Genomic DNA, 244,252 nt, shown 5'->3' on the forward strand with positions numbered 1-244,252 from the left:
GAATATAATTGCCCGAAGTAAGTGGATTTCTTAGGCCTCTGTAATTTTTTTTTTTTTTTTTTTTAGACCACTGTTCTTGATGGGCAAGGTTTCTAGACCTGAAAATCAGAACATTTATTAAAGAACGAATATACAGTATTTGAAAAGTAAAATTAAGGTCTTCATTTCATTTTTATGTTCTGCATGAAATTCAGAATGAATGACAAAAATAGTTACCTTCCAATAAATGTTTTTCAATATGTCAGACAATGTTGACATCTAGCTCTATGTAAGCAAGTCACTTTGCTTTTCTTTTGGATGATATAACCAGTTTGATGCCCAAAAATGGTGAGTGGTATTATCATTTTAAATTTCTTAGCTGCATTATATTATTGGTGATAGGCAAGAAGTGATGAAAGCTGGTAAAGATAATAAAGATTATTAGATAAATAATTTTCTGTTTTGATTGTCCAGTGGAGAGAGAGATTCAGATTGCATTTGTATTTTTTTCCTCCATTTATCAGCACATGATAGGCTACATGTGGTGGCCAGTATATTTTAAGAACCTGGAAACACCCTGCAAGGAACCACTCATCCACAGGATTTTTTTTTAGCAAGCTTTCTCACACAACCTTGCTAGCAGAGCCAAGACTCAAACCCATGGACAAAGTGACATGCGAGTGATCTGTAAAGGTGAACACTTAGGCAACTCAGCCACTATGAGAGTTGTATCAGACCTAGGCAACTCAGCCACCTACGAGAATTGTATCAGACCTAGGCAACTCAGCCACCTATGCCCCTTGTCAGTTTTATCAGACCAAGGCAACCCAGCCACCTATGAGAGTTGTATCAGACCAAGGCAACCCAGCCACCTATGAGAGTTGTATCAGACCAAGGCAACTCAGCCACCTATGAGTTGTATCAAACCTAGGCAATTCAGCCACCTACAAGAGTTGTATCAGACCTAGGCAACTCAGCCACCTATGGCCCTTGTCAGTTTTATCAGACCAAGGCAACTCAGCCACCTATGGCCCTTGTTAGTTTTATCAGACCAAGGCAACTCAGCCACCTATGGCCTTTGTCAGGTTTATCAGACCAAGGCAACTCAGCTACCTATGGCCCTTGTCAGGTTTATCAGACCAAGGCAACTCAGCTACCTATGGCCCTTGAGAGTTGTATTCGACCTAGTTAATGAACAGTATGATGTAAAGTACATTATTTATCCTTCATTCAGATTTCACAAGCATCTAATCTTTCATAGCAAGTTTACTTGACAGATACACGATTACACTTATATTTCTGAAGATTCTTTAGTTTGCATTCATACACACAAATCAGTGTATATAGTCCCCATAGACATGAAGAATAAAAGAACACTAGATTCTGACAGATAAAAACATCTAATAACTATAATGTAGTTGTGCATCTTTCAGTATCAAAGTATTTACTAGCATGGCTGGTACAGTGTAATGTTCTCATTTCATATTAATCACTTAACTCTTAAGTGTGTTGTATCTTGCAGTCACTAATATTAGAAAAACACTTGTACAACTTATCTCAAAACTGCTTAACAGAATTTATTAGAATTGAGAGACAGGATGCTGGCTTTTCTTTAAATGGTTGAGCTTTAGTTTCTTTTTATGAATTTGGAGGACTCATTGTACAGTTGAAATCTGTCACTCTTATTATTATTATTGCAGCTTCTGGAAAAGACGGTAACACATGGATATCTAGAGCAAAGAAACTGCCCCCAGCCAAGTACAATCGATGCAAAGACACTACAGATCCCAGCAAACCATGTGCATGTCCATATCAAATCTGTGTAGGGTGGTACCCCTGTGGACTCAAGTACTGCCATGGACGTGATTCGACAGGGAAAATTGTCAATTATAGATGTGGCATTAAGACTTGTAAACGCTGCATTAATTTTGAGCATGTAGCACTACAGAAAATATATTGCTTATGGGATGATGTATAGATACCAGTAAGCCTGTGGCAGAAAATCTACTTAATGTAATGGTCACCTAAAGATGAGCTGATGATAAAAGTTTACACAGCCAGCTTTTTCAGGGAAGGTGTGACCCAAGGGCAAAAAGATCTGTGGTTGTAAAATGTGTCTGCACCCACTGCAGACTTGATGACTGAACATCCAAAACACTGCAATAATTAAAAACATTTCTAATTGCATTACAAATACATGGAAATCAGATCAGTACATCTATTTTTGTATACAGAAGTGCATACCAGGTTTCATTTGTCTGTGTTAAGTGGACTTCTTTAATCATGCTAAAAAAAATTGTTTTAAACAAAAGCTGTAAAATGTTTTAAAAAATTCAATAACCTGCTGAAGTGGCCTGGAATAAGGTCATCTGCATCTGCATGTAAATATATGTGAAATTTCATTGGTCACTTAAAGTGTTTTTAATTATGCTAGCAAGATTTATTACAGCAAAAAAAGCTTCGCATTGAAAAAGTTATAAAATGTGTAAACTTTGAAAAATTTCTTATATGGCCTGAAAGCCTGATCAGGGCACTTACATATAAAAACAGAATATGCCTATTAAATCTCGGGTGTCTGTCTCAAATTTTTTTTTGCATTAGTCATGCTAACAAGGTTTTAAAAACAGTCTCAGCATTGTAAAATGTCTTAGAAAATATTTATACTTATTTGCAATGAGCTGAAAATTTAATTAGGTCATCTGCATTGTACATATGCCAGCCAGATTTCCGTGCCAACGGGTTTTGTATAATCATGCTAATCAGCTTCTCAGAATGCAATGGTCAGGATCCACTACAGGCAGTGGGATGATAAAGATGGCAGTTGGAGAGTTAGCTGTGTCTCAAATTAATTATTGGCTGTAGTACAGAGAATTTTTGTGAGAAAGCTTGCCAGTAGTTCGTGGGTCGGTGGTTCTTCCTCCACCATTAAAACTGACCGCCATGTATAGCCTATCGTGTGCTGAAAAATGGCATTAAACCCCACAATAACCAACAAAGAATTTCCACCATTATTACTGGCCGCCATGTATAGCCTATCATGTGCTGAAAAATGACATTAAACCCTACAACAGCAACAAAGATTTTAATTAAACAAGTGTCTGATACTTACTGTTAATCAGATGTATAGTAAAGCTTTGTCTTTTCCAACAAATATTGAATTCATTTCTTTTGGTTGTAGTCGAGCAATAAGGAAAGTTGTTATGAACCAATTGTTTCATGTCATTAGTGAAAAAGATGATTATTACATCCACGAGGAATGCCCAAAGAACACGATGTTAAAAAATAATCATTAGCTAATCCCAATAAGTAACTGAATATTCCTTAAGCCAACCAACTTGTTTTTGGGCCAGTCCACGAGTTGTTAACACCAATCTTGACATTTGTGCAGATATGGAAATGACTGGAAGGACATCTCATTTCAAGTATATAGCTTGGTATCGGTCACATTAATGTTCATTACAAGTTTTGTTTCAAACTCTTTAACTTGACAAGAGAAGGACAAAGAAATTTAGATTATACTTACTGAAAGCAATGCCAAAAGCAGAGGCCAAGTGAACTGTTACTGTAGTTAGCTGGCTTCATTTACAGTTTCATTTATTTCATAAAGTAATGGTTGTAGTTCAGTGTTTTAACCAATATAGTGGGACATATTTGTGAATAACTTGAGGAAAAACCAACATCTAGCAGTTTATTTATTAGTTACTTCCATTTGGTCAAAGATGAAGTGTATTCATTATGCTTTTCACAAAATGAATCAAAATATCATTTTCTTTATCTTTACGACTGAATCATGTGTAAATACACAAGACACGATGACAGACCTGCTGTGACATCAGGTTATGTAGAAACGAACTTTTACTGGATCACATAGGTACTTTACAGCACCCAATAAGCACCTGACAATGTCCAGTAATTGTGGGCCTGACCCAATGGCAGGATCGCTAGAGAACCAGAATGAACAAAGAACTTACTCTTTAAAAGGACTAGAAGAATGCAACTGTACTTACAGTGGGAAGGCTTGGGTTGAAGCCTTTCATACTTCAATAATGACAGTAGATTCTTGACTTTACATTGCCTCCTAACTGATTGATGCAGTTGGCAACCAAGCTCAAAAACAAGTCATGGTGGATTTCTCACTCAAGATGAGCCAAGCATGATGATGGAGAATCTACGGGCTATTGGGGGTTAACACCTCTTGTGCTGTAACAGCAAGTCATTCCTTTATAGTTGTCTTGGTTTGTGGCCATATTGGCTAACTGGATGAATTGAGTGGAGATCCTGACCTGGTGGAGCACCTTTGGAATTATTTTGAATGGGTGAAAGGCATACATGTACAGACATTTCCACTTTACCCTGTGTGTCTGATTTGGTAATGGAGAGAGGAAGGAACATTATGTGTAGCGAACAAGTTCACTAAGGGTCTACATGGAAAAGGGACTCTGATGACACCAGTCATAAAGACTATTCCATCTACAGACTACCCTGATATCCCTCCTATCTGGAATATGGTGGAGTCGGAGAAAATCTACTGAAAGTTTACCCAACAGAGAAAGTTCCAGGCTTACACAGTGAAAATGAGCATATGAACTGTTCTAATGCTAGTAATATGTTACAACTGTGGTAACTAAAACACGACAAAACAAACACTGCCTGCATTTCCAACTTGTTTATATGAAAGAATGTCAACCACTGGGTCCAGATGAACACCACCACATCCTGAATCCAATTGTCAGTGTCAGAAGGGAGTGGTGTTGTGAATTGGGGTTTGGATCGGTAACCAATCCCAATTCATTCACCAATTCTAGCGGATGCCATTTTTAAATATTCTATAAACATTTTTATCATGCAGATGTTTTGCATGAAAAAAGGTGTGCAGTTTGAAGTGTCTGAGGTACTGCTGTAATTCTAATATGAGACCCAGATGGAAATCAAACAAGGATGAACCAATTATCCGGATTTTTCAGCAACAATAATTTTTCTGTAGTTTTTCTCTTTTATTCTGCAAGTTCGTATTTCAAAGGCAATTCAAAAATCGCATGATGGAAGGTCTGCAATTAGGGATTAGGTGCCTGAACTATGCCAATTATTGTGCGCCTCTTTTGCTCAAAACAATCCTGCCACATCCCTGTGGGAACCCTTTGTAGTCAAATGACCATGAGGTCCAAAGTTGGATCTGTAAAGTTCCAACAAATGCCAGTGTTATTAATGTAGATATTGAGATAGCTGGTGCTGAAGGAGTTGTTACAAAATGTGCAAAACAAAAACTGCAAAAATATGGACAGTCAAGATGTACAAAATGAGATTAGGTCTTCGTCGACCTGAAAACATCTACCTCATGCTAAGTAGCACTTTGGAAAGACGTGGCTGAAATGGATTCAGAAAAAACTGGACTAATCTGCCACTTGTTTATCTAACAGTTTCTATGTGCAAAAACATATACAATTGGAACACATGCTTTGGAAAATAAAAGACAATGGCCAGTGAGTAAATCAGCATTTATTACTATACATCAGGTAGAGTAATTACAACATTACTGTTATGTTTCCTTCAATCAAATGTAACTTTAACCATTTAGTTCCAGGGTTCCACATCATTAATGTACTTGCCTTTTAACCATTTTGTTCCAGGGTTCCTCATCATTAATGTACTTGCCCTAAAGTATATTTCACATCCTCAGTACCATACATAGCCCATGGATTAAAGCAACAACAACAAAAAAAAAAAAAGCAGGTGACAGCTTTCCATTGCAAATGAAGGGTATTGGTGGGCAGACATTTTGTGACTCACAGTAATTCATTCTGAACTCTTCTGTTTAGTCATGACTATGCCCCCCCCCCATTACCAGAGTGATGGGTATAGCTGCAGCCCATTTGAGATCTCAGGGGATCCCCACCCACCAGTCTTATGACTGGTTAATGTACATGATCATCTCTTCTCTTCTGATATGGTTGATATGGACTTGGCCGTCTTATCCCAAACCTAGAGATGTCAGATCTCATCACATGGTATATATTGGGATCGGGATGAATTTGCTCTCCAGGCTAGGGAGGATTCATGTTTGTCCAGACAGGATTAACCAAATTCTGTCTCCCCCAAGGACACTTCTGGCCAAGACCTTGCTGTTGGCTGCCCTTACCTCTTTTTTATATATAACTCTGAACTTAGTCTCCATTGGTAGATTTTACTTGCACTCACTCCATTTCATGCTTTTAGTGAAATAGAGGCAATAAATGCACCTTCCATAAGACACTCAAGACAATACTTCCTTCTTTACAAGACTGAGGGTCGTCACAAAAATGAGACAGACATGCAAAGCGATTGCCATTAGACTGTGTCCAAAGTTTTAACCAGGAATTGTGTCAAGTCCCCAGCCACGGGGGGTGTGTGCATGTGTTTATCAAACTGATTCCTGTCCCCAGCGTGATAATCAACATCTGGTGAGTGATAGCTATTGTTTGAATTATGTGCTCAATCGAATCAAATCCTGCAATGAAGATTGATGAACAAGTCTACATCAGATTTATCCTATTGAGATTGACACTTTTTCATCTCAGGGAGCTGCAGTTTACTTATCTTGGTAACCAGGACATCAACCTTGGGAGGGCACTGCTAGTGGGAGGTACAACTTGTGGTTTTTTTCCCTCTCCAAGCACGAGTCCTCGCGTGCAATGAAATGATCAGCAATTCCTTGGCTGTTAGGTGGTCTTTGAAACACTGGCCAGGGTAAATTATTACCCAACAGGGTTGTCGTCTTTCCCCTAATAAGAGATTAAGGTCCCTTTGGGAATTGTCCAGTGATGACACTGAGGAAGAGGGGCCCTTTTACCTCCTGTGTATTCAGCAACATTCCACAAAGTCTTACACTTGGTCAGGTCAGAGACAACAAATCAGACATCCATCTGTGTGGGTACACCAACTGCACAATAAGCAGGTGGTGGGTGTGTTCCATGGTGTTTTCCTGTGCCTGCACTTGTTCACTGTCACATTAAATGCACTGAGAAAAAAAAGTCCATACAAAACAAAATCTCTAAAACACAAAAAGGGGGGACTATACATACTCTAGCACTGAAACTTTAAAAAGGTATACAATTTACTGCTTGGTAAACAAGGTGCTAAAATCTTAAAAATTTAACCAAAAAACAAAAACACCCCACAGGAAATGCTTGAATGTAAGGAGGCAAGAACAAGTAAACACTCAATTGATCCTGCCATTTTTGTTCTGAAGCATGTTATAATGCTTTAAAAAAACATTTTTCTTTTATTCAAATTTCAATTTCCAAAAGCCAATAACACTTTTGAAAAAGTTGGCAGGAATAAAAATGATTAATGTTTTCATTCAGTGATGAAGACCTCATAGAAGGATAAAGAAATATTTTTAAAAAAAATTCTAATGAAATCATAGATAATCTCTAATTGGATCACTGTGACTTTGATCTTTACAATTTTGATCCCAGCAACTATTTGATTGAAACAACCCATCTCAAATTTAATTAGGTGATTCCATGAATCTTATTTACTTGAACTATTTCTGTTGTTTTGTGGCAAACAAGACAACTGACCTTTTGATCCCAAAATTGTATTGGTTTATGTCTGAGAAAAGTGAAAGCTACAAAGTTGGTGAGCATCTAATAAATAAAACCATCAAGCAAAAATGGATTCTTCTTGGTGATCACTTTTACCCTAAATAATAGGTGTCCCCTCCCACCCACAGCGCATCAGCTATTCACACAAGTATAGTAACCCATACATTAAAAAAAAAAAGATTGATACTTAAATGCGAAATTAAACAGGGCTGATAGTGGAAAGAGATCCTCATTTGTCAATCTGAAATATACCCATCATAACTATGTTAATTAGCTACCGAGATTATTCTATACAATTGTAATATCTCCTGTCTGGCATGTGCCACTTGCAAAATTTGCTCTATCTTCAAGCAAGACACAAAATGAGACAAAACTTTTATCTTCACTTTATTAGTTTTTTTCTTCAAATTGGGAAATACAAAATTTGAAGTATATCACAGTTCTTCAGACAATATATGTACAATTAAATAGTATTTGTATCTTGGTGGAGGAGTCAATAATTTATTCACACTGACCTCAATAAAAATTAACACTGAATACCAGGAGCAATTCATTTACTTGCAAGATAATCAATTCTTAAGTAACCTACACACAATATTCTTGTGCAGTATGAGGATGACTTAATAGAAAATTAGCATCACAGAATCTTGAGATTGTACAACCTAAAGGTACCATTTTAAAAGAAACTAATCTCTGTTATGTCCATTATACTTTGATGGCTAATCTGATGTGGAGAAAAAAAATCTGTTTGAAACACTGACCAACACCTACCAACAAAGCCTTGTAAAATGGCAATGACTGACATCTGTATAAAAACTTTCAGTGGCACTCCTCTGTAATGAACTGAGTGGTTGCATGTGAAAGATTACTGACCAAGAGCTGAATAGGCAGACATGCCTAAATGTTATGCAACCCTGCAATAAAAAAGATTTTAGAAGAGTTAGCAGCATCCTGTAGAAATTCCTTTTTAAATCGTGAATCTGCAAGGTTAATGTTTCCTACACACATTTTCTAGTGCGACCACAAAAATGTTCACATGAAATCCGGAAAATAAAATGATGCAACAATTCTGGAACTTCTTCATGAGCAAAATCAATTTTTTAAACAAGGTATGCAAGGCAGGGAAGGTTTCTCCTGGATTTAGCATAAGTTTGTGTACTGTAATAGCACAATCTTCTCGCACCTTATAGCCAACCATGAAGGTCTAAATTTTGATGCTGGTTGGAGCACTACGAAAATAAAATCCACAAATTTCAAAAATGACTGGAAAAATCTCCCGGATGGATGGTAAAAACCATTTTGCACCAGTGGTCACCCTGTTTTTCCATTTGCGCTGTTACATGTTTAACATCTGTGGGTTTAACTTTAGAATCCATTCTACAGTCTCTAGAAGAAGCGTCATGTTGTAGTGACTGAAACAGAAAACAAAAGTAATGACAGGATTCTCCAAGATCAACATTTCCACACTCAAAACACAAAAAAGCCAGGGCCTGCATCTTCAGCTCACAATCCAAGCATTACAGTAAAATGTGACCTAATGCAAAATCCATCTTGGCATATAGGAAATATAAACAAATGAAAAAATCTTCTACCAAAAATTTCAAGTTTTCTATAATTGTGACCCTGACCTAGTTAAGGAGCAAGCAAGTGTGCATACAATGAATCTTAGCTTCATAATGATCTGTCCCAAGTATGAACAAAATCTATCAAGGGGTCTAGAAAATTTAATGAAAAGACTTAAACCTAATGCACATTTTGTACAACTGTGGCCTTGACGCAACAATCCAAAGTGCACACAAGAAAATGTCATCTTTGCCTAATAAATACCAAGTATGAACAAAATCTATAAAGATTAGACCAAGGGTGGGCAAAATATGACTGACAGGCCGGAAATGGAACATGACCTAGTTTTAACCATTAATTTACATCACTTATCTGGCTCATGTTGCAGAGGCACATGCCTGGTTTAGGTCCAAATATTTCTTACAGGATATTCAGTGGTCTATAATGCATGCATATTGCAAGGAAAGATGCTCATGTCATGGAGAATTTCCAGATATTTGGTAGTGTTTGGCGTTATCTGACATGATTGTTTCTACTTTAGAGTTCCATCAGCTGGTCTAGATCATGCATTGTGAACGATTTTCATATGATAACACTACCAGTTACAATTTGTTTGATTCATTAAGGCAGTTCGAGTGAAATTTGTTCTCCGATTTCCGATTGTTGTTAAAGTGGCATGTTGGATAGGCTATATCGGTACAAATGTGCACGACTTTTGTGTCAGGACTGTATGCCAGGACTTTTGTGTCCAGTTTGGCTTTAAACTGTCAGATAGATGAAGATAACTATTAGTTGTAGTCACTGGACAACACACGATGGACAGCAAGACGTGCCCAATGTTCAATTGGCCTTAAATATGTATAAAAAATTTGGGGGCAAACTTGCTGTAATGACCTGAAAATCTAAGCAGGTATTAAAAGTCATGAATCAAACTCAACAAATTTTTGTTTCATCTTGCCTAAATGGATTCTGATGGACAAATGGACCTGCAGATGGATGACAGCAGCAAAGCGACATACCAACTTTTGCAATTACAGTGGGGGCATACAAAAGGATGTTACAGGCAAATGCATAAAAATTTCCTACTGATACTGTCAATTCTCTTGTTTTCATGGCGAACAAATATTCACTGACTTCATTACTAGAAAACCCACCACATTTTTGACTATACAAAAGGAACATTTGAGACCAAGACACTCTTCAAGCACCCAAAGAAATTAATTCGTAGAACTTGAAATCCATGTTGCCTGAAATTCATTCATGCCAGTCGAATACAAAAAAAGGAAAGAAATCTAGGCTCAACATGCATGGGCAAGGTTTGTCAACTTTTAGAAAAATCTAATTAGACAGGTCTTCTTGACATCAAGCCACTAAATTTGTTTCACATCATCTTCAAATGTAATTGAATGAAAATAAGATTGATAATGCATGGACAAACTTTGATATTAAAGAGGGCAAAAACAATGTAAAATCTTTGACAAAATAACCTCATTTAGGTAATTTTTAAATCAGCAAGCATTTTGGTAAGAATCCAATATTTTTTTTTAATAAGTTATTCGACAGAACCAAAATTCATGACATTCAGGTAGACTTGAGGGACAAAATGCCATTTCAGTTGTAAAGTGCAGGTCTTGTACCATGGGTGCACTAAAATGAATCATCTTCCAAATGTGAGGTAAGGTGGATAGTGGAAAAATTCCTGCAAGTTGTGTAGAGATCTCAGAATAATTGACCAGAAATACTTCTGATATATACTTTAACAGTGCTCAGAAAAATAAAGCCAAGCTTGGATCACTCCATAAGGCAAGAATAAGTGTAATTTGCTGGAGCTTCAGCAACCACTAGAGATCGAGGGATGTGAACAGTGAACGAGTTGACTAAGATGTGTTTATATTGTGACGTGGAGTTACTTTTGTAACAGCCGAGCTAGGTCCTGATAATACTATCTTGGAGTATCGCACCAGGGATGAGTATGCTTCTTATCAGCTGACTAAGGAGGGGGAGAATGGGGTAAACTCGAACCCTTGATTTCTTTTCAACCATAACACAAGATGATTCATTTATTAAGAAACAGCAGATAAAGTCAGTTCATAACCATGACAGTCTTGTTTTTGTACTAAGCCAAAATACTATCATTGTTTGGAGGTACAGTACAGTATGGTATATAATAATTTCATGCAAGGTCAGGGTACGGTGTACCGGTACACATTAGCTCTATACTATTAGTTCATTATATTATTTCTTCTGATGAAAATTATATTAGAGTTACCATATGTGGATTTAGTTGCAATAAAGTTTACTACAGAAGAGAAACTATGACTCGATTGTAATTGTGAAATGTAAAAATCTGCAAGGAAAACACTTGCTTGACTTTACACTTCAACTATAGCATAATACTTATTTGAAGTGAATTGGTATAGATGGAAGTAAATTGGCTGTCAAGTCGGTGAGGAAAACACTCACAATGACTTAAACAACTAATACATTATAAAATAGACACATAACTTACATTATTTAGATTGCTAGAATAATCAAGTATTGTTGAATTGAATTTAGAATGTCAAGTCAGTGAGGAAAGTACAAACAATGACTTAGACAATTAGTAAATTATAAAATAGACACACAACTTATGTTTTATAGATTGCTGGAATAATCAAGTATTGTTGAATTGAATTTAAAATGTTAAGTCGGTGAGGAAAACACTCACAATGACTTAAGACATTTTATTTCCTAAGAACTTTGTTGGACTTATAATTTAAGAAAAGGAACTATATATTTGTAATGTAGAGAAACTTCTCTGTATGTCTTTAGCTTCATAAAACTAATATAAAAAAAATAAATAAATAAAGAAATGAATAAAAGTATTGGTCTGTGAGGACAACACTCACTTGACCATATAACTGAATTTCAAATAACAAATGATAAAACAATATCTAGTTTGCTTATAAAAATAAATTAGAAATGTCTAGAATGCATATAATTTATAAGAGAGAAAGGAATTAAAAATAAAAATATAAAAATAACTTAAATAAAAATTGATTTGCACTTAAATAAACTTAAATACAAATATACTGTCCAAAATATTGCCTAAAATTACATATAATAAACTAAACAAAACAAAATAAAAATAAAACTCACAATAACTGATGTACCTAGTTTCATTGCTGCTAGCTGACTGAACTCCCTCAAACAGCCCACAAAGCCTTATATACTCCTGACAAAACCCACAACCAACAACCAACAGCCCACAATTTTTGTTGGAATATTCAAACAAGCATGACCTAGTATTGCATGCATATATTTTCACAATGATTATTTATAGAAATTACCAGCTGGATATTTTACACTTTGCAATTGAACTGCCCTAAATAAATAAAAAGAAGAAAAAAAATCCAGTTTTGTATTAAGCGGCACATACCATGTTAGTCTGTCACTAATAGCAAAGGTTTGGAAACCCTGTTATGCACTCTTACAATATTACCGAGGTAGACCGCATGACAGGGTAGTCAACATGTATATGTACCAACGAAATAAAGAAGAGGAAAACCAAACTTAAATGTGACGAGGTATACAAATGAAACATCAGGGGCTATAAATACATTGAGTATGTACGTACAGTCTTAAACGGTTAACTAGAAATAGTCATTAATCGAATTATCAAGGATGCCAGCCGCTGGCATGATACTCCCTATTTTCGCTATCACAAAAACATGTAGACTATACCAACTAACTATTAATCGACAAGTAAACAAAACAAAGGTTCCTAGAAAATAGTAATGTCAACTCATTTTGGGCAATTCACTGCTAATGCACCGATTTATAATTTTTTAAAATCTAGACCGAATTGGAAGGTTTGTATGAATAGTGTTTACTGTATACACGCATGCATACCTCACTCCCTACATGCTTTGTTGTTGTTGTTCTAGGGTTTAATGCCATTTTTCAGCACAAGATAGGCTATACATGGCGGCCAGTATAACTGGTGGAGGAAGAACCCTGGAAAAGCCAGGGAAGAACCACCGACCCACAAGAAGCTACTGGCAGGCTTCCCACATACCCACGCTAGCCGAGCCTTGGACTCGAACCCACGCAGACAGAGGTGAGATGGCGGTGATCCGTAACGGTGAGAGCTTTAGACCACTCGGGGCCCCCTCCCTACATGCAGGTTATTACACTTTGATGCAAGTGAACAAATGCTTGGCAATGTTTTCAATAAACTGACAAGTAAATGCCTGGCAATGCTTTGAATAGGGTCAACCATCAACTGGTAATGCTTTGAAGAGGATTTTAAAAAAATGTAAATACCTGGCAATGCTTTGGAATGTATGCAGCTTCTTCCCAAACTCACCATTGGTGACAGTGTTGACATATTCACCAGCACATGTGCAGTAAGTCCTCATGTTGGTATCCTTCACCTGAAAACAGATTTTGCATTACCCATAAATGTGGTTCACTTTACCATAGAATGGTTTTATAATAATGATAATAACAACAATAATAATAATAATGAACAACATTTACAGTGACTTTTCAATGTACAAGTAGCAATGCCTGTTAACCGTTTTTCTTCATCATGAACAACACAGAAAACTGGTACATGGCAAGTTATTAGCCTCAGACTGAGCTATACTAATCCTCTAACACAGCAATCTTACTCTGAGACCAAGCTCCTCACATCTTACCAATCTGTCACCAAAACACGGTAAAGTAAATACAAATTCTCTACTTATGTATCACAGGCCAAGCCAATCTGCCACCAAATGTTGGTAAACTCATTAATGACATTATCACAGATTTTACTAATATGCCACCAAATGATGACAAGGCCAGTGGTCATTTACACATTTCAAGTTTTTAGATTTTATAAGCCACGTATTTTGACACATTTTCAGACTTGCCAACCATAACGAGTCCATCTCAGTAAGACAGCTGATTTTGTCCCATAAGACTGACCAGTTTTTAGTAAGGTGCAACAAAAAACCAATAATTGCTACTGTAAAGCTGGAAAACGTAATTAAAAGTTTGACGCATCGACGATAAACACTATTTTCAACTGAAAAGTTTGTAAAGTACGCGTAGACTTATTTACCACCAGTACAGATGAACAAACTCGAATCCAAACCCATGCAGCTCAATGGCTTGCTGCTATCTTTCAACTTGACATAATTCCTGGAAATTCTTTTCCATTTCACATGACGAAGGTAATCATCTCTCCCACCACGAGACATACTCAAATTGGCACGTGATGCAGACCTGCCAACCCTGACAATCATTTTCCCATAGTTTTAGCTAGTATGCTGTAAGTCTGTATTTTTAAGGTTATTTTCATATGACAGCAAAATCTCAAGAGCTGGCTGGCCTGCGTGATGTCCAATAAACATAATTGTGTCCTTTCCAGTTTTTATTCACATGCATGTGAATACTCCTTTTTATTCTTCTGTGTTGATTATTAACACTTTTCTAGAAGCTTATTTTCCCTTTTGTATTAAACATGCAGTGCTTTCTGGATGCCATTTAAAAAAATGATATAATCAACAGTTTGAGCATGCAGACGCTTATCATGACCATATATGTGCAGTTTTAAGCATCTGAGGTGCTGCTGTAAAGTTATTCTGGTTCCCTGACTAATTTTACTAATTCTAAGATGAAACCCCGATCCAAACAAAACATAGGTGAACCAATTATCTGGATTTTTCGGCAACCATAATTTTTCCATAGTTTTGTTAGTATGCTGTAAGTCTATATTTTAAGAGTAATTTCGGTAAAACTTGGGGCAAAATGGTAAGAGCTGGCAGGTCTGCATTATCCTGAAGGAGTTATATATATTATTAACTTGACCTCTAACCGCATCCGTTCTCAGAGGAATAAGTTTTAATGAATAAAACTTGATATTGTTTATTGTTTTTATCAGCAGTCATAAAATTGAGTTGACAGTGGCACGACCTTGGATGCAATAGAATTTAACTAACAGCAGGCAAAATGCTTTTAATTACCAGGTAATCACTGAAAATGTCCCAGTGATCAACTGCTAGAGTACCCTGGTACATTATAAATCTGCTTGTTTGATATCCTTTGTGCAGACAACTGAAATTTGTGTACATAAATCAATGTTTCTTCCCTGCCATAGTGCAAGCCATCCACAAAGTTTTGTTCACGTCTGTGATGAAGAAATAATGTCATTTTTCTGAAACTATTTTTCTTTGTTCAGTCAGTGACCTTGACCTTTGACCCCCTCAACAATAAACTTCTTTAACCAAAGTCTGGTTCATATATATGATATAGAACTATGCTGTTGTGCAGAAACCATCTTTACTCTACAAGTTAGTGATTTTAACCGACTCCAAAATGGGTTAGCTTCTTCCTTTACCCAAAGGAAAAGCCATCCACAAAGTTTGTGCTGAAACCATTTTTCTCCTTTTAGTTAGTGTCCTTGACCTTGGAACTTTTGACCCCAATACTGACATGATTCTTCCTTACCCTCAAGAGCAGCCATCCATAAAATCTGGAAACTGCAGATGGTGGATGACTGAAGTTATTGCATAAAAGATGAAAATGGTGAAAAACAAAAGAACAGAAAATTTCACAACAGAAAATGCTCCACCTCATGACAACATATTAAAAGTAACCTACAATTCACTTGATTATGATGGTTGATGTTAATGTCATACATTTACTTGATCAGACTGAACTCTTAACAGTAAATGAATACAACAGGTTCTGTTACCTTCAGAGTCAATCAACTATTTGTTCAGAATTTTTATGGGATTGGTTCATTCAGTTTTGGGGTGAGATTATCACACTTAAAGCATCTTGGAGAAAAACTTTGGTATGATTCTGTATAAAGTGACAATGCCTCCATTTGGCACTTAATTTAACAATTGCTTGAAAGATTGTAAAAGTTCTGAATAATAATAATGGACAACCTAGATTTTCGAAGAATATGCTAGCACAAAGAATGAACTATGCCTGTGTACAACTGTCATGTGCTATGTTATTCTGATGGGATTTATTTTGGGGGGAACGCATGCAGTCACATGTCTCAGAGAAAACAATAAACATAAGCAGTAAACGGAGAGAGCATTACCCCATGACATTTGGTACACCGGAGGTCCTGAAGTACATGGGCCATGGACTTTCTGTGAATAGCTTCTATTAAACTCTGCTCTATTTCCACAATGTCGTACTCTGCCTTGCACTGGACACATGACCAAACTGCAGGCCTGTAAAACAAATTGATACTCCTGGCATTTTTGTGGCAGGGAATCTCAACTTTAAACTCCTTTCTTTAAACTATTTGCAAAGCAATTTCATGTGGTTCCGAAAGTACTTCAGTTGAATTGGTCTGTCCTAGTTTTACCTTTTACTGCCCATAAAATCTTTTCTTCTCGAGTGGCAATATAGTTTAAGTAGAAAGGATACTTTGTTCAGTGGCATAATTAATAGGGTTTATGTATATTTTCATCACAGATTTGCATGCAACCTATTTAAGACAACAAGTGCAATATGTCAACCTCTAATAGACAGTGAATGTAGATGAAAATTTGGTGGCTCTTGTCTAATCAAGTTCATTAACAGCAATGTAGCATTGTACCTCCGATGTGGGATTGTGTGTACCTCCGATGTGGGATTGTGTGTACCTCCGATGTGGGATTGTGTGTACCTCTGATGTGGGATTGTGCGTTTCCCACAATTACTGGTCATGTGCATAGCTGCCAATCCCAGAGTACAAAAATACTGACTGACAGTGACATAATTACTAATTTTCAGAAACATTTTAAAAACTTAATACATATGTAACTATTTACAACATCTACAACCATCAGTAAATGTAAAAGATGCATGTGTTGCACTCTGAAGGTGAAAGAATGCAACACACACTTAGACACTGTTCATGGAAGCCTTTTCCATACCTTGTTGTTTTTTCTTTCTTCAATCAGTATAGATTCCAATTAAAATCTTTCACTGATGTGAATTCGGTGCGATTTTTAAAAAACTTAAACTGTCTTCTTTCTACCCCACAAGTAATTTGCGATTATAATGTTTGAAAAAAGTGTGTGAAACAAATTGCCAGCATCATTAATAACTGAGGAAGGTTCAATTTTAAAAGAAATTTGGTTGCAGGGTTTAACGCCATTTTTCTGCACACAATAGGCTATACATGGCGGCCAGTATAAATGGTGGAGGAAGAACCTGGGAAAACCCCGGAAAGAACCACTAAACCACGAGAAGCTACTGGCAAGCTTTCTCACATACCCACATTGGCTGAATCCGAGACTCGATCCCACGCATACAGAGGTGAGATGACAGTGATCCGTAACGGACAGCGCTTTAGACCACTCTAGCAAACCCAACTTTGATCGAATTACATCATGGTTCTCTCTGGCATTTATAAACGTCACAAGTTCAGGCTGGGTTGATGATGATGATGATGATGATGCTGAAGCAGCAAGCTGATGTTTAATTAGCTTTTTCATGTTCTTTCATTTTATGTCATTGGCACCTCCATGCATAATAACAAAAGCTCAATTATACAATTTGCAATACACAAGGTTTACTCCTTTACTAGATGGTTTTAAAACTCTAAACAACACAGCACAATTGTACTTCCATTTCCGTTTTCTTTTCTCTGCTGGAGTAAACTCTGAATCTTTCCTTTTCAATGTGACTAGAAGTTGGTTACAAAATGAGATAGCAGCAACCGCATTGTGCAATAAAAAATAATGTGGTTAAAGACTAGCACGGTATCCCTGATTGTGTGTGTGTGATTTGGATTTTTAATGTAACATTAACAATTTTTCAGTCATATCACTACGATGTCTGCAGTGTGGCAGTTTATAGTGATGCCTAGTACTGGGGCACCATGGTGCAGACATGTAGTATCATGTCCCACCCAGTCACATTATCCTAACACCAGGCTGACCAGTCCTAACACTAACCTCTTAATGCTGAGCGCCAAGCAAGGCAGCTTTGAGTACCATTTTTGTAGTCTTTGGTATGAGTTGGCCAGGGATTGAACCTACGAGATCTCGCATCTGAGATGGATGCTCTAACCACTAGGCCACCAGAGTGGTTGTAGCCTTGATTCTGAATAAACCAATCATGTATTAGAACCCTATTTACATGTGACACATTTACTCTCGGAATGTAACCGGGTGCCTGTTCTAAACAGAAATATTTTAAATTATTTTTATTTTAAATTTTAAAAAAATGGATTTTTAACAAGAAAAACGTATAACCTGTATTCAGGTCCAAAATACGGGACAAATACAGAAAAAAAACATGACACTTGGCAGCTATATCTATGTTCATCAAGTCTGGACTACTATGCATCCCACTTGGTATGCTAGCATAACACAGTTTCAAGGTTGAATTTATGAAAAAAAGGACCAGATTTCTGATACAAACACTTGCAGAAATACAGTTTGGTATTCAATCAGTAATACAGTTGTTTGAAAATAAAATAAATTAGACAATGGGAATTATTTTAATAAAAGCTGGTTGATAATGAGTGAAAACTAAAGTTCAATGATAAACAAGATACTAAATTAGCATGGTGCAGATCTTTTTCAGTGAACCAGGCATTTAAACATGATTCATGGGCAATCTGAAGCAGATGATAAAACATTTAAAATACTTCAATCATTTCTTTTAAACAATACCAGTGTATTATATAGTATCAGTATTACTTGTCCGTTTGATGTGATGTGATGTGATTTGGATTTTTAACGTAGCTTTAACAATTTTTCAGTCATATCACTACGATGTCTGCAATGTGGCCGTTTATAGTGATGTCTAGCATGCCACATACATGTAGCATGATGTCCCACCCAGTCAAGCGAGGCAACTGTTGTTGTAGGGTTTAACACCACTTTTCAACACAAGATAGGCTATATATGGCGGCCAGTATTAATGGTGGAGGAAGAACCCGGGAAAACTCCGGAAAGAACCACCAACCCACGAGAAGCTACTGGCAAGCTTTCTCACGTACCCACATTAGCCGAATCCGAGACTTGAACCTACACAGAGGTGAGATGGCAGTGATCCGTAAAGGAGAGTGCTTTAGACCACTTGGGGCATCATGCTGCAGACACAAGGCATCAAGTCCATAGCTGCCAACCTTCCAGGCTCAAAATTAGTGAAAATAGGGAAAAAAAAGTCGTGAATTTGGACACGAATTCGTGAAAAATACCATGACAATAACTCCATCCACTCTGACTACTCCGACCGTCAATACTACACTATATCAAGTTTGCAAAATAAAAACAAAACACTACATATATGCAGAAATATTTATTTATCAAGACATGATACTGTGGCAGACTTGAACTTCCTCAACTGCCTGATCGTAAATTTGTTTTCTAAACAGTTCCGACTTCTTGCCTGCTGGTTGATCTTGTGGACTAAACTTGCTGACAAATTTTCTGCAGCTAAGGAGGCCCTAAAGTCTGTCTTATTTTTCCTCACTAAAGAAAATACTCTTTCGCTGTCACTGTTGCTGTGAGAAATGCACAGGAGCTGCAACATTTTTGGTTCTTCCAAAGGAAAATTTGGAAGCGGTTTTCGAGTCCAGGAACATATGTCGTCAGAACAAATGTTTAGCACGGCATGGTCTACAGCTGATAAAAGTCGATTGTGTTTGACACAAGAAAACTCACAAATAATGCTTAAGCGTTGGAAGCCTGCAGGTCTTCCGCCAATGGTTTAAAATATTCCAGAGCTGAAATCTGCGAATTCTTAATTTTCCCAACTTCTACGTGTTTTTTGCAACCGACATTCTTCCTCACATCGTCTCTGTGATGGCACACTTGAGTGCAAAAAGCATGAATGAATATCAATGTTTAATGGCAGAATGCACGGTCAATTTTTGATATATTCCAAATTAAACTTCACTTTTTGAATAATACATTTCTTTTTCCTTGGTGGTGAAAACATTTTCAAAATCTTACATGCGATGCTGAACGGTAAAGCAAATCAGTGTTTTGATGCATGCGCGGAGCAAATTTCCAGTTAGGCCCCAGTTTCTCTCAAAAGCGTTTGTAAAACTACTCTTATACATATAGATTAAAATAGGCTAAAATGCCTGTGACCGGGCCAACTGTACTAATCGGCTGTAGATCTACTAATATCGTGACCAGCGGTACCGGACCGTTTCGGCAACTGCGAATATCACGACTAGTGCTTAACAGGAAATCGGTTATTTTATTAAAGATTTAAAATAATTGAGGATCGGAAAATTCGTGAATTTTTGTCTTACGGTGTGAATCCGTGAATCGCTGAAAAAGTCATGAAATTCACACCAAATTCGTGAGGGTTGGCAACTATGCAAGTCCCACCCAGTCACATTATCCTTACACCTGGCCGACCAGTCCTAACACTAACCTCTTAATGCTGAGCGCCAAGTGAGGTAGCTGTTAGTACCATTTTTATAAGTCTTTTGTATGACTCGGCCAGGGATTGAACCCACGACCTCCCGCATCAAAGGCAGATGCTCTAACCACTAGGCCACTGGAGCGGTACTTGTCCGTTTGAAATATGTGCATATCATGTAGGTCATGCTGACATGTCCCCTGCCCTTAGGATTCTAGATTCAAAACTTTTGGTACATTGTTTCTCCAATTTTAGTGGTCTAGTTATCCATACCATTATACTAGTTATTGAAAATCCTAAAAGTGATATTCTTCTTCGTCTGATATTAATAAAAATATATACCCTGAGAAATGTCAATCATTCAAATGAACAGATGAGATGTATTTGCTCACCCTGCTCCGCTGTGATCCAGATAAGGGTCTCTACACAGATCCAGGTCTCGGATGTGGTTACAAGACTTGCAGATCACCTGAAAAAAATGGAATGCTGTTAGAAGAAACAGTACATGACGACCTAATTAAAAAATATATTACACCTTTCAAATAACTAAAAGAGATCACATGCCAAAAATGTCAACCTATCAAGTTCTGACCCCAGAAAACAAAACCTCTGAAGTACGGCATTCTTTCTGTGCAGACATGTTTAGAAACAACAATTCAGTTGTACTGTTTTCAAAAGACATGCATAAGCAACATCTTGCACCTTTCCTGGTAATAGAACCAAAACGGGAGAGAGAGAGAGAGAGAGAGAGAAAGAGAGATAGAGATATGGAAATAGGATAATAGGAACTGGTTTAACTGGTTGGTTTCTAGATTTCTGATGGAACTTTCGCTTATTATTGGCTAGATTATGCTAAGCAAATGGAAGCAGTCTTTCTCCAGAGGACACAGACAGGCAGCAAATCAGTGCTGGCCTGAGCAGGCACTGAACCCGCAACCCTTCAATTTAGTGTCCAATGCTTTACCAACTGTGCTATTTCAGCTGAGAACTGGTTCCTGCAGTAAAAAGACAACAATTCTCCACTGTAAGATCGAGTCTTATCACCCATATACAGTAAAATGACAATAATCCACCACTGCAAGGTCAAGTCTGTATCACCCATATGCAGTACAACTTACCCAACTAAACTCTTCCCTAACCCATCCTCCTCTGGTCCAAAATTGCCATTCTAACATTAATGAAACCTGAATATACTGACCACCTATCCCAATAGGGCCCAGCTTACACTTACCAACTTTTTTATATTAACCGATTCAGCCCCGATCCCATCTGTAGGCATGATGAGGCTGTACCCTAAATCCAAGCTTTGCAGCACCAAGGTCATTTAAGATACACCACCGTGGGTGGTATTAAAAAAAAGCAGACAGATGTAACTCTAAAATGATATCAAATAATCTGGAAGTTCTAGTTGTACTACAAAATACAGAGAGAAAAACCTCATTCTTCGGATCTGTTTTTTTTTTTTTCACCCTAAATTCGCTCGAGATCGGAATGTGATTTTGTGTCCGGATTTTAGACCTTTTGTCCTCAGATCAAAGGCATACCAGTCTTAACTGCACAGACAGGTGAACCTTTGCAAAAACTAGGATAAGGTGGGCATTTGGAATAAATTGTGGTCTCCATACAAAAATGATGGGTCCATTAAGCCAAACAAAAAACAAAAAAAAACTTTTACCCTTCTGCTCATGCGCAAGCAAAATAACCAATGGAAAATGATGTTTCTAATACAACTAGGCATTAGTCTAATGGAAAATCTGTTGAAAGCCGATGTATTATGATGTATTCAGAAATAGCCCCCCAAATGTCTTTCCTACGCACATTTCAGGCAAAAACCTCTGGGGCTGAATGAGTTAATGAACACTTAAAACTACCCTCTTGGTATAGCAAGACATTCCCAGTCACATCTTAGTATATTTGTTTAATAAATAAATAAATAAATAAATAAAGTGAAGTGTATTTCTACTTCCAACACACAATGAGTATTTATTAAATAAAATATACCACTTACCTCTGGCAAGACATAGGAAAGACACGGATCCTTAAACTGTGCTTCGGGGGCAAATTCGCCAACTCCTATCAGTTTCAGCAGGTCTCTGTTCAGCTTGTTGACTTGTATAGTTACATTTGGATCCAGAGACAGGACCTGATATGCAACAAAGTGTAAGCAGTTGCAAACAAATCCTTGTGTATTTTTATGGACATTTATAAATGGCTGGCATTTTTGACATTATCTGATATACAAGTAGAAAGATGGATTGTCAATCCTTATGTTGCTTAATAACACTACATCCTGAAACTGGTCAAAGGTTCAGTGATGTTTAATCAGCCTGGGATCAAGGTTAAACTGACTAATGAATACAGATATGCTGCTTGCACTGAAATTATTTTAACAAATTTTGAGGAAATGAAGCCTTCAAGATCTGAATGACCTTGGAATTGCACAAAAGCTGCCTACATGACAGACTATAGGAGTGATGCTGAGTACCAATTGGCACGAGAAGGGGCAAACAGCTTAAGTATATTGGTGTTGAGTTACTTTTCTTCTTACCCGTGTCCACACAGAAAATTCCTATTTAAATTATATCCAATTATATTTTTATTTTCTGCAATGCTGTCTATATAATTCAGAATAATTAAATTCTCTATAAAAGATCAGAAAACTCACCTTGCAGACAGCTTTAACAAACTCCAAAGATGGGTTATTCAGAGGTAGATGGGAACCTGGAGGTTGAGGGAACTCTGCACTAGTACTGTTGCTCCTGTTACCACTCAATTTCTTGTTAATCTTTTGAGTGATCCTTGACAAACAAACAAAAAGCATCAGGTACATGTGACTTAACATGAATATATTCTAAACCTTAAATAAGTTGAAAGACCTTACATAATTTTATCTTGCTATAAAAATGATTAGAAATTATCTGCAGCTTTATCCATTGAAAATTATTCAGATCCCTTGACCAAACACAAGATCACAATTTTACAAATAAAGATTTAAAGATGTGAAATATCAAATATGACAAATGTTTACGAGCAAAGAAAACAATCATCTGTGGGTTATATTTTGTTATAAAAAATGATAACCGAAAATCATTGTATCTGAACACCATGCTATTTTCTTGTCACTGACATTTAAGTAACAATTCATCACAGTGCTTGCTGATGACACCAGTGTCAACATAAATAATTGGGTATAAATTTCTCAGTGAATAAGCATTTGGTAATGTTAAAGTAATATAAAAAAATGCCATCCCTGTAGTCTCCTTTAGAAAAAGAACTGTTTGACGAGTCTCTCACTGTGTGTTAGCGAACAGATATGTTATGCCTTGTGTTGTTTCTGCGTCAAGTGCAGACATGCAGACTAACTAAACATTATGTCACTTTCTGCTATCACATCGTGGGCTTAACAAATATCACAGCTTCTTATCAGTCAAATGTAAAACATACAAGGATTTATAAAGCACACTAGGTCTTGCCTTCAACACTGGAACCTGAACACTCAAACTGACTGTGTTGAGAAGGACACTGTCAAACTGACTTTGTTGAGAAGGATACTGTCAAACTGACTTTGTTGAGAAGGATACTGTCAAACTGAAGGAGTAACTAAGCCTATCCATCTGCTTATCCTGGTGAGATAACTTTACAAGAACATTTGCTGATGAGATAACTTACATGAATATCTGCTGATAACTTACAAGAACATCTGCTGATGAGATAACTTACTAGAACATCTGCTGGTGAGATTGAAACTTACAAGAACACCTGCTGGTGAGATAACTTACAAGAACATCTGCTAATGAGATAACTTATAAGAACATGTGCTGGAGAGATAACAACTTACAAGAACATCTGCTGAGCTAGATCTTGTGAGATCAGATTCTGTGCAAAACTGACACTGCCTGGTGTGGTGGTGTTGTCCATTATAGCCTGGAAATAGACATAATGACAACTGTTAGAACATATGTCCCACCACTCTCATGAAATTTCTTCAGTCAGGCACTCATGGAGAAAGTTCAATCAGTGAGAAAAGAAAACCCTGTTGAATTTTCTTGCATATATCTTAATCATACATAACTGATCATTACTTGCAATTCAGACTCTGCATCACAAATGTAACAACATCCAAAAGGAATCACACTTGGACAAATCCTAGTCTGTGTTATTCGACTTTTTTGAGCACAAGGCTTGTACTTCAAGTTAAATGACCTCAACACTGTTCTGAGTATATTTATATCAATGAAATCTGGCAATTAAGTGGAACCCAAGATAACCAAGTCTTATGATTTTAACTTCATTCTAAGTGATAGAATGTTAAACATTTCAAATTCAGCTAGAATACATAATTTTGTAATTCATTACTTTTAAGAATACATGGCATGATTTATGTCCCATTTTTATGTCTCAGAAGACTTCAGTGCAAAGTATGAATGATAGTTAAGTAGCAAAAGCATATACATTCATGCTTATCGTAATCGTCTTCAAAACTTTGAAAAAATAAATTTGTGAAAATAATAAATGTACCAAGGCTATGTCGCTTCAGGGTCTTCAAAAGAATTTATTATTAGAGATTATGCACTGAACTGAGCCAATTGCAGCAACAACACCTTTTTTTTATTATCTTTACTGAGAGAGAGAGAGAGAGAGAGAGATGATAGTTTATTCAACGTTACCTGTGTCTGACTTTGCTTGTGTCGCCTTACTGGGGTGTTCCCAGGTGTCAGTCTGCGCTGTTCTTCTTGCAGATTGTTGTAAATTGACAAAATGTATCCAGCGATTATCATCTGTATCAAATATTCAGTAATTGCTTAGTTTAGCGGACATATTTAGTCTATTAAAAATACAAGAGTACAAAGAAGAACACATTATATATCTACCCTACGTTTAATAACCCTGTAAACACTATTATGGCTTGGTTGATGACCTGGACATTTGGTCAAGGTATGCAGTCTTAAGTAAACATACTGTGCAAATATCAATATTTTCATTATTACATCTACCATGACTGACCTTTGACCATTTGACTCCTAAACTGAAAGATTTCTTCATTACCTAAAGTGCAAGCAATCAAAAACTTGAATGAGGGAACTTGTTCAAAAACAGAAATTATTTGGTAAAATCTATTTTCTTTGAGCCACAATGACCGTAACCTACTGGAAACCAAAACCAGTTGGATTTTTCCATACTTCAAATGCTAGAACTTCAAAAACTTTCATAATACTGGAATTCTGCACGAAAAACATGGGAGGATTAGAGCATCTGATATACTCATAAAGGTACTGACAAAAATATGGACAGATGTGTATGGGCACTCACATGAATGCCATTCTGTTTTATTGAAGCAATCCAAGCAGTTTCATTCCTAATTTCTGAGCAATCCAGTGAAAGAACCACTCTTCTAAAGATAGCGTTTCCTTGAATTTAATATGGAGACCCAATTCCAAACTAAACCAACAGAAGCCAATATTCGGATTTAACCACAACCAATAATGCAAGGTTAATTGTTTTTGAGAGAAAGAGATGAATGTAAAATTAAATGAATCAATGATTAACTAATTAAATACTCAAGATATAAAAGTGCTTTAATTTTTCTGTTGCAAGAGATAAAGCTACATGTTCACTAGCCAAGGGTCTGATATGTTAACAATATCTACACCATGGCGGATCAAAAGATATTTCTGTGCTTCAAGTCTGTAAATTTTATTGGATGCAGCAGCAAGCCACCACATCCAATTGAACTTAAGTTGTTCAAATCTGAACACTGTTCCTACATGAGTGAGACAAGGGGAGCACACAAATTTTCTATTGCCAGTCCATGTTTGTACACTTGAACAAACACAAAATGGCTTATCTCTGAAAAGTAGTCATACGTTTCATACGTTTGATGATAAACTTACAAAGTATACTTTTGAAGTCAACTGCCTCCATCATTTTTGGCTGATGTACAATGCACCACTGTTAAGCATGACTGGTTATTTACATGCTAAGGGAGGCAACTCATGAAATCAATAGCTTTTACATGGACAAAGCACTAAAATATGTTTGATCCACCAAGGTGTAGATAGGGTTGACCTATCAGCTAGCGATGAAGACAAATCTGTAAAAAAAAAACATCTTGTTAATAGTCTCATCATTTTCATGATAGTAGCTACCAAAACATAAAGGGTACAGAATAGTTTTGGCAGGCAAGCTACTGTTAAGATTTGTAACTCTCGGACCCTGTATCAGTGTTTAGGTCTGGTATAGATACCGAGCTGAGGAAACTTGGACTAACCAAATGCCTGAAAAACGTAATGTTTGCTTCTAATTCTTCCCCAAATAATGTGTAAAAAGGAGTTGAGGACATAATACTTTGAGAATCAAAGCTCTTTATTTTGGCTTGACTGGATGATCCATTATTTGACACATCCAAGTAGTTCTAGACACCAGGTATGAGCATATTTACCACTTTCTATAATCAAAAAGGGGCCAAATTCAAATGCCTAATACAACATGATGCTGAAATTATTAGGAAAATTGCCAATTTTTATAAATCAATTTCTACATAACAAATTTTGATAAAGAAATGATACTATTCAAAACAATGATAAACTGAATAATTAAAACCATGCCGTAACAAACAAGTGTTCGCAGGTCTTTAATACCCATATGTGTCGTAGCAAGTACATAGCCATCTTTTTGTTATCACCTTCATGAAAAAAGTCACTTGTAAGCTCATGCATCTCTATCCTTGCAGGAGTGAGAAGACGGCAATCTGTTTAAAAAAACAAGTAACCATGTTTTTACGGGCATGATTATATAGGAGAGAAAATAAAGTTCATTCCCAACAAAGTCAGCTGACTCCTATAGTATACCGTCTAATAAGACAATTACAAAGTCCCAGATCTGGCATTGCAAAATGCATCTGAGAATTTTGGTCTATGCCATTTCTTAGGAGTAATCAGGAGAACAAAGACACAAATTTGATGGTGGGTCAACAGCATGTTTCTTTCAAAAAATTTAAGGTTTTTAGAGGTTCAGAATCATGTTTTTCAAGATGAATGACATTTTTTTGTGCATGTAAATCAATATCCTTCTGACATAATTTGCATTTTGCACAGCTGTCTGAGGAAGATCTCAATCCAAATCTGATACTCTTTGGAGTCTAGCCACCCAAGTAAGTTGGAATAGGTAGGCAGGAAATTTTGAAGAGTGATAATGATTCAAATTTAAATGATGGCTATAAACCAGGCTTCGTACAATCAGATGTTGAAAATATACAACTATGCAGTGACCAACAGTTGTAGGCAATTTCATCAGGCAAACAATTATTATTCCCCCACTTTTCTTTTTCATTTAAAGCTGTAGAACTTAAAACTATTAATTCCTTCAGTTTGGAAGAAAATTGAGGCTCATCAAGATAATCAATTCTGTACATTTCAAATTGTTTCAAGGCCTCGAAGGGCAAGTTTTTTTTCAAGCCCTTTTTTAAGGTTGCCTATGTAATTCAAGGTTTATGAGGATCGCAATGTACCCCAAGTATAAGATGGCAGATCAGGATCTATGTTGTTTGCAGCTGGACTGTTACACATGTGATATGGAGTGTTTGTTGCATCATTAGTGTATTATGGCAACCTTTTAACTCATGAAATTTAAAGATGACAAATATTATGCATGTATTACATCAAATACAGTATGTCCTCTAATTAGCACAGCAAATTAAAATCTGCCTTGATATAATTTCAATAAACTACTCACATTAAAGTTTGTCTGACAAGCTGCTGCCTCTGGCAGAAACTGCATTATGTTCCAGTTCATCTCTATCTCTGGCTGAAATAATACAGTATGATCACATTTACAACATTCCATTTGTCCAGATAAATTCATCACTGCCTGTACATGGGGTGAATTATACAATATGGAAATGATAAAATGAATTAAATTTGCATGATTTTTAATCCCAACTTCCAAAACAAGGCAACTGTAACTTAGTTTTGACAAGAGTACACTTCTCGATGACTATATTACAAAGTCTATTGAAAATACATGAAAAAGGTCAAGATTTCCTGCTAAATACAATAATTTCATGTCGATTCACAAGCCCACAATGATGGCACCTATTTCCTTACAGGTTGTGTCATGTATATGTAATTTGGGTTGTGTTTGTAAGGTAATTTAATTTCATTATATGCTATTGTAATGTAACAATGCATGTTAAATTTAACCTTGTCCAAAATAAAGTTTGTTTTTTAATTGACTTGAATTATTGATTTTTTTAATATTATTCTGTAAATAACTAATACAAAGCTAAATTATTCTCTGTGTGTATGGGTTTAATATCAGGATCATTATTAACAGAAGTAAACATCTTTATTTGGGTCTGGGTCTAGATTATTGAAATTCCCCTACATTTTACCTGGCATGCCTGACATAGTCTAAGTTATATAATTAAGTAAGACTTTCTAACTGTAACATTTTATTTTGTAAACATTAGGAAGTTTCTAGAAGGTTTCCATTAGATAAGGATTTTTTTTAGAAAATGCTAATTATGCCTGAGGTCAAGTAGAGGATTATATAACCTTGTGACTGGAAAGATTATTCATTCATGCTTAAGATCTAGCAGAATCAATTTTGTATTACTGGTGTGTCCAGTAGATCATCTGAGCAGGAATTTATTTTTTCAAATTATTCAAGTGATTTTTTTCAATAGAAATACAGAATGCTCATTTTTTAAAAAATAGACATTCACTGGGATTTATAGTGAATTCAAACTTGTAATTATATTAGTGTATTTCAACAAAGGACCTGGTACAACAACACAGGTTGCCATAGGCATATTAGCACATTATGCATTGGACTTGATTTTGGATTTCCACTAAAGTTTATTCAGAACTTTTATTATTAAGACTTGTGTCTGTAATTCTAGGATCTTTTGGGATTTAATTTGCAATATGCACGATCTTTTTTTAAAAATTTTCACTCTGAATTCCAAGGAAACAATTTATTTATTGAATTTTACAAAGCTTGCTGCTTTTCAGTCTTTTCTGTTACTTATTTTAAGAGCATAGGCTCATAACAGTTGAAACAAAAACCTAATTCTATAAAAATCATGTATGGTGAATTGGAACATCAATGCCAAGTCAGAAGTAACCAAAATGTGGACAAGCATAATTTTTCATTATCTTTAATGCCACCTAATGACAGACTAATGTAAGAGCTCCTAAATACAGCAACAACAGTGCTTAATTTGATGTGGCAAAGCTCCTTGTCCGACATTCATTTTATCACAGACTGTAAGCATTTAAAATTATATTACTGCACGTAATTTTGCTCAGAAAGAGTGCTGATGTAGCAGTGTTACCGACAAAAGATGCAGATGTCTCTACAATAAGCAGCAGTATTTTTAACAAAAGATGTAAATGTCTCTACATTTACCAAAAATTAGATTACCTCATCTTCATCATCAGACTTGTTTAGCACTTCCTCCTCTCCTTGTTGTCCCTCTTCCTCTGGGTCTTCCTCCCCATCACTTCCTTTTTGTCGCTCCGTTTCAGGTGGGGCTTGTTCCACACCTGCTTCAGAGGGTAGCTTGCCCTTCACACCGCCATGGTTTGCCTATAAAGAGAGCAGAACAGATGACACAATGCAACATATGGTATAATAACAAGTTATAACCATCTGTTTAATTTAACTGTCACAAATTTTCCAAGGTTATACACACATTAAAAACTACCAATTGTTAAAACTCTAGTCTCATCACCTTGAAAATTAGACAACCATCAATGTCATCAGGAACAAACTAGGTAAAAAAAGAACCAGAAGATAAATGAGGATTATTCCAGGTAAAAAGCACAAACAATGCCATGGGTCATACCACATTGGCAAAGTGGGTGACTAAGTCAACAAAGTAGGGAAACATCACCTTTTCCTAAAAGGAAAGCTAAAATGATTTCACCCTGTGATTTTTTTAGATGTTCACTGAGTGACATCAGTTTATGGCTTCGAGATGCTCCCTCAATACATCAGAGTTGTGAAGGTTGTATCCCGGAGGCAAAATATGTTGAAAACTGCGGTGTTGATATCATGCCCATAAAACAACTTGACCTGTATAACTTACGAAAGAAGGCTCATTAACGGAATGTACATGAATAATTATAAGGAAATACATGGACACACATCCAAATGTAACCAAATTAAGTAGGTTAAAGTGTCCTCCTTGGTCCTTACACCATATATTTATTTATAACCCAAAGCGAGACAGCAAGACTTGTTCACAGCAGTGTAATAAATTCCCTCTAAAAGAATGCCTAAATTACATCTAGTCAAATATTTTTACCTATTCGTAATTACAAAATGGAATCTAGGTACTCATATTAGTTAAGACTGCTTACAATGCATTGTGACTGCTGTACTCATTTCAAGTCTATCATTTCCATGGCATTGGCTGGATGATGTAAAGGTATACTTTCTGGCCTATAGATTGACATGAAGAATAAATTTAATTTTGCTAATTCTGTTGTTGTTGTTGTTGGGTTTAATGCCACTTTTCAGCACAAGAGAGGCAATACAAAGTGGCCAGTATAAATGGTGGAGGAAGAACCTGGGAAAACCCTGCAAAGAACCACTGACCCATGAGCTACTGGCATGCTTTTTCACATATCCACATTGGCCAAATCCAATCCTCGAACCCATGCAGAGACAGAGGTGAGATGATAATGATCCGTAACGGTAAGCGCTTTAGACCACTCGGGGGTCCCTGCTAATTATGTACAAAAAGTTATCCTTCATCCATGGAGTACATGATGCCCTATCCTTCACCTATGGAGTACATGATGCCCTATCAAAATCTTGGCTGTCTTATTCATTAGTAGCTTCCAGTGTCATGAATATTAATGGTATCACTACTATTCCTGATTAATTGGAAAACGCTAACAGCCTCCTCCTCTTTCCCCTCCCCCAATTTTGATGGGGGTGGTGGGAGCAGGGCAATTGTTATCTGTATTGTTTGGCTACCCAATGATTTTGATCTTTCTCATGTACTATATTCCAAATATCAACTGACACCTCTGTATAAAGTTCATGCTGGAAAAATGATCCCATGGCCTTGTAGCATTGCTGGGAAAGTGAAAGAAAATTAGTGAGAAAGAGATAAAATGTAAAGTTACGGAGTGATAGCATGCACATTTGAGCATATTTAGGATCTGCAAGTTATAAACCATTCATCAGCATGTTATCAAACTGAAGTATAATCATATTACAATTAATTCTGCTGGAAGTTTAAATAAAATATAACAAGTAGTTTTATAAGAAATCAAAAGGAGTGGCCTTTACCTGATCAAGCCACATCAAGTATTCCCAGCACTGTTCATACGTCATCTCTATTAGATGGAACAATTCCTTTGACTTGATGCTGTTTGTGATGTACTCCACGTAAGCCAAAGCATCCATTAGACGACGTTTCTTGGTGCAGAGAACAATCCGATTGAAGTTGGCGTAAACAATCTGGGAACCCAGCCGTTTGAATTCAGCAATTAACTGAAAGAGTGTATAAAGATTGGATATTCTGTGACTATAAAGATTGACATTGGAAATATCCTCCTATTTTTAGTGCTCATAATTACTGATATTCAAATTTAAACAGCATCAACCATTTCAAGATCTACAACATATACATATAAATAATTAAAAGTAAACCAATCTCTCACACAATGACAAATCACAAAACGACAAGATGTGGAATTACTATAAGACTATCACAATGCAATTCCTAAAAACTTACCAGCACTTAATAGCATTCTGATGTAAAGCAGTATTTTCTTTTGATACCATTTACAAAGTACTGAGTAACTTACTGTACCCAGAAATGCTATAGTTGACTCCTGGAGAGTCGTTGGAGGAGTGAACAATGGAACAGGGAACTTAATAGAATTGTGGGTGCATCAAACATCTTCTACATTAGTGTTTGAGCTACAAACTTTTCTTCATGAAAAAAGGCTATTTTATACTGGAGCATTTTTCATATTCTTAAAACCGTATGGCATGCATTATTCTTCTCCCATTTACAATTAATAAAGTAAATTCGAGATTGAAATATAAAAAATAAAGTGGAAAAATAAACGATTTATCTTTGTTGTATAACTCCAGTGTCTTATGCTTGACCATTGCCTTTAACCAACAGTAGGACCTACACAGTTATTGTCAAAGAGGGTAAGCATGTTTACTTGGTTTGGAGTTTTAGATACAGCCTTGATTGTGACCATAGGAAAGTGCAGAAACGAATGATGTTTAGTTTGACATAAATTTCCATTAAGATAATCCTGATCTTGGTCCTCTTATTGTGACTTATGTTTTTTTTAAATATATATATTAGGTTGTTTATATTGGAATTAAACATTCATACTTTTTTTTAATATTTTGTTTTTACTTTCAATTTGAGATTTATTTATTTAAATTATTCATTGGGATTACAAAGTGCTCTTTGACTTTAGGACTACATTGGAATTATTGTGAATTCATTTACGGACATGTTGGATTATATTTTGATACATCAAGACCGAGCACATCAACACTATTCCATTCTACTGGCACATAAGCACACTCAAGACTAGAATTCATTCAAACTCCATACTTTTGCACTTGTGACAGAACATTTAAGATTATTTGGGATTTAATTCACAATACTACAAGTTTTTAAAATTTTCACTTTGGATTCATGGGATATAAATTATTTGTTGAATTTTACAAAACTTGTTGGTTTTTGCTCTTTTCTGTTACTTAGTTCAAGACCAGAGTCATAACAACTGCAAACCAGATTTTCACAAATGTAAAAAACACGGTAACAAAATTTTTTAAAAGCATAAAAATCTGATAAGGTCATCTACACATGCATGTATATATGCCCAACAAATCTGCTGACCTGTGGTTGTCGATTACATCCTAAAATTAAAATACGCATACAAAAGGTTCAAAATTGTAAAAATAAAATCTTCATAAATTCCTAAAATGGCCTAAACGTCTAGTCATCTATATACGCATACAAATAAATTTAATTTGTTTACATCAAAATTTATGTAAGTGTGTGTGCACTAACATGCTAAATGAGTATAGGGATAGAAGGCAGGACTAAATCAACAATACCCCTGCTGCCTATAGTGGGGTGTAACAATGCCAAGACGAAATCAACTATATCCCTGCTACTTGCAGTGGGGCATAAAAAAGACATCAAATAAACTCCCTCTGCTGCTTGCAGTGGACTATTAAAAAGAGATTTGGACAAGTTTCTTTAGCAGAATGCCACTGTGAAGAGAAACAAGGATCTGAGAGGATGATGGGGAAGACAATGTAGAATCAAGTTTAAGTATTGATGCAAATTAAGTTCAGATGAATTTTAATAAAAATACTCATCAATGCTGCAGAAATAAATCATAATTTACTGTGTTTGGCCAAATTGGACCAAGTAAAACGTATAGTCTTCCAGATATTGTAAAAGTCAAATTACTTCAGGAGAAAGATCCAAGATGTATTGTTCATTTTACCTGCAGGAAAACCTTTTTCATTAGGTTATGAAGTGTCCTCCTCAGAGCTGGATCATACAGCAATGCAGAGGGAGAGCGTAGCCACCTGACAAAGGAGATAAAGCAAATTTTCACAAATTGTATGAGAAAGATGAATTTGCTATAATATATTTTCACAATTTAAGTTATGTCAGATGGAGCACATTTTATTAAAGGCCCAATGCTGACATCTTGTGCAAAAGGCGGTATATGCCAGACCATCTGAATTATACTGAATCTTAAATGATACTGGTCCCAAACATCGTTGCGTTCAATTAACTCGACATAATATCAATGTTCTATCACATCATGAGCCACGTAATTTCTTCCTCAAGCTGAGAAAACCTGTAATTTTTTTTTACATGTGTATGAATTATTACATGTTTTTTGGCAACATCTGTGGGTAAACTGATTTCAGTCGAAAGCTGAAGGAAAATTTGTTGATGTCTCCACTGCAAATATAAGCCAATACCACACTATATTCGACTGTCTTCAGCCCAAGTTTACCCTTCAAAGCATTTCATAGCCTCCGCTAATCATCAATATTCACCAGTCCTATTTTTATCTAGTGCATACTTTTTCTTCTCAGATCTGCTTAAAAAAATTGGGCCAGACTCTTCATTCCCTCTTGCAGTGTCCCGAGCTTTAGGTCTGCACAAGGTCAGCTTTTACTAGATGTCAACTTGGGATTTTAATCACAAGATAGGAAAGCTATTTAAGTTTCAACAATTTAATAAACGCTAATAATGGTAAATGTTAACGGTACCATATGCATGAACGGATCAAAAATGAAGTCAGAACTCTGAAATAGGTCCAAGCGAGCAGATAATACCTAAAATTCTTTAATTACATAAATGTGTGGCTCAAAGCAAAGTTAAGAAAGTACATAATAAAACAATCACTGCAAACAAATAAAGTATTTCTCGGGAAAGAGTACAACCCAAAACGAATTGAATCGCAGAACACAAAAAACGATACCACTCGAATGTGTTTCCCAGTGAGTTTAGTATTATTATGGTCCAGAATGCACTACTACTTCGAAATATAAATTTTAAATTGTTTCTCTTCTTTATAGCCAGCTAAATGTCACTTTAATGTAATATGGAAATAATGAATACTCCCTGTAGGGATAGTACAATGAATGCTCCCTTCTATATATGTTTAGTCATTTACCGTGGCAGCAGTACTGAGGTTTTAATATATGTATCTAGCTGAATTTCCATATGCAACAATTATACAGCAGTAGAATAGATTATTGTTTTATCACTCAAGTCAATATAGATGTAGGCCATCGGTTAAACCAACGCTATTGTAGTATAGCACTGTTAAGTCTATGGGGGGGGGGGGATCAATCTTCAACATTGCAGAATATATTGTAGGTTTATTACATATCATTTGGAATATTATATCGTCTGTAATGGTTTATATTGGTATAATGTGATCTCTATAGTAAGCATATTAGCTCTATTTCACTGTCCTCTTATTTCATATAGATAGTCTCTCTGCCGGTCGGAATGCGTCTGCTAGAATACGGCACACAACTGGTATTTATACCTTTGAGACCCACTGGTCTTACGCAGAGATTGATGGGAAAAACCTTGGTCGTAAGTGCAGGAGGGAAACACACGAGTATATCGATTGACACTTAACAACACCTTAGAAACGCTCAAAAGTATTATGGCGGGTGAATAGTGATTCGCACTTACACAAATACTTTGGCAGTGTAGTTACTCTATATTTGGGCACTTGATATGAAGATATTCACATCAGAACTTAACTCTTTATCCCAGAAAACGAATATATTAAGCTAAATAGTGTTAGAGGATATAAAAGAGACCAAAACACAACAACCAGAAAGACCGATTTCGACCAACATTGACAACGGGATACAACCCCGTACGAACTAAGTGCCAACTACAATCACCCAAATTAACAATATATTAATAAGACAAAAATCACTAAATGTGATATCAAAACATTTTTACAGTTATTTATTGTGCCTAGCAACCCTACAAGTCCTTTATGTCTTCATGTACGTATTAAAATCTATCCCATTTTGTTGACCACTGATATATATATGAATTACTGAAATTGAATATTTTATTGTTGAGAAGTGTGAACATTATGTTTAAATGAGCCACACACTATATATATTTTATAACATCAGAGTTTATCACACCTCTCAAACCAGTTTCTGCGCAATCTGCAAAGGTTACTAGATTAGTCATTAACAGAATTTGTTGAATTTATCACATCACTACTTTTCGAGCACTCAAAACAGAGAATGGAATTATGATCAATTTTTCGTTGACAAGTTTGCAGATTCAAATCCTTTCATAATTTAATATATATAATTTAACTGGCTTGTATTTGAAGAGTAACTGAAATTAGTTGTGGGTTTAACAACATTTTTCAGTACATTATAGGCTATACATGGCAGCCTGTATAAATGGTGGAGGACGATTCCAGGAAAACCTTGCCAAGAACCACTAACCCATGGGAAGCTACTGGCAATGTTAAGTCCAGTCTACATAAATAGTTTATAACATTCTTATGTAGCACATTTCAGTTGCAATACCTCAACGCAAAATGATTTGTATAGAAAATGATTTATCAAATTAATATTAACAAAACTGTCCAGAGCTCCTCTTTTGTACTACCAAAATCATAGGATATGAGGTGCACCCCCTCTTAATGTGGGCTTCTAATTGCAAGGGTTTTAAAATGTTGGTAGGTAGGCAAAGTTTAATTTTCTTTTATAAAAAAACATTTATAATATATAATTAAAAAGATTAGTTTATATAATGTACAAAGCACATCAAATACTGGGCAAAACCAGTTCAATTAGACTTACAATTTAATTTCGGACACACCCACACCCCCTGGGGGGTGGGGAGAGTGCTAGGCCAAGCAACCCAAAAACAGGAATGGTCAGCTGACGAAAAACAGACATTTTTTGGCCTGATTGGACAACAATCTTAACACTGTCAACTTATTTTATTTACAACATGTAACAACATATTACACGAATTTCAACAGTTATCATGTTCCTTTAATATTATGAAATACAAAGCAATAAATATTCATGCTGAGGATTTCTGTTATTTTTAGGATCATTAAAAATTTGTTCAAGTTCAGAACCACTTTTGCACTAAACTAATAAAACTGGGTATTCTATCAAGTGTTCTGTGTGATTTTTCAAATATTTCATACTGGGATAGTAGGCTAATTGTGTACCACCCATGACCCCTATAAATATTCTCAATAGGCTGACATGAGCCGAACATTTTTACCTGTAGAAATGAATAATCTGATTATCTGCAAAGACATTTCCATACGTTGCCACATCCCTCACCCAACCATGGACCATGCTCTTCAGTATTCTGTAATGCATGAAAAATAACTAGTCATTTAGCCAGGATTGCACATTGGATGTAAAAGTGTAATGATTATGCCAAAAGTGTAATGGTTGGCACGTGTGCACTGGGGGAAAACTGGCTGTATTTTAAGAGGACTTTCAAGAGTAAAATGCCCAATTTTGTATGAAAGGAGTAAGAATAGACAGCTAATGTTTCAAAAAAGTGTGATAATTTTCATCAATAGAGATTAAACTTCAAACTATTTTATCCTCTTTATCAGCTTGGTGGTAACAAGTGTCCGTTTTATAAGAATCAGAATTACTTCGGATAATCTTTCCAAAATGGAATAAGGTATTGTCAATTTTGGTTTGGTTTTAGATTGTTTTCTTCCCCGCCAAACATGCAGCCCAAGCAGGCCTGTGATCACTCATTTTGCTGACATCTCCCTAATATCTAAAATCAAAAGCAGTTGGCCATGAAATATGGATATGTAGAATCCTTGCAAAGTCATTTTTTTTCCAGTGCTGCTCAATACTCATGTTGTGAAAGCAATGTTCAAAGATATCTCCAGACCTTATACCTTCATCTATGTTTGAGGGCAAATCATTTGACAAATACGGCAAGGCCTCCATGCCTCATGCTTTCAGTTAGAGTTCACTGAGTATCTCAAGCAGGATGTGTAAATACGTTATTAGTAACGGCCATAATGTTTGACTGGCCTCATTTCCAAGATTATGAAAGGCCTTAGAGATAGGAAACTTTCTGTCAAATTTCGTCAAAGGTTTTAAGTAGCAGCAGTTATATTTGATAACAGATTGTACGAACTTGAAAGCCCTTTATGCCAAAATGCAAATCTGGTCAAATTCTGCTGAATGGTTTTGAGAAGTCATTTCAAGCTTCTTTTTTTGTGCAACCTTCATTAAATTTCATCAAACCCTGTCAATTGGTACCTAGAAGCAGGCATTCCAAGGTTTGTCTATACTTAGTAATGGTGGACTGACACGACTTGAACCAATCTGAAAGTGCTACTGTCACATCTGTTTATGAGAAGTTGTAAACAATTGTGAATGGACAATGCACAACTGATAAGGGACCATACCGTCGGCCAACTTAGAAATAACTGAGCTAAAATGTATACCAGAATGAAATCAAGTAAAATCACAAGCAAATAAATTTGAAATCTTTGGCCAAGTTTGGTTGAACTTGGTCCAGTGGTTTTTGAGAGCAAACTGAAAACAGCAATCATTTATGGATGACAGGCTCAGATCTATACCATATGCTCACATGGATGGCCAGGGAAGTAACAAATGATATAGCAGACATTTTTTTCTTTATTAAAAGTATAGCAAGGTAATCAGCACTGTGAATGGCTCTGTGTTTAATTATCCTCTAAGTTCAAGTGAAATTTGTGTACATCAACAATTTTTCTCTTTTAGTCACAATGAGTATGGTTTTTGCCTTTTTGATTTGAAAATGGTTAGCTTTCTTTAATACTCAAAGTGCAAGCCTGTCACAAAGTTTGGTCCAGGTCTGTGATATAAAACTAATGTATTTGTGCAGAAACTCTGATATGCATACCCTATATGGGCCTTCTCAGTAACACAGTTAATGTTTTATGTGAGTTTTTCTATTTTAATACTGTGTAATAATATATGTTGCTACTTTATCAGAAGATAATAATTTAAGTATTGTTTAAGTTAGTCTGAAGTTAAAATCACAAAGGTCGACACTTTCAGAAATCATTTTGCCTCCTTTAGTCACAAGGATATGGATATTTGACCTGACATCAATAGGTTTCTTCACAACCACAAGTACAAGACATCTACAAAGTTTGGTTGAGGTAGAAACAAAGTTGTGCAAAACCATTTTTCTTCTTTCTGTTGTAGTGATCTTGACTTTTGACTCCAATATGAATTATGATCTTTCTTAATCCATATTCAATATATCCAAAAAATTTCAACTACAGATGGTGGTTTAAGTTGTAGTGCACAAAAGATTTTTCCTTTTAGTCAGTGACTTTGACCATTTCAGCCTGAAATTAACAAGTTTCTTCCTTTCTCCATAAGCAAGTCATCCACTAATTTAGATACTGTAGTGGTGGACAACTTGAGTTGATTTCAGATAGCAATCATACTATAAAATGCTATAACTCCTGATAATATAAAAATCAGGGGAGAAAAAAAAAAGGGGGTGGGGGGAGTGGGGGGCGGGAAATAGAGCTACTTGAAAGAATGCACTGAAAACCAGAGCTAAATTTTTCTTGCATATAATTTTGACTGCAATGAGTTTACAAGCATATTTTTTTTTATAAAATCAAAATTTCTGCTCTACCACAAACTTAAATTGTTCTTTTCCAACAAAACACTGATCAAAAACAAACTTGTACATATTTTTAGAGTGAAAAACAATATCTTGGTGTCAAAAGCATGATAAGCTAAGCTCTAACAACTTTAGTGAATATTTTCTCTCTAGTCATCCACAAACTACTTGGTTTAGCACTAATCACTGATCCAAATTTTCTCTTTCAATCCGGACTCCCTAGACGCTATACCTGAAAGTGACGGAGCAGAGAGCCGTTTCATCGTAACTGGTCATGGTTGTAGCTGCTCCCTGGCCTTGTACCATCTCCTCTAAAGATGTCTGGGGTAACGTGTCAAAACTGACAGCACTGGCCCCCTCCTGATCATTGACATGAGAGGACTGCAAGTACATGCAGAAATCATTAGTGCCAAGTACTATTACATTAGAAGGAATGTTATACCTGGTTTAACATCTGGTATAATTATTTTAATACAAACTGTAGCAAAATTGACCCTGCCCCCCACCTTCCAAAAAAACTGCATGTGATTTTTCAGCAGTTCTTGTTCTTAACAAACATCCTTTTCTACTTGGTATAAAATTTATGTAACTATCCCTAGTTACAACAATCTAGTTGGGGTACATAACTAACCATCACATCATGTCCTGCTTTTGTAACATAAAAGTTCATGTGTTGTACATCATATGTGGGTGGGGTGATGTTTCAAGCTTATCAAATAATTATATGTATAGCAGTAATGAACTTTATCAGAAATTAGCACTTGGGTATGTGGGGGTGGAGATCCATATCTGCAATTAATGGGTCCATACTTTATTATCGATCACTGAAAAGTAACTGACATCCGGTTTTCATAAAAACCTCAATCTGTGTTGACTTCAAATCTAGTTCTGACTTGGATCAACAAAGTTCAACATGGTCGGATTAACTATAAAAATACTCACCTTTTCCATCACCTTCCTTCAATCATAAGAGAGAGAGAACTGCATGTATTCCCTCATTGTACAAATTTGGCTCATGATTTCACTAATACAAAATGTCATTTGTATATGGGTACCTGTGCACTACAGATGCTGACCCAAGTTGAACTTATAAATTGTCTTTAGTTTGCATTCAGTGATCCAGTCCGTTAATATTAAAAGCAGTGTGTGTATATCCATCTTTAAAAGCTCACATGTGGACTTCACATGTACTGACAGTCTGTATTTGAGGATTATAGCCAAATTGTCTGGACAAATCAAATTTTCAGCGGTTTATTTACAGAAACACTAGCATATCTAAGAGATAATAATCTATTACATTCATTTTGTGTTATTTAATGCCAAGACTACTGATATAAACAGACACCTTGTTTGGTCTTCCATAAGAAAAGCTGAAAAAATTATAAGGGGGTTTTTGGGGTCCCCTATAGGGTCTTGAGGGGCAGTGCCCCTGATCTGGCCAAAAACGCATTTTACACTCATAAAAAAATTCTCCTGGTACAACTTATAATCATAAATTAAGCCAAAATAATCATTTGAAAAACTAATAAACTTACCAAAAACGTTAAACTTTACTTCAATAATTTCACAATATTTATTGTCACATGAATTTCTTCTCCAATACTATTGATGCTGAAGTTATTTCATGTGCATGCCAGTGTTCACATCGTAATTAAGTCACAATAATTTCTCAATTTTTGCAGCAAATATATTATACTTCTCTCTTTTCATAAAAAATCTGTAAAATAAGCACCCAAGTTCATCAACTATATACAAATAATCCCATACATTCACTTGTCTTTATCCACAATGGACATCCAATGATATGCCAGTCAAGCTCATTTTGTGGCTTTGGCAAAGATTTCTTTAGCCTCTTTGTCACTACTGACTTTTTTGCTTAATGTGCAATCGTTTCTTTTCCTTCTCAATGAGAGCCTTTTTCCTTTCAAGCTGGTGCTTGATTTGGCGACATGCATTGCGCATATTCTGACAGAGGGCTACATCTGTTCTCTCATGAAAGAAATCTTTTTCTTATAGAAGTTAACTGCAATTTTTCCAGATGACTTCTGAGCTTAAATTTTACCGTAATTCAGATCTGTATTGCAAAGGTCACAAAATGCCAGTCCTCTGGCATTCAGTTTTCTTATAACTGACCAACTAAATTTCCATCAACTTTTCGTTCCAACCATTCCAATGTTTTTTTTTAATAACCTTTATCTAAACACATAGGATCTCTTGGGGAAACTTGAAATTTAATGAAGAAAAGGTCCATCATAATCAATCAACCTCTGATTTTAATCCAATGAATTTTTTCTACATCGTTTTAATAGACAATGTCACTTTCACATACATGGCAATGGTCAAGTTATTTCTATACTGTAAAGATTAACTGTTTACTGCACATCATTATCTGCCTGTTATTGGTACTTCGGTTGTGCCAGATGAATATTTACATAACTATTGTCATCTGCCGTGTTGTTGGTACTTGGGTTGGACACAAAAGATGTCTACATAACTGGAAGCTGTATTTCATTTATTTTGCTTTTTCTGGAAGATTTTGTCCACAAAAGTAAAGTTAAGGATAAAACTACACCCATTTCATTTCATTATGGAAAATCATACCCTAATGCTTGCTTGAGAAACTTTTCTTTGCTACTGAATCTTTGATTTTATTTTACCACTAGCTCTTACCTCAATAATGGTGTTAACAGCTAAACTGGCCACATCTAATTCTACACAGACTGTGGAATATGCAGCAGGGTTGTTAACCTCGACACTAGAACTCTCTTCAAGTTCCATGCATAATCTGGAATTGTGTGGGATAATTAGCAAATAAAAGTGACATGTGTGACGTAAGTAGCAAGAACAGAAGCATGTGTGAATACCAGAAAACATTTAGATCATACCAGTGAAAATAACGAAAACAGAACCATTAAAAAAAAAAAAAAATAAATACCCAAAAGATAAGCAAACTCTGACAAGCAAAACCACAAGTTTAAATATTCACACAAATTTCCTTTCTCTTTTATCATTATTTACAAAAACCATGAAAATTGAGACACAAAAATAAATAATTCAGTTTTTGAAGTAATTATAAAAATATTTTAAAAAATTTGGAAGCATGACCTTTCGAGTTGTAGCAAGTTCAGCCAATGAGATAAAAGATCGGGTCATTAATGATCATCATACCTGAAGGGGTTGGGGTAGTGAGGAGAGACAGACATGAATGACCTTTAACTGCCTGTCCCATACCTCTGTACTGCATGCTTTGCCCGGGCAATTGAAGGGCATTTTTAAAGAACATCTCTCATTATCGGAAGCTCATATCGACTCTTTTATATAGCTTAGAGTCTTGGGGAGGAGGTCCTCCTATCTGAGATTTTCATGTTGAAGCAAAGTTGTTCTAAAGTTATTTTTACTATCAATTCATTTTATGTTTTTCACTCTTTTCACTTTCACCCATTTGGTTAATCATTTGGCCTCCCTCCTCTCTCTCTATATATGTTGCTTACTGAAATTACATTTCATAAAAAGTATTTGACAAACTTTCTTAACATGCCCTTAGATCAGTCAAAACATCATTCATTTAAAGATCATGATGTGGTTACAGTTTCAAATATGGCTGTGTAATAACAAGCACATAAACAACTCTAACTGAGTTCTTAGATGATCAAGTCCCTAACCTGTAAATGGATCTTTGGTTTCTCCATTTAAACCTTGATATTTAGCTCAGTTAATTATTTCTAATGAAATGCATTCATCTCGGAATTCAAATGTCTTTCTAACATGTTCATACACTTTACATTATATTTTGGAGTAGACCTCAACTCTTTAAGATAACCACCAATAATCAAGCCATTTCAAAATTATGATATTATTGGGCCTGGATAGAATTTCATTTGCAACAATAAACCACCATAAGCATACTTAAACTCTCAAAAACAACAAATAAAATGATGAAGAGAACTCTTAATATAAAACAGAATTTTCAGAGGGATAGGACATTTAATATTTCTAAATAATTGCCACAAGTAAAGAAAAACATCAAATATAAACCCCACTGTGGCAAAGATTTAAACAATAAGCTGCAACATGTGCGATTTTCAATTCATATATACAATATAGTTCAAGTCAAACCTGTTGTCATCAGCCTCTTTGCCTCCCAAGTCTGGCCGCTCTGTTGGGGAACACCACATAATATGGTTGTGCTTGTGAAGATGTCGAGCCAGGAAAAGATCACAGCCAAATAAAGTTATGTCTCGAGGCAAATTACCAACAGGAATATGCAGGTATCTAGACTGTTCTATCATTGCCTGTGTGGAAATTAGACATATATGCCATGTCATTTATATCAAAATTAAGCAATACTGCATTCTTTAAATAATTTTTTTTATTCCAGTCTTATTTCAAATTATATATTTCTCTCTCTCACCCTCTCAAACATTACATGCCAAATAAACGTATTTGTGCATGTACAGTTTAACAGTATGTCAGTGTGATGCTGGGTATATGGTACCAGCTAAAAGGTCAATTCTAAATATATTACGAGACAGACATCTAAATAAATACTTCAAGTACATTTAGTCCAAATGTAGATATGAGAATGACTAGTCAAATATTTACCCATTTAGCATATGTATATACGTAATACCTATACTGAACTGGGTCAAAAACATTTATAGTAGTTCCTTTTCATTAATTTGTTCTACCATCACCTGCTAATAAACGTGCCCCTGTAAGCTAATAGTCACCAATTCAAAGACTTTCCTAAATATATCAATAAACTAGAAATTGTATTGGTTAATCCACATGCCCCGACTACTTTGAAATTGTTAGTATACAGCCGCAGACTAAAAATAAAGCAAAAGAAACAAAAACTCATTATAATGGCCTAAAAATTTAATTTGGCATTTGTATTTTATTACAAAAACGTTTCATTTTGTCAAGTAGCTATATTAATGACTGTGCTAATAAGATATTCATCAAAGGTCCCAACATAAAATATGCCTTAAAAAAATGCTAACTTCACTTGATTACAATAAAATTTAATTAGGTCATTGATATACAAATATAAGATATGCCTACATTTCACTTGTTTACCTAAAAAGGTATGTGCTTAACATGGTGTCATAAAACGGTCAAATTCCAAGTTTAAAAACCGATGAACATATTTTTTTTAACCTACCATGAAGGCCCACAACTCTTATCAGGTCACACACACACACACACACACACACATATCAAACATGTCAATATCAATGCCTAGTCTACACAGCCATTTTCACCAAGAAAGCTTTTGTCAATTTAAAAAAAAAAAAAAAACCAACATATAATTCAGTGTTTGTAACATGCATGTCTCCACTGAGCACCGAAAACAGTAAAAGTACAAAAAATTCAAAACTGGAAAAATATGACAAATTGTTCCGATTAAAATCAAGAGCTTTGACATAAAAAAAGGTTTGATGGACACCAATATGAGATTATGTTCTAGTGTCTTTTCAATTCAACAATCAGATTACAACTTTCACTTTTATGACAGTGAAAAAATGTCATTCAGAACATGTCTAACCCTACATTAACACATTTCTAAAAAAAACATACCTTACCAAAACATGAAATCCATCAGTTTAACAAGTTATTAAAAACAAGTGGACCCAGAATTCCGATCTCTAAAACAAGCACCTTCATTGGTGCCTGTCGGACCTACTTGTTACAAGCAGAATCTCAGATTGAAAACCTGCCATAAAATTGAATCACCTCTTCAATTTATTCAACAAACATGCATACCAAATATTCAATTGTCTATCGCTCACAAGTTTTCCTGAATTTTTTGCTCTCTAAGGTTTGTTACAATTTGAAATAGTTTTAAAATGTGACCCAAAAAATAGTTGTAAAAATTTCCACAAAAAAAATTCTCAAATAGCCTGTTAATCCAATCAGGTCATCTACAGACAACAAAAGCTTGCCATCAAATGCAATTTATGGATCTCAAGTGGTCTTGCTGGTGTTGACAAGACTTTGTCCAAGCAGTCCAAAGAATTTAATATTCTGGGAAATGGTCCAAAAATCTACATGTGAACATAAATCTATCAACCAAATTCCTCAAGTGGACTTTGCTTAATTGTGCTAGCAAGGTTTTGAGAAAAGATTTTTTAAATGTGCAAATAATTGAAACGTTCCTGCAAGGATCTTGAAATCTTAATTGGTTATCTTCTTGAGACTCGAAATATAGGGTGTAAAATTTCATGGCTCAAGTTAAAACATTTCTTTGACAAATTGCTTTAACAGTTTCTGGCCAGATGTAGAGATTTACAGCCATTTGCTGAACAATATGACACCTTCTGCTATCATAATGGGGAAATGGCCTGGGTATAAATACTGACCTGCAAAATGATGTCCACATTCATGTAATGCTGTATCATTCTCCTGCAGCCAACTCGTTGCCAATCTAATACATTGTACAACACATCACTGCAAAAAAGAAAAAACCCACAACCATTAACCCAATTCAAATGTTACAAATGGGAATATATTTTGTTTTAAACCCCTTTATCTCACATTTACATTTTTTTGTTTTAAACTCCAGTGTCACATTGATCCTTCTGTGAAAACAAAAGAACATTTCAGCATCCACATAATTAAAGTACCCATAAGAGTGCATTAAAATTTTTTTAAAAAAGGGGGGAGGACAACAAAACGTGCATAAAACAGACATAAATTCAGATTTGAAATGTTTAAAAAATTTTTTGTTGCTTCAGTATCTCTAAATTAGACTGCTTACCTCACAAAAGAAGGGACAGAATCTTCACCACTTCCTGTCATTATTTTGTATTCATTAATACAATACCCATTATGAAGCAAGCAGTTCCAGATATTCAAATACAAAATTATTTCTAAATTATTTTATGTCAGTATGTTCGTCACGTGTACAACCTAAGGATGTTTAAAAAAAATCTATATCGGTGTATAGAACTGTTTCTCCATGAGCACTTGGAATTTTTTGGCATCTGTATGATTGCCCAAGTATATGTGCATGTGAACATATAGATGCTTTTAAGCACATCACTAGAAAGTCATCCAAAATTTTCTGGCAACAACTTCTTCAATTCAAGTACAACATTTAATCTGGATCTGTTAGTAATAGTAATCAATCTTTTACATCCAGTAAATAGGGATATTTGATTACTTCTTTTCACATTCTGTACATTTATTTACCTGTCAGTTATGTGTATTGGCACCAGAGGGAAGTCCATTAGCCCAGGCATCATAGATGTTAGGTGAGAGAAATCTAATAAGAAAAGAAAAGGAGATATCATTTAGAATAACAAGAGCATTGACAATAGTACTATTTAAAACTGGTAAGCACTATTATTACACATCTTTTATGTAAAACTCATTCCATTGGTTGGATACTTAATAGGGTTAATCCTGGTTTTAATTGAAAGCCAACCACTAAGTTTTGTTCAAGACAGAACAAGTCCTGTCACAGCCCTTTTTCTGCCTACCATTATTGTGGCCTTGACCTTTGACCCCCAAAACCAATACATGCCTTTCTCATGTCAAATGCATAGTTTTGTCATGGGACTTATCAAGTTTTCCTTCTTGATTTCCTCGCCAAGACCATTTACCTCTTAACACCAAATTAAAAAAATCTTTCCTGTACCAAAAGCCATCTACATTGTTATGGGAGATTTATTTTCCCTGTGTGTGATATTTACCATCGACTCTAAATGAATTTCTAAAATCCAAGCCATCCACAAAATTTGCTGCTCAAAGTAGTTATGATCAGGTATAAAGGTATTGATATTCAACAGACGTTTCACTTCATAACTTTCTAAAAGAAAAGATGACAATTTCCAAATTGCATGGATTCATACCATATGGAGATTGTACAGTGATATAGGTAGGACCTCTCTTCTCATCCTTATATGCTGACAAAAGTCGCTGAATTGCACGATGAACTTGTTTCACATCTTTCTCTAACTTGTAGTCCAGATTGTGACCACTAGGAGGCAGCATGTCTTCATCTACACCCTTCGAGATCCTAAATAATGAAAAGCTCCAATTTGAATAATAATCACAGAATTGCTAATATGAAGGTTTTTATGTGCATTAAATGGAATGTATGAAGAAAGGTTATAGAGTCTGGTCCTTTGGATCATTTACTAAGTGTTTATACTTTTATGTCTATTGATGAAGAGTCTGGTCCTTTGGATCATTTACTAAGTGTTTATACTTTTATGTCCATCGATGAAGAGTCTCGTCCTTTGGATCATTTACTAAGTGTTTATACTTTTATGTCCATTGATGAAGAGTCTGGTCCTTTGGATCATTTACTAAGTGTTTACACTTTTATGTCCATTGATGAAGAGTCTGGTCCTTTGGATCATTTACTAAGTGTTTATACTTTTATGTCCATTGATGAAGAATCTGGTCCTTTGGATCATTTACTAAGTGTTTATACTTTTATGTCTATTGATGCAGAGTCTGGTCCTTTGGATCATTTACTAAGTGTTTACACTTTTATATCCATTGATGAAGAGTCTGGTCCTTTGGATCATTTACTAAGTGTTTACACTTTTATATCCATTGACGAAGAGTCTCACCCATTAAATGTGTAATCTGCATTAGAACAACAAAAAACACAAGTACAATCTTGTTTACTGTGTCAACATTTTACATTTTTCATTTTCTAAGCTCAACTATGAATTCATGTAGGGTTTCTTTAAAAAAAAATTGTACAATATTTACATTATAAAGCAAAGGTTTTAACTGAGCATAAAGTCTGGCAGATAAACAAGCAACAAGTCCTTTGTTAACTTTGAAAACTACCAGCATGATTTAAATAAAGGAATAATCCCCATCCGCCTTATCCTGAAAACTGCCGAGTTCAGCCCAGTCTATAGTCTTGTTGACACGGATATTAAAAAGTCACACTATCAACTTATTTTCATATTCAGATTAGTCAGAGTCTGGATACATGTAATTGGAAATCAGAATACTTCCTTCGTGCTGGGATAAAATCTTGTTGACACGGATATTACTAAGTCACACTATGGACCTTTCTCATATTCAAATTATTTTGAGTCTGGATACATGTAATTGGAAATCAGAATACTTCCTTCATCCTGGGATCTGCCATAAAACTGAGCATAACATAGCCTGGCAGATAAATAAGCCCTTTGTTGACTTTGAAAACTACCCGCATGATTTAAACATAAAACCTGATCTAAACATTGTAAATAAAGATCTCATTACGTTTATAAACTTTATTATCATGTTTATCCCCCAAATGGATACTCATTCTCTACCAATAAAAATGTCAAAGTCTATTTAATAAAATTGTCAGCAGTGAAAACTGCAATTTCAGCCCAGTCTATAAAGTCTTGTTGACACATTACAAAGTCACACTATGAACTTATTTTCATATTCAGATTAGTCAGTCTGGATACATGTAACTGAATACTTCCTTCATGCTGGGATCTGCCTAGCACAATTATGTTTAATATATGATTAACCTAAAGTACAATTCGTACTCAGTCCAAAATAAAAAATAGATGTGATGTAATCTAGGATCAGCCCAAAATACACAAAGATGTAGAGATCAGCCTTGCATGAATTTTCTTTAATCTCTAATCAGTCCAAAATTATGTGGAGATCATCCTTATCAGATTCTACTTATCTAGGAAAGAAAAAAAAATACATTCCAATGAAGAGATCAGCCTTGCATGGATTCTACTTAATCTAGGATCAGATCAAAAGTACGTTCTGACGTATAGATCAGCCTTGCATGGGTTCTACTTAACCTGGGATCAGTCCAAAATAGATTGATGTTGAGATCAGTCTCACTAGATTCCATTTAATCAGATCAAAAGTACATTCCAATGAAGGGATCAGCCTTGAACAGATTCTACTTAATCTGGGATCAGTCGAAAATACACTGATCGATCTCATCAGATTCTACATAATCCTGGATTGAATCTAAAGTACATTCTGATGTGGTGATTAACCTAGCAGATTCTACTTAATCTTTGATCAGCCCATAATACACTAATGCTGGGACATGGTTCATACAGACTTTGGGCACATAAATTCAAGGATCTTTTCCAAAATTCAGTTTATTCGGCTGCCTTTGTAATACTAATTTACCTTCGCCAGTAGTTTATTTAAATGAATGCAGAAAGATGCATCAGGATAAGCAAAGGGACAAAAGTAATGAAAATGCATTGCATGGAAAGTTGCTTGAAAGCATTATCAGCATTTAAGTCATAAAATACTTGCTTGGCATTTCTCTCAGCATTGAAGATCGAGTTTAGGTTGGGCATCTGGTCACTTCGGACAGTATCCACTACAAACACAGTGCCTTTCTTGGACATGGGGAAAAAAAGCCCAAATATCATCTTGTTTCCACTGAAACAAAACAGAAAAGTATATCTAAAATATAAGTATAGAATGAACAGATAGAATGATAAAATTGCATACAAAATAGTGATGACCACTGTAGTCATCCTATAAGTATGACAGCAGTCATCACCTACACATCTGGAGTACACTGAAGAAATGCAAGCATTTTGTGGAACACAGTAACCTGTAAATGGCACTAGGAAGATCATATCTACTAAATACACTGGGTGGGGGGCGGGAGAGGGGGGTAAGTGTACAAGCTTCACTTCTATCAAGCTAATGTAATAGTTTCAGTAGAATGCAGTTTATAAGCTTCACGCATATAGTATTATTGTAATAGAGTTTCAGTAAAATGCAGTCTATAAGCTTCACATATAAAGTACTAATGTAATAGCTTTAGAAAGATGCAGTCTGTAAGCTTGACACATTTAGTGTGCATATGATTTGGAATTTTCACATAGCTTTTAACAATTTTCCAGTCATATCGCTACAATGTTCTGCAGTTTGGCAGTTTATAGTGATGTCTAGCACTGAGGCATCATGCTGCAGACTTGCAGCATAATGTCCCACCCAGACACCAGGCCGACCAGTCCTAACACTAACCTCTTAATAATGAGTGCCTAGTGAGACAGTTATTAGTATCATTTTTAGAAGTCTTTGGTACAACTCGGCCAGGGTTCAAACCAGTGACATCCCACATACAAGGTGGATGCTCTAACCATTAGGCCACCAGAGCAGTCCACACATTTAGTACTAATGTATCAATTTCAGTAGAATGTAGACTATAATACTTACTAACGTAACATAGTCTCAGTTGAACTATTTTATAAGTATCCCATCAGTGCTAAAAAAAAGTCAGATAGCTCGACGCCCGGGGCCCCTATTTTAATTCTGTATTTTAGGTGAGGTGCCTGTCAGGCTTGTTGAAAAAAATATTAGTTTGCCTGAGGAAACCTTATCACGCTGATGAAATGAGTGGATGTACTTTCAGGATGTTGACATCGATGCCATAATCTAAATCAGATTACCACTGTCCTATGTGAAACTGAGATCTGATTTTAATCAATGGAAGCTATATTCCTTTGGGCAGTTTAAACAGCAGCAATAAAAGGAAAACGAGGTCAGGTATAAAATCAAAGTTTAACATTAACTGGCTCACAATAGCTTGAGAGATGTGTTGAAGGTTGCTGTGGCCGAAGACCCCCGGCCAAAAATTCATTTTACAATCATAAAAAAGGGCTGCTGGTGCAACTTATGATCATAATATATAACAAAATAATCATCTGAAAAAGTAACTTATTAAACATTTCAACTTGACTTGAATATTTTCACAGTATTTATTGTCACATGAATTTCTTCTCCAATACTATAGATGCTGAGATATTTCATGTGCATGTCAGTGTTCACATCGTAATTAAGTCATAATAATTTCTCAATTTTTGCAGCAAATACATTATACTTCTCTCTTTTCATAACGAATCTGTAAAATAAACACCCAAGTACATCAACTATATACAAATAATCCCATACATTCACTTGTCTTTTTCTCCAGTGGACACAACCTGCTGATATTCCAGGCGAGCTCTTTTTGCGGCTTTGGCAAAGATTTCTTTAGCTTTCCTTTTTTGGCTCAATGTGCAACGTTTCTTTTCCTTCACAATGGGCCTTTTCTCCTTTCAGGCTAGCGCTTGTATTGGCGACATACAGTGTGCATATTCTGACAGTGAGCTACATCTGTTCTCTCATGCAAGAAATCTTTCTTCTTATAGTAGTTAATTGCACTTTTTCCAGATGCCTTCTGAGCTTTAATTTTTCCGTATGCAACGTTTTTGGAAGGTATCATTCCAAAATCTTCCAACCACGATTGACGTAGAGCAGAGGTCACAAAATGCCAGTCCTATAGCGTTCGGTTTTCTTAAAAACTGACCATCTAAATTTCCACCAACTTTTCACTCCAGCCATTTCCGTACGTTTTTTAAAAACCTTTATCTAAACCTCTTGTGTCATCGTCTCTCTCAACAACTCGGGACACCATTTTCTGTTGTTGCTGCATGCACACTTCTTTTCAGTTTTCATTAAACAAAGATTCATTTGATAAATTTAAACTTTCTGTCACAGAATTAGGCAAAGAAATAACTTGGTTTTGCCTTAGAACTATTTGACTGTTTCTCGTACGCATAACGTTATCTAGGGTGAATAAGTGTTTTTCCAGGTAAGCGACTGTATTAACATGTACCTCGCCAGAAATTACTTGTGACGAAGGAACATTAATAACATGATGTGCATGGGTATTTTACCCTGACTTTGGCTCACTCTCCTATGGATTTAAGATCAATTTCTAAAACTGACACTGGTCATTTTGGATCACGTCAAGGAGTGTACGCTCTCCATTGTTCTCCAGCCATAGGGGTAAGTGTTAAATTTACATTTCATTTGATATGTGAAGCTTATTCAGTTTGTAATGTCTTATCGTGTAATAATGCATTTATTACAACGCAGATCTGAACATTGAATTACAAGTCACTATTAGAGGTTAAAGTATTATCATATATCTAGAGATTATACAGAAACTATTATTATGACCAATTTGGTTTTATTGTAGCTGATTGTGACTGTCACTGTGATTGTGACTGTGAATGACTAGAGCTGTCTGAAGCGGTCTAAAGTTGTTTAGAGCTGTCTGGAGTTTCCAGAGTATTTAAGGCTGCATGCTGTTGATATGCATGTCTGTGCCACGGACATAGACATAGCAAATTAAAAAGGGTGCTGTATGCTGTCTGTACGTGTGTATATGTATGACTGTACATGTGGTGGATCCATAAAGGGTGCGAGCGGCCAATAAGAGTGTGGGCCAACCCAAGGAATTGTGCGACTGTACAAGGGGTCTAGAAGCATGTTTGGTTCAATTGTTGTTCCAAATGCATTTTTATGTTCATAAGATTATTTTGAATCTTCGTTGTGTTCATAAGATTATTTTGAATCTTAGTTGTGTTCGTAAGATTATTTTGAATCTTAATAGGAGCTCATATTCGAGATTATGTGAATCTCTCTTGTAGTGTAAAATACTGTTTTAAGCGTATCTGCAGTCCATGAGGTTTCTTGGATCTGAACTTCATATTGATTTAATATTTATGGTTTATTTTCATGTGTGAATGTTGTGTAAAGTGATTTGAGTCAACTGTTGAGAGCGTGAGAGAATCATTGTATTTTTACATCATATATTTTTTTCTTTATTAATTAATTTAATAAATTTCCATCTTTCTCACATTGTGTTTGTCTTATTCATTTAGTCCAAAAACCCACTTGGTTTCTATTCTGCGACAATTTCGACCAATCAGAATACTCTTTACAAGATTCGTGGGCTAACTAATATATGGAATGAATATGTTCCAAGGGTCGTTGCATATGGGACTGAACTGACCGTTTTTTAAAAAACCAGATTGGAGATGATAAAAAAAAGGACTATATCAAGACAAATCAGATTCAAGTTCAGAGAAAAGCAGAATTCCGCTTTAAACTGAGAACAATCACATCTGCAATTAGAACTTATAAGCATTTATTACCTACATAATCCCAGACCTGCCAACCCTGATGAGTTGTCTCTGTAAGGCAGTTTATTTTTTTCCATTAAGATTTACCAGTTTTCAGTAAAGTGTAACAAAATATCAATAACTGCTATTGTAAAGCTAGAAAACATAACTAAAAGTTTGACAAAGTGACGATAAACTTCATGTTCAAGTGAAAAGTTTTTAAAGTACAAGAAGACTTTATCTACCACTAGTACAGTTGCAAACTTTAGTTCCAAACCCCATGCAACTCAATGGCTTGTTGCTTTCTATCAACTTCATGTAATTCTTGGAAATTCTTTTTCCATTTCACAATCATATCTCCTGCCATGGGACTTGGCATGTGATGTCCAATAAAAGTAATTGTGTCCTTTCCAGCTTTTATTCACAAGAATGTGAATACTCCTTTTTATTCTTCTGTGTTGATTATTAACACTTTTTTGAAGCTTATTTTCTCTTTTGTATTGAACATGCAGCACTTTCTGGATGACATTTATTTTAAAAAATTCTGTAATCAACAGTTTGATCAAGCAGATGCTTTACATTGCATGAACAAATAGGTGCAGCTTAAAGCATCTTGGGTGCTGCTGTAAAGTTAATCTGGTTCCCTGACTAATTTCACTAATTCTAATAAGAATCCTGGATTGAAAATCAAACAAGGGTGAACCAATTATCTGGATTTTTTGGCAAACATCATTTTTCTGTAGTTTTTGCTTGTATGCTAATAGTCTGTACTTTTAGGGTAATTTTCGTAAGACTTACGGCAAAATTGTAAGGGGTTGGCAGGTCTGTATGCCAGTGATCAAGTTGTATTGTAAGGGGTTGGCAGGTATGTATGCCATTGATCAAGTTGTATTGTAAGGGGTTGGCAGGTCTGTATGCCAGTAATCAAGTTGTATTGTAAGGGGTTGGCAGGTCTGTATGCCTTTGATCAAGTTGTATTGTAAGGGGTTGGCAGGTCTGTATGCCAGTGATCAAGTTGTATTGTAAGGGGTTGGCAGGTCTGTATGCCTTTGATCAAGTTGTATTGTAAGGGGTTGGCAGGTCTGTATGCCAGTGATCAAGTTGTATTGTAAGGGGTTGGCAGGTCTGTATGCCTTTGATCAAGTTGTATTGTAAGGGGTTGGCAGGTCTGTATGCCAGTGATCAAGTTGTATTGTAAGGGGTTGGCAGGAATGTATGCCAGTGATCAAGTTGTATTGTAAGGGGTTGGCAGGTCTGTATGCCAGTGATCAAGTTGTATTGTAAGGGGTTGGCAGGTCTGTATGCCAGTGATCAAGTTGTAGACAACCTAAATAAAAAAGCATATCTAACTGAAAAAATTGGAATATGATCATAAAAGCGTAATCTGACCATAAAAACATGCATGATTAAATCAGAATCAGTGTTAGCATCTTTAAAAAGCTTCAAAAATCTCACCAGGCATGATGATACAGGTAGATATGTTTGATAGTCCCAGGCTCCAGGTAAGAAAACTGTGCCAGAGTTCGGAACTGTAGGTGGTCCAGCTCAAACGTATCTGTCTCCTGCAAAATTCATCATCATGCAGGATCATTGCAATTTAAATTTGTTGCATCTATATGTCAATTTCATTTTTAAGTTCACTAGGAGATTTATTACATTTATTCAAACTTGTTTGGTTGGTGTGGCAATTGTGTTCAATTTGTTTTCACATCCAATCAAACTTTGTATAATCCAAACAGAAAGCAGAGAAGAAAGGACATGTAATAAATACAAAACTGCATCAGTGTGTGTGCACTTTGTTAACAGAAAAGAAATTAATACACCTGTCTCATTTTTGTTATTGTTGTGGATTTAATGCCATTTTTCCATCTCATGACAGATTATACATTAAATAAGCATGCAATCAAAGCCACAATGACAAAGGTGAGATGGCAGTGATTGGTAAAGTTGAGTGCTACAGACCACTGTTCCCCTGGCCCACATCTTGGCCAGATGTTTCCAAGATATCCCTACACCAAATCAAGGTCATTCTTTCTGCAAACTTGACAAAAAATACATGTATTTTACAACAAAGGAATCATCTGATTTTACGTCAGTAAGTGCATTTTATAACATAAAATAATTTTATAAAATACGAAAAGACACCCAACAATCTTGTACAGTCACCTAGGAACAATTGGATAAATTAAGTAACCAAATTCACTTTTTTTAAATGCAAGACGGATACAGATTTTATCCTACATGACAAAGACACGACCCCAATTAGACTTATTTTACCAAACATCAAAGGCATATAAAAGATTGTTCTAGAAGCAGAAACATGCTCATGAAACAAAGATGCCCCACCACAGTATCCAAAATGGCCCGAACAGAAAAGTTAACAAAAGTGTGACATTTGTAAAGTGTACATTTGGGCCAAGGTAACACTATATGCCAACACTGTCATGGCTCGACATAAAAACTATATCTGATCACACTACATGCCAAAGTTGTCATGGCAAGACAAAAACTATATCTGATAACACTACATGTCAACATTGTCATGGCTCAACATAAAAATTATACCTGAACGCAATATGTCAGCACTGTCATGGCAAGACATAAAAACTATATCTGATAACACTACATGTCAACATTGTCATGGCTCGACATAAAAATTATACCTGAACGCAATATGTCAGCACTGTCATGGCAAGACATAAAAACTACATCTGATAACACTACAAGCCAACACCGTCATGGCAAGACATAAAAACTATATCTGATAACACTACGTGCCAACACCATCATGGCAAGACATAAAAACTATCTGATCTCCACATAACTTGTCTTCATGTCATTTCTTCTACACTTGTCACCTAAAATGCATATTATCATTACCTCTCATTCTTCCTCTCTTACTTACCCTCCCTGCCATGAACTTGGCAAAGTCCCTGTTGACCACTGTCACACATCCCAGTTTAACGAGTGCTCGAAACAACAGTGGTACCTGGGTCTCGTACACCCCCTCGATGTCAGGGGAGGACAGATCTGCACTTATTTCACTGTGGATAATGTTGAAAGAAATGGTTTCCATGTATAAAAATACATTTTATGTTTCATAGGTTATAATAACAAATAAAGAAGTTTTAAAAATTTGCAGGATAAGGAGCAGGGGGAACCTCCATCTAAGACTTCAGGGGGGAAATGGCCATCTCTCACGGACGGAAAAATGTTACATTTGTTGAAAATATTGCATTACAGAATCTTGAACAAAAAATTTATATTAAATCATTAATATCTTGGGATCTCCTTCCATGATGATATTGTGATTGTCATCCTGTTTTTTAATATTTGTCATGTAGAACTGTCAGGTTCATTGATACTGATCTTCATTAGAACCACTAATATTTTCTTAGTTCTTTAGAACCACTGTAACATGGTCCTAGTTCTTTAGAACCACTGCAAAATGGTCCTAGTTCTTTAGAACCACTGTAATATGTTCCAAGTTCTTTAGAACCATTGTAGTATGTTCCTAGTTTTTAATAACCACTGTAATATGTTCCTAGATTTTTAGAACTACGTTAATATGTTCCTAGTTCTTTAGAACCACTGTAATATGGTCCTAGTTCTTCAGAACGACTGTAGTATGGTCTAGTTCAGGGGCTGCAAACACGTGGCCCGTAGGCCGCATGCAGCCCGCGACGCATTTTGGGATTGTCAAAAAATTGACTATTCATTTATTTCTTTTTCTCTCGCCGCCTTTTGAACTTTAACGTTAGTGCCATTTTAACCATAGGAAACTGACTAATTTATTCGTAGTCTTTCTATTAATTGTCGCTCTTAATGCGGACTTCCAGTTCCGGTTTTTTAGTAAAGTGATCGAGTTGGTGTTGAATTATAAAGTTGATTTTGCTGCATTTTTATAAACATAAAAGCCTGTATAAATGTCTTCTGTTTCGAAAAAAAGAAAACTCGTGGACGAAAAGAGTTTTTCAAGTCAAATGGAAGGATTTATATTTTGTCACCGAGGTCAGCGATAAAATTCAATGTCTCGTTTGTCAACAAATGATAGATGTTCCGAAGGAGTACAACGTGCATTGGCACTACGAAACAATGCACCGTGAGAAATATGACGCTTACGCGGGCAAAATTAGAGAGGATAAAGTTATGCAACTTAAATCAGCATTATGCAAACAAAGAAGTTTCTTTACCAATGTTAGTCAGTGCAACAAAGATTCAGTAAGAGCAAGTTTCGCTATAAGTCTGTAGAGTAGGGATCTCAAACACATGGACCGCCAAGCCGCATCCTGTGGCCTGCAAAACGATTGACGTCACAAGGTGTCATGAGAGATAACAAAGGTGGTGCGGCCCTTGGGCCATTGAAAATCCCCTCATGCGGCCCTCAAGGTGGTTTGAGTTTGAGACCCCTGGTCTAGTTCTTTAGAACCATTGTAATATTTTTAAAGTTCTGTGAATGAAATGAATTTATCTTCATTACTTAAAGAGGCATCATGGCATACAAGTTGACAGGTGATGGAATAAAGAAAATAAGCAAACTTTAGATACTACAATAAAAATAACTAAGCAATATATCTGACACACTGACGTCACTAATACTATTTGCATGATGCATCAGTCAGCATCCAACACCCTATTTTGTTTATAGAACTGTGATGAAGATACAAGTCACTTTATGACTTTAAATTTAGCCAAAGCATTTCTTTTTATTTGAATTTATTGCTCTTGGCAACATACAACTGATGCACTGTAAGTTATACCCGATTACACTCAAAGAAATGACTTCTTAGAAAATGATTATCATCGTTTACCAGTCATGATAAGTCCCAGCTATCTCTATCTGATTGTGACAAGGAACATCTACATAAGGAAGACCGAGGTTACACTAAACCATTCAAGATCAGTCTCATCTAACTATGTGTATTTGATTGTAACAAGGAACATCTACATGTGGTATTATTTACACTTGTCTGGTATCATTTACACTTATTTGTGGTATCATTCATACTTGTCTACTTCATACTTCATCATTTACATATGTTGATATTTAAATTAAAATTTAATTATGCTAAAACGTTAAGATTTACAATGATTGATACTCACTTTGTGTGTTCCTGATAGACATCCTCTGGGACTGAATACTCATACAAATTATATACAGGATGTGACCTTGGCAAAGTTTTCACCACTTTTTTCCACACTGTAAAGAATTATCAACAATGTCAAAACCTGTCAGACACAGAGGATACTGTTAGCACATGTCAAAAATAGGTAGAAAAAAAATCATATCTGAAGTGTAGTCAAACTGGACATAAATGCCAACTCTATCAACTATGCACCTGCCTTCAAAAGTCATTGTTTTGGATCATTTTCATCATATTAATTTAGAAAAGATTCTGTTAAGTAGCCACCTGTAGATATTGTAGAAATGATTTTATACTACTGTAGAAATGATTTTATACTACTGGGCAGCCACCTGTACCATTAAGAATATGAATTTTCTTTGTCTTCTTCAGTGTCTAATACAGCTTTGCCAATTCAAATATATATTCAGAATTTTACTTAATGCCACAAAAATTATCTCAAAATTTCACAATGAATCTCAGCATCATTTGTGCACACATCAAATGATGGAACGTTTGCATACATACAACAGTCTGATAATGAGCCCCACCGAACTGCTCACATCATGGAATAGTTTGTATACATATAAGTTTGAACAGTCCCAACCAAATAAGGGAAGTTCCAGTAAAACATACATGGGACCCAGGGAGGCACTTTTGATGTGGGGTACTCATCAGTAGAAGCAATTAGGAATTTTCTAATTTTAATATGAACTCTGTGAAATCAAGGTTCCCTGGAATATATTTTTTTTTTAAACTGCCTTCCCCGTTGGTGTGGATTCGAGTCTCAGATTCAGCCAATGTGGGTATGTGAGAAAGCTTGCCAGTAGCTTCTCATGGGTCAGTGGTTCTTTCTGGGGTTTTCATGGGTTCTTCCTCTGGGCCGCCATGTATAGCCTATATTGTGCTGAAAAATGGCATTGAACTCTACAACAACAACAAAATTTTGGCTTTCAGTACATATTTTTTCAAGAAAGACCCAATACCTTGTATGCTGTTGGAAGAGGTACAAGGACCAGCTGGTAGAGGACATGGAGCAGGGCTCGAATTTAACAAATTTCTTTGTAGCCAGAAGGACTAGTATATTGAGAAATTTACTAATCCTGCCAACTCTTTACTAGTCCTGTTCACAAAGCAATGTCACACAGCTTTCATGTACTTTACCGATTCAGTTCAAACCCGCAACAAAACTGGATGTCTTCTGTGTGTTTGTTTTTGCGAATTGCATACACCAGTTACACCACATAACGTTCCTTTCCTCATCATAATTCAGCCATTCCCTTTGTCCATTTCTTCTGAAATTTTCCATTACGCTTTACACTATCATAAAAATTATTCCTCATCAGTCTCATTCAACTTTTGCTTTTTTCCGGTGGCTGAACATCTTCTATCAAATGCCACATTTTCCCCCCGTCTTAAAAGGAGGGAATTGTGTCTTGGTTTGAAATATGAGATGTTACAGTATAGCTGACGCAAATTATTTAAAGGAGTGGCACAGTGTCCTTTATATAAGAAAGTCAGAGCAAGAAACACGTTTCAAAACAAGTGTCTTTGCCCCCTCCCACAATTAAATGGCCTCTCCCTAACAAAGACTTAACTTCATGTTCTGCATGATCAAAGCAGTGGCTATTGTAAACACCGTTATAAAATATTAGCATCAGAAGATAGTGTTAGTTTCAGCTTGGAAAAGGTGTATTCCCATCAAACAAAGCCATATGACACTCGGCGCGTTGTATTTAACAGCTCCAATTACAGTATCATAAGTCATAAGTTTGGTAATTGTTCCTAATTAATCAAACCTCAGTGTATTGTTGAAATTAATAATAAGGTGGAAAATTTTCAAATCTTAGATGCCCATGCTCAGAGATTTTAATTCCCAACAAATGTACAGCACTCTGCTTGGATATCTCCATGTGTATTAAATTACTTGTTCATTCTTGTAAGGGAAAAATATAAAAACTATTCTTATCATCATAGGAAAAAGTAGTTGTATGGAAAGGATGTGTCAATAATGTAATTGTAATAAATTGATCTAATTCTTATAATTATTTTGATGGAAATGTAAAATATGAAGTTTCCGGTTTGTGACTGTTGGAGCATTTGGGTAGCGAGCAAAAACAAAGAACCTTAAACATAAAAACGAGCAAACTAATTTCTTTGAATAGTTTTTGCTGCGTTCTTTTGTGTGCTATACTGCTTTGTAGTTTGTTACAGTGGTCAAGTGAATAAAGTGTGATACCATGTTATTTTTTCATTTAATTCGTTATCTGATTAATTAGGATCAATTACCAAACTTCCTTGTTAATGACGGGACCATCATTTGCACTGTTAAGTGAAATACACAAAATCGGATGGATTCTTGTTATAGAAACGCATCTTTCCGAGGCAGAAATTGACTTCATCTCCTCATGCTAATATTTTATGACTGTTTACAATGGCCACTGCTTTGACTCTACAGAACATCTGCTAAGTCAAGTCTTTATTAGGGAATGGCGTAAACAAATGCCGACTATTGATAACCGAAATTTAACTAGCCCATCGGACTATTAACATTATGAAAGTTACTAGTCCGACAGGAAATCTGCTAGCTTCGGGCTAGTGGACTACAGCTAATTTTGAGCCCTGTGGAGTTAAAATTGTAGTCACTTAAACTTGCCATTGTATTATTATTTCCATTTACACCCAGTCATATTGGAACTTCTATTTCTGCTGGCACTGAACAGAATTTTTATTTTTGCAATGAAGAAATATTCAAAGGTTTATGATTTTCTCAGGTTCTTCCTCTACCAGATATAAGGGCCTATTATGTCCTGAAAAATGGAATTAAGTTGACAACAAAAACAACAACAGTAAAACATCAAACCAAACCGGATCCAACATGCGAGAAATGTAGAGAATGCCAAAAATACATTTGTTTACACAATGGGCAGTATTTTTGGAAAACTTGGAAATGTTTAACACGATATACATATCACTTATTTGCCAAACTCCAGTCTGTAATTCAAACCACCTGAATGTAACTTTTTAACTTGATATTCATTGCTGGTCCATCACCAACAGTTTGATACACTTTGTAAAAGTATCTAGTTTTGATGTACCTCATAAAAGTATCTAGTTTTGATGTACCTCGTAAAAGTATCTAGTTTTGATGTACCTCGTAAAAGTATCTAGTTTTGATGTACTTTGTAAAAGTATCTAGTTCTGATGTACCTCGTAAAAGTATCTAGTTTTGATGTACCTCGTAAAAGTATATAGTTTTGATGTACTTTGTAAAAGTATCTAGTTTTAATGTACCTAGTAAAAGTATCTAGTCTTGATGTACCTAGTAAAAGTATATTTTTGATGTACCATGTAAAAGTATAGTTATGATGTACCTCATAAAAGTATCTAGATTTGTTGCAACTCATAAAAATATCTTTTCTTGATGTACCTTGTAAAGGTATCTAAATTTGATGCATCTTGTAAAAATATCTAGCTTTGATGTACTTCATTAAAGTACCTAGTATTATTTATGTGGTTATTTTTAATGTTGCCAATTCCCTCTTCAGTTTATCCCCACCAACACTTGTACTTTGTTTGAATTTGCAGATGATTGTACTTGCCATGAATTGGCTGATGAAAAATCACAAGCGGTTTTTACTAATACATGTGGTTTTTACTAATACATGGACAGAACTCTGGCATGTATCACCTAAATGGAAAAAGTCATCCTGTAAAAACAATACTTTTAACCCCCAGTCTATAATTTTGTGAAAATTTCATGTGTGTGATTTGGATTTTTAACATAGCTTTAACAAATTTTCAGTCATATCTCTACATCTGAAGTGTGGCAGTTTATAGTGATATCTAGCACTGGGGCATCATGCAGCATGATGTCCCACCCAGTCACATTTTCTGGACACCAGGCCAACCAGTCCTAGAATTAACCTCTTAATACTGAGCACGAAGCTAGGCAGTTGCTAGTACAATTTTTTGAAGTCTTTGGTATGAATCTGCTGGGAACATTTTCATAGAAACAAAGGTAGATCATAGTAATAAACAGCTCTGGAAAATATTAATTATATTTTTTTTAATCTGATTGAAAGTTTTATCAGTGAAAACCTTTTATAAACATTTGCATCTATTTCCTGAAAAAAGTTTAAATTTTTTCCATCAGATTACAAATAAATGTCATCAAAAATATAGCAAAAGTTGACAAACATAAGAACTCTTAACAATGAGATCATGTGTTCAACATACTTGCTCCTTCTCCTTCCTTGGGAGTTTTCTGGTTGACATAGAAAATTCGTGGAACATTAAGTTTCATTGCATGAAGATCACTCCCTATCAAAGCCCACAGTTTGAACTGCCCTGGTTGGCTGGTTTCCATCAGCTGAAAATACAGTAAAGATAAAACAATAGGTTTCAAAATGACTATCTAAATTCCAAATTCAAAGAATAATCTGGGGTTCCATTCTTGTTCTCTCCAGTTTATGTTTGTCTGACAATTTTTTGTGGTCATTTTGCAAGAATTTTAAACAAACCCAATTTTAGAGCAATTTTTTTAAGAACTTTGCAAACACAATGAATGCACACCATGCTGATGTCTACCCAACAGCCAAATGCAAGACCAGTTGCTAAAAAAACCTGAGGTCAGTAGAACTTTAATGATGAAATTTTTCCCATGCTGTTGATTACATATGTAAAAGATTTGTAAACAGCACTTTGACCTTGATTACATCCAGTAGTTTCAAAAGCAGTTCAAAACCCCAATGGAACTCAAAGGGTTCTTGCAAGACCTTTGAACCTGAAGCAGTGGAATTTATTTAAAAATTTCCCATGCTGACAGTAATTGTCTCTACTGCCACAAGACACACTCAAATCAAGAGGACACTGGGTACAATAAATGTAATTTTTGCCTTTCAATCCTTTGTCTGTGCTATCTGAACGAACTTTTTAAGAGCCTAATTGTCCCTTTTATCTTCAACAGGTTAGTTGGACATGATTTCTTGAAAATGATGTAAGCCAATTTCTTGACCATGCAGGCATTTTGTGTGAAAAATGGGCAGATTAGAGGTACTTCTATAAAGACACTCTGTTTCTGACCAACTCCACTGACTCTAATATTAAACTGGCTCCTGATCCAACACTGGAAAGTCAATATCCAAATAATAATTATTGTTTCCTTTATCTTACCATATCTGTTGTTATACCACATAGTTATTTCAATAAAATTTCAGGTTAATCATAAGAATGGGCAGTTTCTAGACCTTGATCCATATTTGACATCACCTTGACATTGTCAGATACTGAAAGGCCCTCATTACAAGACTGTTAAATACTGAAGGTCTCTTACAACCTATGATATTGAAATACCTCTATTACAGGACACTTATCAAATACAGACCTCTGACAGGACATTTTCTGTCAAATATTGAAACAACTATGATGGAACACTTTTTGTCAAATACTGAAATACTTCTATTACAGGACACCATCAAATACAGACAGGCCTCTGACAGGACATTTTCTGTCAAATACTGAAATACCTCTATTACAGGAAAAGTAACCCACATCTAATTCCTTGATCATCTTGGCTCCTGTACCTGTGTCATATTGAGATTTATTATGGTATGGGGAGAAGACTAAGGTCCCAAGTACAAGTTTAGGTTTTTGGATTGCAAGAGTTACTTTTTCTTGTCCAAAAACATAGAAAACTAAGACAATCTATGTCATAAATAAAACCACAACAAAAATACATTCAAATCCAATACAAGCAAACCCCACATACATGATATTCCCACAAGTTGCACAGCTAAGTAATCAGTTTATTTCAGTCCACAAGAAAATGTAAGCATACTCAAGCACCTAATATGTGAAGCAAAAATGTCCACCATGATTTAATCTTTTATTATCGTCTACTCCCGTTAAATATCATTCAGATTGGTAACCGTATTTGTCAACTAATAAAACCAAAATGAAAAAAGATACAATTAGATAAATCTTGATTGTAATTTTCCAGATTGGTAAAGCTGCAGTGTATTTTAAGTACCAACAGAACCAATGAACCAATTCTAGTTTGTGTTGTCACCAAATCTTGTGCAACACTAAAAACTAACAAAATTATATTTCAATACTTGACAATTCAAAACATATAAAACACATAAAATAAGAAATCTGTTTTGTGCTAGATTTTAAACAAAATTATGATATCCACTAAAACCAGAATATTGCTAAGTGCAGGTATTATTATACCTTGGATTTTTGTTTTTCTCTTTTAATAATGGGTGGCATGCTTCGAATGTTTTTACACTTTCAATTTCCTCTTGACTGATGGGAGATGTATGGTCAAATGGGGTGAGGCAATGAAAGAAAAAAACTGGGAGATGTAATATTCTGCTACAGATTTCTATTGTTTACATACATTTGTTCCAGCAAATCTAGGCTCACAAGACTGCATAAACATAAAAAAAATCGACAGTCTAAATGAAAATGATTACAATAAATAATCAAATATGTAATTACCTGCACAACCTGCCAAGACATATCCATGATGCTACGTGCTGTGCGCCTTAGAAATCCACCTAGTCCTCGACTGTTGGTAGTATAGGAAGTTACAGGAGTGTCAGCAAATTCAATGCGCCGTCTTTTCCTGTCCTGACGATCCTTGGCCTGAAGCTGCCACTTCTTTTTGTGGTACTCTAGCCAGACTTTTCGTTCTTCCTGAACATAAATATACTGGTAATTACAGCCTAAACCCTGGGCATTGTTATACTGGTAAGTACAGCCTAAACCCTGGGCATTGTTATACTGGTAATAACTGCCTAAACCCTGGGCATTGTTATACTGGTAAGTACAGCCTAAACCCTGGGCATTGTTGTACTGGTAATTACAGCCCCAAAGCCTGGGCATTGTCGCTTTCAAAATGGATTCCATTACAGTTCCTAGAAAACCTTTTTTTATTTCTTCGTAAATTTTAACCATCTCCTTCAAGCATGACCTAAATGTATTCATAAGCCCCAAAGAACAAATCTTCAAGAGGTTCTTTGTTACAACAAGGTTTATATTAAATTTTCTGATTGGCAGAACATTTGAAGTTGCAGTCACATGTTTGGTGCAAGTATTCCTCGATTTTTTTTATTTTATTTTTTAAAATTAAGGTATCACTGTGTATGCATGCACAGATATATTTTAAACCGTATGAGGCTCCTAAAGCTGGAGACAATATAACTGACAAGTGGTATCAACAATCTAGGGGTACAGAGGAACATCTTGTACTTGATGTTGCTGGTTTGTACTAAAATCGAAATCTTACCTATTAAATGAATTAATAAAAGGAGACCTTTTCAAAGTGCTGTTGAATATATTAGACCTAAGTTGGCTTGAAATCACTCACCTGGCCAATGTCTACCCAAAAGTCAAATGCAGTAGAAGGTGGCCAACAAACAGCAGGATGCAATCTGCACAAATTTGTACCAATGATGTGGACTGCATATGTTACATTTATTCAACATTTCAAGGCCTTTTATGCCATGGTGCTTTCTAAGTTGATTAGACTGTCCTGAGCAGTTTTGTAAAAAAAAAAAGTACTTTAAATATTTTTGCATTTCTTTTTTTAGAGACATATTTCATGGTAGATGCATCTCAAACTGTGAAGATGATTTTGAATAGTCATCCAAGATTTCAATTTAATTATTGCGATATTTGATGGTGGATACCAATTATTTGTGCAAATTTAAAGCTCTTCTTGCCACAGTGCTTTGCTTCAACTTTGGTAATGTGCTGCTAAGTGGTTTTTAAGAACTTTAAAGGTTTTTCCATCTTTAAAGGCAGTGGTCACATTTTGTAGGTGAATTGGCTTAATTTGTACAAACCTGAAAATCCTTTCACAATGGTTTTTGTCGAATATATTCAAATTCTGCAAGGCACATTCTGAGAAGTAAATTTAAGTGTGTTTGGTTATTAGTAACTACTGACAAAATATTGGCATCATTTGCATAAATTTGAAAGGCCTTCATGCTTTGTCAAATAAGTTAAACTGTGAAGCACAGATTTTTTAAAGTTGTTTAGATTTTCTAAATTTAGCCACAGTGGCTGTATTTTATGACAAATTGTAAATCCAGAAGAGCTTTATGCCAAAATACTTTAGCAGATTAAGTTCAGTAATGTAATGTTTTTCCTTTGTAATAATTGTATACAGCCCTTACATCAAGTTCTGTTTCGGAAAAGAAGTCATGTAATGTTTTTCCTTTGTAGTAATTGTATACAGCCCTTACATCAAGTTCTGTTGAACATTATTTCTTAAGTCATGAAAAGGATTTAATATCTTGCATAATGGTGGCAATACTTTTTGGCAGTTGCTGTTGTTGGGTTTAATGCCATTTTTCAGCACACAATAGGCTATGCATGGCGGCCAGTAATAATGATGGAGGAAGAACCCTGGAAAACCCCGGGAAGCTACTGGCAAGCTTTCTCACATACCCACATTGGTTGAATCCTAGACTCTAACTCGCGCAGACAGAGGTGAGATGGCAGTGATCCGTAACGGAGAGCGCTTTAGACCACTCGGGGCACCCTTTGTGCAGGTGCACAAACTGAAACATTTTTCAAGCCATATACTTTCTGCCAAATTTAGTCCATATATAGTGGCAGAAGACTAGTTCAATTAGTCATGTAAAATAAAAGAAGAACATTGCTTATACATAAACCTCTCATCCAGTCATCAAGCCAACATTTGGGGGTGTGGGGTCAAAAGCGCTCTCCATTACGGATCACTGCCATCTCACCTCTGTCTGCGCCGGTTCAAGTCTCGGATTCAGCCAGTGTGGGTGTGTGAGAAAGCTTGCCAGTAGCTTCTCATGGATAGATGGTTCTTTCCGGGTTCTTCCTCCACCATTAATACTGGCCGCCATGCATAGCCTATCGTGTGCTGAAAAATGGTGTTAAACCCCACAACAACAACATTTTAAGGGAAAAGTTTCCCTTTCCAATTATCACAAATTTGTCTTAATTTCAATTAAGTCAAATTTTGCTCCAGTCGATACAAACATTGCAGTTTTCCAAACCATGATAAAGCCCGTATAATAACTGTACAGCTTAATTATTGACAGTATCAGTGCATTTCTCAGATCTCAGAATGCTTATCTTGACAGTATCAATGCATTTCTCAGATCTCAGAATGCTCATCTTGACAGTATCAGTGCATTTCTCAGAATGCTTATCTTGACATTTCCACTGAGACATTTTCACGATACCCACTAAATACATTTAAGAGTGGAAAGAAAGTTACCGTGACCTTTTACCTCTAATGACGCATACACCTGCTTTTAAAAATAGTGATACCTGCATGTCCATGCTTCGCAGGTGAGACAATAACAATCTGTCATTAACATGGATATTTAAATTCATTTTTAAATTTCAAGTTTATAAAGAGAAATACATCTCAATTCCTAAGGACATATTAAAACTAACTGCTGTATAACAACATCACCTAGATCTCAGTCCATTACACTTTAATGCTCCAAGAAGCTTTCTGTCTGTGATTACAATGACTTAGATCAAGTCAACAGCCATGTCGCTGGTTCATTGGAATTCATCAAGTTTGACAGACAGAAGAGGAGTGAGCAATTACCTTACTGTTTCCCATTGGTGGAGGTGGGCCTAGCACATCTCGCCATGACTGGGAACTATCAATTTCTGAATCATTTTGGCTGCCTTCAGAGTTTTCGAGACTGGTTCTCTTCCTTTTACTGCAAATGACTTGTTTAATGCTGGGTTTAGACTGCATCCCAATGTCTTCTATATCTCTCACAGCTTGTTGAGAGCTGTCGGAGAATAAATCCTGGGACCCCTGCTAACATATGAATGTTTAATTCAATAATAAAGTATTTAATACCAGTCATTGCAATGGCCTTAGATCCTAAATTGAATATGTTCATTCACATAACATAAATATATGTGCAATTTTAATATAAATGCAGAAAATGAAACCATCTAGAAACATCAATAATCATAACAATGGCTTCCACTGATGTAAAGTACAACTTAAACAGACATACAATTTACATACAGCTCATTGAATTTATCCATAAGCTACATGCTGTAAAGCTCATTGAATTTATCCATATGCTACATGCTGTAAAGCTCATTGAATTTATCCATATGCTACATGCTGTACAGCTCATTGAATTTATCCATATGCTACATGCTGTACAGCTCATTTATCCATATGATACATGCTGTAGAGCTCACTGAATTTATCCATACGCTACATGTTGTATAGAGTTAACTGAATTTATCCATATGCTACATGCTGTATAGCACTCATTGAATTTATCCATATGCTACATGCTGTACAGAGCTCATTTATCCATATGCTACATGCTGTATAGAGCTCGCTGAATTTATCCATATACTACATGCTGTATAGCGCTCATTGAATTTATCCATGTTACTTGCTGTATAGAGCTCATTGAATTTATCCATATGCTACATGCTGTACAGCTCATTGAATTTATCCATATGCTACATGCTGTATAGAGCTCAGTGAATTTATCCGTATGCTACATGCTGTATACAGCTCATTGAATTTATCCACATGCTACATGCTGTATAGAGCTCACTGAATTTATCCATATGCTACATGCTGTACAGAGCTCATTGAATTTATCCATATGCTACATGCTGTACAGAGCTCATTGAATGTATCCATATGCTACTTGCTGTATCGAGTTCACAATAAATCCATATGCTACATGCTGTATACAGCTCATTGAATTTATCCATATGCTACATGCTGTATACAGCTCATTGAATTTATCCGTATGCTACATGCTGTATAGAGCTCACTGAATTTATCCATATGCTACATGCTGTACAAAGCTCACTGAATTTATTCATATGCTACATGCTGTACAGAGCTCATTGAATATATCCATATGCTACTTGCTGTATAGAGTTGACAATAAATCCATATGCTACATGCTGTATACAGCTCATTGAATTTATCCATATGCTACATGCTGTATAGAGCTCACTGAATTTATCCATATGCTACATGCTGTACAAAGCTCACTGAATTGATCCATATGCTACATGCTGTACAGAGCTCATTGAATGTATCCATATGCTACTTGCTGTATAGAGTTCACAATAAATCCATATGCTACATGCTGTAGAGTTCATTAAATTTATCCATATGCTACATGCTGTATAGAGCTCACTGAATTTATCCATATGCTACATGCTGTATACTGCTTTCTTGAATTTATCCATATTCTACATGCTGTATAGAGCTCACTGAATTTATCCATTTGCTACTTGCTGTATAGAGCTCACAATAAATCCATATGTTACATGCTGTACAGAGCTCATTGAATTTATCCATACTACTTGCTGTATAGAGCTCACTGAATTTACATTCTACATGCTGTATAGATCATTTTCAGACACTTTTTTTTAGCTGGCCAAACCTATCCCATAGCCGCATCTGGTATGGTCATGCGCATTTGATGTAGAGCGAGTGACCTTCACTTCTTACATAAATAGAACTTTTGTCATATATCGCTGCAGATAGCAGTAAACAACAATATGCCAGCACACAAGTAAAAGAGTTGAAATGTACGTTTTCATCAAGTATTTTTAACAATAAATGATCACTGCTTTGTTACTGCATCGTGGCTCTCATCTAAACTCCACCCACCCCTCTCTTATGACTGCATGGTAATGAATAATCCAAAAATAAAAAAGTGAACTTGTCTAATTAGCAGCAAACAATGAACACCAAAGGCAGCACATAACATATTAAGCAGATTCCTCAAAGATTTGCCATCAATTTAATAAATTAAATGGGAATGAAAGTGAATCCCAAAAATGCTTATGATACACTGGATTGGCTAAGAAATTTATTCTCTCTCTCTCCTTAGTTTGCCAACTCCATGAAAAAATATGGATAATAATGACGAGTTAACTCATCCTGCAATACATTTGCAATGATCAGTTTGCTACAGTACTATGAGCTATGTGTAACTTGTGTGGCTTCTCACATTGGGTTTGGGATCTGATTACGCTGGCATTGATAATGCTGTGTTCACCTGTAGTATGCATCCATCCACTATGAAATTCATTATATGCAACAAAGAGATTGAATATTCCTCATGTTTTTGCAAGTATATAGTCTTAAACAGTAATCTAAATACACCTAGATTTGTACAAATTGTAATTCTGGTCACATACGAAAGCGTCTACCCACCACTTCCCTTTCACAAATGGATCATACAACTTTGTAAGTCCTATCCAGGACTGTGGACAGAGTAGTACAAATTCCTTAGGGCAACAACAGTACTTTTCTGTTTTAGGACTTTTAAACACACTATTTCTGTGAAGGGTGTACAGATGTCAAACCTTTAAAAATTTGTTTGAAACTTTCTTCATGAATATACACTATGTTCATGACAACTGCTTAAAAGTTGCCCTACATTGGTTGCACATACATTAAATATTGGACTGGAAAAACCCAAATTCGACTTCCTAAAAAAGGTATATAGCACTCATTGAATTTATCCATATGCTACTTGCTGTATAGAGCTCATTTATCCATATGCTACTTGCTGTATAGAACTCACAATAAATCCATATGTTCTTTGCTGCACAGAGCTCATTGAATTTATCTAGATTCTACATGCTGTATAGAGCTCACAGAATTTTTCCATATGCTACATGCTGTATACAGCCCACTGAATAAATCCAAATACCACTTGCTGCACTCATTGAGAAAATTCATATTACATGATGCAAGGAGTTCAATGAATTCTCATTAGCCGTTATTGGTTGTTCCACTCCAGGTTAAACAATAACCACCAATCAGAAATCAATGTAGCTTATTCTCTGCATGACAAGTATTGGCAGAGCAAATTAGTCTCGGTGGGAAAGTCATTAGATATGTCAAATACTTAAATTGAGATGCTGTCAGGGTTTGCCATTGCATGAATCATGCAAACATTTGTACGAATTCGCACACTTTGAGAACAGAGAAAGGTGAGAACTTCTGCAAATTCGTTGAAAGTCCCACATATGTAAAATGTGCTCAGCGAAGGATACAATTTTTATTTAACCGTTCTTGTCATGACATCTGTTTCTATGTACATGGGGAACAAATACGGAATTTCTCTTTTATATGCAGATATTTAACCAGTTAATGAAGGTGCTGATGGAATAAATGAAATTAGTATAGAATGAGTGATGGGGCAAGCCTGGATGAATGCCTAGTGATCATGATTTAGATTCACCTTTCTATTAACACATGATTACCAAATACTGTATTAAATATGTGATCAGTAAAAAAGGAAAACGAATAATAAATTTGTGAATTGCCACATTTTTCATACCTCTTTGGGAGACGGCTTTGGAGCTGGTGCAAAGATTTCGCTGATTTTCTTCTGCTTAAAGACATCATTCCTTTCCAGAAGCTTCTTCTGTAACCAGTCAGGATGATGAATCCTCGGCACTGGGTTTGGCACCTAAGCAACGAAATGTTTACTTTATTTTACTGTGTGAACCAAGTTAAATTTTACCTTTATTATTGAATGATACAAGGTCTCGCAATATGACGATGTAGCATGACTTAATGGGTGAAAACGAACTAAAAATCAAAAGGGCCCAAGTTCAAAGTACCGAATTGGTTGATACTTCCATCTATTCGGCTGTACACAGGGGTGTAGTGACAGCTTGCAATGAACAGGAATTGTGTTGAGGAGAGATATGCACTCCATTTTAGCTGTAAGTACACCAGACTTCATCACTGGTTGACCCAGTTTTATCTACCCCTGATTAGATATGTGCACTGAAGTCTTGCCACTCTCTTATTTCCTATCTTCCATTCAGAAACTTAACTTGTAACAAATAAAAATCTGTAAAAACAAGTAAATTTGCCTCCAAGCCTTGTCTTTGTGACATTCTGTCCATTATGGACAGATTTTAACATTGTATATTGCTTCAAAAAATACTCCTGCAAAAATAGGTTACAATGAATATATAAGAATCATATATGCCAGCCTGCTGCAACCTACCTGCTGACCAACCAATCAATCGATCTAATTAATGATAAATGTTATAAAAAATGTAAAACAATAAAAAGAGTAATTATTTCTACAACGAAGTTGAGGTACTATAAAAAGTTGATAAAAACTGGTTATGTATAGCTATATTTTCAGTATCCCCTTGTATTTGATTTTATTTAATTTCTGTTCAGAACAAGAATTATGTAGGATTTATAAATAGATGTTTACATACATGTTGACAATTATTAATAATAATCTAATACTCTTAATAGGACTTAATGGTGCCTATGGCTTAATTTCTCAATGGCTGATGGGATTTCAATGTTTCTAGAAGAATTCAGCAACTTCCCATTGGTTGGACTGTGTCACATGAATAGGAAAATTCAAAGAAAATTTAGTAAGATCCATCATGTTCATTATAATGTGAAATTTAGTCAGAATAGAGGATGCATACAAGGAAAGAAATGAGCAATATCTGATTCATTCCAACTTTGTTGATCTCTTCATTTCTTATGTTCTTGTTTTATATCTGCAGATGTGTTTTATGTTGTACTAGATATTATTCTTATTACTGGACTATAATATTATTTTGTAATGTGAATTATTCGAAAGAGGACAACTTGATTTTGACCGTCACAATTCTTGGAGAAGCTGTATATTTTCAGTTTTGAAATTTAGATAGACCAAAATGCTCAACATACACAGGTTGTAGAGATAACTGAGGTTGAAATTTAAATAGACCAAAATGCTCAACATACACAGGTTGTAGAGATAACTGAGGTTGAGATTTAGATAGACCAAAATGCTCAACAGGTTGTAGAGATAACTGAGGTTGAAATTTAGATAGATCAAAATGCTCAACAGGTTGTAGAGATAACTGAGGTTGAGATTTAGATAGACCAAAATGCTCAACAGGTTGTAGAGATAACTGAGGTTGAGATAAATGGATTTGACTGTATATGTACATTTGTCTGTGCAGACACCAACGCCTTGGGGAAGGGACACAAATGTCCCCCATGACTAAAGCTTTTGCATTAGGCTCTCACAAAAATGCATAAATTGTTTTTGTGTAAAACTGCACACTAGAAGAAACACTGCTCTAAAGAGCAAAAGCTGCAAATAAACAAAGAATATTGGTACCTGTTGCAGGGCAGCTGGAATAGTGATGATCTTCTGCACACATCCTCCCAGTCGTTCTATGTAATATTCCCAGTCCAGAATCTTAAACAGCAAGACAAAGTCAACACATCACAATACATTAGGCCCGTTCCGTCAATCAGCTTCCAATCATTCTTATTTTCTATATGGCGGCAAAATTTTGATAGGTCTTCCATTTATTCATCACAATACAATTTTAACTTGAATTAACACATTTCAGATTTGGAAACGACAGCTGATCTATATACCCAGCAATTGGTATGCGCATGTCCAGTGAACATTTTTATAACAATGTGATGAATTTATTTATTTACTCAATGCTGAACAAAAAGTATGAACAAAAGCTAATGTTCATAACCCCTTTATAAAAAGCTGACTAGATACCTCCCAAACAAAATATGCAATCCCTCAACAAAGTTTCATCAAAATACATGCCCTAAATTTAACTTCACCACGGAAAATAAAATAAAATAAAAGAAAAATTGTTGCTATTGTGCAGAAACAAAAGTCGAAACAGACATACACACCATTAAACACTCTTTATGACTGGAAAATTTAAAATGAATGCCTGAAACTGGAAAACATGCAAACAATGGTTAAGACTGAAGGTAGTATTGCTACATGGATTTATAATGAACTGGAGGAGAATAGATCAATAAGCATGAACAAACCTCTCTAATGTCAAAATTTGTCATTCCTGCGTTTTTAAGCCATTTTCTCAGGTAATGTTTTTTGACACTGGGCTCTGCCTGGAAAATTGCCAGTGGAATGGCTCTGTAATGAAAAATAAAAGTACACCAATGACGACATAGTGGAATGGCTCTGTAATGAAATTTAAACACCAATAAGTACACAGTAGAATGGCTCTGTAATAAAATTCAAACACCAACAGGGGCATTAAATAATTGTCAGAAAACTTGTGCTTGACAAGTCTATTTATATTTGTGCTTGATTAGTCTAGTCGCTAAGAAAACCTGTGCTTGAATATTCTATTCACATTGAAAAACTATGAAAAATTAAAAAGTTCAGTCACTGATGGTCAAATGGTGAATTTGTGATTTAAATGGAATATTTTGAATCAACGCCTTCCAGGGACCAAATAAATCATCGACTGTACTCCTAGTCATGAATTGAAACTCGGAATTAAATATTGAAAGTCTTTATTTTCTTCAAAGTCAACAAATAGATGGTACTTCAATTAAATCAAGCTGCATATTAATTTAGGGAATCTATTTAAATTTGATGCATGGTTTATCATGACTGATGACGTCTGCAGATCCACACGTTTTTAAAGGTTATTTCTGCAAGAAAATATTTTCTCATGGTTCCCTTATGGCAGTAACTAAATGGAATCCACAATAATTTGGCAAAGAAAGCATACATTTTTAACATCAAAATCGGATTTCATTTCAAGACTATAATAACATCCAAGTTCCAATCTGAATAAACATCTAATCACGCAATAGAATGCAGGATGTGTCATTAAAGATTATTTGAGAATAGCCACTAGCCACCTACCAGTTAACTCAAAGTGACATGGTTTGTAAACCCCCCCATTTCATGCCAATTATCTTAACCCACAGGTATGTTCAGTATATCTTGTACATTCCAACAGTGTTCCACATGTATAAAGTACTATATTCATCATTTAATAATCACTTTCACGCAAGTTTATACTTTGAATTGTATCTTGACTCCTTTGGTCGATTTGAAAGCTACACTACTGGTGTGTTGCACGCTGAAATGTGTTGCAATGAATTCTCATTTGTGGTTATTGCTTGTCAGAAATCAGCTTGTCAGAAATCAATGTAGCTTATTCTCTAAGTGACAAACAGTATTGGCAGAGCAACAGTGGGACTTCGTGATAAAGTCATTAGATATCTCAAGTACTCAAGCAGAGATGCTGTCAGGTGTACCACTGCATGAACAATTTCGTACGAATTCACATGCTTGGAGAACAGCGTAACGTAAAAAAATTAAGCAAATTCCTAAGTCCCACATGAAAGTGCTCAGTGGAGGAATACACTGTTATTTAATCGTCTTGCCAAGACATATGTCTTTTGGATAGCAAATGTTCCACATATGGGTTCTTCAAGCACGACATGAATGGTTGTGAAACTGAATTTGATTAGAACATCCCCAGGAATAAAAAATAATGGTGTAGTTTGCACCATTCATGAAGAAAGTTTGACAAATGCTGTTATAATACAAGCTACCTAGAAAATCCAAAATGTCTGATTCTCTGCGTGGTTCATTAAGATTTCGTTTGGCAAATACTTGCTGATGATAGTTATGATAGCAATAACTTCTTAAAGTTATGATGTATATCAGGCTGGAGATGGGAAAAGTGTTAATGGAGATACCAGTGAGTGATTTTGAGCCCAAAATGGTGTTAAATACGAGTCAGATGTACATGCTAGATGGAGAAATAATAGACGGAATGACCCTTTCAGTGGTATTTCAAAATTAAATGTACAAAATGCAGAATACTGAGCTAATTAAAATACAATTTAAAAGTATAATGCAATTTTCAGTTTTTTAATTAATCAAATTTGCCCTGCAGATCATATGTATCGATATCAGGGTTTAAATAATTGAAAATATTGGGTTTAAAAAAATTATAAGCAACCCCTGTCATTTCCGACCATAACCATAATGCACGGATCGAGTGACCACCTCATGAACGCGACCAGTGACCACAAAGTCTTGGCAAAAAAAATGCATTTTGCCACTGCTATGAACGACCACATCACAAAAACAGGCATAAACTCTGCCAACCTTTATACCATTCCTGTAACAATGATCACTTACACCATTCTAAAAAATAATTTTAAAAATAATTTTAAAAAAAGACGCTGAATTATCTGAAAAAATTTAGGTTTGCTTTTAGTGTTTATATTTTCTATTGTAAACCAGACTGAATTACATATAGATCATTTCATCACTTAGCCTGGTTTCCAAACTTTTCGTTGCTAACACGCATATGTACAAGACCTAGTATCTCTATGAACGACTGTATTGTGAGAACAGAGAAAGACACCACTGGTCTTTAGGTAATCATTTAAAACCACGACCGCTTGTATAGTAAAGATTGGTCTGATTAAGCACTTATCTTTATGTAATCATTTGTAACAATGACTGTTTGTATAGTAACAATTGTTCTGATAAAAAAAAATAATAAAAAAAATAAGTGGTTACCAGTTTGTATGTGGTCCGGTCCATAAACCATGCTAATGTACATGTTGCGAATTGCCCTTGTAGTGCCAAAATTAATGTAGTGGTTTGTTCTTAGAGTAAATCCTTATTGCGTGGTGGTGAATAAGGTCTTTGTTTTATTAAACCAACAAGTGAGAATCGTTTGCTGGATTCAATTGATAGTGTTAAAGGCTTGTGATGTTTTGCCGTTTTTTTCCCTCCCCCCCCCGCCCCGGATGTTACAGTGATAACATCCAATCACCAAGATGTAGTCTGTTCAAGCTGGTGCAATCAGGTTACACCCTTTATTTATAGAGATAATTCCTGTACATCTTCTTTGAAATGAGCCATTGACTTTTGTCTCTAAGTAAATAATACTGTTTCTGGATGAGAAAACTTTTTCTTTTTATTTCATTAATTGTTAGATACGCAAAGTACATTTATAGATTTTTCATATTTCCCCCAAAGTCCTAGTCATAACCGTCTTTACAGTCGATATAACAACTGATCATGAAATATGTTAATGACTAGTACCTTAATAACAACGGAAGTACCTCCAACTAAAAACAGACAAATTTTAACGCTGGAGAAAATAATTATTGTAACTGAAAGTGCAAAATTGCAGACCACTCGCAAAATAGCAGTTTAAACGTTGGTAAAACAAATTTAGGGTGTTAAAAAAGAACAAGAGTAAATCAGAAACGATTTTGTATGATAATACATGTACACGTGATCTTCAAATATATGGATATCTTTGTTGCTATATACTTTTGTTTTCAGATGAATGCATACAATATTTTAGCAAGAATTTTTAATAAATAATAGAATATGTGTATAGTGATAGTGGTTATTTGCCTTTAAATTGTTCTGAAACTGGACCTTGGAAACTAGGCTTTTTGTACAAACCTATCAAGAGAGAACACATCTTTTTTATTGGCAGAAGGGAAATTCTCTCATGACAGGTTTTACTGCAAAGATATTTATTTTAATACCTCTCTCTGCACAAGCATTGATGGACTAACTACCTTATACATCATTACAGAACAGACAAGAAATCTGGCATAGTAGTCAGTAAACTACTGATTTAACAAAGGAAGTTTAAATTAGTGAAAAATCCTATTTTGCAGCTAAGGGCTGTTCCAGTAAAACATATACCCCCCGGGGTGAAGGCACTTTCAAATTCAACCAACCCACAACAGAAGCAATTTCAAAAAAGTATGATCCACTGTTAGATGTGTTTTAATCGAGAAACACTGCCCCTACAGAAGTATATTTTTAACATAATTTCTGGCTATGGGTTAGTGGGCGGTAGAAGCGATTTTAATATTGGGTTGGGGACAGAAGCGATTTAAATGACAGCTGGCTGGAGGTAATCTACTGAATTCATATACATCATATAATCTACTGCATATTTTTATTTGTATTCATTCATTATAATCAGTCTTTTGTCTTTTTGTTTGTTTGTCTGTCAGCCAAGTATGTCTCTGATACTGTGAAATCAGATTTTTATGATGGCTTATTATTTGTAGATGTCATTGATCAGTCGTTTAATACCTACTAATTTAACATCCATGAATGCAGATTTTATAATAGATATTTCTATTCTAATACAGAAATCATGAATTTGTATCCTTACTAAACTCTGTGTTTCCTAAAGTGATCAATATGTCTTGCTATTTTTCTTTGTTCTCAGGCATGCTGCTTTTGATTAGAATAATAGTTAAATATTGTATTGCTTTAAATGTGTGGTCAGATTCTATGTTTCATTGTTATTTTTTCCAATAAATGTTTTGGTAAACTTGTATGATTTGTCAGAGAAAAAAACAATGATGCCTGTGGAAGTGATGTTGCATCATTTGTCTACTTTTACACCATATCATTTCTTGTAAGAACATCTTTTTCAGTTACCGATGTCTTATTTTTACGCCTTGTTGCAAGACTAATATAAAGTTATAATAAAATATAGCAAGTCAAACATTTTTATATCATAGATTTTAAAAAATGGATGAAAGTCAAGGAATCATTTTTCCCAGAGCACTCATAAAATCAATGTCATTGCAGTTAACTGTATTGTCAACAGCATCATAATCATCACTGATGGCCTAGCAGTAACATTCTGCACTTTCAATCCAGTTGTCACAGTTTCTATCTCCACTTCTAGTCTTTCATATGAGACTTATACCTATGGCCTGAGGGGCTTTCATAGCAGAGTGGTGTAAGATGCTTGTCTTGTGATACAGATCTGAGGGGCTTCCATGGCAGTGGTACAAGATGCTTGTCATATGATTACTTGCCTCCAATATGTAAATGAGAATGTTGCCAGTTACTTGTGGAAGACCAGTGGTTCTACATAAGTGGTGTTTGGTGTCTCAAAAGGACTTGGATTTTCTTCAGCAGTAAAACTGGCTGCCATATATAGTCTTTCAGGGTTCTTCCTCCACCTAATATATTGTAAAAAAATAACCAAAAATCCCCAAATCAAACCACACTGAATCAACCAACTAATCAACTGTGGCAACAGCAGCAAAGGTACTAGTCAATCATTTTTGCCACAGCTGTACAAGTTTATAACTTTTGACTCAAGTAATTTTTGTAGACCTTAGAATATCGTCAATTATGCCTTTCTGACAGTTACCTAAAAGTCATCATCAGTTAGTGCAAATGAAATTTTCATGGTGAGCATATGAGATGGAAAAGTCTTGAGCAATCCTGCATCCCACACTGCCGAAAAGTTTACATTTTAGCTCACTTAAATTTTCTCTTAACAATGTTCATTGTTCCAACTAGAACTCTTACAGTTTATTCAAGCTGTATTTACCAATATCTGATGATATGCATCTAATAAATATTTGTAACATAGTATGAGAATGCATCAATGTTTTTCAATGATGCATTTGAATTGAGCAACAACCACAATCAACAAACCAAGAAAGAAAATTATTCACATCTCTCAGGCAGAAGTAGGGTATAATCATAATCTGCCAAAAGATTTTAAATTTTTTAAATTTGCCAAATATTTTTTCCAACCATTCTGATTCAGTGGACATATAACCAGAATGGACAGAAACAGACCAGAAGGTTAAAATCAATTTGATACATCTTTTAAGTAGTTAAATTCATATTGGTTTAGTTAACTGTACACCCTTTATTGTCTTCCTTTTGATGAAAATTCTTACTGAAGCTAAGAAAATAATGTTGCACACATAAAAAAAGAGGCACACTTCTACTCGCTATTGTTTTTATTATACTTCTCCATTCCAGCCTGTTCTTATGATCTTCTCCCCCCACATACTGTTTGTCTTGTTTATGATATGTATCTAAATTTCTCACTTACTTTTCCTACTACTATACAAATGTTCTGTGAATGTGAGTATCAGTGTGAAACACAATGGGGAGACTAAATCCAAGATTGAAAACCTCTACATTTCCGGATGTATTCTGCTTGGATTCCATATTTCTGCACAAAACTCAATAGTTCAGGACTCTGCACTAATTTAGCTCCCACTGTAAATTTGTGCAAACACCACGATATTAAAATTCAGTAACTTAAAATTTTGAGTGCTCATGATCAAATTTATATCAGTATAGACACATCTATGATGACAGCTTTTGTGAAGAAAAAAAAAAACATAACAGCCGCACCATTTTCTGGATCTATACAAATTTGAAATGTGTGCTTTCAATACTGCACTGAAGAGTCAGCTGCTGATTTCAGTAATGAGTCATCCAAACTTGGGTCAGTAAAGGGATGGAAATTATGTTGATAAAACAATGTCCCTCACTTTTTTCAGTTACAGGTAGGACAAGCTCTCAAAAGATTTTTTTTACTAAAATCTTACTTTCATTATCAACCAATCAGGGACAGTCAAACACATATATACTCTATTTTATCTTCACTGATTTATAGTATGGTTCTCATTCTTTCACATCTGTAGTAATTTGAGTCCTTGAACAACTCTCAATGGTTGTAAGCCTTTTTCGACCATGCTGAATGGACACTGTAAGATAATGTTCAAGTAAAAGAAATACCATGGGATAACCAGAGACCAATAAAATTGAATAGTCAAATTATCTCCTCTGCAGGGATGCTGCCAGGATTTCAGGATGTACTCTGTGTTTTGTGTGTGTGTGATCTCCAATGAGGAAGTGGTGGTGGTGGGAATAGCCATTGTTAAATATCTCCCTAACACTTAAATATCTGTCACTCTTTCTTACTGTTCCACTCTGTTACAGCTCTACTGAAATCAAAATTCTCGAAGAGATGTCATCTCTAGTTGTATAGTGATTATTACTGTGATGTCATTGGGCATGGTCATGTGGTTGTGGTGGGGTCTTGGTTAGGATGGCATAAAGACTATAGGCTTACTCCATATTTGACAGCTAATTCTGATGTTGTCACAGTATTAAAAAATTTCTAGCAATTCAGTTGGACTCGGATAGTTGATTCATAGTCAATGAACAGGTTCTAAAATTGATGTGTTTATTTTGGAGCTATGTTCCTCCATCACATTCAAGATTTGGATATACCAAAGGTGAAATTGGTACAGCTGCATCCTAAACTACTATCGTGGCTACTTCAAATATTATTTAATGTGAGACTTTAAGGCAAGAACTCGTAGCTTCAGTAACTTTTGAGTTAAAAAAATTAATTTCTTCTCAAACAACTCGATTTGGTGCAGATTACATTGTTTTTAATGATACGGTGAGAATTCTTGATGTGTAAAAATTGCGCAAGAAATGAACAACATCAGATCAGAAAATTACTACCATTAGTAAAATACTGATAAGAATATACAGAAATAATGATATAATTATTTAAGTAGAATATATGGTGACAATACGAGTGCTAGTTCTACAACTTTGTGCAAAATACATCTTGTACGACTATTCCGTTGTTTCTAACAGCACTGTAATATGGCAATAATTTGTCCACTTTTTACTTTAGTCCCTTGCTAATTAATAGTTTTAGATTTTACAACACTAAGCACATTTTACCTTTTGACAATAACACATCATTACAAAAATTTAGATTGCAAGAAAATAGAAGTTACAATTTTATTAAAAGCACTGGTACCAGTAAGACTAAAGGAGATGGTAAAAAAAAAAAAATCAGGATGAACAGATTAGTAGTGTAGTAAAGAATCATATATCAGAATGACATCAAGTATTTTTTCATCAATTTCATCTTCAGTTAATGATACTGCTTAAAAATGTATTGTACTAGATAATATACATTTTTACTTATCCATTTTGCAATACAAATACCAAATGATGGCTTGGAACTAAGTGCCAATGAGGTCTGCAGAAAATACCACCATGATCGAAATATACATAGGAAGAACCGAACACAAACAGGAGAAATTTTTATCCATCTTGCTTTTAGTTTACACAGATCAATCAGTCTCTTATGTTTAATGTCATTTAATTTTTGCACATACAGCATGTACATCATTTGGTCATACCAACTGCCAACTTGAGATCTACACACACTTATTATGTTGTATGGGGATTCTCTGATGTTCCCTATGAGCATTAATCTGTTAATTGTTTCTGAATATAATACGATTCTCCTCCTCGGTGTACAAATATTATTCTGTGCTGTGAACTCCTTTCATTGCCTGCTGTCTGAAATGCATATGCATAACTAGCTTGAACAAGTTACTGTTCTTTATGGTTGTGCAATTTTCAACATCTCACATGTATGGCCCCATGCGTATTCTCTCTTGGATATCTCTGTCCCAAAACGAAAAGTTTCGAACCTGAGGTCTCATTAGGATTTTAAAACTAAGAGTCCATGGCTCCCATTTTGGTAAAAATATGAGTCCCATCAGGAAAAGTTGCAGTCCCCTCTCAGAAAACTATGCCAGTTATAAGAACTATTGGTTGCCATAGAGTTTAATTTCTACATTCTTTAAAACACTGACATAGCTCTTGCTTGTCCATCAGAGTGAGTCTGAATTTTTTCGATCCAAGGAAGGTCTTATTCAAAGCACTAAGCTAGGCATCACACACTTTCTTACACTTGGCTAATGTCCCTTTCAAACTATCAGTTCTAGCAACTTTAGCCCTCTCCTGACTCTCACAATCTTCGTCAGTTTGCCGTTGAACCCCAAAATACTCATTCAAGTCTATGTCTCAACATGTCATGATTCCAAGGTCACGTGCACTGCTTATTCCTTTACTCTCAGAAATGAACATAAGAATGAAAGCTAAAGTTGTTTATTTGATGTACTGTTATAAATGACCACATGTACATCTCTGGGTATTTCTGCCTCTGAATTCAAGCACTGTAAATATCAGTAGATTTTCCCACCCAGCTGCTGGTCAAAGCCTTTGATCTCGCCGCTTAGCTATTGCAGCATGTTCTTTTGATGTACTCTTATAATGGTGACGACGGGAGGAGGGGGGGGGGGGCTTTCAACCACTGAATTCTGTCATTGTAAATATCATCATAGCTAACTGATCAACACATTTTCCCACTATGCAGGTGACTGAAGCAGGACTGGCAAGTCTTTGAATTTTACCGCCCACCTAAATAAAAAAAATTGGTGTCCAAATACGCGTGATTATAAGCATTTCCGAGACCTCTGTCAGTTTTCACTAACATGAACCCTGCCAAAGATTCACTTCCTTGAATCAGTGTTTTGCTGCCTCTTATGCCAGATTTTTTTCTTCCATAATGCTGTATTAGGGTTTTAAGTCCAACATTCCCATAGTCTGCTTGTTTAGACATGGGTATATTTAATAAATATAACTGGCATATTGTCCATTCAACACGTACATCAGACTCGCACTCAACATCAATTTTAGGCTCAAAATCACACGCTGGTATTTCCAGTGACATTCTTCCAATGTCCAACAGACCGATGTACATGAAATTCATTGTCATCATGGCTATCACCAGCCAGTATTTGTTGACGAAAACGTCGTCTGAAGACAAACCGTGTTGTGATTCAACCATTTTGGTTTCCTGTGTGGCCCTTATTGGAAACACACATTTGTAAAACTTCCACGATGAAAGTAAGGCTAAAACTCCATAAAATACTTGTTCCAGGGCCAATGAACGAATCAAATTTAGTTTCAACAGCCATTCATGTCGAACTGAAGTATCCAGATATTTGGATGTTGCATCAAGCCCTGTGAGACAGCTGCGGCAGCACGAATTATGTCGCAAAATGCACTTTTCAAGTTAAAGTTAAAAGTTTAATAAAAATTGCATACTGCACAATGCACATTTTTTATATCTGCAGTGTTGACGTAATTTGCCGAACGCGTATCAATGCTTTAAATGTACGCGAATTCGTACAAATTACGTGCACTCGCGTGTACTGGCATCATTTTCTGACCCAATGTTTTATTCATGTTAGACTGCTGGGGAGGGAGGAGGTAGATGCGATTTTAAATTTATATTGGTTTTTTTTCTTTTCTTCTTTCTGACAACCCCACCAGCGATTTCTCATTTTGTTAGCACAACCCACAACAGAAGTGATTTTCCTAACCACCTTCCACTGTCAGAATCAAAATAGTTTGAAACACAACCTCCTACAGAAGTTTGTTTGAAGTGCCGTCCCGGGGGGGGGGCAGGCGGGGGTGGTATATGTTTTACTGGAACAGCCCTAATATATCTAAAAGATAGTATCTGATCTCTGGAAAATTGTTCATAAGTCACAAAGATCAGCTTCCCAACATATTCAAGGTGACAGCTAAGTATAAAGCACAGAGCAATACCGATACAAAGAAAAGGAGCAGAGTATTATACAACTAGGGGTGACATCTTTCAAAGACTTTGATTTCAGTAGAGCTATAAGAAAGTCGAGGCGGAAGAAAGAAAGACAAATAAGTTTAGGTCATTTATTGACCTATGACCATTTCTTCCTCTCCTCGTTTCTTTGATAAAGGGAGAGGTCTCCTTTAAAATAAAATCCTGTCATAATCTCTCCTCAATTGTACATGGGAAACAAATTTGGAATTTCTCTTTTTTATAGAGATATTTAACAAGTGAATAAAGGTATTGATGGAATAAATGAAATTAGCAGAGAATGAGCGATGGGGCAAATTTCAAATTGCTAAAGTTTATAACATGGTGCAAATTAAAAGAAAATCCTGCAATATGATTTGGTGTAGTGAATAGTTTTCCTTTTTCACTAACAAATACAAATGATTGTGGCTGCAGCAGTATTTTGCATCTGGAGGAAATAAAATGTGATAGATTTTGTTGGTATTCAACTGTATTCCCATGACCAGATTTGTTCTGGGTGAAATTTTCTTTGCACGAGGAAACTGCATTAATTTTTTTTGGTGAAGATAACATTGTAACGTCTTCCAAGTGTAACCGAGACACAAAATTGGTAATATGTTTTCAAATCATTCATTTTGTACAAAACAAAGGGAGTTAAATGGAGCCACCATTATATGGCCTAAAATGTATAAATCTCACTCCAACCAACAGGTAGTCTCTTTGAAAATATTGTTGATATCTTCTCATCAAAGAGAACTGCATATAAATATATGATAACTATATGTCTATCTGTTGTCTGTATACTGGAAATAAAACCAAGAAGGTCAACATTGAGAAAAGGGCACCACTTACCTTCCAAAGATGGAAAGACCATCGTATTGAATATCTCAAATAATCAATGTTCAAATCAACGAAAGTTTTATAAACCTGCAACTTTTACAGACATCCTTTACTTTTCCAGGAAATTCATCTGAAATGTTTCCATACAGTATATTTGAAAAAATAAATAATTTATTTTCAATTGCTGAAAATCGCACTTGAAGCTTGGTCATTTTATTTTTCTGACAAATCTTTGACTAACTTGATTAATGGTCATACAAAAGCTATATGTTTTGCGGTCTACCTAAACATGCAAAGGAACAAAAGTAACAACTGTAGCGCTAACAAAGACAGACGACAATACATTTCATACAAAACACATATTCCTCCCCCACCTTTATTAATGGCCTTTCTCAAAAGGGGTGAGGGGAAGAAGACCCAGTCCCTCATTGGGACTAACAATCTACTGGGTGAAAAGAATTTCCAGGAATTCAACACAAGACCACTTTCATTTAACGGTGTTGACACCATCTCTATATTCCATTCTTCAGCAATAATAAGATTCAAATTAAATACTTTGGTACATGTACTGGATGTCAGCTTTGCATTTAAAACATCATTACCAGTCTTTTAATGTCAACTTCCTTTAATAGTGATCATTAATTCAAGGGTATGTTCTGACAAAATAAAATTTCAAACAGTAATCGTAGCAGCCGAATTGGATTTATGACTGGAATCATTTTGATTGATGACTTGGTGAAACCCCCCCCACACACACACACGTAATGATCATCCATTCATGGGGTGTAGTGACAGCATTTTAAAAGTCGACTGGAGAAAAACCCAATTCAGACAGTAAAGACAACATTTACATGATGGTTATGGCAACATGATTTCGGAGAGATCATGAAGCAGATAGACTTTTAGTATGGCTATGGAAGTGATATTGGAAATCAGACATCATAAAATGTCTTCTTGTAAAACCACTCATCAGTATGACTTTCTGTTAAAGTAAAACTATAATGGCAAGATTCTCAAGAATGCTGCTATGTTGGCCATATCTGAAGTCAGACAAGCACCCTTTTCATTTTTACAACCAAATAACAAGTCTTTTAATAAAATCACAAAGTTGATATGACCATCCAGAATGTCAAGATGGCAAGTGTGGTGGCCATTTTGGACACCACATCGGCACCATTCTCATTTAGGACCAAGAAGACATAATATGATGACATCTGGTGAAAACCCCATGTTGAATGATAATCCATTCAGAAGAGTAGGAACATTTTCACGATTGTTCTGGGAGCCATTTTGGACATCAGATTGGTACCATTTTTCATTTAGAATCAATTAGACACTGTAATTAGACACTGTAATAAGTTAGTACCATCCATTCAGGTGGACAAGTAACAAGATTTTCAAGATGGCTACTGTGGTGGTCAAGTTGGATATTGGATCGAGACCGTTTTCATTTAGGACCAACCATACATTATAGTCTTTTTGTGTAAACCCCATGCTGATATGACCATTCATATAGGTGTATCAAGAAAAAGATTTTCAAATTATCCAATGGATATCAGATTAGCATCATTTTCTTTTAAAACCAAGAAGATGTCATAAGAATTTTGGTTTTTTTGTTGTTGTTTTTGTTGTTGTGAAAATCCAATGCTGATACGACCATCCATTCTGGTGTAACGATAACAAGATTATCCATATAGTTACTGTGGAAGCCATAGCAGAATCATTTTCATCTAGGATTGAATAAATCATGGTATGAATGCGAGTGTAAAGTCTGAATATGATTCTCAAAGTAGTTTAGGAGTAGCAATAACAAACTTGTGTTAACAGATGGATGGGTGATAGACAACAAACCATCCCATAAGCCATCCTGGTCTACAACCAGTAGAACTTAAGAAAAAAAACCAACAACAAACACAGACCACTCAAGTTTAAACTTGTACTGTCACACTCTACATGTAACAAAATTAAATCTAACTCTAAATCATCTATGTCAGCCTTTTCCATGTTCTTGTCATCAATACATTAATAAGTTCTAATCCTTTGAGCTCACTCACCTCTCTGTGACAGGTGCTCCCTCGGGTTTCCTGGCAATTACAAATTTACAGCTAAGCCCTGCATCCTTCACCATCTGGTCACCAAGGAACTGCAAGAGATTTCAAAATGTACACTAAACATGCGAGTTATAAAAAAATATATATAAAATTTTAAAAAAAGAAAATTGTCAATGGATAGCTGGTCGGAACAAATGCAACCTTTTCTTAAATCACTGCACAGTTTACTGTAACATATTGATTTTCTTGACACAAGTAATGGAATTAGAAACAGGATTTCAACGACGGCACGATGCAGCAATGCTGCCAAGATTGTAACAAAAAGTGAGATCCCCCTTGTCAACAAAATAAATGGGAAATGGGGGAAAGTCATAATTCACTGCTTACATAACACTGAAATATCCATATTTATTTCTGCCTGCTCCATTCTATTAAAGCTATACTGAAATAAAAAATCCTCAAAGTATGTCTCCTTTAGCTGGAGAAGTTGGAATTATAATCTCTGCTTCAAAACAATCCTTTTTTTTACTAACACGAGCTATAGCAAAGTTTCAGTCTCCTAAATCAGTGCCTTGCCATAGTCTATGGATTCATTATCTGTAACATAATGCTGTATTAGGGTTTCAAGTCCATCAACTCCATAGCCTGATTGTTCAGACTGAGGTATTTTGATCAAACTAAGTTGCATTTTAATTTCTATGTAGATTCTAATTTATTCAATTTATCTCAACCCTTAGAGTGCTGGGCAAGTTTGCAGCACAATATTTCTAAAAAATGAAAATTTCAGTCTACTTCTAAACTGCCTGTTTTAACTAGGCTTGGTAAAAACAATTAATGAATGTGTTGCATTCAAAATCATTTGCAGGTTCAAAATCGCCCCCTGGTATTTCCAGTAATATTTTTCCGGCATGCCATCTTATTTTATGTCATCTCTCATGTACATCCGACTTGCATTCAGCTCATCATCACTATTATCAGTCACAATTAACAAATGAAATGGTCATTTTGGACGTTTGATCTTATTGCAACTTCTGTTCAACAGCCTGCATTAAAATGTACCCGAAACATACCCCACATAAGCAATGCCTTGTGTTTCAACAACGCACCTCGGGTTGTATTCCAGTCTTTTACAATATAGACCAAACAAATTGCCTGGTCTGCTTGTCCCTTATGATTAAAGATTAAAACTCCACTTCGCATCTTTTCTTTTGTCATAGTCTCGTGTTAAAACGCAAGTAGCAATTAGTTTCATACCATTTGGTAAACAACTACTGTGAAATGTTCTCATTTCCTTAAGTCCTTGTGATTATTGTATTGTTTGTCAAGCAGAATGTATTGAGTTAGCCTCTGGCAGTTTGTCCGAGGTTTTGAAAGGTACTGTTTGATCCACGTCGCCAAATTTAAGGCAACTCTGCAAATTGCTAAAAGTACAACTCGTTAGATTTCTCTGACAGTTGTGTGTTTGGATATGAAAGGTGCTCATCTCTAATTATTAACTACTTAATGGATTTCATTCAAAGTTAGGAATATGTAGCACATACAGGTGGCGTTTACAAAATAATCACAGGAGACTCAATACATTGCTTGGCAAACAATAAAATGGACACAAGTTCTCAAATCATTCTGAACTATTTGAATGTATGTCACTGATTTGAAGGTGACTATATCATAAATGAAGGAAAAAAATAGATGAAATAACTGTTCACAAATCCTCCAGCTGTGAGTATAAGTGAACTGTTAGTTTTGCTTCAATTTCACTCTCTTAAAAATGCATCCATTTCCAGAATCTATTCTAACTATCATATCATCTTTCTCAATATATGCACCTATGCTGTTACTATTCCAATTATAACTGCATTTTAACTCTTTCCAATCTACATATCTATGTGCAAATATATTTTTATAAAAGATTAACTATCAACATATGGCTGTAAGGTGCCAACAGAGATACAAGGGAAACAATATATATGATGTGATTTGCTTTTTATTTTGCTAATGTTGGGGTATTATGTTTGGGGTAAACTCTAATTTGTTCAAGTTCAATTTTCCAGTGAGCCTGACCAAGACAAGCTGACTTTTATAAGATGTGTCAATCTTTGCTATTGAGTGAGAGAAAGACAAGAATAACATTCATGATGGGTAATTACATTGTGCAAATAAGAACAAGATCAAGAAAGGCAGATTGAGAAATTACACGCGCGAGATAGAGTGTACGCCAGAGAACTTCTTAAGGTGATCATAACCATCAAACAGGAGCTATACCTCTGCTAATCGCTTTGCTGTACTGATAGAGGTAGACTTCTGCTGTCCATACTCCTCCAACTTTCTGGACATGCTTCTCTTCTCTGCAATCAGCTCAAAAAGTTCAGAGTCTGGCATGTTGGCTGCCTATGGAAAAATAAACTACATAGAGGCTTTCATCATGCATAATGTATATACGTGGTTTATAAAAATATTTCGTCAGGAAATAAATAAAAAGGATTTTTCAAGCACAATAAATATCTTCGCATAAACTGGGAATGAATGTTGATTATCAAAGTAGAGTTCACAAACTTCAGAATAATGTGCCTCCATCTACACCGGACAGATAAAAATATTATTTGCTCGAGTATCTAAATCCTTCTAATGGGTTCATGCAAATATTTTGAAGTTCATTGCTGTCGACATTTTGTTCACTGTTGCCAAAAGATTTCAGAGATTTTAGAGCTAAAGTCCAATGCAAAATTTCCTTCCAAATTGCATCCCAGCATGTTTGCACCAGATACAAGTTCTGTAGTAATACTTCATTTATTGCAACTATAAAAAATCAACACTGTATTATTCAAGTAATGTTTCAAGTGAATTTAGGGCCAGAAACATACCATTTTGAGTCTTATTTTTTACTACCATGACTTCCTCCCCTTCAGTACAACCGGAGGCAAATTTAGCTCCTTTAACATACATGACATCAGAGTATCCTTTATTTTACATCATGAGATGATTACCATATAATCAGGTGGTATTAAGGACTTGTATAACCCAACATTTTTCATGCGTTTGTTCTGACTATCATTTTCAAGCATTATTGCCCATATTTTTGTAGCCAACCTGTAAATCATGTACAAAACCCAACAAAATTCAAGCATCTTGAATCCTGTATACAAGTCACTTTAAGCAAGGCAAATTATTCTAGTATATGCCAATGATGTACAGTACTGGAATGAAGTCAAATGAAAAAAAGATGCAAGCATTACAGACTTTCATTTAAATTGCATATGAGCAGAACTTAATTTACATGAGAAATTGTTGGTTTTAAGTTAAGGTTTCTTAACAGCAGGCCTGGTGATTTATTTAAAGAAGAATGTATTATACATTTTCACAGATCATAGGAATTGTGCTTTTACTTTATTTACCCGAGAAGGTATGTGCGATTTGGATTTTGAACATAGCCTTTAAAAAATTTTCAGTCCTATCATTACGATGTCTGCAGTGTGGCAGTTTATAGTGATGCCTAGCACTGGGACATCATGTCGCAGACATGTAGCATGATGTCCCACCCAGCCACATTATCCTGACACTAGGCCGACCAGTTGTAAGACTAACCTCTTAATGCAGAGCACAAGTGAGGCAGCTATTAGTATCATTTTTGTAAGTCTTTGGTATGACTCAGCTGGGCATCAAACTCACGACCTCCCACATCAGAGGCAGATGCTATAACCACTTGCGACTTGTTTTCCATTAGTATCATTGAGTTGGGCTAGAGCTTTGTTTACACGAGAAAGCATTGCATATTTTCCATTCAAATCAAAGAAGGTGAGCTAGCACTGAATTTCCATGAGAAAGTGATGCACATTTTCTATTCAAATCAAAGGCATTCAGCTAGCATTCTATTTACGAACAAGTGTTGCATGTTTTGGATTGTAAGAGTGGAGCTAGAGCTTTACTTAGATGAGAATTACTTGCACGTTTTTCATTCAAGAATATTAAAGCAGAGTTTCATAAACATAAAATATGATTTCTATTAGGCTCACAGAGGTACAGCTTTATTTACGTAAGAGAATGCTCATGTTTTTCCATTTTTGGACTGCAATAGTACAGCTAGCACTTGATTTACAGGAGAGAGTGTACCATTTCCATTCGTTTGGTATCATAGTAGCAAAGCCAGCACTTTATTTACACGAGAAAGCAGATTTTTTTATATTATTTGCACGTTTTAATTTCTATTAGGATCAAAAGGGTTAAGCTTCATTTGCACAAGTACTGTACATTTATTTTGTGGTTTGGCATGAAGCAAACAAAGAATGCATGAGCAAATTTTTTAACAGAGTCATGTTGGAGGCTAACTATAAAAACAGATAAGAATCCTACCTTGCTATACAGTAGGTATAGCCAGTAATCAGCCACTGTTCTCCATGTCAGAACCCTACCTTGCTATACAGTACATCTAGCCAGTATTCAGCCACTGTTCTCCATGTAGGAACCCTACCTTGCTATACTGGAATCTAGCCAGTAGTCAGCCTCTATTCTCCATGCAGGAACCCTACCTTGCTATACAGGACATCTAGCCAGTAGTCAGCCACTTTTGCCACAGCTGCATAGCACTCTTCTAAAGTTGTTCCTTTCAGAAAGGCCTCAAACACCGAGGACTGTAAAATCTTGATCAGTTCTAACTCTCCATTCCTTTTCACTTCAAATCCCTGTGGAAAATGATTTAACAGAATTAACATGAATTTAAATTCCCAGATATGCTGCCATGACTGTATCAAAAGGGGAGAACCCCCCTCCCCTTGTCAACAAGGGGGAGTTGGGCATATGCTTAGCTAGCTTAAGCAAGCTGGTAAAGTGTTCTTCATAACTATTGCACAACTTTCCATGTGTCACAAATATTGCCTCAGTTATCTGTGCTCCAAAACAAGACACTCTTTTACTAAAATGAGCTGTGCCAAAGTCTCATTTTCACCAATCTGTGTTTTGCCAACTACAATTCCAGATTTCTTATTTATTCCATAATGCTGTATTAGGGTCCCTAGTCCATCACTGCCATATTCCGCTTATTCAAGAGGTTAATTTGATCAAAACAAAAATAGGAATAATTTTTTAATTTCTATTTTATCCTTATTTATCAGTTTATTTTAACCCTGAAAGTGCTAGCAGTTTTAGCACAGGATCCCTTAGTGTTGAAATGTTTGAGAAAAAAAATGAAAATTGCACTCGACTTTCAAATTGCCTGCATATTAATTAGGCCTTTTCTACATTTAATTTCAAAACTCCACAAATACAGGGTTGACTAGCATGCCTTCTGTTTTTGTCTATGTCATATGCATATTCAAGTTCTTGTGCAAAATATGTAACCTAATTAATGCAAGTTCAAAATTCCTACAGAAAATATAATAATATAAAAGAATTACTGTGAAATCAAATCTTTCTTGAAAATACAATGCTATAATGAGATTATAATGATTTCAGTTCCTATGGAAAACATCTGTTAAAATTCTTTCAGTCATTCTCCGATGTTTTAAAGTGAATTTGAGCCCGGCTAAAATTATGCAAACGAGGGGCAGGTGTGATCCAATTGGGTCTAAAAACAGTATTTTTTAAAAATAACATGACCTGGTTATTCTTAATATGAAGCCTCACGCCCGATTCAGTTTCAATTCATGAATTAAAAAGTTGTCAAGTAATAAATAATGAGTAAAGTTCCAAGTTAAATTACTGGTATATAACTGACAAACATTAATTTCTTTCTGACAAATCAACATTTCCCCCAAATGAAGCAATTTAAGATGAAAGTTAAAAGTATAGATAAAGTGGGAAATTTCTTCTCTGCATACATTCCAACCCACCAAGAGGCATCAGCATAATTACTGCTATTATAAGTAGCAAAAGAGCATAATTCGGGCATTAAAAGTGTGATCTATATATTATATGCCAGAATTACAGCACACATGAAAAAAGATAATTTTTACTACTAGCCTTGTTTGGTAGCTGGTAAAAATACTTGTCATAAAGGGCTAAATCAATATGGATTAGAACCAGAATACAAACACAAAATATACTGAAAAATTATTTATGTTCAGCACTCCATCTTGTCAACATGTGTAGCTTTGGCTGAATGATTGTGAACTGGAATCCTTACATTACTCTCGTATTCTTCCTTTCAAGTTTGTAAAGTGGTGTTGATTTGTCCATTTTTTTGATAAGACATGTTTTGAAGTTTGAAAGGTCCATCTGCTCTAATTATTTCCATCATGCAACATCCACAACTCATACTGTAAACCATTTCACTTAACATCTGGTACCATTTTCTTTAAAAATATAGACTAGTCCATTACCTAACTTAACATGCAAAAAAAAATGAATGTTAGGCAAAGTTCATTTATGAAGAAACCAGTCTGTTTTATTAGAAAGGTGTCATTTACAGTTGCTAAAAATAGCAAATAAGTGATCGTATGCTATTCTTACACAGCAGTCACCTTTTTAAGAATATTTTCACATTAATACAAGTGAAATGAAAGAGATCATAATAAAAATGACAAAAACAAATTTTCTTACTTTAGTTTTAATTTTTTACGTAGCAGAAAAGTGTAGTCCATATAGTTCAGTGGAATACATTAATTTGGTGGGGGGGGGGGAAGCATAATGATTACACCAAAAGCGTAATGGTTGGCATGTATGTCTCTGGTCCAGGCAATGTTTATTTACATGCATATTAATGTCTTTACTTCTTAGCAGTGAATTGTTTACGGACATTAACTTTTTATCCAATAGGAGACTCCTATGGTTCAAGCAAACTTTGATGACGCCTGGATATACAAACATTTCGCAAACAAGTAACTCACCTTAAGCTCAGCCAGGGAGCCATCAAAGTTAAAGACTGCATATCTCTTCTTCAGTTTTTTTCCCTCTTCCTTTGATGCAGGTAAAATCATGGCCAAATATGGCCCATCCACCTCAAAGAAAATGGAGTTTTCACTCCGGATGGAATAGTTCAATGTGGATGGATCCACCAGTTCCTGGTACTGGTCATTAGTGAAGTAATCCTAGGAAATAATGAGACTAAATATCATTCAAGCGCATAGGAGCTATTCTTTGTTAACATTTTGGGGGCATATCCCAAAAGAAGAAGCTAGCTATGCCCAGCATGTCAAGCCGAGCCTCCCGCCACCCTTCCTGGCCTCAAAATTAAAGATTAAGATAATTTTCAGGCTTCCATGACCAACTGTACCCAGCAAATTGACTAAATACAAACACCTGGTCACTCAGGTCTGAAATCTAGGTCAAACTTCTGCACAGATTTGATGATCAAAAACCCAACCAGATCCTGATACAGGTGCTGACAAGCACTATATACCCACCACATGCAGAATTCTGTCCCTGGCAAAGCATAACTACTATAAAACTTTTGCTAATACATGATAGCAACTACTGGGTATATTGCTAATACTTGATAGAAACTACTGGGTATATTGCTAGTACATGATAGAAACTACTGGGTAAATTGCTAATACCTGATAACAACTACTGGGTAAATTGCTAATACATGATAGCAACTATTGGGTAAATTGCTAGTACATGATAACAACTACTGGGTATATTGCTAATACATGATAGCAACTACTGGGTAAATTGCTAATACTTGATAGCATCTACTGGATAAATTGCTAATACATGATAGCAAATACTGGGTAAATTGCTAATATATGATAGCAACTACTGGGTAAATTGCTAATATATGATAGCAACTGCTGGGTAAATTGCTAATACTTGATAACTACTGGGTAAATTGCTGAATGCACTACTGAGAAAAGTGCACACTCTCAAACGTAAGAATAATTCCCTTTGATAAGAAAAGTATACCCTAATTATAATTATTAAAAATAAGATTACATGCAGTATTAATGTACATCCACTTAATGTAGGTCTCCATGGTCAACATTTGGAAATATAAATGTTTAGTATCAATGTAGAAGTTATATTTCTATCCACTGTGCAAGATAACTACCATATATACTTGTGTACAAGCCCGTTTGCGTATAAGCAGATACCCATACTGAACAGATATAAACACTAAAAAGTGCATGACCTGCATATAAGCAGACTTACAACTCCGAGGCATCTCAAGATACACAAGGTAAGTTCTAAATGCATTTATTTAGGCAAACTTGTATTTTACTTATACTTATCTCGAGGTTGGCGTGCATAATTATTAAAAAGAAATGGTATATACTTGTTTGAAAAGTAATTATTTAATTTTCTGTTTTCTTATAAAGTTTCAGAAATAATGCTTCAAAAATTATGCTAATACTATAAAAGCTGAGTTGTAGTTTGCTTTAATGTAAGCGACCTTACAACATACCTGTCAACCTTCACGCTGGGAGGAAAAACAAAACCTCCTGATTTTTGAGTCTCTCCATGCCCACCTCCTGATTTCATAATATCTTCAGATTTTTGTAGAGAACTCCTGATTATTACATTACTTCTTCTAAATAAGAAAAGTCCTACATGCTCTGTTGTATTATTGTTGTGACGAAATAATTATTTTATTATAAAGAATCCGCTTCTTCACTAAACAGAATGCTAAGTTTAAACATTATTCACATAAATTAATGTTTTTAAAACTCTATAATAAAACAAAAATAAAAAAATAAACCAGAACAATAAAATCGTTCACAATTAATTTTAATCCCAAGAATGATCACTATGAATGCTGTAACTCCATATGATATAGCTGCATTCCCACGAAAGAAACTCACACGAGTGAACACCTGGCATTTTTATACCATATGTACCCATGTTAAACTGGTATAGTTACTGGTCAAAATTCCCTCTTATCACAAGCCTGTTTCAGGGTTTTAATGATTAACTGACCTGTACTGCCATCGCAAAACGAAAGACAAATTCACCTTGTTCAGCTAAAACACAAAACTAAAACTGACTGATGTTGATCTTAGTTGATCTCTATGAGAATTATAGCCTTTATTATTACCACTCTTCGTGATGGTTTAAATTGTGATGGTTATGTGAATTGTACAAATAAATGTGCGTACCTTTTTAAAAATATTATCTCAATTTGTAGGATCGCTTTATATCATTGAAAATTAGCTACTCGTGAGCGCGTGATTCAACGTAAATGAAACAGCTATCAAGGACTAGCTGAAATGTTATCTGGAAGAATGCAATTTGGTCGAAAGAATGAATAAAGCAATATCTACATCTATGTTTGGGAATAAGTAAGGATTTAAGTGGCGCTATGCATGCTTTGCACAGTACATTATAGTTCAGCATGGTCTCCCTGGTAAACACAACAAACTGCGAATTGTGAAGTCTGTATTTATCTTTATTTAACTTCATGGAGAAATCAGAAAATATGCACATGCAAAATAATAACAAGATCAATCATAGTACTTTATAACAGTTTAATAATTTTCCGGACACTGAAAGTTACTTTTTTTTATATGCCTATGTCTTAGGACAAGGAATTATTTTTTTTTTTACAGCCATTACAATAGTCAACAAAAGGATCTAAAAACTGTCAAGTTTACACACTGGCCTGAAGATAGGTCGACACCCCCCCCCCTTCTTCCAGGCATTTATATTTTCCAAAATTATTTGGCTAATACACGAGTATATACAGAACCTAGAGTCCCAAATGAGTTGCATTGTCAATTTGTGAAAGTAAATGAATTTAAATCTAAAAGGATTAATGATGATCAATTTATATCAAAAGAAAATATATGAATAGAATATATAGTTATCATTATTTGATTTGTATAACAGTATCAATTAAGAAATCTGTATGAATTGTCCATACACCCTTCTGCTTTTTCACAGTATTATGATCAATAAATTTTAAAATTACCGAGAATACCTGGCTAGTCTCCCTGCCCATTCCACACTGTTATCATGAACACCAGAACTAACATAGCCCTGTACTGCTGGTGACAACAAATTTCACAAGGAGATACTATGTATGGCACTGGAACCATTTCAAATAACAGTCAAGGACCTTACCTTCACCATGATGTTTAACATGGCTCCTGGGTAAGAGATGGTCACCTTTGGCTTCTTGGGATTGGTGGTTTTGACGACATAATTTTCTGGGAATGTTGCTGGTAGGACACACCAGATACCATCTGTATCCAATTCCAAAGGACGCCTAAAAAAATTAAATGGCTAACAACTCGGTCACTTAGAGATATAGCTGGACATATTGGGCTCCAACTACTCAAAGCAAAAGCACATCAACTGAAGGCTAGTTATCAGTCCATGGATAAAGAATAGTGGCTGTTTCCATGATTTAATTTGAAATGATAACGGTTATCACCAATATTTGGCAAAGTGATCAGTCCATGGATAAAGAAAAGTGGCTGTTCCCATGATTTAATTTGAAATGGTAACGGTTATCACCAATATTTAGCAAAGAAATTCAAACCCATGGGATAAATAGTTTAATCAGAACCAAAGTTTTGTGGCAAAATGATGTATAAAGGTCGCAATATAAACAGATTATCCTAAAGGTTTCATTTTCAGTCTCCAATAAATACTAGTGACAATTCTGCACAACACCCTGCACAGTTTGATTGCATGTTAAAAAATGGAAATAAAGAGGTCTTTAAAGGGACAGACACGTAACTGACTGAAGGGACTTTATAACCGAAGAATGTCGAGAGCATCTTTTACATTCTTCAGAGCACAAAAACCAGCTAGTGATGGACAGAAATGTTGACCTGGCACCAACTTCATTTAAGACTAACAAGCCACCGTAAGTCTTTTGGCGAAAACTGGCTCCTAAGACTTCCCGTTTGAAGGAGCAATGCAATATTGGCCATACTCAGTATCAGATTGCCATTTCTATTTAGTACAAAATAGACTTCTAACGTCTTTTGGTGAAAGTACAATATTGATCTGCCTGGTCACCAAGGGAAAGTGGCCACAATAAGATTTTCAAGGTGCCCATTGTGTCGGTCATATTAGAAGATTCATGAACACCATTCAATTTTATGACCAAGTAGACACCACAAGAAGTCATCCAGTGAAAACGTCATGCTGATGTGACCTTTCCCTCAGAAGAAATAGTTGCAAGATTTTAGCCATTACCAGGTAGATTATGTATCTAAATAGAACTTTCATTTCATAAGGAAGAGCGATGATTTTCAACATGGACACTGTGGCAGTCATACTGGACAAATGATTGGCACTACTTTTATTTAGGACCAACTAAATATTACGTCTTCTAGTTAAAGCCTTAAATCAATACAACATCAACACGAATAATTACAAGATTTTCAAGACAACCACTGTACAACTAGACACCAAAAGAAGTCTTTAGTGAAAAAGAGTAACAAAAGCAAGATTTTTGAGAAGGTCATTTTGGTAGCCAAACTGGATAGTCAAGTGGCACCATTTACATTTACGACCAATTAGGCAGTGGGAACATAATCAACATACCTTAGTATTGTTTCCTTTCAAGCCTTTAATTCTAAAGAATTCTATAGCAATATATATATATATATATATATATATATATATATATATATATATATATATATATATACACACACACATATACATGCATCTTATAAAAAATAAACATTTCCTATTTCAGTATAAAAAACAAAAACCACAAATAATTAGAATTTTGTCTTGCAACAAAGAGAGTTAAACCCTAAATTTATCTGTGCCAATAAAATCCCAAGCAAGATTTATCAAACACCATAATCTCCTCAAGAAGATCTAGTTAAAAATCCATCATTTAAAAAACATTTTCAAAAGGTATGATTTAAATGTTGACAAAAGACCTTAAAAATTATATACTGTTGTATAAACAAGGACTGAATTTTCTGTAAAACTGACTAGACTTCTTGTAATTTGATAAACCAGTCCCCAAACCTGTATTAATACTTTATTAATATATAATACAAGGGACAACAATTTCTCATTTCAGCTCCGAGATTCAACAGTTTGGACTACAAATTTGAATTAAAACGAATAGCAGTCCATTTTCTAATCCGGTTTTCCTCCGAATATTCCCACCCCATTTTTCATATTTGGGTCATTCAGGTTGGGGTGTGGGGTCGTTGCAATTGCATATCGAAAACTTGGAATTTTCCACTGCGGTGCGGTAACGACATGTGGCAGTTGCTTACCAGCAGCCCTAGAAAATTTAAATGCATGTTATATCAACTTATACCTTCAAATTGAGAGAAAAATGACTTATTTTCTTGTTTTGTCTTTATTCTGCTGACAGACTAAACCAAACTAAAACATTGATGAAACCTGACCTGGTACTCACCATTTGTGTTACTAGCCACTTCACGAATCTCCAACGATGTCATCGGAAGTCCATTAGTCACGTCATATAAACAACAAACTCCATTTTAATGTTGTTGTAGAGAAATTCAATTATATTAAATGAAAGATACTTTTTGTAAAAACCATCAATTTGGCCAGTCTGATTTATCAAGCAGATATCACATGTCAACTTGGTAGCCCATGATGCAACAAAACTCCAAAAGTTGTTCTCAGAATATATAAATATGAAAAACTTTGTGTTCTTTCGTTTTTGTATTTTGATTACAATCAGTATACAACTTTCATTTAATATTTTTTCTTCTTCTCTACAACATTTGAAAATGTGGGTTGCTAAATTTTGTGTACTCATGTGACTAGCAATGTAAATCGCGAGTACCAGGTCACATTTCATCAACTCAATTTTAATACTCACAATTTATGAGAAAATAAGTAATTTTCATATCCATTTCATACATGTATCACTCGATCTAACAACATTTAAAGTTTGCTAGGCCATCCGGTAAGCGGCTATGCTTTGCCAACATGATGTTTGCCTCTAGTGGAGTGGTTTTCATAGCTTCCACGTAAGGAAAGATACGGATATCAAGATGACTTAGAAAATAAAACTTTACTAGATGAATCTAATCCATTGATCATTTGGAAAGACTCAGCATATATGTTTATTGCAAGCAACCAAATGATACATACTGCACCATCTGAATATTCTGGTTCAAACTTGATACATTTAACTCACGATCAGTTTAGTTAAACTGAGTTACTTGATTGTTTCGTGCATCAAGTGGTAGCGGAAAATTCCTGGGTCTTTCCCTGACTTTCATCAATATTTGCAAAATTCCAGGACTTTTCCCAGTCAGGAACAATTTTATAAATTCTCCAGACTTTTCCCCGATTTCCTGGTAATGTGGGAACCCTGCTTCTTAATTTCATTTGAGATTCTTATTTATTCAATTTATCTTAACCCTTATAGGGCTATGAAATTTAGTAGTACATGATCCCACTGGGCTAAATCATTTGATAAAAGAAATGAAATGAAAATTACATCATGCTTTTAAATTGTATTTCAATTAGGCTTGGTACATTTAATTTTGATATACAACTGAAAGAGGGTCTGACCTGAATGCCATCTGTTTTTGTCCATCCCGCATGCACGTCTGTCTCAATATCATTCGATGGTATTTTCATTTAAACTTTCTCAACTCAGTTTTAATATAGTTCATAAAAATCATAGCCATCATCAGCCAAAAGAAATCATCTTATTAAGAGGAACAATGCTGGGAATTGTCCATGTTAGTGTTCTAGGTGACCTTTATTTTAAACCATTTTTAATAGAGTGTTCAAGGTGACCTTTATTTTAAACCATTTATAAGTGTTCTAGGTGACCTTTATTTTAAACCATTTTTAATAGAGTGTTCAAGGTGACCTTTATTTTAAACCATTTATAATAGTGTTCTAGGTGACCTTTATTTTAAACAATTTTTAATACAGTGTTCAAAGTGACCTTTATTTTAAACAATTTTTAATAGTGTACAAGGTGACCTTTATTTTAAACCATTTTTAATAGTGTTCTAGGTGACCTTTATTTTAAACAATTTTTAATAGAATGTCCTTGATGCAAGTTTCAAACCTCGACAATAATTGTGTCAGGGCTGAATGTGACAACAAAATTAGTTGAATAACCATTCATGTAAAGCCAAAAAACTATAGGTGCAAACAGTTGCCTACCAGAGTTGTCACGACAAGTGCTATGATGCCTCTACAAGTGGCACGACTTGCATCACAGCAAATACTTTATGGGTTAACAGTTAAATTTGTTTACAGTGCCAAGTACATGTGTATATGAGCAACTTTAAAGTAATTTGCAGGGGTTCTGAGCATCATTGCTCTCCGCCATTTGAACATCCTGGCATCTCTGCTAGTAGCAGTTATTTCTCTACCATTAAGGAATCAAATGATGAGCCACAAAACATGTCATTCTCCCGTCTATTCTTGTAATTTAAACGTCACATAACTTGTACATTAGTTGTAAAATTTTCTCTGAATTTCAAATCCAGACTCACCTCTTTGTGGGCTGGCAATTCAATGTACATCATGGGTTGACATCCAGACATTAGTAGTTCAAAGTGGGAAACAAGTTTCTGTGCTAATTTTTATGCACCAGCTGCAAAGCATCATGTATTTTCATGATTTTTTAAAATATTTGTTTCCAGCCTTGGTCAATATTTTTCTTGTCAAGTGTGAACTGAACAATTTTTAATTCTTGGTGTTGGATGAACCCTCAGTTTTATTGCAATATTTAGGCACATCATCACTAGCATAGTCTGATATGTGATTAGCCTGAGGGTCGTTTTTATTCACCGTGCCAATTACATCACTGTGCCGATGACAGAAACATCTGCTCTCAGACTGCCATTAGAAGTATTACAGCCAAAATAATGAAGGGTCACAACTTAGTCCCACTTACCTAGCCTCACCAACAAATCTCTCCTGATTTTTCTTAGGAACCAATCAGAACTGAGCAAATGACACAGGAAATATATGTTTAACAATCTGTTATGTGGATCTATATTTTGTAACTCCTGGTATATGATTTTATTATTATTTTTATTCATAGCTGTAAATTCTACAGAATAACTTTAGTTAAACTTTGCATATGTGACCCAATTATAAAGAATTTAGTATTACAGACAATCCATAAAAAGACGCTTAGTAGTATTAATAATAATCTCAATGTGACTTCATGGTGCCTATGGCTTAATTTCTCATTGGCTGGTGGGGTTTTGACATTTCTAGAAGGATTCAGTAACTTTCCATTTGTTGGGTTTGGTCACATGCATAGGCAGATTTGATGCAAAATGAGTAGTGTATTCTGTCACTTGGGGTCTACTGTGAAATTCAGTAGTGATAGTGTTCACATCTGACCATTACTGAATGGAATTAAAGAACAATTTAGATTATAAAACATGCATTTTCTAAATCTAAAGATGTTTCTCTTTCAAGGCTCTCCAAAAACATTGAAGTCAGAAAGATGATCATGTACAAAACCACAAAATGTATCACACGAAACAAGTTTGATTATATTCCTATAAATTGGCATGTAAAGTCATTTCAGAATACAGAATAAAAATTCTTACTTTATTCTGCTGCATTATGTTGCAAAGTGGGAACAACATAATGAACATAAATTATGTTTTGTTTCCTTTCAAACCTTCAATTCTAAAGAAATCTATAGCAATATCTATATGCATCTCATAGAAACATTCCCTACTATCGTATGAAGAAAACAATAAACGCAAATAATTAGAATCTTGTGTTGTAACGGAAAGAATTTAACTCTGAAATTACCTGTGGCAACAAAATCCCAAACAAGATTTTTCAAACGACCTAATCTTCTTAAGACGATCTGGTTAAAAAACCATCATTTAAACAACATTTTCAAACGGGTTTATTTAAATTTTGACAAAAGACCTTCAAAATTATATACTGTTGTATAAACAAGGACTGAATTTCCTGTAAAATCAGCTTGTCTTGTAATTCGTTAAACCAGTCCCCAAACATGTATTGATACAGGGGCTCGTATCGTTTAATATATACATGAATGACAGTTTCTCATTTCATCTGTTACAGCATTTTGGACTACAAATTTGGCTTAAAATGAATAGCAATCCGTTTTTTAATCAGAGTTTCTTCCAAATATTTGCACCCCATTTTTCATATTTGGACATTTAGGTTGGGGTTGTTGCAATTGCACATTAAAAATTTGGAATTTGCTGCCACTGCGGTAGCGACATATGGAAGTCGCTTATCAGCAGGACTAGAAAATTTAAAATTATGTTATACTGATTCATACCTGCATTAAATCGATAGGAAAATGATAAGATGAAACTACGGCGTAGATGAAACCCAACCCAGTACTCACCATTTGCATTACTAGTCACACATCTCAAATGATGACGCCGGAAGTCCAATAGTCACATGATATCAACAACAAACTCCTTTATACAGTAGTCCCCCTCTTATAAGGCAACCCCTAATGCAGCAGGGAAGTGGCCTTATAATGCGGGTGGCCGTTCTAGAGGGGGATGACAAATGCGAATAGTAAATACATATGAAGAAAGTCACAAGTACATTTAATTTTAAATATTTAATATTTTCATTAAAAAATCACATGCATGTGAAATAAATGTAAAACAAACTGTGTCATCATTTTCAAAAGAATGCTATGAATAACCATTGATACAGTTTTAAAACTGTCTTTATAATTATGCTACAGATCACATCATCTGTCACTTTGTTGGTAACATTCTAAAAAACAAATCAGTCTCGTCACATTAAAAATATCCTTGCTGTCATATCCCCTGCGTATATCGTTTAGTCTTTTGTTCCAATCTTTGACAACATTATTAACATCAGCTGATTCTCCACTAAGGACAGAATACTTAATATTGTGTCGCACTTGAAATCTGTGCAACCATCCGTTACATGGGGTAAAGTAGTCATATCCCAATTCAACTAACAAAATTGTTGCTTTTTCTTGTCATTCAAATCAGGATACAAACGTCTCCTGGCTCAAACAATCTTCCTTTCTCCATCCATTTCACCTTCCCACTTCTGCAGAATTGTCTCATTATCGTTCACGATATTGTTTATCTGAATCTTCCCGACATTAGTTTTCTGCAAGGATCCTCGATGACCGCACCCCCACCCCCCCGGTCAGTTGAATTACTTTCACTTTCTCTTCTAAACTGATCATTTTTCTTTTCCTCTTTAACATGTTGATCTTTTTGCAGTAAGTTGTTCATGTTGCCAACTACAATACTGATAAAATAATTTTGTATGCATCTAAACAAATTGCCATGTGTTTTTAAAGGAAGTGATCTTGTCACGTGATTCATTAGTCGCAGTCTGGTACCCTATTGTTTTTATACGTTTCTTTACACTAAGTGAGAGAAGCCAAAACGGCTTCGATATGTACCATTAACATCACGCAGATTTGACCTTGCGGCCGTTAGGATTCGTAATTTTGACAATTATTGTCAGTAGTAATAGCCACTGATTATCAAAATGAACAAACTCAACGTCTTACTAAGGGAAGCCATAAAAGCTATCAAGCCATTTTCCTGCTGACTTGGGTATTGTACATCGATACTGCCACTTCTCAGCTGTTACTACTGTTCAATAATTGTAATCTTAACAATTATCAGTGACTAAACCGGACATCTTATGATAACACAGCAGTAAGGCTAATTGGATTACATGTAAGTACCCTTTTGTATGGATTAAAATTTGAGTCTTTCTCGGTTTTTATGGAATAAATTTGGCTTCTCGTGAGGCGTAAATGATGTAATATTAACCTTAGTGGTGAATGTACTTTACTCAACACTTCTTTCAGTAACGAAAACCTGACAACGGGGAAACAGAAATCTGATTACTTAACACACGTTATGAATAAAATACTGGTTCTGGATACATATTCAAATAAAATGCGGCCGCTTGTGAGGGGTAAATTTTATATTATTGCACTAATATGCTGGCCGCGTTAGCCGGGTGGCCTTTCGCGAGGGGTACTTTTGAACACAAACTCATCGGTGCCAACGGATTGTGGCCGCTGGTCAGGGGGGCCATTCAAGAGGGGGACTACTGTAATGTTGTTGTACAAAAATTCAATTATATTGAATGAAAGTCTGATACTTTTGTAAAAACCAGCAATCTGACCAGTCTGAGTTGTCAAGCAGAGAGCACATGTCAATGTGGTAGTCGTGTGTAACAACAAAACGCCAGAAGTTGTTCTTGGAATATAAAAATATGGAGAATTTTGTGTTCTTTCGTTTTTGTACTTTATTACAACCAGTATATGGCATTCATTTAATTTTTTAAATTTTTTTTCTCTCTACAACATTTGAAAATGTGGGTTGTTAGATTTGTGTACTCATGCGACTAGCAATGCAAATCGCGAGTACCAGGCCACATTTCACGAATGACAGTTTTATCTTGTCTTCCAGTAGATAAAAGATATAACAGTTTTAATACTCACAATTTCTGAGAAAATAAGTAATTTTCATATCAGTTTCATGCATGTATCACTCGATCTAACGTTTCAAGTTTTCAAGGCCATCCGGTAAGCGGCTACGCTTTGCCACCACCATGATGGCCTCTTGTGATGCTAGATTGTTTGAAAATAAAAGTCTACTAGATGAATCTAATCCACTAGGTGACTGGATTGGCTCAGCATATTATTTCTAGTAACCAAAGGATCCATACTGCACCCTCCATGTATTCTGGTTAGAACTCGATAAATTTAACTCAAGATCAGTTACGACTCAATTACATGATTGTTTCGGGCATCAAGTGGTGGCAGAAAATTCCCGGGTTTTGCCATACTTCCATCAATATTTCGAAATTTTAGGACTTCTCACGGTCGGGGAAAAAATTATCATTGCTCCCAACTTTTTCCCGATAGCGTGGGAACCCTGCTTTATAGACATGTTTCACATTTCTCACCCTATCTGTTCCACAAGTTCCCTGGCTCTTGTGATAATATTGGCCCCAGTGTAGCAAACAACGCCTGCCATCTCCATGCTATACCAGCGAGCACTGAAACATAAACACAAAGTCAATGATGTCTCATGTTTATAAACTATTAACAATATGCCACATCGCAAAAAAGATTGTTTACTTGTAACTAACTACTGTAGCCAAAAAAATAGTGTGATTTCATGGGTTTAAATACATCATACCATGCCTTCATAAAACTACTCTGATATTACGATTAAGCAAGTCCTTTTATCTTGGTACATTAAGACTCAAATTTTCCTGACACTTTAGAATCCTTCAGAGTAAATTTTAAAAGCTTCTGCAGGAAGAGATATACAAAGTCCAGCTGTCACAGTAAGGGATCATATCCAGCTCTTGTCCAATGCAGATATAGACTAAACTAAAAGGCCCAGGACACCAAAACTAAGTAGCTTCACATTCCTAGATTTACTTTGACATTCGTCCTCAAATGCCATTCCCATTCACCTCTCAAAGCAGATACACTACTTCTCATCCAGGCCGAAGTCCTCAAATGCAACCAGAATGGGATATAAACTGGGAACTGAACCTTCATTGCGAGTCTTGCAGACATGGATACATTCCACTAGACTAATTGTTCTAGGGTTTAACGCCATTTTTTCAGCACAAGATAGGCTATACATGGCGGCCAGTATAACTGGTGGAGGAAGAACCCTGGAAAACCCAGGGAAGAACCACCGACCCATGAGAAGCTACTGGCAGGCTTTCCCACGTACCAACGTTAGCCGAGCCTTGGACTCGAACCCACGCAGACAGAGGTGAGATGGCAGTGATCCGTAACGGACAGCGCTTTAGACCACTCGGCCACTCGGGGCCCCCTCCACTAGACTAAAATGTTTAGACCAGCTAGGCTACTTTGCAATTAGTCCCATGACAAATAATGACCATCTTGCAGTCCAGTAATAACAAGATTATAAATGATACATTCAAAGTTTGTCTTGTGACATTTTTCCTACCCTGACATAGACGTCTGAACTTTTTTTAGAATGTGTGGACCAGAGTAAAGTACGATAAAGATATCTCAAGAGTTAAAAATGATGTCTTGCAATACCCATTGTTATGACTTTGACCTTGAGGACTGAGACTGATTAAATAGTGATATATTTTTGTGCAAGCCAAACAGGGGAAGGCCTAGGGAGGTACTCACAAAGTATTTTTAAAAAACTTGAAGTTAATAAAAATATATAGTTTACATAACACCACCAAGCAGTTGTTGAAAATGAGATTTGTGACCATTCTCTTCCTGCCACCCTTCACCTAACTGCTTGTACACAAAAGCAGCACTTCCATGTGAGCCTATGGAAAGCAAAACCCAAAACACAATGTCAACAGAATACTTTCCATAGAAGTTTACAAACCAACTATTTATGCAACTTCACTTATCAATATATTCTGTCATCTGTACTCACCCCTTCCTCATAACATAGCCATAAAAGGAATTTAAGATGCATTTGTGAGCCAGCTGAAGGGAATCGTACAGGACCAACATTCCATTTGCCCGCTTGATCTCCCCTGCATCTCCTGATTCTTTAGCTTCTGCAAGTTTTCGATTCCAGACCTTCCCCAAACCTTTGAATTCATAACGTCGATCCCTAAAGGCACGCACAGTGTCAACATAGAATGAATTTTCTCTCTGACAGATGGTGGCCACTCTCTCCTCCATACGAGTGTAGTGAGTCTTCTTGTAAGCTTTCTTGCAGTATTCTGTAAAGTATATCAAATGGCTCTATAATTTCACCTGGTCATATTAGTTACCAAATTTCAAGCTTGATTTAAAGTTAATCTACGAATTATTTTCAATGTCTATATATACCAAAAATAAACGAGATCATTCACATGGCTGATATCTGACAGCCAAATTCAAGAGTAGTTCACCATGAAATCAGTTTGATGAATTCAACAAAATGTTATGACACCTGTTCACAAAACAGTAGTTGAGGTGGTTTTTTTTATACATCATGCTTTGTCCAGTTCTGAAAGGCCCCTGGTGAAAGGATGCTTTGTGCAAAAGTTATATGCAAATCAGCTGGATGTTTTTGGATGAAGTCGCATATTATTCTATATTTAGTAACATCAGTTTTATTTGGTGTTTTACATGTAAAAACTTGGACACTATCAGCTGTTCAAGGCTTTTCTCATTTTAGGACAGTCTGTAATTGTTTGTACAAACGTAAAAGCCCTCATACCAGGATGCCCTGTATAATTTGGTTGCTGGCTTTTAAATGACTTGTCCATTTTAGCTGGATATTTCAATAGTACGTAAACCTTGGAAGATTGAACAGATATACTGGTGCTTTGTTCTAGGAACATCTATCAGATTTCACGAGTTGCCACCCTTAGTATTTAATGCCAGCTAACCAATAGCATGGTGCATTGTACATCGGCCGAAAATGGTGGGAACAATTGATGTAAAATGGATACATTGGAAGTTTAACTTCGAAAGTATGACTTTGTACCAGAGGGAAACCATTGCAGGTATATTTTAGACCTGCCAACCCTGAAGAGTCCATCTCAGTAAGACGGTTGATTTTTTTCCCGTAAAATTGACCAGTTTTCAGTAAAGTGTAACAAAATATCAATAACTACTATTGTAAAGCTGGAAAACGTAATTAAAGTTTGACGCATCGACGATAATCATCATCTTCAACCGAAAAAGTTTGCAAAGTACACATAGACGTTATTTACCACTAGTACAATTGCAAAAACTCTAGTTACAAACCCTATGCAGCCCAATGGCTTGTTGCTATCTCTCAAATTTACATAATTCTTGGAAATTTTTTTCCATTTCACATTGACAGCAATCATCTCTCCCGCCATGAGACATATTCAAATTGGTATGTGATGTCCAATAAACATAATTGTGTCCTTCCCAGCTTTTATTCACAAGAATCCATGTACTCTGTTTTATTCTTCTGTCTTGATTATTAACACTTTTCTAAAAGCTTATTTTCCCTTTGATCTTAAACATGCATTGCTTTCTGGACGCCATTTTTAAAAATTCTATAATCAACAGCTTAAAAATAAAATTGAATAAAATTGTATCCCACATGCGATGAAATTTAGTTTACCCTGTAGCCTCTTTTTCTCTACAGCAGCTTGCTCTTCTCGTGACAACTCATGAAAGGCTCGTGGTGTACCTCCTGGAAACTGAGGTGGAAATTTCTCATTCTCAAGCTGCTGCTGTATGCGATGATACTCGTTTCTCCTAGCTGGCACTAAAAATGGAAGCAATATTAAATCCACAACTTCTACAAATTAGATGAAGATTTGCTTCCAATATTGCAGTTTAATCTACCCTCATCTATGAATTTCTCAATTGCTTAAAGTTTTAAAATCTTTGAAATTAAGGTTTCAAGATTATTTGAATTCATGATGCCTTGCGTTTCATTACATTTATATCCTTTTAAAAAAGCATTGTTTAAAGAAGGAATTTAAATTTAAACAAGCTGTGCACAAGATCAGCACCATTTTCATTCAAGACCAACAAGACATCATTAGAAATGTTATGTCAATATGAACATCCACTCACAAAAGGCTTTAAGATTAGCCACACTGAATTCAAGGCTGACAATATTTTCAGATTAACTAGTCACTGTAAGAAGTGTTTTGGTGAGAACCAAATGTCATTTTGGCTTTCTGTTAGATTGCAGCAACAAGATTTTCAAAAAGGGCAAAGTTTTGGATGTCAGATTGGCGAAAGTCTCATTCAGACCCAATGAGTTAACCCTTTGGTGAAGACAAAAAATTAATGTCGATGGGACTTTGCATTTCAGAGTAGTGATTAAACAATTCTGAAGATTGGATATCAGATCAGCATCAGTTACATTCACGACCAATGAGTTAAAAAATGGACTATATCAAGAAAAATTGGATTCAAATCAGGAGAGTTATTTAGGGAAAACTCCAGGTCAATACGATTCCAACCAGAAGCAATGATCTAGAGATCTTGCCACCATAATCGAGTTCAGATCAACACTAATTTTTCTTTTCCTTTTGGACCATCTTGATATCCGAATAAATCTTGATGAAAATATCATCCATCTAGGTGAGCTGAATGTAACAGCATTTTAATTGCTCCTGTGCATATTATCTAGATGGTTCTATGATGCACCAAAATTTGCTTTAAGGAGATGAACCTTTTCAAATAAACATTACATGATGTATAGGGTGCGAGTGTGAGGTAGATTTTTAATGTAGCTTTAACAATTTTCCAGTCATATCGCTGCGATGTCTGCTGTGTTGCAGTTTAAAGTGCTGTCTACCACTGGGGCATCATGCCACAGACATGTAGGATGATGTCCCATCCAAGTCCTAAGAATAACCTCTTAATGCTGAGCGCCTAGCAAGGTAGCTGTTAGTACCATTTTTAGAAGTCTTTGGTATGACTCAGCCAGGGATCGAACCCATGACCTCCTGATCAAATCTAAAAACAAAGGTTTACAAAACTTTTTTAAAAGACATAACAGTGAAACAAGTAAAATCCTTGAAAAATAATCCAAAACATGACAGGATACTTAATAAAATCATAGACAAAATAGTATTGGTAAATTACAAATATATGACTATGTTAAATAAAATTTTACAAGCTATCAAGAGTGGCAATTTTAGGGAAATGAAAATATAACTGTCGATATCATGGCACCCATTTTTCTTTAAAATATAAGAAATAGAAAAGTAAATGACTACGTAAATTTTTTGGTGAAATCAACGCTTCTTACCTACAGTACTAGGTACTATGATCAGAAAGACCAACAGCAAAGAAACTGAAAATCTAAATGTTAATGGTAAAATTCCAAAACACAGTTACAAGCGTCCCTCTACTTTCTGTTGATTTGGTTGTCGGAAACAAAATTTGAATTTTATGCAAAATTATTTTATATGACTACCTCTCTGGCCTGCTGAAATAGAACAATGATGCAAAATGCAGTGTTTTACTCAATATCATATTATGCAAGACTATTACTGAGAAACTAAGCTAAATGCAAATACATGGCATAAGCAATGAAACATAAATAGCTAAATGCAAACACTTGGCATAATCAATAAAGCATAAACAGCTAAATGCAAACACCTGGCATAATCAATGAAGCATAAACAGCTAAATGCAAACACTTGGCACAATCAATGAAGCATAAACAGCTAAATGCAAACACTTGGCATAAGCAATGAAGCATAAACAGCTCAATGCAAACGCTTGGCATAATCAATGAAGCATGAACAGTAGGCAAATGCCACCATTTGCTTGTAATAATAATACCCTCCACAATGAATACATGTATCAAGTTTGCATGGCTGTATAAAAAAAATCTGCCAGAGAAAAGGAGCTAAATATAAAACTTGACAAAACTTTACAATGATCTATGCAGTCGGAATTATAATGACCAAGTCTCAACTTCACAAACACATCCTGATTAAGTATATAATTGACAAACAATGAATAAACACTGCAATTTATGACACCTGCATTTGTATCTGGAAAGAGAAATCAGAAACAAGGACTGCAATACCACTGCTCATTAAGTGGCTGGATAAAAACTTTATAAATGCACAGCTATCTGTGCCTCTTGCATTTGTATCTGTCAAGTGAACTCAAGAACTAGGACTGCAACAAACTGTTCACTGAAGCTGTAGTATCATTTACCTCTTTACAAACTTGTCTTCATACGAGGATGCTGTTAAATATTATACAATTTTTCTATTTATGTCTGCTTCTTGCAAAGTCTTGAAGAAAACTCTCACAAAGCTCATCAAAGCTGACTGTGATTTGATAAGCTCCACAAGTCACAGCCACTTTGATGGCTCTTTGAGATCAGCACAAACTTAGCACAGCTTTCACCTCAGCCAGGCTGCATCTGGTCACCCAGCAACGATGTTTATTTTCTCCTATGTTGTCAATCATCTGGGAATGATTACAGATATAGTAGGTCTTTCTCAGATCTACGCTGTTCTGTCTAATGGCTGAAATGTGTTGTCTCATAGATACCCCTAATATCTTGCAGCTAAGAACATACTGTTTCACATCAACAAATTATGGTTTGGTATGGCAGGTTCAGCCTCAATCCTACAACTTGCTGTTTGTATTTTTGTGGGTTTAGTGCCATTTTTCAGGCAGCCATTATATCTGGGAGGAAGAACCACTGACTCTCACAAAACGATTGGCAAATTTTCTCACATGTCCATGTCAGCAGACTCAAGACCCAAAGCCACTCAGGCTGAGGTGAAATGCAAGTGATATCTAAAGGCATGCATGTGGCAACACTGAGCCCCACAACTAAATAGCTCTAATTTCTGAATCAAACTTCAATTTTGCCGAGCTTCTCCAAGCTGAAATTGTCAACATTCTTCCAAACTGCAGATGGAGCTAGTAGATCTGAATCTGGACAATATACAAACAGTAAAACATTTCGACAAAGTGTTAACAATCTGATGCAAACAGTAAAACATTTCGATAAAGTGTTAACAATCGGATGCAAACAGTAAAACATTTCGATAAAGTGTTAGCAATCTGATGCAAAGACAAAAAGTAAAACATTTCCATAACAATCTGATGCAAAGTTGCTCAGTAAGCTCATCAAAGCTGGCTGTGATCTATTCCAAATCCCTAGTTCACCACCACTTTGACGACTCACCTGGGCAGCATTGTTACACACTATCAGAATTTTATTTTGCAATGTTAACAATGTTAACAAAGATCTGTGCAAAGCTTATTGTGAACAAAATTATAATAATACACATGAAGGGGAGAACTCCATCATTAAGCCCATCAAAGCTGACTGTGATTTGATTTAAATGGTCCAATTCACAATCACTTTCATGGCTCAAGAACAGGCAGTCTTCATTCAATCTTGCTGCAATTTTAAGCAAGTCAAAGCTTGCAATCATACAGCATAATCCCAGTGCTTTCATAAGCTGATCATACCTCTCCATTATACATATAGGAATGACATCCCACATGCAATAAACAGTCATCTCTTTTCCATGAATCTCTTCCACCATCTGACATGTCGAGTTGCCCCACTTTTGAAACAAACATTTCCAGGAACTTTCCTGGACGGAACAACATTTCATGTAAGGTTCACTTATAACCATCACTGAATTGAATCTTTTAAATAAATTTGACAGAGAAAACATGCATTTTAAAATCAAAAGTAGTTTTTTTATTCCAAGACGTAAACATGCGACTCTGACAAATGACCATGACAGAGTCATCTTCTAATCTTCTATGTAAGAAAATATGAAGCAGTCTTGAATGTACCCAGTCTACTCTACAGATCTGTTCACTTGGACGAACAATACAAATGCTTTGAACAAGAACTCAAATGATTCATACAGCAATTGTATTTAAATTGGCTCCATAGTTTCACAACCCTACAGATTGGATGAATACAAAATTTTGAAGTTGTTACGGACATCTACATCTTGAATGACACTGCATGACATTACATACACAAGCACAATCAGATGGGCAGGACACGCACACACAAATATATAGAATACATTCATACTATAACAATACAATGGCAAAATACACAAAACACACAACCAGATGGGTAGGACACCACTATATACACACATTCATATATAACAACGCAGTGGCAAAATACACAACACGCACAACCAGATGGGTAGGACACCATTACACACACACATTCATATATAACAATACAGTGGCAAAATACACAACACGCACAACCAGATGGGTAGGACACCACTACACACACATTCACATATAACAATGCAGTGGCAAAGTACACAACACACACTACCAGATGGGTAGGACACTACACTACACATTCATACCATAACAATAGTGGAGAAATACACAACATGCACATCCAGATTAGCAGGATACTTTAGATACAAACTTGTACACATCCATACACAGATCTCCAGACTCGCAATTAGTGAAAAATTATACCATGACACTAGCTCCATCCATTTTGATGGTCAGTACTGCCATATATGAAAATCCCGAAATAAAATTAAATAATTTACACTCTATTACAAGTAAAATTTTATTTGCAGCCAAATTTATCAATATAGACCAATTTCACACTATATGTCATGTGGCAGACTAACTTTCTCAATTGGGCTATGGTAAATTTGTTTTCAAAACAGTTCAAGCTTCTTGCCTAATGTATAATCTTGGTGACTGAAATTTTTGCCAATTTTTAGCACCTAAGGAGACACTAAAGTTGGTCTTATTTTTCCTTACAATAGAAAATACTCTTCACTGTCACTCTTGTTGATCTCCAACTGAGAAAGGCAGGTTATATTCAACAAGAAAACTCACAAACAATGCTGAAGTATTGTTAGCTTGCAGGACTTGGGTAGGCAGCTTAAAGTGCTTTTTGCAAGCTGTGTGTTTTTTCATCTCGTTCTGCCACAAAGCATAATGGTTGGCATGTATGACAATTTAAGCCATTGAGAATTCGTGACTTGTTTGCATGCGTGTGATAAGAATTGACAGTCATAAAATTCATGCCAAAATCTTGAGGGTTGGCAGGTCTGCATATACGCAGGCTACATTACATACACACAGGATACATTAAACACAAACATGTACGCATCCAAAAATGCATTCTTCATTTTTTACACACATACACACACAGAGGCAGAGTAGCACAATTCTCCATTTTTCATAAAAGAATGGGGATAATAAAAGATGTCATACTGTGTAGACTTTCAAAAGCTTCAAACAAAATCTCAACATCAACAAAGCTGTCCAAATCTTCAAAACAAAATCTCAACATTCACAGCAACAACGCATTCATAAGAATTGGCAGGTCGGACAATCCTGTCAAGAAAACACAGATGTCAGCCTTCCAATAGGACCTAAAGGCAACCTGAACATGTATGCCAAGAAAACACTGATGTTAGCCTTCCAATAGGACCTAAAGACAACCTGAACATGTATGCCAAGAAAACACTGATGTTAGCCTTCCAATAGGACCTAAAGGCAACCTGAACATGTATGCCAAGAAAACACTGATGTTAGCCTTCCAATAGGACCTAAAGACAACCTGAACATGTATGCCAAGAAAACACAGATGTCAGCCTTCCAATAGGACCTAAAGACAACCTGAACATGTATGCCAAGAAAACATTGATGTCAGCCTTCCAATAGGACCTAAAGACAACCTGAACATGTATGCCAAGAAAACACTGATGTCAGCCTTCCAATAGGACCTAAAGGCAACCTGAACATGTATGCCAAGAAAACACTGATGTCAGCCTTCCAATAGGACCTAAAGGCAACCTGAACATGTCAAGAAAACACTGATGTCAGCCTTCCAATAGGACCTAAAGACAACCTGAACATGTACGTCAAGAAAACACAGATGTCAGCCTTCCAATAGGACCTAAAGGCAACCTGAACATGTATGCCAAGAAAACACTGATGTCAGCCTTCCAATAGGACCTAAAGGCAACCTGAACATGTATGTCAAGAAAACACTGATGTCAGCCTTCCAATAGGACCTAAAGACAACCTGAACATGTATGCCAAGAAAACACTGATGTCAGCCTTCCAATAGGACCTAAAGACAACCTGAACATGTATGCCAAGAAAACACTGATGTCAGCCTTCCAATAGGACCTAAAGACAACCTGAACATGTATGCCAAGAAAACATTGATGTCAGCCTTCCAATAGGACCTAAAGACAACCTGAACATGTATGCCAAGAAAACACTGATGTCAGCCTTCCAATAGGACCTAAAGGCAACCTGAACATGTATGTCAAGAAAACACTGATGTCAGCCTTCCAATAGGACCTAAAGACAACCTGAACATGTACGCCAAGAAAACACAGATGTCAGCCTTCCAATAGGACCTAAAGGCAACCTGAACATGTACGCCAAGAAAACATTGATGTCAGCCTTCCAATAGGACCTAAAGGCAACCTGAACATGTATGTCAAGAAAACATTGATGTCAGCCTTCCAATAGGACCTAAAGACAACCTGAACATGTACGCCAAGAAAACATTGATGTCAGCCTTCCAATAGGACCTAAAGGCAACCTGAATATGTATGTCAAGAAAACACTGATGTCAGCCTTCCAATAGGACCTAAAGACAACCTGAACATGTACGCCAAGAAAACAACATTGATGACAACTTTTGATATCTGCTACTGAAGGTAAGGCAAAAGGATAATGTGTACAATGAAAGGATGATTGCTGTACTGCATTCCAAATTTTGTCAGCAAAGTCAAAAACATAAAAACCTCTTCATTGCAAGAAATCAAATTAATGACTCCGCCAGCTCGTCAAAGCAGGCTGTGATCTGAATATTCATCACAGTTCACAGCAACTTTGACGCCCTTGCAGACTGAATTTATTATCTTTTACTACCATCTGGCACATCTGGGATGCAATATAAATTTGGAACAAAGGAAGGTACAAAATTGTGCCTGGTATTGTTATATACATGGTTCTGGAACATAAAAGTGACCTACAAAATTGTTGGTAACATCTATGGTTCATCAGGTCACAGCTTTACTGCTGTGTATATGGCAGCCAGTACAACTAGTGAAAGACACACACACACATGCATGCACACACCAGAAGAACCACCACCCCATAAAGCTAGCTGGCAAGCTTTCTGCCATATTCACATTGGCCAAACCCAATACATAGTCTTCAACAAACGAATTGTGATGGCAGTGATCAGTAAAGGCAAGCATTTTATAGCACGACATGCGAGAAAAAGTCATCTAGTAACGTGTGCTTTTCTACAGATGTGTGCAAGCCTTTGACAAGAAACTAAAATAATCTGAACATGTACAAGACAACTATGATGACAAGTAACGCTTCCAATATTGGCTTAGTAAAGAAAATCTGAACATGTATGCCAAGAAAACATTGATGTCAGCCTTCCAATAGGACCTAAAGGCAACCTGAACATGTATGCCAAGAAAACATTGATGTCAGCCTTCCAATAGGACCTAAAGACAACCTGAACACGTATGCCAAGAAAACACTGATGTCAGCCTTCCAATAGGACCTAAAGACAACCTGAACATGTACGCCAAGAAAACAACATTGATGTCAGCCTTCCAATAGGACCTAAAGACAATGAACATTTATGTTGAGAGGACTACAGTGAAGCTCATCAAAGCAAGCTGTGATCTGACGAAAAATACAAATCACAACTACTTTGACTGGCACCAAACATAGTATTTATTTTCTTTTGTCACAGTTCTAAACTATATCCAACCCATAGCAATAAACTGAATCCTGACAACCTGGTAGCCTCAAGGCACATACCTGACATTTACAATGCCTCTTACTTTTTAGGTATATAGGAAACTGTATTTTTATTTTATCATGCATAACTTCAGGGATGACTGTATGATTTCTCAACTCATCAAAGCTGGCTGTGATCTGAAAGGTGAGACACCAGTTCACAGCCACTTTGACGGCTAATAGATCAAGAACTCTGCGACATCAAATCCACACTGAGGGATTAATAGATTATATACTCATCCTTTGAAAACAGCCATCAGATCGAATTTCTAGAAACTTGACATATTTATGAATTCAAATGACCCAAAAGGTTCTGAAAGTCAATCTGTAATACTAAACAGAATATTCCTTTTTCGAATTTGCATCAAACATGCCATGCAAGTAAAGAGTGCATACAGGACTCTAAGCAGATTTCAATTCCAGCAATGAACTTTCAAGCCGTCATGCTACCAGTCATGTAAAAGACAATAAATATGTATTATGTAAAAAGAAATGCAAGAAAAACAGTCTTCATGGATGCAACTGTCTCACCAGTACCTATCTAATAATTTATACTCAAGTGTCTATTCATATGGCCACCGAGTTCCAAAGTTTGCAAAGCCTATTCTCACAGCAGCCGTGTGCTGACAATATAAAAGTCCTTCCACACAGTGACAAGTGAACTTGTTCAGGACAAGTCCAAAATATTCTGAAATATGCCAACTTTTGCTAAATGCAAAATATATAGACAAGTTTATTGTCAGGGGTGACCAACAAACAAATAGTGGACATGGAAAAAAAGATGCCTAGTTCAATAAATCAGCCAAAAATCCACTATTTGTATTAATGGGTGCTTTCCCATTAATATGATTTAAAATACACTTTTCACCCATCACTAGATAATTTTTAAAATAAAATTATGGATTTAACAAGAAAAAGTTCACAAGTCTACATTGATGCAGAAGGCAAAAGCAGTGAAAGTAACAATTTTCCAAAGGTTAGAATAACATGGTTGGAGGTCCTGAAGCAGTTTCAAAAACAGCATACACACTGTAACACCAATTCGCTACCTTGCTGCTCCACACACCTCACACATACACGAGGGGGAGACCTGGAACAACTGCTCCTTTAATCTGTCCTCAATTGTACGAGTTTTAATTACAATAACGGGTGACGGCAGATGTATAAATAGCTGTTAAACAATTATGTACACAACAGCCAGGTAAATAGTCCTTCTCAGTTGAAGTGGCTGTGTGAACGAGTCAATGTAACTTCAGCGTGATAAAGATATACTGTCACCACCAAAGAGTGATACCCATGTCTCACCATACTTGCTCAGGCGTGTCATTAACTGTAAACCGTATCAAATAAAACATTTCAAGCAACCAGTGTGGAACTTACTGCACTCTCCTCGCCACATCCAGGTCATCTTTCGTTGACAGCGAGCTCCAGGCTTGTTGAAATCACAGGCAGCACATGTTGCTTCATCCACAATAGCTGGGGGCTACATAGGAAGATTCCAACTTTTACAAGTCTTTATTAATTTTCAATGCAGGAAAAATTGGATTAACAGTACAAGATGTATGTACCATCAATTCATGAAACAATTCCCATCCCACATTTCTGTACATTAATGACCAACAGGATTTTAGCAGAATATAACATCTTGCCTTCTCTGCAGACCTGCCAACCCTGACGAGTCTATCAGCAAGGCACATGATTTTTTTCCATAAGATTGACCAGTTTTCAGTAAGGTGTAGTAAAATATCAATAACTGCTAATGTAAAGCTGGAAAAAAATTTTATGCATCCAAGATAAACATTATCTTCAACTGAAAAAGTTTGTAAAGTATGAGCAGGCTTTATTTACCAGCAGCTCAATGGCTTGTTGCTATCTCTCAACTTGATGTTATTCTTGGAAATTCTTTTCCATTGCACATGACGACAGCAATTCCATCTCCCACCATGAGACATACTCAAAAATTGGTATGTGATGTTCAACAAACGTAACTGTGTCCTTTTATTCACAAGAATCTGAACTCTTTTCTTCGGTGTTGATTATTAACACTTTTCTAGTAGCTCATTTTCCCTTTTTCGTCTTAAACATGCATAGCTTTCTGGATGGCATTTTTAAAAATTATATAATCAACAGTTTGATCATGCAGATGCTTTACATGAACAAATAGGTGCAGTTTACAGCATCTGGGGTGCTGCTGTAAAGTTATTCTGGTTCCCTGACTAATTTCATTAATTCCAAGATGAAATCCAGATCCAAATAAAACATGGATGAACCAATTATCCGAAATTTTTGGCAACGACAATTTTTTCTGTCGTTTTTTCTAGTATGCCATAAGTCTGTATATTAAGGGCAATTTTTGAAAGACTTGCGGCAAAATCGTAAGAGTTGGCAGGTCCATCTCTGTAATGGTATAATCAAAACCTTGCAAAGTCATTCCAGCAGAAAAAAGTCTCATTTATCAATGTTCATGCAGCCTTTATGCATTATTTTTCAAGGACTTTAACAATTTTTAAGGAATTTTTCCTTTTAAAAAAATAATGGAAATTGAACTTTTCCCATACAATGCCTTGTTCACCATTAAACACAAGTGATACCAACTGTATGCCAATTCAATTTATGCATGTTCATTTTAACGCTGTTTATAATGAAGAAATAACATTCAATATGTGCCACTGTCCTTGTTTTTATGCCATCAGACAACGTGCAGTAACTCGTGTGCAGCTAACACACATGCATACACACATCTCACTCACCGATGCAATTAATATGTTTGAAAATTATGCACAAATAATCTTGGCTTGAAAACTTGGGAGGAATAATTTGTCCAAGAACTTCCTTAAATTACAAGTATCCTGGGAAAATTACTTTCAATTACTCCAATTTAGATGTATGCCATAACTTCAAGAATGAAACTGTGGCATAAAAGAAGCATCAATTGTAAAGAGAAACTTCAAAAATAGAATGCTTGTTCAAAAACACTTATGCTAAAAAGCAAAAGTATGCTACTCATCCAAAAACATCTACCAGTGTCGGGTTACTAACTGTATCCAAATAATCTTTATTCCTTATTTTTGGAAAATATGTAAATAAAAAGAATTTCTGAAATCAAAGTGAGCATTGTATTAAATTTTTAATGTTCTGTATTCCCTCAAATAAATGCAAAACATTTTTCAACAAATTCAAGAACTCGTCAAAGAAAAACAATTACAAATGCCACGTTTTCAAGGCAATCCCTGATATACAAGCAGTTTTTGAGGTTGTGTGAACCATGGTGAACCCTGGTGATCTACTTTTGCTCACCTATTGTAGTGTTCACAGATGCTAACAGGTTATTAAAATGGGGGAAGTACTCCCTTGTCACCAAAATAAGGGTGGGGTTAGTAAAAATGCAGGGTGGTGGGGGAGTAGGAAGAAATGCCACAGTTCAATATTTACCCAACACTTCAATATCGATCTCTTTCATTATGCTCCACTGTTATAACTCTACTGGAACCAACATTTCTAAAAGATATCAACTCTAGCTGTATAAGCAATCTGTTGTTTCGAGAATTTAATCAGTTCCTTATCTGTATATGAATACTGATGTGTGCCATGTACCCATTTGCAGTCAGCCAGCATGAACATATTGCAAAACTGTTCTTTATAGTTGTCAGGTACAATTTTCCACAGCTCACTGGTATTGTCTTTTGGATACAAAATAAGATTTTTCAAGAACACAAGCTTTGCCAATGTTTTGCTTTCTTGAATCTGTGCTACTAGGTTAGATCCCATAATGCTGCCTTAGGCTACTTCAATGCCATAGTCAGCTTGTTCGGAGACAGTTTGATCAAATAAACATACTCGCATTTTAATTTCTTTAAAGATTCTTATTTATTGATCTCAGCTCTTCGAGTGCAACGCAGTTTTGTAGCACAAGATCCCTCAGGGCTAAATTGTTTAAGAAAAGAAATGAAAATTAAACTCTACCTTTAAATTGCCTGTTTTTTAATTTGGCTAGTTATTCTGTTTTTACGTTAAATTTTTTAAAACTGTTGAATAGAGGGTTAATCGGCATGCCATCTTTTTATGTCCTTTCAGTATGTATATCAGACCCATATTCAACAATTTTTATTCAAAATCACTTGCCAATATCTCCAATAACATTTTCCCAACTCATTCTTCATAACTTTAAAAATCACTGTCATCATCACTATCATCAGCCATGTCCCAAACAAAATAGTCATCTGAAACTAAACCATGTAGGTAATCTGCCATTTTGGGCTTGCTATGTAGTCAGTATTTTAAACAAGCAATTGCAAGGTTCACAATACAACTGAATGCTTGTTCAAAGACCCAATATACCAGGAAATTTAAGTAGTATTTATTTCAAGCCGATGAAACCAGATGTGTAAACAATTGCCTACCTGAAAAAGACAGATGATGCAAAAAGTGCTAGACACTTTAAGGGTTAACAAATAAAAACTGCATACTGTACAGAGTACATTTTTATATATGTGACTTTAAATAGGATCGAGTTTTTAAGTATCACTGTCCGGCAAGTGTGAGAATTTGGACAATTATTGTGCAATTTGCACCCTAGCAAAAGTATACAACCAGCATGCAATCATTACAAGATTTGAATCAGTGTGAAATACTTGCCATCTACTTTTTAATGGACTGGAAGAGTCAGATTCCAGTCCAACAGTTACAACACATTCACTCCCTTACCTGCAATCTATTTGTGAGGATTATGTTAGGATACATGGCCCCCACATCCAAATGATAAATAATTGGGTTCTCGAGTCTGTTGGGGCAATCTCTCAGCATGGACAGTCTTTCTACAATATCTGAGCACACCTGAAATATTAAGACATTCAAGTCTTTAGCAAACATATTCAGAAGCAATACAATTACTTAAAATCTTTTCACTCTATTCAGTTGTTCAACACTAATACAAGTCCTTGGCGTAAACAAGCTCAGTGCATGTATTCTTTTAACATTTTGGATCGTCTATTACATGCATTTTCAGTTGATCATGAACATAACATTTATTCAACTGGCACATGCCTTATTTACAATGTAATCTGTGCGAACCTAGATGGCATGAAAATAATACTCAAAATACAAGCTGAGCATTCCTATAAGAATCCTACAGAATGCCATTTCAGTCACTATGCCGAGGCCTATTCCAAAAACCCAACAAAGTCAATGGTGTGAAAAGTAGGCCACTGTCACATCTTTGCCTGCAATGAGCAATATCCTCCAAAATGAACATATCAGAGAAATAAGTGTTAAATATAAAAAATGTCTACATAAACAATACCCTCAGAGAAGTGATACCTGTATTTCACATCCAGGTTTCAGACAAGTCTAAATGTATTTTAGGTCAAGACTTGTCACATTAAAGCCTCAGCACTCTTGCACCTACAGTAATTTTATCTCTGTACAATGCCAGTGCATCAGTTGCAAACCATACTGTACTGTATTACAGCTGTAAATAACTTGCGAACCTAAGAACTGTTAGCAAGTGTTGAAATGAATGTCAATCAAAATTGTCCGATGGCGATTCATTTAAATAAAAACATTTTTTCATCTTGTGCAATTTTCTTCAGATTTGCCTCTAAATTGCCAACACCTGTCAGCGTACAGGATTTATGAGGATGAATTCAACGATTACTTTTAACAAATGAAACATGCTGAGATGCATGATACTGCAATAAATAAAACTGATGACAATTTTGCAAACTTTTGGCAACTGAATGGAAATGTTGTAGAATTTGCACTGAAAAATCACAATTCAGAAAAAATCAGGGTAGTTGGCATCTCTGCTGAAAATATTTGGACCGAAGTTGGCAACTTCATACAAAATTCTAGCACCAGCCTTGAAAACCTGCATCATACAATCTTCAAATTTTTGACAATGATTGGAACATTATCACTAAAAATAAGTAGCATATATTTATTTCGCTATCTGACAACACATGCAGGACAAAAAGGCTGCATACATTAAGACTGGAGGTTAGTCCCTCTAAAATGTCAACTTAGGCTAAAATCATTATAATGGATGCATCTCTCCACATTTTTATTAAATCATTTCACGCAATACTGACCTCATCTAAGTTGGTTACATTATCCAAAGGGATTTTCTCCTCCTCCTCAATAGCATGCTTCATGGTTCTTGCCACCTTGTCAATCAGATTTTGAAATGCCTCTGGCACCTGGAGAAACAAGAGTACATCAGCGCTCTTTGATGGTGCAACCTTGTGAAGGATTCTGCAAGGTACCTTAGCAATATTTACAAGCTACAATGCTATCCCCATTACTTGTTCCTCACAATGTCAAAACGTTTCAGTTGCACTGAAGTTAATTTATCCCCACAAGAAATATGGAGGGAAATTTCTAAACTCGAGATTGAAATTTTTTTTTTTAATATACAAAAAGGAATTGTGGTATGGTAAGAAATGAAGATTGGAAATTGTAAAATCTGTTTTCTAAATCCATACTAATATATTTTATTCATGGATATCCACGGCCATGCTCATGTACCTTAAAATATTTTTCTTATTGTTAACATTTTTATTTTAATTTCTATATGAATCTGCAAACTGTCATAGCCATTTCCTAAAAACAAAATAAGGTGTACATTTGTCAATTTGTATGCCACTCATAACCGGATGAAAATTTTAACTAACCATTCTAAACCTGCAGGGAATATCAGCTCTGAACACCCCAGGCTCCAGAGCCTCAACGTGTCCACCAACATAGGTCTCGGAGTCGAGAACATGCCCATCTTCTGTCATCTTGTTTAAAATGGATTCTTGCTTGTTCGGAAAAATGATATTGGCATGATATGCTTGCACCATCAGCAATGCTTCACACAAGGTTCCAGAACCCTTTCTCAGTACCTGTACAATAAGGACAAGAATTTCCATGACACAGATGATCTATTTTGACTTCTTACAATTTATTATAGAAGCCTTTGCTCACAAGAGATTTTTGAAACCTGAAGTATCTGTACACTTGCCCAGCTTTCTCATTAATCGAAGTTAACAGTACAAGGTTTAGTCAATACAATATAACAATAAATGTCTTGTTTCAATTAGTGCTAACACTGGCAGGACAGTTTCATGTATTACGTCAATAATCTGAGCTAGAAAATAAAAAGGGTTAAGATGAATGGGGGTTTTTGGGGGGTTCACGTCTGTAACAATGACCAAAACTGCCAACAATTCAGTCGATAAACTTGTTTCAGCGGGTATGCACAATGCTTGACATCTATTGCATTTACTTAAATTGTAGGTAAATTTATGGACAAATTTGAGTAAGAAGCCTTCTTAGACCACCAAATTATGTGAGCTCATTGGCAGCTTTCATTTTTATCAAATAAAAATCATTGTCCCATAATTGAACAACCTCTAGTAGTGAGATTAACTTTGATGAATTAATGAAATTATTTGATTTATAAATTTGGACGAGAATCTGTTCTTTCATTTGAACAAAACTTGTACACAGAATGCTGTGAAGATAAATGGCATTATTGTTCACAAGTCAATAACAAGATTAACACTAATCTGCTTTTTAAGCAGCCAACTTTATATCAAAATTAAGCTAAAACTCTGCACTTCAAGAAATTGGTGATCTTGTCAGTCATGCTACAATCGTATTATGTCCGAATTCATTCACAATCTCTTCCCCAAAATGATAATTAACTTTTTACACTTGAATTTTGATACAAGAAAAAAAAAAAAAAATCACACCTAAAAATATAGAAATTAAAGTCACACCAAGATCGTGTTATATTACATGTATCAGGACACTCAGTAGTGAAATTGTATGCATCACTACACTTACTCAACACTGAAATTGTATGCATCACTACACTTACTCAACACTGAAATTACATGTATCACTACACTTACTCAACACTGAAATTGCATGTATCACAACACCTACTCAACAGAAATTGCTTGTATCACAACACCTACTCAACACTGAAATTACATGCATCACTACACTTACTCAACACTGAAATTACATGTATCACTACACTTACTCAGCACTGAAATTACATGTATCACTACACTTACTCAACACTGAAATTGCATGTATCACTACACTTACTCAACAGAAATTGCTTGTATCACAACACCTACTCAACACAGAAATTGCTTGTATCACAACACCTACTCAACACTGAAATTACATGTATCACTACACTTACTCAACACTGAAATTACATGTATCACTACACTTACTCAACAATGAAATTGCATGTATCACTACACTTACTCAACACTGAAATTACATGCATCACTACACTTACTCAACACTGAAATTACATGTATCACTACACTTACTCAACACTGAAATTACATGCATCACTACACTTACTCAACACTGAAATTACATGTATCACTACACTTACTCAACAATGAAATTGCATGTATCACTTAAGTAAACAGTGCAATTACATGTATCACTACTTTACTCAACACTACCATTACATGTATCACTTTACTCACCAGAACGATACAAATCACTACACATTTACACCACATAGTGCAATTACATGTATTGCTATGCTTGACTCTACAGTGTAATTACATGCATCTCTACACTTACTCAACACTGAAATTGCATGTATCACTTAAGTAAACACTGCAATTACATGTATCACTACTTTACTCAACACTACCATTACACTTTACTCACCAGAACGATAAAATCACTACACATTTACACTACATAGTGCAATTACATGCATCATTACACATTAGTCAACACAATTAAATTATATGCATCATAATCTAATTGGGCTCTTGCTAGACCATCCAATGCAAGCTCAACAGTAGTAGGCTTTTTTAACTTCCTTAGCAAGGCTTACGTCTGGTAGTGCCCTAACATCTACTTTCACTCTAATTTGACTATGGACTCTCTCTCCCTCCCTCCCTCCCTCTCTCTCTCTATATTGCAATCATTGTAAAGGAAACCCAAAGCATGGGGTTCTACAGTGAATGTTGCCCCACAGATTTATACAAAAACTCTGCACTTTTGTATTTCACAGTACATCTGTACGTCGAGAGTTTGCAACTTCAATAAATTTCTAGTAGGAACTTGAAAAATTTACCCCCCAGTCAGTCCACTAGTACTACATTACTTTTCTTTTTTCTGCAGAGCTGCCAAATTTTAAAAAGGAGACATCAGATCTTTTTTCCCCTTCTAAATCTGATCTTTTTCTTCTTTCATGACTTTAAATTATATCTGCATCAAAAACTATTTGTGAACAATATCTGCAGTTTCTTTGTATCCAAAGCTTTGTTACTTTTTTCTGTAATACATTTGCTTTTTCTGCTGTACATTATTTTTACAAAATTTAGCATGATCAATACTGAACAAACACTGTACTAGTATATTTAATGCAACAGAGTATCCACGTCTGTCGTAGTTTATAAATGTAAGCAGACGATATGCCAAGATGGGGGGGTGGACATCACAAGTCTCATGCCTAAATCGTCATTTCTGGGTTCAAGCCAATGCCCCCCCCCTCTATATTTTACAGAATTAAAGGGCTTTTTGCAGGTAGGGATCAAACCCATTCTGGATCCCAACTTTTTTTCCCAATTTCCTGGTCAAGTCAAGAACGTATGTATGTATGGATGGACACAAAATTTGATTTAAAAAAAGTACAAATGTTTCTAACCTCGTCTGGTTCCATGGGGATAATGGTACACAGAGCAAAGATGAAAGGATGAACATACTTCATGTACAGGTAGTACGTAGCCACAGCATCGGACACAGAATAATTAGCCAGCACCTGCAATACAATTTACTTGATACATAAATACAAGTGGAATAACAATCACCTCAGTTCTTTTCAATGCAAGTGGTCTTTAACAATGCAGATCAAAGCATTTTAATACACAATTACGTCAGTTGCAGAATTTGAATTTGTAAGTTTATTCAAAAGAAAAAAATTAGGATTAGATTGTAAATTCACTTGAACTTGAGTCAACATAAAAGAAAAGCTTCAAGAAATATTAATGTTGCAAATGACTAAAAAAAGCAATGTGACCAAATTAAGTAAGAAACATTAATTACTATACTGAGGGTATCAAGTAATGAAAAATTTCTGTACTGAAAAGGTGTGATGTAAATCACCTCTAAAACAATAGGGTGTGATGAGGTAAATCACCTTTAAAACGTAAGTTGCAACTTGCATTATGTTAAGAAAGCGTCTATCATGTTATAGTTTTCAAACAGTTATGATGTCGAGTCTTGTCAAATCACGCAATGACTAAGCGAATCAATTTACCTGAGGCTCCTCACTGGCCATCCTACACATGTCCTCTGGGTCAAGTTCCACAGGATCATATCTCAGTTTGGCCTAAACAAATAAAAATGAATGCAAATCAAGCAACCAATCAAATAAAAGAACATCATAAACATGTCGGGCCTCTCTGATGAGGAAAAAGAAAATGTTTCCTATTGCGCAGTTTTTAAAATTACGGGGTGGGGTGGGGGTGTTTTAATTAAAAAACAAAAGCACGATAATAATGAGTATATATAACATATAAAGCACTTCAAGTAATGGACAAAACCAGCTCAGTTAGACGTACAAATCAATTTTGGACTTTTCAAATTATTTTTTTTTTGGTACAAACTTATTTATCAAGTTTTATTAAAATCTTATCAAAAAACTTAGTCTATCAGATGCAAGAACTCCTCATTTAATGAGTTTTGTTTACAAGAAAACAATATTGGCTTACTGATCCAATTTTATTAAAATGGGGTCAGAAACACCACTTGAAGAAGCAAGACCGATCATATGTGAAATCTACATTAATACAGCCAAGGAATGACAAAGTTGATTTAAGCAGGTGCAAATTTAAAAACAAAGCAAACTGCTTTTTCAATATTAGTGTGCTGATCATTTTGTTGAAGAAACTTGTCCTTATTTAACTGATTTTGGCATTCCTCAGCTATATTTACATTTCATCCAGCTGAAATGTCTGTCAACAGCACTTCAAAATGGGTCCACCCGAGTGTTGGATTTAAAAAAAGGTAAAAGTCACAGTAACCACAGTCTAACTTAAGTATTTTATTTGTGGAACAGGGTCAAAATAGACTGACCGGGTATGCGAGATCTTCCTTCTAAATTTGGCCTCAAATTCTTAGGTAACAGGCTATACAAAACCATTATCCTGGAAATAACACATCACAAGTATCAGGGAGGACACCTTGCATTGTACGAGTAAGTCAGGCAAAATCAATATTTCGATGTGCTTATCCTATGTTGTGAAATGTAGCTATTTCAGTAGTACCTTGCTAATCCTTCGTGCATTTTTTTTCAATGCCAACTTTTGATCACCTGTAATTGCATAATTTGTGGCAAAGTTGTTAACTATGCAATTTGTGTGTGATTTGGATTTTCAGTGTAGCTTTAACAAATTTTCAGTGACGTCTGCAGTGTGACAGTTTATAGTAATGTCTAGCACTGGGGCATCATGCCGCAGACATGTAGCATTATGTCCCACCCAGTCACATGATACCAGGCCAACTAGTCCTAACACTAACCTCATAATGCTGAGCGCCAAGCAAGGCAGCTGTTAGTACCATTTTGTAAGTCTTTGGTATGACTCGGATTAGGATCAAACCCATGACCTTCCGCATCTGAGGCAGAACCTCTAACCACTTAGGTCACTGGAGCGGTAATATACAATTTGTGTTTGTTCACTGTATAGGAAGATTTTACTATGTGAAGTTAAACCCCAAAGAAGTGAACTGCAATTCTGAATTGAAATAAACTAGTTTCTACAAGGCCTTAGTCCTAAATACAGCTTTATAACATTTATAACATTTTGATAACCTGTCGAAGTAAAATTAAACAGTGTCATTTCAAGAAATATTGTATAATAGGTGGCGTTTTGTAAAAGAAAAAAATTCTCAGCTTGATTTAATGTTATCAAGTCCCAATTTTCTTCTCTAGATAATCCAAGTTTGTTTGCTATACATATTTAATCAGTATGGACCAAGTGGGAACTATTCTAGATCTTTCATTGGGAGTAAAAGTTCCTTGAAGGTTCTTGAGCCTTTTTTAAAATAAAAGATTTACATTACTACTCACCTAGAGGTTGGACAAAATGACTATAATGGTTTGCTTTCAATATGCAAACATTCCTTGTCATTATCTAATAATCACATGGCAGGACCAGCAAGAGTGATTCTTCACTGAAGCCATCTAAAAAGTAACAGCTTTACAAGACCAATATGAACAGTTTCTTCAATGTTCAGAAAATTATAAAATGGAAAATTAACTTCAAAACTAGAATTGTGGACAAGTTCGAGTTACCTTGGCAACAGCCTTTAAACCCCTGCTTCCCACTGGTAGATAGCTGTCTCTTTTCACCCATCTGAAAGATAGGATGGTCTTATGCATTTCTCAATTTTGCTATTGTGATTAAATCATTACCTAAAGTCTTGAAGCATTTAACTCAAGGCGAGGCATGGCTAACATCATTCTGGCCAATACAACTTGCTTTGATTCTGAGGAAAGTCACAACATGCGATCAAGCAAGGAAAGTAATTTGACATCAGATGAACCATTTTGTCCAACAAAAGTTTGACAGCTTTCATAAATGTAGAAAATAATTTTTTCCCTAATTTTTTTTTTACTAAATAAAGTAAAAACAATATGGAAGTAATTTATTAAGTCTTAATTCCAATAAGAGTTTAGCATCATCAAGGCATATTGAAAAAAAAAGCTAATATGTGCACTACGACCAAGTCCCAACAATCCTCAAGCTAAACATTACAAATCAATAGTAGTAGCTGTGCCGAGTAACCAATCAAAAGCCATTAGTAACGTTTAAATATGGCACAATATTTAGCAACATTGCTTTAGTCTGCCATGTTAAGACCAGTCCTTTTATTTTTACTATGGTCTTGGAACTTCTTATGTGGCAAGCTTTACTCTTCAAAGCATTAAAAAAGAAAATAAAAAACATTGTTTTTAAATATAAACCATTTTAACTTTGGATTTCATCTGCTTTACAAGGTGATGTACCACTCTGAAGTAACTGGGATTATCTCTGTCTATTGATATTTGCAATAAATGACAGCTATCATTGTTTTGCTTTTGTAGCTTGATCTCTTTCTATCATCATCAAAGGTATTTTCAAACAGCCACCATTTTAAGTGTTGCCACCATCGGACTACAAATATCAGTCAAGATTTGAGTCTTACAGCATGGATTTAGATATACTACAAATTTGTATTCACATAAACTACAAGTAAGACAATCAGCAACCGATCAAATGCCTGATTTTGCAACAAACAATGATTTACATGCAATAAAGAATAGAAGGGCAGTATGACTTTCCTAGAATATGGTCAACTACTTCCTTGTACCAAGAAAACTGAGAAAAATAATTTTAGTTGTGCAAGTAAAATGGGTTACTTGGTGCAAAACTATGATTGGTGAGCAATTTCCTCAAAATAAATACAACTACTTCTACATCCACCAAGACACAACCCATGTCCCTGATGGAGCCGAGTTGACAGTACAAAAAAGTTCCTGACACTGAAGGTACAACGAATGGTCACATGCACATCTAATTATGATTGTAATAATGCAAATTCATTATTACATGTGGTATAACTTGTATAGGTAAGCTAGACCTCAAATGTAACAACCAAACCATTATTATAAGCACTAATATATGGCATCCAGCTACAGATGAATAACAAAAAATGCAAAGCAAACTGACTTAATGATATGCACTTCTTAGATGTACCAAACTGCACGGCAACCCATTTAAGACTAATAGTAGCTGCATTCACAGGATTACTTAAGACAAAATTGTATGAGTTGGTAGGTCTGATATACTTAGATAATTCCCAAGTTGAGCCATTGAAAAAACAGTCGTTTTTTTCATTCAAAAGATTTTGTTATACACTGTATTCTGCCACAAGACAAAATGTATGGGAGCTAAGGGATTGATTCATGTCCGCATGACCACAGCAGTTACCAAATTTCATGGGGACTGGACAAAAGGACATGTGGATTCCTAAAGACCTCCATCACATCTATAAAAAAAACACCCTTACTGCAAGCAGTCCATGTGTGAGCCAGGCCTGGATTTGTATTCTCCCTGTGTGTCTTTTTGAAAGCCTATCTCTCGAGACATGTCCAGTCCATGAAATGCTGCCCTTGCTTCCACAAATGGCCTGAAAATTTCAGATCATAAGAAATATACATGAATGCATGCCTATCAGTCTTTCCAGCCCCCCTTTGCGAAAAATTAGGCATAAAGTTTTGCTATTCATTTCTAAGGTGGAGAGGGGGCGCACAATAGGGGTATTTTATACATAAAAAATGTGAAATACTGAAGAAAAAAATATTCTGGACTTCCATTTGTAACTTGAACAAAACCACGCTTTTGCATACATTTGTCTCTTTAGTCCAGAATGCAAAAAAGGCGAGGCACTACACAGCTCCAAAACACAGGCCATATCTAAAGGAACTTCCCTACAGCCGTTCATGCCAGGTGTAATTGATTTTCAACATAAAACTCATAAAAAGTACAGATATTGAGGATAAAGTAGTTGTAACGATTCAGACAATAATTAAAAGTAGGGAACATCATGGCCACTTGAAAGACCACTGACCATGGACTAGCATTAAATACCATTTCTGGCCAAAGAAGTGCAGGGCATTACACAATCAAAGACAAGGAAAACTTCTCCAACGTCGTCATGCTTAGTACCACAACTTTAATAATAAAATTTTTAATATGTTTAAACCACTTTCAAGAATGTTTCAATATATTCTCAAAATTAATACCAATTCACGTAAGGGACAATTTTCAAAATATTTTTGAATGTGCTTTGCTAACAAAAAGGATTTGTTCTCACTGACATGTTAACAAATTATTCGATACACATAAAATCATAGCTGTGATCATTTAATCAGCTAGAGCCAATGTTTCAGTAAATATGATTTTAGATTAGTCCATTTAAAAGATCCCACTCACATCACATCACTATGACAGCTAGACTGCTTCCACATTTTGCAAAAGATCTAGGCGAATTAATGTTTTCTGGCAAAACTTTAAGGAGTTATGACCCCTGTCCGACTTGAAACCTTGCCATAACAGAAAATGTTTAGCTGGATGAAGGGTAAACTGATATATTAAGATACTGACCAATCAAAGAAATCCCCGTTGTATGTCACAAAGATGTGTGGTTTCACTTCCAGTATGTGATCAAAAAATCTCTTTAGAAGACCACACTGTAAATGAAAAAAAAAATCATGCTTACAATGGTTTAAAGATGAATGGAAAGAAAGAGAAAAATATCTGGTGCACAGCAGAACTTGTCTAGTCTTTAAATTCTCTTCTCAATAATCCCAAAACCACTACTCTTTAGTCCCAAATTTTGTAGATGGGCTTAAGTGCATAGACAAAATTTGCTCATCCACAAGACAACCATCCTAATCAATGCATCAAGGTTTTCAGTCTTGAAAAGTATTGTACAACAATATATGCACACAAATACAAACATGCACATGTGCACTCCTACATGAACAAGAATAATCACCCTTTCCATATATGGGGCAACAGCTTCTCAGCTCTGCAACACTTACAAGGCTTTATTTTTCAGAGCCATGTATATTAAAATCCCTTACCCAAGGACGACCATAATGATTGGGACTGATCCATTGGTAAAATGAACTTGCATCCTTGTGGTTGAGTTTAGGTCCAAAACTACAGAGTCAGTGACTCTGATACAGAATAAGAAAAATAACCACACTTCACTAAATAGCATGGTAAACTATTCACTACATATGCTTAATTAATATACGGCGATCTGCTTCAGAAAGATTGGAATAATAAAAACATTTGTTTCTACTCACCTCATCTGGTTCATTATACACTGTGAAAGGTCCCTCAAACTCTGGTCTAGGTGTATACTCGAAATTCTCCACATCTTGGGACACTATCTCTCTGTTACAGATCAGGTAGCCCTTAAAGTACAGGTACAAATAAAATCGGCCAATTGTTGCATTATGCAATCTCGCACAAAGTGCATTCTGGTGTCCTGTCTCTCATCTTGCAAACATATCAGTAAGTGCAATGATCATCTGAAAGATTCGGCTGGTAACTTTTCTAGAAGATATTTGAACAGAGCACCTCAACATGTTATGCAATTCACAGGCAAGACAATATTGTACATCAATGCTGCAACTTTACCAAGTGTACCATTTATTTATAGTTTGAAGCCAATTACTGCCAATGTTACATTAAGGTATACTTTTGGGTGGGTCAAGTGACCTTTCAAAAAAGTGGGCCATCTGTTGGACAGCATAGTAAAGCCAGGTAAGCATAAAAAAGACTTTCTTGTCAGTGCCTGACCAACTTGCCCAAAGTACAAATTAAATGTCCTACTGCAAAAATGAAAAATGCAGATCAATAAGAATATATGCCATGTTTTGGAGCTCTGATGACAATCATGTATCAACAGAAACATCTCTCAAGATCTTTTTAAATGCTTGGTCACAACCTATCAATAAAATCTCACCAACTCGCTAAATGCAACTTAGTCTTCCATGAAACCATAGGCCAGATTATTCATCAAGGCTTATCATGGAGTGATCACACGCCCAAAATACAATGGACAGAGTGTGTTATCTGGATTTTTAACGTAGCTTTAAAAAAAATTCAGTCATATTGCTACGATGTCTGCAGTGTGACAGTTTATAGTGATGTCCAGCACTGGGGCATCATGCCGCAGACACGTTTCATGATTTCCCACCCAGTATTATCCCGACAACAGGCAGACCAGTCATAACACTAACCAATGGACAGAAGTGATTTATTTTAACAAACTAAGTATTGCAAGTGTTTAGTTGCAGGACATTCTTTCCAGCTTTGGAAATTTCCCAAAAGCGAGTCTTCTGAGGACATTCAACAATAAAATTAACAACAAAAACAATCTTCTCCACATTACCTCACAGAACAACAGGTTTTGTGACAAATATTTTACACTACAAGTGGCCAGTAGGGTTTGAGATTCTGTATCTGCCTATCACTATTGCCTATACCAGATGCACTCTGGATGTACAAGTCTAACTGGTTAATTCATCTAGGGCTAAATCTCCAATCTCTTTTATCCTACATATTTCATGTAGGAATCAACTTTGTGGTTTGATACAAACAAATAGTTCTTAAAATATCTAAAAAATGTATTTATTGCAACAGATTAGGAAAAACAACTGTTTCCTGTTGATTAACTATCCCTGTATCTCATTGTTGGCCCTAGCACTTTTTCCCCCCATGGTAAGAAAAGTTGAATAAAAAATGCCTACTTTTAACTTTAAAACCAGTACAATCAGAAACTTTTTTCCTTGGCCTTAGGGCTGTTCCAGTAAACATATATCCCCCCCGGGGACGGCACTTAAAAAAACTTCTGTAGGAGGTTGTGTTTCGAACTATTTTAATTCTGACAGTGGAAGGTTGGTTAGGAAAATCACTTCTGTTGTGGGTTGTGCTAACAAAATGAGAAATCGCTGGTGGGTCTGTCAGAAAGAAGAAAGAAAAAATCGAATATATATTTAAAATCGCATCTACCCCCCTCCTAGCCGTCTAACATGAATAAAACAGTGGGTCAGAAAATGATGCCAGTACACGCGAGTGCACGTACTTTGTACGAATTTGCATACTTTAAAAGCAGTGATACGCATTCGCCAAATTACGTCAACGCCGCAGATATAAAAAATGTTCCTTGCGCAGTATGCAATTTTTAGTAAACTTTTAACTTTAACTTTAAAAGTGCATTTCGCAACGTAATTTGCGCTGCCGCAGCTGTCTCACAACACTTGTTGCGACATCCAGATATACGGATACTTCGGCTCGACATGAACAGCTGTTAAACGAAATTTGATTCGTTCATTGGCCCTGGAACAGGCATTTTATGGAGTTTTAGCCTTACTTTCATCGTGGAAGTTTTACAAATGCGCGTTTCCAATAAGGGCCACACAGGAAACCAAAATGGTTGAATCACAACACGGTTTGTCTTCAGACGACGTTTTTTCAGTCGGCAAATACTAGCTGGTGATAGCTATGATGACTGTGAATTTCATGTATATCGGTCTGTTGGACATTGGAAAAATGTCACTGAAAATACCAGTGTGTGATTTTGAGCCCAAAATTGATCTTGAGTGCGAGTCCGATGTACGTGTTGAATGGATAATATGCCGGTTATATTTATTAAATATACCCATGTCTAAACAAGCTGACTATGGGAATGTTGGACTTAAAACCCTAATACAGCATTATGGAAGAGAAAAATCTGGCATAAGAGGCAGCAAAACACCGATTCAAGAAGTGAATCTTTGGCAGGGTTCATGTTAGTGAAATCTGACAGAGGTCTCGGAAATGCTTATAATCATGCGTATTTGGACGCCAATTTTTTTTTATTTAGGCGGGCAGTAAAATTCAAATACTTGCCAGTCCTGCTTCAGTCACCTGCATAGTGGGGAAATGTGTTGATCAGTTAGCTGTGATGATATTTACAATGACAGAATGTAGTGGTTCAAAGCCTCACCCCCCTCCCATCGTCACCATTATAAGAGTACATCAAAAGAACATGCTGCAATAGCTAAGCGGCGAGATCAAAGGCTTTGACTGGGTGTGAAAATCTAATGATATTTACAGTGCTTCAATTTAGAGGCAGAAATACCCAGAGATGTACATGTGGTCATTTATAGCAGTACACCAAATAAACAACTTTAGCTTGCATTCTTGTGTTCATTTCTGAGTGTAACGGAATAAGCAGTGCACGTCACCTCGGAATCATGACACGTTGAGACATAGACTTGAATGAGCATTTTGGGGCTCAACGGCAAACTGATGAAGATTGAGAGATTCAGGAGAGGGCTAAAGTTGCTAGAACTGATAATTTGAAAGGGACATTAGCCAAGTGTATGAAAGTGTGATGCCTAGCTTAGTGCTTTGAATAAGACCTTCACTGGATCGAAAAAATTCAGACTCACTCTGATGGACAAACGAGCTATGTCAGTGTTATAAAGAATGAAGAAATTAAACTCTATGGCAACCAATAGTTACTATAATTGGCATAGTTTTCTGAGAGGGGACTGCAACTTTTCCTGATGGGACTCATTTTTACCAAAATGGGAGCCATGGACTCTTAGTTTAAAAATCCTAACGAGACCTCTGGTTCAAAACTTTTCTTTCTGGGACAGAGATATCCAAGAGAGAAAACCCATGGGGCCATACATGTGAGATGTTGAAAATTGCACAACCATAAAGAACAGTAACTTGTTCAAGCTAGTTATGCATATGCGTTTCAGACAGCAGGCAGTGAAAGGAGTTCACAGCACAGAATAATATTTGTACATCGAGGAGGAGAATCATATTAAATTCAGAAACAATTAACAGATAATGCTCATAAGGAACATCAGAGAATCCCCATACAACATAGTTAAGTGTGTGTAGATCTCAAGTTGGCAGAACCACTGAGCAACAAAAGAATAAAAAGAAAAACTTTTGTATCATATGCAGATGTATGACCAAATGATGTACATGCTCTCTATGTGCAAAAATTAAATGACATTATATATAAGAGACTGACTCATCTGTGTAAACTCAAAGCAAGATGGATCAAATCTGACCTGTTTATGTTCGGTTCTTCCATATATATAGATCATGGTGGTATTTTCTGCAGACCTTTTGGCACTTAGTTCCAAGCCATCATTTGTTATTTGTATTGCAAAATGGGTAACTAAAAAAGTATATTATCTAGTACAATACATTTTTAAGTGGTATCATTAACTGATGATGAAATTGATGAAAAAATACTTGATGTCATTCTGATATATGGATTCTTTACTACACTACTAAAAACTACTAATCTGTTCATCCTGATTCTTTTTTTTTTTTACCATCTCCTTTAGTCTTACTGGCACCAGTGCTTTTAATAAAATTGTAACTTCTATTTTCTTGCAATCTAAATATTTATAATGATGTGTTATTGTCAAAAGGTAAAATGTGCTTAGTATTGTAGAATCTAAAACTATTAATTAGCAAGGGACTAAAATAAAAAGTGGACAGAAATTATTGCCATATTACAGTGCTGTTAGAAACAACGGAATAGTCGTACAAGATATATTTTGCACAAAGTTGTAGAACTAGCGCTCATATTGTCACCATATATTCTACTTAAATAATTATATCATTATTTCTGTATATTCCTATCAGTATTTTCCCAATGGTAGTCATTTTCAGATCTGATGTTGTTCATTTCTTGCGCAATTTTTACACATCAAGAATTCTCAACGTATCATTAAAAAACAATATAATCTGCACCAAATCAAGTTGTTTGAGAAGAAATCAATTTTTTTAACTCAAAAATCACTGAAGCTACGAGTTCTTGCATTATAGTCTCACATTAAATAACATCTGAAGTAACCACGATAGTAGTTTAGGATGCAACTGTACCAATTTCACCTTTGATATATCCAAATCTTGAATGTGATGGAGGAACATAGCTCCAAAATAAACACATCAATATTAGAACCTGTTCATTGACTATGAATCAACTATCCGAGTCCAACTGAATTGCTAGAAATTTTTTAATTCTTTTGACAACATCATAATTAGCTGTCAAATATGGAGTAAGCCTATAGTCTTTATGCCATCCCAACCAAGACCCCACCACCGCCACGTGACCATGCCCAATGACATCACAGTAATAATTACTATACAACTAGAGATGACATCTCTTCGAGAATTTTGATTTCAGTAGAGCTGTAACAGAGTGGAACAGTAAGAAAGAGTGACAGATATTTAAGTGTTAAGGAGATATTTAACAATGGCTATTCCCACCACCACCACTTCCTCATTTGAGATCACACACACACAAAACAGAGTACATCCTGAAATCCTGGCAGCATCCCTGCAGAGGAGCTAACTTGACTATTCAATTTTATTGGTCTCTGATTATCCCATGGTATTTCTGCTACTTGAAAATTATCTTACAGTGTGTCCATTCAGCATGGTCAAGAAAGGCTTACAACCACTGAGTTGTTCAAGGACTCCCATTACTACAGATGTGAAAGAACGAGTACCATACTATAAATCAGTGAAGATAAAATATAGTATATACGCGTTTGACTGTCCCTGATTGGTTGATAATGAAAGTAAGATTTTAGTAAAAACAATCTTTTGAGAGCTTGTCCTCCTTGTAATTGAAAAAAGTGAGGGACATTGTTTTATTAACATAATTTCCAGACCCGTGTTTGGACGACTCATTACTGAAATCAGCAGCTGACTCTCTGGTGCAGTATTGAAAGCACACCTTTCAAATTTGTATAGATCCAGAAAATGGTGCAGCTGTTATGGGTTTTTTTCTTCACAAAAGCTGTCGTCATAGATTTGTCTATACTGATATAAATTTGAGCATGAGCAGTCAAAATTTTAAGTTACTAAATTTTAAAAATAGTGGTGTTTGCACAAATTTACAGTGGGAATTGAATTAGTGCAGAGTCCTGAACTCTTGAGTTTTGTGCAGAAATATGGAATCCAAGCAGAATATATCCAGAAATGTAGAGGTTTTTAATCTTGGATTTAGTCTCCCCATTGTGTTTCACACTGATATGCATATTCGCAGAACATTTGTATAGTAGTAGGAAAAGTAAGTGAGAAATTTAGATACATATCATAAACAAGACAAACAGTATGTGGGGGGAGAAGATCATTAGAACAGGCTGGAATGGAGAAGCATAATAAAAGCAATAATTAGTAGAAGTGTGCCTCCTTTTTTTTATGTGTGCAACATTATTTTCTTAGCTTCAGTAAGAAATTTCATCAAAAGGAAGACAATAAAGGGTGTACAGTTAACTAAACCAATATGAATTTAGCTACTTAAAAGCTGTATCAAATTGATTTTAACCTTCTGGTCTGTTTCTGTCCATTCTGGTGATATGTCCACTGAATCAGTATGGTTGGAAAAAGTATTTAAAAAATTAAAAATCTTTTGGCAGATTATGATTATACCCTACTTCTGCCTGAGAGATGTGAATAATTTAATTTTTTGGTTTGTTGATTGTGGTTGTTGCTCAATTCAAATGCATCATTGAAAAACATTGATGCATTCTCATACTTTGTTACAAATATTTATTAGATGCATATCATCAGATATCGGTAAATACAGCTTGAATAAACTGTAAGAGTTCTAGTTGGAACAATGAACATTGTTAAGAGAAAATTTAAGTGAGCTAAAATGTAAACTTTTCGGCAGTGTGTGATGCAGGATTGCTCAAGACTTTTCCATCTCATATGCTCACCATGAAAAATCCATTTGCACCAACTGATGATGACTTTTAGGTAACTGTCAGAAAGGCATAACTGACGGTATTCTATAGTCTACAAAAATTACTCGAGTCAAAAGTTGTAAACTCGTACAGCTGTGGCAAAAATGATTGACTAGTACCTTTTCTGCTGTTGCTACAGTTGATTAGTTGGTTGATTCAGTGTGGTTTGATTTTGGGTTTTTTGGTGATTTTTTTTACAATATATTAGGTGGAAGGACTGCAAAAGACCACCAACCTAAATTGGTTGATCTGTGACACAAACTCACTCTGTGAGATGTTTAAATGATGTAAAAGCAAGCACCTTAGTACACTTGGGCACATGGAGCCTCTGTTGATTTGACGTTTATCTCCAACAGCTGAAGTCATTTAGACATGAGCTCTCAGGGTTTCAGTAGATCAGTATGGCCTTTACACCATTTTCAGATGAAGAGAATCTATATATGGCAGCCAGTTTTACTGCTGAAGAAAATCCAAGTCCTTTTAAGACTCCAAACACCACTTGTGTAGAACCACTGACCTTCCACGAGTAACTGGCAACATTCTCATTTGCACATTGGAGGCAAGTAATCACATGACAAGCATCTTGTACCACTGCCATGGAAGCCCCCTCAGATCTGTATCACAAGACAAGCATCTCATACCACTCTGCCATGAAAGCCCCTCAGGCCATAGGTATAAGTCTCATATGAAAGACTAGAAGTGGGAGATAGAACCTGTGACAACTGGATTGAAAGTGCATAATGTTACTGCTAGGCAATCAGTGATGATAATGCTGTTGACAATGCAGTTAACTGCAATGACATTAATTTTATGAGTGCTCTGGGAAAAATGATTCCCAGACTTTCATCCATTTTTTAAAATCTGATATAAAAATGTTGCTATATTTTGTTATAACTTTATATTAGTCTTGCAACAAGGCGTAAAAATAAGACATTAGTAACTGAAAAAGATGTTCTTACAAGAAATGACATGGTGTAAAAGTAGACAAATGATGCAACATCACTTCAGCAGGCATCATTGTTTTTTTTCTTCTGACAAATCATAAAAGTTTACCAAAACATTTATTGGAAAAACTAATAACAATGAATCATAGAATCTGACACACATTTAAAGCAATACAAGATTTAACTATTATTCTAATCAAAAGCAGCATGCCTGAGAACAAAGAAAAATAGCAAGACATATTGATCACTTTAGGAAACACAGAGTTAAGTAAGGATACAGATTCATGACTTCTGTATTAGAATGAAAATATCTATCATAAAATCTGTATTCATGGATGTTAAATTAGTAGGTATTAAGGGACTGATCAATGACATCTACAAATAATAAGCCACCATGAAAATCTGGGATTTCACAGTATCAGAGACATACTTGTCTGCCACAAAAACAAAAGGACAAAAGACTGATTATAATGAATGAATATAAATAAATATATGCAGTAGATTATATGATGTATATTAATTCAGTAGATTACCTCCAGCCAGCTGTCATTTAAATCGCTTCTGTCCCCAACCCAATATTAAAATCACTTCTACCGTCCCCTAACCCACAGCCAGAAATTATGTTAAAAAATATACTTCTGTAGGGGACAGTGTTTCTCGATTAAAACACATCTGACAGTGGATCATAATTTTTTTAAATTGCTTCTGTTGTGGGGTGGTTGAATTTGAAAGTGCCTTCCCCCCCCCCCCCGGGGGGTATATGTTTTACTGGAACATCCCTTAGGACATCACCATCCTACAACTTTCTTTAGGTTGCAGATTTAAATGATCAGCCTATGGAATTGAGGCCAATTCATGTAAGGAGGTGAGGTGGGGTGGGGTGTTGCACTTCACCACTCATTAAAATATTTTTTGTACCACATGATGAAATACACCTGGCATTAACACATAAAAAGAAAATATCCTCTACATTTAGGTTTTGTTCAATCTGTACCAGATAATTCACATATCTTTCTCAGTAATATTATAGCTATGTATGACTGGCTTTGCAAACCCCCAAAAGTCTACTAATTGTTTATGATGAAATTTTAAAATATTAAAAGAGTACAATTTAGCCATTCAGATTTCATCCCCAGCAGGACACAAATAAGTACAGATAAAGTTCGACAGAGTTCACAATTAGGGCTTAAACTTTGTGGTAGTCTGCTAACCAGATACTAGTGAATTTGTCCAACTACTCTCCTTCAAAATTTCAATTGTTCAATGACTAGTAAAGTTGCAGTTTTCACCAGTCAGAATTTATTTTTCTAAAACTGAAAGGTCAGATGAAGTCCAAGTTCACTTGGAATTAATAGTGAAAATCCAGTTTAATTACTCCACTAGGACGATAATGGTGTAGCTATTATGGAGATGTGTATTCTGTTCAAAGGTTCCTATTTTTTGTATGCAAGTCACACAATGCCAACTGTCAAAGGAAAAATTCTTCTCATGCTTTCACCGTACTGTCCTAAATCATCTGGAGTTATAATATGTATTGACCAGAGTGAATTAGGTCTTTGCCTATTTCTCTTATTTAGTTATTTGGGTTTTTTTTTTACAGAGGACTAAGCTAAAAATATATTTACGCAGTAATCTTTCTTTTCAAATTAATGTCTGAAGAATCAAGGTTTTTCCTGTCAACATATTGTCAACATTTTTAAAGGTGGGTTTTCTAAAGCAAATTTTGTCATGCTCGAGTATGATGGTAATAAGAAATAACAGTTGTTAATATGGATGGGTCACACTATTTTGTGAGTAGACAGTAAAGATTCAGTAGGACTAGAAAGTAATTGATCTACTAGTCTTCTAGTTACAAGGAAATTTATCTTTAAACTAGGCCCAACTGTAGATCATTTTGTTCATAATTCACAGTACCTTTGACAGGAGGTGTCACATTAAAAAAATTTGTGCTTTTGTTATCCCAGTTTTGCAGAACTACTGTCCTGTTGTAGGATTTAATGCCATTTTTCAGCACAAGATAGGCTATATATGGAAGCCAGCATAAAGTATATTTTGGTGTATGATTGAAAACTTTAGAACACTCGGAGCCCCATACTACTGCCTTGATATGAGGTGACGAGTTACACTTACCTCTCCATCTACCATGTAGGAGATCATCATAATCTGGTCAGTCTGCGAGTCTGGAAACTTCAGGGGAAGCTTGGTGGTCTCTATGTCAAATGCAAAAACCACAGGCTCCTGTCCGGGAATAATATATATAAATGGGCAGAAATTTACCTTGTCAAAAAATACATGTAAAATTGATGCATTAGGAAAAGCAACAAGTTTACAGTTTACAATCAAAATTACTGTAATACAAAGGTTTATATATAAAAAAAATGTTATGGAATTAAGACAACACAATAATTCACTTTTATAAGAGATGGTGAATTCATTGCATTTTTTCCCACTAGCATTCTGGCAATTTAATGGGCAGTAGGTTTGAGTGTGTGCATGATTTAGATTTTTAACGTAGCTTTAACAATTTTTCAGTCATATCGCTATGATGTCCCACCCAGTCACATTACCCTGACACCAGGCCAACCAGTCCTAACACTAACCTCTTAATGCTGAGCACCAAGCGAGGCAGATGTTAGTACCATTTTTGTAAGTCTTTGGTATGACTCAGCAGAGGTTTGAACCGGCGACCACCCACATCTGAGGCAGATGCTCCAACTACTAGGCCACAGGAGTGGTCGGCAGTAGGTTGAAATACCAACTAGATTTTTAACGTAGCTTTAACAATTTTTCAGTCATATCGCTATGATGTCCCACCCAGTCACATTACCCTGACACCAGGCCAACCAGTCCTAACACTAACCTCTTAATGCTGAGCACCAAGCGAGGCAGATGTTAGTACCATTTTTGTAAGTCTTTGGTATGACTCAGCAGAGGTTTGAACCGGCGACCACCCACATCTGAGGCAGATGCTCCAACTACTAGGCCACAGGAGTGGTTGGCAGTAGGTTGAAATACCAACTTTCCAACCACAGCAACCAGTTCTATGGTAGCAAATTCCAGATTTTGCACTGTGTGCAGTCAAGTTAAAATTTACTACTACACTGTGACCTACATTTTTAATTCACATTTTGCACTCATCAAAAATGTATCATCTTAACACATTGCATGATTCCAAGTCAACAGTATGTACGGAGCAAAAACCAGAGCTAAATACAAAAATTTGGCCAAGATTAAAATCTAAATATAAATGTTTGAACCAATTTAGCCACACACACACCCCACTCACTTTTATATCTATTTTTAAAATAAGCTGAAATTTATCAAATATGTGGGGTTACAGAGATGATTACAATAAATTACTTGATTTTTTTAAAAAAATGTACCCAAAAGCATAACCCATATACAAGACACACAAGATGTAATTACGTGAAAGAAGCAAAAATGGCTATCCCAACAGCGTAATGGTTGGCAGGTATAGTGTATGTGCTATGAAAACTGTTGCTTATTAACTAGGAAGAAAGAATGGTTGTCATTCATTGAGGGTTTACACATGTATATGCTATTGTCTGTGCAGATGCAGATGCTGTAGTAGTACAATGCTTCACCGAGTTGATCGAAAATATCAATTGAACAGCTCATACAGACCCAGGAAGCATTTTCAACATGGGTAAACACCCATGGATGCAATTTTTAATGTTTCTATTATTTTCACATGATCTCTTCTGTAAACCTATATACCCTGGTATATTATTTCTTAAACCTGCATTGTCTTGAATAAAGCAGCCATAATGTGTATAAAACAATAATAAATATTTCTGCAACAAAACTGCTCGATGACAATGCGCGGTTTCAGTTGCCATGACAATACATTAAAGCCTCTTGGGGAATGGGCACTTGCTTCCCATAAAGTGGCCATAGCCTACTAATCCAGCATGGGTGATCAGCCACTTACCATATGTAAAACAATATACTTATATGTACAATATGCTAACAGCTAAAAGCAGGTTTCATGCAGACTTAAAATTCAAGGACATTTCCAGGGCAATTTCACAACACTCAAGGATCACAATATCTTGCATTGTCAAGTGTACATCAGTCATAAATGTGGCTTGTTAGAAACAAGTTTTCAATCAGTGCTCAGCGCTCTATGAAATTAGCAGTTATCAATTTTTGAACTTTGTTAAAAACACGACTTTTCCAAAACTAGGCAAGGGTTTGAGTAATGCCACAATTTTCAAGACCCTGATATTTATTTTGAATATCGCAAATGCTCTTGAAATTTATATCTTAAATTCTAAACGAGGACCCACAGGAAACCTGTAAAAGATGTCGCTGGTAACCTATTCTGATGACCGTCTAAGTATGTTAAAATTGTATCAAATTGTTTATTTTTGCAAAGCCTGAAAGATACCAAGCCGTCTACTCACAGGTCTGTCCACAAGATCTTCCCTTCGCTTGATTTCAGGTGGTAGGCTACCACGCCCTCTTACAGAGTACCAGAGTCCTACGTTGATTTTCAGATCAATCGATACTCGCACATGGTATGGCACATCATATTCCCTAGAAAGACAAAGACTGACTTAAAACTGCACACATTGAATTTATTCACAGGCACAAAGGCATTTTTATAAAGTGTAAAATTAGCTTTAATAGAGGATGATCTTCATTTGATGGTAGCAAACTACAGCTTTCTTTTTAAAAACAAGTAAACAAGAACGGCACATGATCAAGCCCACCCTGTGTTCGTTTGAGGGAGATATGGTAGCTCAGTTGGTGGTGTCAGACTTGCAATTTATCTGTGAGTTCAATAAATACCACCCAGTACTGTTGCCTCTATGTCCTGATAAAGGCTAGTATCTTAATAGGGTTCTTATTTTGGTCCCCTAAATGCAAGCTTGTTACATCAGAGTCTGAATGTGATACTAATCAGCTAACATTTTAATAGTTAAAATTCTGATATGCCAATAAATTACTACCTGGAAAGAAAAAGGATGCCAAGTTTCTTGCTATTGATATTTTGCATTTTGTTGGCAGACACTAAAAATAGCCCGTTTTCAAAATATTTCTACCAAAATACTGCCATTACAAAAACTAGTTACTTTCAAGCCCTATACAAGTTCAGTAACTGTAGATTGTGGAGACCGTTTTCTTCAAAGGTCATGACCTTCAAGATTTTGACCCCCAAAACAATATGGACCTACATGGTAAATTCTTAAAATGCAAAGTCACATTTGTTCATATAAAACCCCTTCAACTGGAACATCGCAAGATGCATCCCAATGCAAAAATGCTACCGTCATTATTATTTGGCTCTTAAGACTTGTATGATGGCACACCGTTCCTGCTCAATATACCCATAGGGCACTAAATCAAAACTAGCTCCAGCACAGAAAATTCCACATCAATTCTTTTGTGAAGACAAGATGTTCAAACATGTTTCAATGTCTTAATTATCTTTACGGATAATCTTAATGGCATGAAAATGTCAGTATTCACTAAAAGAGGGTAGTGCAGTGCAGATGACAAAATTAAGATAGCAAAACATTCCAAGCAAAATAGATTTGATCTTGTATTGTATCACTGCTGTAGTATTAAACATTTTATAGTATTCTTCTTTACAACTTTGAAAATGTGTGAATCCCCCAAGTATGGTGATAATTTAACGCAAGAGCCCTACTCCTGGAATCCCAAATACAACACTGCAGATAATCTTCTGAATTGTTTTCAATTTTCCTTACATTCTTCACAGATCATACTCACCTAATGTCTATTATGTTGTCCATTTGGTCAACAACCTTCTTGCTTGTAGACCCCTCCTCTTCTCCTAACAAATGGCTGCAACAAGTCAAAATATAGGTTTAGTGCTTGGCCAAGATCATCGGTACATTTGCTACTGACGTATCCAAGGTCAGAAAAACATACCTTCAAAATTTTGCAAACTTCAAGACCCAGAAATACACACAACTCGTAGCGTCCATCAAAAAACCATGTACTAATTATATAATTACAACAAAGAAAGAAAATAATAGCCCACAGATAATGAAACAGGCTAAAAGGTTGTCATTACACAGATACAACCGGTAATAAAGGTTGTCATTACACAGATACAACCAGTAATAAAGGTTCAAATTTTGAAATTATGAGTCTTAATGTACTGAATTGACTTTTAAGGATGATTTTAGCCATGTAATTGATTGAAAGACAATAAGAACATGCTTGTGTTGCACAGCTGATTTATGTTGATAATCATTAACACCCATGCTAGACAAAGGTTCTTATTACTACTGTATTATTTGTAAAGCCCAACCAGTAAAGAACATTTTTTGTGCCCTCACCCCCAATGGTCAGTCCCAAAAGTAAGTATGTACATTTTTCAATAAAAATATGCACATCTGGTAATCACGCCAATGATACAATGTAAATGTTATGGCCATCCAGAGTTCAGTTCAGCAAAGTTTGAACATCAGGACCATCCAGTCTCTAGCGAGTGTATTGATGAACAGTAATGACACTTGAATTACCTTCAAATCTCACGCTGAACCCAATTAAATTCATATCTGAAGTGTAACAATATCAACATTGTAACAAATATTAAATGGGATATTTTGGGCACACGGAAATTGTAGTCCAGATTTGTGAAATTTGAGTCACAGCTTGTGATATTTATTTCAGTCAGTAGCCTTGGGCCCATGTCTAAAAAAAAAAAAATTTGAGCACTGTACTCGTACTCAATCCCGCAACAACCTTGATCCAACAGACCATTTTAATGTGGTACCATGGTTACCTACCTAGACAGCATAGCAGTGTAGGCCTGGGTAGATTTGTCCTGCTCCTTGTTTTTCTTTATAGCTGGCTGTATCTCCCTTTTGACTTTCATCAGGTCCTCCACACTTAGGAAAGACAACTTCAGATATGGCTGCTTCAGGCCAACTAGATGGTTATGCTGGAAATTGTTATACACAGGGTGGTAAAATCCAGGTATATATCTTTGAAAAGATCCTAATAATGGCAATTTGACATATAGCTGTCAGCAATACCAAAAACATGGTTATCTCAACTGTTAGAATTGGGCCAAGGCATCAGATGGTCTTCTATACATCAAATTACCAGCTGATGCAGTGAATAATTCCTTGGATTCGGGACTAGCTCCACCAAATGATGTAGCATAACATGAAATGTATTAAGGACCATCTTACAGCAAAATAAGACTTGACAAATGTTTAAAAAAATGGATTAAAGATGACAGACAAAAAAGGACAATATCAAGCAAAATAGGATTCAGGTCTGAAAAAAAAAAAAAAGGAATTTCACTTGATGAAGAAACAATATATCACTGGACATCTTACCAGATCCAAATCTTCCTTGTTCACACTCTCTACAGCAGCAATCTTTCCAGAGAATTTCTTCGTGATGAAAGAGGCAACTTCTCTCTCACAGCCTTTTCTAGTAGCAACAAAGAAATATGGCCGGTATGGCAACGTAGCCTGTAATACAAAAAATTAAAATAGCATGGTTTGAATCAACAAATCACAAAAAATATCTTTTAAAACTGGTTTAATAAAAGACGGTTCTGCAAACTGTTTCCACAACATGTGATGATGAAGCCCCACACCTCCCCATATCAAACTTGCAACAAAAAAAACCCCTTCAACTGGCCCAACACTCTATGCCTATACTGCTGATGCTAGTACCTGAGGAGCCCAATATGATGACATAACCCTTCAAATAATGCTTTAATAACCCGTAAATCTGCACAAGGTCTGTGGTTAGCAAACTGAGTCTAAACACTGTTGTAATAGAAATGCTAACATATGAACCTATAAATTATCATCAACCATTAAGTACTATTTCATTTAAACATACACTTTTTAAAAGTATATGCCATGGTACCATGATTATATTAGGAGTTCATACGAAAACAATGTGAAATTCTAAATTGCATGTGGGCGACAATTCCACATTAAAAATTCCTATCCTTGGGCTATTTTCATCAACAACCCTAATGGCAACTTTTATAAAAATTCCCTTACTGCCAAGCCCAGGATTTATTTAGCTTAAAACTAAATTCAACTTTTAGTATAACAGACCTGCCAACCCTAAGAAGACCTTGTCAGCAAAGCAGCCGACATTTTTTTTGCCACAAGTTAGACCAGTTATCAGTAAGGTGTAACAAAATATCATTTACTGCTATTGTCAAGCTGGAAAGCATGCATTTAAACATCCAGATGTGGAAATCAAGACATGTGGCAAAGGTAAACTGGGCCCAACTGATGTGGAGATGGCCCAACAAATTTTTGAAGTTTGCTTTAACCTTAATTACCTCCAGTATAGTATCACAAACAGCAGTTCCAAACCCTACCGAGCTCAATGGCTTCTTGTTATCTCTCATAATGATGTAATCCTAAAAAAATTCAATTTCATGAAGGTTGTGGGCACGACAACCATCATACCTGCCATGCAACATACTCAAATCACATGAAGTCCACCAAACAACTGCCAACCTTGTTTTTTCCATCAAGAATATAAACATTCTCTTTTATTTTTCTGTGTAGAGTATTATAACTATTTAAGATGTTTACTGTCCCTTCGAAACCTAAAATTGTATCATTCTGTGGATGCTATAGTTAAGACAAATAAGGAACTGCCTAATCATGCTGAGGTTTTGCATCACAAAATATGTGCAGTTTAAAGCGTCCAAGGTACAGGTTCCCTGATCAACTCCACTGAATCTAAACGTATATCATAATTAATCAAACAGACAAGCCAGCATCAGGATTTTACCACAAGCAACAGTATTTATATAATGTGTGCTTTTATTCTGAAAGCCCATATTTTAAAGTCATTTCCAAAAGAACTGTGGTAAAATCATGGGTTGGCAGGTCTAGTGTGATCAAAATGTGGATGGACAGAGATGCACAGATGATAGAATAATTGTTTATCTTGAGCTTCTGTCAAGAATTGCTTTAAAGTTTAGTGAATTCATCTGGTTACCTTAAAGCGACCACCATCATCTTCAATTAAATAGAAGTCCACTGCACTGACCAGTCTTTTGTTCTCATCCAAAACATCTGTCTGAAAAGCAAAGTGCAGTGTCTTCAAGGCAACAGTAAACAGTGCGCAAAGCAACTGAAGAATGACCCTTCCCAAGAATTGCCATAAATTACGTTTAAGTGTTGGACATTCAGATGTTTCATTAAATCACTGCTTTAAAGGAAACAGTATGCATGAAAGTTCAATGGCACATCAACACCATATTGACAATATAATGCCAAGTATGTTTACACAACAACAAATAGCTTCCAAAATGACATGCATATATGGGCAAATATCAAGACTCAATACAATACTGGGTCTCCAACAGGCTTTTCATTTGTCACCAAATGCAAAGGAATTGTGAATGTGGCACTATTTCTTTTACTGACTTTTATAATGTAAATTTTTAATTTCACATTGATATAAGCACCTGTGGCCACTTAATACCTTTTCACTATCTGCAGCAGTCAGTGGATCATGTCAAAAGATGATGATAAAATAACCAAACATGATTGCAGCCAATTGCAAGCTGTCAGTCAGTTTTGAGAAGCAACTAAATGTGATAAGTAGGAAATACAGAATGGATTGTGGCTAGACTAGTCAGGAAAAAGATTTGGCATCACTTGCACGCGTTGCTAATTTATGTTAATTGAAAACTGAGTGTGACATGCACTTAGGGCTGCTTGGTATTTTAGGGATTGACTTAGATAACATTTTTTTGGTAATCTAAACATAACTGAGTAACAAAGGATGCCAGTCGTCAACTGTAAAGAGATAAAGTCGCTTATTTCTATGAAAAATTAAAACTTAACCTTTTACAAGACTATCAAGCACAAAGAATATGGCTATCTAGCTCTGAAAAAAGAGATTTATATCCAGTTGCATCTAAAGCTGCTACCAGGTTACTTGTGGCTCTTATTTCTATTGCAGACAGAGGGGGTTTGGTCAACATAATCTGATAAAAACTAACTTAACAACTCTATGGGTATATCTACTATGAAAAATGTAGAGAATTTATATTGATGGGCCGAATGTAGATTTCAGGAAGTCATTTAAGAAATGGTCTGGGAAAACACAAGGCAGATATTTATGAAGTGTTAGTGATATTGTTCATAAAGACTGCAGTATTTTGTATTATATGTTGTAAAGAAACATTTTTAATTTTCATATGTGATACATTCAACTTCATGTGTATATAATGGTATTGTTATATTTATTATTATTCTTGTGCTTTCAAATGTAATAAAAACACATAAAAACTGTTTTATTGTCATGTTTATAGATTAAAAATAGGGACAATATAATATTACGTGTATATGCATCATGGCATAAAATGGCTCCAAATTTTTACATTTGCAGAATTACATAGGGCAAGGAAAAACAACTCCAAGAGAGGCCCCACAACGCAGAAAGATCACCCAAATTCAGTGCATTGGAATAAACTTGTACGAATGTTATATTCTTAGTAAACAGGAAATACTTTATCCTGCATAGACTTTATTTCTATTGCACACAGCAGTCATCATTAGCCAGTGCAGTCAGACACAAATGGATACAAACCAGACTGAAAATGGGCGATCAACTTTCACTGCATCTTGGTCAAAGTACAATGCATAGTAACCAACTATAATAAACTTCCTGGGGTTAACAAATCCAACATGGGAATCAGCTGCTATATGCTCAATGTCTGAAAACAGTTTCCATTTAGCCCAATTAAATGATTTGTAGTCAAATATACACCAATTAATTAAGTTACTTTAGCACAGATTTAGCAACAAAACTTACTGGGTGCAAATTAATGAGCCATCCAACCCTTTCAGTGGAATCGGTATATCTCTCAAATCCATACTTCTGATCAATCTCATCTCCTGCCTTGGCTCTCTGATGTCTCTTGCTGTCTGTAGCATCTTCTCGGCTAAAAAAAAATAATTAATATGAATACATCTGATTAAGTACTTATTCTGAATTATTTTGATAACAAAAATAAGAACACATTTTTCTTTGATGTCAAGGTGCAACCCAATATTCCACTTCAGACGTTCCTCATTCCCCAATCACAAGTATCAAGTACACTGATATTAACAAAGTGTGCATCCCAATCTTAATGATAAAGCATGCCCCCCCCCCCACAAAATGGCTCTATACAGATTACCAGAGCTGAAATCAGACTTGATTTTGTCTTCCATTAAAAAAAAAAAAAAAAGGTATGTGTGTGTGGGGGGGTTTGGTGTCCACCACCAATAGGGTCTCGAGGGGCAACATTTTACACTCAAACAAACTGCTCGTGGTGTAACTTATGATCATAAAACAAACCAAAATAACGAATTGAAAAACCAATAAACTTACCAAAAATGTTCAACATGACTTCAATAATTTCACAATATTTATTGTCACATGAATTTGTTCTCCAATATTATTGATGCTTTAGATATTTCATGTGCATGTCAGAGTTCACATCATAATTAAGTTAAAATAGTTTGTCAATTTTTTCAGCAAATATAGTGTACTTCTCTCTTTTCATAACAAATCTGTAAAATAACCACAAGTACACCAACTATATACAAATAATCCCATACATTCACTTGTCTTTTTCCCCAACTGGACACAACCTGTTGATATGCCAGCAGAGTTCTTTTTGCGGCTTTGGCAAAGATTTCTTTAGCCTTCCTTTTTGTCACCACTTACTTTTTTGGCTCAATGTGCAATTGTTTCGTTTCCTTCTCAATGACAGCCTTTCTCTTTCAGATATGATATAAAAAACGGAAAAATCTGATCCAAACCGAGAGAAAAACTGAAGTCTGCTTTAAAATGGAGAAAAATCGTGTCTGTGAAATTAAAACATTTTTCAAAGACCAATTATCAATGACTAGTGACCATCTAGTGTTCTACTTCAAGTTGCTAATTTAAATTCAAACAGCCACCTAATTACATTCATCAACATTGGGATATTTTTATTCTTTTCGTCGATTTAAAATAACCCAATATCAACCAACTTCAGCATTCCTCCATTACTATTTCAACTAACTGGAATGTACGCCAATGGAACTTGAAAACGCACTTGAGTCAGAATTTTAACGATCATGTATAGTATAAACAAAGCATTCAGACCTCAGTTTGTAGCAAAGTGTCAATACTGGCTGAGAAGTGTGCAAGATATTTCTTAAAACCTGGCCTCTAGTGCCAGTCATTCAACCAGGAATATGCTATATAAGTATAGTACAAGCAAAGCATTTGGACCTCAATTTGTAGCAAAGTGTTGATACTGGCTGTGCAAGATATTTCTTAAAATCTGGCCTCTAGTGCCAGTCATTCAACCAGGAATATGCTATATAATAGTGGAAAACATTTCATTAATATACTGATGCATCATTAGTTTTGCTGTACCCATATACTGATACAGTGGAAAACTGACAAAACTATACCTAACATATGCAAGTTATTTTAATCTTTAGCAGTCATCAATAATTATTAGTCGTTTGTATTCTTGTATTGTAAATTGTGAATTCATCACATGCTGCTGCTGCAGGGCACAGACACTCATTTTTGTTTGCAAACGCAAGACTTGGCAAAACTAACTTGCTTTGTACAAAATGAACAAGGTGACTTGGTTTGTACATTTCTCCCCTCTCTAATTTATTCCAACAACTTTTTCAGCATAAAGGAGATATAATAAATGTGTTAAACAGGTAAATTTAGTACTATACTCATCATTTATTTCGCTTTTTAAGCGACGTTTCTTTGTCGATTTGCATCTTGCCAATGTTGGTTGAATATGAATTTCAGTTGGCTACAATGCAATGAATACCTCAACTGGTTAAAACGCTAAGAAATTTCAAGGTAATAAAGCCACCTTTCTTCAATATTAATATATTATTTTTTTGTTTCAGTTAAGAAATATACTTCAACTAGATTTCAGCCTTCCCAGCTTTCATCGCATTCCAGCCAATTGAAATGTAGGCAAAAGAAACTTGAAAACTGTTCTATTTTCTTAAGAGAATTTGAACTTATTAGAAAAAAGACATCACTAAGTAAAGTCTTACTAAAACATTACAACTTTTATTTGTAGAAAAGTGTCATTATGGGCTACAAGATATTCATAAAAATGGTACTTTAGTTATGAAGTCAGCAGACATCAAAACTAGTCCAACATAAGACATCACCCGTTATTTCTTTTTTTTTTGGGGGGGGGGATGGGTCTTACATCCCAACCAAAGGCGCTGTGTAGCACGTTTTGAAGACGATTAACCATGTAACAAAAGTCAAATTTTCAGGAATACCACCCAACTGGCAACCAATAAAGATGCTTTTCTACAAAGTAATGTTTTTACAAGACTTTACTTACCATGATGTCTTTCCTCTTAATAAATTCAAATTCTCACAAAAAAATTGGACCCGTTTTCAATGTTGTTGGCCTACATTTCAGTTCGCTGGAAAGTGATGAAAGCCAGGAATGCCAAAGTTGGGTCAAGTTGAAATATTATTCTTTAACAAAATGAATAAAAATATATTATGCCTATTGGAATTGTAAGCAACGTTTTGTTTCACTGAAGAAACTTTCCCCCACATGACCCAAATGTATGTCAACAGAATATGAAAAAGCGTCCATTTGGCAGTCATTTTCATTCCGTCAGGATAAAGACATCACAGTAAGTATATTAATTTCACATAAATTAGTGAAGAGTGTCAATATCATTGGCCAAGTGTGAAATATCCCTGAAACTTTTGTCAACTGGCAGCGAAACAGGCTATACAAAGCCGTTATTTGGATAGCAAGACATAGCACAAAAACATTATTTAGCCAACAAGACCTCGACATTAATCGCATAAAAATCAAGATTGAGGGCTTACATAGTAGGGCTAAGTAAGCCGCTACCCTATACCAATTTTTTGATAGGCAGTGGATACAGACCCTACACCCCAACATAAATGTCCAAATAGCAACAATGGGGTGGCAATGAAACTCGCTGTATAGCCCACCTTGCAGAATAATGAGCATGCAAATTCTACAATCTTAATTTGGGGCTTCACATTGCGTGTACATTACTACAAATTTCAACCAAACGTTCAAATGGTCAGTACATTTTGCAAAACATTTTCTGGCTGGCGCACCAAATATACAAGGAAACAAAGCTCAGGTTCATTGATATCATTTATAGGAATTCGTATCGTTGCTTAAAATTTACCTACATGTGCTTTAATAAAAATGGACACTCCTCACGTCTTTTCAAGAATCAGCGCTAAATATTTCAAGCTATATTTTGCGCATCGAAATTTGGCGACCAAATGTTTGCAAATTGCGACTATTTTTAAGTTGTTGGACATTCTGCGACCAATATGTTAAGGTCTACTTGGAGTCCTATAATTCGGGGTTCAACCTCGTTAGAGTAGGCTCGTGCCGAGGCCTTTCCGAACTTGGGAAACTGAATCGTACAAAACTGACAGTTAGACTGTCTTGTTGGCTAATAATGTACCCTTCATGGATTACAGAACAAAGATATAATATTGCATACAACAATTAAAGTGATGACAAGATGATCCCCAACTACACTTTCCATCATACAATGTCCCGTCCATGCGGCTGGACTTAAGAAGTGTTTGTCTTACCCCGCAGAGTCTGACGCATCTGCTTTGTACTTTCCACTGTTCTGAAGGACCATGGTCCTTACAATAAAGGACCTAAACGAGTAAGTTCACAATTTACCACTTTTTTCACTGATATTGCTGAAGACTGAAGAAAGTCCGTTGCCGGCTTTTCGTGAATGGCGCTTTCGTGTTTGGCGCGAAATATCACGTGATTCTTGGTTGTGGTCAGTTTAATACACGCGAAAACGCAATGGAACGGGAGTGACGGCTTTATAAAGAATGCATGCGGATCACATGCGTGGGCGGCACGTTTTGCAGGAGCGAAGATTTTGTGCAATAGATAAGGAGAGTTTAACAGGACAATATAAAAGAATAAAATTATATCATTCACGGCTGATTATATAATAAAGCATGGTGTAAAGAAATATAATGTTAAATTTAAATATACCTCTCGCGTGCACCTAAAATCAATGTTCTTAATTTACTGCATTTTTAAGTATGTCGATTTTGATAAAATACCACGTTTACGTCACATTATCATATATGTATGTTTTGTGACGTATTCGGTCATTGTATATTGTCTCCCTCAAACGGGGACACTGATGGCTGATTGAATACAAATTAGGGTGTAATGTCAATAGTAATCGCTGAGTGTTCCGAGGCGCTCGCATTTACAGATCATTGACATCTCAGTCTGTTATTGTGGGCCTGAGACTCGTAGCGTATGCATGTGAGAAAAAAAAATTGCCAATATCCTTCCCCAAGTCGATGATCCTTCCTTCACCAAATATACCGTCGGCCAAGTGTAGACAATAATGTGTATGAAACTGCGTAAAATACACACACACACACTCACACACACACACACACACACATCTCCTCAGATGGACCATCTCGTTTTAATTTTACTCTAGTCACACCAACATTTGTAAATAAATCTTGGTCACATTACTTGAAATCATTACCATAAATATGCCGTATTATTTCAAAAGAAACCCTTCAATAATATTACATGCGCATCAGAATACTAAACATACGTGTACTCAGAAATAGCTTGTGAGCTGTATGAGATATTACCTCTAAACCTCTGGATTTTAAAACTGACCTATATGAAGTTAAAAATTTCCACTTTACTACTGCTTACGACTTGCGTATCTGGTACAAATGTAATACCACTGTGTGCCTGTCTGTTTAAAAGAATTGTAGTAAAGGCAGGTTATCTACAGTTACAAAAGAAACATTTTAGTATATTATGCCATACATATGTAAAGTAGAATAGGTTGGCAGTTAACTCATCTGCAGATTCTGACGTGACCAGAGCTAATTCATTCCAGTCACGGATAGTTCCACAGATGTTGGAGTTTATTTTAGAACATCATCAGGAATTAGGTGTATTTCGAACAGGATAAGGCTGTAGGTGTGCTTGGAATATGATAAGGCAGTAGGTGTGTTTGGAAAATGATAAGGCAGTAGGTGTGTTTGGAACATGATAAGGCTGTAGGTGTGCTTGGAACAGGATAAGGCCTTAGGTGTGTTTGGAACATGATAAGGCAGTAGGTGTGTTTGGAACATAATATGGAACTAGGTGTGCTTGGAACATGATAAGGCTGTAGGTGTGTTTGGAATAGGATAAGGCTGTAGGTGTGTTTGGAACATGATAAGGCAGTAAGTGTGTTTGGAACTTAATATGGAACTAGGTGTGTTTGGAATAGGATAAGGCTGTCGGTGTGTTTGGAACAGGAAAAGTCTCAAGTGTGAACTAGTAGGATTAACTGTTGCGAGTCTTGCGTTTAGTTATTTACACGATTGTGATGTATTGGCGTATTGAGAACTTCAGTAGTGTGTGCGTACGTGCGCACGCGAACGCTATAGCTATGTGTATTATATGCAGAGATATTTGATGGGATGGTGGTGGTAAAAAAAAACAAATACACACGCACAAACAAACGTTCTTACGATAGTGGAGCCTGCGATGTTATAAAAAAAAACTGCTTATTAATGAGGAGATAGAATAGGCTAACACTAATCACGGAGAAAGAACGGGGGGGGGGGCGCTCGTGTGTGTGTGTGTATGTGTGTGTGTGTGTGTGTGTGTGTGTGTGTGTGCTTGAACATATTACATGAACATGTTTCTCTGCAAACAAATGGATCTTGCTCCAGATAATCAGTCAGCTTTGAGAAAATTGTCTGCATTCAGGATGGTTTACTTAATGCAGTTTGAATCTGTTCATTTTTATACAGGGATGCAAACTTCAATGAGGTTACCTTATCTTTACAAGTCCATAACAATTTATTTACTTACGGTGGGAATTTTAAAAGTGTACTTTTTCCTTTATACAAATCTGAGGAACTCTAATCGTTAATTAAAGAATATGTGCATTAGTAAGGACAAACGTCATAATGTACAGTATTCGAGAATGTTTTACGGTAGCGCTGATTAGTTTCGTTACAACACGGAGTGTCCCTCATTTCTTAACATATTGAATAATAAGAAATTGTCTTCGTATTTTCTCGTACAAGTATATCGGAATAATTCGTTGTATTAGCTGTCTGGGTAGAGTTTTTATGCGTAGCGTGAAGTACAGATATCGGCTTTGAATAGCTTACTGATGGGTCATATAACTGTGTAGATGAGACCCTAGATAAATCATGCAAGTGTAAAATTAAGATCTCGTGAACGTATATCTGTAATTGATTACATGAAAATCAGTTGTAGTATTTACGCGTTTAAGAACCATGGAAACAGCAACCTCAAGCCAGACTCGTGTAGGTATTGCTTGCCGCACTCTGTTGTGAAACATCGTTCATGCTCCAATATCAATGTAATAATTTTTCAGTACTGACAAGTTGCACTTATCAGTCAAACAATGAATAGAAAAACAAACCCACCGTGTTACAATTTTTCAGTATTGACAAGTTGCACTTATCAGTCAAACAATGAATAGAAAAACAAACCCACCGTGTTACAATTTTTCAGTATTGACAAGTTGCACTTATCAGTCAAACAATGAATAGAGAAACAAACCCACCGTGTTACAATTTTTCAGTATTGACAAGTTGCACTTATCAGTCAAACAATGAATAGAGAAACAAACCCACCGTGTTACAATCGTGAAACTGGTACATTACTATATTATATATAAACTATCGTAATAATATGATGAATGTTGCTTAAAAATGTATAAAAGTATATGATTTAATTAATTTCATATTAATTATTATTCTTATTGTTCTTATTATCGTTATTGCTGTTGTTACTATTATTTTCGTATGTTCACTGCTATTTTCATCACATCTTGATTTCACAATTTAATACGTGCATTACCGTCATTCGTTTTCGGTGTATAATGTTCTTATGGTACTATTAAGAAGAAAAAATGAATACAGTTTATATACTGATGACACTTTTTGCGTCTTCTCCCAAAAGAGACTGAACAAACATATTTAAATGTATTTCAAATGTAAGGCATTAATAGGATCGGTGCTTATTTTATTTTTATTTTTTCGTATCAGTTATACTCAACGTTTATGTGCATGCATGTTTGTAAGCTTAAGTGATTTTGTATTTTCTCGCTCTCATATATATATATATATATATATATATATATATATATATATATATATATATATATATATATATATATATAATTTTAAAGTGTAGATATGCATGTATGAGTGTATGTGAATGTATGGATAATTATATATATTTAGTATTTACTGAATATGTGCATGCAATCTCTTTCTATTGTTTGCAACAAAGTGCAGTCTGATTGAAATCCGATATCTACTTCCCACGTGAAAATCTGACAGGGACCGTTTAGGGGCCTTGTTCTGGTGACGTTTGAATTAGCCAGTGGAAATGCAACTTTACAAAATCTGAAACTGATTCAAATCGTTTGACATATATTGATGCACTTCAGCCACAATGTTCATTCACCAAAACGTAAAGATATATGGCTTCATCTGACTGGCCGATAAAATTAGCGATTATGGTAAAAACACAGGTCACCAGAACGTGAACCCTAAGTGGTCCCTGTCAGACCTACACGTATGCGGTTGGAATCTTATGTTATCTGTATCGGTATACAGGCAGGGACGTCATTTGACGGGGGAAGGGGGTGGCATTTGTTCCCCTCCACCCTCAGAATTTGCATGTGCTGTAAAATTGCTGTAGCCTATATACAAAAATTAACAAGCCCGTCAAGTGTTGCCCCATCCCCAATCAAGTTTTGCCCCCCTCCCCGAAAAAAAGTTGAAATGACGTCCCTGTATAAAAGTATCATAGTACGGGGGTGGGGGTATTCGCATCTTAAGTGGTCTTGTGGAATGCTGACTTGAAAGCTTCAACTGAGATTTGCGCTCAGAATGCTTTCTTCCAGGTGGTTCCACTACGCAACAGTTTTTATAGAGAAAGAATTTTTAAATTGTTCAGTATACGAACTTTAAGCAACAAACCATGTAGAATTGTTCGTGTCCTGGTCTTTTAAAAAAAATTGACTTCAAAATCAGCCTAAGATTTAGATTTTATGCGTCTTCTTGGTTTAAGTCTGACTAAATAATCAGCGGCGACTATGGTAGGTACCACACAATTCAAAATTGTTAATAGGTAAGTGAGCCTATCGAAGTCACGTCGTTGTTGAAGCTAGGGAGTTCTAGAACTTGTAGCATCCTGGATACACAACCCAAATCACGAGATCTATAATCCTTTTAAATAAATCGTGCACTTTGGCACTGAATCATTTCGATGGATTGTATATCTTTAGCGTGGTAGGAGTCCCATATAAAATGAGCTTAAAATGTAAGAGAAGGAGATAAAATCTAAACAAAATAGACTATCTCTTTCGTTACCAAAATATCATGTGGAAAAACGCTAGTGTCTATTTATAGTCACCACTTATAGGAAATTTCTATGGAAAACCCCCGTATATATGTATATGTTAAAAACCCTAGTATCTATCTATAGGTACAACCTATGGAAAGTCCTATGGAAACACCCAAGTCTATATTTATAGCCTCAAAATGCTTAGCTTCAATGACGTCACTGTACTGGACACTAGGGTTAAAATGGAAATGGTGTTGCAGATGGATGACCTGAATACGCGCTACTGTAGGTAGGTAGATAGGTGAAATGAATAATATAGGGACAAAGGGAGTTTTATAGGGACAAACAAACACCAACACACACACACACACACACACACACTCCAAATGTCCTGTGTTAGCTTAGAATGCAAATTAATAAGATGAAATTTCACAAAATAGACTATCCCTTACACCACAAAAATTCTATCCATTACATCCACTATACCAACCATTATATCATACTCACTACCCAAACGCCCTCTTTTAGCTTAAAATGTAAGAGGAGATAAAATCTCACAAATTATACTAATTTCTTACATTACAATAAAAAAAAAACAATATTCATCAGACCATCTATATCATCCATCAACACACATGCGAGTCGAACTGTTATCTTAAATCTATGTCAGTGATTTCGAAGACGACACAAGTGAGCCTGCATCAATGTCCTCCACTTCTGTCACAAAACCACGAGAGTCCTGATTCAGCAAATTATTGTGACATTTGAGAGACCCCAAAAAAACAACGCACTGACAGAAAATTGAAAACGAATGCTTACACATACACTGTGAAATGTAAAGAGTTCAATTTCCCGTGTTAAATTTCCCCTTGTCCGTAGAGTGACCCAGGTTTTTTTGTAATGGTAATTCCCATTGTTCGTATAAATCTTGTCCGCATAGTGTCCCAGGACCTTTTTGACTGGGATTTCCATTGTCCGTATAGTATCCTACTATACTACTGATGGGGTCGTTTTGTAGGATTGCATGATCTTGGATATTTTTGATGGTTCTGCAGAGTATACAGTCATATGCGAAGAGTCTAACTTGTGAGGAGACGCACTCTGTCAGATCATTTATGTAGCACAGAAACAATATGGGGCCTAGTACTCTGCCCTGGTGCACACCAGAGTCTATTTTAACTCTGTTCGTGCATTCGCCTTCTCAGACGAGGCCCGTGACCCGGTCTTTTAGGAAGGATGATAACCGCTTGTTGAGATGACCCTGCACTCCGTAGCAGTATATAGTATGTACATGTTTTCCGTGCGGTACTGTGTCAAAAGCTTTAGAAAATTCTAATATTGCTACATAAACTTGTTTTTGGTCGAAGGATTGTAGGAGATCGTGTAAAGTGACAAGTAGATGTGATTCAGTAGAATAGTTCGACTGAAGGCCATGATTTAGATTAGGAAAGATTATGTGTGTCCTGAAGTGTCTCATAATCTGGTTACAAATGATATTGTAATAAATTTGGAGTATGCGCATTTGGTTATAGCGACCCATTTTAAGGAATTCTTAGATTTGTGTGATTACTTGTGTGATGAGTGGAATTCGGCGCAATGGAAATATCCTTATCCCGAAATAATTAGCCATTACTAGGAGCAAACGTCACGGAGTGAAGGGTTATTGAGTTTCCATGATGCCATGGTTCACTAATAGTGAATTCAGGCCAAAACCGAGTGAATGTCCATGTTGTACCATAGTCCCTATTAAAATCTAGTGGTGTACATTAGTGGTGTGACTTCAATGGCAGTATTCATGGTAGGAAACCGGTAAGTTACACAAAGGAATAAATAAGAAGGGACTTGGCAGATACCGTTTATGTCGACATGGGGGCAAATATGGTGCAGTTATATTGGCGAAATGTGCCTGGAAAGCATACATTGACTGGCCTAAGTTGGCGGAGTTAAAATAATTCCCAGTGTTAGGGGATACTCGTATAGTTTCTACGGCGTGAACGGCTGGCGGTACGGAAACCTGATGAAGATAAACCATGCAGATGTGCGGTTGATATATATTTGGCAGGTTCTTTTATCTGTGGTCTTGCATTAATTAAAGTAAAATTTAGGTATAGATTGGACACGTCGGGCTTTCTAATTTACAACTGAAGTTGTATGGAAGTCTTTGGAAAGTTGGGGTAAACTTATGACTTCTATCGGGAATCACGCCAGGGTTTACAACCGCTCGGTCAAGTAAGTACCCCCTGGCTTGTAACAATATGTTCAAGAATTTTACATGCCACACACGTTAAAGATATCGGTCCGCAATTTACTGCTAAGTGTCTGTCACTCATTTTGAAGACAGGGGAGATGTGAGCATTTTTCCAGTTGCCGGTGTCCAATGAGAGTTGAAAGATGTCGCGTAGACCATTCGAAAGTTCATCTGCACACGTTTTCAGGACTATGTTTGATATGTTGTCAGATCCCATGGCCTTAGATGTATTTATGATAAATAGTTGTTTGTGGACTAATATGATTGCAACGAAGTGCCACTATCAATTTATATAACAAACTTAAATATCAATGTTTACACTTATGAGCTAAATAGTTGATATATATACTTTCAAACTTAAATGTTGATGTATATACTTACTGATGGCCAATCTGTTAAATGTTAATAAATATGATATCATTATATAAATACTAGTCTTTGTTTAATGCATTATGTGCAGCAGCTACCTAAAAACAGCCTGTTTAGACGTCATTTTCAAATCTTAGGCTATGCGCAGAGCCGTCTAGTAGGTTACGGATATTTATCAAAGGTTCTGGCGATATTTGTCTTAAATATGTTTAAGCCATGATACTAAATATATCCTTCAGAAAGTATTTTCTTGCAAAATGCGAGGAATTTATATATACTGAGTCAGATCTTAAGGGACACATGGATTGGAGTAGCCACGGGGAAAAGCGACCACCCTATGCAGTTTCGTATTTTCCATAATTTGCAACAAAAGAGGGGGATGACAACCGTCCTAATTCCGACTCTCTTGAAAACTATAGTTGCTAGGGGGCATGGGAAAGGCAATAGTCTTACCCATAAGCATAAAAACAACAACAACACACACACACACACACACACACACACACACACACGATGTATATTTATTAAATGTGACCGCAATTCTTAATCCTTAGTTAAGGGAGAAAATAGATGTAGCATTAAATAAATCAGTACCTATAACAATGATTCATGAATTTATTTCATAATTTATCCCTAACTCTGCAATCAGCTTTAATTACTAGCGATGTTTTAAAAGTTTAGTAAACAGAAGATGGATAAATTTTAGAAATGGTTTATCACTATAGTTGAGAGCATACAAGAAAATAAGCCTGCACGTTTTTATTATCCGTCTGTATATGCGTAACGGTGACGACAAATCCGATATGTAGTCACACTGTCTGTCTTGCAAAATAGAGTGTGCTGATCCATGCAAGATTTGTTACTTTTGTAAAAAAAAATATGTCATACTTTATGTCCTGACTGTTCTGGTCAGTTTAAACCAAAATCTTTTTATTCGTGTTATTATATTTACACTGATTAATAATAATTAGTGGTCATGGTTGATATCAATCTCAATTTATGGCATGAATGATGTTAACATTTTGTCATTAGTGATACTAAAATGAGCTGCGAGTAACACCGAACAGGCTTTGTTTAGTCCTGTCACATATTCGGATAGGTTAAGCTTTTATTCCATTTTCAATCATACCCAAATTTTCTTGGATTTTCACAAGTCACCCTTCCTTGGGCAACTGTGTGTGACAACACCCAATATGTATGGGAGGAAAATACATCAATACTATGTTATCTATTATATACTTGGCTTGTCTCCCTTTTATTCATATCAAGTTGTGAACTCTTATGTAAATAAAATCTCAGAATTTAAAGGATTGATTTGATTGATTATTTGGATTTACGTCGCGTGAGCCCAAAATGGCATGTGCGACGTGTTTATTCCCGCACAGCGGGATGCTAAATGTTCCTGGGTGACGGAATTAGTGCCACATCCCTCAGGCGTTTATGTGCTCAAGGAGCACTGCTAATTTAGCCGTCAGGTCGTAGGACTATATGTCTCCAACGACCTGAATGAAAGGCTTTCATTATTTTGTTTTATATATTTTTTGGGTGGCACAAGAAAGATGCCACCCCCCCCCATTTCCAAAACAATAAACAAATGAAAAGTGTTTTATGTGTAAGTGTATCCCCCAGGTATGTTTGTTTTATTTTTATAAAAAGAAGTTTCAATTAAAAATTTAATTATTTGAAATTTTTGGTAGGGTATATATATTTCCTAGTGTTATCTATAGGGGTGTTCATCCGAGCCAAGTTTCTTACACCTAGCTCGAATTCTCTCCCCTAGTTCGTGTTTTTGACCTTTGCTAGAGGTCTCCTTAGTCTCGTGTTTGCTATATGTGTATTGCTATGTGTGTGAATGCTATATTAGCTTCCGCGTTGAGACAGTATATCAGTCAAATTTCCCCAGTTTGCCTTAGTACTAGTTTTTATTTTTCTTTTAATATACTTTATTAATCATTTTTGAAAGAGCACCTGAGCGGTGTACTATTTTTCAATAGAAATAAAAAAGAAATAAGCCTAGTGTTTTATGTGCGTGATTATATGTGTGGCGCATTGCATAATTTTGAAATGAGGCGGGCTGTACTCGAGTGAGGGTTCATACTTTATTTATTTGTCGTATTTCACCCGACTCGAGTTTTGGCCCCCACTGTTATTTATTGTGTCAAAAATTCCAATTTATATTAGTCTACTATACAGTACGGGAGCTGTATAGTTAAGAGAGAGAGAGAGAGAGAGAGAGAGAGAGAGAAGTAGAGGTGTTGTTTTTTTTGTGTTTTGCATGTACTAGTGTCCATATGGGGTATTTTTCTTAGGCTCTTTTATGGCTTTCATGAGTGGGAAAGGGCCCAACACACATTCATGTTAACAAAGAGTTGATTTCAATCCGTTATCGACTGTACTAGGTGTCGACCCAAGCAGTATGTAACGCCCGTTGCGATTGGTCTCGGGACACCTAGCTATAGGCGGGTGGAAATTGTTCCACTTCTCCGCCGTTATACAATATCAGAGAGGGCAAGGAGCTCGGCAAGCCAGCCATGGATGTCGTGCACTCCCAATAACGCCAGCCCGTACTTAGTCAAATTTAGTCTAGTTGTACTAATGGACAATAAAAAATTGCCAATAATGTGTTAGCCACCTGTGCAATTGGGTCAAATCAAAACAAGTTGTAACATTTTCCTACGTCCTAACAATCGTAAAAATTCCAGTACATAGTGTACGCTGTAGATGCCCTACAAATTTTTAATAACTAATATGTCTAAGCGACATATAAAAAGTTTGGTCACTGTTAGGTCGTAAAAGGTTTGAATTTTGAAGCGGTGGATTGAAGGATCAAGTTAGTGTACATAATAGTTTTATCGAAACGGGATACCAAGCCAAAAGGGTTCCCTGGATAAGAGGCAATATTGGTAGCCCTTAGAAGGACTTTTTTATTATATCAAAAGTTCTCCGTTTTTCTTCTGCTTCTTTACATCTCTACGCAGTTCTTTTTTCTCTCAGGTAATTTTGGAGAAATGGTAGCTGTGTAGCGTAAAAATGTAGTTAGCTGCTTCTACTAGCTGCTGGACTGGGTGGTTCTTGTAGGCCTCTTTATATAATTGTGTAAGGATTCTGACACCATAGTGCCACTCGCTATTCATTTATTTTTGCTTTTATTTATGTTAGGTGTTTTACGCGCACGTTGCACGCTTATTTGTGTCAGACTGAGGCAAGGGAGGTAGTGACCAGGAAGGCAGGAGTCCGCTCGTTTAATTTAAAGGAACATAAATGAATGTGAACTATTTTTTAAATCACATGTTGGGTTGGTTGCTGGAAAGGAAATTCAAAGAGAAATGAATTTTGGATTCGATATCTGATTCACAATATTTTTAAAGTTCAACATCCGTTTCAAGTAGTGATTAATTGCTTCTTTTCCAAAAATCCAGGATAGATTGTTAGGCGTGAGATTATAATATTTGAATGTAAGGATAAGAAATAAATAAATATTTTTATATTTATTATAATTAAATTATCTTATGTTAATTTGAGTTTGGTGATTGTGATTAACAATTAATTTTGCGTTGTTTAGTATTATTTCATTTCGGTTCCGAGCAGAAATTCAATGTACCGCGCTGGGCGCGTGCTTTTACTATTGGTTTATAAATAAATAAGATGGCTGCCTTCTTAGCCGAAGTTGTTTTGCAAATCACAAGGTTTTATTTTTATAGCTTTAGTTTATTATATACGTTTGATTCTTTATAATTTGTATGTCTTAAAGAACGCACGAGCCTGCAGCAGACTAGTAAGAGATTGCTGGCAGCTGTAGCTGGTCATGTGCAATGGTTTTTCGAGTACAATGTCCCCACATCGCTTCAGTCACTTTTTCTTGTTTCGATCTGTCGTTTTGTACACTGAATAACTTTTTAATTTTAATGTAATTTCTCAATCAATTTATTACGGATAAAGTGTAAAACTTATCGAGGAAACGTGTCTAAACACAGGATCTTTGCGAATGTCTCCCATATTTTATTTCTTCATTTTTTTTAGCGTCATGTGTTTTCGCAGATAAAAAAATTCATAGCCTTACAACATAAGAAACATCACCCGATATTTTTGTTCGGGGTTGGATGGGTGATGGGTCTTACTGCCTAAATAACGGCGCAGTGTAGCATGTATTTTATGTCGACTAACAGTATAACGAAAGTCTAAATTTTCAGAAATATCACACACAACTGGCAACGAATAATGCCGCTCTCCTACAAAGTAAAGTTATGATGTTTTTATCAGACTTTACTTACCCTGATGTTTTTTCTCTAATAAATTAAAATTCCCACAAATGAAATGGACCTGTTTTCAAGATTTGTTGGCCTACATTTAAGTTTACTGGAAAGTGATGAATGGGGGGAATGCCGAAATGGGGTTAAGTTGAAATATTATTCTTTAAGGAAACAAATACAAATATATTATGCCTATTAGAACTGTAAAGCAATGTTTTGTTTCATTCAAGAAACATATCCACCACATGAACGTACTTAAACATACTTAGGCATACTTCGACTACCATCGCATTGCAACAAATTTAAATGTATGTTAACAGAACATGAAAATGCGTCCATTTGCTAGTGTCATATTTTCATTCAGCCAGGATAAAGAGAGCACAGTAAGTGTATTAATTACACATAAATTAGTGGAATAGTGTTGATATATGCTGCCAAATGTGTGAGATATTCCTGAAATGCTTACTACAACATCAGAACATGCTATACGAAGCTGTTATTTGGATAGTAAGACATAGCACTAAAACAAAACCAACATGTGCTATGTCTTACATTGTAGGACTAAAAAATTCTCTAAATGGCTACATGTGAATTTCATAGTCAATAAAATGGTTATCACACCATGGATACTACATTTAGTTCTGCTCAAGCAAGCAAGGTGGGGATAACTTTAATATGCTTCTGGAAATTAATTGTAGACCCGAGGATCAAAACAGGTCTTTATTTGCACCAGTCTCTGTGATTGTGTGATAATGTTCTGCATGGAATTTTGGGTATTTATGCAAATTACATTCCCAAAATCTTGCATATCTGGCCTCATAATTGTAGCATGTTTCAGTGTGAGTAAAATGTTAACTTCTTAATTGGCCAAACAGTACTCCACACATTTATTTTTTAAAAAGAGCCACATTTTAAACCTTTGTAACCTATTTTAAAAAAATTATATCCGTTGCTCCTTTCATGAAATTGAATTTTCTATTAAATGCATGAGACTGCCATGCAGGGCAGAAGTTGCAATGACAGACAACACGCCAGAAGTAGTGACTGACCATCTTGATGCCGCACAGTCACTGCTAAGGATGGACTGGAACTAGCAAATTTTGGTATATCATGTATGTATTTGATGGTGAACATATTGAAGAAAATAGACAAATCCATTTTGTTTTATTTGAATCTTGCAAATAACAAGTTTTGACATGAAGAAAATGTCATGTCTGACTATATGATGTTCCAAAGTAAGGCTGCACCATGGACATATCTGTCCCAGATCTGGCTCCTGTTCAGAACTAGTCTTTACCCATCATTTAAGATATTTCCAACATAAAAGACAGTTAAACTTTATTGTGAGGTTATAATTTCTCGAAATTCTTTGAGAAAATAAATTTCCAGTATGTGTCGTCAAGTCTTACAGACCCAAAAGTAAGTTGCACGTCAAAGGTATATCTTTTTTTTAACTAAAATTGGCACACCATAAAATAATTTCAAAACTTTTCAGTTACCAGATATATCTTTTAAAAGAACAAATCTCCATCTTCAGAGGTATAAACTTCTGGGTTGCTACTTTGGTGGTATTTAGTGCCAACCTCAGTTATAAACACAACTTGACCCTTTTTACCATCTTGATGAAGTGTCATGTGTCATTAAGTATAGCCTCAGTCCATAATTTAGCATTAAGTTTTTAGGAACAAGGATGCATGACGTTGAAAAAATGGATTGTAACATGCATTTTTTTTTATTTGCTGAATTATGCTTCTGTTTCGAATAAATCAAAGCAATATGATTTCTAATGCACAGTAGGAGATGATTTACCTGAAATTACTGTATATATAGGAAATAATTTTAATACATGTTTTAAATGTCTCTTTTTTTTTTACTTACCTCTACAAAAATTATGGGGGCTCCAAGTGGCCGAGTGGTCTAAAGCGCTATCTGTTACAAATCACTGCCATCTCACCTCTGTCTGCGTGGGTTCGAGTCGAGGATTCGGCTAATGTGGGTATGTGAGAAAGCTCGCCAGTAACTTCTCGTGGGTCGGTTGTTCTTTCCGGTGTTTTCCCAGGTTCTTCCTCCACCATTAATACTGGCCGCCATGTATAGCCTATCGTGTGCTGAAAAATGGCATTGAGCCCTACAACAACAACAACAACAAAAATTATGAATACCTTAAGAATTATTTAGTTTACGTTATATTAGAAGTGTTTCCACATTTTACATTTTTTGCAAATTTGCCTTTGTTGAGGAAAAAACTGTTGAGGACAATTTAATTTTAGAGTTGAAATTTTGGACAGCTTCTGGCATAATATCTTAGGTTTTTCAATGAAAAAATATAAATATGTAATAGTGAGACCATGAAAATTTCCCAAAAAGTTAATATTACTTTTTGAAAGTGCATTTTTCAAAATACCCTGAGTATAGCGACTACATTTGCATATTAGTGGTTAGACCTCACTTGAACATAATGCTAATTTTTGGGGTTTGGATTCTTGGACAGTTTTGTGAATGGCTTCAAAACTTACATTGGATCGAGAGAGGGCACTTTCAGTTTGGGGTATCAACCTGAAGATGCAATTTCCAATTTTGTATTATATTTATATGAACTGTTTTATTACTCAGATTACTTGTACATTTGGATATATCTTTCTAAAAATGCCTTCCCCGAGTATCGTGTATGTTTAAATGGAATGGCCCTAACTAATAAAACTTAGCTGTAACTGACAATAGGATGAAACAAATTCAATTTTGAATATTCAATATTTGATATTTTGGGAACTAGATTCACTTTCAAAGTCATGGTCTTCTGAAAGAAAAATAAATGGTACCAGATATTTTTTCAGTTTGGAGGTGAAATACATTCAATGTGTTAGGAAGGTTCAGAATATAACTTAGAGTAAACAAATCCAGGAAATTTATCTGCCAGTCATGATGGTCGAGAGTCTCATGGATTTTTTAAAAATATTCTTGTTTGATATAACTATCATTAATTTGAAATGGCAGGCATGTTTGTTGGTGTCCATAGTAAGTATTTAAATTATTGACTGAATGCTAAAAACTATATTGCCTTTTAAATCAGATTGAGTCTACAGAGATGTTACAAGATGCAGGGATTGACTGCGTGCAGGGCCATCCATACACAAGGGGCACCACTCCTGTTCCAGACTTCGCACATTCTAAGGTAATTTACTTTTCAGTCATAATAGTTTTAAGATTTTCTGGATTTATTCTGGATTCCATGCCTGCCTGATACCTTTGTGCATTGATTAAATGAATGGAAATACCCATACAGATTACTCAACATTTGTCGTATTATGATTTTTAATTCACCTGACCATAGGACTAAATGAATTTATGACATGTCCATTGTGTGTTCTCCAGTGCGTGTCAATGAAATGAGCTTTGTATGTCTGTTGTACATTGTCCACTGAGTGTACATCAACAAAATTGCTCCCTTAAACTTTTTCTAAAACTGCTGGACCAAACAGAGAGCATACTGGTATGAATACCAGGCAGATTTGTGATGCATGTTCAAATATGGCTACCATTACTAAAAATATAAACACCTTTAAATACCTTATTTTCAAAAACTGATGAATAGTATTTGACCAAATTTAAGAGGAAGCATCCAGGCATGAATGCCTTTCAGGTTTATACTAATGGTGCCAACTTGCCATTAAATATGGTCACTGTTAATAAATAAATAAAAACAAACTTCAAATGTAGAATTTGACCATATTGTTCAGAAAGCATTTGAGGACTGTATGGTTTGGCCTTTAAATTAATGGACATTTTTCTTTGTGTAAAACAATAGAATGCAAATTGTTTCCCTTTGTCCCATATTATTGGGTCTTGACATGTACCCTAAATGTACATGAGTGCATTCCACCCTTTGCATCATTTTTGACTAAGAAATTTCACCTAAAGTGACATACTCAGTACTATATGATTTTATTTGAATGACAAAACCTTTCTTCCTGCCTGAGCCATTAGTCAACATTTTTCTGACAGTGTGAGATTGGTAATTGGCATCAGTGTCTTTTGTTTTGTGAAGAAATTTAAAAGGTGGACAGAAATAAAGAGAATTGATTGTGGTAAGTACTACAAGTTTCGTTTGAAGATTCTATCGTATCTACAAACAATTGTTTGTAATTATTGATTGCATCATCTGTTTGTAATTATGATTTAAATCAATGTTTCATTTTATTTATTGATTGATTATTCATTTTAATTATTGATTAATATTTATTAAAATATAATTGGAACAACTACTTAATTATTGACTTTAATTCATCTCAAGAAGTGTTTGTAATTATTGTCTTCAATTCATCTCAATATAATTGGAACAAGATGTTTTAATAATTATTTCTGTTTGTCTAAATATAATTGGAATAACTGTTTGTAATTATTGATTTAAGTTCATCTGAATATGATTGGAACAACCTATTGTAATTATTGATTTCAATTCATTAAAATATTTGTTTGTACTTATTGCTTTCAATTCATCTCCACAACAGTTGTTACTAATTTAAGGTCAGCTTAACAATTGTTTGTAATTATTGATTTCAAATCATCTCAACAACTGTTGTTACTAATTTAAGAACATCTTAAAAATTGTTTGTAATTACTGATTTCAAATCATCTCAGTATAATTAGTGTGTCTTCATAAGTAGAAACTATTTAGAGTTCTAACTAGGTCTCTGTGCTGCTGAATAGGAGCATTTAAATATTTGTACTGTTGAATAGCAGTTCCAACAACCTGCACTGCTCAGGATGCAGGAGGTCATGGGTTTGATCCCCTGCCGAGTCATACCAAAGACTTATAAAAATGGTACTAACAGCTGCCTCACTTGGTGCTCAGCATTAAGAGGTTAGTGTTAGGACTGGTTGGACTGGTGTCAGGATAATGTGACTGGGTTGGATATCATGCTACATGTCAGCAACATGATGCATCAGTGTTAGACATCACTATAAACTGCCACACTGCAGACATCATAGCGATATGACTGAAAAATTGTTAAAGCTATGTGTAAAATCCAAATCACACACACACTGATCAGTAGCAGTTCCTACAGTTTGCACTCAGTAGCAGCTCCTACAATTCATACTGCTAAGTAGCAGTTCCTACAGTCTGCACTGCTCAATAGCAGTTCATACAGTCAGCACTGCTCAGTAGCAGCTCATACATTCTGCACTCAATAGCAGTTCCTACAGTCTGTACTGCTAAGTAACAGTTCCTACAGTCTGCACTGCTCAGTAGCAGTTCCTACAGTTTGTACTCAATAGCAGCTCCTACAATCCATACTGCTAAGTAGCAGTTCCTACAGTTCATACTGCTCAGTAGCAGCTCATATATTCTGCACTCGATAGCAGTTCCTGCAGTCTGTACTGCTTAGTAGCAGTTCCTACAGTCAGCACTGCTGAATATCAGTTTTAATTTCATTTTATATCACAAATTCAAGGAATATAATTATTGCCACTAACTTTAAGAAATAATAATGAGAGGTCAGGAAAATATAATGCATAGCATTTATTGAGTGTGCATATATCACATTATGTGAGGCTACGTTACTGCATAGCATCAATTATTTTATGATCATTGTAATGGTGAAAAGCATATACATCACTTAAAGTGAGGCTAAGTCACTACCTAGCAATTCTTCCATCAAGCAATTAACTTTTTACTTAAAGCTAATTCATAGCCAAGTGAAAGTTCCTTCAAGGATGAAATTTAGTGTATCCACACATATTTGAATCACCCGTGATGTCAACTTTTCTGTACGTATTTTACGTTGGTGACTTGTGGTAATTTATGTTAATACATTACTGCCAAGTGAATTCTGTCCCTATTATAATAGAGTGAACTTTTTAGGCCAGTTTTCTGTGAATTTTATGTCCATCTAAACTTTCTGTAATGAGAAAGAGCTGGAAGAATGTCCATCTTTGGCCTATGAAAATTGTATAAATATTTTTCTTCCTATTCAGTGCTAGGAGTAATCAGTAGAATCAAACAGCATAGATCCTGATATTCTACAGCACATCAGGATTTTTGTTGTTTGCAGTTTTCCTCAACTGATAAGTGAGAATGTATGGTATTTCACCCTTCCAAATTAAACCCTGATTACCGGTCTAGTGATCTTCCAATTAAACAGTGTATGGTTTTAGTGATAAGGAAACTGTGTGAAGATATGATGACTTTATATGGTTACATGGATATGAAATGAAGTAATATACAATTATGTTTACCTTTGTAAGTTTATGAATTAAATAATGATGATTTGTTTTCAATCGGTTTTCAAAGGTATTAATTGATTCTGATAGACAAGAGTTCATTCAGTGCCATAAACCTGAATATTTGCAATTACTTCTTTAAAAATTAAAACAAGTGATTGATGTTCTTACAGGATTGAATGGTAACCACTTGTTTTCTGATAGCTTCTTTATTAGGCTGCATCAAGGAGCCCTCATCCTCTGTCAGATTGTCTAGATACAGATGACCAAAATGATAGGTTGATGCATGGGTTTTACTGAAGTTTGTATAGTGATACAATGGGTATAGACCCATTTAGGGGTCTTGAGCCTATAGGATCAAGGACTTTTTAGGAGTATTGAGCCTATAAGATCAAGGACTGTCAAGGAGTATTGAGTCTATAGGATTAAGGAGTTTTTAGGAGTATTGAGCCTATAGGATCAAGGACTATTTAGCAATATTGAGCCTATAGGATCAGGGACTTTTTGGAGTACTGAGCATAAAGGATCAATGACTCTTTGCCCAAATTGACAACAAGTGCTTATGAGTAGATTCAATTATGGTTCTGGAACCTGTTTGTGGTCATAGCTGATTGGCATTAGCTAAAATAGTCAGAGCTGACATGTTGGTCAGAGGCTAAAGGTCCAATGAGAAATCCAGCACCTATGGGTCACTAATGACTGTCATGCATTCATTAGCTAGAGTGATGTAGGAGAATAGCTCCATGCAGGATGCTGGAGCCAAGGGATTACATTGAAAAGATGGAAGCTAATTAGATTAGCCCAGCTGTTATTAACATATTGCCATTACAGTCATTGACAGATTACATAGTGTCAGATAAATAATGATTTTCAGTTGACACAAGATGTTCCCACAAAGTCTTGAATGAATTTTAACTCAGATGGTGTCAGAAAATAAAAACAAATACAAAAAAAACAGATAATTCATCCATCTCATATTATCTTCCTTTCATTATCTTCCTCTTTCTTTAGTTGTTCATTATTCTTGCATTCTCTTGTCTTGTACCTTTAAATTTACTCCTTCAGAAATTCATTTCTTCATACATTTGCATGTCACTGCATCATATCACATTTCATGATATCATCATAGCATTTGAGTAAAGAATACAAATGCTAACAAAAATCCATTTTTCCAACAATTGTACTTTTATTATTGTCAGGTATTATTATTCTATTTTGTTTAGTCTATGCATACATGTACACTCAGGTGCTCAGATTAAATAGCGGCAGGAATTATGAAACAATGTCAGCAATGGTGGTTGGTTAATACATAGATTTTTGGTCTCAAAGTCATGGTCTCTGTTGAGAAATGAGTGCTTAATACATAGATTTTTGGTTCAAAAGTCATGGTGGTTGTTGAGAAATGAGTGCTTAATACATAGATTTTTGGTCTCAAAGTCATGGTCTCTGTTGAGAAATGAGTGCTTAATACATAGATTTTTGGTCTCAAAGTCATGGTCTCTGTTGAGAAATGAGTGCTTAATACATAGATTTTTGGTCTCACAGTCATGGTGGTTGTTGAGAAATGAGTGCTTAATACATATATTTTTGGTCTCAAAGTCATGGTCTCTGTTGAGAAATGGGCTTGCTTAAGTGATGAATAAAATAACTGTAAGTAGCTTGTGACACACTCAGAATGGTTGCTTAATGCAGCAAGGGATGTTGATTAACAGGTGGTTATAAGGAGATGTTCTGCTATATTTACTTTTTTTAAAGTAAACACCATAGACAACAAATCTCAGTGCAGGTTATTTAAGTTTAGGGTTGTCCAGAGAAATGACCCCAAACAGTTTGTATAGTACCAAGGGTGAAGAAATAAAAATAAAGCATTTATTTGCAATTTAGCAAATATTTCTAGTTTAACATTGGAAAAGCTATGGATTTCAATTTTTATTCAAACTGCTGTTATTGCCTCTCATTCACACAAAAAACCTACACTCATATATATATACACACATGGTGTACCATAAAGAATTTGGTAGAAAAAGAAAATTATACTTATTCATTAATACAGTTCAGAACCTATGAAGAAGAAAAAGCGTGATGATCCAGCCGTAGCAGCAGCTCGGCTTGCAAGAAAGAAGAAAAATATAGAGAAGCTGTTGAAACAAAAACTGAGACTGGGAAGAATTCTTAAACCAATTGAAGAGATTGAAGGGAATTTCAAGCTTCGGCAACGGGCTCAGTGAGTATGCTCATGTTTGTATGTGATATTTTCATGCACCAGTCTGGCAGGTCTGATACATTTTGTGTAATTTTCTGTCACATATGTACTGTCAGACATCTTAGGTGGTGGATTTGTTTTGGTATGTGGCCAAGTCAGCCTCATCAAAAATGCGAGTTCACATGGGATATCAGACAGTATAAATATAACATGTTTCCATGGAATATCATACAGTATGCATGTGACATGCCCTCATAAAATATCAAGCAGTATTCATATAACATACCTCCATGAGATTTCAGACAGTATAAATATTATAACATGTCTACATGGGATATCAGAGAGTATACAGATGAAAAGATGTCCATGTGGGATATCAGACAGTATACAGATGATAATATGTCCATGAGGGATATCAGAGTATAAACATGAAAACATGTCCATGAGAAATATTAGACAGTATACGGATAACATATCCATGTGGGATATTAGGTTGTATACAGATGATAATTAGTCCACATGGGATATCAGACAGTATACTGTCAAGATGCCTTGGGTACCCTCCCTTTGAATATAACTTGGGTAATGAAATGAACAACGGGGTACCCCCCTCAAAAAAAAAGTACTCCAATACTCCAAATTCAGATTGAAACACAGAATAACAATTACAGCTTGAGGCTCATGTCATGTGCGCGTTTATTCATCATCACAGGGGCTTGAATGGCTGCTTACAAATTACTTGTCTTACATGTACTATATAATAATACAAGGGAGGACACTTCTCTCTTTTCTTATGCGACCTATTTAAGATTCAATGCTGATATTTAAAGCTAGAGTGTCCCAGCTTTGTGCCTGTCCATGGTTCATGCACCATTTTTCTTGCAACTTAAATGGGCTTGTTTTTGAGGTCCTGATGACTTTAACTAGATCAATACCTATCATCGACAGTCACAGTACGTACTGATTAAGACTCAAACAATGCCGACGGATGGTTATTATTATATTGTCTAAGCATACAAATATAAAAACACTTTAGAAAGCACTCAAATACATTTAATGCATACAAATGTAAAACCACTTTAGAAAGCACTCAAATACATTTAATGCATACAAATGTAAAAACACTTTAGAAAGCACTCAAATACATTTAATGCATACAAATGTAAAAACACTTTAGAAAGCACTCAAATACATTTAATGCATACAAATGTAAAAACACTTTAGAAAGCACTCTAATACATTTAATGCATACAAATGTAAAAACACTTTAGAAAGCACTCAAATACATTTAATGCATACAAATGTAAAACCACTTTAGAAAGCACTCAAATACATTTAATGCATACAAATGTAAAACCACTTTAGAAAGCACTCAAATACATTTAATGCATACAAATGTAAAAACACTTTAGAAAGCACTCAAATACATTTAATGCATACAAATGTAAAAACACTTTAGAAAGCACTCTAATACATTTAATGCATACAAATGTAAAAACACTTTAGAAAACACTCAAATACATTTAATGCATACAAATGTAAAAACACTTTAGAAAGCACTCAAATACATTTAATGCATACAAATGTAAAAACACTTTAGGAAGCACTCAAATACATTTAATGCATACAAATGTAAAAACACTTTAGAAAGCACTCTAATACATTTAATGAGAAGCTGATTTTAAAAAAATGTACAGCACTATTGTTCAGTAAAACATAAACTTGTCATTCTGTACACCTGTTTAACCAACTGACTTTGACTGCTATGGCCCTCAGGCAGTTTACAAGTAGCTTATTCAATGACACCTTTTTTGATTGACAAAGCACTCTTATTCAGTGACCATTTTATTGATTGTCTGACAAAGAAAGTACATTCGGTGACATCTTTATTGATTGACAAACCAAGCATATTTAGTGAGATCTTTATTGATTGTCTGACAAAGCAAGAACGTGTAAACTAAGTCGAGTTTCTTTGGAATTTTACTTCATTAAGGTGCTTATTTGTTTCTTTGATGGATAGGCAAGTCAAAGAAAATGATTTCTGAATGTTTTTTGCTATTTAACTTGAAACAGATTAGCTTTACCAACAAAGAGATAAGAATACAACTGTAATTCTAAAATGTATGAGTTGTGTAGCTTGCAGATTATTATTAATAATTAATTCATTAAACTTGGAGCTGTCCTCATCTTCATTGGCATATGTCAATTGATTAGAAGTAAAATTGGCATTCTGATGTTTAAACAATAGCTTACTTTCTTTATATAAAATATGTGCCATTATTTTACTTAAGGAAGAAAAGATGTTAAGAGTGTTAGGTTGAATTAAGACTCAACCTAGTTTATATCCTTACTCATTACATTCCTGCTATAATTTTGAGGTGTAAACCAGATGTCAACTGTGAAAATGTATTTATTCAAGATATTGCCCATGCATTTTCAAACATAATGTTAATATAATTGATTTTAATTACCAAGCAGAAAATACAACTTGGGTTTCAAAGTTCCTTGACATAGACTCGTGTTCATAGAGTGCAATCAATTAGCATACATTCTTGGATGTCTTTACATTCATTTGAAAGGAAAACTAGATAGGTATTCAGTTATTAGCATCTGAATAGTCATGCATGAAGCAGAAAAGCATATGTAAGTATTCAACACAGTCTACTTTTCAAAAGTCACTTGGTTACCGATTGACATTGCACAAGTATTACGTGCCTGATAATATTTGTAGGAATTAAAGTTGGGGGTCCAAGGGGCAGGAAGAAATGCCTCTGTGTAGAGTTTAGGAAGGGTCATATTTTTGTTGTTGTTGTGGGGTTTAACGCCATTTTTCAGCACGATAGGCTATACATGGCGGCCAGTATTAATGGTGGAGGAAGAACCCGGAAAACCCCGGAAAGAACCACCGACCCACGAGAAGCTACTGGCAAGCTTTCTCACATGCCCACATTGGCTGAATCTTAGACTCGAACCGCCGCAGACAGAGGTGAGATGGCAGTGATCCGTAACGAAGAGCGCTTTAGACCACTCGGCCACTCGGGGCCCCAGGAAGGGTCATATATTGACAATACAAGGGTATAATAGAAAAATACAGGCATCAATTTAGTGCTGGATAAGTTTATCACATGGATGTGTTAATTTCTTTAAAGTGCACTATAGTGGGAAAGCTGTACATGACTTGCATTGGTGACAATAATAGCTTGGTAAGTTTTTGGTTAAAGTTTTCATTTGCATATATTTCCAAAATTTTTCATTTGCATATATTTCCATAAGTTTTCATTTGCATATATTTCCAAAGTTTTCATTTGTATATATTTCCAAAAGTTTTCATTTGCATATATTTCCAAAACTTTTCATTTGCATATATTTTCCGAAACCCCTTGATAGGGTCTCATCATACTTAACATGAATAATTATGAAGCTAACACCATTCATTCTGTGAAGTTGCTCTTTTTGTCCTTTGGATCAAGGACAGTCATTGAAGCTTTGTATAAAAGCATTGGTTAAAGGCTTTAATTTGCATTTATTTCCTAATACTGTTGACTTATTGTGTTCATGCATGGAATGAATCGTTATGAGCCTAAGGCAATTCATTTGGCAACATACTGGCTGACCACATTTAGCTTGGTGTCAAAGGCACAGTCTGAAAACATTTTCTTTAAGGTTCTGTTAAATGTATTTCTCATTTGCTTCTATTTCTTAAACCATGGAATGAGTCATTACAAAGGTAAGACAACCCTGCTTGGGACATGCTCACTTGTCTCTTTGACCTTGTGTCATGGTCACAGTGACCGAATAATTACACAAAGGTTTTAGTTGAAACCTTTTCATCTCCTTTGGTTTTCGTTGAAACCTTTTCATCTCCTTATATTTCTAAACCATTTGGATGCATTTTTGTCTTTCCTAGTCTGAGTTATAATGATTGCCTCTTTAACATGCATGATCGGCCTTTTGACCTTACATGCATACCCTGGTTTTCTTGTCATTTACCAAATAAACTTGTGATTTATTGAAAGTATGGGGTTACTTGTATGGCTTGAGTATAAACAATTCATTTGTCCACAATCATAACTATTGATGCAGCATTGACCAACATTTGTTTGTGGTCATATGCAAACAAGGCAGAAATGTCAACATCAGTTTAACAATACAACTTGCATCTCAATTTGAACCTAATTTGTCATTAAAGAAATTTACTGCTTAAATGTTGATTATATTATACCTTATTGTTTTTTTATATTTTTCACTTGTTATGATATTTAATTTTCTCATCATGCAACCTCAGAACATATTGTTGTACAAACATTTAACGTATGGCAAGACAAACAAAATAGGTGTTACTTTTAGCAATGGCTAAAAACAGTATAATTGTTATGATGATGAAATTACTTGAAAAATGATGTTGAACTTGACACTGTTTTCTTCATTACTTTGTTATGTCCTTACTGCAGTCTTGTCAACAATATGAAAAGCTGGTGCCACTTCCTTGACAGTACTTGCTAATATGGTCATGTAACATATAATTAAATGTAATATATTTTAATAGATTAGGTCATCCCAAACCCACTGTATTGTGTATTAGGTCATCCCAAACCCACTGTATTGTGTATTAGGTCATCCCAAACCCACTGTATTGTGTATTAGGGCATTCCAAACCCACTTTATTGTGTGTTAGGGCATCCCAGACCCACTGTATTGTGTATTAGGGCATACCAAATACTCTGTCTGTTTTGTGTATTAGGGCATCCCAAACCCAGTTTACTGTGTATTAGGTCATCCCAAATACTATGTCTGTTTTGTGTATTAGGGCATCCCAAACCCACTGACTGTATTATGTATTAGGTATCATCCCAAACCCACTGTTTTGTATATTGCTGATGTAAGCTGCTTGACATTTCTTCTTGAGGTGAATCACATATGTAGATGAGGTGTGATTTTAATTTGCTAAACATAATTCAAAAATAAAATTAATATACAATGAAAGTTCATTTTCTGAGTTAACATGAGATGTATATCACCTTATGGTCTTCAAGAAAATGTGCTTTTCTTAAATAACACAATGACATATTATGTAAGGAACAGAAAAAAGTATTATTTATTATACACTCATTTTTGTCTCCATTAACTTTATATCGTCAGAATTGTGCAGTATTTTACAATACTGAACACCTTGATATTGTAAGCACATGCACAACACATGTGCCTAAAAATAGTACAGTGTATTAGGAATTATTATATACTCCTTTTTTTCTCCATTAACATTCTCAGAATCATGCAGTATTCTTCAATTCTGAACACATTGATGCTGCATATGTACATGCACGACATATGTGCCTAAAAATAGTACAGTGTATTAGGAACTACTTTGCAAACAAACCACATACACTCATGTAGTAGACTTTAGGTTTTAGTTTATTGGATTTGTTTGGGGATGAACTAAAAAAGCCATTTTATCTGTTTGAAAGTAGAGATGATAAAGTGAACAATGCAGACGAGTTCACTGTTTTAGAAAAGAACAAGTGCGTGAATGAACGTGATATTTGCAATGTCAACAACAAACATGAGAGATGCAGTAATTGAAAATACTGTTCTGATTATTTAAACAGTTATTTAGGAGAAATGTTTGTAACTTATCATTAATGGAAGGGTTCAGATTATAACCAGTGCTGTCTTGGGTATATAAAAATAACACAGAAATGCATATTGAGGGCAGGGACTATCGCATATCTATCAGAGGCATACCATTTTAAAAGTGAAAATACCACATTCAAGGAAAAAATGTAACTGAATGTTTTGATAGAAAAGTAAGAGCCTCAGCGCCACTAAGCCAAGAAGACAGAATTCTTATTTACACAGGCTGAATGGACGCAGCAGCTTCTTTGCAATATTCCATGTTAACTTTTTTTATACAATGTTTCGCATTTAATTTAGCGATAGACACCATACATGTCACAGCATAGCTAAGGTCCCTACAGATAGCATACAAGTGACAAGGTATAAACATGTCTTCTTTAACTGAATTTCCTCAGACTGTACTTTCTTAGTTAGTTCTGCAAATCCGAATTACATGAGCTTTGTAATGGGTTCTAAAACTTTATTACACACCTTGAAATTATACTTTAATTTCAAATACATTTTCAACTGCAGTAACATTCTTCTTATTGCAATCAAAATGAAATGAACATAGTATTCCGTTGTGTCTTTTTAATAATTGTAATTGAAAGAGTTCATATTTTTCCCACATTATGACTCCAAACATTCAGTGACAGAACAGAAACACACGCAGCTGAGTCATGATACGTCCCTCCCTGCTCATATCACATGTACTTCTTGTGGAATTGACAGAGCTGAATCCAGTCCATAATCAGGAATTGAGTAGAATCTACAAAAAAACACAAAATCCGTTCATAAGTAGACCAAATTGACAATTCTTTTTTAAAGTGATGTCAGGTGTGTGACGAAGTTACAATTTCACTGGATGGAGTTTTGTGCCCATTGATATTGTTACTGAGCATTGATGAATCTGCAGTTATATGTTTATATTTTAATACAGCATAAATTCAATTATCTTGTTTCTTATTGTGTATTTTTTTATAATGAAACCTTAGGTAAAATAATAAAATGAGTATATAATATAAAGGTTATTGCATTTTTATGGGAAAAGGTTATGCAGTATTATTTTAAAAAAACTCATTCATATTTTCATGTACAAATACAGCAAACGATAATTACTCCATCTGGTTTAGAGAATATACACATTGTTTTATTTCAGTGAGCTGCTACGAGAGAGGACACAACTTACATTTGAAGAAAGTGAAGAGAGGGCACTGTTGCACAAGGACTGGACAAGGCACCGATTGCGCCTGTTTATTGATGATATGAATGCTGTACACCAGGTTATCACTTCCCAACAGAAAGCACTGAGAGAGCTGAGAGCAGAATCCGAGGAACTATACCAGCAAGCCATACAGGTTGATGTTTAAACATATAATTGTGATTCTTACTGATGACTTTATAGTTCCTGAATTGATCAGCCTTCATTTATGATCTTGTTAATATAATTTACTTTTCATCAGTCCATTATCCATTTATTAGTTTAATATTATATATGGAAATTGTATTGTTAACTAAGTTTTGATAAAACTTAGTCTGCTGTATGTTAGCTGATGCCATCATTTGATAAATTTAAGATGCTGTGCATTAGCCTATGACACCATTTGATAAAACTTTGTGTGCTGTGTATTAGCCTATGCCACCATTTGATAAAAGTTAGTATGCTGTGTTAGCTTATGCCACCAATGGATAAAGCATAGTATACTGTGTGATAGCCTATGCCACCATATTGGTAGATTTTATCGAGAATTAATCAGGTTGACTACAAGAGTAGTCACCCATTTTTGTCCTGATGCTTCTGTTGTACATGTGTAGCCATCTGTTTTGGTCCAGGTCTGCCTATTATACAGTATCATTATGGGTAGTTAAACCCATGTTTCCCCCATTTACTTCCCTTTGAGGATCTGGCCCATTTTCAACAATTAAGAGGCAATAGTTCTTGACACACTTGTAAGTCTTTACAAACAAAATTTAAAAAAACGTCTGCAAGTGAAATCTCAATATACTGTGTAAGTAATGAACTGTCATCTGAATGGCATTTGTTATCGCAGGCTTAGTGTGTGCATTACATCTGATTGACATTTATTGTCACAGGTTTAATATGTGTGCATTACATCTGATTGACATTTATTGTCACAGGTTTAATATGTGTGCATTACATGTGATTAACATTTATTGTCACAGGTTTAATGTGTGCATTACATCTGATTGACATTTATTGTCACAAGTTTACTGTGTGCATTACATCTGATTGACATTTATTGTCACAGGTTTAATATGTGTGCATTACATGTGATTAACATTTATTGTCACAGGTTTAATATGTGTGCATTACATCTGATTGACATTTATTGTCACAGGTTTAATCTGTGTGCATTACATGTGATTAACATTTATTGTCACAGGTTTAATGTGTGTACATTAATGTACTTGATTGCAAGAAAAGATTTACAACTCTTATGTAAACTTGATTAGCATGAGCTACCCTGGATTTTAAAGGAATGATCCATTTTTTTTAAATAATTGGTATACAAGTTAAATTTTGTAAAATGTTGAAAGATTCTTGCAGAGTATAGCATAACCCGTCTTAATAACATCTGCACATAAAGAACATTGAGAAATAAAGGACAACATTCATGGCCACCTTTCCTTTGATTTACATATTAATGTTAAAGAACAATTCAGTCATGGTTCATAATTACTGTTGTATCCTAATTGCTTGTTGATTTTACACTAACATCAAAATTCTGATGATAATGCACAGGGTTATCTCCATTTGCATCCTAAAACAATTGTCAGGACAGAAATAGAAACTCTTAGTTATGTGTCTTGGAGTTTACCAGATAGTACAAATGTGAAAAGAAAGAAAGCAAGAATATAATATATGATAAAAACAACATAATATAATGCAAAGTTTGAAGTACAGTTTTATAGCTGCTTTTCATTTTAAGCTATCCTTGACAATTAAAATCCAAATCAAAAGAAAACAAAGATGCTTTAAGTACAAGACACCAAAATAAACAGTTGTAAATTACCACTACTGTTTCTAATACTGCAGGATCCAGTTAAGTACAAGACACCAAAATAAACAGTTGTAAATTACCACTATTGTTGCTAATACTGTAGGATCCAGTTAAGTGCAAGACACCAGAATAAACAGTTGTAAATTACCACTACTGTTGCTAATACTGTAGGATCCAGTTAAGTGCAAGACACCAGAATAGAATAAACAGGTGTAAATTAGCACTACTGTTGCTAATACTGTAGGATCTAGTTAAGTGCAAGACACCAAAATAAACAGTTGTAAATTACCACTACTGTTGCTAATACTGTAGGATCCAGTTAAGTGCAAGACACCAGAATAAACAGATTTTTACAGCAGTTTCATCCTTTAATATGCAAGCAGCAAGGATAATGCTTATATTAAGAATATATTAATGCTTATATTAAGAAAACTGTTGTGGGAATCTTATGAAATAGCATGAAATTAATGTACCTACAGTTATCAATGTATTATCCATAAATCATTCCATCATCATCACGAACTTCACATATAATCAGTATGGAAATAAAATATCATCATCAGGAACTTGACATAATCTTTACAGAAATAAAACATCATCAGGAATTTGACATATAATCAATATGAAAATAAAACATAATCATCAGGAACTTGACACATGATCGATACAGAACAAAACATCATTGGGAATTTGACTTAAAATCAATAAGGAAAACAACAGTTTGGGATAAAATGCCACTTAAGAATAGTATTTAGTTTCCATTTTGTCCTTTGAAAAAAGTTTTGAATTGTAAGGTTACTCTTGAATGTGCAATGCCTGTTTCAGCAGGATTTTTTTTTTCCTGGTGCTCATCCAAGCCACTTAATCCAAGTGGTCAGTTATACTGAAATAAAATAAAAATAATCATCCATTATCATGTTACTATTTATCTGAAGAAAAATAAATTAAGCATGTGAAGCACTATCTTCAAAGTTTTTATTCGCTATAATCATAATCTCCTGCAGTAATTAAATATCATCTGGTTTCTAGTAATTAGCTATGATATCTGTTATCACCCACCACACCCAGAATTGACAGGAAAACATGTGGAAAAATACATGTGAGTTCATTTTCATCAGAGGGGCCAGATAAAATTGCTGTTATCGGCAACTTGCAGTTGGATAATTCATACACAGTTGTTGGCAAGTTATTGATGCATGACACGATTTCAAAGATACAATTGGAGCTTATATTTTTATCTCCTATTATTAAAACTAGAATTATAAAAGCACTCTTTGATGTGATCATATGGGCAATAGAAGACAACATGGCTTCAGATAAAGGTTACATTAAAGTGAAACATGTATCCATCATGTGTTAAATCTAATATGATATTGACTTCATTGAGGCAGTTACCAGGTGATAGAGATAATTATGCACAAAATTTTATGATCATTTTCCATCATTCTATTAAAAACAACTGATGTAACATCTAAAGAGTTAATAGAATGTTTTAATTGTTACCATCACTGTACCAATCATCATAAAGCTGAATTAGATTTTTGGAAACATTGTTATTAAATTTACAATAACAGACAATGGATTCTGACCAGTTCTTGGAATTAAAACTCAAAATGTTTAATTCATTGTAAGTCAGCAGCTTGACCCCATTATCATCCTATATAACAAAGGCAGGGCAAGATTTCAAGAACCTGGTGAAATTGTTAAATTTCAGAAGCCATGCCACGATCTTATTATATTCTAATTCATACATGATCATGTACTTTAAAAAAATATTTTTCTGCGTACGAGAAAAATACACATACATGTATTTAAAATTTCAGGAACCATGCCACGATTGTATTATATTTGAATTAATACACGATCTCTTCCCAAAATGATAATACATTTTTTATACACTATTTCATGTACTTTAAAGAAGAAAAAAATTCATGTGCGAATGAATATTTGAAATTTCGGGAGCCATGCCACAACCACGTTATGTCAGAATTCGCGTTATCGCAGGGCACGTTAAGGTGGGGTCACACTGTAATATTAAACTACCATCATAACATTAGGTACACAAATGTCTTGTAAGTAAACTAACCAGTCCATCTTAACCAAATGTAAAAAAGAAACACTTTACAGGGCATATGTAGGAGATCAGCATTTGAGAATACTGATGAGTTACTAATACCTAATTGGTAAGTATTTTCTGAGTAATAAAGTAACTGCTTTGTAGATAGGATTTTTATTAAGAATTTGTAAACAAAATTTTCACTTTGTATATCATACAGTTAACATGCATGTATCCAGTGTTTAAACTGGATGCCAGTTTTTCCCCTTGATATATTTAGTTTGCATGTAAAGATGATAAACCATACCACTGTATTACATGTGGATCTGCTTTTCATAAACAAAATGGTGGGTGTAGTTTGAAATATATTCCCAGTGTCTAAACTGCACAAGAAAATCTAGGAGTGACAAATCTTGTGGATTTATGGATTTACAGGATGGCAAATTGTTTAAATTTTTAATATTATCAAACAATTTTGTGCGGTCCTTTCTTTGAGGCAATATTAAGATTTAGAATTTGGTAAAACTTTTTGTTCTTATGTCTTGATTTAATTGAATTTATCTCGAATTGTAATAAAAAAATTTCTTCTGTTTTGCAGATTGATAACAATTCTCTGCCATTTGAATGGCATGGTCCAACAGCAACACCACCTATAGAGGGCTACGACTCTCCTGATGGAGAGTATGTTGACACAACCAGAAAGTATTAACATGAATTTTTAATCGGTATAATGAAAACAAATTGTCAAAAACATGGACCTTCGTAAAAGCTCTATCAGACTTGACATTGTACCCGGGTCTTAGTGTATTCTGAATGTTGAACATATTGAAATGGCAGGAAGAATTTCAGAAGATCTAGCTATAGCAGTATAATAAAGTGGCAGGATGGATTTCAGAAGGAGATCTAGCTATAGCGGTATAATAAAATGGCAGGATGGATTTCAGAAGGAGATCTAGCTATAGCGGTATAATAAACAGCTTGAATTGTTATACTATTAAAAGTACAGTTAAACCTGTCTAGAGCAGCCATCTTTGGAAAAAGGTCAAAAGTGGCCTTTGTATACAGGTGACCTCTAAAGGCAGGTCAGCTCTCAGACTTGGTTCATGACAGATGCATGTGTTATGGACCGATTAGCATTAGCATATTATTCATTATTATTATTTCACATGTATTATTATTAGCAGTAATAGTATATTACAAAGTTACATGTATTTAGTTTAGCTGTTTACCAAAAAGAAAAATAACAAAATTTAATAAAACAAGTTCTGTCCTGGGATACTGCATCCTTACATGGCTTTTTGCTTGCCAATGACATGAAGTGTTATCTTCTCTATTGTAGAGAATTAACTGCATTTATCAGTACCTGACTTTGCTTGTCATATAATGTCTCATAAAACCAATCTGATAATTTGAATACCTCACAGTCAGATCAAGAAAACTACACCATGTACATGCACTCATTCTTACATTCTCTCTCTCAGTTGATCTTACACATGCAAACACTTTTATCTCATCAGTTGAAATGGCCCCTAAATAAAATTTCTAATTGACAGATTATCTGTAATTGTGAAAGACACAAATTACTTTGTGTCAGGGCAGTTAGTTTCTATAATTAGGCATGAAAACAGGTGTTCACTTTAAACAGTAACATACTAGGAGGGGGGTGGTTGGGGGCAGTTACCTGGACGCCTGAAGTCTTGGGTTGTCAAACTCGTGAGTGGCAGAGGTTTTGGCCCAGCAAAACCCCTTTGGACCATCACTGTCACGCCAGGCACAATTTACCCTTAGTATGGCACTGACTTGAAACGATGAATTAAGCAGTTGCTCAAAATCACTGAGATCAAAAGACAGTCAGCTTTTATTTCAACCTTTGATGATTATGTAATGAAAAGAAGCTTGTTGGAGTTATTGTTAGTAGCACCTACATTGTTGGTCTGAGTTTCCTCTGACCCATCTCAAATTCTGATATTTCAACATTTATGTTGATGTGTAAGTTCAGAGTCAATTGCCTATAGAAAATAAGGAATTTGCCACCACCATGCAGTGGCAGCATAGGGTAGAACAGTCAATTTAGCCAGTCTCAAAGGTGGCTATCAGAAATCTTTCACAGTAACTATTGCTATTTTATCTCATAGATTTGAGTTTCACACTGTGTAATACATTAGAACCTTGAAATACCACCCCTTATTCCAAAATAGTATGATTTCTCAAGGCAGGTGGTCTCTCATAACAGGTCATCCAACTATATAATCAATCAATCTGTGCATGGAGAATATGGTCTTTCAAGACAGGAGGTCTCACATAGCAGTGGTCTTTTAAGACATATTTTACTGTAATACATCATGTGATCACATGAAATGTCATTGATGCTTGTCTTTGCTAAGTAGAAATCACTTGCATTCTGGCTCTGATTTAATTCTAATGTACAGTGTAACATAAGTTGAGACACACATGGGATGGCAAAATTTTGTCTTTTATGAACATATGTCTTTGCTATAGAAATGAAATGTGCTGGTAGACTAAAATGCTTTTTTTTCCCCAACATATTATTTTATAAACAGGGGTACTTTATATTCGCATGTCTGTTATAATAATAATAATAAGAAGAATGTCTTTATTTAAAGAGCTTAACTCAGTTAAATACAACTAATCTCCCTTGAGACTCTCTACAAAAATGTATAGATACATCTTAATGCATATGTTTTTCTCATAAAAATAACTATTTACAAGTAGCCACATCTACAAATACATACTTAAATACATTATGAATGTTGGAGGATTTAACTACATGTAAAAACTTTTGTTTCATTTCTCCAGTAACTATGTTTTAAAAATGACTTTCAGCAAGATCTCCATGTATACATAACAGTTAATAATCACTTCATTTTAGATATACTTTTAGGCTAGTATTCAAAAATGTGGCATGAAGTCAAGTTTACATCATTATTATACTTACATAAATTAACATTGGGTACAAAAGTAAAGAGATGTTCTTACACAGAATTTATATATATCATGACATTTTTACATACTTTTATAAATATGCTAATATAAAACAAGCAAGTGATAAATTTGAAGAGTAGCCTTGTGATAAATCCCAGAACTCAACCTTGTTTCTAGTTTATTTACATGAAGGTGGTTTGTTGTTGTTGTTGTTGTAGGGTTTAACGTCATTTTTCAGCACACGATAGGCTATACATGGCGGCCAGTATTAATGGTGGAGGAAGAACCCGGGAAATCCCCGGAAAGAACCACCGACCCTCGAGAAGCTACTGGCAAGCTTTCTCACATACCCACATTGGCTGAATCCGAGACTCGAACCCACGTAGACAGATGTGAGATGGCAGTGATCCGTAACAGAGAGCGCTTTAGACCACTCGGCCATTCGGGGCCCCCGAAGGTGGTTTGAAATACCACATCATATGCACGTTCTTTAAATGGATTTAACTGAATCAAGCAGATCAAAATGTGAGCAGGAAGTGAGTTCCGTATTTTAGCTCCTGAATACTGTAAACTTCTTTGAATTGTTTAATGCGAGGTTTTGGTAATTCTAAATTGTTGTTGAAATTTTATCTTAGATTATAGGGAAAAGATGATTTGTAGAATAACCGTGTCATATACTCTAGAACATCCCATTTGATACCTTTAAAAACCAGAACTGCTTTGAGAAAATTTATTGTCTTGTCAATTCTTAACCATTTTAATTCTGTGAACAAGTCTGATAATGTGAAATCAAAAAACAACAGAGCTGCTCATTTGTTCAGCTTTTGAATTCTGTCCACTTGGGAACTAGTACAGTTTCCCCATATTGTTGAACCGTAGCCAATCATTAGAAGTATATAAGCATTATAGTAAAGAATTCTGGGTTCCTTTGTCAGGCACTGTTTTATTCTTTTAAACAATGAAATTTTAGATGTGAGGGAACTACAGACATTGTTAGAGCTTGTATCAATTGTGGCAAGTTTGACCGTATTTAGTTGACTTTCGTTTCAATTTAGTCCTGAAATATTCAGTTTCATTCAGTTTCTGAAGTGACTATTTTATCTGGTATAACAACTATCATTAATTTAGAAGTGTAGATTGAGTAAAATGTAAACATAATATTAAAAAGATTGTGAGATTCATTTAAAATATAAATGAGTACAGATTTGAAAGTGGTAGCAATCAAAATTAGGTTTTATATTTCAGTGGCATTGAAACATACTTGAAGAAGATCATAATTTCAGTGGCAATGAAGCTTACTTGAAGAAAATCATAATTTTGACAATTAGACCATATAGTTCTGTAAAACATCCATTTCATTTAATGATCAGACTTATGAAAAATAAGTGGACAACATTCAGTGCAGGAATTTTACTAGAGGACAAAAGCTATAGATATTATGAACAGAGGTGAAAGAATTGATGTCATTGAACTTTTATTTGACATTTTACATAACAAATATGGACATAATAAGCAAACCTATAAAATGTATTTTCTATAGGATTCAACATTTAACATTGTAATTAGAGGAGGGATCAGTTGCTCAGTGGAAACTGTGATATAGATTTGCCAGAATGGGATAAAATTAAAAGTGATAGTATCAATGAAGCCAAAAACTGACATTAGATGCTTCTTATAAATTATTGAGTCAATTTTAAATGTTCCCAACTAAGTCCTCATTGACCATCACATGCAATTTGAACAAGTAGTCAGATCGGTTTAATAGTTGTTGAAAGAAAATTGATGTTATGGCAGATTTGAAAAAGAACTTGATATAAATGTATCAGACATTGGTATGGAGAGAAACTACGTTAAACTTCACAAAGTAACCGAGACAGAGAAAGTCAAACACCTTGATATGCTGATCATATTCACATAAAGTGATCCTAATAACTACAGAGATGGTAGGTACCATTATATTGGAATAAAGGATTTATAGATGTTCCTATAGCCAAATTAATAAACTACTCACATGTGAACAATGTTTGTATTTTCCCATTGCTTCTGAAAAAGAATTAGTTATAAAATTCAAGTATTATCATCGACAATTCAAAGCTCTGTATGTTGTTATTATGAATATATCTTCAAAAATATTCGAAGTCTCCATACTGTGCACCGGTGCAATATAATCGCAATATGTATAAGACATATACATCCTGGACTGGGGGCCCCGAGTGCCGACTGGTTTTAAGCGCTCACCGTTACGGATCATTGCAATCTCACCTCTGTCTGCTCGAGTGACTAATGTGGTTATGTGAGAAAGCTTGCCAGTAGCCTCTCGTGGGTCAATGGTTCTTTCCCGGTTTATCCCGGGTGCTTCCTTTACCATTTATACTGGCCGCCATGTATAGCCTCTCTTGTGCTGAAAAATGACGTTAAACCCTACAACAACAACCACAACATATTGGACTGAAAAAAGAAGAGAAAAAAAACACTTCCTTAGTTAATGCATGTGTATGAACGCAGTTCACGAATCTTAAAAGCCAGGCGAATACAAAGGTAGTGATTACATTCAGGTGTTTGTACAAGAATTTGCAGAAGGTCCGAAATACCGTGTATACTGAGATGAACAAATGAAGAAAAAAACACCTATAGTGTTCACAGAAGATGAGAAAACATTTTTACTCCACGAGTATGTGTCATCTGTGGAAAGAACATTGAAATGATTAAAATTGTGAAGATGACCACTTGACCAGACAATACATAGATCCTGTTAATGACGATTGCAATTTTATTTTTCAAAATATGCAACACTCATGTCTTTGTTCCTTCAAAACTTGGCTTGGTATTACAGTCACCTGTTTGTCGAAACGGTAGTGAAACAATTGTACGGATCACGAGGTAATACCTCGATGTTTAATATATTTAATAGTTTATATGTTAATAAAGGATGGTAAGGAAATAACTAAACAAAAAAAATGAATGCATGTATAGGTTTCTGTTAAGGCTGAATCTCTAAAATAGTATTTGGTTTTAAAGGCACTTTGAAGACGTTATTGGCTATGGTATGCTGATGAAACGGTAGCTAAGTGCTTTTTCAAAGGACACTCCGAGGCAGCAGCCCCTGGCTGGCCAGGGTGGATATCGATCACGCGACCCTTAGCTTACGTGTGCGACGCTCTGCTAACAGAGCTACTGCGACTCCCTGGTTAGCAATCACATGAATATTTACAGCTGATGAAGACATTGAAATCTGATGCAGTTAAGTCTAATTGTTTAGTAAAAACTTCTAAACGTACAGAAACATGGATAGTTGCAATAGATTTGACGAAAGAGCATTACTGCCCCCCGCCAATGTACCCTATACATAGCCTTGAGATATTTCCAGTGATGATTTATCTGAATATAAAATGTGATCTCACCCTTCGACCTTCAAACATCATGTGATCTACGTGACTTTTTTATGAAGAAAGGTGCGTTAGTGTTTTGTGGCATGTTAGAAAAAGCTAAGAATGTCTGCATGAAACATAGCTTTCACCCTATGAGAGATATTGTTCCGATTCCAGCTGACTAATTCTTTGGAGACAAGACAGACACTGAACGCCTTTGGCACAGTGACACGAAAATGTCTGCCACAAGTGCCGTAAACTCGTGGTATGCACTTATTTCTATGTCGTATCCAGAGGAAACACTATTCTCGTCTTAAGTTTATTGCTTTTTATTTCAAAATATCTAGTTTCTGTGTGCGTCATCTGTGACGAGGTTATATTCGTTGAAGATAGTTACCGTCGCGTTCTTTTCTTTCTTTTCTTTGATATGTCCACACACACACACATATATATATATATATTAGGAATGACTCAGAACATGTGACATTAACACTTGTTTAAAAAACGAAACAACACTATCTCGTTGTTTCGCATGTACTTTGAGCAATGCAAAACTGCAGTTACGGAAACAAAACCACGAATTTACGTGAGATAATGTCATTTTTCTGCATTCCAATCAGATAACGTATTCTTTTGCATGGCCAGTTTTACAATGAAGTAGTTTCAAAGCACTTCATTCGCGCGTGCGCGCGCGCACACACACTATATATATATATATATATATATATATATATATATATATATATATATATATATATATATATGTGTGTGTGTGTGTGTGTGTGTGTGTGTGCGTGTGTGTGTGTGTCTGGATTTAGATATAAATGTCGGTTTTCATTTTCATCGAAAACGTGAAGAGAAAAAAACTAGTCGGAGATAACTACCCAATTTATTTTAACGTTATATTATCCTTGGAAATAAAGATGATGAAAATACCAGATGATCTTCCGGGGGCCCCGAGTGGTCTAAAGCGCTCACCGTTCCGGATCACTGCCATTTCATCTCTGTCTGCGTGGGTTCGAGTCCAGGGCTCGGCTAGCGTGGGTACATGGGAAGTAGCTTCTCGTGGGTCGGTGGTTCTTCCCTGGGTATTCCAGGGTTCTTCCTCCACCAGTTATACTGGCCACCTTGTATAGCCTATCTTGTGCTGAAAAATGGCGTTAAACACTAGAACAACAGCCAGATGATCTTCCCATAAGAATTATTTTATGTGAATTTAAGAGCTCAAAATCAACCTTGTACATGCTATCCCTTTGTTTGCAAAAACAGGAATAACGACAAAAATAAAACGGATATCTATATTCCATTGTTTTCTTCATTATATAATATTTCCCATGGTATGACATGTGACGATAATCCGAATCGGCCATGGTCCTTCTCATGTATCATTCTCTGTCACGAGCACCATTTGATCTCTTGAATGAATATATATTCATGAAGGTTTATGTATTCAGTCTTTGATTCAGTGTAAACAATATTTTCCGACAATTTGGTACCGGCACAAATTATCGTGTTTTTGGAATTATTTCATTAGTACCGGCACACATTATCGTCTTACTGGGTTATTTCAAAAATATTTATTCATGGCTAAAATAGAACATTTTGACTTAGTTTTCAATGTTAGCCTATTTTGTGACCATCAACATTTTCCCGCTTGTTCTGAAAGTTAATTTAAGATCGTTAAGCTGTAATACATAAACTCGGATACAATTAGTGCATGCTGTTAACAATTAGGTTCACTAATTTTTGTGATTTTGGTGTTCATCATCATCAAAACAAACAACTCTGGCCAATGTAAACTAATTGTTGCTGTGTCATTTATCATACTGTAGGTAAATATTTTCCTGCTGATATTCTTCGTTTTCACCTTCGCTTGCTTCAGCTGCTTATATATAACTCAAAGAGGATGGTGCTTATCTTGGATCCCAGATTCTGTTTGTAGACGCATGATTATATGAAAAAAAATTTTACGCCAATATAATAACAAAGGTTAAAGAGTTTTAGCTCGTTCCATCGCAATCCTTCACATACCTCTGATACTCCATATCCCAAACACACAAGACCACTTTCCTTTCTCACAACGGATAGAACGAGATCGAAGGTAAGGACGCGAGGCGTATTAGAACTGACCCGCTTGACATGTAGAATTTGTCATTCTATTTGGAGATAAAATATGTATACTTAAAATTAAAGTTATAAATTGTCACCATTTATCAAACAAAAGAAGTAAATGTCTTTTCTGGTTTGGATTAATAATTATTTCAAAGTAAACATATTTTCGCCAATATTATGAAACAGAGTTGTCATTCGTACATAGCAGGAATCGAGCCCAACGTCATTTTTCGCCTAGCTTTCATGCACCCGCGTTCCAAACACCGAGGCTATACGTTACCCACCTACCACTCACAAATTTCCAAGCTAGTTTTCGTGACCCTGGAGTGTGTGTGTGATCTGAATTTTTAACGTAGCTTTAATAATCTGTCTGCAATGAGGCAGTTGTTTATAGTGATGTCTAGCAATGTGGCATCGTGCCGCAGACATAGAGCAAAATGTCCCACCCAGTCACAGCATCCTGACACCAGGTCGACCAGTCCTAACACTAACCTCATAACGCTGAGCGCCTAGCAAGGCAGCCTCATAACGCTGAGCGCCTAGCAAGGCAGCCTCATAACGCTGAGCGCCTAGCAAGGCAGCTGTTAGTACCATTTTTATGTCTTTGGAAAGACTGGGGCACTCTAACCAATGGGCCACCGGAGCGGTATTATTGCCCCTGGAAACCTGCCATTCTAACCTGTTAATAATAATAATAATAATAATAATAATAATTTCGTGGGTCATGTTTGAAGTTTTAGGTTTTGATAGGAGTTTGGGCTCTTATTTCAATTTTTGATGATTTATTGTAGAATATTCCTTCTCTGTGATTTGGGAACGAGATTAAAAGGTGCACGGTTCGGAACGTTACATTTTTATGCTCATGTAATTGTGGTACCTTCACGAAGAAATTTATTTTACATGCAGATTGGCGGGAGCCATAGTTTGTTTTTCCTCCATTGATTTCCAGCGTTTTTATATATGCTTTTCATGATCATCTTAAATGTGTTTACATTGGCAGTTTGTCACTTGAACCGTAGTTGATCATAGCAGTTCTGTTATATATTTCAAATGAATAAGGTGATTCAAGGTCAATCATGGATAGAGGACGTTGACAAGTATACATTTTTGTAAGCAGGTACTGGACGTCTATCTGTTAATTCCTTATATAGGAATTGCTTAGCATTAAATTATGGTCGATGATCATTATTAACGTCTCTGGTTTTTGCTGACCTTTAATTTAATTCTAAATAGTCCTTCTCGATTGTATTACATATTTAGAACTTACTCGAATTTGAACTACTAGTATATCACCGGCGTTGTTATTACGGGTCATTAAACCTCATACACACATGTTTACACATCAGAGTTATTTCACCGCATTTTAGTGCGCTGTCATCTTACCTACCTCTGAAACCCTTGTAAGTTGTGGTACCAGTCTATCTCGACCTTTCGTTATATTTTGTCGTCTGTCGTAAATTAGTATTATTTTGCATTTTGGTGAATTTGTACGGAGTCTGATTACAATCTTTGCTGGGGACTAGGCTGGTTGTTTATTTTCAACAAAGATCTCATTACGCGAAAGACCTACTTATACGGCCAGCAGTAACTAAAAAAGCACAAAATGTGTCATCCACTCATATGACACACATACACACTCATCGTACAGAGTGATCTTATCAAGCGTTGACATTGACACAAAAGTGTCATACATTTGTAATATTGAAGAAGTCCAACATATTAAATATTTGATAACAAAATTCTTGATATATTAGGCATGGAATATGAATTTTTAACTTTGATATCCAAAAATAGGACCTTTTCGAAAAATCTGCAACTCACAGAGGGAAAAGCATAAGACTATTTCTTATTCACGTCTTGCAAACCATATAGGAAGTCAGAAAGTACGGGTGGGCGTAAAAATTGGGGTCCATATGCTTTACAGTATTGTCATTATCCTGCACTGTATATTAAAGAATTTTTCATTTTTCTTAGCGTATTAAAATATTGTCTCCTAAGTATGTTTAGTGGATAACAGGACCTTCATGGTCTTAAATTGGTGTCATGTAATTCGTCAACTGTCCTGAAACAATTGCTCCAGAAGATCAACTTAAGTATAATCATATTTGCATTTAAGTACGTCAAGATGATAAATTGATCTTAACGTGTACGCTTTAAAATATCAAATATCAGAAAATACGTATTATGACGTTTGAAACATTCAAGAGTAAAAAAAGACTCTTCATTTAATGTTTTGGCAATGGCAGTTTAATTTGATAAATACTAAATTCCTCGATGTGTATTATTTGGTGTTCTACGGCACGAGAAACATTAATTTGCACATAGGAATACACTGCCTTACTCATAGATGGTGTACGGTAACTGGCCCATAATGATCCACAGGCTTTTTTAATGTGTACATTTGGTCTGAGTGTAACAGATATACGAAACTGTATAGGTGAGACAGAATATCGAATAGTAAGTAACGCGTCATGCTTCCTGAGGGACACAAATGATAAAAGTATCAGCATGGAGAGTGAGGGTGCCAATTGGTGTTTTTCCTCGATGGATCTTATTTTTTGTGCCCGTGTGTGTGTAATTTTTTTTTGATGGTCCTTAATTGTGTACGCGTCTGTGAGTCTTGTTTTTATTCTTTCTCCCGATGTGCCTTTTTTTGTGCACGTGATCGTGAGTCGATGTTTTTCCTCGATGGTTCATACTTTTTTGTACGCGTGTATGAGCCGGTGTTTATTTTTTCTCTCGGTGAGCCCACAAATCAGGGCGTTCGTGCGATGCGTGGTGGGCAGTAACGACTGTTATCGATCGTGGCTAGTGCAACACGTACCTGGTCGTGGCTTAAGAGAATAGGGTAGGGGTAAGCCCATCGATTGTGTCGAGCAGCAGAGAGACTGAGCCCACCAACTATTTCGTCAAACAGAACCTTCTATCGAAAACACTCTTGATAGAAGTATTGTCTTCACAAAATAAACCTTTCTAGTCAGAAAACACTGATAAATAGGCTTTCTTCGCTGACAAGAAGGGTTATCTCATGAAAAATGTCTACCTATATAACTACTTCTCGATACAAGGGTCTACTAGACGAAACACTCGGTGGCTCAGTCTCTCTGCTGCTCAAAATGCTAGAATTTTTAATACAAAGTATTTCTGCTGAAATAATTGTTTGTTTTTCGGGGATTTTTGCAAGTGTCGCCTCACTCTGCTGCTGTAAATTAAACCATCAGTTATCAAATAATGGCAAATATCGGAGAAGCTCTCACAACTAGATTAGCTCGAGAACGACTCCAAGCAATCAAACAATTTCTTCCTGTTCGTGATAGTGTCAGAGAAAAATTGCAAGCGAGACAGCAATCGCGAGAACGTTTCGTAGAGTCTACAGAGGAATTATTCAAACCTGTCACTGCAGTCACTGGAAAGGTTTTAACTGCAATCGCAGGAAGAACTCCCGAGGATGTTGAAAGAGAGGGTGGAAAACCACAGCGAGGTTTACTTCAAGCAATGGAACAACTTGGTGAACAACAAGCTGTAACTGATCAAACAGTAGGTCCACTTGCAACTGTCAAAACATCATTTATAGACAAATTTACTGATGATGGTATCGAAGAAATAAAAAATATTCCACTGAGTAACCTAGAGGAACTTAAACGATTTTCTGCTTGGATTGTTGATAATTTTCATCGTAAACATGAATTTCTAACACCAGAAACTATTGAACAAGGTATAACTCAAACTGAGTGGACTGATTATGTGTATAAAATAAATCGAGGTATATCCCGAATAACTAAAAATGATGATACTTATAATTTTATAAAAACAGGTGTAGTTGGGTATAATAAACAATTGAGAGATAAAAGAAAAAAGAAAAACAAGAAGAAAAAGAAGCGAAAATACGAGCGAAGGAAGAGCGAAAGCGAGCTCTGGAACAGAAAGCGCAAGAACCTAAAAAACGAGGAAGACCACCAAAAACACTAACTAGTGCAATTACAGTGCCACACCAAGATATCCAAGATCCTTCTCCTCCGACTCCAGAAGAAGATATTATTGAAGAACTTGAGTTGTTTAAACCTAAAACTGGATCTGGTCTAGCTATTTGTCCTGATAATATTATCAATGACGTATCACGGCTGGAAGTTCTTATCGGAGGGAAACGTGCCGGGAATAACTCACCAGAAGTAATTAATGAGGCCGCAAGTATCTGCCAAAGATTGTTTCAAAATAAAATTATAGACTCTCATATTTATCGGGAATTTATTGATGAGCTCATCGACGATTAGAGAAATATTAATTAGATAACATGATCATACACAATGCTCAACCTAACCCTGTCAGAGTAGTAAACTCACGATTACCAGTCTATCAAGTAACTTACGGAGATGGTCTTGGTGATGTTATTCAGGGTTTGTTTAGAAGAATGGGTCCTAAGGCGTTACCAATTGCAAAACAATTATCTATGAAAGCTATTGATGTTGTCAAGGATAAAACCTCTGGAGCAATTGGTAATCTTGCGGGTAAAGCATTCACAGCAATCAAGGACAGACTGGCGCGGTTAATACGCAAACCTCAAAGAGGTTCGCCGAAAGCGGTCCAACCAGTAAAATTACCAAGCACAGAACTTATGCCCGCGGATGTCAGTAAAGTAATAAATCAAGCCGCAAATCAAAAACTAGCAGACTTGGTAAACCAGGGAATACCCGAGCAAATAAATACGAGTCTGATATCAGGAAGTGGTCTTCGTTTTAGACGACAATAATTTATATAAAATGTTTAGACGTGTATCAGATCCAGCGTTCGATATGGATGCACCAGTACTCAAAGATGAGTCTGTGCGCGATTATCAGTATTATTCTTATGAAGCAACAACACCCAATCAACGCGGACGAATTGAATTACGAGTTCATGATACAAGTAGATATTTCTTACCCGCTGAAGCATTCCTTGAAGTCACGGGGGAACTTGTAACAGATGTTGTCGCTAATACAGAATACGGAGCTAATGTCCGAGTTGGTTTTGTTAATAATGGCGTCATGGCGCTATTCAAAAGTGCTTCATATAACATCGATGGAAAGGAAATTGAGATAATTCAGGATAATGTTGATGTTGCTACAACGATTATCGGGTTAGCACGATACTCAGATGATTACACTAGATCAGCTGGTCCGACTATGATGTTTGCTAAGGATAATGCTAATCATCCGGATGGTAGATCTATCATTGTGAGACAACCAACAGACCGTGCTACTCCTCCCGTTGCTATTAATACAGTAGAAGATTTAGCATTTCCCAACCCTAATTACAATCTTGGTTTTGCTACACGTAAATTAATGTTATCGGGTAATCGTAGAAAATTTTCATGTGTAATTCCACTGTCTCACATCTTCGGATTTTGCAGAGGTGTTCAGAAGGTTATTTTTGGAGCCAAGCATACACTTGTACTTCAACGAAAAGGTGATGATAACGACGCTATCTGGCGAGAAGACGGCGTTGCTGCCGGTAAAGTAATATTATTCAAGCTTGCGTTGTGGATGCCAATAATGTCCCCATCGATCACTGAAGAACAACGGCTACTCTCTTTCATGGACACAGGTGGTAAATCACTGATATCATGGTTAACAACATCCACAGATTCCATTCAAGGCGCCGGTGCCGGGCAATTCACGTGGCACATAGCATCACAGCAAGGAGTGTCAGCACCACGACATATTTTCGTTGCACTCCAGGCTAATGCGAGAGTAAATTCACAATTACAAAGTCATATGATATTTGACAAACTTAATGTCTCTGAAGTTTCGCTGCGAATAAACGGGCATCAAGAACCATCCGAAGACATATTGATAAATTTTGAAAACAATCAAGTCGCACGTGCGTATCATCGTCTGATGACATTTATGGGACGTGATCAAAATATTGATACCGGGTTGCAGATATCACAGTTGGATTTCACAACGCTGTATCCGATTTATTACTTTTCGCTGGAACATCTTGATTTAACCAAACAATCTGTCGTTGATATACACTTCAAGGCTACCGTGGGTGAGTTTCCCGTTGGTGCTGCAGGTCCACCTGTAGTTCCTGCTGGTTTCAGAGCGGTTGCTGTCATACTCTCCGATAAAGCAATGCTACTTGAAGGTGTTGGTGGACGAATGAGAGTCATCGATGCCCCGGTGGAAAATATGTAATTTTGAAAAATATGTAACATCGCTGCTAGCAATGCAATTAGATCAATCACTAACAAAATAATATCATACAATCAAGTTAGTGTTACTCTGACTCCTGGTCAGATCAAGAAATTGCAATCAAAAAATACAAGCAAATGTGGAACAACAATAACACTTAAACATAATCAACTAGCGGGTGGACCAAATAGTCTATCGCTGACTTAAACACAACTTAATCATCTTAATAAAGCAAAACAAGCAAAGACTGGAGTTCAACTTGATCTCTCTCTGAAAGCTATAGCGAATATAACTAAATCCGGTGGAATATTTCCATTACTTGCAGCGATACCAGCATTGATTGCCGCAGCAGCACCAGCAGTAGCAAAAGCTGCAGCGTTAGGAGGTGTTGGAACCGCTGCTGGAATGGCACTAAAGAAAGCCACAGGAAAAGGATACAGAAAAAAGGGGAGATCCGCTCGCGGATCAGGGCTAAGACTCCCAGGAACTCCACCATCATGGTACCCAAAACGGTTCTGAAAAATGCTAGCGTAAAAACACAAAGTGTTTTAAAAACCGCTGATTTTCTACCAATGTCCAATTTTGATTTGCTCGATGCTGTTAAACAATTAAATATAAAGAACTTCAGAGGCGTCTTTATGCGAGATCAATTACCAACACGACCGAATAATCCAGAAACCGGAATTGTTAATCTTGACAACAGTGATGGTCCAGGAACTCACTGGGTTGCTTACGCGACCGATCCACGTGGAATTATCTATTTTGATTCGTACGGGCTAGCACCGCCAATTGAGTTTCTTCGATATACAAAAAACATCCCCCTGTCAGAGACAGGGACAAAGTCAGGGTCAAAAGTTTGGTATTCAACGTTACCAACACAAACACTGACCGATCCTCCGATATGTGGCCGTGAAGTATTAAATGTTCTTGATGCGATCTCAAAATCAAAGATTTCTCCTCACAAAGTCGTGCATGAATACACGTTGAAATCACAGATGTGATTTCCAAATTTAAACAATCCCTTAACTAATAATGGTTGATATTTACGGAAGATCAAGCAGAACAAAGGAAGAAAAAAAGATATCGATTTATCAAAGTATGCGACCAAAGATGAAATCGATAATCTTTTAAATCTGACCGGGATAGAACAAGATGAGGTTGTTATTTTTCAGGACCGGCACGGAAAACTAAAAACTAGTAACATTAAGTGGAATGACATAATTCTTAAGGTCCGTGGAGCTACCAAGGACAACATCGTTGTATTCACTGACAGCGGAATCAGAGATTCGTTGATATCAATTGCGATGCTGCGAGATGATGCACGAAAAGCCGCAGGGGAACGTGTAGCGAAGACCGGTGATACAATGACTGGTGATCTTGATCTTGATGGCAACAAGATAATCGCGTTAGCAGATCCCGCAAATGAAAAAGATGCCGCAAACAAACAATATGTAGACACGAGTGTCCACACAAGCACTAGTGCCATTGACAGTAAACTAACCACGTTGCGGGACGAGTATGATGAACACATAAATAATTTTAAAAACATTCGCAAAAATGCCATAGGAAAATTCTTTGGCAAACCGCCATTTAAAATCGACATAATACTTTCTGAAATCAAACAAAAACTTACTGGTAACGCCAGCGAAGTCAACACGATTAATACCCGGTTAGGTGTAATCAGAACAGATAGAAGTATTTCAGATCAAATCCAGATGATACAAAATGACATTGAAACGATCAAAAAAACACAGCAGGATATCATGTCGGGTATTCCCGATATCGTTAGCAAAACCAATTTGATTAAAGTCCCCAATGGATTTATCCCCGGGGATAACTCCATAGTATACACGGTATCATCGGGATTCGCAACATGGTCCAAACAAAATAATACTATCAAATATACAGCAACAGCCACTGGCGTGTATAGACTGTCTGTGTTCAGTGCCGCTAAGTTTGAAATCTTCACAACATATCCCTGGAGACATTCCACTGACAAATATTCCGGGGTTGTGACTATCATATTAAACAAGGAAACCGAAGAAACATTTATACTGGAAGCCGCAGACAAGAAATTAACCGCAACATCTTACTGGTGGTGTTTGGAATTTGTAGCTGAAACGCCTCAATTGGTTACCGCGTAAAATAATAAAATGGCATCAACGACAACACTAATGACAGAGTCATTAAATGCTCAGCAATATAGATATGATCAAGTACGCGAATGGCAGTTCGAGTTAAAAAACACTATTGACAAATGCGCAACAAAGATAAAAAAATACAAACGGCGTGTAACTGTATTAGACACAATAGTGTATTCGGTATCCGCGGTAGTTGCATCCACGGGTGTCCTATTGTCTGCGCTGACACCAGTGACAACTGCAGTCGCGATTACAATTACAGTTTCAACATCAACGACAATTGCAGGAGTTGCTAATATAATTGCGAAAAAAATATCCTCGTGTGCGCTAAGAAAATTGCACGAGTATGAAAAGTTAAACAGCGCGGCCACGAGCACCTACTCGAAATTGTCGTCGTTAATATCATCCAGCCTTGACGATACAGTTATATCCGATTCCGAATTCACGTTGATGTCCAGAATATACAACGATTACGAAAACACAAAGAACTTTGATTTGAAAACGATGAAGATAAATAATGACGGAGATACTTCAAGAGATAGCCGCAAACACAGCTCCGGTAAAAACATCAATGATAACAATATCTTCGACGCAACCAGAGTTTAATATTAATTTTCCAACTGCAATTCCAATAAAAGAAATCGCACTGGCACAATTACGAGTATATCACAGTTGGCCCAACATCAGGTCGACATCATTTCACGGACAGTTGCCAGATAATTCATTTGTATTTTCGTATCAGAATAACCCCGACGGTACTCCAGATTGGGACGTCATTCATTTACAAACAGGGTCTTATCAGATAGAAGAAATCAACAAAGAAATACAGCGTCAAATGAAGCGTATCACCGGAAAAGAAGCAAAAATATCAATAAGTGCTCACGAGCCAACGTTGTCAACGATCATCGAAGTCGCTTCACCGGGTTACGCCGTAGACATTTATAACAGTTCAATCAGAACAGTGCTAGGATGGCCTGAAAATCCACCACCGACACCACCGATACCCCCAGAACCAAAAAAGTCTGATTATATCACTGACGCGCAGTCATATCACGGAATTACACCGTCATACAAAGAACATCTGGATGTTATAAAAGGTGCACCGGTGAATGTGAGTTTTCTCTTCATCAACAAGAACAACATTTCGTGGAATTTTGGAGCAGTAGGTTCTCATCCTTTTACTTCTATGACACTAAGCATTATGATTAAATATTTTGAAGAAATTAATCAATTACATTAAACACAACTAGCGCATCTACGGCAACGCTTCCAAGAACATCTTTTTGATATAAGTTCACGCGGAGAAATCATCAAACAAATCGAAATATTAAATCAGATTGCCGCAGACATGGAATATATTAACCAGCGAATCGCGAATCGTTCAGGCAATAATTGATTACACTGATCCCATCGGCCAAACCGATAAACGAAGATTTCTAGCTGCATATTCACTGACCGAAGCCACGTTGCCGGATTATAAATTTCCAGGATACGTTTCCCCGGTCATCTTGAAAAAATTTGTTACTGATATCGTCGATGAATATTTCGATGATATACTTGACCAGTACAAATAAATACTACCACCGCCAACTATCCTCAGACATGACAATTCCACAGCCAGTGATGGCAGACATATTTCTCCAGAAATCGTAAATATCACTGAAGTGGTCGCGGTCAATCTTGTGTGTGACGCAATTGATGGCAATTACAACATAGACACAACAGTATCAAATTAAGCCCAGCAGGGGTTTATACTATACTCATTTACTCCTAAAGAACCACCTGGGTTTTTGATTGTACAAGAGCCAATCAATCCAGTATTTCTGCAGTGTTTAAGTCCAATGCTGACAAGGATGAATTTTAAAGTCACTGACCAACAGGGTAGACTTTTGGACCTGAGAAATCAAACTATTTGTATTAATTTGCTGGTAAAATCCTAAAGGATTTTCAAATCGTGAAACGATTTTCAATTAATAATATCATATTATAATAATGTCCAAAAAATCTCCGATTTTCAATGAAAATGCAAAGCATTTTCCAAAGACCCCCCAGAAATGCAAAGCATTTCCGAAAAAATATGATGATGATGATGAAAATGTCTCTGACATTTGCACCGACACCGACAGTGATTTTATTGTTAGTGACAGTGATCTCTCTGACAGTGACGACAGTGATGTCGGCAACAATAACAGTGACATCACCGTCAGTGACAACGTCACTGTCACAATAAATTATAGTAAATGATAAAAAAATATAGCATATATCAGCACGTGAAATGTTTCATACACGACAAACAAGTACTTGAAGAATATGTCAAAAAATTATTCAGCGGAACGTCGTTGATAGGTGAAATTAAAATAGTTATTGATAAATACGGTAATGATGATTTTTTACTGACAGAATCACAGTTGAAACAACTACAAGAGAATCATATCACAATGATCATGTGTTTTCCAGACCAAATCATGAATTATGCTCACTCGTGTATTTCACGGAATCATCTTGATAAGATATTGCAGTAAAAACTCTAGCGTTTTCAAATACTTTATTCTAGGGTATTTACTAGTAAATCGGACGGTAAAAAAAAGTAATATTTTTTTTACTTTCGATTTCACTTCCAAGTATTTGACGAAGTCAATGACGAAATCAAGGTGAGGTATTTACTTCCTCGTCAGTGACTTTGTCAGTGATTTCGTCGTTGATTTCATCCTTGACGCTGTCATCCTTGACGAAGTCAAGGGACATACTATGCTTTAATTTTCTAACGCGATTATTTATTATCTTTTTAGTTTCATACTCGGCTGCCAATGCCAGCCTGATCTTTTCAATTGCACGAGACAATGGAACAAATTCATTTATTTGTGCTTCTTCTACGCTGGCCAGTGATTTATGTAACTTATTTTGGATCATCTTTATGAATCGATATTGAGCAGGAAGAATATAACGCCCTGCGCATTTAGATTCATATAATGATTCAAAATCAGACAGAATTGTTTCAGGATTTAGTGATAAATTAAATCCTTGTTTTTCTAATTTTTTAATAGCATCAATCACATTATTGATATTTTCGTGATTCATATTTATATATATTTTTATATATTTAAAATAAAAAACATCACATCTCCTTTGAGTCTCTAGGGTGTCTTATGACATCCTACCAAACTCAGGAGCGGAAACACGACCCCCAATGAGCTCCTAACCTGTCAAATAACAGTCTAGAGAGCCCAGAGGGTGTGTTTGCGAACGACAAGACATTCCCCATTTGTGAACCCCTAGCTTACCATTTGATATGCTAGCAAGGTTCATATAGGGACAACACATAACATATAACTTATCCTAGGTACTTAATTCTAACTTATCCTAGGGACGGTACAAACATATAACTTAATTCTAACTTATCCTAGGACGGTACAAACATATAGACAACACAGACAGATGCGGGGTTATATTCTACGTCCAACAAAGTTGCACCCCCTCCCCAAAATCAATCCCGTTGGGTGGTAAAAAAAACCACCCCTGACGGGGCGATAACGGAGCAACTTCGTTGGGTTTCGAAACCCCGTATATTATTCGGACGATATCGTATATAAACCGACTGATACTTGGGAGTTCAAAAATAGTTCAGCGTGATTTGTTTAAAACGTTTTTTCTTAAATATGATCGTGTGGAAAATACAGATGTACCATAAACCCGAGCAAGTGTAATAAAATAAGGATATTGTCTGTAAAAAAAAGATAAATACGCGTTTGTCCCTTGATTTCATCAAGGACTTTGTCATTCTTGACGCTGTCACCCTTGATTTTATCAAGGTGATAAAATAAAGGGAACTTATTTACTTCCTTGTACACAGAAAACCGTCTGCTCGTACCTGTAACGATTTACCACTGAATAAATTTACCAATCACACAAAGTGAGGGAACTAATTTCATGAGATATGCCTAGAAATGCTAGCATTTCTACGGAGTTATCTCCGTTTGAAAATCCTAGGATTTTAGCGATAATGAAAAGTAATCTTTTACTTATATGTTTTAACAGAGTAGATTTGGTTATATTTTCTGCGACTTTTTGTACTGAGGGTGTACAAATACCGAAATACTTTCCAGCTGCATATATCGAATGAAATATTTTTTGTTCTTTTGTATTTAAATTTATGGATACAACTGACCTAGACTCTCTCTTCCCCCCAGCATTCCCAGCCCTACAATTCTGGCGTTGTGTCACAACTCTTAAATTGGACAAATTATTATTAAGTCTTTGTCCATCAATGTGATCAATTACAAGACCGTCTTTGATTATCCCAAAGAAACACTCGAACGCGAACCTATGATTAAGATACCTCTTTTTCCCAACAGTAAACATTAAATAACCAGTATTATTAACAACACCAACTGGTTTTTTCAATTTACGATGTCTCACTATTCCCTCGCGAGATGCTTCATAATTCTTAATGGTTGGATGTGGGACAAATTCTTGGCTCATTTATATAATAATATATTTGTCTAATTTATAATTTGTCTGAAAACTTAGTTATATAATCGCTCTCGGATTTCAGCGCATCTCCATTATTTTTTTATTGTAATATCGCTTGAGTTCACGGTATCGCTTTCCTCCGCATCCCGCACATAACTGTGTTTTACTCCTGACCCCAATGCCACATCGAAGACACGGTATAGGTCCTGTGCTTCCTCGTTTGATGCTTTGTATGTGTTCACCGCAGAATTCCTTCCTGCAGGGCTTATTACACACTGTTACAGATCCAACTTTTAACCACTTGCAGTTATTCATTTGTATATATATATATATATATATATATATATATATATATATATATATATATATATATATATATATATATATATATAATATTTCTTATTTAAATATTTGTCTTAAATATAACATGAAGGAGTTATTTGGCGCCGGGAGATTCGATCTTGACAGACTAAACAGAGACTCACGACGACGGAATTTAACTGATCTATTTAATATTATCAGGGATGCCAAAAAAGAATTCCGCGACGACGGCGCATCTCATGTATGGTCGTCATTTAAAATTATCCGCGATATTGACGAAATCATCGATGACAGCATCGATGTTGACGAAGTCATCGATGCTACAATGACTGATGCCCGAGCAAAAACAATTATTGATTATCTTCCCCTTGATAAACATCAACGCGGTAAGAAATATTTTTTCCGAATAAAATTTATTGTGCAAACAGATTCCGATATGTGGATTATCCGTGTTAAACTCGACCCTGTTCTTGATAATGGAAAAACCGTTCTGGTAAGTAAAGATTCCAAACCAGGAATGCTGACCGGGATTGATAAACCATATTACGCTCGAGCGTATCCTGTAACCGCAGTCGTTTATGGAATCTATCTGGTGAAAAAAACAAAAATTGATAAACTCACCCCGATGAGAACGTCATCAATGACTACGTTAAATTGTGTAGCCGAGCGAGTAATGGAACATTTTAAAAATGCAAAACGAGGAAACGGTTTAACCGATCTGCGACGTGAAAAAATAACAGCATGGGTTGAGCAAGTCAAGGATACTGGGGCATCAATAAATGATGTTGCTGTGCTATCAAGTAAATTAAAATTTTCAATAACAGTAAAAACACTCACCGGGGAAATATTATATATTTCGAAGCATTATAAAAAGTCAGGATCACCGATTGAAATTATTGATCATAACTCTCATGCATGGAATGATGCAGTTACAATATTTCCACGAGATCGTGTTGTAAAACTTTACTCGGAAAACATATCTGATGCTATTTACACGCTGAGTAAAACCGACCCTGTGTCAGTGTGGTTATTTAAGAGTTCCGAAGATGGCGAATATGATCAATTTGTAAAACCCAACGGTGAATTATACCGGACGGAGTCGTTGCAACAACAAATGAAAAAACTAGCAGAGAAATATGTGAAAGAAAACATTGAGCAATTATTGGTTAATTGTTTTACAGTTCCAAGTGTTGCCGCTCACGCCGCAAGAGAAAGAAATTCGTGGAGACCAACCCGAAGTCAGTTTCTTTCGGATATACAATTAAGTTGTGTCGAGTATGGGCATGGCGGGTTGTGGAATACCCGGTATGACTACCGGGATATGATTTCTGTGGATATGATTGCTTGCTACCCAGGAAGCTTTCTCGGGATGGGCGAGTGTCGCGAATACTTTAAGCGATTTGGACATTTCACGAACTCGATGACACGAGTTGCTATAAACGGTCCTTTACCCGATTTTGACCTGACATGATTTGCTCGTGTGACTTCGTTTGAATTCGCCGCGAGACTTCATCCGTGCTGTTATGTTTGGTTTGGCAGACACTTCAGTGAAAAGCACTGGGTACCAATAGTGTTATTGCGATATATGCTTGACAGCCGAATACTGGTATCGTTGACTGTCAGTGAAGCAATCATATCATATCAACCGCAGACCTCAGTTTGGTTGCCAACACCGGAGCGTGTCAGTGTAGATGAAGTTATTAGCGAGTATGCACGAGAGAGTCCAAATACACCGATGGATGTCATTATTAAAGAAGCTCCCAAAGTTCTCAAGATCAAACATAGCAATAGTGAAAAAATAGCAAAAGATCTTGGACGAAGAATAATTGGTAAATTTACTCAAGGTGCTGCATATGATCACAAACTACATCACTCGCGACTGATAATCGATGATGCTGAATTGGATTTTATAATTGCTGACACTGTTGCGAGAAATATATTTTGTAATCGGGAGGATGTGTTCTTGTCCGACGGGAAAAAGTTGGGCACAATTGTAAGTTATATCGACGGAGAATCGCCTCAATACACACATTTAAGATCTTCAATGCTGGCTTATGTTTCTATAAATTTGCTATCAATGATAAATCGATTTCCTGACACCGCAGTTAGAGTTGCAACGGATTCATTTTATATCAATAAAAGATACTTAGAATCACTGGCTTTTACAAGCAACGATGAATGGAGTTCGTGGAGCATAAAAGCGGAGATGTTACATGAATATCGTGAATCCGCTGATGTTGCAATTAAGGATGATTATTGTAAATTATCAGAAATGTCGACGACAAAGTCAATGTTGCCATCTGTGCATGATCCAATCACTAGACACAAAACTGTTTATTTAAACGGGCCGGGTGGGTCTGGTAAGACAACTCGAGCGATTGAATTATTTGGAAAATCGGATATGATTGTGCTAACACCTACACACAGGCTCGCCAGGGAGATGAAACAGCGAGGAGTCAATTCTTGTACTTATCACAGCTTTTTCAAATACAGCGGCGGTGTGTGGACGTCAGATCGAATGAGAACAAAATATATTCCCGAGAAAATAATTTGGGATGAGATATGTACGGTGCCCTTGGAAACATTAAAAACATTTCTTGATTGGCTGCTAACGAAAAATACTGCAGTGATTATGTGCGGCGATCACGGTCAACCACCTCCGTTTGTCGACGCATCTCCGCATGATTGGTTAAAAGATTTTGTTGATTATTACGAAGAAGTGTCTGATGATCATAGAGCACTTGATGCAACGTTGAAAGAATTTAAAACATTAATCAGATTACAACCGAATAAAATTCAGTGTGAAATTATGCGCGAGATGATTCCTGAAACTTCGATGAGCGACTTTTGGAGCTCGTGGAAACCAGACGATTTGATAGTAGCAAGTAGAAAGATAGTCAGAGACACACTTCAACAGCAGTTATTTCAATTACAACAAGAAAAGTTTCCAATGCTGCCAGTGCCGTTATGTTATAGACCAGCTGATACGCGGTTACAAAATATAGATGTTGATATTCCTGGGAAAACAGAGAAACAGAATTTAGTACTGAATGATATTGTGTTAGTTGATATTAATGCTGTCAAAGATGCACTAAAAATAAATAAATCCCCGTGGACGCTAGGATACGCAATGACAATTCATTCATCTCAAGGACTAACTATCAGTGATACAACTGTCTGGATTGTTGATGATCGAATCGAATGGTAAAATTTAGTTTACCTAGCGGTGTCCAGAGTCAGAAGAATATCTCAACTGCGAAGAATTGCCTTGAAAAATCCTTCGGATTTTGAGTCAATAACTGATAAAAACAACACCGATGGTGATGTAATAAGAAGAAAACTCGCCGGTTACAAACAGAGTGACAAAAAAAAAAATAATCGCGACTTTGATCTTGATGTTGAATTTATTATTGAGTTAAAACAACAGCAGAATAATCACTGCGCGAGCTGTAATTGTATAATGCTATGGCAGTATTCGAATAAAAATTCAAGACAATTTACCGTAGACAGAAAAGATAACAGTCGCGGTCATACACGTGATAATATCATGTTGACCTGTCTTGAGTGTAATCGACGTAGAGGCGCCAGTGCTAGTTAAGTGATCGGGGTGGTAATTGTGTGTCCTCGGGAATTACTTGTAATTGCTCACGTGTGAATCCACGTTGAGGAGCAGTTGAATCCAACCTATAGATTGCTGGTCTACCAGTGGATCTTGTCACAGTGGATATCTTGTGTGTGGTAACACTCCAAATGGGATCAGTTGCTCTTTTTTTTACCACCTTCAAGTTCACCTGGTTCATATAAATATCTTACAGTGACATTACCCAGTATTGGCTGCGCTGAAGAATCACGTCGTTGTGTTGGTATATTTTTTTTGTAATTGCATTAATGGGTTTCATGTTGGTTGTTCGTGTAATCTCATTATTTAATGCAGCTATCACGCTTGGTAATCTTGCAACCCATTCGCGCGATCTCGTATCCTGAATGAATTCCTTCGCGTATTGATATCCAAATAACCGCTCAGCAAGTGTTCGATTGAATCGCTCAACAATTGCCTGATCGCGATGAATTTCAGTATGTCCTCGTCTGATGGTGACGTTATGTTGTTTCATCAGTGATGATACTGCACCCTGAAATTCTTTGCCAGGATCAACTTGTAATAGATTTGGCCATCGCAGACCACCTCGCTGGTAAATTCGTTTAAACGCAGAAGCAACCTCAGATGCTGTTTTAGTCGTTAACGGTTCAGCATCTTTGTATCTACTTGCAACATCAACTACAGTTAACGCGTACTTGTATGTACGTCTTCGGATAGTATCATGTGGCAGAAATAATATATCAGCCTGATGAACTTCATTTGGCACACTAACATCAAAATTTTCAAAGTGAATTTGTTTAGGACGCGGCAGATAAATTTGCCATATTGCCTGTCGGGATAACCAATTTTTAGCAGTAACTTTTGTAACTTTTGCTGCTTCAGCGAGTTTACTAATTGCTGCGCTACCTCTCCAGTATCCTCTTGGGGAATAATAAATCGACTCCATTATAATTAATTACCAGCGCCTAATACAAGCTTAGATTTCATCGCAGATTGTATTAGCCAGCTAGCTAACTTTTCTTTGAAAGATTTATCAGTGATGGCATTTAACGCATGAATTAATTTCACATCCGCGAGATGGCGCTGTTGTAAATCCTTGCATCGGTAAGCTACGTCATGCGCATGACACGCCTTATCAATAGCGTTTATCGGATACTCACCTGGATTTGGCTGATCCTGAGCATCAAGTCTGATATCAAGTCGGGTTCCAGGACCACAGTAATTATATCCTGGAAGATGTTTTTCTCCTGGGTATTTAGCCCACGGTGTTCCTGGTAACTTGGCTAAATTGGCTGCGATATCACCTCCTTTTTTTAAAATAAATTTAAACTTTTTTGTGCCACATCGTTCACGCTTGCCTGTAAGCGCTTGTCGATTAATTTTTGTTGTAATTGTTGTCATATCCGCAGTTGGTGTACGTGCTCGGCATTTCACACAATATAAATTCATATTATTTTTATGATATATAAAATTTCAAAGACATTTCAAATGGAGATTACTGACTTTTCTGCGTCAAAGCGACGAGAGCCAATCAAACATAACTCAGTGCTACCAAATTCTGTTCGAATGATTATTATAGGTCCATCTGGGTCGGGTAAGACACAGTTGTTACTTAATTTAATAATGAAGTGGATGAAGTGGGATAAATTATATTTGATAGCCCCATCTGTGGACGATCAGCGATGCTACAGCGTGTTAAAAGATTTTAACGAAAGTGCAAAATCGATAAGTGAAGAAGATGTTGTTGATTTTATAACTGATATTGATGAAGCACCGAATATCGATGATATTGATGGGAGTATTAATAATTTAGTCGTGTACGATGATATCATGTTGGACAAACAATCAAACCCTGCCAGGATATTTTCACGTGGACGACACAAAAACACTGATGTGATTTATGTAACACAACGATATACACAAATTCCGAAAGTGATCAGAGATAACTGTAACGTTCTCGCGGTATTTAACGGCGTTGACGCACACACGTTACGAAATATTCATCAGACTTGGTGCAGCGGTGACATGGACGTAAATAAATTCAGAAATTTCTTTAGTCGTGCTCAGGCAAAACCACACGGATTTGTAACGATAAATTTACATGATCCTCGGACACGGTATCGAGTTGGGTTAGATACACTTTTTAGTTAGAAACGCTAGCGTTTCCAGAAATCCTAGGATTTTTAGAAACTGCCATTGATGGCATCACAAGTTAAATTTATTTGAATCGTTGGGATAATCCTGACAATATCTCGGACTATATGGTGTCCCAAATCGTTTGGTGCTGCGCATAAGTATAGTTTGTGCTCGGGAGTTTCGTTAATGTTTTCGGGCTAACTGAGAATTGTTCTTACTGACGACCATCAACCTCGCACGGTGCAGAGTTAATCGAGATGCATAGCGGAGTGGTTCATGTTTACGTATGAAAATTGTACGTCGGTCAAGGCCATTGTTATGTTATTGCTGGCGCATTTCTTCATTGTATATGTTTTTTCTGGGTGTTAAATTGTTTTATCCAAACCGGCTCTATACTTGCATGATCCACCAGCCCAGTCAACAATGAGGAAATTATCCGTGCCCTGAATGACTTCAGAAAAAGTTTTCCGAACTTCATCCCACGAGTCGTCAATAAAAGTTTGCAAAACCACGCGAGTTAATGCCATAAAATATCATTAACATGTTACATTTTTCTCTGATTACTTTAGGCAAGTGTGTGTATCATTGTTTGACATAGATCACGTCTGTATTTTGTGTGCGCCTCGGCAAAATAATTTCTCTGGGTTGTCTTGGTGCTCAAGCATCACGTCGGCGTACACGACGTGATTATCCTCACTTGAATAGAGGTTGTCAATCGTAGGCGTTATCTGTTTGGAAAAGAAATCAATGGTACGCAATTTACTTCTTGGTGACGACTGAATCGAAACCAGCACTCTTTAAGTACGTCATAAAACGGTAGATCGTCCGCTCAAGGCTCTATTATGTACAACCAATTCTATGTCAGTAACAGTTGGGTTTTCTCAGTTCCGGCAGGGCCACATATCAACAGCAAGTACTACATTTGGAAATATAGCTAACAAAAATAAGCAAACCAATTAAGATTAGTAAAATTAAACAATACTTTACTTCTATACGCTACAAAGTGAAATTTAAGAGGAACTTACACTATTATGAATTAAGTCTCAATAATCCCATCACTAGTCCAAGTTATAGTTTTTCAAATGAATTTCAATATTGAATCTTCAAATGTACCAATAGCCTTGAATATGCTGAAGTACTGGACTGTCTTGATGCATCACAATGATATAATCCAGAATGTCTTTAAATGAATTCACAATTATCCCAAAATAGTCTTTTAGTCCATAAAGCCGATTAGAATTTTTACGTCCAATTAACGATTTACAAAAATGATTCCTATCAAATTATATCTGAAAACAACAGCAAATGGTTTCAGAGACTGAGTGAATAATTGTTTATCTCATCCTATATATACAGACTGCCACTTGAGCTTTGACGCAATAGTGCTTTTGAAAATTAACTAATTTGTAAACAAGGTCAGGAATTAAACTGTAATTCAAGTAAACATCTTTAAAATAAATGACAAATGTCAGGTAGGCTAGTACTCTACTCTCAATCACGGACAAAGGTCAAGCACACTATATTAATTAAGCAGAGAAGTCGATGGAGGTAAAGCAGAGATTTTCCTTTTCGTGAAGTCATTGTGAATGCCATTTGTTTAATGGTTTTATAGCACAACTGTTGTTTATAACATATTCGTATCTCCATGTTACGTCCGATACTGCATGAAAACTCGTAGATTCAACATGGGTTCAAACACGTCATGGTTGAGCTGCAATCTATTGAACTTGTTTTTGGTGTAGAGCAAAGAAGTTCACGTTTATTAAGAAAGCCGTAAGCGATGGTGTCACGAATGTATTAACAAGGAGAAAATATCATGGTGAAAAGCATATCCCTGGATACAATTGCTCTGGGCCTGTAAAAAGCTGGATAAACGCCCCGATTCTATAAACAAAGTAAATCCCGGGTAAGCACGTGTAAACCTCGTTGATACTGTATTTTACCTACACTTCCTTTCTTATAAGCATCGCTTGATATCCGTACACGTAAACGTGAAGATATCGATCTCATCCATGTCTTCAATGTAATTATCATACACTAAAAGAACAAATGAACGAAACGCAGTATGGATCATGAAAGGATGTATGAAGGCAGAATGTAACTGTGAATTTTGTAAGATGTTATTGCAACACATGAGTGAACCTTGTCCCTGTCAGCGTGAGATGTAACAATTAATACTTGCAAATGGGCTAGGCACCGTCATGAATCGTCAGATGGCATAATGTTCCTGTTTTGGTGCATGATTGATTTTGAATTGGGATAACGGTACGACAGATGGAGAGGCGAGGTTAATTTGGGTTTAACTAAGGAAAAACGAAAAAGTGGAGACAATCCAGAGGCAGTTTGGGGCCATTTGAAATCAGTGTCATAAAATTAGATCTTCCAGAAATATTTATTAAGAAAGCGCGGGAACATAAAGGAACAGAACTGAAAAGGCGCAAGGTATTGTCTCATCTCATATGATAATCGTGATATGGGTTTGTAATTATTTGTTTGAATGTATTTGTGTTAAATTCATGCATCAATTTTCTTTTGATGATTCGAAGTTAATTGTTTGCATTCATTTGTCTTGAATGTTCTGTGAAGTTCATGCATTACTTCTGATAAGAATTGGTGAGTATTGTGTGAATTTATTTGTTATAAATTATACGAACTGTGTACGCCAAGAGTGAAGTAATTTCTAGGTTGTAGTATGTTATGCCAATGAAGTGTTAGTTAGCAAATATTGTAGTTAAGACATTAAATGAATTTATTTTATTCACTTGTATACTTAAGATGTGAATTCTGTTAATCGAGAGTCAATGGTATTTGACATTAAGCGCACCCGCCGGCCGACATTTAGTTCAGTTACTGATTTATAGTCGACAGCAGGGGCGTATTACAAGTTATTAAGAGATGTAGCTTATGTGACAGTTTAATTATGCATACCAAGTAGTCACTACGGAAAGATACTAATCTCCTTGTAATGGGCTTGTGTGTGTTAGACGGAGGCCGCAAACTGACACATATTATTAGTTTTAGTTTCTGCTGAATTACGATAAGATAATATCTGACGTAACAAGAGTGGGGATATTGTTATATCCCAGAATTAAAAAAAGCCTGAGGTTGGGTATTTATTTCATTATCTTAAAAGGGAAAATAGCTCCATATACACACCATAAAATGGGCAAAGAGAGCAGACAACCAAGTTACGGTTGGTGACCCGTTAAGGAGGGTGGAGAGAAGGAAGAGGAAAAGGAACATGGCGACCTGTCACCCATGTTGAATTTGGACGGACCGGAAGCAACCAGGTTTATGCAGGCATGCTGGGCGATTGAGTTCGATCGTTCACTCGATTTCATGATGAAATTTGTTTAATCGGTATAAACAGAACAGCTAATTGCATATCTTATAAATTTAGTAATTTCATTTCTAAAAGAAAGTATATCATTCACATGTCATGTTCAATTTCACTTTGTTTATGTAATTGATTAAATTGTTATATTTTACATATTATCTGCTCTATATCTCCGCTCAGATCTCTGTTCATTCCATCCATTAATTTAGTATTTTATTCTATTATTCCTGGCATAACACTGTGGTCGATTATCCTCTAGATAACAATAACCAAACCACCACAGCAACGTAACAAAGATTCTCACTGGCGGACAAAGTTCACTCATTGGATATAAAATATACTGACATAAAAATCAAACAAACATCAATACGAAAGCTTGGTGTCTGAGTAGACTTTATCCAAAATATGCTACAGTCCTCGCGATTATTCGAAAGGCGAATCAGCTATTAGAAAGAAAGCAACTGCAGCTAAAGTCACTCACTGGATTGCTCGAGCATTATTGGCTAAAACAGCGTTGTGGTAAATTTACCAGCCCGCGTTAAGGAAGAGTTTTCGTGGTCTGTTTGTTGTAAGAACACCCATCGAAGTTCTTCAGGCTGACGTTTTGTTTCTTCACGTGACTACGTACGTGAACGACAAAGTCATTTGCGCACATACATGTACGCGTTAGCTATTTTCGATGTTTGCCAGTAGATATAAGGAAACGGAACCTTTGACTTCGAAGATATCAGCAAGTCTAGCAGATGCACTTCAACGTATGTATACAGTTCACCACTAATATGGCCACGGCTTTAGCATGTCAATCCATGTAAAGAAAGCTCGCAGAATGGCTATTCAGACATCAGTACGCACAATAATTATTAATGAGGTCTCGGACCAGGGTCACGTGAATGGGTAACATTACTTATATCAGTCATACATGCCCTAAATAATGAAAACACATACGCGTTATAACACGTTGAGGCGATTCGACAGAAAGCTGTCACCGTTACAAACAAAATCATGTGAATTCACAACCACCGCCGTTAGACCCACTCGGAAACAACTTTTTCGGTATCTGTATGTTTTATGAGGTGATTTGTCTCATAAACTCTAAGTCAAGCTGTTTGCAAAACCCGACGGAGAGAGAGAGAGAGAGAGAGAGAGAGAGAGAGGAAGTTCAATCCTCTTGAAAGAGGTGTCACATGACGATAAAGATGTGACTACATCTGGGGAATTGAAGGTACGGGATCGAGCTGCAAAGACAGAAGCTGTTTGAGTTTCTGGCGAGCAAACTTTTATTGAAATATTCAACATATAAAATTACATTCCAATATCAATTACATAAGCTTAAATTACGGATATAAGAGATACATATATAACTACAATATTATTTCACTTACCAACATCATACATTGTATAATTTCTGCCTTTTAAAATATAACAGAGATAATTAAATATCGAATAAAGTCACGATAGCAAAAGAATCTAAAATTCAGTATTTCAGACTAATATCGTAATTGAAATGTATGTTGCTGAATTTATTCTAAAATGTCAACATATTAAACTCTATTATTTAAAGAGTGTTTTATTTCTAAATTAACTATTACTGAGTATGAAGTTGGTAACGAACGTTGCTGTTTACTATAATCAACAATATAGGTAAAAGTAAATATAAGTTCTTCAAACAATTGAACTTTCCAATATATTATATTAAAGAATAGTAAAGAAATATTAAAATAATCTAATGTTTAAACATACTGATGTTAGATTAACATCTTAACACTAAAAATTCTTATAACACTAAAAGTCTTATACTATGAAAAATTGTACATAGACATTATCTTACCTGCAAAGACAGAAGCTGTTTGAGTTTCTGGCGAGCAAACTGACGTGCCCTAGGGTTGGGGCCTTTTTATATCAGTTCTTATGTCAAAGCCAAATATGGACATGAGCCTAGTTCTTTGCGTTAGCCAGAATCTCAAAGTGAGGCTTTGTAGTCTCTTACAGATTATCGTCTGGGTCTTTGTACATTATTACGTAGGTACTTCTGCAAGATCAGCTCATTTGCCCTCTAGAAAAGTCTTTGGAATCTGTCTAACTCGTCTATTTACGCAACCTAGCGAATGTACTTTTTGCTGACTTTGAGATACAGGGCAATGTATAAGACGGTTCGTATTTGATCATAAGGGCGCAATCATTGTTAAATAGTATATAATTATAATACCCAAATAAATAGATTTAATTTCAATATATTTTAATAGAAAATTGCTTTCAATATAATTTAATCAAAACTTACTTTTAATACAATTTAGAGAAAATTTCAATATTGTTACTTGTACTAAAAAATTCTGTCCTAACATATGCACCAGAGGAGTCAAAGGCGGCAACATCATGCAAATTACATGGTGTGGTCCGTTGATGTATTTACAATTTCAGACTGGATTAATTTTTCAGGATACCCTACACTTTAACATTTAGCACCCGCTGATTTTCGAGCAGGAGACAGCTCTGAGGTCCAAGCACCAAGCAGAGCATTTGTGCAAGAAGAATTACAAGTCATTTTAACATATGAATAACTACTACCAAGATCTATGTTAATGTAGTGGTGATTCCGTCGATGAATATCCATCGCTTAGTGCAACGTTACACAATATATGATCTTTTGGATAATCATTTCTTTTAATTCGTTTACAGTATGTTTGATGCCATATCCGCATAGATATCATTAGTGGTGATATGCATAAGAAGTGAATTGGTGTCCGTATAGACTATAAAGAATCTTGAGGCCCAATGGCTCGTCTTATCCTTTGCCGTATTTCTTCATTGGTGATATGGTCTTCGTATGTGACGCCGATGATCTTTCGGAAACATCTCATCTCTGCAGCCTGTATCCTTTTCTCCAAGTCCGCTGTTATGGTCCATGATTCGCAGGCATAGAGAATTATGGAGATCACCAGTGAGTGCATCAGTCTGACTTTTGAGCTGAGTGAGATGTTCTTGTCCTTCCAGATGGGCTTGAGTTTTGTCAGCGCTAATGTTGTCTGTGCAATACTGGGGAATATTTCAGGCTTCGATCCTTCATCTGTTACAGTTGCCACCAAATACTTGAAGCTTTGAACTGTTTCTAGCTCTGTACCCTGGACTCTGAGGTCAGTTCTGATGCCCTTGATGTTGTTGGTCATCATTTTGGTCTTCTCAGCACTAAGTTCCATGCCGTAGGCTGCAGAGGACTTGTCAAGGCTCTCTACTATTTAGCTAGCTAATTCTTGCTCATTTGCTGCTAGTCCATCAATGTCATCAGCAAAACGTAAGTTGGTGATTGTTCTGCCTCTGATACTGACTGCCCCTGTATGCTTATCAAGCTCGTCTGACAAGATTCTCTCCAGAAAGATGTTGAACAGTGTGGGAGAGAGCATACCTCTATGTCTGACTCCGACTGTCGTTCTGACCCAGTCCCATATGCTGCCGTTGAAGTATACTGCACTGGTGGCCTTGTCGTAGACGTGCTCTATTCCTGTGATGAGGTTGGCATTGATGTTGTACAGTCTCATGGTCGCACACAAGGCTGCATGCCCTACCCTGTCAAATGCCTTCTTGAAATCCCCGAAGACGTGGTACAGATCTTGCTAGTGTTGGCGGTACTCCTCACACACTATCCTGAGGTTGAAGGTCCGCTCTTTTGTGCTGCGCCGTGCTTTGAACCCCGCCTGCTCATCGGCAGTGATCTTTTCAGCCTGTGGTTTTAGTCTGTTCAGCAGTATCTTTAACATGACTTTGCTTGGATTGCTTATAAGACTGATTGTACGATGGTTTTGACACTGTTGCAAGTTGCCTTTCTTGGGGAGGGTGATGATCAGTGATTGGGTCCATGGCGATGGCCATACTCCTGTTTGCCAGATGTTGTTGCAGATGTTTGTGAGGGCATTAATCATTGCTTCTCCCCCAGCTTTGATTATTTCTGCTGGGATATTGTCCTCTCCTGCTAACTTACACTTTTTCAGTGATCTAACTGCGGCTTCTACTTCTTCGCGCATGATATGGTGATTGTCATTGTTAGTTGCTGGAGGAACGTTCAGTACGTCCGGATTTATTGTGGCTCGGTGGTTGTAAAGCTCTGGACATTTCTTCTGAAGAACAATAATTGCTTTTATGAGAGCGTTGTAACACATAAATGATTCAAAGAATGATCGTTGATAAAGGTTGTATAGCGTCTTTGCTTGGCGCGTTCAGTGTCACCAAAGTGACATTTTCATAACTGAAAGTGAGGCACTTATGTTCGTTGAGGAATATACTTGATTGCATCACCGGAATTAGTGGCTGCTATATGTGGACGGTTTTGTTCATTCTCAACTGAACGCGCAGTTTCTGCTAGTTTGGTCTTTGTGGGAATTTTTATGTTTAATTGTTCTGCTGTTGTACGAAGCTCTCTCAGTCAGACGCGGTGCAGCTTTAAGGCCTAATAAAGCAAGCTTGTCAGCTTGTTTACACCTCTTGGTATTTATATATTGCGCTCATTGTTTCAATTGTTGTACTGCAATGTTGTCGTTACAACCGGCTGTGACGATATACAGTAATCGTGATCTATCACGTTGCTATAATCCACAATGTTTTTGAATGAATTCACAATAACCCCAAATCGTGTTTTAGTCCAAAATGTTAATGAACAAAAATTAGATATGTTGTTTACAAATTACCTGTAACAATCTACAATCATGGACAAATTTAAAACACACAGTAGAGATATACATTTCAACCGTTATGGCGAGTAACAGATGCTATTAAACGGATTTTCAAAATGCAACGAGGAGAATTAGAAATGGAATTATGCAATGTATAATGTTGACGTGTGTGATATAGCAAATATACTCTAGCATCTGAAGTTGTGAAATTGCAGTATGACGCATATCAAAATTGAAAAGAATCTAAATTCTACATCCATTTCAAAATTATATTTCGAATGTATATCCGCATACATTTTAAAATACAATTTAGAATGTAGATTCAACATAAATTTCAAAATACAAAAAGAATATACGGCATATCTTTTCTTCTTTAAAACTCTTAATACCATATGGCAAATGATGCCATTGCTTTCTATTTTCCTTCCCATGGGTCAATGGATCTTACTGGGGTTTTCCCGGGTTCTTCCTCACCCAGTTATAGTGGCCGCCATGCATAGCCTATCATGCACTGAAAAATGTCGTTGAACTCCAAAACAATAACTGGGTACCATCCATATATGACATCAAGCAATTTTGACAGATTTTTAGACACAACCCGTCACATTTCGCCCCAAAACTAAGCCCCTTCATATAAGACGCCACAAAGCTTTGATACCCCACAATAAAAATGTCCAAAAATAAAATTGGTTTGAAATCACTTTTAATTAGAAAACACATGACAATACAACACTGCATTCTGAATTATTTCATACCTAAAAAATATCTTGATCGGTCTGGGTTTAGTCCTCTGGAAACCTATACCAAAGAGAAAAATATAATCAAGAAATAGACTTAAAATCCATGAAATAAAACTGCAGACATGTCACGCATTTATTTCTCACTCTTCTCTTCCTCCAAGTTGGAAACCCTCCCATCCCCTCGTAACGTGGCGTAATATATGGGTGGCCCCCAACAGCAACTTTATTCTGTCAATGACTAGGTTTCATACCTCTTCCATTTCGTACAGCCCCTTCGACAGATTCTGCCATACTAATAGATCCAGCCGGCAACATGATTGTATCCGCTTTTGTTTCATCGTAAAGCGTGACTTGAAAAATCGCCTACCAGGATCTCGCCCTACCGTGTGATTTATAGCAGTCTAGATTGTAAGAGTTAATCACACTAAAGGGGATATGTACTTTACGTACAAAGTATAATATAGTTTTGGGCACAGTCGCTATAATTTCATGCTGTAATTTTTCTCATTTATGTATTTTTCATTTATAAGTAGGAAGTGACCCATAACCGCGTGTTGCTCAGAACAAGCGTAAAGCAGCCTTATCTTTGAAAAGTTTTACTATGCCGATATTAAGTTCGTTCGGAGAAAAAAATTACAACAACAAAAATAAAAATAATAAAAATAAAAATAAAATAAAACAAAACGAAATAAACATTCAAAGTAATATAGAGTTCTACAGGATTCTCCATCTATATACTAGTTAAAAAGACAACCAGGTTGTGACGATGATAAAACGTGGAAATGTGTCATATATCCTTGTGTCTATTTCAGGATTTTAAAAGCACCATATCAGCACACTTGTTCGAAGCTAAATACACTACTATACATTATAAGTTCTTGTCAGTTATCGTGACCAACAACGTCATAAGAACAGATTTCACTGAGCTATTTGATACATGTGAATGATCGTTATAAAACGAGTCATAAAGTGGAATATATATATATATATATATATATATATATATATATATATATATATATATATATATATATATATATATATATATATATATATATATATATATATAAGTAGTTAAGTGGGATACTATAGGGACAATGGGACTTAGCATTAAAAAGACCCCTGGGACACTTTAGGGACAATGGAAATTTAACATGGAGAAAAATCGTGGGTCACTTTAGGGACAATGGGAATTTAACATAGAGTTTGGGTCTGTCTAGTGACAAGGGAAATTAACATGGGAATAGAGTTTGGGTTTGTCTAGGGACAAGGGGAATTGAATATGGGATTTTTTTTTTTTTTTTTTAAAAGTTTTTTTTAAATTTAAATTTAAATTTAAATTTAGAAAAGGGGTAAGCAATGGAAAGGCTATCTCTTTTCGAGAAATATGGCTGGCCCTGAAAAGGGCCTTTGGGTTTATGTTAATATTAATATTAACATAGATGGCATCTGTCACATCTTCTTCTTCTTCTTCTTCTTAAACTCCTTCTAACTACCGGTCTATACACAAGTACCCTCTTAAGACATCCTTGTCTTTCTATGTAAACTCTCCTCATCCATTGACTAGTATCTGTCCTATCAACAACAGTCCACTTGGACCTGACATACATGAGCATGTGCGTCCTAAACATCATGGAAGACACAAGGGTGGATGACTCAATGAGCGGGTACAAACACAAACACACAAACACAAACACACAAACACAAACACACAAACACAAATACACAAACACATACGCTAAGAAACAATAAACAAATCCATAATCTACTATCCACACAATCGTACGTGAGCGGGTACAAACACAAACACACAAACACAAACACACAAACACAAATACACAAACACATACGCTAAGAAACAATAAACAAATCCATAATCTACTATCCACACAATCGTACGTGAGCGGGTACAAACACAAACACACAAACACAAGCACACAAACACATACGCTAAGAAACAATAAACAAATCCATAATCTACTATCCACACAATCTTACGTGAGCGGGTACAAACACAAACACACAAACACAAACACACAAACACATACGCTAAGAAACGATAAACAAATCCATAATCTACTATCCACACAATCTTACGTGAGCGGGTACAAACACAAACACACAAACACATACGCTAAGAAACAATAAACAAATCCATAATCTACTATCCACACAATTGTACGTGAGCGGGTACAAACACAAACACACAAACACAAACACACAAACACAAATACACAAACACATACGCTAAGAAACAATAAACAAATCCATAATCTACTATCCACACAATCGTACGTGAGCGGGTACAAACACAAACACACAAACACAAACACACAAACACATACGCTAAGAAACGATAAACAAATCCATAATCTACTATCCACACAATCTTACGTGAGCGGGTACAAACACAAACACACAAACACAAACACACAAACACATACGCTAAGAAACGATAAACAAATCCATAATCTACTATCCACACAATCTTACGTGAGCGGGTACAAACACAAACACACAAACACATACGCTAAGAAACAATAAACAAATCCATAATCTACTATCCACACAATTGTACGTGAGCGGGTACAAACACAAACACACAAACACAAACACACAAACACAAATACACAAACACATACGCTAAGAAACAATAAACAAATCCATAGTCTACTATCCACACAATCGTACGTGAGCGGGTACAAACACAAACACACAAACACAAACACACAAACACATACGCTAAGAAACGATAAACAAATCCATAATCTACTATCCACACAATCGTACGTGAGCGGGTACAAACACAAACACACACAAACACAAACACACACAAACACATACCCTCACACTATCTTAAAAAAGAGTTAGTGTTTATATTCACACTACTCTACCTACACATTGGCAAATTGATGGTTATTTCTTTTCTAGAGTATTGGGTAGCCCTGAAAAGGGCTGTTTTTTTGGAACTTCATGGACACCTGGTTAATGGTGGCACCTTCCAGGCCTGGCGCCACATACACATCTTATCCCCCAGTTACTTTTTACTTTTTTGGGGGAGAGAGCAGAGGCAGGATATGTCGCTTCAGAATCCCAATTTTCGCTCTCTGGGATTCTGAAATTTATTCTTCTTCTCTTCTTTTCCTTCTCCTCCTCCTCTTCTTTGTTTCTTCTCTCCTCCTCTTTGTATCTTCTTTCCTCTTCTTCTTCTTTATATCTTCTCTCCTCATCTTCTTTTTTTTCTTCTTTCCTCCTCCTCTCTTATCCTTCCCTCCTCCACAATGGCTTCCGCGGCCAGTTCATTCAACAGGCGCCTGGCATATTCCAGATGCACATGAAGTTCCAACAGTTTAGACAGTCTCGTGTTCATTTTTGGTGTTGATCAATCAACAAGGGTAGCTAGACTGCCCAGCGAATTTCAATTTATAGTGAAAGCGCGGACGTGAAGGAAAACATCCCCCTAAAAAAACATAAAATTGATGTTACCTACATCATGACCAAAAACAACAACGCGCGGACCTAAAAGAAACACTCACTCACTTTTTTATGCTACCCATCACTATTTTAAAATTTTTTATAAATCACTTCAATAGACTATCCACATACGCAAAGCAATCCAATCTAACTCCAAATATACACCTCAAACACCAAAAAAACATGATTTTAATCTACTATTCATACCAACTTACTTAAGCACTTACTAACACACAAACACATACCCTCACATTTTTAAAAAAGAGTTAGTGTTTATTTTCACACTACTCTACCTACACACATTGGCAAATCGATCGTTATTTCTTTTCTAGAGTATTGGGGTAGCCCTGAAAAGGGCTGTTTTTTTTGTTTGCTATGGCATTCTTTTTTTAGTTTCTAAGAATGCGATGTCCTCTGAGGATAGACTTTCTGGCGATAGGTCTGCTTCTTCGGAAAGAAAAGAAGAAGTCTTTGGTGTCGATACGGCAATCGACAAAGCCTCTGTCAGGTTCAGGTTGCTGCTGCTGCTGCTGTTGTTGCTGCTGTTGCTGCTGTCTCTGAAGTCTGTACTTCTCTGTCCATTCTTCTTTCTCCCTGTTCATTTCTTCTCTGAAGAGCTCTTCTATCAGGTCTTCAGTGATTTTTAACATTCTCACATTCTCTATTTCTTCTGGCTTCGGTATCAGACTGTGTCTGACCCTATGCAAATTCACGTAGGCTTCGTTGAGTTTAGCTAGTTTGGAGCACATCTTCTTAGGAGGATGAGTCGACAATGGATGGTTAGACTGGAAACAACCCGGTTCTTAAAGTCAAAGCGCGGACGTGAAGGAAAACATCCCCCACACGGTTTTTGAGTCGCAACGTTTAGTGAGTGTCATGAGAGGGATAGTAAGAAATGAAAGAGCATCAATCCAACATTCTTATAGCTAAACAAAAGACAAAGGCATTTTTTTCAAAACACAACATTTTTTATTCAAAAATCACTTAACACTAAACAACAACTCTAACATTTTTTAACGACAATGCAACACTAAAAGTTTCTCCACTAGGTAAAGAGGGATAACAGTCTTCCATGGTTTCTAGTAATCTAGGATGACTTCTCTCAAACTGTTGATTTCTATGGTATTATCGAATTCTGCATACAGGATGACGTTCACCGTTTCATCAGGGTCTCGGTCTTTAAACTGAATTTCCACACAAATCTGGCCGGATTTTATAGGGTGGAAATGTCCCTCGTCGCTGCCTTGGTCCGGAGTGAAATCGAAAGCCCACAAAGCGTAGCCTCCTGCATAATCCTCGTACGTAATACCGTGACTGGTATTGGTTCCTAACTGTCCGGTGGCTTCGTACAGGGACAAGTACGATCTCAAGTAATTCTTCTTGGTAAAGTCAGGTTCGAAAGGTCGGGTACACAAGGTCTTGCCATCGCGACTGACTTCGATTTTGGACACGCCAAAGTGTTGAAAGTAGAAAGGATTTTTTTCGGCAGCTCCGTTGAAGGCTGTATTCTCGACGATACCAACGATCAAACGTTTGGTTAACTGTCCTTGGAACAGATGATCTTCGATCATGGATCGCTGTCCCTTGGGAATGGTGAAGGTTTTCACTTCCACGCGTCGTATGGGATACTTGGCGGTCGTTCTGCTCAACGTCTGACTGATGTCGTTTCCCACTTTAGGTAACACTTCCACACGGCGTACGTAGAGTCTGGCTTCTAGGATTTTGGTTTTGTAACCGTCACTATCAGCCATCAAATGGAAAGCGGCACTGCTACGATTCAGTCTCAGACGGACATCCACCCCGTTCAGCAAATACTTTTCTTGCAACCACATGTCCAAATGCAAACGATCCATCAGTTCTAAACTTGTGTCGGCTCCCGTGATTCTCTTTCTTCGTTCTACAAATCCATCATTGTTGTCTTTCTTTTCATCAGTTTCCAATATTTCAAACTTGGTAGGTTCGTCAGCTTCCCATACCACACAGGCATTGAGATGAGTGTTCTTGGCATCTATTCCGTACGTCAAGAGATTTTCCAGGTAGGCACGATAAGGGTAAGTATCCATGCTGCTACTGACCAGTTTGTTATTCAAGTACAAGTCCACTCCACTGAACAAGGAATGCATGAAATTGTTCACGGGAGCTACTGCTTCATCGTCTATAGCACCTCCAGTCTTATCTAGAATTTTGACTTTCAGATACAAGTAACTGCTATTCAGATCGATGTAATCTTCGGGCTGTCCTTTGATTTCAAACTCGATGGGAGCGGAATCCGTCAGTGAGGAGACGGGGTGAAATTCCACCCACTGGGATTCTTGCATGGTCATCATGGTAGGGGGCATGGCAAACAGATCCAGTTCCGACTTGGAACAAGCGCAAGACTCTCGGTGCATCATTTTTTTGTTCTTTCTCAATAATCGAAAACGTCTAAGTCTCGAACGGTTCTTCTTTTCTTGGCCTTTCTCGCTTGAAGTCTGGTGAAAGGGTGTTTTCTTCGTCGTCTCTTTCTGCCTTGTCCTTGCTGAATGCCTGACTCGGTAGCGTGCAGGGCATTTATAGGTGTTTCTCGTTGGCCTAAAATGTCTTTGCCCGTTTGCAGCAAGACATTTTTGCCTGCCCTCATGAAGGCTTCTTTAGGGTTTTGTTTGTCGATGATGACATTTTGGAGAAATTCTTTGCCTTGCGTCAGTGCCGCATCTTTCAAGGCGTGCAATCCGCGTGTCACCATCGGCTTCAACACCGGGGCCACCGAACGAAAGGCCGATTTTAACATATCTCCTAAACCGTGTCCTCGCTGTCGAGCAACCCCTCGGTACACTGGATACATGACTTACGAATCGTGAGAAAACCGTTTTCGAAAATGGAGTTTCACCGTGACTTTTCCTTTGGTGAATGGAATATTTTGTCCCAAATCTCCTTTTATAGTAATGTTGACCGTGTCCAAATACGACTTACTGACAGGCAAATAGTGAGGATGTACAAATTCGCGGTGGACGTGGTAAGTGTTTCCACCTTCCTCGTCAGTGTTCGTGGCAGAATCCACTTTGAAAGGAATGACACGCAGTAACGGTACGGAGGTGTGTCCCACCACGTTATACTCCACCACATCGGAGCACACAAACATCAAATTCAGTCCTTGGTTCAGTTCTACCGGGGCACGAAATAACTTGCTAAAAGACTCGTTGTCGTAAACGATGGGTAATTCGCTTTTCTTCATCATGCTCATTCTCAGGTTCATGTCTCCGCCCAACATGTCATACAGTTCAGGACAAAATCAAATGGACAGGATTTTACTCCGTTCAAATTTCATCAAGAAGCGACGAGCTGTTTTGTGGTACTCCATGGTGACACTTTTGTTAACATGCTCCAAAGCTTTCAGAAACACGGCATTAAACCTGGAGGCTATGGTGCTGACCAAATGTTGACCACTAAAATAATAGCCTGGGGAAATGAATAAGTGATAGGTGGTGTACTTTTGTGTACGGGTTTTCTTGTCATATTTGATATTGCTATCCATCCACTGTTGCAATTGTTCGTCATGAACTTCCACATCAAAAAAATTTTGATTGGGAAGGACATTGAGGACTTGGGTCGGGTGAATCATTTCTACTAAAGCCACTTCCCAATGGGCTTCGTGATCTAAGGGGATGGCTTGAGGTAATTTGGCCGTGTAACAGCACAACGTGTTCTTGGGAAACACCTCCATGGAACTGTCACTGGGTAAGGTTAAGTAAAATTGGTTTTGGTGACTCATAATTCCAGAGTTCTGTGGCTGTCCGAGGGGTAAGTGGACGTCAGAGGCGTGTCTCCTTCTAAAATGGGGTTCTGGTTGTGATTGGAGTGGTGACTGGCACTGGCACTGGACACAAGGTTCCCGGGGTTCCCGTTCGAGGTGAATTTCAGGGAGGGATTAGGAAGCAGGTAACCGATGCAACTGCTCAATAAAATGGTCCACAATTGTTTGTCTCCTTGTTGCAAACTCAAATTGGCGATGGCTGCCCCGATGACACAATACACCACGAAGATTTGGCAGAAAAAGACGATTTGCGTTTTAGGCACACGTTCTCCACACCACACCCACAAGGGTTGTTTTTGTAAATCTTGCACAGAAGAACTAGGTGAAGGAGGAGTGGTCGACGTAGCTGCGTCTGCTGTGTGAAAGGGCATGATGGTCACTTCTTTTTATAGTCGATGACTTGCGAAGCGTCGATCCAAGAATCGAAACTAGGGGGATATCCTTTCCAACGTACTTTGACTTCTTTGACACGTCGTTTGCCCACTTTACGGGTTCTGCGTTCGAGAATGCTTTCGATGTCGTACACGTCGTCGTCTTTTTTGGTGACACGTTGTAACTCGGGCAAATAAAACGTTCCTTTGAGCACTTCTCCGTTCATGTCTTCCAATTTATAGACGGCAGGATGACGGCCATGCACTCGTCCAGTGACGCGAAACAATTCGGTCGTCCAGTTAGGTAAGTAACCTTTGTCGAAAGTGCGTTTGGTTTTGCCAATGCGCACCCAATCTCCTACGGCCAACATTCCACTTTTCTCGGGGACAGCCCTCGTCGGGGACGTACCAAACAGGCGCTCAAACACCAACACTTCGTTCTCGGGAGTCACGTCTTGCGGGGCACGTCCGATGCTTCGATGGTAAGATTGGTTGTACGCTTGCACCAGGTGCGGTAAGATGTCGATGTACTTCAGAGTGTGGTGATGCGTAAAATATTTCCACATGCGTTCTTTCAAAGTGCGTTGAAAACGTTCCACGATGCTGGCTTTGGTTTCGGGATTCTCGGTGGTAAAAAAATGAATGTCACGTTTCTTTAATTCTTTTTGGAAAGCTTGGTTCAGAAATTCGGTGCCTTTGTCCGTTTGCCATCGAAGAGGGTGACGACCGCTTTGTTTCAACACCCGTTGCAGGGCTCGCACTAACTCGCTGCTCGATTTGGAAGTCAAGGGTACGACCCAGGCAAATTTGGAAAAGACGTCGATGACACAAAACAAATATTTGTAGCCACGATTGTAGCTGACCAAATGAGAGACATCGGCTAAATCGGCTTGCCATTGATGATCGATGCCTTCCACTCGGGTGCGACTTCTGGCAAACTTGCGTTGAATGGGTTTGTGTAAAGTGTAGGTAGCTTGTTCTTGTAACCATCCTTGCACTTGAGGTAAACGGAGACTTTTCAGTCGCGTTTTGGCAGTACGATACAATTTTTGAACTCCTGCGTAACCTGCAGGATGGGAGGGATCGTAGTAAATGCTGGCTAAGACTTTTTCCATTTTTTGTGTTGGTTGGTGTGTTAATAAGACACCCACTCTTGGAGGATGCTACTCTTTTTCTCTTGGGGTATTTTCTTGGATTGCAATGCTTTGCGTGTGCGACCGGCAATAGGTGTTGAAGAGGAGGATGTCTGAGCGGGGGATATCGGTTCTTGTTTCACTTCTGTCTTCACTTCTGTCTTCACTTTCTTTTTCTCTTGTGATGAAGAAAGGGTGGCCATCATCTTTTTAATCCATCCAATTCTGAAGGTAGGTGGTGTTGTTAACTTGCGTACTTTTTCTGGTGAAGTTTGAAACCCTTCCTCTTCTTCTCCTTTTTCTGTCTTGGTCACGGGTACTGGTGGTACTGGTACTGGTACTGGTACTGGTGATGGTGCTGGACTTTTCATCAAGGTCTTAAAATCTTTCAGAGTGGGTAGAGCTGTTTCGTCTAAAGCTTTCTGGTGAAAGAGTTGCAGTCGTTGCAAGAGTTGACCGTACTTTTGCGATTTTTCTGTTTCGGACAAATCTTGGCGATCCATTAAGGACTGCAATTCGTGTTGTAACTGGGACATCTCGCTCAAATGGGGATTGGGAGGTAAATGCGGGGTGTGTTGTTCTTGCCACCGATGGTATTCCATCCATCGTTTGTAAGGCACTAAAGCTAGTTTTCGTCCTTCCATGGGGTTGTCAGGGGTCGATTCTGAGATCTTGGAACTTCCGAGGCCTTTTTATCTTGCTCCCACCAGTCCTCCCAACATGGTTCCCAAGACTCCTTTCAGTATGGGGCCTAACAAGAGAGGCAAAATACCTCCACGTTGCACTAACATCTTCTTTTTTTGACGAATGGGAATTTTCTTTTGAACCATTTGGCGAAGAACGTGACGATGTTTGCCTAAGCATTGTTTCTGGTGTTTGGACAAAGGGATCGTGCCTTTCAAAACGTTCAAACAACATTCGCACACGGTATCGATGACCTCTTTGGAGACTGTTTGAATGAGTTTTTTTCGTAGGGGTGGAGAAGCTTTGGACAGGACAGATAACATGTCCCCATGTTTGGCTAAACGTGGTGGCAGTCCTTTCCTTTTCTTTCCTTGGGGTTTTCTGGAGGGTGACATCTTTGAGTCTTCAGGAGCACCAAAAAAACACTGATACCCGACTTGGTCACAGGCCTTTTTTATACTGGAACGCGTCGCCACTTATTGTCTTTACGTCGTATCAGTTTGAGGACAGGCATGACACGTCGTGCAGGGGTACGTAACGGACTAAATCGAGCCAGTTCTTGCTTGGACAAATCCAGTAAACTTTGTAACATGCCCGATCTTTCTTGAACTTTGATTTTGGGAGTAGGTACTTTGTGAGCAGCAGCCACTGCCACTAAATTGGAAGGTCCTGCCACTGGGGAAGTTCTTTTGGGGGTCATCAACGGAGAAGTTCTTGGTGTGATCAACGTCTCCAAGTACTCTTCAGTTCTGGGTGTCATTAACGGAGAAGTGGACAAACGTGAAGGTGCCGGAGACGCAGTCACCGCCGTGGCAGGTCGTGGTTTGCGAGTGTAAGGTTGCGTCCTGGCCGAAGTGCCTCTCTTGCGACTAGTTTTCTGTGGACTTTTCTTTTTCTGGGGGCTTCTTTTCTTTTTCCGGGGTGGTGGTGGTGTCTGGTCAGAGGAGGGTCCTGCTCCTTGGGGACCTGGTCTTTTTCTTCTTGGGGCTTCGTTGGACTTTTGTCTTGGGGATAACTTTGGGGGCATTAGGATCCCATCTTAAGAGTGAGCGAATGATGACCCCTCCTAGAGTACCGCTCCCTCCAGGTTTCAAAATGATTTGTTTTTTGGTTTGAGTGTCGATGCGGGGATCGGCCAGTTGGACCAAAGCGACTTTGTTTCGATCGAAAAAGCGTTTGGTTTGATGAGGAATCTGAATGATTCCTTGGAGTAATTGACGTGCCGTCACCGTGAACCATCGTAAGACTTCTTTGAGACTAGCTTCTAAGACACGAGCTCGTGTTTGTGGATCTTTTTCTCGACTGATGCCATACAAGGCACGAATCAATTTGACGGGAAGATGCGACTGAAGGGACGTCATGTTCGCACTGAGAGTGAGACAGACGAAAAAGGGTCTGAGGTTTTTATAGATTTTTTTATGGGGAGTGAAATGAAGTCGAGGACGGAGACGTGTACAGGACAGGCCCTCCGTCTTGGCACCAGTGGTGAAACAAGTGGGTACGAAATCGCAAATCCTCGGGAGCGTTCCTAACTGTTTGGCTAAGACTTGCACTTGCGATTTATCTCGAGGGCTTTTAAAGAAGACCACGTAATGCGCATTGAGACTGATGGTGCGATGGGCTTTACTTTGTTGAAACAAATTTTGGGTGATGTAAACGACACTGGCATTACGGTGATGCCCTTTGCGCGTGAACCACAGTTTAATTTCTTCTTCGTCTTCTCCTAACATGTCGTCGAAAATGACCAAATGGGTTAGACGGGAGTCAGAGACGATGCCATCGTCTTCTTTAGGAATGCCTTCCACAAACACGATGGAATCGCCTTGACTTTCTCGCAAGAGGCTGTACGCCGATTGCCACTCTTTGTACCACCACACGATTCGTTGAGGGGGTCGATCGATCAAATGATGTTTATGTTCGATCAAACGTTTGACGAATTCGGTTTTGCCTGAACCGCTAGGTCCAGCAATGAGCATGTTAAAGGGATGGCGAAGATACAAAGCCTCCCAACTGGCACGATCTAAGTGTTCGTCGATGACTTTGACAGTAGAGGAAGAGGGAGCAGAGACAGCAGAGGTAGCCATGGTGTGAGAAATGTCACTTGTGACACGAAAAACAAACAAGACAAGAGTTTATATACTTTTTCAGAACACGTTTATTGAATGTTTCAAACATGAATACGAAAGACAAAAATGCATAAAAGCCAAAGGCTTAGGTACAAGAATAAAAGGCACATGATAACCATGAACGTGGAATAAACACAAGTGTCTGTACAACATGTTTTGGGTAAAGTTCTAACCAGTTCTATAGTAGGGGTAAGGTCACACAAGTGTCCTCCCGAAAGGGTCTTTCAGGCCTGTCCACGACAGTCCTGTCCTGGGTGACGGGTTCTTCTGGCACCGTCACTAACACAGGTTGAAAAGTAACTTTTTTCCTTGAATAACTCTCGTGCATACTGGGCCACCTCTTGTGTCCAAGCCTCAAAACCCTGGTCTCGGTGATGTCCAACATTTGACTCCTAACCAATCTGGTTTCTTCTTCGTCAACGACATGGTAAGTTACTTCAATGAACAATGAACTATCGATCTTGCCTAGGGTTCCTTTTCATATACAGACAAATACCAACGTGACCGTACGGTAAGGTGAAGTGATTGGGAAGTCGCACTCGCTTCTGGTATACAATTTGATAGACTTTTTCCAAGGGTCGACTGACGATGTGGTGAGTGGGTAAACATACAATCTTGTTCGGTTGATAGGTGGTCACTTTAAAGTTTCCATCCTCTCCCGATTGCAAGGCTTCTTTCAATACCCCAAAGTTGACCACTCGACTGGTACGATGATTCAGAGTCAGTCCTTTCACTTTGCACGTCGTGTGCACTTCTCCTTGTTTGTCCCGGTATTCGTAGCCGTAATTTTTGGGACCACCACTGACGAAACTTAGAATCTTGTCGTCGGGATGCTCGTCTGTCCAGGCTCCTAAACGGTCTCCTTCGATGTCAGGGTGCTGTTGAATCGGGTGATGGATGTAAATGCAACTGTCCGTGTCAAAGTACAGGACGCGTTCTTCTAACAGTTCTAAAGCTTCGTACAATTTTAAGCGAGCATGAGCTGTCACGTAAGCCGCAATGATGACATTTCCAAAAGGGTCGTCTTGTACAAAGTCCAGATCTTCTTCGTAATTGACCAAGATCAAATCCTCTCGAATGACGTCCACGTGTTTCATGTATTTGGTTTTGTCGTGAATCATCTGGAAGTAGAGGGAAGGTTCTGTCAAATATTCCGTCTTGGGTAAACACGGTCGTTGTGCCATTTTACCCCACAAGCAATTTAACATCACTTTGGCAAACGATCGCCTACCTTCGTTTTTTTCGATGTGGTCTAAGGAGATGCCTTCTTGTTTCAGTTTCAAAAAGGCATCCACGTAGTCAGCGAAAATGCCTTTCTGAGTAGGGTCACCCTTGTGGTACTGTTGTGTCTTGGGAAAGTGGCAAATTTCGTACACTTCTAACAGTTGGTATCCCATGTCCAGAGCTTTGAACAATTCCACGCTGACCCAGGTTCCCGTCAAGGCACGTTCTTCCTGGCTGTGATGGCAAGGTTGGTCCTGGTTGCACGTTTCGGCACAAGTACGGCACAAGGGAAACATCAGTTTGCCTTGACAATGGTGAGGTAAGACGGGATGGTATAGGTTCGTGGGAGGCAAAACTTTACACTTGATCAAGCCTTCGTATTGTCGAATGTTTTTCAGGTCGATGTGTTCCGTGAACAATTGCGGGTGACCTACAGGAAAGCGACAATATTTGCACACGTAGGGATACAGCGAACACACGTCCAAGTATTTGATTTCTTCTCCTTTCTCTTCGTCGGCTTGGTACAGCAAACAAGTGGCATTGGTCCTTCCTCCGTACAAACTATCCCTCGGGTTCAGCGGGTCCATGAACTGGTAACTTTCCACGAGGCGTTTAAACTCGGGATCGGTTTTCAAACGGTGATCGTACTCGTGTTCCCACATTTCCACCACTTGGTATCCTTGCTGTTCTAACTTTAGGCGTCGCTGACAAGTGTCCTGGTACAAGTCTTCCATGGTTCGTTGCAAAAACTGATTTTTAGTGCCACGGTCAGGGTAACAGACGGGACATCCGTGAAATAAGCAACCGTTAAACTCGTACACGATCTTGGGGTTTTCTAAGTCCCAGCCATCTACCGAATACGTTCCGATGGTCTTTTCACCCCCTCCGTTGCGGGCATGCTGAATCCATTTGTCTTCCTTGTCGCACAAGTAATGTAACCAACGTAGGGCTTTGACCGAGTATTGACGCTTGACATAGTGGGTCGTTTGAGGACTGATGACAGCCACGGTGTTTTCAGGCATGAATCGTTGGCGGTACACTAAGGAACACGCTTTGGCAATGGTGCAAGCTTCTTTCAAAGGATCGACCCCTCCGTGTTCCATGAACAGTTCTCGAAATTTTCCACAGCAACGCCGTAAAATGTCCACGTCGGAACGACAATACTTTAACATTTCTTCCTGAAAGTCGAAAGGGTCCGAGGCGTGAGCCTGGTACCGAGCGTAGAAAGCTTCTCGTTGTTCGGTACGCATGTTGTCGGGGTCGTAATAGTGAGCCTCAGGCAAATGGGGTAGAACGGCATGTTGATTGGCTTCCGTATTGAAAAAGTGTGGAAAGTACCCTTTAGCCATTTCTGTCATTCCAAACGTTTTAGGCATTCGGCTCAAAGGCATGGCCAAGTAACTCATCGAATCTTTAAACTGTACTTGTCCCACTTGCATGAAAATGATTTTGGCTCCGTTCAAAATCACTTTAGGACGTTCGGTGCCATGTTCCGTATAGTACCTCAAAAGAAACTGTCCATCGTATCCGGAGAAATTGTGAGCCATCACCGTGGCATGACGATGACAGTCTCCGTAACGTTCGATGTCCTCTTGGCTCCACGTCTTGTCGATGGGGTCTAAGACCCATTGGGCAAAGTCGGCTAACGTGTTTGGTCCCCGAAAGATTTTTTCACGCCCTCCAGGAATCTTGCTGCAGTGAGGGCAATGACTGAAGATAGGTTCTTGAATGCACTTCTCGCACGCTCGATGAGCCACGCAGAAATTAGGGATGTGAATGCCAGTCTCTTGCATACATTCGAAATCGAAAAAGATGAAATTGCCTTTCTTCTTGTGACCGTCCTCTTTCTCTGGTGGGGGTTGGTATTTTTGCACGTAGCATTCGTGTTCCAAGTCCACGATGTGGTGACAAATGTGACATTTTTTCTTTCCTCGACATACGTGTGCCTTGGCATTGTTGGTAAGTATGCCTTGTCCACAGGTAGGGCACAATCTCAAGAGTTGACAAGCACATTTCTGCTGTGAACCTTGCGTCTTCAGATGTTGCTGGTAACAGGCAGGGCTGACAAACGTACGCAGACAAGTTGAACAAGGCACTGGTTCTTCGCTCAGACAGGGTGGAGAGGCCAAACATCCTGGACATTTCAATCCACAATGCTTGTGTTGCTCTCGATTATTAAAACCATGGTCACATTTCTCACAGTAATAACCGTATCCCAGGAATCCGGTGATACTGGTAATGGTATCGAAATGGTCATCGTGATAATAGACATGAATGTGTTTTCCGTCCTTAAAATCTTGGCCTCGAAACAACAGAGTTCCACGCATTTCTTGAGGGTGCACTTTCAAGGTGTAGCGTGGAGCTAGGGCATCTTGCAATTTTTGCATCTCAGGAATGCCACAGGGTGTGTCTTTGGACAGGCCAGCTTGTTGCAACAGGAGTTCTGCTTCGTTTCGTTGTTTGGTTCGGTTCGATTTTCGAATGTTCTCCCAGGTTCTTTTCCATTCTACCGTGTCGTTCTTGTTGGCATAGGTTCGTCCCACCACGATGGCACGGGCTAAGCACATCTGGTCTTGAGGGTTGTTAATTCGGACAAGACTACGCTTAATGTTGCGAAGGTCGTCCACCAATAACATCTTTTTGCGTCCTGTCCCTTGAGGAAGAGAGACGTGAGCCATTTTCAGTGTGGCTTTACCATCGGTGATGTCAAACAGGTCATTAGATTGTTGTACGTGTTGAATCTTGTCCATGACTTTGGAAGGGGTTAGTTCTGCAGGTCTGGTAAACTCGATCCAAACAGGGGATTTCAAACCGTCGTGATCTATGGATAGTGTCAAGCGATCGTCTTCTTTGGGTTGACATTGTCGCTTGAGTGAGGTGAGCAAAGAATCCCACATCTCGGTGATAAACCCTTCTGCTTTCTCCAAGGGTACGTCAGCCTTGAAATCTTTAAACTTCACCGTGTAGGTGTAAGCTGTGGTTCTAAATTTTCTAGAGGAGCGCTTTTCCGTCTCTCGAATGGAATAGTACTTTTCAGGGTTGACTAAGGGTGGTGAACTTGGTTTAGAGGGTTCGGATTCTGGTTCACTCATGTCCTCTTCAAAATCACTGGCATGAATTTGTGCCAAGATTTCAGCCCTGGTACGAGGCGATAGATCACGTTTCTGCCTCTTACTTTCTTCTTCTTCTTTCTTCTCGAATGAATGGGATCGTTTGATCTTGAGTGCAAAACGTCAAATGACTCAAGTTTAAACACCACAGACTAATTTATAGTCTTGGCAAGCCAGCGTATATAAAAAGGGTGTGTGTCTTGTCCTTTCACTATTCATTTCACTCTCAAGCTGAGCACAACGATGGAAGAGACTACCCAGATGGAACGTTTCGTCAGAGCTTTGCGAGGGGTCATTAGAAAATTCTCTTCAGACCAGCCGACGGACTACTCTCCTTCCTTTCGAGATAAAAGTCAAGATACTTGCTATATCTGTCAGAAGAAAGGGCATTGGTCTTCAGAGTGTCCAGACCGTCAAAAAAGAACAAAAACAGGGACTGAAAGAGACAAAAGTCAAGATACCTGTTATTATTGTAAAGAAAAAGGACATTGGTCTCCAGATTGCCCAAAAAAGAAACAAGAGGAGTCAGAAGAAAAGAAGGATTCTTCAAAAGAAGAGAGGGATTCTTCGGAAGAAGAGAGGGATTCTTCAGAGGAAGAAGAGGAAGAAAGAAGACAATTCTATTTAAAAGAAGCAAAGAAACAGGAGAAGAAAAGAAGAAGGGAAGAAAATGAGGTAAAAACGGTGAAGAAATTCAAAAAACAGAGAGACTAAACAAGGAGAAAGAAGAAGTCAATGAACTTTTAATTAAAGTGTTCTGTGGTGAATTGTGAATTGGATTGTAAAAAAATGGATAAAAGAATACATGAATGATATAAGGTAAGTGTCTTTGAGTTTTGATTTTAAAATAAGAAGCTACACTCACGCACTCATACACAGACACGTACTATAAGGGTAAAATGGGTGGGGTTTATTTTTGAGTTATTGGCAAATTGAAATTGTATTTCTTTTCGAGAAATGTGGGTGGCCCTGAAAAGGGCCTTTTTATTTTGGTGTAGGAGTGAGTTTAACCAATCAACTTTAACTGCCTTAAGCCTTTGCCACGGCCAAGGCCTACTTCTGATGATTGGGTTGAAATCACTAAGGGTGGTACGACAGGCTTAGTCACAGGGTTGGCGTGTTTAGCTCGGGAAGGTCGTATTCTCTTCGGTCGTGATAAAGAAGTCTGATACATTTGTTTCAGACTTCTTAACTCCGCTAAAATGTCCAACAGTACCGTAGCCGTTTGATTTTCACCCTCTTGTTTCTTTGCTGCTACTTCTTCTTGCTGTTGTTGCTGTTGTTTTTTTCTTACCTCTTCTTGTTGCTGTTGCTGTAGGAGAAAAGCTTGTTCCGCTTCCTTTTGTCGTTGCATAAATTCCTCCAATTCTTCTTTCTGTCTCTGTCTAAAATTCTCCACTTGCGGTAATGAAGAAGGTAACGAAGGTTCTGGAACAAATTCTTGCGAGGTAAGAAAATCCACAAAATCCCAGTGTACCTCTTCTGAAAGTAAGTCCGGGTTCCCTTGGGTAGTCTCCCCTGCTGGTGCACCCCAATGGATCGTTTTCTGAGTTTCCGTCATGTTGAATCACTGTCGCATAGATTGACTGCACACAAGCGCTAACGAATCTATATAGACCACGTGACGTCACAGACTGCTCTCTTCGGATTGGATGCGAGCTGACTGAATTTTGTAACGCGTGTTCGGATTGGTGAATGAATTCAATCCGTTTCAATCCTTCCTGTACCTATAAATAAGCACAGTTCACTGCATTGATTCACCTATTCTCGTCGCTTCAAGATGTGGACCACAGTTGAGTCATCCACCCTTGTGTCTTCCATGATGTTTAGGACGGACATGCTCATGTATGTCAGGTCCAAGTGGACTGTTGTTGATAGGACAGATACTAGTCAATGGATGAGGAGAGTTTACATAGAAAGACAAGGATGTCTCAAGAGGGTACTTGTGTATGGACCGGTAGTTAGAAGGAGTTTAAGAAGAAGAAGAAGATGTGACAGATGCCATCTATGTTAATATTAATATTAACATAAACCCAAAGGCCCTTTTCAGGGCCAGCCATATTTCTCGAAAAGAGATAGCCTTTCCATTGCTTACCCCTTTTCTAAATTTAAATTTAAATTTAAATTTAAAAAAAACTTTAAAAAAAAAAAAAATCCCATATTCAATTCCCCTTGTCCCTAGACAAACCCAAACTCTATTCCCATGTTAATTTCCCTTGTCCCTAGACAGACCCAAACTCTATGTTAAATTCCCATTGTCCCTAAAGTGACCCACGATTTTTCTCCATGTTAAATTTCCATTGTCCCTAGAGTGTCCCAGGGGTCTTTTTAATGCTAAGTCCCATTGTCCCTATAGTATCCCACTTAACTACTTATATATATATATATATATATATATATATATATATATATATATATATATATATATATATATATATATATATATATATATCTCTGTGTGTGTGTGTGTGTGTGACGAAGTATATGGTTCGATTGGGGTGCTCCCAATATTTTTAAACTATTAAAGAAGTCCCACCCAGGCTCTATTTTCCTGGAAGTTAAATTTAGTGAATGATAGTTATAAAGCTCAGAGCCCCCAGTCAGCAATGCCAACGGTTAGATGGTTAAATATACAAAAAGGTTGGAATTCAATGAATAACAATTTAATTAACAATTCAATAATCAAATGACTAAAATTTCCAATTACACCCCTTCCGCTCGACCTTTTAATAAACCAAATTGCATCACTTGATTAGCAGTGCGTGATTAATTTCCACCTGTCCTTGTATTTCTACTCATATGTTGCATCCCTTCTCTCCCTTATTTCTCCCAATTCCTTCTTCTCTTCCTCTCCGACCTTTCTCCATATTCGTTCTCCTCATCGTCCTTGACTTTCTCTAGATACATTCTCCTCCTCCTCCACCTTCTTCCGCCACGACTACACTTCCACTGACTCACCTACAATCTCAATTCCGTCTCCAACTCTTGAACACTTGGGACCCAATGGAAACCCGGAAATTCTCTGTCCCCTAAAAAGCTTCCTGTGAAAACACAAGGACGGTACAACCTTTTTCCTTACCCTCTCCCACCCCACACAGTCTATCATAAGACAACGGCTATTAAAATTCGGTCACGCATTCGTTCACATCAAGATACCCATACGTTCCTGTATGGTAAAAAAAGGAAGTCATTGTACAGCACGGTAGCAATTACTTCTTATATATACATCAATACATTCCATTACATCAGTACATATTCCTAATCCCGTTTATCACCATAATCAGACGCATTTCTTTACCGTACAACTCATACAAAGTACGCAAATATTCAAATATCCATGCTCTGATATATGCATACGTCCATAGTAACTAATCTGACATACTTCAACCATGTTTCCAAATTCACAATTCAAGCATGTATAAATTCTAACATAACGCATTAATAAATGTACTGGTTTACTACGAAGTAACCTAATAGCGAATTACAAAATTAATTCTGACCACAAGCTAACAATCTACATAATTCCGCCTCGTATCTAATAATTCTCTACATAATGATCAAGCCCATTTCTCATATATGCATGTAAATGAAACACTGCAAAGGTAATTCTACATACTAAACGATCCTAGTAATTAAGCGTACAAACTACAAATTATTACAATTATGATTGATGCCGTAATATGCAGGACAAATCGAGCAAATAACTTACTGACCTTTCAAAGCTTTGTCTTTTATTATCTACCTCTAAGTTCTGCCGCCAGATTACGAGTGGCTTCTTTTCTCTTGTTTTTTTTTTTTTTTTGGGGTGTGTGTGTGTCACCAGAGATGCCCCCCCCCCCCAAATCTTAGCCAAAGCTTATACAAGGTTTATATGCATTTGTTACCTCCAAAGGTGTGTAGTTTGTGCTGTTTTTTTATTTTTTTATTTTTTATTTTTTTAAATAATTTTAAAAACTTTTTATTTAGAAATTTGGAGTAGGGTATTTCTAAGTTTCCCTAATGTGTCTATATGGTTGTTCCTCCGAGAGTGATTTCTATTATCCTCTCGGATTTCCTTCCCTAGTATTTTGTCGACCTTGCTAGGGTCACCTACGTCCCAAGTTTGCTATGTGTGTATGCTATATGTTCTTTTCTCGGCGTAAACCCTATTGATCTGCAATCTCTCCAGGCAAATACTAAATTAATCTTACGAGTTCGGAAGGTATCATTCGGGTCTGAATTGTAATCACGCCTCTATCTCAATCTCAGTTTTTGATTGTGTATCGCTGTGGACCGATCCAGTCAAACAATGTGCCTCTCGCTGTCTGCCAACGTGGAGACGGATAAGAACACGCCCAATAACCAATCTGATTAAAATCAGATCTCCACTGTCCTACGTGAAAGACACTGGGTATCTGTTTTTAATCAGACTGGAGGATAACATGCCCTATATCAGTCACCGCTCACCGGGACCTTCAGAGTCTGAGAGAGACCCGGGCCACTTCAAAAGTTCGAGGCCCATAGGTTCTGGTTAAAATGAAATTTGGAAATGAATCGAATGCCAAACTAAGCCCATATTCTTTACTATATAAAGATTGAAAATACAGTTAAGTGGACAACGAGAGTATTTAAGAGATCTAAAATAAATTGGTAAAAGAAGATCTCCATTAGGGGTTGGAGCACAAGCCATGTACCACCTCCCCCGGTTGGGCCTGTTAATCTCTATTAAAGCGGTATATTCTGTTTGTCTCTAATTCAATACCACTACAAAAATGGCACATGTTATAACGTGATGTGATGTGTGATTTTGATTTTTAACGTAGCTTTAACAATTTTTCAGTCATATCGCTACGATGTCTGCAATGCGGCAGTTTATAGTGATGTCTAGCACTGGGGCATCATGCCGCAGACATGTAGCATGATGTCCCACCCAGTCACATTATCCTGACACCAGGCCAACCAGTCCTAACACTAACCTCTTAATGCTGTACGCCAAGCGAGGCAGCTGTTAGTACCATTTTTTAAGTCTCTGGTATGACTCTGGATCGAACCCACGACCTCCCGCATCCGAGACGGACGCTCTGACCACTAGGCCACCGGAGCGGTCACATGTTATAACAATTTGAAGGACCTATTTTGATTCAAAATGTGCTTCGTCTGTTAAGTAATAGTAAGTGGAGGTGATGTTGTGAATGTCGAATGGGTGGGTCCTTTATCATTTTCTCAGTTTTAAGATAAAAGTGTCGGAAGTATCGTATACTTATATCTCCCCAGAGTATTAAATATCCGGGCGTGCTATGTACATCGTTCAGTGGAACAAGCTCGTTTCAAAGAAAATGTTGAGCATTTAGTGCATGCATATAATGGGGGGAGCAGGTGCCCGTGTTGGTTATGAGCAGTATTAGAAATAAATCAACTTTCAGAAGCTGCTGCTCTTTGGGCCAGCAACAAAACAATATAGCAACATTCTTTAAACTGCTTCATCCTGAAAGTTGCTGGTTTCGGGTCGATGGGTATGCGGCAATTTGGTCATGAGTGAAGTGAATGTACGTTGTTGATGTGATGTCCTAATCCAGTCATTTCACTAAAGCACAAACTGGTTTTCAGTATCTTTTGCGTGTACTTGCTGTGTTTGCTCTCTGCCATTCAAAAACATTCTTTTTATTGTGTCCACTAATGGAATATATTCATTGGTATTAGAAATGGTGTCCTCGTCAGCCGATATAAAATGTACTTTTCATACCATAACTTTATGTCAAAATTACGTATT

At 36.4% G+C, this 244,252-nt stretch overlaps 3 protein-coding genes and 1 long non-coding RNA gene across 7 annotated transcripts in view; 2 read left to right on the forward strand and 2 right to left on the reverse strand.

Moving 5' to 3' along the window:
- Positions 1–2,564, forward strand: part of LOC149796050 (out at first protein-like) — a 7,443-nt gene extending 4,879 nt beyond the window's left edge. Inside the window, exons 3-4 of the mRNA XM_089965971.1 lie at positions 1–17; positions 1,680–2,564. The exon at positions 1–17 is cut by the window's left edge and continues 170 nt beyond it. Of these exons, the coding sequence (XP_089822097.1) occupies positions 1–17; positions 1,680–1,957 (295 nt within the window). The 3' untranslated portion in view covers positions 1,958–2,564. The remainder of the gene's footprint in view (positions 18–1,679) is intronic.
- A 5,367-nt stretch (positions 2,565–7,931) lies between these two features.
- LOC149796051 (DNA polymerase epsilon catalytic subunit A-like) lies at positions 7,932–155,969 on the reverse strand. 2 transcript variants are annotated; one of them, XM_089965969.1, is made up of 55 exons: positions 155,807–155,969; positions 151,988–152,117; positions 150,161–150,241; positions 148,516–148,653; positions 147,958–148,112; positions 146,930–147,004; positions 145,597–145,729; positions 143,300–143,407; positions 133,749–133,859; positions 133,039–133,124; positions 131,942–132,061; positions 130,185–130,245; positions 128,148–128,219; positions 127,536–127,649; positions 124,528–124,740; positions 123,946–124,053; positions 122,564–122,692; positions 119,240–119,342; positions 109,680–109,826; positions 108,021–108,315; positions 106,540–106,632; positions 97,741–97,885; positions 94,569–94,769; positions 92,274–92,426; positions 90,013–90,138; positions 87,754–87,842; positions 74,598–74,700; positions 73,909–73,989; positions 72,097–72,228; positions 68,343–68,561; positions 65,237–65,434; positions 62,972–63,104; positions 58,713–58,809; positions 56,515–56,653; positions 55,065–55,171; positions 49,957–50,085; positions 47,553–47,719; positions 46,891–46,963; positions 46,059–46,146; positions 43,813–43,988; positions 42,367–42,481; positions 39,929–40,077; positions 37,312–37,401; positions 34,001–34,085; positions 31,797–32,000; positions 29,916–30,080; positions 28,224–28,295; positions 25,160–25,270; positions 24,331–24,416; positions 23,158–23,290; positions 22,501–22,635; positions 20,885–20,961; positions 16,210–16,345; positions 13,431–13,540; positions 7,932–8,974 (listed from the first exon to the last, which is right to left on the reverse strand). In XM_089965969.1, the coding sequence occupies exons 1-55, from the start codon at positions 155,857–155,859 to the stop codon at positions 8,899–8,901; spliced, it is 6,825 nt and encodes a 2,274-aa protein (XP_089822095.1). In that variant the 5' UTR covers positions 155,860–155,969; the 3' UTR covers positions 7,932–8,898. The 2 variants fall into 2 exon arrangements, with proteins under 2 accessions (XP_089822095.1, XP_089822094.1); XM_089965968.1 differs by having other exon boundaries at positions 68,343–68,564.
- A 10,874-nt stretch (positions 155,970–166,843) lies between these two features.
- On the forward strand, positions 166,844–187,867 carry LOC149796052 (large ribosomal subunit protein mL40-like). 3 transcript variants are annotated; one of them, XM_089965973.1, is made up of 6 exons: positions 166,937–168,586; positions 169,380–169,470; positions 170,545–170,646; positions 175,750–175,920; positions 182,672–182,870; positions 187,190–187,867. In XM_089965973.1, the coding sequence occupies exons 3-6, from the start codon at positions 170,570–170,572 to the stop codon at positions 187,298–187,300; spliced, it is 558 nt and encodes a 185-aa protein (XP_089822099.1). In that variant the 5' UTR covers positions 166,937–168,586; positions 169,380–169,470; positions 170,545–170,569; the 3' UTR covers positions 187,301–187,867. The 3 variants fall into 3 exon arrangements, with proteins under 3 accessions (XP_089822098.1, XP_089822099.1, XP_089822100.1); XM_089965972.1 differs by lacking the exons at positions 166,937–168,586; positions 169,380–169,470 and adding an exon at positions 166,844–166,910; XM_089965974.1 differs by lacking the exon at positions 169,380–169,470.
- On the reverse strand, positions 177,129–193,539 carry LOC149796053 (uncharacterized). Its single transcript, XR_016422482.1, has 3 exons — positions 193,052–193,539; positions 185,335–185,418; positions 177,129–182,281 (listed from the first exon to the last, which is right to left on the reverse strand). It is a non-coding gene; the product is annotated as an uncharacterized LOC149796053 (long non-coding RNA).
- Between the last annotated feature and the right edge of the window lie 50,713 nt (positions 193,540–244,252).

The sequence above is a fragment of the Sinohyriopsis cumingii genome, chromosome 7 (assembly GCF_028554795.1).
Source record: "Sinohyriopsis cumingii isolate HCF-2022 chromosome 7, ASM2855479v2, whole genome shotgun sequence".
Taxonomy (NCBI): Eukaryota; Metazoa; Mollusca; class Bivalvia; order Unionida; family Unionidae; genus Sinohyriopsis; species Sinohyriopsis cumingii.

Excerpts from the sequence above, each read along its gene's own strand:
- LOC149796051 (XM_089965968.1), bottom strand. The coding sequence starts at position 155,859 with ATGGTCCTTCAGAACAGTGGAAAGTACAAAGCAGATGCGTCAGACTCT. Across the intron at positions 143,408-145,596 it reads AAGATCTTGTGGACAGACCT|GAGCCTGTGGTTTTTGCATT; the intron begins GTGAGTAGACGG and ends ATTCCCGGACAG. Across the intron at positions 20,962-22,500 it reads TTTCCTATGTCTTGCCAGAG|GTGATCTGCAAGTCTTGTAA; the intron begins GTAAGTGGTATA and ends CATTTTTTTCAG.
- LOC149796052 (XM_089965972.1), top strand. The coding sequence starts at position 166,870 with ATGGCTGCCTTCTTAGCCGAAGTTGTTTTGCAAATCACAAG. Across the intron at positions 175,921-182,671 it reads AAGCTTCGGCAACGGGCTCA|TGAGCTGCTACGAGAGAGGA; the intron begins GTGAGTATGCTC and ends GTTTTATTTCAG. Across the intron at positions 182,871-187,189 it reads TATACCAGCAAGCCATACAG|ATTGATAACAATTCTCTGCC; the intron begins GTTGATGTTTAA and ends TCTGTTTTGCAG.